At 43.9% G+C, this 288,358-nt stretch overlaps 6 protein-coding genes across 16 annotated transcripts; 3 read left to right on the plus strand and 3 right to left on the minus strand.

Annotated features, from left to right (window-relative positions):
• Window positions 1-6,164: 6,164 nt before the first annotated feature.
• On the minus strand, window positions 6,165-33,014 carry PRKAR1A (protein kinase cAMP-dependent type I regulatory subunit alpha). Of its 4 annotated transcripts, none has more exons than XM_083148110.1 (11): window positions 32,919-33,014; window positions 20,311-20,494; window positions 19,717-19,890; window positions 19,328-19,419; window positions 14,040-14,101; window positions 12,909-12,955; window positions 12,250-12,408; window positions 12,095-12,155; window positions 10,271-10,404; window positions 9,038-9,119; window positions 6,165-8,371 (listed from the first exon to the last, which is right to left on the minus strand). In XM_083148110.1, the coding sequence occupies exons 2-11, from the start codon at window positions 20,482-20,484 to the stop codon at window positions 8,199-8,201; spliced, it is 1,158 nt and encodes a 385-aa protein (XP_083004236.1). In that variant the 5' UTR covers window positions 20,485-20,494; window positions 32,919-33,014; the 3' UTR covers window positions 6,165-8,198. The 4 variants fall into 4 exon arrangements, with proteins under 4 accessions (XP_083004236.1, XP_083004237.1, XP_083004234.1 ...); XM_083148111.1 differs by having other exon boundaries at window positions 10,283-10,404; window positions 32,815-32,969; XM_083148108.1 differs by having other exon boundaries at window positions 32,815-32,969.
• Window positions 33,015-53,174: 20,160 nt separating this feature from the next.
• On the plus strand, window positions 53,175-76,124 carry LOC146008627 (actin-related protein 2/3 complex subunit 1A-A-like). Its single transcript, XM_083148115.1, has 8 exons — window positions 53,175-53,244; window positions 56,771-56,875; window positions 62,410-62,632; window positions 65,507-65,614; window positions 66,911-67,117; window positions 67,657-67,732; window positions 71,080-71,273; window positions 75,682-76,124. Exons 1-8 carry the CDS (start codon window positions 53,181-53,183, stop codon window positions 75,779-75,781), a joined length of 1,077 nt encoding a protein of 358 aa, XP_083004241.1. The 5' UTR covers window positions 53,175-53,180; the 3' UTR covers window positions 75,782-76,124.
• A 3,763-nt stretch (window positions 76,125-79,887) lies between these two features.
• Window positions 79,888-133,046, plus strand: WIPI1 (WD repeat domain, phosphoinositide interacting 1). 2 transcript variants are annotated; one of them, XM_083148113.1, is made up of 13 exons: window positions 79,888-79,908; window positions 107,743-107,825; window positions 109,653-109,822; window positions 109,896-109,992; window positions 113,855-113,952; window positions 117,403-117,495; window positions 117,569-117,639; window positions 118,586-118,693; window positions 125,132-125,293; window positions 125,373-125,480; window positions 127,375-127,496; window positions 127,583-127,683; window positions 132,618-133,046. In XM_083148113.1, exons 2-13 carry the CDS (start codon window positions 107,759-107,761, stop codon window positions 132,657-132,659), a joined length of 1,239 nt encoding a protein of 412 aa, XP_083004239.1. In that variant the 5' UTR covers window positions 79,888-79,908; window positions 107,743-107,758; the 3' UTR covers window positions 132,660-133,046. The 2 variants fall into 2 exon arrangements, with proteins under 2 accessions (XP_083004239.1, XP_083004238.1); XM_083148112.1 differs by lacking the exon at window positions 79,888-79,908 and adding an exon at window positions 103,865-104,125.
• A 2,952-nt stretch (window positions 133,047-135,998) lies between these two features.
• ARSG (arylsulfatase G) lies at window positions 135,999-221,571 on the minus strand. 5 transcript variants are annotated; one of them, XM_083148121.1, is made up of 15 exons: window positions 221,395-221,571; window positions 217,657-217,748; window positions 209,888-209,964; window positions 174,392-174,498; window positions 170,807-171,197; window positions 169,238-169,425; window positions 168,587-168,634; window positions 167,496-167,610; window positions 165,716-165,853; window positions 155,334-155,509; window positions 155,131-155,211; window positions 154,121-154,229; window positions 144,237-144,357; window positions 140,963-141,053; window positions 135,999-140,798 (listed from the first exon to the last, which is right to left on the minus strand). In XM_083148121.1, the coding sequence occupies exons 5-15, from the start codon at window positions 171,037-171,039 to the stop codon at window positions 140,530-140,532; spliced, it is 1,569 nt and encodes a 522-aa protein (XP_083004247.1). In that variant the 5' UTR covers window positions 171,040-171,197; window positions 174,392-174,498; window positions 209,888-209,964; window positions 217,657-217,748; window positions 221,395-221,571; the 3' UTR covers window positions 135,999-140,529. The 5 variants fall into 5 exon arrangements, with proteins under 5 accessions (XP_083004247.1, XP_083004246.1, XP_083004245.1 ...); XM_083148120.1 differs by having other exon boundaries at window positions 209,888-209,976; XM_083148119.1 differs by lacking the exon at window positions 209,888-209,964.
• Window positions 188,389-217,300, plus strand: SLC16A6 (solute carrier family 16 member 6). Of its 3 annotated transcripts, none has more exons than XM_083148117.1 (6): window positions 188,389-188,542; window positions 202,522-202,757; window positions 205,133-205,276; window positions 205,586-205,714; window positions 210,294-211,100; window positions 216,432-217,300. In XM_083148117.1, exons 2-6 carry the CDS (start codon window positions 202,526-202,528, stop codon window positions 216,683-216,685), a joined length of 1,566 nt encoding a protein of 521 aa, XP_083004243.1. In that variant the 5' UTR covers window positions 188,389-188,542; window positions 202,522-202,525; the 3' UTR covers window positions 216,686-217,300. The 3 variants fall into 3 exon arrangements, with proteins under 3 accessions (XP_083004243.1, XP_083004244.1, XP_083004242.1); XM_083148118.1 differs by having other exon boundaries at window positions 188,393-188,546; XM_083148116.1 differs by lacking the exon at window positions 188,389-188,542 and adding an exon at window positions 188,629-188,838.
• A 55,976-nt stretch (window positions 221,572-277,547) lies between the features above and the next one.
• CBX8 (chromobox 8) lies at window positions 277,548-287,544 on the minus strand. Its single transcript, XM_083148125.1, has 5 exons — window positions 287,367-287,544; window positions 281,395-281,438; window positions 281,206-281,271; window positions 281,058-281,124; window positions 277,548-280,863 (listed from the first exon to the last, which is right to left on the minus strand). Exons 1-5 carry the CDS (start codon window positions 287,433-287,435, stop codon window positions 280,021-280,023), a joined length of 1,089 nt encoding a protein of 362 aa, XP_083004251.1. The 5' UTR covers window positions 287,436-287,544; the 3' UTR covers window positions 277,548-280,020.
• Between the last annotated feature and the right edge of the window lie 814 nt (window positions 287,545-288,358).

Genomic DNA, 288,358 nt, shown 5'->3' on the forward strand with positions numbered 1-288,358 from the left:
ACACTTCGCTTGAGGCGTTTTGCTCTGCATGCAGTTCCTTTCTCCTGCCTTGGACTTGCTAACTTAACTAGTCTCTTGTGGTTGGTGGCAGGGTATATAACCAGAAAACAAAAACATTCTAGTTTAAAAGCAGTTACACTATGAATATATTCTTTCCTATAGGGCCCTAGACCACGAGTTTCTCCTCATATGATTATAAAGGCTGCACTAATTATGTACTAAGACACCTAAATAATGAGAACATGTCTACATACTGCATGGTGGGCACCAGCTTTACTAACTGACTTGCTGCTCCATTATGTTCACCTCACTGGTTGTTGTGAGAGATGACATGGCCAGGTCTGAACCACCTCACCCTGCCTGAGTACCAGCTGAGCGATGTTATGAGAGAGTCTTTAAGCCGCGATCATCTGAAAACCATCCTCACCGAGCATCACTTAGCTGCCCTGGACAGACGTCAGCAGGTCATGCAAACAGTGACACAGTAGGGGAAATATACTAAGATGGGAGATCTATTTCAGATGTGATGATGCTATGGGCACCCAATCAGATACTATCTATTATCTTCTAGAACAGGGCTGGGCAACACCGGCCCTCCAGATGTTGATGAGCTACACATCCCAGGATGCTTTGCATTAGTTTTGCTATGTGGCCATGCTGAAACTGATGCAAGGCATGCTGGGATGTGTAGTTCATCAACATCTGGAGGGCCGGTGTTGCCCAGCCCTGAAGTAGATGCTGATTGGTTGCCCATAGCAACACCCCATGTGAAATGGAACTCCCATCTTAGTAAATTTACCCCAGTGTGTCCAGAGATATGGAGAGGAGGTTGTGCTAAGGTAATACTAGCATATTCCTGACACCAAATGGCAAAGTAGGGAGAAGTTTGAGGCCTCTACAATTTTGTTTAAAAACTTAAAAGTTGTAGATGATTTGAAAACTTGGCCCTCAGGACTCCCAAAAAGTTCATGGTTTCCAGGCCTCATCACAAGTGAAAATTTGATCCATCTGGAATTTTTTTTATTGTGTCAGTGAGTTGTGAATCTATTATTTACAAACCTTGTGCCTCCAACTTTACTACAGACTTAGTAGACCTGTGCTTTCAAAGTTCCATATACAGGCTACATCATGTTCCAGTCATGTTTACATATAAGGATGCCAACATATTCCAGATCAAGTCATCATCTTTCTGCTGGACAAGCAGACTGTGATGGGAACATTACCTTTTCCCTTTACATGAGTTATGGGGTAATAACAAACCAACAAAAAAAAAACCATAAAATTTAACTGGAAAGAACAACTACATATGTTGTTAGTATATAAGGAATTGTTAATAAATAAATCTTAGCTTATTATCATACTAATTCCAGGAAACTGGAAATGTACCATATTGGTTAAAAGTATATGGCAGTGGCTCAAACCCTCAACAGGTCTTGAAGGTATCAACATATCATATAATTACACCCAAGTATGATGAGGAAAATCCTGAAACTATACAAAGGGCTGTTACTGACCTTTCTCGTCAGTGTGAGAGAACTACCATGAGTTTATTGCTTAATGTACCACACAGTAGAAGGGGCTGCAAACTTATCTGTGGCTTTAAATGTGTTTGTATAAGAAGTTGTGGCTTATCCTATATATATATATAATTATCCATATGTTTAGTGCAGATGATGGTAACAAACTCAAATCCACTCCTGAGCCAGATTTCATATTTGGCTTCACCCCCACGCAGCATCATCTTTCAGAAGCTCCATGTATGGGATTACCTTACCCAGCGGCATAGGGAGGGCAGAGTCGGTGGAGCACGAGGTCCGGGAACCCTGCTCTGCCCGGCTGAGCTCAGCTGCCATGTCAGCCGCTATTAAGTTTGCCACTGGACTGCTAGCCAATCTTGCGGTCCAGCAGCCAATCAGAAGCAGCATAGAAACATAGAATTTGACGGCAGATAAGAACCACTTGGCCCATCTAGTCTGCACCTCTTTTAAACATGTTACCTCAAACCATATTTGATCCTTAATTTTTTGTAAGGATATCAATATGCTTATCCCAAGCACGTTTAAATTGTACTACTGTATTTGCCTCTACCACCTCTGATGGAAGGCTATTCCACTTAACTACTACTCTTTCTGTGAAGTAATGCTTCCTCAAATTTCCCCTGAATCTTCCTCCCTCTAGTTTCAGTGCACGTCCTCATGTTCTGTTGCTCCTCTTCCTGTGAAGAATGTCTCCAACCTGTACCTTGTTAAAGCCCTTGATCTATTTGAAAGTTTCTATCATGTCCCCCCTTTCCCTTCTCTGCTCCAAAGTATACATATTAAGATCTTTTAGTCTTTCCTGGTATGTTTTGTGATGTAGGCCTTGCACCATTTTAGCTGCCCTTCTTTGTACAGTCTCTAATGTATTTATATCCTTCTGGAGATATTGCCTCCAGAATTGAACATAATACTCTAGATGAGGTCGTACCAATGACCTATACAGTGGCATTATTACTTCTTTCTTTCTACTGCTGATACCTCTCCCTATGCAACCAAGCAATTGAAATGCCTTCTTCATTGCCTACCTGCCTTTAAAGGTGCAAACACACAGGGCAAAATATTGCTCAGCAATCATATTGCTCAGGGTCCCGTTTTCATCTGCGACCAGAGATGGTCGCAGATGAAAATGTCACACTGCCGGGAGAAGAGGCAGGGGAAGTCGCTGGTCGGAGGAGCATGCTCCTCCAACCAGCGAGCATTCAGGGGTTGAAAACGGGAGCGCGCACTCTGCGCTTTATCGCCGGTGCACACTCCCATCGCTGGCAATATCGACGCTCAGCGACCATATTTCCAGCAATATTTGCAATAATCGCCCCTGTGTGTACGCATCTTAAGTCCCCTGCAATAGTGACACCTAGATCCCACTCTTCCTCAGTAGTCTCCATTATAGTGCCATTTATACTATATTTAGTCTGGATGTTTGAGACCCAAGTGCATAATTTCATCAATGCAGGAAAGCATTGATGGCTGCTGGACCACAAGCGCCTATTGGCTAGCGTTCCAGTAGAAGACTTAAGTGAAAATAGCTGCGGACAGGGGCAGCTCAGCCAGGTAGAGCAGGTGGGGAGGAGGTCCCCCTTAGCAATGAGCTATTTCAGGGGTAGATTTATTATAGCGGCACTAAAAGCGCTGCTATAACACTTCCTGCTTCGCCTCAGTAGCGAGGCGAAGCAGGAGGGGACAGCGACAAGATCTACTAAGATCTTGCCGCCGAAGCGGGGGAGCGCTAACTCCCCCCTCCAGCGATGCCTCCTCCAGCTGACTGCGCACCAGTTAACACTGACGCGCTGACTACTTCTCCCCGGGCCAGCTGGACTGCGCATGCGCGGGATCTCGCTACTCACGCGAGATCCCCAGCGCAGCTCAGAGCCAGCAGCAGGGCATCGCCGCCTGCAGCTGTCGAAGTCGATAGCTGCAGGCGGTGGACCGTTCATAAATTAGGCAGGAGGCAGACGCACACAACGAAATATCATAGCTGCGCTATGCCTCCTGCCTCACACCGCCGCGTGATAGACAGCAGGTGTCTTAGATCAGGGGAAGTGCTATCCCCTGCTTTAGCGCATTGGGATAGCCCAGATTCCCCTGATCACCAGTTAATAAATCTGCCCCTCAGTCCCCTGCAATGAGCATGTAGGTAAGTGGCACTTGTGTCAGATGTGTAATGGGCATTATGGTTTGTTATATAGTATGTAATGGGCATCATGTGTAATTGGTATTACAAAGCAAAACATGGCCTTGCTCTGTGCATGTGGCATCTAGCTACACCACTGACCTTACCCCTCATGTCCACTGCACACTAGCCATTAAAATATTATACCTCTCAGCAAAACAGCAGCTATATATGGTACAGCAGGAAACCCTGAGTGTGAGGCAAAGTTGGGCTTAATCACACTCATTGCGAGCACAAATTAAATGCAAATATTCTCTGTGCGGAGTAGTACACATCCATGTAAAATGCACAATACCTATCCATATGCTTGCTGCCCTAACCATCGTCATTATCAGTGCGCATTGGCAGCGGCACTATCCTCAGTGCACAAGATCCATCTAAAGACAGGTGTGTCTACATGTACATACAAATCTGCTTAGCCAGAAATACCATGGACATAACCTTGCTAAGCATTACTTACATGTGAAAGCCAGGTTACAGCCCAGCATTCATCACCCGACTACAGAGACAGCAAAGAGTACGGTACTCGTATATTAGCCGGGGGCCCAATTAGCATATGTGCGCAGGCTAGCTACGCTGTCAGCATAGTCCAACGGCTGCTTAGCGTAGTGACTCCACGGCAGCCCAACGGCTGAGTAATTATTAACACGTGCACCTCATGCATAAAGGGGGTATGCGGGCGCAAGTGCGTCCTATGCACAATAAAGGAGGCATTTTCAAAAACCCACTATCCACGCCAGCCCGAAGCATGGCGCGGGGACGTGTTACACGTCCTCCCGACCTGTTCATACCCCCCACTATCCACGTCGGCATGGAGTCGATTTTATAAAGTGTGGCGAGCACAGCGGAACACATGTGAAGTAATCCGCTGTGTTCACCACGCTTCGGGCTCGGTGGTTCGCTGCACTCGCCACACTTTTTAAAGTCAACTCCACGCGACGTGGATAGTGGGGGTATGAACAGGTCGGGAGGATGCGTAACGCGTCCGCTCGCCACGCTTCGGGCTGGCGTGGATAGTGGGGGTGTTTCAGGAACACATTCACACCTGCCATATCATACATCTGAGACAGTAATGACAACATGTGTTAACTGGATTTTAGTTAATAATAAAGGAGAAAAGATCACAGCGGAAACACTACGCTGACTAACAGACGCTGGCTACGCGGCTGCGGGAACACTACGCTGATTCTGACAGGGACGCTCGCGGGAACACTACGCTACTTCAGACTGACTATGCTAACTGCGCTGGCCGCGGGAACACTACGCTGATTCTGACAGCGCCGCTACGCTAACTACGTACCAGGCACCCGGCTAATACACAAGTTCAAAGACTGCAGAGTGTAACAAGGGTTCACTAGTCAGTTGGTTGAGTTGGGCAGAGTGAAATGGCTGCAGGGGAGGTTACAGAGGGGGATTATGTGCTGGGGAGAGTGGGACTGCAGCTATTACCACTCTGCAGAAGGACGTGTGCTAGCAGAAGCGGATTTTTGTTCCACAATTTGAAGCTTCCTGAAAGCGCAATTCTAGGTGCACTTGGCCTAATTTGGGGGAAAAAAGTCCTCCCCAGCACTAAAAATAAAGAAATGAACAAAACCATACAACAGTGAGTGTGTAATAAAGAATCCCACTGTACCCCCCCTCCCGAGCACTGATTGAGCCATAAAATGAGGCAGAGCCAAGCAATATTTTAGGAGAAACCATATTTTTATTTAATTAAAAGGGTGGTCCTATAGAGGATGGACTGTGCCATGGCATTTTGCAGTGTGTATTCATTGATTCATTTTGTGAATAAGGTCCTCATTCTCATATGGCCAAGTTTTCATCTATACTGCTGCTACCACCATGTGGTGAGGTTTTAAAATTGGCCAAGCAAAAAGGTTAATCCCACCTGCGTGTACATTACAGGTCAGCGCCACACGTCCCACAGAGTTGCTGGCATAGACTCTATCCAGTTCCTTTCTCGCTGCATAGATTTAGCTACAAATCCATTTCCCAGAGAGAAATGACACCACACTGCACAGTCAGTACAGAAAGCCAGATGCAATCTCAACCAGTACCAGCAGGTGTGACTCTTCTGCCATGTCCCATAAGCCTCACCAGCCAGACCAGACACAGAAAGTAAGTGGTGTTGAAGGTGGTTCCTCTAAGACTCATTTACCGGATGCAACTGGACAGGCTTCCTAAGTCAAGAGAGGACATAGTAGATCTGGAAATATTATATGCAAACAAGACTACGTATCTTACTGGCAGCTAATCAGGGATTGCTTTAACAAAATGAAAAAAAAAAATGAATATCCTTTGGGTATTCATGAGATATAAAAAAAATGAAGCCTACAAAAAGTCGACATATCGGTTATTTTCTGTTACATTTGTCCCACTAGGTTCTGTAAAATGCATACAAGTGCAGAAAGACAAATCATTTCCACATGACCCTTACTTAGCTGGATAAAAGACAATTTAAGAATTAAAATCATTTTTATTGCTGAACCTGCTTTTTAGGATAAATCTATAACAAAAGGAATATATATATTTTAGCACATACAGTAAATGAGATTTATATAATCAGGTAACAATACAAAAATGGTCCTCTTTATGTGACTAGACGGTACCTCTCTAGGACACCGATCTCAGAGCCTAAATGTGCCAGCTAAGACAGAATTGTACACAACTTGTGTCTCAGATAAGTGTAGATAGCACACACAATGGAAACAAAACAAAGTGCGCTATTAATATTTCACTTCACATTGCCCTGTTTCAAATCGGATATTTCTACAAAGCTAAAAGTCTGGTTGTGTTGTGATCCGGGACAAGATGCAAAACGCAGACACATGTAGAGAGAGAGTGACAAAATAAAATCTAATTTATAGAATATATAAATCATAATCAGATCCTGCAGGAACGAGCACCTGATAAGAGCACCCTGCCAGAAAGCTGCAAATCTAAAAATCATCCAATATATCTTTCCCAGCTTTGCTATATTAAGAAGCTTGAATATTCCTATGCATTGAGTTAATTTAAAATACATCTTTATTAATTAGCATTAAAAATAAAAAAAAAACTCTGGTGACTCATTTGGTTTGGAAGGGATGTTGAATAGAACTCACAGAATGTGGAATAGAATCACAGATCAAAACACAAATGCTTTTCAAAAATGAAACAGAAGGACTGTTGGGTTGCATTAAAGAGGCCACTAACTCCGCTTTGGTGCACTGACCTGGCTGAAGGAATGTGACCTACAGTTCTACCAGTCTATACAGCAGGTGCACTGCTGGCGTTTAGCAACCCAGCTTTACCCCCATGTACTGTCACCTTACCAACAATGATAGAAACTCCGCACCAGTCACATAAGGAACCAAATTACTAACTGAATCAAATAGCAGAAGAGTGACACAAGGAAGGCAGCTCGGACAGATCCCCTTCCATGTAAAACAATTTCACGCTTTCTTATTAGCATTGATGGCAGTAGACTACTGGCCGAACCCAGAATTGCACAGGGCCACCCTACTGGATAATCCCAACATTAGAGTATGGAAGTGATGCTGGTTGGGAAGTGGCGTGTGTGTGTGTGTGTGGGGGGGGGAGAGCATGCCCGTTATGGTAATTCTTACAACCTGTTTAAAGTCCAAAGAGAAGCATAACAGCCTATCGCTCCAAACTGCCACTAAAATATTGAAATCAACCTTATTCTAATTAGGATCCAATTGATATCCAGAATTTAAAGAAGAAATTAATAAAGTGATTGACTCCACAAAGACAGTCCCTACATATGTGAAATGTGAGACAGACAGGGTAACATTGTATGTGACCACAAAGTAATAATGCACAGAGAAATACAAATCATATTTTTTTTTTAAAAAAGGAAGAAAAGATAAAGTTTCCACTGGTAATAGCTGCCAGCCCCCCCAAGCAAAAAGTCATTTTTTTGTGCCAGATACGAATCAAAAGCTCAGCCCCCATTACAGAAACACAGAGCACAGAAAAGCGTCACAGATTTCCATGCATGTGGTGTCAGCCAGGCCTAAAGTGACCTGCAGGGTCATACTGTGGTGATAACAGCACGAACGCAAGATTTTTTTTTGTGTTGTACCATAGTCTTATTGGCTGAGGCTACTCTGATCTGAAAACCACCCGCTACACAATCTTACAGAAGATTTCCTATAGGCAGTGGCTTGTTGTACTCATATGTAGCTGACTAACCAAACTCTCACAGCTCACTGTAGAATTAAATGGGCAGCATCAGTACTTGCCTCCACACCCAGAAGAGAGACTGGCAGCTTGTGTTAAGAAAGTAACTTGTAAAATTAAAAAATGGTTGAGGCTTTCCAGCTTGTCCTCATCTTGAGACAGACAGGATTGAAGGTGCCATGGCACACAAAGCATCTGCGTAGGTGGCGGGTGCGGCGGTGACGCGTCGTGGAGGTAAAGCGGTGCAATGGTGACGTAGTGCACAAGCTATTTGCAGAGGTGTAGGGAGTGGGCAGAAGGGGGATTCAGACAGACAGTGACACAAAGCTGTTGTACTGCTGGATGTTTCTCTTCAAGATATCAGAGCAGGGCCCCAGGACACGTTCAAAGCGTGGGCGGTCCAGCTTCACACATTTCAATGGCCCACGAGCCACCACAGTGGCTGCTCTGGGTCTGTTCATCAGCAGGGCAATTTCACCTGGAAGAAAGAGGCAACAAAATGTAATTTACTGTAGACAAAGTAGTCTTAGAAACACACTGGTTTTATAATGAGAATTTGATGATGTTATAAAGAGACTGGAAGGGGAAGATTGCAAGCAGGGCACAAAGAGAATGAGATTGTAAGAACAACTGAATAATGAATACAAGAATCTGGCCAAATCGTATCATCCATCATACTCCCCAGGAAGGTTTTCTGGGCAATTGTCAAAATGTCCCCACATGAGAAGTAACTACATGTTAAAGGAATTATCGGAATGTTTGAGGCTCTGAAACCCAACAACTTTACAACAGTTTCTATTCTGTAAAATTCATCAGGGCATAAACAAGAGAACAACCGATAGCAAGAGAAGCCCATGCCTAAAAGACCACAAAGGGCAGGTTTGTAGAGTCAGCAGGTTTCGTGCATCTTTCTAGGGTGAAAGGATGGCAAGGTATTTGATATATATCAGAGGTAAGAGACATCCAGTAGGACTCTATGTATCCATCGCAACATGTAGTTTGTGCAGAAACAACTTTTTGCATTTGTGCACATTAAGACTATAACATCAGCACCATTTTGCTTGATGCTAAACAACAATCTTCAGTCAGTGATGATCGTCATCATCATCGGACTGCAGCAGCGCAACACAAAGATGTTACTCACCAAAATAATCCGAAGGACCCAGTCGGCCCACCTCCACAAACTCCTCATTCTCCGAGCGACGCTGGAGTACAGCTGCAGTACCCTATGAAAAACCAAACACTTTTAAATGGAACTGAAAGCAAACATTTTATACATTTCATCAATTCAGATACATGAGAAATGTCTGTTGTGAATACCATTCACACAGCAGAAAAGGCGGGAGAGCGTGTAGAGAAAAAAAAAAGCAACTGAACAGTTTTTCTTAAGGTGTACCGCTATATTACATCACAAGAGGACACTTTTTTTGTTCTTTAATACACATTTGCAGTATTAACACTAGACAACATTTGGTAATCTGATATTTGCCAATTAATCCCCTGTAGAGAAACAGATGTGTCTACATACATCTAGCCTCCTTGAGCTAGAAAGAGCACGGCATGTACAGCCATGGCATGACGCGGTAGCGCCTACCATGATTTCCGTGCGACTATTCCATTACAGTGCATCTTATTTACATATAGGACACACAAATTTTTTCTACTGAGTAAAATTAAATATGACATGCCTATATTGTGTGTGAGACCACAGCGTTCCAGTTTTACAGTAAAACCCTATATATTTCATCTGCAGTTACAGCCGCAGTCACACAGAATATAGAAATGCCGCAAATCATTTGAATCAACAGAAGATGCTTGTGTGTCCTATTCATTCAGTTTTTTGAATAAGACACGGTGCTGCTGAGTTACATGGAGCTCACACAAAAGGTGTATTCCATGGAGAAAAGCTGTATGTTGATACATCTGTACAAATAAAATCAGACAGCTAGACTTCCGGAGGGCTGGTCATCCAGTATGGCTGCCTTTAAGATCAGTACTCTTTATCAGCCATAAAATCTTTAACCAACTGCTTGATATACTCTGCCTAAGCCTACAGCTTGTCTCTGTGCTCCCCTTAATCTTTATTTCCTGAAGTTGGACCATCACCTGTGACAGCCCGCATGAACGCTTCAATGTAAAACAACCTGAGCTGCGTGGTTTCCCGACACACAAGCACCCCTTCTGTGGACCTTGCTTGTTCATAGCCCACTTACCAGCCAGGAACATGCTGAGTCTGCGGGACCTTGTGGCATGGCTATGGACTCCCCTCCTATTTCAGTGATCATTGTCTACTGCTGGCCCCCTGGACTACTGCTAACTGTTGATTCTCCTGGGTTGCCTTTGGCTCACAACATGCCTGAGGTGGACTTTTACTCACTCTGTGACTCACCTCCAGGATAATGAAGAACTCATCCCCAGGCTCGCCTTGCATCACAATTTTCTGTCCATCTTCAAACTGTACAGGTTCTAAAGCATCTGCTACAGTCAGACGTTCCCACTTGTCCAGTGATTCTGGGTAAAAACAATAAAGGCATAGTGAAATTTTTGCCACAAAAATAATTACTATTGTAAACATGGCGTAGGAAAGAATATGCAAGACGGAAAACTGTAGAAGAAGATGCTGATAAAAGCCCCACACGGGAGAAGCATTAAATACTTGAAACAATTATGCTAGCCAGCTTTTAAGCGTACAGGGTTGCTAGGACTGTTAGTGCCAAACTTGCAGATTATAAATGGAAGTTTTGCAGTTAAGAAATGTTCACAAAGCCCATTGTGGCACTGGAACCATTGGATATAAAAGTGTGATCAGGACCTGAGGCACTTTGAGAAAATCATCTTTAAAAGTTAGCTTTTACTTTCGTATATCACCACCTATACGGGATTTTTTTTTTTTTTTAAAGTGCCAAATACAAAAATAAGTATCTGAGAGAGTCAAGTGTGAGGAATAAACATAAAAAGGATGCATGCCTCAAACAACAGATACTGTAACATCAAACCAAAACCAGAGTATAAAATGGGTGGTCCTCTAGTGTCCCCCAATGGATCTTGAGATTTTTCTAATCACATTCTTATATATCCCTTGAAGATGATGAACCCATAGGGGACTTTCTCCACTGGAGATAGGTGGTGAATACAAAAAACTTACAATCCAAAACTAGCATCTTTTGATACAAAACTCTTGAAATTGTAATACTTTGTGAATGTATCATCTGTAGAAGTCCTTAGAGCCCTAACATTTTAAAAGAAGAGAATTCCTGATTGTACGAATGACTATACCATGGCGCACACGGAACTAGATCATTTAAAATGGAAGAGGACAGTAGTTCTTAGTCACAGCTGGTTTGCAAACTTTCCCCCTTTGGTTTCCACAATACTGTCAGAAAACCGTTGACTTTACGAAGCAGGACATGAGCATAAAATTAAATATATCAAGAGATAAATCCCAATTGAAGAATCGCATTGTACATAACAGGATCTGTCTTAGCAGAAAACACAATGAACAACCCCTTGCCATTTTTAGAATACACATGTACTGAAACTTCTCAGCCACACTGGTACTACAGGAATCACTGAAACACGTTCCATTTTACCTTTTTGAGACCTCAAGCAGCATAGTTACTAGTGAATAGGTAAACTAGTTGGAGATTCCACAGGACTGACATGGAGTTCATTAAACACCACCTGTGGATCCCTTATCTGAACAACAGTGGACCATTTGTGGTTTAACTGTGATGCCTTCTAAACTTCTGGATGAACCCACTTCTTGGGCCCCATACATCAGCAATCACAATTTATGGATTTCCAGATCCAGGGATTTTTTGGCCAGATAAATGGATTTTACAATCTATCTGACTCTGCCCACACATTACAGATTTATTTCAGTGATCGGCAGATTTTTTTCCATCTAAAGATTGCATCTTCATATCTGTATATTGCCCAACCGATTGTCATTTCAGCTGTTCATAATGTATATAGATGAAGAAGACGAATTGGGAATGCCCACACATCTAAAAAAGATCTGCAGATAATACCAGATTTTCCGGTATAAAGAAGAAGAGGAATGTTTGCCCATTTACAATTCTAGGTCTCAAATTAGCTTCTCTACTCCACACATTGACTAATGGGGCTCCTTTTATCAGCTCATTACTGTGAAAAGCCACATATTCAGGAACCGGGACAAACTGAAGATCTAATAACTTACCTAGAATAGACACTTTGCTCAGAAATTCCTCATACATCTTTCGTTTCCGCAAGGTACTCCCCTGAAATGAAAACATTAATTTATATATAGATGATGTGAAAGTTATTTAAAGATGTATTAATATAAAGAGAATGTGCAAAAGAGAGCAGACATACCATAAGGATTCGCCTGTAACTATCTCTGTCAATTCCCCACAACTTAACATTGGTTTTAGCCTTCACTGTGGCAGCTCTAGGAGTTCCATAAATCAGAGCCAGTTCTCCAAAGCTGCCGCCTTCCCCAATGCTGGTCATCCACTCATTGCTGACGTACACCTGGAAAATTAAGAGTGTGTAAAATCTCTTGTGAATCTCTGCCAATACTCAAAAAGCAAGAATTTCTAGGATGTAGGAAAGCTGACACATTAGAAGATAAAAGATTATTGCTAGAACAAGACATTAACAGATGTCATGGTCCATGGCAGAAAATGGAAGTTACATTAAACAGATTTCAGATTTTAACCATGAGAACATCTACTGTATCTTATAATGAACTAAGTACTGCACGTTTATATATATATATATACACAAACGCACACATTACATGCTGAAACATGCCTGAAAAAGCATGAATGAGATGCATTATTAAATACAATGAATAAAAGCATGCTCACAAAGCTTGAAGTGAACTGTATTCATAATTTGAAAACCAAGCCAGTTCATGTGAATTTCTGGCTGTATTAAAAAAAAAAACCTTGGTAAAATACAGAAAGGTGTCTGATATGTGGAGTATTGCACTAGGTCCTTAATTACCAAATATATTTACACATACTTACATCCATTTCACCTTGGTCAATAACATAAAAATTATCTCCTTCATCTCCTACAAGATGCCAAAATAGATGGGAAAAAAAAAGTGTTAACAATAGAAAAAAATAGAAACTACAGTAAACAAGCTAACAGAAGAAGGCATGTATAATTTAGAGATGCATGCAAGACAGACACATTGCAGAAGTAGATGTAGATCTCAGTATGTATTCAGAGTTGAACGCAACTACATAGCCACACGCTGCCCCTATCCACCCACTTTGGAAAATAGCCATCATCCCAACCAGCAGATTCTATACATGTGCTATAAATCAGACTGTTCTCCGTATAACCTGTAAATATAGTTACTCTGGGTGCCGGACGGGGTCCCGACAGTCATTAACCCCACGTCGGGATTCCGACTGTTAAAACACAGACGGCCGGGTTCCCGACGGCTGCCGGCAATTTTCCCTCGTGGGGGTCTGCGACCCCCATAGAGGGAGAATAGAATAGGTGGCGAGCTCGCCACCATGCCCGCAGCGTGGCGAGCCCGCAAGGGGCTTTGTTGCACTGGCCACGCTGTCTGACACCGGCCAGTCGGGATCCCGACTGTCGGTGAAACATACCACACCCATTACTCTCCCACAGATCACTTAGCCTATGTGTGAATGGCAAGTTACCGCCCAAGTACACCCATAATGCTGCAAGTGGAGATGCCTACAACTCTGAATGACCCATAGTTGCTCAAATTTGCATATGCCTATCTACAGAGCATGTGTAGTGTGTACAAATCACAAGAGCCATCTGTAGATTTACATACAACCCTGAATCAGGCCAACTCCAGCAATATCATTCCTCTTCCACAGTCCGCACTTCTCAACCTTCTGTATACTACCTCTTACTATGTTCTTACCACTGACTGAAATCTTGCTTCTTATTCTACAGTATAACCCCTCTCTTATAGCCCCGCTTCCTACCCTGCAGAATAACTCCACTGTTAGAGCCACCACCTGTTACCCTGAGGTATAAGCCTGCTGGCAGGACCCTTGTTTCTTACCCAGCGGCATAGCACCTCAGCCAGGGCCATGCTTTTGAACTTGTTATATGACATCACTGACAGACTGGGCATGTCAAACCCACTCTGATCAACACCCTCTTACCCTGCTGTATCACAGTCTCTCCGGCAATATAGGTCACAGAAAACATGGCGTCAAAAATGTCACTGTAAGAACAAGAAAACAATGTTTTTGATAAGTATATTGCACTGCAGTCATTTAAAGCCCTCAATACGCTATCAGCTAAGGTATATAAGAGAAAAATTGATGCCCACTTCCATAATACAAATCTCTCTAGATTTCTATAATACAGTAAGGAACAAATTGTTTCCCCGTTCCATACCTAGGCTACAGTACTGCACAAAAAAAAAAAACACCTGTTGCATTAAACGCTATTTAAAAAAAAAAAAAGGATAACCCAACAAAATAACGGACTGCAGTCTACAGATCTAAAGATCGATCTCCTGACTTTTCTTTAGAATATTCTAGTATAATTCATAACTCATTGTCCAATCAATGATAGCAAGTTGTCCTGGGAGAGATGCAACAAAACATGCCTGGACCATGATATTTATGCTGTAATGCAGTGTTCTCCTTTCTTCATACATATACTATTGAAGTTCAGTGTCCTCTTGATGGTGGAATGATGAACATTAGCTAATGTGAGAAAACCTCTAAGAAACTAAAAGGCCAACCTTGGGTTCCTTTGGGACATTACAACCTATTAGGCTCCTTGCTCTTGACGTGACCTTTGTTGGTCAACCACTCCTGGGGAGGGTAAAAATCGCCTGAAATTTCCTCCATTTCTACAGAACCTGTCTGACTGTGGAGTCCAGTAGATAATGGGGACAGGGGAGGGGGGTTGAGGGTCCGCACACACGTTTTTCTATAGTGTCCTTTGAATTTTGTTTGAGGAAATGTTATACTAGCGCCTTTATTCTGTTCATATCGGCGATGGGTGCTATCCGGGCAACGAAAATCGTAATGGTAATTTCAGGAAGGAAAGGAGTTGCACTGAGGATGCACACCAGAAAGAGGAGGATCTTTTGCAAGGGAGAAAAAGAATCCTTATGTTTTAAAATTTATACTTTTATTAATTTTTGTTAAAAAGAAGAGAGAACAGACCTGTGTGGATTTTTTAGCATATAGAATCACACTAGGTAGTCTTCTTCAATGCCTTGTGAAAAATTTTTTTAAGAGGTTACGACTTTTACATACATACATATAACATATAATGTGTTTGTGCTAAATGCACAAGGAAAGATAGAAGTGTGTTTAGGGATTAAAATAGAATTCCCTTTGACTGGCTACTTAAATGATGCTGTGATGTTTAATTTTTATTATGAGTCCTCATGGGAAGGAAGGTTTTTATCCTTCAATCACCAACTGATTTAATTATTTTTGGTGATTTATGGTGGGTTATTTCCCACGTGTAAATATATCGATTTTTATCTGGCAAATGTTTATTATATGGCTGCGTGTATTGTTTTTATTTGGGATACATATTAAACGTATCCACCTCTTGGATTTTCTCGTGATTCGAGTACTTGGGGTAATTCTTCCAGGTAGTTTTTTTCAAAACAATTTTCTGGTTCCCTTTGTATTTATTGCCAGTTAGTGGCTAATTCCAAACAATACACGTAAATAAACCTGTTTCAGATTTACCCTAGGTCTCCGCTATATCTCTTTCCCAATTGGTTAGCTCTCTCTCACTGAGCCACTTAAATTGGGAGGAGGGGGGGGCGGAGGAGCTGATAAGTTTATTTTACAGCTTTGTGTTGATACACTGGCACATTTGTGCTCATAATGTGGTTCAAATTCCACTTTTTCAATTCAATGTGTTAACGCTGTTCAAAATAATCAGTTGTTGTTAATACAATCGGGAGAGTGTTTTGAGCGGTGAAATATTTTGTATCTGGTTTCAGCAGTTTCTAGGTGGGAGCATTGTATATTAGGGATAATTCCTCCAGGTAGTTATTCACAAATTAATTTTCTGGTTCCCTCTGAATGCTTTCTTTTGGTAGCTATTGCTATCTGGTGACTGTTCTTAAGATGGTATACATGAATATATTTATTCCCAATTCTCCTAGATTTCTGCTTTATCTCTCTCTCAGTTACTAGCTCTCTCTCACTGAGTTCTTTTTCTGAGGGAGCAGATAGGTTGATTTCACAGCTTTGTGTTCATTATACTGGTTTACTGGTATTTTGTGAGAACCAGATTGTGGTTTTAATTCCACTTTCTCTTCCCAGTATAATATTGCTTTCTCACTGTCTATGCGAACAGGAGAGTATTTAGAGCAATGAGATGTTTTATATCTGGTTTCAGCAGTTTCTAGGTGGGAGTATCACAATTTGTGATACTCCCACCTAGAAACTGCTGAAACCAGATATAAAACATCTCATTGCTCTAAATACTCTCCTGTTCGCATAGACAGTGAGAAAGCAATATTATACTGGGAAGAGAAAGTGGAATTAAAACCACAATCTGGTTCTCACAAAATACCAGTAAACCAGTATAATGAACACAAAGCTGTGAAATCAACCTATCTGCTCCCTCAGAAAAAGAACTCAGTGAGAGAGAGCTAGTAACTGAGAGAGAGATAAAGCAGAAATCTAGGAGAATTGGGAATAAATATATTCATGTATACCATCTGAAAACAGTCACCAGATAGCAATAGCTACCAAAAGAAAGCATTCAGAGGGAACCAGAAAATTAATTTGTGAATAACTACCTGGAGGAATTATCCCTAATATACAATGCTCCCACCTAGAAACTGCTGAAACCAGATACAAAATATTTCACCGCTCAAAACACTCTCCCGATTGTATTAACAACAACTGATTATTTTGAACAGCGTTAACACATTGAATTGAAAAAGTGGAATTTGAACCACATTATGAGCACAAATGTGCCAGTGTATCAACACAAAGCTGTAAAATAAACTTATCAGCTCCTCCGCCCCCCCTCCTCCCAATTAAGTGGCTCAGTGAGAGAGAGCTAACCAATTGGGAAAGAGATATAGCGGAGACCTAGGGTAAATCTGAAACAGGTTTATTTACGTGTATTGTTTGGAATTAGCCACTAACTGGCAATAAATACAAAGGGAACCAGAAAATTGTTTTGAAAAAAACTACCTGGAAGAATTACCCCAAGTACTCGAATCACGAGAAAATCCAAGAGGTGGATACGTTTAATATGTATCCCAAATAAAAACAATACACGCAGCCATATAATAAACATTTGCCAGATAAAAATCGATATATTTACACGTGGGAAATAACCCACCATAAATCACCAAAAATAATTAAATCAGTTGGTGATTGAAGGATAAAAACCTTCCTTCCCATGAGGACTCATAATAAAAATTAAACATCACAGCATCATTTAAGTAGCCAGTCAAAGGGAATTCTATTTTAATCCCTAAACACACTTCTATCTTTCCTTGTGCATTTAGCACAAACACATTATATGTTATATGTATGTATGTAAAAGTCGTAACCTCTTAAAAAATTTTTTCACAAGGCATTGAAGAAGACTACCTAGTGTGATTCTATATGCTGACTGTGGAGTCCAAATTCTACAGAGATAGTTTTGTAACCTATTCCAGCCTGATGAGCATCAACAACTCTTCTTTTGGGATACTCAAATCTCCTTTGTTTGTGGCATTATATGCTTTCATAAAGGTGTTGTAGACACAACACTTTAACTGAGCCCTGCTCGATATTTAAAAAAAAAAAGGTTCGTCGACTCACAACTGATTGTCATCCCTTAAGGCCCCCCATGCATTGTGGCAAAGTCAAAAGCAATGCTCCCTTGAGCTGCCCGGGACCTTCCCAGGCGGCAGGATATAGAATGCATGCGGTCATTTTGCATGCAATCGCCGCTGAACCTGCCCAGAGCCGGAAGCAATCCTGCCGATGACTTCTCCAGCCAGGGTGACTCGGAGGGTGTGGTGCGATGTGCACAAGACCGCGCATCGCATTGGACCAACTGTCAGTCACCTGCAATTTGGGCTCTTTTCCTGTGATTGATTGCTGCAGTCACAGGAAAGAGGCCAAACTGCAGGTACAGGAAAGAGGCCAAACTGCAGGTACATCTCCCAGTATATGCGGGCCTTTAGATTAAAAGTCCTACAAAAATCAATGTATAGATAAATATTATACCACCTTTGTATTTATAATGAGGTGCTGGTTAATCCTGATTAATGTGAATTCTTAGATTGACTCAGGAGATGGGTGGATCGAAGAGTGGGTATTAAGGTGGGTACCAAAAGGCTGCAGTGTGGTACAATAATGAGCATGCAACAGTGATGCATGTTAGAGGTTCCTTGCACATTTTCATTACAGCAAATGGAGTTGGGCATTTGTTCAAGATTAATGATGAGAAACACAGACCAGTACTTATCCATCATGCAATGCTTGAAAAGGAAGTGTGATTGGCTTCAGTTTTTTTTCTACAGCAGGGCAACAACCCCAAAACATAAAGCCAATGTCATTAAGAACTATCTTCAGTATAAAGACGAACAAGGAGTCCTGGAAGTGATGATCTGACCCCCAAAGAGCAATGATGTCATCATCATCGAGCCGGTCTGTTATTCCATGAAGATACAGAAGGATTTGAGCAGGACTACATTCACAGAAGATCTGTGGTTAGTTCCAAGATGTTTGGAACAACTTCCCTGCAGAGTGTCTTTAACTGTACCTAGAAGAACTGATGCGGTCTTAAAAGGCAAATAGTGGTCACACCAAATTTTATTTTGTGTATATTTACAACTAGTTATTTTTTTTCAATGGTATACAAGATGGACTCTGGAAGCCTGAAGTTCATTATGAAGTTAATGGGGTCAATACTACTAGGCACAATGAGATCATGGCAGCAAGTCAAAAGGCAGTGTGCAGTGTTGTCCAAATTCTGGCTGAAACCAGCCTGTGAAGAGTGCAAGATCTGGTGCCGAAGCCAGCGTTAAAATGCTATGGGACTGCACATCGCACCCTTTGCACCTAATAAGATTAACCCCAGTGTGTTGAAATCAGGGAATTGCAAAGGCATTCTGGAGCAAAGTGCGCTACTCACTGTAGGAAAACTAGCTTTGGGTGGAACATTACAGCATAATAAAAACTGTAACACATCTGATCTCAAGAGAATAATTGAAAAAAGTAAATAAAAAAATTTCCTTTTCAAACTGTATAGCAATGCGGACGGCCCTAAAACCAAATGAAAATCTTTGGAGAGAACTGAAATCTTCCTTTGGGAAAGGAAATCTACACACAGGTCCTGTCTTACAGAGCTTTGGGACCACTGCATTATATATATTTTGAAAAGCATTTTCAATGTTAATCTGTGAAACAATGAAAAAAATTAATTGGTTTTGCAAACGGATTAGTGAGTTTACCTCCTCTCATTGTCATCCAGATGAGCAAACAAAACGTTCTTCTCAATGGCTTTAGCCAGAGCAGCCATAGTTTTGTAATCTTTGGGGATCACCTGAAAGGAGATGCAGAATAGCCAATAAAGACTTGTGAATTGATATCCTAGAGTGTTACAATGGCAAGTCACATGCAGCAGTGACGTTACAACGATTTTCTGGCTATAATGTTAGACTACATTGGCACAGATCCATCCTACTGAACATGGTTGGGAGCATCACACCTGGATGGCCCATGGTTAGACTAGTGTAAGGTGCAAACTGGTAGCAATTTTCTAAAATATAAGGCGTTCAATACACAATATTATCCCACAGGGTATATGGTTGACCCTTGATGCTGACACACTTGTCTTTACCTTGCGTACATATGACGCAGCATCTTCTTCAGTGTAAACTTCAGCACTGATGGCCCCGCGGCGTCTCCGGCCCTTTACCACTGGGTTCATAGGTGGAGGAGGGGAGATCTCATCCTCTCGAGAGTCAGAGCGGGAACCTGATTTCTGCTGGTTTATGGACTGTTTAGTTTCCTCCTGGCCAGGAGATAGGAGTGGTGTTAATTATAACCTGCCTGCCGATAGCTTTGATGGAAGAGGGTACACTGTGGCTGGGTAATGAGAAATTGATTGTTATGGTGTACACCGCAGATAGGTCTTCAATTACTACTTTACAAATGCCGTTAGAAAAAAAAAAAATACTTGATTTCAATAGGAATTTCTCTGGAGAAGCCCGGAACACATAAGGCAAACCCCTTCCTTACCTTTGTTTTACAGCTAATGACAGACCAGTCAACATTCACAACTGGCACAAATACTAGAGAGCTCTGGTCTGGAACCCAAAATTTGTTTGCAAAAGAAAAAAAAACTGGGGGTGTAGATGCTTTTAGGAGAAAATAAAATGATGGGGTAACTGAACTGAGAATAAAATGTCATTAAAGCGATGAAGAGGCCTACCTTTTCCAGACGCTCAAAGTACTCCCGGAGGAAGGCCATGGGTTTGTCAGGCCGGGCCGTGCATAACTGTACAATGCAGTCTTTGAGAAGCTGCTGAATGTTGTGTTTCTGTACATAGTGCTCACACTCCCGAAGGCTGCGATCCTCCTCACTGCTAGTACTGCATGATGCCATGGCGCTGGAGCTTAAACAAAGAAAAGACAGCTATTTATAGGAAACAGAAGCAAGCTGTCCCATGTACAAGCTGACATCGATGCTTAGTACAACCAGGTATAAGACCTTTTCAGATAGATCTCATGCTCTTCTACAAAACATCTCCAGCAGCGACTACAGTTTGGTGTCGCTATTAAACATCATCACTGAGAGTCTAAATACAGTCTCCGTCAGAAACCAACATTTATAATAAGCAAATGAGAATCTATTTAAAAAAAAAAAAAAAACACCACACCTTTAACACCTAAGGGCATTCATTAAAAAAATAAACAAACACACACACATTGTTAAAAAGTAACAAACACCAAGAGCTAAATCTGCAAAAGACTAGGTATGGCAAATTTAAATAAATAATTGGAAATATGACTATTACAGACAGGTAAGCAAAAACTGCAGCAGCCGAAAACAGGTTCCTGTTTGCTTTTTATCGTGCATATCAGATGGAGCAAAAAATAAAAAATAAACTGTTACAGGTTGAGTATCCCGGTACTTTCCTAGCACGGCGTCCATCGCATCGTATACCAGAAGACTAAATATGGTATACAATGGGATGCGATGCGACGCGATATTGTACAATAAAATATTGTATTGCATCGTATGCCATACAATGCAATGGTATACGATTTTTTTATTGTACAACCACCCTGATGGGTCCTTACAATGTTAAATGCCCCCCTCATTGTCAATGCCAACCCAAAGCGAGGTGAGCCCGCAAGGGGCGGCGGTACGCGTCCTCCGACCTTTTCATACCCCCACTATCCACGTCAGCGTGGAGTTGATCTTAGATAGTGTGGCGAGCACACCGTGCCCGAAGCGTGGCGCGCCCCGCAAGGGGACGCGCAATACATGTTAAGTAATACGCATCCGCTCGCCACGCTTCGGGCTCGGTGGCTCGCTGTGCTCACCACACTATCTAAAGTCAACTCCACACCAATGTGGATAGTGGGGGTATGAAAAGGTCGGAGGATGCGTACCACCGCCGCTCGCCACGCTTCGGGTTGGCGTTGACAATGGGGTGGCATTTAACATTGTAAGGACCCATCAGGGTGGTTGTACAATAAAAAAAATAGTATACCATCGCATGCGGCTATATGGCAAGCGATGCGATCACATAAGATGCATAAGATGAAAATCTTGGGCGCCGTGCTAGGAAACAAGTACCAGTATCCCTTATCAGAAATGTTCAGGGACAGAAGCATTTTGGATAATCTCAAGCGATGAAATTAAATGCTAAAACAATCATTTTCTTGCTCATACTTAGTGCCAATTACATATCATGTCCCCAGTAGCGCCACTAATAGTGTGTACACACGGGGCGATATGGCTTCCGATGCTGCCGATATAGTGAACATCGGAAGCCATATTGCATGCTTTTTTTAGGGCTTGCGAGCCCGATGCGCGCTCCCGTGTGAGCGCAAATAGACAGACAAATAAAGAGGGCAGCCAAGACTATATAGTGCAGATCTGCACTATATAGTCCAAATTGTACCTCTACATGCAGGATCTGATCGTATCGGGACTCGCATCTCACAGCATATCCTGCCGTGTGTACACACCTTTACAGATGTCCCCAGTAGTGCTTTTATCAAGAAAAAAAAAAACCACATTCTGGAAACTATGGTTTCAGGATAGATGTACAACTAAAATCTAATGCTGCCCATACACTTGTGAGAGATTATATACAATCATTAGATCACATCTGGCTGATAAAAATGCATCCAATCATTTAATTTAAGGGACATTTCAACGCGATGCGCGGGTACGCCATCGAATGTCGCGTTGATAGATTTTATGTGCTGCACATATCTATCGAATTGTCGGAGCAATCGCATGTGGTTTTTTACTACATACGATCGCTTGAATACAATCCATGGGTGGCGGCGGAGGTGACGCATTCAGCGGTGTGGGGTGGGGTTTGGGGAGAGAGGGCCAGAGGGACCGCTGGCAGCGGACTTGCGTCCCCGATCAGCAGGCGGCAGAGTAGTGTAGCGCTAGCGGGCAGAGGGGGGCAGACCAGTGTTTTAAACAAATCTGCTGCCACCGCTGACCGCCCGCAATCGCTACACTACTCCGCCGCCCCCTGCCAGCACCTGATGTGCCATCTTCCGATGGCACGTGACATCAAGTGCTGAAGTTTTGCACCCAAAAATGCGATCGGATTCAATGGACATGTATGGACAGCATAAGTGGATGTATTAATTAGACGGTTCATCCTAAACGCCTGAATACAAAATTGGTTGTAAAGACTTTTGTTGTCTATGCCAGTGGATCCCGAACTCTGGAGTAGATTTATTTATTTACAGTTTCTTGTATAGCGCAGCAGATTCCTTTGCGCTTTACAATGGTAGTAGATGTATTATAGTGACACTTATCATGGTACACCAACAAGATGTAATAAAATCTTGTCCATCAGAGTGGGCGAGTGAAGATTCCCGCATCTAGGGATACCCCCTTTAGAGCACAGCACATCAGGCTAGCTGTGAGGCAATGTCTTCCTGCACAGCCGGCTCTACTTGGCATGTCCTGCTGTGGAGGATAGAGCAACAACACCTGCAGCTGTCAAAATTAATAGCTACTGACCGTTCATACACTGCCTGAATATTGGGGTGCTAACTTTTAGTTAGCAGAGCTGATAACAGGGGCACATAGCGCTCTTGCAATGCATGTGGTGTTAAGAAGCAGTATTAGCGCACATGACATGTGCCGATACAACTTCCCCCAATACACTTAATACATCTTCCCCTGAGTCCTCAAGACCAGTGGTTCCCAACCTTCGTCCTCATGTATCCTAACAGTTCAGGTTTTACAAATCACCAGCTATAGAACTGTGTATCACCAACTCTTACATTTCAAAAGTCCAGGTGACCTTGAAATGTGAACTATCGGGGATACTTGAGGACCAGAGTTGGGAACCACCGTTCTTGACCACAGGCTCTAAAGTGGAAGGTGATAATGTGGCAGACAGTTCATAACTGTAATTTTTAGCCAGCCTGTAACTTGACAGTTAGGGGCTGACATACTTATGCTGGGGCCATACATAGCTTTAAGTGGGTTCTGTTTAGAAGGATCCATTTGGCAGAAAGGAAGCTTTACAATCTCGTACGTTGCCAGCCGCACATACGCAGCGGGGCTGCAGCTGCCAGATCCAACCAGATGGCAGGACAACCGGATATCAAGGAGAACACGTATATTTAAATGTAGGAGTTCACACAGTGCAGCGGGGCTGCAGCTGCCAGATCCAACCAGATGGCAGGACAACCGGATATCAAGGAGAACACGTATATTTAAATGTAGGAGTTCACACAGTGCGGATGTGCCACACAGTATTCCACTTGAACAGGATCTAGCCAAAACGCTATGTGTGGCTCTTATAAGTCACCCTCCTGCTAAAATGCTGAAGTGGGGCCTAAGCCTTCAAACCTGGGCAGTTAGGGTACCTCTGGTCTATGCATTAGCCTTAGGTGAACTCTTCTTATTTTTATTCAGGGATTAATTGTCATAGTACACTTATTAGTGATATCCAATCCAGAATCCCAAAACAGAATCCCAAAATATGTTCTTTTTTTAACTTCTTTACATATACACCTGTTTAGATGGTTTTATTAATCCAATTGTGATGTTTTTATTCTGATGTAAGCACTTGTAATTATCAGCAGTGCTCTGTTCCAGGGATACAGAGGCAGTTACTGAGCGACTAGTTGACAGCCAGCCCTCCAACTTATTCGGCTCCAATCAGCACATGGTTCCTGCTGTTCCAATGGCTAGGTGTAATGAGCACCATTTTATTTGGAGACAAATTAGACAGAGAAAAGTATCTTGGGTTTGGTCAGATTTATTTGAGCTAATTTCCAGATTAGTAGTGTTCATTCTAGTACCCGTCATCTTTGAAAACCCATGCAGTTTCTCTTCCCTGCCTTGGGTGTTGATTCTAGCACAGTGTGGTCTGTATATCAGCACTGATATGCAAACCATTCCTGTGCTAGAAACCATACCTGTGCTATACAATCGCATCGCATGCGATGCAATTTTTAATTGTACAAGCACCCTGATGGGTGCTTACAATGCTAAATGGACCCCCATTGTCAACGACACCCCCACTATCAACACCAACCCGAAGCGTGGCGAGCGGCGGTGTTACGCGTCCTCCGAATTTTTTAAACCCCCCTTATCCACGTCGGCCTGGAGTTGACATCAGATAGTGTGGCGAGCGCAGCGAGCCCGAAGCGTGGCGAGCGCAGCAAGCCGCGCGAGGGGGCACAGATTACTCTACATGTATTCCGCTCGTCACGCTTCGGGCTCGTATTCTGCGTCTGCCACACTATCTAACATCAACTCCACGCCGACGTGGATAGTGGGGGTATGAAAAGGTCGGAGACGCGTACCTCCGCTGCGCTCGCCACGCTTCGGGTTGGCGTTGATAGTAGGGGTGGCGTTGACAATGGGGGTGCATTTAACATTGTAAGCACCCATCAGGGTGGGTGTACAATTAAAAAATCGCATTGCATCGCATGCCATATGCGATAATTCATTGTACAAGCACTCCTGTTAATTTAACGGGAATATCGCATCGCACACCACTAAGTACGGTATGCGATGGGCGCCGCGCTAGAAAACAAGTACCATCTTTTGCATAAGTACAAGACCTCTGTCCTGTTTAATACCTATAACTACTCTATTCAGAAATACAATTTAGAACTATGTAGTCCTGTGTTTCTAAATATGCAACTATATGATGGGAGTCTTTATTAATTAGAAGACAAGGTGTTGTATTCTTGTGCTCTGGACTAAAGGACCTCTGCTCAACTACAGCACTTCAGGAAAAATGAGGAGACCACACAGGAAGTTTTTTGGTTTCACTGCATAGGTAGGGTAGACACAATGCGACTGTCTAGTTATCAACTGTAACCTATGACTAAGACTGTGCGAGAAAAGTTACTGCCATGCCAGCCATAGTCCAGGTGAATGCCAGGGCGAACATGGCCCAGTTAGAGAAGGAGATGGGGATCTCATTGGGATCCATCTGGTTGATACTCCGCAAATCAGTTGAGAGTAGAAGCTTAGATGACTTTGTGCCACAACATTCTAGCCAGGTCTAATGGTGGCCTGTGAGATCATCGGAAGCGATGAATCCTGGATTTTCAGTTTTGACCCCAAGAAAAAAATAACAGTTAGCCCACTGGACAGCAGTTGGAGGTGTGCCACTACAGAAGTTAAGGTGCCCATACACAGTACAATTTAACGGGTACGATGCGCACTCCCACGCACATCAGACAAAAAGTATGTGATGCACATACTTTTTGTACTAGATTGCATTACAAGATGTATGCGATGCAATCTAGTCCAAATTGCATACAATAATTGTACAGTGTATGGGCATCTTTAGCACAGCATGGACAAGCAGATGTGGCATTTTTTTTGTGACTGGTCATGTAGGTACCATACCACTTTTGCAAGAGTGCACCTTCACTGATGATTGGTACCCCAATTAATGCCTGCTGCAAGTGATGGAAGCAATTTCCACACGCTGTTCACAATCTTGCACTCATGGTGCCTTTCTCAATGCACTTAACCACAAGTCCAGAAAAGTATTGGATTCTCTGGCTCAAGAACGCACCCGGGAGCTTGGTCATCAATCATATAGTCTAGAGCTGGCCCCTAATACTTCTTTGTGCTCCCAAAAATAAAAGTACAGGATGTGTAGGATTCATTTGGAGTCACCTACCTGCCTCATCAAGTGACTTGAGGGCATGCAACACTGCACAGAATACTCTGGCAACCAGTTTTGAGGAAAATGTAATGTTCACTTTGTTTGTAAATAAAATACTTTTTGTGCATCCGGAAACTTTTTGCACAAACCTTTTACCAACACTGAATTGCTGGAGTCTGATATTCAATTTCACTCATCAGATCCTACTATTTCCCCCTCCTATGTGTCTGTGACAGCCCATTCTGATGCACAATAAAACTGATGCAGCTGTACCTGATGTGCTGAAATGAACACTTCTGTTGCGCCAGGTAATGGATGTGCTATACACTGTATTCTATGTCAAAACAAAAATACACAATTCCACTCATCAGTTCAATAATTTAAGGAACTTTTTTGGGGTAAAATAAATTTGATACCAAAAAAATAAAAAATAAAGTGCCCCCAACGCTGAGGCAGAGGGGGAGGGTGCTGCTGCTGGGTGAATGAGGGGGAGGGAGGGGGTTTGGATGCTGCTTCTGGGTGAATGAGAGAGGTGGGGTGGTATGCGGATCAAAAGAGTCTTGAAAAACCGTTCAATTTCGATTCTATAAGCAAAATCGAATTAAAAAAATAAACACTCAAAATTAAAGCGCGTGTACACCCCTTAATGGTTAGGCAAACCAACGTTGTGGCTGGCCATCACTAAATATGGGCCTTACCACTACAATCCCCCGGTTGGCCCTTCATGCAACAGTCTGACATTTAAAATCTTTCAATTCAAATATAATATGCACAGCAGAGATGCAGCTCTATCCTATGGGCCCTATACACGTAGCAACCCTGCTGAGCAATGCTAGAACGCTTAGCAAGACCACTCAGCACACATCGATGTGTCAGCGCTGTGTGCATAGCAATACGTCGGGCCAGTGTTCCCCACTGAGAACACTGGCCCTGACCACGGGGCCATACATCGCTATAGCTATGCCTCTACACACAGAGGGATGCAGTAACATTGCTCAGAAAATGACATCGCTACGTGACGTGTGTCGGCCCCACTAAGTCTAAAGTTGTCTTGTGCTCCACATTCTCTTAGTATTTACAAAGGTGCCTATCATGCATGGCTTAACACCTGTTGTACATAGATTGTAATGCTCTATATAAAAAGTATATACAAATAACAGTGTGCATACTAATGTAGTGATTTATGCACGGTACCAGTGATGGAGAAACTTGGCACTCCAGCTGTTGTTGAACTACACATTCCATCATGTAGCATGGCTAAATAGCAAAACGGTTGCTGGGCTTGCCGGGATGTGCAGCTCACCAGCCGGTAAAGTGCCAAGGTTCTCCATCACCACACTATACTGAGGCTATGGCATGGCTTTAGTAGTGCCTAGAGCTCAGTTGTAGCACAAAACACATTAGCATACAGGGCACAATGGCTTTTCTATATTCTCTCCCACAGTAACAGCACTATATAAAGCACGGCAGGTTCCATAGTTTGTATTGTCAAAGACTGTGGTGACGAGTAAGAGTGTACTAATATTCTTTTAGGACACCGATTTAGAAGGGTTCTCTGGACCCACAGAACAATACATACATACATACATACATACATACATACATACATACACATATATAGTGGGGGGGGGGGGGGGTTGCAAAGTGGGTGCCAGCAGCCCAGAATGCAGGACAAAAGATTACTAAATTCATTTGACACTATCAAAGGATGTATTCATTCAGACATGAACAAGTCACAATGTAAAGTCCTACTATGAGCAAGATGTGGGGCTGTTCTATCTGACACCACAATACACAACACTTGGCTGACATGTGACATCATCCATCTCTCTCTACTGTAATTCAAGAACACTTAAACATAGAATTTGACGGAAGATAAACACTTCGCCAATCTAGTGCGCCCTTTATAATCCTTTATTTACAGTTTTGGTACTTATATGTTAGTTGGGCGCCCACTATAGTTAGTACGCTCAAACCCCCACTATCCATGTCGGCATGGAGTTGATTTTATATAGTGTGGCGAGCGCAGCGAGCCCGAAGCATGGCGAGTGTAGGGAGCCCCGCGAGGGTACACGGAAAACTAAGCAAATAGCTTAGCTGTTAGTACCACAGTTTCTTATATAGCGCAGCAGATTCCGTTGCGCTTTGCAATCTGAATCCTTTTTGAAGAGAAATGATTAAACATTATAATGAATTTTCTTAAAATAGGTCCTGAACCACTTCTCCGAACCAGAAACAAAGTAACTTTTCTGACAAAATACATTTTAGAAATCCTTGTATACTAGAGACAACGGCGTACTGTGTATTGATAGGTTTGATGAATGATTGTAAGATGAGGTGATTAATATCAAACACATATAACCTAATTGCTACATACAGTATACATATTACTGTACAAGTTATGTAACCTGAGCTTACTAATCATACTCTTCCTATTAAAGAAAATTAAAAAGAAATCTAGGTGCAGCAAGAGAGACCAGATACATGACACGATTCACTTTTAATTATATTTATTACTAGTTATTTATATATCCCTGAAGGAAACCCACACAGAATATAAAAACTCCACACAGTTATGATTCTGGTGGGAATTGAACCCATGACCTCAGCGCTGTGAGGCAGTAATGCTAACCATTATTTAATCTTATATAAAGTATAGGGACCAGTGAAGACTAAAATACACATAAACAAAAAACTAGAGGATATCAACATTAGTAAACAAGATCAAAACATATGAAATGTACACTCAAACAAAGCAACAATTGAATGGCTCCATTGGGCACCATCTAGCAGCAGCCGGGGCGAAGGACAATGAATCAGCCACCCTAGAATGCATCAGTGAATAATTAACACACCAGTGCACTTGCTAGGTGACCTGGAAAACAACTATATTTTGAGCACAGATCTTGAGAACCAATGTTTTAAAACGATAGGATGTAATCAATGATGTGCATAGGCAGATTGTGTTTAATATCCATATTAAACTATATATATATATATATAACCTATAAGGCTAAAATAAACATTTTAGATCATACCCCAACAAAAAAACTCATTGTTCAGTTCTACCCAGACAGGATACAGCAGCTCTGTTGACATGTAAGTGTTACATATCTGGCCCATATTAATTCCCTAAACACTGTAATGCCAACAGTTACTCAAACACTGCCTGAACGGAGAAGCACTTACCTCATAATGTGGCACTGTATGGAATTTGTGTTAGCCATTTCCCTAGAGGGTTTGCGCTGCTATTGCACATTTGCTACACTGGTTGTAACACTAACTAGCGCCAGGACTGAGATTTTAGAGTTACTTACACATCGAAAAATGCAGGGTCACACCAGGACTTTAAAACGGTCAGTCCCAATGCGACCCCAATGGCTCTCAAACTTGGTCCTCAGAAGCCCAAACAGTTCATGTTTTCCAGATCTCTAGTACAGGGGAGGGGAACCTCAGGCCCGGTGGCCGTATGCGGAACTCGTAGCCGGCCCACCCGCCCGGCAGATTTCCCAGAAGTCAAGTACTGGGGAATTCTCCGGAGAGGTCGGTAGTTCTCGCAAGATTCCTGTTAAATCAACAGCAGCCGGAGACTGTCAGTCCTATTCAGCGGCAGCCGCCGGAGCGTGGGACGGCTGCAGCAGGACAATTTGTAAGATACATTTTTACATATGGCCCCCGAAGGATTTTTTTCCCCATACAAATGGCCCTTGGAACAAAAAAAGGTTCTCCACCCCTGCTCTAGAAGGTGCACAGGTGTACTCGAGTATGGGTCATTGGGTCGACGGGCCTTAGGTTGACAGTCAACATGGGTTTAGGTCAACAAGCAAAATGTCAACATGGGTTTTTCACATTTTATTGTCCCGAATGTGGAGACATTTGCCCATTTGTAGACCCTAGGGTACATACTGAACGATATGTACAATGATCTATTTAACAATATTATCGTGCATATTGTTCATCAAAATTAGATAGTGTGTACCCTGCTAAACAGTTATTCACATCTCCATAAGCTCACGTGACATCATATAGCGGAATATACACCCCAGACCAGCACATTACCGAGACTGTTAGCAGAGTACCGACTGAACACTGACCGAGGCATTTCTAAAAGCAATGTTAACCTTCAAATTGTTTACTTCATAAACATACCAGGCAGAGATAGCACCAGAGAATATTTGTTAAGTGTCAAGGTAGTTAACCATTTGCCTGCTAAGGGGTCAACACTAAAATAGCTAAACATTTTTTGTAGCGTGCCTAAGCTACTATAAAGATAATAGGAGTTCCTGCTAACAAATAATAAGATCATCAGTAGTATTAGACCTGAGTGTAAAAGCGTAATCATTTCTAGAAAACCAATGAGCAACAGGCAGGATGTTTTTCCTGAAGGAGTCTGCAGACTTCTCAGGATAAACACTAGTCAGGGTTCCATGCAAGAGACAAGGGGGAGTATTTAGTTACATAGGGGATTATTCTGGTTCACAAATTCCTTCTCAAATGGACAAAACCATGTGCACTGCAGGTGGGGTAGATGTTACTAGTGCAGAGAGAATAGATTTGGGTGGTGTTTTACTTCAAAGTGAGATCTATATTGCAATGTCAAAATAAAGCTCACCCAAATCAAATTCTCTCTGCACATTTTACATCTACCCCCCTGCAGTGCACATGGTTCTGCCATCTAAGAAGGATTTGACAGGAGTGAACCAGAATATCCTTCACATTTCAAAGTTCACATTTTTGTATATGATAAGTAGGTTGATCAAGGGGATGTTCCATCTCTGAGCAGAGTGAACATCAAGCCCAGCAAAAAGCTATATACTGTATTGTGTGAGATCATAAGCAAATAATCCAAGAAATGTACTTTGTATCAGCTCTCCTGTAGCACTGGTTTTATATTTATTTTAAGTATATGGAAATAGTATGTATACGAGCTGAATATACATATGAAACAGAACATAAACGGACTGGATAAATAATAACTATTACGATAAGAACATGATGCATCCATTAAATAACATCTGGGCTAAGTGGCTTTACTCTGAGTTTTCCACACTACCAATGCAGACGGACCCTGCTTCAGTCTCTACTCCAAAATGTATTCTCTTGCGGCTCCTGGAGGATCTATTTCTAATTACATGTCATACTTTTTATTGACAAATTTTTTTTTTTTTTTCTGTTAATGTATAATTCTGCCTGTTCTATATTATATTTATTGCAATTTTATATTGTTTACTTTGAGTGGCATTTTTGTACCATAAAGTGCATATGTGCACCTTTTTCTTTCCTCACTGCAACATTTTGTTTTATGCAGCATGGTATACAATGTAAAGCTTCAATATAAAATATAAATCCTGAATATTAAAAAAAAATAACAGGATGCATACAATGTTATGTGCAGTGATGTTTATCAAGCAATAGACTGCCAATTCATGTTACATATACAGTAACAGTCACCAGGGGGCCTATGTACTAAGTGAAATAGAGAGAAAGTGGATTAAGTACCATCCAAACAGCTCCTGTAAAACTTAGGTATAGATTTATCAAAAAGTGATAATCTTGTTATCACTTGTTACAAATGATAATTGGTGCACCAGCCAACCAGATCCTGTCATTTTTCAAAAACATAACAGCAGCTGATTGGCTGAAGTACCATTTATTGTGAATGAGAACAAGAATATCACCCATTCATAAATCTGCTCCAAATCCTGTGACAAAACAGTTATCTGCATGGCTACGTTATCTACATCCACTTTACCGCTCACAGACCCTCAGTTCTGGCAGGGTCTACTCATCGGATACACAAAATATAGGTTACAATCTCAATAACACAGCCTTTAGGACAATATCATATCACTATTAGGGCAGGATGTACTAAGCTTCAAAAGTGATCAAATGGAGAGTGATAGACAGCCAACCAGTCAGCTCCTATCTGTCATGTCACAGACTGTGTTTGAAAAATGTCAGGCAGGAACGGATTGGCTGGCTGTTTATCACTCTCCATTTTATCACTTTTGAAGCTTAGTACATCAAGCCCAGTGTGTTTGAAACTCAATCAACAATACGGTCTCCCCCTAATTATCACACAGCCCCAATAGGGTTTGCTGTCAATAACACTGACCTTCCCCATAACAAAGTCCCAATACTGTCTGCTATCAGTTAAACACTGTGCCTATCAATAATAACAACAGCCCGAGGCTGTCTGCTTTCAGTAGCAACACTGTGTCCCCCTATACCAGTTCAAATTCGGCCTGCTGTCAGTAGTAACACTGTGTCCCTCAACAACACAGCACAAATGCTGTCTGTAGTAACACTGTGTCCTCAATAACAAAGCACCAATGATGTCTGCTGTCACTAGTAACACTGTGTCCCCCAATAATAACACAGTAGCAATGCGGTCCGCTGTCAGTAACACGGTGTCTCCCAATAATAACAGCCGCAGCCTTTTAGCCGGCCCTCCGCAATGATATTACAGGCCCATTGCGTTCCCACGATAATAAAAACGATCAGAGACTGGTCTCCGCTCTGGTAGCCATGGACCTCAGCTCGCTCCCACCTGTGCTGCACACAATGCCCGCAGGAATTGTTACCGGAGAGCGCTGTGCTCGGAATATTTCGAGTGTACAGGGACCGCTCTCCCGGTGATCCGGGTGTCCTGGGCCTCCACCTCCGGGTGTCTAGTCCTCGCACTCACCGGAAACTGCCGCGTCAGCCAATCACAGCCCACAAGTGACGTCAATGGGCCTCGGTCTGACAGGAAACGGTTACCTAGCAACCCCCGCACCCCTCCACTGCTGGCTTGTACAACTTCAACACTACCCGGCATGCACTCTGGCCACCTAACACACCGTGTACATAGAAAAAGCTGTATACAATCATAATCCCCTAAAACCCACTAGCAACCAACATATTAAATAGTGAGGTGACCAACATTTTTACAATGAAAAGGAGACCACAAATAAATTGAAGAAAAAAAAGATTGTAAATAAAAGAAACATTTTATTAATTGCAACAATAATACACTATAATTATAATATGATAAATGCATAATAAAGTCCACAGTGGCTCCCAGCGTGAATTGCCAGCCCCACCATCGGCCTGTCAAAACCACGCTACTGCGCCCGCGGTCCACTGAATGAACATGCAGATCACTGTGCAGCCGGGTGTGGTATAAATTAATCCCCGACGGTCGGGATTCCGACAGTCATTAGACAGATGTCGGAATCCAGACTGCACAGCGGGGGGAGCGCCATGAAGCCCCTTGCGGGCTCGCTGCGCTCGCCACGCTGCGGGCACGGTGGCGAGCTGCGCTCGCCACCTATTTTATTCTCCCTCTATGGGGGTCGTGGAGCAGGGAGCAGTCGGGATTCCAACGTCGGAGTAATGACTGTTGGAATCCCGACTGTCGGGGAGCCATCCGGCACCCGTGCAGCCGGGGGGGCGTCTGCAATTACCAAGGGCTTTGTCTTATTAGGAGCTCTTGCTCCAGATCTGCTAGGAGACAGTACTACCTGTGGAGGTACCTTTACTTGAGGCTTGTTTTTATCCGTTACTTGAAATTAGTCTGTTTCAGGGACCCTTGTCTTTTGTCCTCTTTTTATCACCAAAAGCTGATATATGATACAGTGAATAACTTTAATTGGAGAAATGATGACCCCTGATGAAGTCTGTTAAAGACGAAACACGTTGGTTTATGTTGTGAAAATATTTAAGAATTGTGGTGCAGTTAGGGTGACCAATTCATCCCTTTAATCCGGGACACATATTACATACCCTCCAACATCTGAAGGGCAGAAATCGGTACACATTCGGGAAGGGGGTGTGGCCATTGTGTAAAGTGGGCGTGTCACAGTTAACATGGGCGTGGTCACACCCCCTTTCCGAATGTGTACTGTGCCTTTTTCTTTTTTTTTTTAAGAGAACCCCAACCAGTTGCCAGCCAGTCCCTGTTCTATAGAATAAATAATAATAATCAATACAGTGGGGCTCAGCAAAGAGCCCTTAGGCTCAGGAATTATATACTTCCAATGTTGCCAGCTCTGCACATCTTACACACATACCTCCCAACTGTCACGATTACAGCGGGACAGTCCCGATTTTCAGGTCCTGTCCCGCTGTCCCACCCGCGGCAGGCATTGTCCCGCTGCGGGGGGTGGCAGTTGGGAGACCCCCCAATCTAATAGAATAGACGCTGTGCGCATGAGCACAGCGTCTATTCTCATATGAAAATGAGGTTGCGGCTAATTAGCATAAGCCACGCCTTCATTTGCATACGCCCCGTCCCCTTTCCGGACGCTCGCAGAGTACAGAAGTTGGGAGGTATGTACACATTACACACATGTAGTGAGCACTGACTGAGCAGCAGGACTGTCCTGCAGGAACCTGAGCCTGTCACACACAGCTCTGTGCGAGTCTGTGCTGTACGGTCACCCTCCCCTCATACACTGCAGTCGCAGATTGCCTCCATGTCCCGGCGCACAGTGCACACCCGCCTCCCCCACCACACCACCCGCCTCCGGCCCGGGAGCGAGCGCACAGTGTGTGTGTGCTCAGTGTATCAGAGAGACGCATGGGCAGAGGGAATGACGGGACCCCGGCACTGACTACCGCATCTCTCCCACCGGCGGTGATCCCGGGCAGCAACCACAGCAATCACCCACATCACCACCGAGTACGTCTTCTCCGACTTCCTGCTGAAGGACCCCCAAGAGTCCAAGTACAAGGGGCTGTGGCTGGAGATTGCAGTGCTGCCCCAGATGATTGCCTAAAAACCGGAACATTCGGTACACTCTGATTTACCGGTACAGACCGTAAAAAAACGGTACTGTACCGGCTAAATCGGTACAGTTGGAGGGTATGATATTAATTACACAGGTTCTGTGGCAGTTTAAAACCAGGTGAAATGGAGTCTTGAGGTGTGGCAGTTTAAAACCAGGTGAAAGTCAGCCACAGAACCTGTGTAATTAATATCATAGTTGCCTACGCTCCTGCATTCTGCAGGAGACTCCCTGAAATAACAGCAATCTCCCTCTGTCCCTCATTAGTCTATAAATCTCCCTCATTTCACCTAGCCCATATTACACTGTTACATCATAGTTGCCTACCCTCCTGCATTCTGCAGGAGACACCCTGAAATAAAAGCAATCTCCCTCTCTCCCTCATTAGTCTAGAAATCTCCCTCATTTCACCTAGCCCACATTACACTGTTACATCATAGTTGCCTACCCTCCTGCATTCTGCAGGAGATTACCTGAAATAAAAGCAATCTCCCTCTCTCCCTCATTAGTCTAGCAATCTCCCTAATTTCACCTAGCCCACATTACACGGTTTAATTGTTGGGGAAAAAATTAATTATAGATAGATACATTTACACTGAATCATCAGGACCATTTCCCAGCACTTTACCAAGTATAGTAGCTCTTACTAACTAGTCAATTTAAAATATTCCTCTCAGATGTAGCAGTGCACACCCACGATTCTAGCTGCCACGTTCACAATCTCTTTTCACAATCTCTCTATATATGGATCTAGACACGCCCTTTGGGAGGAGCATAACACGCCTCCTCAATGGGGCGCTGTGCAAAATCCTATTACCAACTATAATCTCCCTGAAACTAGTTTTCAAAAGTAGGCAAGTATGATTAATATGTGTCCCGGATTAAAGGGATGAGTTGGTCACCCTAGGTGCAGTCACGCATCAAGAACGTCTTTTAATAAATAACATCAAAATGACTTTTATGCTTCCATTTATTGGACTGGATAAGTTAACTCCAGTTTGTGCTCCATATATCTCCGTAAAGACTTGGGAGGAGCGCCTGCGCAGCAATTGTTGTATATGCTTGTGTCGGTTTCCCTTTCCTTCAAGGAATCAAGGTGTTTAGGCTGCTCATTATATTTGCTACTATAAATTGTATCATAGCGCGAGAAGGAATATTGTAGTGTTTACATATATATATATATAAAACACCTTACAGTATTGTTTTTTTTTTTATGGCCAAAAGTTTGCACTGAGTTAACTGGGTGACTTTGCTAAGTGCATACCCTCAAACATTACCCATTCCATTAGGTACAAAATGCTCTGTTCCTGGACTTCCCTGCCAGTGGCAGTTTCAGAGGATGGACTCCAGCACAGTCCAAAATTCACTTCCAGTGAGTCCAGGACAGTCAAATTTGGAGTGGTATTAGGTGTGGCTCCACTTTTTGAATATTGGACTGTGCTGCAGCCACACCTCTGCAACTGCCACTGGTAAGGAAGTCCAGAAACAGAGAATTTTTGGGTAGATTTATTAAGCTCAGTGAAGTGATAAAGTGTGTGGTTTTTATCACTGGCCAATCAGCTCCTACCTGTGAAGTTATAGGCTTGGTTTGAAAAATTACAGGTAGGAGCTGATTGGCCGGTGATAAAACCAGACACTTTATCACTTCACCAAGCTTAATAAATCTATCCCCCAGTACCTAATGGAATGGGCCATGTTGGAGGGTATGTAAGTGGGCACAAGTGGGCAGCACAAACACTGGACTGATACGTCGCACTTAGCCACACCCCTGGATTGATAATGCACAGTTAGCAGCACCCCTGGACTATCCTTGCCTACCTGCCCCTCTCCATGAGGGAGAAAATGCTCTGTTCCTGAACTTCCCTGGTAATGTATGATTGCCATCACCTGTGGTGAAACACCCTTCTAATCAATTACCTAGCTCCCCACAGGTGATGGCAATCATACATTACCAGGGAAGTCCAGGAACAGAGCATTTTCACCCTCATGGAGAGGGGCAGGACTGACATGTTACACTTAGTAGCACCCCTAGACTGATATGGTACATTTAGCAGCAGGGCTACCACCAGGAATTTTAGGGCCCAGGACTAATTTCCAGTCCAGTGCCTCCCCCCCCCCCCCCCTCCCCCTTACTTGACTTATGTAACACGGCTCCTGCTCCCCCATCTCCTCTTCCGCTGAGCTGCAGCCCGGAGGTCCCGATTCGAAGGCTTCTTCAACTCAGGATTCCGGTGGCCAGTTAAAATGCAGCACCGTCTGGTGAGCCAATCAGAGCTTGCGTACCGGCAGCCACTCTGATTAGCTACTAATACGCAAGCTATGGCTCAAAAGCTGGTGCAGCAAGAAAAAAAACAAAGAAGCAGCACCTTAAGAATTAAATAAATGAAAATTGCTTATGATTGGATTGACTTTACAATAAATTTATATCAATGCATAATAAAGCTGGTAATAAATAAAATCATGAATATATAAAAAAAACCATAAAATATGTCTAGACGTAAGCCGGTGCAGCATTTTAATTGGCCGCCGGTGTCCTAGGTTGAAGAAGCCTGCACTCCGGGACCTACTTTATTCAGTGCACTGATTGCATCGCAGAGGAGGCAGTCTGGGGGTTGCAGTGGGCAAAATGAGCTGCCTGGTCCCTTCCAAAGGCCGGGGCCTGGGACAGCTGTACACTTAGCAACACCCCTGGATTGATAATGTACATTTAGCAACACCCCTGGACTGATATGGCACACTTAGCAACATCCCTGGACTGATATGGCACACTTAGCAACATCCCTGGACTGATACAACACACTTAGCAACACCCCTGGACTGATATGGCACACTTAGCAACATCCCTGGACTGATATGGCACACTTAGCAACATCCCTGGACTGATATGGCACACTTAGCAACATCCCTGGACTGATACAACACACTTAGCAACACCCCTGGACTGATATGGCACACTTAGCAGCACCCCTGGACTGATACGCCACACTTAGCAACACCCAGTACCCTTGGAGTATAAGAAAAAAAAAATATTTTTTGTGTGGTGTTTGACAGGTGGATGTGGGGGTGCTGCGGTTGGTGGAGTGGCGGGTGGTGGAGAGGTGGGTGAAGAAGCCTGCACTCCGGGACCTACTTTATTCAGTGCACTGATTGCATCGCAGAGGAGGCAGTCTGGGGGGTTGCAGTGGGCAAAATGAGCTGCCTGGTCCCTTCCAAAGGCCGGGGCCTGGGACAGCTGTACACTTAGCAACACCCCTGGATTGATAATGTACATTTAGCAACACCCCTGGACTGATATGGCACACTTAGCAACATCCCTGGACTGATATGGCACACTTAGCAACATCCCTGGACTGATACAACACACTTAGCAACACCCCTGGACTGATATGGCACACTTAGCAGCACCCCTGGACTGATACGCCACACTTAGCAACACCCAGTACCCTTGGAGTATAAGAAAAAAAAATATTTTTTGTGTGGTGTTTGACAGGTGGATGTGGGGGTGCTGCGGTTGGTGGAGTGGCGGGTGGTGGAGAGGTGGGTGAAGAAGCCTGCACTCCGGGACCTACTTTATTCAGTGCACTGATTGCATCGCAGAGGAGGCAGTCTGGGGGGTTGCAGTGGGCAAAATGAGCTGCCTGGTCCCTTCCAAAGGCCGGGGCCTGGGACAGCTGTACACTTAGCAACACCCCTGGATTGATAATGTACATTTAGCAACACCCCTGGACTGATATGGCACACTTAGCAACATCCCTGGACTGATATGGCACACTTAGCAACATCCCTGGACTGATACAACACACTTAGCAACACCCCTGGACTGTTATGGCACACTTAGCAGCACCCCTGGACTGATACGCCACACTTAGCAACACCCAGTACCCTTGGAGTATAAGAAAAAAAAAATATTTTTTGTGTGGTGTTTGACAGGTGGATGTGGGGGTGCTGCGGTTGGTGGAGTGGCGGGTGGTGGAGAGGTGGGTGCTGTGGATGCCATGGGTGGGTGTGTAGCGGGTGTGTGCAGGGCTGGGGGTACGGGGGTACTGCAGTTGTCTTTGGCTCAGGTGCAGGTGGGCACAGGTGGGGGAGAGGCATGTGCGAGTGTGCTGCGGGTGGGGGAGGGGTGGTCGTGGTGCTGCTGGGGGTGCGGGAGGGTGTCCAGGGGTGCTGTTGGGGAGGCCGGAAGGGGGACCCGATTTTCGGGACCCTCCCGGCCTTTCCGGGAGGGTAGGCAACCCTGAGTTAAAATATAAATAATTAGAAAAAAAAAAACCACAGTCTATTAATACATTCAGAGTGAATAAAGTTGAAAGGTTCACTGAGATTTAACGGTTCGCACTCATGAGTCATCACGTTTCGGTCAGTGGGACCTTATTCAAGATATTCTAGGAGTGTGAATAGCTCACTATTTGGTACAGTTTTTGTGGCATCATGGAGGATTTTTAAGAGTCATATTTTTGGGGGCATAATGTAAACTTCATCCAATCTTATTTCAGGTACAACATTGTGCCAACATTTTACTGTTTTTTTTTTTTTTTTGTATTTTTGCCCTTTGCCCCTATCTTTATATATAAAAGGCTAACTACTTCTCACCTCTATGAGGTGAAGTACCACAACTGACCACTAGAGGCTGCTTGACAGACCACATTTCTGATCTGTTTCAAACTTGCTGGATATGGAGGAAGGAGCTGCGAATAGAGGTAGAATAAGATAGGGACTGGGGTAGCTGATGGTCTTTTAATTGATGAATTATTATGGCTGCAATACATGCTTGGAATCCTATCATCTATACAGAGACGTAGCGAGCCCGGAGCCGGCGGAGCACACGCTCCGGGCGCAGGAAGCTAGCCTGGTGCCAGAGCTGTGCCGGCACCGCCAGCTCGCTCGCCCGCCTCCGCCGTTGCCCTGCCCACTCCCCCGCGAGAGACGTGCTGCTGCTGCGGCTATGTAAAATTCACAACACGTCTCCCGCACGCTGGACCACTAGCCAATGGGCGCCTTCGGTCCAGAAGCCAATCCACTGGTGGCTGCTGGACTGTGGGCGCCTATTGGCTAGCGATCCAGCGGGAGATATGAATTTTACATAGCAGCACTGCAGTTTCTTCCGGACACAGCGGGGAGCGGGGAGCCAGGAGGAGGGGAGGGAGGGGTGGACGTGACGCAGCACAGCACAGCACAGCAGGGGGAGGGGTGAGGTAAGGTGCACCCTCCCACCCTGCTGCATCCACCCTACATCACCCGCGCACCCACCCACCCTGCTGCACAAACCCACCCACCCTGCTGCAACCAAAGCTACACAAACCCACCCACCCTGCTGCAAGCAGCCACCCACCCACCCTGCTGCACAAACCCAACCACTCACCCACCCTGCTGCACAAACCCAAATGCTGCACAAACCCACCCACCCTCCTGCAACCACCCACCCACCCAGCTGCACAACCCCACCCTGTTGCACAAACTCACCCACCCTGCTGCAAACAGCCACCCACCCACCCTGCTGCACAAACCCAACTACCCACCCACCCTGCTGCTCAAACCCAAATGCTGCACAAACCCACCCATCCACCCTGCTGCACAAACCCACCCACCTTGCTGCAACCACCCACCCAGCTGCACAACCCCACCCTGTTGCACAAACTCACCCACCCTGCTGCAAGCAGCCACCCAACCACCCACCCTGCTGCACAAACCCAAATGCTGCACACACCCACCCACCCTGCTGCACCCACCCACCCTGCTGCACAAACCCACCCTGCTGCACCCACCCACCCTGTGGCACCAACCCACCAACCCACCCACCCTGCTGCACCCACCCACCCTGTTGCACCCACCCACCCTGCTGCACTAACCCACCCACCCTGCTGCAAGCACACACCCACCCACCCTGCTGCAGCCACCAACCATCCCACCCTGCTGCACCCACTCACCCTGCGGCACCAACCAACCCTCCCAGCCTGCTGCACCCACCCACCGACCCTACCACCCTGCTGCACCCATCCTCCCACCTTGCTGCACAGCGGCCGGGAGCGGGCCGCTGCACAGTTCTGCACCCCTGGGCAACGAGCAAATTCAGTCCCCCTTGGCATCAAGCATGAAGCCCCTTGGCATTGAGCATGAAGCCCCTGGCATTGAGCATCTAGGTAAGTGGCACTTATGTGTCAAATGTGTAATGGGCATTATGGTGTGTTATATAGTATGCAATGGGAATTGCGGAGTGTTATATAGTATGTCATGGGCATTGCGGTGTGTTATATAGTATGTCATCGGCATTGCGGAGTGTTATATAGTATGTCATGGGCATTGCGGTGTGTTATATAGTATGTCATGGGCATTGCGGAGTGTTATATAGTATGTCATGGGGATTACGGTGTTATATAGTATGTCATCGGCATTGCGGAGTGTTATATAGTATGTCATGGGCATCATGTGTGGGCTTATGTGTAATTGGAATTACAAAGTTCACTAAAATGTGCAATGGGCATTACGGTGTGTGGTATAATGTTGGTCCGTGCCAACTTTTCACTGCGCAGGAGCCTCACCTATGGCATATTGGGGGGGAGCGCAAAACATGCCCTTGTTCTGGGCGCCGTGGCACCTAACTACACCACTGCATCTATATGGGATATGGTCATTAGTTCTACAGCAACTAGGTCGACAAGCATTGGGTCGACACCACTAGGTCGACAGGCAACAAGGTCGACATGGGTTTAGATCGACCTGGGTCAAGGTCAACAGGTCATTCAGTCGACACAAGCATTACGTCGACATGGGCAAAGTTGACAGTCAAAAAGTCGATTGGGGTTTTCACTGTTTTTTTGGAGCCGACATGTGCCGACAGGCGGTATTTCATGCCCTACCATCCAGTAGGGCATGGTGGGAGAATAAAATAATGTGCCGAGCACAGCGAGGCACCGTGCCCGAAGCATTGCGAGTGATGGGATGCAGTGCACTTCATACATCTGAGACAGTAATGACAACATGTGTTAACTGGTAACTGGATTTTACAATGTACTGCTGACTGAATACGCTAACTGCGTACCGCTGACTGACTACACTAGCTGCGGAAACACTACTCTGGATCTGACAGGGACACTGGCTATGCTAAGCGGCCGCGTGAACACTACGCTACTTCTGACTGACTACGCTAACTACGCTGGCACTGACTGACTACACTGATTCTGTAAGGAACACTACGCTTATTTTGACAAGCAGCCGAGTGAACACTGTGCTGATTCTGAGAAGCGGCCGCGTGAACACTATGCTACTTCTGACTGACTACCCTAACTACGCTTGCGCTGACTGACTACGTTGATTCTGTAAGGAACACTATGCTTATTCTGACAAGCGGCCGCGTGAATGCTACGCTGACTCTGAGAAGCGGCCACGTGAACACTACGCTACTTCTGACTGACTACGCTAACTATGCTTGCGCTGACTGACTACACTGATTTTCTGTAAGGAACACTATGCTGGTTCTGCCAGGGACCCTACGCTGACGTCCTGACTGCCGTGCTATGCTAAGCGGCCGCGGGAACACAACGCCATTCTGACAGGGACACTACGCTGACAACGTAACTGCCGCCGTGAAACTACACGAGTACCTCGTGTTCTCTTATATCTTGGCATGCAACTTCATGGCACAGTATGCAAATTTCCATGCACGTGCCTGAAACACTATGCCAAGTTATCACCATTTGCACCATGCACTCCTTTCGTGAACATATATATATATGAACAATATTATCTGCCCACTGTAGAATTGTCACTTTGGGCAAATTCAGTATGACATTTCGCAGTGCAAAAATTGCATACGTCTGACTTTTTCCGTATGCGCATCGGCATGAAGTGTCAAACTGCGTTCACAGCTCATGCAATTTTATTGATAGTGGTCGGCGGCAAACAGGGTGGCAACGCAGCAGCTGGGGGACATGGTCCGGACAACGCAGGTGTGTCTGGACAATTTCTGGGGCATTTGAGTGATGTCACAAGCAGCCGCTGCGACAAGAAACATGATGAAGATCCGCCTACGTAAAGGCAAGGGGCAATTTTAGTTCTGCATTGTGATCCAATTAGATTGCAACTGCGGGCCTTTACAAGCAGTTGCAATCTGTCTATTTTAGCAAAACTGCTATTGATTCTGAATTAGGCCCATTGTCTGTTGATGTGGCCACCCATTAACAATTTACCATATATAAACCATATACATAGACATCACATTCACATTATACTTTCCAAAATGTAGACTTTTGGTTGGTACAATTAAAAACATATCAGCAGATAATTTGCAATGGGAGCCTGAGATGGTTGCAAAAGGTGCCCTGATATTTTGACTGCCTAAGGGCCTCCACAAGGTTTAGGGCCAAATTCTCTAAGCTTCAAAAGTGATAAAATGGAGAGTGATAAACAGCCAGCCAATCAGCTCCTGTCTGACATTTTTCAAACACAGTCTGTGACATGGCAGGCAGGAGCTGATTGGCTGGCTGTTTATCACTCTCCATTTTATCACTTTTGAAGTTTAGAGAATCTGTCCCGTAATCTGGCAATGATTATAATGTTGAGAGTGTTCTACAAGAACAACCTTGACAAAGAATTTCTTTGTCTGTTTAAACATAACATGAATGTATGAACATATGAACCGTATTTGTATATTTATTCATACTGTATGTTCATATATTTGTGTATTAATTGATCCCACCTGAGGGGCAATTCATTATAACTCTCGATTATTGTGTATCCTTCTTTAACCAGGCTGATAATACTTGGCTTTAGTGTTTAAGCTGACCCTTTTTTTTGCGCCAAAACAGTATATTTTCTTGTATATCATAACATGAATGTGGCGAGCACTTCATGGCTGGAGATAGCCATGGTGCAGAATGTAGCTAGGATAAAGATTAGTTCACTTTTAAAGATTTTTAATCAAACGTTTGTCATTAAATATAGACTAGTTAAAAGCCCATCAAAATGACAACTTCTGCAGTGTACTTTCACTTTGAGCTCTGACAGTTTTCAGCCCACAAACTCTCCACCCCATCCCCTAGTCCAGTGGTTCCCAAACTGTTTTGAATCACATATCGAGAAATTCAGAAAAAAAAATATTAAATTAAGTGCATTGTGTTTATATGTCACAGATATGTGGTGAGGGACAGGATTTGCTTCTGTTTGTCCACATATATTATGATTGGGCAGCCACCAGCACTGGTTTTGCCTGGTACATTGACCATAAATAATATGAATTGATCTTGGTCCACCAACCCAAGGCACCCCTGCAAGTGTCCAGGCACACAGTTTGGGAACCACTGCCCTAGTCCCTATCTGCTCCTACCTCCAATCTCTGTCTTCACAGCTCCCTCCCTCCATATCCAGCATGTTTGAAACAGATCAGTGTCCCTGCGGAAATTTATTTCACTTTCTGTTATGACATCTTTTATCACACAAAGTAGTAAATTGGTCCATCTAGTGGCCTCTAGTGGTCAGTGGCGGTACTTAACCACAGAGAGGCAAGGGCTAGTTAGATAAATAGATAGATTTTTTTTTAAATACTGATACTATGCTGATGGTATAAATATGTATATCTCTGTATATTCTAGTGTGACAACTACCCCAAAACAGTTCCTTGCCTAGGGGACCAACTGTAGAGATAGATCAAAGAGGGAAAGGGGGACACCTAGACAGTTCATATTTTTTACTCAAATAATCCATTGATGTAATTAAAACAGGAGATACACAAAATATAAAACATCAACTGTTATATAAAATATATATTTACTTGATATCACATAAAAACGAAATAAAATATGTTAAAAATAAAGACAACAAATGCGCCTCGACGGGGTGAACCTTGACTGATGTCCACTTAATGACCTAACGACCAAACTTTGAGTCATTAAGTGGATGTCACCAGTTGAAATGGTCACGGTTGAAATGGTTTTTATTAAAGCATGATACGACATCACACATTTGGGGAAATTTACTAAGCAAAATACGGCAAAAAAATTTGTAATTGTATAGTAAAATACGAATTTTTTAGGCGTATACGTATTTTCAGGATTTACTATCCTGAAAATACATCTATTCGTATTTGTATTTACAAATATGAATGCATACGCCATCGACAGAATACTAATAGGAATCACCATTCCAATGAATGGTGATTCCTAATTACCTTAAAGGCTTAAAGGATTTCTACTGGACTTCACACAGAGCCCATTCATGCATATTTACCTGTCTTGATTGAAGACACCTCTCTGATGTCTTACATCTATGAGCACCCTGTGCGGGAAGCAGGCGTGCAGCTAACCCACTGACATCAGCTGCCTGCCCCCCGCACACACGTTATCGGAAAATGACCATGGGAATGCCAAGCTTTTTCATGGGAATACCCATGAACGCTGGGCGTTCCCATGGCCGCAGCCTGTTGCCACCGCCCCATGCCCCCGCCCATTGCCGCCGCCCCACGCCCCCACCCACACTGCTAGGTGCGAACGGGATGGCGAACAAGCAGTATGCCGTGCTCGCAAGCACCAATAGCGGCTGAGCATGTGCAATTGCTTGTTATCTTCCTGAGGCAACTCAAGAAATTCAACATCCCACAGGAGCTGCTGCTCATCTTGTACACTGCCATAGCAGAGTCGGTACTTGTGTATTTTGGCGGCGCCCATCGCATCGCATACCATAACGTATACGATGGTATGCGATGCGACGCGATATCGTACGATAGTGCACGATGGCATACAATTTTGAAATTGTATGCCATTGTACATGGCATACAATGCCATACGATGCGATGCGATTAAACATTGTATAAGCACCCTAATGGGTGCTTATATAATGTTAAGCACCCAATTGGGTGCTTACAATGTTAAATGCACCCCCACGCCACCCCCCCCCCACTATAAACGTGAACCCGAAGCGTGGCGAGCGCAGCGAGCCCGCGAGGGGCGGCGGTACGCGTCCTACGACCTTTTCATACCCCCACTATCCACGTCGGCGTGGAGTTGAGAATAGAATAGTGTGGCGAGCGCAGCGAGCCACCGAGCCCGAAGCGTGGCGAGCGCAGCGAGCCCCACGAGGGGACACGGATACCTGTGAAGCCCGCGAAGGGACGCGTTTACCTGTGAAGGTATCCGCGTCCCCTCGCGGGGCTCGCTGCGCTCGCCACGCTTCGGGCTCGGTGGCTCGCTGCGCTCGCCACACTATTCTATTCTCAACTCCACGCCGACGTGGATAGTGGGGGTATGAAAAGGTCGTAGGACGCGTACCGATGCCCCTCGCGGGCTCGCTGCGCTCGCCACGCTTCGGGTTCACGTTTATAGTGGGGGGGTGGCGTGGGGGTGCATTTAACATTGTAAGCACCCATTTGGGTGCTCAAAAGCACCCTTTAGGGTGCTTATACGATTTTTGGTCGTATAAGGGGTCAAAATCGCGTCGCATCGCGTCGCATCGCATCGTATGCCATCGGGTGCATGGCATGCGATGCGATGCGATCTGTCCGTCGTACGACGGACATCGGGGGCGCCGCCAAAATACACAAGTACCGCAGAGTCTATCCTATGCTCCTCAATTACAATCTGGTAGGGAGGATCAAACGAGAATGACAGGCGAAGGCTGCAAGGGTAGTGAGGATGGCAGTAAAGATCATTGAGGCTGACCTTCCCGCTGTCCAAGACCTATACCTAGCCAGGGTTAAGAAGCGCGCAGGAAAGATCTCGGTGGACAAGTTGCACACTACAGGTCCATCCCAGCAAAGTCAACAAGAACTATTAAAAGCTTCTTCCCAATAGCTGTAAACCAACTGAACAATACTGAACGTGCCACTCTCTAACGTGCAATTGTTCTATATGCATGAAATGTATGTGATGTATTTTATGCCTCTGATCTCTCCCCCCCCCCCCCCCTTGTGTTCCCTGCATGATGCTGCATTGTTACCACAAAAAATTCCTAGTACTGTATACGCAAGTATTCCTGGCCAATAAAGCTGATTCTGATTTGCCAAGTCTTGCTGAAATTAGCTTATCTATGCAAATCATGGGAAGCCTATTGAACAAAGATTAAGGTGGTATAGTACAATGATGGTATAGCACTAAGTTATCATACGTGCAAAATTGTCTGTAGAAAACAAATCGATTACCTAAGTTGATCCTGAAGTAAAAAAAAAAAAGTATTTTTCCTTTTCATCTGTTTTGTTTGCCAGTAACTCCACCTCCAGCATACCTGTGCTCATCTAAGGGCTCCAGGCAGTGTGAAATAGCTGCATATCCCCACCCTGTGCAGAGTGCGAAAGGTGCATTTAGAAGCCAGCATCAGCCACAGAGACATCCAGCTCACCCGTTGCACCAGGTAATTGTAGCATATAAGCTAATGCTCAAAGATGTCCAGATCACATACTGTAGCATACTATGTTCCGGGATGTATAAATTCAATTGGGATTGATTAGCTTGAATACATGGTTTTCAGCAGTCAGAAAATAGCAATAGTGTGAGAAAGAAAATGAAGGCTATTTAAAATCATACTATGATTATTGTGGCTAGAGGAAGAGATTGTAGTAGGGGTGTAATAAGGGGCCTGTTTAGGTCAAGAATAGGCCTGTCTAAATCACCCTGTTGTATAAGATGTTTGCAAATATGTACAGTATATACAACTATAAATTGTGTTTACGTTCATGTAGGCCCATTTACCAAAATATTAAGGAGGCTATTTATCAGAGATTGGCATGAGATTAAATTGTGAAAGAGATAAAATACCAACCAATCAGCTTTTAACTGTAATTTTTCAAATACAGCCTGTAACATGTAACAACTACCTAGTGCAGGGGGGGCACCTAAGCATATATAAACCAGGGTTGCCTATCCTCCGAGATTGGCCGGAAGGGCCCCGGAAATCGACCTTTATCCGATACACAGAGACGGTCCATCTTATGAGCATGTTATTGAAGTGTTGAAGGCTTTTCATTTGCAGTAGTTGTGTAAAGAGACATAAGGGGACATTTACTAAGATGAGAGTTGTATTTCACATGGGATAGAAACTTTCAAATATATCAAGGGCTTTAACAAGGTACAGGTGGGAGACATTCTTCACAGGAAGAGGAGCAGGAGAACAAGAGGACGTGCACTGAAACTAGAGGGAGGAAGATTCAGGGGAAATCTGAGGAAGAATTACTTCACAGAAAGAGTAGTAGATAAGTGGAATAGCCTACCATAAGAGGTGGTAGACGCAAATACAGTAGTACAATTTAAACATGCTTGAAGATAGGCATATTGATATCCTTACAAAGAAATAAGGAACAAATATGGTTTGAGGTAACTGTTTAAAAAAGGGGCAGACTAGATGGGCCTAGTGGTTCTTATCTGCTGTCAAATTCTATGTTTCTATGGGCAGCCAATCAGAATCTACTTCTTATTTATTTAGCACCTTCTAGAAGATAATATATAGTATCTGATTGGTTGACCATAGCAACATCCGATGTGAAATACAACATTTTCCTCATAGAGTCGGGCACATTGTAGTCCATATTCAGAGGTATAAATTGTAACTACCATAAGGTTTAGAGAGACATACAGGGTAGGTGGGTAGGTGTGGTCTAAAAAGGGGTGTAAAAAGCTGGCAAATATTTTAAAGTTACAAAAATAATAACTGCAGGGTCGCACGCTCCACATGCCAAATATATACACACACACACACACACACACACACACACACACACACACACAGATGCTGCAGCTTCGACTTAGAATCAGGCCCGTAGCTGCATGCATGTAGTATGAGTGCAAATGCAACTGCCTTAAGTGCAACTGTCATTCGGCCCCTGTAAAGAGATAGATGAATGCTGACATCATATGTTAATAAAGGGCACAGTACAGATTCGTCAGATCTACTAATAGTGTAATGGAAACAGATTTGGCTCCTGATGTTTTTGGAATGTTTATAACCCTTCCTTCCTGGAAGTTGTATATTTACATTGTACTTGCAAATTACCTGTAAGAACATCGTTTCCCAACAGCGTGTAAAACACTGGTACACATGGATGTCTGTAATGTGGAGTGTTAATGGCAGATAAGATGTACCCACACGTATCACATTACTCACTCAGACATACACTGTGGGCTTTTTGTTTTATGTAAATTACATTTGCTTTAGAAACATAAAATCCTGCTTTATAACGAAATGTGAATAAACCATAATATTGACCAGGTTCTGCAAGGTTTATGTAGAGTGAGCAGTATAAATAGTTCATATGGCAGGAATAACTCTGGGGAAATTTTAGGATTCCAAAGATATTTCCACTCAAGTCATAACAAACCCGGCTGGTTCTGACACAGGTCTTAGCATGTTGCAGGTCTCTCAGTCAGTGGGAGAGAACACACAACTGTCTCCATATATCTCCTACATTTTATACTACAAATGGAAGATTGCCTCAGCATGACTTCTAGAACTCACAGAACCTTCCTGAAAACATCTGAGCAAACCTGAGTTTTTTTCTGACACTTAAAGAAAATGAAAAAAGTGTCCGCTGTAATGATGACAGGCAGTTCCTGTGCCACCGCACAGCTCAATGCAGTGATCAATGCACTGAGCCGTGAGGTCTGCGGTGGCACAGGAGCTGCCTGTCATCATTACAGCGGACACTGCTGCCGAGCAACAATTGGCCTCACACTCAAATTATTGGAGGCAATATAAGTACTTTGTAACTATACACAGAGACATTGTTGCAATCCATGTGTTTGGCAAAATATTTATTCCGATACCAGATGGCCTCAAGTTTTGGAAATACATTTACCCTATAACAAGACTTATACGGCCACACATGCCGATATTAAAGCATTTTCTAAGCGATTTTGCTTAGTTTGGCAAAGTCGCTTAGCAAATGCCCTCACATCGGTGTATGTGTGGGGGCTATATCGGCAGCAGTGTGCGTCCCCGCGCGTCTTTATCGCTGGCCGAGATTGATGGACAGTGTCCATCAATCTCGGCATCGGCAGGGTTCTCCCACCGGAGAACAGTGGCGCTGTCTGCTCGCTTAGCACACAGAGCTGACAGCTCACTCTGTGTGTGGGCTGTCAGCTCTGTGTGCTACGCGATAGCGGCACAGCACAGCCCGACCTAGCATAGCTAGGTCGCCCTACACACATCGCTATGTGTGTAGGGCCCATAAAAGCTGAGCTGTAAACCGGCTTTTGAATTGACATTTCACTGTAACCTTGAAGGGAACAAAAATACTATTTGATCAAAATAAGTGATCTTCTGGAAATTAACAAATCCAATTGGTATATGTATTAAGTGTATGTATACTTTTTATTATATGTAATGTTTTATGTGTGTTTGTTCATTTAATACATTTTTAATTAATAGCTGTGTGTGCCTTTGAGCACCCCGCGCTTCTTTTTTCTCTTGTGCACAAAATTGGTGCAGCAAGGTGACACGTTACACCAGTATAATTCCTAGCGCCAAAGACACCTTTTCTGTTCACGCGTTACTTAAACAAAATGGCTAGTTACCACCCCCAATTGGAGGCTTCCTGGCAGTAATGTTGTGATTGGACTGCAAAAAAGCAATTGCTGATTATTGTCACTGTTTGACCATGCGCAGACGTTCATTAATTAAATGTTTTGCAAATTCACACAAAAGTGATCAGGTCTGAATAACCCCCATTTTCCTCTAGCGACAAAGTTACTAATAATCTGCAGAATATATACCACATACTCGGCACCCCCTCCTTCATGTACTGTGCTGCTACCCCAGGTTACTTGCCATCTCGGGATGTAGCAGCAGTAACCAGGAAATGGATACAGGAAACAACAGACGGGCCCACAGCACCGAGGTAATAGGGATGTGTGTGGCCACTTAACGATGGGGGAAAAGGTGAATCAGTCTGGCAAGAAGGGGTGAGACCCTGTGCGGGGTGAGCAGTGCCGTGACTTGGAGGAAGAGGATCAGTCCTGGGGCTGCAGATCAGGAGAGGTGAGGTCCTGTGCTTGCCCCTCCCACACCCCCGCACAGGCCCAGCCCAAATAAGTTACTGTTGGCTACTGGTGTCCTCCACCCCTCAGACTTATTACAAATTGTTAGGCACTGATTGGCTCTCCTGGTGGGGTGCTGGCTGATTGGTTGTGAGGATGGGCCTCTCTGATTGGCTGGGAGGGTATTGCACTGGGGCTGGCCTCTGAGGTCATTAGGAAGCTGCAGAAAGGACAGCATGGCCCACTGGCAGGAGCAAGAGGTGAGAGCTACTGGCAGTTAGAGAGGAGGAGATCTGCAAACAGATGACTGGGACAGTCAAAGATGCCACAGTGTACTCAAATATTGCAAATATACTGACAGCCATGTGAAGTAAAGTATCATGCACTATATAAAAACAATAACATTTTTCACAACATATCCTTGTGTCATGCCATGGTTAATGCAATGCAGTGAGCAGTCACCACCCACTTTTCATGACCTCATCTCGGTGTCCCTTTAAAACTGTCCTTTTCTAATAACACACAGTATATTGCAAGAAAAATCTGGCTTCTGTGTGAAAGGGGTCGACACAGGAAATACCCGGGTTTTTCATGCTGTGTGAAAGGGGGTCAGAGCTTTTAGCGGTACTTGTGTAGTTTCACGGCACCCAATATATTGGATGCTGTATCGGCCGATATATCAGATGCGATATCGGCTGATATATCGATGCTATCCGAAGCAATTTTTGACCTGTTCATAACCCCACTATCCACTACGCATGGAGTTGATGTTATATAGTGTGGCGAGCCACCGAGCCCGAAGCGTGGCGAGCGGACGTGGATTACTGCGCTCGCCACACTATATAAAATGAACTCCATGCATAGTGGTTAGTGGGGTTATGAACAGGTAAAAAATTGCTTCGGCTCGCATCAATGTATCGCCCAATATCTCATCCGATATATCGGGCGCCGTGAAATTACACAAGTACCCTTTTAGCTGAGTCTTACCCGGGTTTTTGTATCTGGGAAATAACTGGGTTTTTGGGATTTTTCTGACAGATACCCCTTTCAGACAGAAAAGTCTGAAAATCCCAGCAAATACACGGCATTTCAAATGCCGTGTCATTTTGCCGGGAGCAGCCTGACCCCCCTCCACACAGATTAAAAAATGATCGGGTGTGAAAGGGTCAACCCGGGTCATATATAGGGAGGCCAATCCCGGGGCATTTTTTCAATCCCGGGATTCGGGATTGAAAAATGCTCAATCCCGGGAATCCCGGGATTGGCCTACCTAATAAAAAAAACAAAAAATGACCCGCCCCCCAAATATCAATATTAATGCCCTCTTACTTCGCCCCGCCTGCCCGCCCGCCACTCTTCCCCATCCCCCTGCCCTGCGCTGTCACTTACAGAGGTAGTGGTGACAGGCAGCAGCAGGAGCGATGTTCCTCCATCCATCCAGCGGCGGGGCGGGCGGCTGAGCGATTGTGTGCTTGTGCTGAATTTAGTGCACTGACAGGCATGGCGGCGGACGGGCTGCGCAGCATGGTATTGTCAGGGGTCACGCTACGCAGCCTGGGCGCGGTCATGCCTGTCATCACAGAGCACCTGCACACAGCGGAGAGCGGACCAATCGGCCACCGGGGGGTACGGAGCAGACAGCCGGGCAGCATCTGAGCCATTCTAAAGTGCTCAGCGCTGCCCGGCTTTGAAAAAAAAAGTACATTTAGCACTGGGATACTAATCCCGAAATCCCGGGATTGAACGGTTTTAGGCCTAAATCCCGGGATTGGCCTCCCTAGTCATATATCCTGTGTCCTCGAGCCTGGTCAATTCTAGGGTCGGAGACATGGGATTTATGACATGTGTGTGCCCTTTCACACAGAAAAAGGACCCGTGTTATTCACAAAATTACCGTGTGGAACTGCTTCACCCAGCAATTTTGTTTTCTGTCTGAAAGGGGTATTAATAATCTTTAGAATTATATAATAGGGAAAAAGAATGATTTTTAAGACGCTAAAAGCTCATAGTCCTGCATGATAAGAAGGTACAGGCCAATACATTTCTGCACAATGACCCCCGCCCCATCTTCATGCAGAAATGATTAATATAATATGTGTCTCTCATTGCAGGATTTCTTTAGCTAAACAATGGCATTATTACATATATCAAATGATGGATCTCCCTCATTATTATATATAATTCAGGTATAATGTTTATCTTTTTGTTTGTGATAGGTTCAGTGTGATGTCTTTATACAGTTTTGGGACAGATCCCATATCTTGTCATGCCTGGAACAAAGATAGGACTCGTAAGTATAGCATAACATACTGTACATTTTAAAAAGCCACACCCTGACTCTCCAATGCTGTGCCCAGTCAGTACCACTCAAACCTTACCCATTTCCAGTTAAACCATATCTGGTTTCTCTACATAGCATCGCCAATCAATTGACTATGTAGCTGGACACTGGAAAGAGGGAGAGAGTGACAGAGGGAAGGGGTATTCCAGTGACTGAGAGCTCAAACATAGTTGATAAAAATGAGCAGTCCTAAACTATTCTACATTTACATATAAATACATACATACATACATACATAATGTATGGGGATATACCCAACAATATATGAAAAGTGCATCACCTGAATTAACCATTTGAGTGCCGACATCTCTGTGAGAGATGTTCCAAAGTGTCTGCTAAGAATCCAAGCATTGCTCACATTTGTTATATAAATTCAAATAACAAATGTGTAAATATAGATCATTTTTCCTATATAAGGTAAACATTACAGGTCATTATGATGACTACAAATGTTTGCTATGCAATTTTCACACCTATTTTGCCAAATTTACTAGGCACTCAAAGGGTTACTATATGAAATAAAAATGGAATTGTGCAGTGCAAACATGGCAAGCTTGCAATACAGTAGACCCAATTGCGAAAAATACGTTGACCTTTTCATGTGTTGATTTTTTTCATGTCGACCTTTTAATCACGTTGACTTTTAGACCATGTTGACCTATTTCATGTTGACCGTTTGACCACGTCGACCTTTTGACCACGTTGCGCTATTGACCACGTTGCGCTATTGACTGTCTATCTGGACACTGTAGAGCTATCAGCCGGAACCAGATGTGATGTCCTCTGGGTGGTTTTGATGCTGCTTATCATGTTTCTCTGTGCGAGGACAGGCAGCTTCTTAAATGCTTCCGTAGAAGCGGCATATCATTTTCCATTGAAACTTGTTAAGCACGATCATCATAACCACCCGAATGACTTGCTTTCACTAGCCATAATCAGTCGATCTACTCTTGCTCGCACTTGACCAAGTAACTCCACCCTGCATTTGGTTGTGTATTGTTTAGTTGTTATCTTATGTATTGACATTCAGCTGTATTGTTAACCTCTGGACTATGTTGTTGCAGATACTTCATCATATGAATAAATAATAATAATGTAATGCTCATGCTGGGGCTTGAGGCAGCTGCAGTACTTAAATCCACATTTTTGCAAAACTGCTACCTCCATTGATTGTCTGTAGGGGCGCCCCACATTGTGCCTGTGACAATTTGTAGACACATCACTATTGTGCAGGTGCTTTGCTACACAGCGAAGTGCTCGCACATGACTGGCAGGCAGCTCCCTGACTGTTGCCGCCCCATCTAAACTTAAGCTGTGATTGACAGGCAATCGTAGTTTAAGTGCTTGTGCACTCGCCATTGCATTCTGCTAATTTCAAAAATTGAGTACGGGTCTGAATCAGGATCATTGTCCTAAAGACAGAGGGCAGAACTATATATGAGTAGAGTAGTATTAATAATAGTGTCAATTGTGACACAGATATCCAGGAGAATTATAAGTGAATAACGGGCATTAAATGTAGCAGTACCAAAATCACTAATTACCCTAGACAGTGCAGTCTGCAGGGTTGGTATGGAAAGAGTTAAGGAAGAGGGTCCAATGTGTTGTGTGAGAAAAGGATGTGTGTGATGAGTGTAGGCAAACTGTCATGAAGAGTGCAGAGGAGGTTGGCCTTTGAGAGATATGAATTCAATCCAAGACAATGTTTAGTCCCGTACACATTAGACGATATAATGGTCTAGTATTAGCAGATCCATTGAGCCAAACTGTTCCAGCAGCAAGATATCCACTGCCTGGCAGTCAGTGTGGGCCCCTACATATAGGCACTTAGTTAGTGTAATATTACAATCTTTGTCCAATGTCCGGAGGCCTGCTGGGTGTACAGAAGGGCTTGACTGTGAAGTGCTGCCAAAAGTTTTCTGGCATGAAGGTGTGATGGCCAAAACTGTACCTCCCAACAGTCCAATTACCGCGGGAACGTCCCGATTTTCGGGGATGTTTCTGCGTCCCTCCCATGGCCGGCAGTGTCCCGCGCTGAGGGGGGGGGGGGTTTAGCTGTTGGGAGTGAGACAGGTGAGGATACAAAACTCAATTTGTGCCTACTGCATACTTGCCGACTTTTTTTTTTCTCCTCTCTCTGGGAGAAGCCCGGAGAGGAGACCCGACAGCAGCATGTCAGGGGGGCGGGATGGGCAGGCATCAGCAAGCCCTGCCCCCATGACAGTCAAATAACGTAATTCGCGGGTCTGCAAATTGGGGGAGGGGCAAAAATGACGCAATTTATGTCATTTTAGCCCCACCCCCACGAAAACATTAATTTTGTGCAGCAGGGAAGGGGTGTGCGAGGGCTGCCTGGCCAATGCGGGAGGATTGCCCACCTTCCCGGGGGGCTGGGAGGGGGACCCAATTTTCGTGAGCCTCCCGGCAATTCCGGGAGGGTAGGCAAGCCTGGCCTACTGTAGCTTTTGCTGTTGCAGATATGGAACTTCTTTCAGGAGTTAAATGAACTGCTGAATTAAGCCAACATGTGAAGGGTATCTTTAGAGTTAGGTCTTTGGAGACAGACATATATAGAGATTGCAGCTTCCCAATTACAGGAAGTGCAGACACAGAGGTTAAAGGTTAGGTATAGTACAAGCAGAGTAGCACATTTCACAGCTACACACTTATTTTATTGTATATAAGAAACTGAGATATCTATTTTTTAGCATCCATACAAGCAGTAATACCAATTGGTCCATTCTTAGAAACCACCATCGGTCGCATCATCATTGACACTTACAGCAGCCCCTATTGCGGGTGCTTTTTTACTGCTTCTGACTTATTGGGCCTACACACGTAGCAATCCCCAGGCATTTTATAAGCAATCTCAGCGGAGAACACTAGCACTGACAGATCGCTCAGTGATCTAGCATTACTCAGAATGCTCAGCATGGTCCCTACATGTGTAGCCCCATGTGACCTCGTATGTCTTCGATTAGCTGCAAATCCATTTGCAAGCCACTCACCATCGGATGATTTCTCCAGTGTGTGCAGTCTGTGCATCCCAAGAGTTACTCAGCAGCTGCGATAGAAGCAGCCAGTTTGGGTCCCGATCTGACATCATATGACTTCCCCTTTTAGTGACACACCCAGAATATGACCAGTTACCACCCACAAACACAGGCTTTAATCAGGACAGCCTTACGCACTTCAATCCATAACTATGCGCAGTCTATCGATAATCGCTTGTGCTGCAAATTCGTAGCCATGTGATCAGGTCTGAATAATCCCCTATGTCCCCTGATCAACTTTATTTTCAGGTTACTGGAAATATTTCCAGCTCCTGTGGCAGGTGTAGTGCCTACATGCAGTAGATCATACTTTCTGTACTATATACGTGACATGTGTATGTCTTTTTAAAAAGTTTTATTTTTGTTTGGGTGAACTCAACTGTATATCTGTTTGTGTTTTTGTTTGTTTGCTATGTGTATAGAAATTGCCATCAGCCTTAATAACCACTTTGTGCAAATATACCAGAAAGTAGACGATGGGTGGAGTAAGATCCATGAGCTGACAGAACACAACGGGCGAATCACAGGTAAGGAACAGAGAGGTCATTTCATAGGAAAGTATCTGCAGACTAAAGCAATATTATGCCCACTGTCCGATAAAACAATTTTCCCAGTGTAACTGTGTGATAGACATTACATAACCATTAATAAAATAAGAGAACACAAAAATACTTGAGTAACATACAGGTTTATGGTCTGACCTGGTGTAGGAAAATATCAGGGACAGGATGCAGTCAAAATCCCGAATGGGTCAAAATACCGACAAGGACAAAATCCCGACATGGACAAAATCCCGACATTTAAAATCCCAACAGGGTCAAAATCCCGACATATAGAATGTACAGGTGAAACAGTCTACCTGACTTTCATTGAACAGGTGCGAGGTCGACATGGGTTTTTTCACTTTTTTTGAACCGACATGTGCCGACAGGCGGTATTTCATGCCCTACCATCCACTAGGACGTGGTGGGAGAATAAAATAGTGTGCCGAGCGCAGCGAGGCACCGTGTCCGAAGCATTGCGAGCGAAGCGAGCGATGCGAGGGGCTGCGGTTCACTTCCAACGGTGTCCACATTCGGGTCAAAAAACAGTGAAAAACCCATGTCGACCTCGCACCTGTCGACCGAAAGTCATGTAGACTGTTTCACCTGTGCATTCTATATGTCGGGATTTTGACCCTGTCGGGATTTTAAATGTTGGGATTTTGACCCTGTCGGGATTTTAACCCCTTCCTGACAGAGCCAGTTTTTGCGTTCCTGACAGAGCCCTTTTTTTCAAATCTGACATGTATCACTTAAGTGGGGATAACTTTTTTTTGCTTTTACTTATCCCAGTGATTTTGAGATTGTTTTCTCGTGACACATTGTACTTCAAGTTAGTGGTAAATTTTCGTCGATACAGTCTGTGTTTTTTTGTGAAAAATACCAAAATGTCGTAAAAAAATGGAATATTTTGCGATTTGCAAAATGTTAAATTTTCTGCTTGTGAGACAAATAATCTTACCACTCAAAATAGTTAATAACTAACATAGACCATATGTATACTTTATGTTGCCATCATTATTTCAACCTCATTTTCATTTTTTTGGACACTAGGAGGCTTAAAATATGAATAGCAAATTCTCAAATTTTCAAGAAAATTTCAAACACTGATTTTTTTAGGGACCAGTTCAGTTCTGATGTGACTTTGAGGGACTTGTATGTGAGACACCCCCATAAATGATGCCATTTCAAAAACTGCACCCCTCACAGTATTCAAAACAGCATTTTGGAAGTTTGTTAACCCTTTAGGTGTTTCACAGGAATTAAAACAAAGTGTAGGTGAAATTTCAAAATTTCATTTTTTTTGCAGATTTTCAATTTTAATACATTTTTCTAAGGAACACAGCAGATTTTACTAGAGAAATGTGACTAAAAATTGATTCCCCCAATTCTTTGGTTTTCATAAATATCCTATATGTGGCCCTAGTGTGCACGGTGACCAAACCACAGGCTTCATAATAGAAGGAGCACCTACTTGATTTTGGAGCCTCCTTTTTATGAGATTATTTTTTAGGCACCATGTAGGTTTCTAGGCACCATAAGATGCTAAAAGTTAGGAACCCCCCCACAAGTGACCCCATTTTGCAAACTACACCCTTCAGGGAATTCATCTAGGGGTATAGTGTACATTTCAAACCCCCAGGGGTTTCACCAATTGTGGTACAACTGGGCAGTGAAAATGAAAAAAAATAATTTTTCATTTTCACAGCTCAGTTGTATCAAAATTGGTGAAACCCCTGGGGGTTTGAAATGTACACTATACCCCTTGATGAATTCCCTGAAGGGTGTAGTTTGCAAAATGGGGTCACTTGTGGGGGGGTTCCACTGTATGGGTGTTTCGGGGGTCATTCAACCAGAATCTGTGCTGCAAAATCCAAATATCACTCCTTCCCTTCTGAGTCCTGCCATGCACCCAACTGGTATTTTTTGGTCACATGTGAGGCATTGCCGTACTCGGGAGAAATTGGGGCACAGATTTTGGGGTGCTTTGTCTCCTTCATTCCTTGTGAAAATGAAAAATTTGGAGCCAGAACTGCATTTTTGTGTAAAAAATTTAATTTTTCATTTTCACAGCTCAGTTGTATCAAAATTGGTGAAACCCCTGGGGGTTTGAAATGTACACTATACCCCTAGATGAATTCCCTGAGGGGTGTAGTTTGCAAAATGGGGTCACTTGTGGGGGCTTCCACTGTATTGGTGCTTTGGGGGTCTTGCTAATGCGACATAGCACCCACCAAAATTCCACCAGAATCTGAGCTGCAAAATACAAAAATCACTCCTTCCCTTCTGAGTCCTGCCATGCACCCAAATGGTATTTTTTGGTCACATGTGAGGCATTGCCGTACTCGGGAGAAATTGGGGCACAGATTTTGGGGTGCTTTGTCTCCTTCATTCCTTGTGAAAATGAAAAATTTGGAGCCAGAACTGCATTTTTGTGTAAAAAAGTTAATTTTTCATTTTCACAGCTCAGTTGTATCAAAATTGGTGAAACCCCTGGGGGTTTGAAATGTACACTATACCCCTAGATGAATTCCCTAAAGGGTGTAGTTTGCAAAATGGGGTCACTTGTGGGGGGGTTCCACTGTATGGGTGCTTCAGGGGTCATTCAACCAGAATCTGTGCTGCAAAATCCAAAAATCACTCCTTCCCTTCTGAGTCCTGCCATGCACCCAAATGGTATTTTTTGGTCACATGTGAGGCATTGCCGTACTCGGGAGAAATTGGGGCACAGATTTTGGGGTGCTTTGTCTCCTTCATTCCTTGTGAAAATGAAAAATTTGGAGCCAGAACTGCATTTTTGTGTAAAAAATTTAATTTTTCATTTTCACAGCTCAGTTGTATCAAAATTGGTGAAACCCCTGGGGGTTTGAAATGTACATTATACCCCTTGATGAATTCCCTGAAGGGTGTAGTTTGCAAAATGGGGTCACTTGTGGGGGGGGGTTCCACTGTATGGGTGTTTCGGGGGTCATTCAACCAGAATCTGTGCTGCAAAATCCAAATATCACTCCTTCCCTTCTGAGTCCTGCCATGCACCCAACTGGTATTTTTTGGTCACATGTGAGGCATTGCCGTACTCGGGAGAAATTGGGGCACAGATTTTGGGGTGCTTTGTCTCCTTCATTCCTTGTGAAAATGAAAAATTTTGAGCCAGATCTGCATTTTTGTGTAAAAAAATGTAATTTTTTACAGAAAAATGCAGTTCTGGCTCAAAATTTTTCATTTTCACAAGGAATGAAGGAGACAAAGCACCCCAAAATCTGTGCCCCAATTTCTCCCGAGTACGGCAATGCCTCACATGTGACCAAAAAATACCAGTTGGGTGCATGGCAGGACTCAAAAGGGAAGGAGTGATATTTGGTGGTGGAATGAATGGTGGGTGCTATGTCGCATTAGCAAGACCCCCGAAGCACCAATACAGTGGAACCCCCCCACAAGTGACCCCATTTTGGTCACCAGCTTTGGGAGGGGGGCTGGCGCTGCGGCTGGCGGGGGGGTGGGAGGGGTGCTGGCGCTGCGGCAGCCGGGTGGGTGGGAGGGAGGGGGGCTGGCGATCGGTGGTGATCGGTGCTGTACTTAACAGCACCGATCACCACCGATCACTGTGTTACCGAGCGGCTTAGCCGCTGGTAACACAGAAAACGCTGCAATTGGCTGTTCACATTTGAACAGCCAATCGCAGCGATCGCCGCGAGGGGGGATGTCTGCTGTCAGGGACAGCAGACATCTCCAAACTGTCACCGCGTCTATAGACGCGGTGACAGTTTAAAACCATGACGTATATATACGTCTTTGGTCGGGAAGTACCTCCCGACCATGACGTATATATACGTCATATGTCGGGAATATCTTTATATATATATATGTATGTGTGTGTGTATATATATATATATATATATATGTGTGTGTATGTATATATATATATATATACATATACACACATATATATATATATATACATATATATATATATATATGTGTATATATATATACACACATATATATATATATATATACACACACATATATATATATATATAATTCAGTTCATTATCATTCTTTTTTTTTACTTTTTATGCAGCTCATGCTGCTGCTGCGGCTGGCAGGGGGGGGGGAGGGGGGTGCGTGCGCTCCTGCCGCTGCGTGCGCTCCTGCCGCTGCCGCCGCCGGGTGAGCCTGCTGCCGGGCCGGGTGAGTGCCGGGTGGGTGGGAGGGGGGTGCTGCTCATCGGTGGTGATCGGTGCTGTACTTAACAGCACCGATCACCACCGATCCCTGTGTTACCGAGCGGCTTAGCCGCCGGTAACACAGGAAACGCTGTGAATGGCTGTTCAGATTTGAACAGCCAATCACAGCGATCGCCGACCAGGGGGGGCACCCCTGCCCCCCCTGGGCGGCGAGGGTGGATGTCTGCTGTCAGGGACAGCAGACATCTCCTAACTGTCACCGCGTCTATAGACGCAGTGACAGTTAGAAGCCATGACGTACATTTACGCCATGTGTCGGGAAGTACTTCCCGACCATGACGTAAATGTACGTCAAATGTCGGGAAGGGGTTAAATGTCGGGATTTTGTCCATGTCCGGATTTTGTCCTTGTCGGTATTTTGACCCATTCGGGATTTTGACCGTCGGGATTTCATACCGAATCCATCAGGGACACATAGTGAATACACACAGGGTTGCAGAATTTTTCAGTAAGTAAATACAACATTTAGGAGGCATTACATTGTAAACTATACACTGTAAAAATGCCAGCACATGATGAAATATACCTGTAACTAAGCAGTAAAAGCCATCTGTCATTTCCAGGGCAACCGGGCATTAAAATCACTGAATAAGTGTCATAAATCAGTGTTTTAGAAGCCTCCTAACCACTGACACCCCAGACAACCGCTTATGTATACGTAATGGTAGCACCAGCCCATGCCTCATCCCCTTCATTACTTCCTCATTCTGTCACTCTCTGGGCCTGATTCAGACCTGTTGTTAGGCTGTGTAGCAGTGCTGGATTAAGCATCCTTATAGACTATAGATGGGATATATTGCATTTCCCATATCCTTATCTTGTACTAATAGTCCTGGAATGTGGTATGAAACATTAACAGTAATTATGTAGACAATGATGAAATGTTGACATGTGGGCATATTATCTCTGGTGGCTGAGCGGACACTTACCTACTCTTGATAGCTGCAGCTGCTTCAGTGCGGTTTCTAGGTCCCAGCGGTCATGTGACCGCCACTTCTAGTGCAGACCTCTGATTTTCCAGCATTACAGTATGTATTCTTCCCTTAACCCTTACTTGCAATCCTAACTCTCCCTCTCCTCGCACCCTTAGCCTTACCTCCCACTGGTGCCTATTCCTAACCTTACCACCCCACAGCCTAATCTTATTCTAACTATGTCAACAACTCACATGTTGAGATTCCGAGAATGTCTGAGCATTTCATTCCATCTACATACTGTATGTACTCTTTACATCTTTGCTATGAAAACTGTAACACACTCCATATATTCCAGGTATTGACTGGGCCCCAAACTCTAACCGTATTGTGACCTGTGCTGCGGACAGAAATGCTTATGTGTGGACTCTCCGAGATGGTGTGTGGAAGCCTACCTTGGTCTTACTGCGCATTAACCGAGCAGCAACTTGTGTCAAGTGGTCACCCCAGGAGAACAAGATTGCAGTGGGCAGTGGATCACAGACTATCTCCATCTGTTACTTTGAAATAGATAATGACTGGTGAGTAATATAGGTCATTCCCAGCTATGCTTATTAATGTATTCATTCAAAAAAGCATTGTAGTATATCTCTACATTTGCAAATGAATCCCCATGGCAAAATGTCAAAGTAAATAGCAACAACGGGAGTAACCAGATTATATATATAGGTATGCTGCTCACCTCACAGCAGTGCTGTGAAAAGGCTGCCGCAGATCAAGCGCTGGAAATGGCGCATGGTCTCTGTAGATTCTATGCGGTCTGGCCATATGCATGGAATCTGCTTAAGAACAGCACACCAAAAATGTCAGCAGCCCTGGGTGAGACAGATGCTAAAGGTCCTACTGGACCTCTAGCATCTGTCAGTGGAGCGCAGCACGTACAGAGCTATCCGAAAGTGCCAGATTCTGGGAGGGCTGGCATGCTGTGACGTGAAACCCCTGGCAATGAGGATTTAAACCCTGACAATGAGCATGTAACTTTGGCCACAACCATATTACGCCTGACAATAAGAAAGAAACCCCTGACAATGACCATGTCGGTAAAAAAAAGGTTTAGTTAATGTTGGGGGGCACAATAAACATTTTTTGTCTGGGGGACACTACATTTCTAGCTACGCCATGGCCTCTCAGATGGATTATGGGTAATCTCAGGATTTAAGCAAACAAGTGATGTGTCTGGCCAAGTTGAGGAAACCTTACAGCAGCAGGTTAGATACTGTTTGAGTCTGGCCATGGATATCCAGCAATATTAAAGGTTAAAAAAAAAACAGGTCAGGTGCAATTTAGATCAGGCAACAGGTATTACAAATATTAATGCAAACAGGCAATGGACAGATGAGAGACAATTCCAAATCAGGCAACAGGTACCAAACAAGTGATGGCACATAGATAAACAGAGTCTGGCAACAGGTAACCAACATTTAATGCCTGTTAACTTAGACGCAGGAGTTAGAGTTTGTGGTGTCTGGAAGGAGACTAATCAACTAAAACTTTGTGTTACGTCAATTCCCTTAAAATGCTGTGGTGAGAGAGGTTCTAAGCCAGACTAGGAGAACACCTCTACACAGCAGCATTTCTGGTTCTCCTGTGTTCCAGCAGGCAAAGTACCTTTGCGGCTCCAAGAGCTGACATAGGCCCTCATTCTGGTCTGCTCGCAAAGCAGCATTAGTTCACTACTTTGCGAGCCATGTTACTCCTACCACCGGCTGTACGATTGGCCGCCCCCCTCTAGTGAATGGGTGTTTTGCATAAACATTCATTCTCAGGCTTGCGTGGGGACCCAAAATCATTTGATGGTCGCTGACCATCGAATGATTTCTATAGCGGTCGCTAATATAAGTCACTCTCTGGTGACTCAGATTAGCAGTGCCCTGCTCCGAGAACAGGGTGGGCAGCTGGCATCCGGTGATGTCAGCCGCCCTCCCCCGGAAGGCAGGTAGCCACCCGTTTGTATGGGGACGCCCAGCATTTTCCTGGGTGCACCCATTCTTTTCATATGGGAACGCCCCCTGCCCGTCCTCCACACTGCGAGTGCCTCAGAGACTATGCAAGTCTTTGAGGGTGCCTGCAGTGAAGGCCTGCACATGCGCATAAGCAATTATGTGCATGCCAGGCAGTAAACATCGGTCGCAATGTAGCGACCAGACCAGAATGAGGGCCATGGATCCTTGCCCTAGATCTCAGAGGTTTGGCTGCCATGGCCACTCAAACATAATTGCACTTTAAAGACATTTTTTTATTTGTTTCTCAAATCAGCTTCTGCTAAGTAACAAAGTTTGGTACTCTTTACTTAGCACGGCGCCCATCGCGGCCATCGCGGGCATTGAATGCACTAAAAAATCGGGTGCGGCCGACGCGATTTCCCATAGGGAACAATGTTAAATGTCTCAATTGACCCGATTTTCCTGTTCAATGCCTCAATTGACCCGATTTTTCCATAGGAAACAATGTTAAATGGCCCACAGAGGCCAAATAGGCACCCTGAAGTGTGAAATGGCCCCCACAATTATTAACGCCACCCCACGATGAACGTGAACCCGAAGCGTGGCGAGCGCAGCAAGCCCGCGAGGGGCGGCGTTACGCGTCCTACGACCTTTTCATACCCCCACTATCCACGTCGGCGTGGAGTTGAGAATAGAATAGTGTGGCGAGCGCAGCGAGCCCGAAGCGTGGCGAGCCCCGCGAGGGGACGCGGATACCTGTGAAGCCCGCGAAGGGACGCGTTTACCTGTGAAGGTATCCGCGTCCCCTCGCCAAGCTTCGGGCACGGTGGCTCGCTGCGCTCACCACACTATTCTATTCTCAACTCCACGCCGACGTGGATAGTGGGGGTATGAAAAGGTCGTAGGACGCGTACCGCCGCCCCTCGCGGGCTCGCCACGCTTCGGGTTCACGTTGATCGTGGGGTGGCGTTAACAATTGTGGGGGCCATTTCACACTTCAGGGTGGCTATTTGGCCTCTGTGGGCCATTTAACATTGTTTCCTATGGAAAAATCGGGTCAATTGAGGCATTGAACAGTAAAATCGGGTCAATTGAGACATTTAACATTTTTCCCTATGGGAAATCGCGGGCATCGCGTCGCACCCGATTTTTAGTGCATTCAATGCCCGCGATTTTTTTACCTGCGATGCCCACGATCAAAATCGTGGGCGCCATGCTAGGTAAAGAGTACCCAAAGTTTATTTTTTTCTGTGCATGCAAAAAAGAGAAGAGAATATTGATTGAGCCATTTCTTATCATTGCCATGAAGCAGTCAGTGTCTGAGACTGTGATATGATTATCTTGATCTAAAAAAGTAATTCATGCCACCTTTTTTTCTTCTACACAATAATTATCATATCTGCATTTATCATAGATATGTCATCTAATGTAAAATGTACCTTATTGTGACAGGTGGATCAGCAAACATATCAAGAAATCTATTCGTTCCACAATTTTGAGCTTGGCCTGGCATCCAAACAATGTCCTACTGGCAGCTGGCAGCTGTGACTTTCAGTGCAGGTACAGTGACATCCATCTAGGAACTTTACTCAATAACCTGGGTGTATAAATAAGCTTCTGGAGCCATTTACTCACTTGCCCAGCAAGCTGTGTTGTGACATAATCCCCTCACTAGTCTGGTAATTTGGGCAAGTGCAAAATCAAACTGGAGTCATTTGAACGACTTTTTATGTTTCGGTAATAGACATTTACTGTAGTGCACCATTTTTAGCAGTGACCCTGATTTTCTGTATTTCAGGGTTCATGTACATCAAATCTAGAGACATTTTGGAGCAGGGGTTAAAGTAGGGTGGAACTGAGTTTTACCACCTGTAATGGTGGGGGAACTAAGCTCCACCTCCACCGCAGTACTGCACAGTAATTCCATCATAAAAGCCTGTTCCATCAGCTTTGTTTTCCTGACACGACATGTATGATGTCATGCCATCACTACTGCTGAAGTACAGTTGAACCGCTAGAAGGATCAGGCTGTGTACATGCTAAAGACAAGGGGGGAGGGGGGGGGGGTGCTTGAGGAACTCAGGGGTAGATTTATTAAGCTTGGTAAAGTGATAAACTGTCTGGTTTTTATCAGCTCTTACCTGTCATTTTTCAAACCAAGCCTGTAGCTTCACAGGAGCTGAATGGACGGTGATGAAAACCATACAGTTTATCACTTCACCAAGCTTAATAAATCTACCCCACAGAGAGAAAGTAAGCTGCGAGGGGGACACAAGGTATGCACATACTTGAGAGCAGGGCCGAGAGGAAATGCCGTGCCCCGGTAAAATTTGCGGGGGTGTGGGTGTGGCCTAATAGCGGGAGATGTGGTCACTGCCCACAATTAGACCACGCCCCAAAATGTTTAAGGAGGGTGAAAAAAGTCTAGGGGGGAGTGTTATTGCCACCCCCCACCTCAGCAGCAACACATACCTACTGACAGCAGGCTCAGCATGAGCTCTCATGGTGGCAGTGAGGTGCTGCTGCTGCCCAGGAGGGATAGGGTATGGGGGGGGGGGGGGCTGTCCAGGACCCCCACCGGGCCCGGATCATTAGTAGCAGGTGAAATTAGTTCCAATACCTGTCCAGTATCACGTTAAGCCCTGAGGTGGAGTGATTTTATTGAAGTATGATTGGGGAAATTACAAGCAATCCTGAAAGAGCAAGAAACTGCATCTTTATTTTTAAACCACAGAATCTGAACAATTTTATTTCAAGATTTTGTCAATTACTGTGCCCAAAAATATTTGCATGTGAAATTGAATCATTAAAAGGAAAGAGCCACATCAGCCCATGTATCTGAGTTTTTTTTTCCAGAATCTTTTCAGCATATGTGAAGGAAATCGAAGATAAACCAAGTCCAACTCTGTGGGGTGCAAAGATGCCATTTGGAGAGCTCCTGTACATGAGGGGGGAGAGTGGAGGATGGGTGCACAGTGTCTGCTTCTCTCCTAGTGGACAATACCTTGCCTGGGTCGATCACAACAGTTGTGTCAATCTAGCAGATTCAACACACGACAAAATGTAAGACACCAAGTACTAGTGAGTATGTTGGAGAATGTCCTATTCCTGTAACTGTAATAGATATGACAACCTCTGTATGGAACACTGAAGACCCAACACAGTAAATGGTCGGCCATGTTTTCCAAATGCACAGTAAAAAGGTCCCTGGGCAGTCTTCACTGACTTAGATTCACGAGCCCTGCAAAATCATCAAACTAAAAAATACACCTTTTTATAAAAGGTTTCCACAATTTTGGCCACTACTGTATAACTGTGTCAGTTAATTTTGATAGGTTTTATAAGGATTTTGGTATTTCGGATGAAAGCCTTTCTATATATGACCCAGATAATATCCTCCCATCCTACACTTCACTCCAAATATTTTCAAGACCAAGATCACAAAGACAAAGTTGGTGCAATTTAAATTGCAAGTTGCACAGGCCTCAAGAAAGCTGTCTCCTACATTGACTCAAATGCTGATCGTGTGCTCTTGAAGTGGATGTAAATCAGTCTGTTCTCCACCACCTGTTCAGTGCTGTTTCCTGTCTTCTCTATTACAGAGTCACGGAGTTGAAGACTGACAATCTCCCCTTCCTGAGTGTTCTATTTGTGAATGAGTCCCGGCTTGTCGCAGCTGTAAGCTTATCTACCACTAATCATGTTGACGTGGAATCTATTTTAAAAGCATGTGCTCCTCTGTTGCTGTTTTGTTTTTCAGCACATCAAATAATCAAACACTGTAAACTATTAATAATGTTTATGTGAATCTTGTAGCACAAACTGAGCTTAAAGGTCTTAAGGGATGTTATATACATTTTTCAAGGTAGTCAAACATTTATACTAAAATGATATTCAGTAGAAAGCGCAATTATTAATGATAGAATATCCAGATTTTTTAATTCATTCATGAATCTGCTCCTGATACCTAATAATGTGCCCATTCCTATTTTGCAGAAGGATTCTCAATTTTGTATTCTGTTCAATTATGACAGTTGTGCCTTAGCTGAGCCAGAGCTGGTATAAATACTAGTCTCCCTTCATACTGGGAGCAGATGACCTGCCTAATTTTGACCACACATCAGGCCAACTTTTCTCCAAAATCTGGAAAAGGACAACAACTGTCGCTCAGACACAGTACTGTAGTTGAACCTGTTTGATTTAAACAATTTGACTGAATGTTGACTGACTGACTGACTGAATGTATTTGTCCATTTTCCTAGGTTTGTGAGCACATTTCTGATTGTCCTTTGCTCCCATCCAGTACCATATTTTTATTCCATCCAAGCAAATAGTTGGATGGTTGGAGGAATGTAGATCTGATGTGTGGCCAGCATTACACATTTTTCCACACCAGAATCCAACCCTATGGTTTGAAGTTCACATATGATTCTGTTATATTATAGTTTTTCACCCAGTCTCAAATACAACACTGTACATTCCTCTTAAAATTAAATACCCACAGATTTTCTGGCAATGGTGCCTTTTAGGTTTTGGGACCAAGCTACTAAGAGAAGAGATACATTTGGCTAGGCTTGAGGTAGGGCTGGTCTCAGGAGATGAGAGATATCTATGCTTCTATTTCAGCTTCCCATTGAGATACTGTACGTTCTATGGTCATTTCTCTTGATAAACATCTTGAACATACTGTCCTCGCAATAGCCAAAGACTGCCTCTGAGAAAGAGGGTGTCTGTTACTTCACCAGTTTAACATGTTATTCGAAAATCACCTTGAGTCCTGTTGGAGAAAGAGCGCTAGATATATATAAAATTATTATTATAATTAATAATTGATCACTTGAAGTCTTTTTTTCTTTCTCATTTCAACTCCAGAGATGCATACTAGAAATCTCAGAACGTGGGGTATAAAATATAGCTGTAAATGCAGTTTATTAATGATGCAAAAATGGCCACTCTTTATATTACCTGAAAAAAATAAGTTCTATTTATACAATTGTAATTTATACAAATATTAGAAAAGGAAAACATGGCTAAACTCCTATCTTTTCTCATACTCTGGAACAGGGAAGAGAACTACATTTTAATTGAAGGTTTTTTTTATAGTTAGGTGTCTACCATAACAGAAACCCAAACAAAGTCTATATTGTGATAAAATTATATCTTAATACAGTAAAGGGGCCTACACATGTGGGGATGTTGCAGAGCAATCTGAGCGATGTGTCAGCGATATGTCTTGAGCGATCTGTCAAGGCCAGTGTTCTCTGGTGAGAACACAGGCGATCTGACAAGATTTATACTGCATTCATGATCTGCATCACCCAGCGATAGCGGCACGCAGGGCCGTGCATTGATATCACTATGGCCCTCCACACGGAGCAATGTAGGGTAATTTTCTGACACAAAATAGCTAAGTTTGTAGGCCCCATTAAACACCTTTAAAAAAATCTATAATAAAGAACAGCCAGTAATTTCTGTAGAATAACAGCCATTAGAATATCCATGCCTTGGTAAAGTCTGCAGAACAGTATCCTATTCAGAACACAGTTAAACAAAAGTGCGACTGATAAAATTAAATAAAAAGTGATTATGAGCAGACAGAATAATTTTCTGTTGACAGAATTAATGGAGACTTCCTCACAAAGGGGGCTATTTTGGTTCACTCTTTCTGACAAATTCTTTCTTAGATGGACAAAACCATGGGCCTTATTTTGGTTCATTCTTTCTGACAAAATCCTTCTTAGATGGGCAAAACCATGTGCACTGCAGGTGGGGCAGGTGTTACTTGTGCAGAGAGAATTAGATTTGGGTGGGGTTTTACTTCAAAGTGAGATCTATATTGCAGTGTAAAAATAAAGCAGTCAGTATTTTCCCTGCACAGAAACAAAATTACTCACCCAAATCTAATTCTCTCTGCACATGTTACATCTGCCCCCCCTGCAGTGCACATGGTTTTGTCCATCTAAGAAGGATTTTGTCAGAAAGAATGAACCAAAATAAGGCCCCATGTGCACTGCAGGTGGGGCAAATGTTACTTGTGCAGAGAGAGTTAGATTTGGGTAGGGTTTTACTTCAAAGTGAGATCTATATTGCAGTGTAAAAATAAAGCAGTCCATATTTTCCCTGCACAGAAACAAAATAATTCACCCAAATCGAATTCTCTCTGCACATTTTACATTGGGCCCCCTGCAGTGCACATGGTTTTGTCCATCTAAGAAGGAATTTGTCAGAAAGAGTGAACCAAAATAACCCCCAAAGTTTCTAACTTTTAACTTGGAACAATGAATACGATGACCGTTCTTCTTAACTATAGTGCTGTTTTTTTTATAATATATTATCTTTAATCAACATGAAGCTAAAACATAGATGGTAACTGTGATCTAATGGGAACAAAATTGGGATAAGAACTGGCCATCTACTGTCTGATTTTCATAATTGAGTAACAGATAATGAAAGGCTTCTTTTTCCTAGTTCACTTAATTCAGGTTGGCTGGATCCAGCTATGTACTGTACTGATATGTAAATTCCCTTAAATTAACAATTATTTATTAGTAATACTGTAGTTCTTTGAATACATATCACACACATAACTATATGATGCAGATCATGGCTTTGGGTGGAAAAGGCCTCTGTTCTTGGATGGAGTCCTAATTAAATTGGACCAATGTTTTCCTAGATTCACATTTTCTGAATCCGTGCATCACAAATGCCACATATATACAATTCTTACCATTTGTTAAGGCTCCTTAAGTCTGTCACTCCAATTTGTTTCTTGGTAGTGTTTATGAAATGAGATTGTATGTATTATTTTTATTAGTACAAAATCAAGATGGCCATTGACGCTGTTGTGCAGTATATGTCATCCAGTGTATTATTGCATACTGCTGCATAGTGTGTGCAGTATAAATACTGTATATTGTGTACAATATCCTCATTGTTGGTGTTATGTTGAGAATGACAAGTTCATTTTAATGTTTAATAAATATGTAATTGTTTCATAGATTTTAGTCTAATAATCTCTTCCTCAGGGATATGACTATGCCCCCTATCTGTATTCATACTCTGGACCTGGGAAAATGGAGTTCATCAGTAGAAATGACGCCCAGAGGCAGAGCTCCAAGTCTGCTACGTCAGCTATGCAGCATTTCCGCAATCTGGATAAAAAGGCTGTACAGGAGAATAACAGCGAAGACGTGGACACCCTACATCAAAACAGCATCAGGTGGAAGAATATATTATGTCCTATATAACGGCAGAGAAAACATGTACATGCTGCAAAGATAGCAGCAAAACTGTCATCATAGTCCATAATTACATCTTTTATCACGGTAAATTTACAAAGGTTGAATAGATCCCAATAAATTACAGGACACATCCAAATACCTTTCATCTATAACTATTATCTAACTATGATTTATGATCTCAATGATGATGTGTGCACCTGTATTTATCTCCACATCAAGGTGTGTGTCATTTTATATATATATATATATATATATATATATATATATATATATATATATATATATATACACACACACACACACACAGTCCACAATGACCGGCACTCCCTTTATGTCCTTCCAATGGTACTTTACCCGGTGCCTCCCTGTTAGGAACTGGTCCTTCAATATACGATGTAAGCAAGAAGGTGGCACTCCCGGATTTTAGCAAGTTTCGGGCACAATCCGCCCATCCTCAGGGATCCCTGAGGACGGGCGGATTGTGCGCGAAACATGTCGGAGGGCTTGTACTGCAATAAACTTGCTTTTTTCACTTGCTAAAATCCGGGAGTGCCACCTTCTTGCTTACATCATATATATATATATATATATATATATATATATATATATATATATATATATATATATATATATATATATATATATATATATATATATAGCCACACATACATAAAACATAAAACAGTTGAGTATTTTCATGGGCATTCCCATTCAAAGAGAAACGTAGGAGCAGCGCTAAAAAAGGATTAATCTTGCAAATTAATCAATGTAAAAATATAACACATTTAATGGCACAATACTAAATACAAAAAACACAGTATAAAAAAAGGTAAATGGACAATAAAAACAATGGTGGCTGGTTTGGATCTAGAGGTCATTAGATCATATAACCCTGCACTTGACCCGGGCATAGTCCCTTGTTGGAAGTCCTTGGGGGGGGAGGTGAATTTGGTCCTAATGAATTAGGGCAAAGTATACCCGACTGGGAACCTCAACGATATATGCCGTGTAAGGCCAATATAATGGCAGAGAAGTTCTCCAGGGAAATGGGGCTCAGGTCCAGATGAGTGAGCAGGTAAGTCCAAACCACAATTGTGACCAAGGGGAAATCCAGATAAGCACCTTCGAGTTTCACTGAGCACCTGTCAGCTTTATCAAAGTGAAACGCGTAGGTGCTGATCTGGATTTCCCCTTGGTCACAATTGTGGTTTGGACTTACCTGCTCACTCATCTGGACCGGAGCTCCCTTTTGTAGCAGCTGCTTGGTATATTGGGTCAACAGCACAGGACAAGCGCTCCGAATCAACCTAGGTTGTTTTTCTCTTTATTCCCATTCAAATGCTGGGCATTCCCATGGTAATTCGGCCATGACGCGGGTGCCGGGGTGGATAGCTGATGTCCCCAGATGTCAGCTGCCTGCCCTCTTCCCGTACCAGGGAGACGCAAATCTGAGTCACCAGAGTGAATGAGATTTGCGAGCGCTTTAGAAATCATTCGATGGTCGGCGACCATCAAATGATTTTGGCCCCGCACGCAAGGCTGCGAATGGATGTTTATGCAAAACATCCATTCACATGCATGCAGAGATATTAGCTGTGCTAGGGGGGCGTCCATGCAGGCGTCGGGCGATGTTTAGTTGGCTCGCAAAGCTGCAAAATTTTCAGAGTCAACCAGAATGACCCCCTATATTTTGTGAGCCTACCTTTTAACCCCTTCCTGACAGAGCCAGTTTTTGCGTTCCTGACAGAGCCATTTTTTTCAAATCTGACATGTTTCACTTAAGTGGGGATAACTTTTTTTTGCTTTTACTTATCCCAGTGATTTTGAGATTGTTTTCTCGTGACACATTGTACTTCAAGTTAGTGGTAAATTTGGGTCGATACAGTCTGTGTTTTTTTGTGAAAAATACCAAAATGTCGTGAAAAAATGGAAAATTTTGCAATTTGCAAAATGTCACATTTTCTGCTTGTGAGACAAATAAACATACCACTCAAAATAGTTAATAACTAACAAAGACCATATGTCTACTTTATGTTGCAATCATTATTTCAACCTCCTTTTCATTTTTTTGGACACTAGGAGGCTTCAAATATGAATAGCAAATTCTCAAATTTTCAAGAAAATTTCAAACTCTGATTTTTTTAGGGACCAGGTCAGTTATGATGTGACTTTGAGGGACTTGTATGTGAGACACCCCCATAAATGATGCCATTTCAAAAACTGCACCCCTCACAGTATTCAAAACAGCATTTTGGAAGTTTGTTAACCCTTTAGGTGTTTCACAGAAATTAAAAGAAAGTGTAGGTGAAATTTCAAAATTTCATTTTTTTTGCAGATTTGCAATATTAATACATTTTTCTAAGGAACACAGTAGATTTTACTAGAGAAATGTGACTAAAAATTGATTCCCCCAATTCTTTGGTTTTCATAAATATCCTATATGTGGCCCTAGTGTGCACGGTGACCAAACCACAGGCTTCATAATAGAAGGAGCACCTACTTGATTTTGGAGCCTCCTTTTTATGAGATTATTTTTTAGGCACAATGTAGGTTTCTAGGCACCATAAGATGCTAAAAGTTAGGTACCCCCCCACAAGTGACCCCATTTTGCAAACTACACCCTTCAGGGAATTCATCTAGGGGTATAGTGTACATTTCAAACCCCCAGGGGTTTCACCAATTGTGGTACAACTGGGCAGTGAAAATGAAAAAAATTAATTTTTCATTTTCACAGCTCAGTTGTATCAAAATTGGTGAAACCCCGGGGGGTTTGAAATGTACACTATACCCCTTGATGAATTCCCTGAAGGGTGTAGTTTGCAAAATGGGGTCACTTGTGGGGGGGTTCCACTGTATGGGTGTTTCGGGGGTCATTCAACCAGAATCTGTGCTGCAAAATCCAAAAATCACTCCTTCCCTTCTGAGTCCTGCCATGCACCCAACTGGTATTTTTTGGTCACACATGAGGCATTGCCGTACTCGGGAGAAATTGGGGCACAGATTTTGGGGTGCTTTGTCTCCTTCATTCCTTGTGAAAATGAAAAATTTTGAGCCAGATCTGCATTTTTGTGTAAAAAAATGTAATTTTTTACAGAAAAATGCAGTTCTGGCTCAAAATTTTTTATTTTCACAAGGAATGAAGGAGACAAAGCACCCCAAAATCTGTGCCCCAATTTCTCCCGAGTACGGCAATGCCTCACGTGTGACCAAAAAATACCAGTTGGGTGCATGGCAGGACTCAGAAGGGAAGGAGTGATTTTTGGTGGTGGAATGAATGGTGGGTGCTATGTCGCATTAGCAAGACCCCCGAAGCACCAATACAGTGGAACCCCCCCACAAGTGACCCCATTTTAGTCACCAGCTTTGGGAGGGGGGCTGGCGCTGCGGCTGGCGGGGGGGTGGGAGGGGTGCTGGCGCTGCGGCAGCCGGGTGGGTGGGAGGGGGGCTGCCGGGTGGGAGGGGGGGGGGCTGGCGATCGGTGGTAATCGGTGCGGTATATACACACACACACACACACACATATATATATATATATATATGTGTGTATATATATATATATATATACACACATATATATACACACACATATATATATATATATATATATATGTGTGTGTGTATATATATATATATATAAATATATTTTTTCAGTGCATATATTTAATTTTTAACTTTTTCTGCAGCTTGATGCTGCTGCTGCTGCTGCGGGGGGGAGGGGGGAGGAGGGCAGCGCTGCGTGCGCTCCAGACGCTCCGGGGGAGCTGCTGCTGCCGGGTGAGTGCCCGGCGGGTTCGAGGGGGGGCTGCACATCGGTGGTGATCGGTGCTGTACTTGACAGCACCGATCACCACCGATCCCTGTGTTACCGAGCGGCTTAGCCGCCGGTAACACAGGAAACGCTGTGAATGGCTGTTCAGATTTGAACAGCCAATCACAGCGATCGCCGACCGGGGGGGGGGCACCCCTGCCCCCCCTGGGCGGCGAGGGGGGATGTCTGCTGTCAGGGACAGCAGACATCACCTAACTGTCACTGCGTCTCTAGACGCAGTGACAGTTAGAAGTCATGACGTACATGTACGTCAAATGTCGGGAAGTACTTCCCGACCATGACGTACATGTACGTCAAATGTCGGGAAGGGGTTAAAGAAATATAGGGGTAAATTAACTAAGATTGGAGAACTATTAAAAATGGGGTGTTGCCCATAGTAACCAATCAGATTCTTATTTATTTCGCACCTTCTAGAAGATACTAGATAGAATCTGATTGGTTGCTATTGGGAACATCCCATCATCAATAGAACTCCCATCTTCGTAAACTTACCCTGTATAATGTAATCATCTAGGTCTGATATACTGCCAAATCTCATCCTTCCCATCATTCCACAGCCAGTTATCAGTTGTTGATGGAGACCTGACCAATGTGAACACTTTCAGCAGCAGTGGGATGGATGGAGCCCTAGTTATCTGGACCACTAAGGTTGTATAAAAGGTGTGTGTTTATCTTTGGGGAACATATGGTTAATTCCAGGAGCAGAATAACATGTGTCTCGATTGCAGAGCTGAGCAGACGGCAATCACCACCCTCTCTTGGGGTCAGCGGATATGTGACAATTAGAAACCTGAGACTCGGCTGGTGACTGTGAAGTGGGTGCAGAATGTCACTGAGGATTCTTGGCAGTGCAGAACTTCCGGATGCTTCACTTACAGACAAGTCAGGGGACAGTGAGCTATGATCTCCAAAATGGGTCTCAATCTGTGCTCAGCCTCAACTCCTGTGGATTAAAATATAACTCCAGTTGTGTAATCGGAAGCAGACATTTTACAGAAATACAGCCTTGTTTACACATGAGTTATCTCTTTATTTATATAGTATTTAAGAAATAGTATAACATGATCACAACAGACACCTGGACAGCTAACAGAATACAATACAAGAACCTCTGATTCATGCGTCAGCTGTAAACAGTGATCTATAAGGATTGTACACTGTGAGGCAATTCCTCCTGTTCGGAAGCCCCCCCCCCCCCCCCCCCATGTAAAATATGAATGAGACCCTCTTAGTACTGTCCCATAAATTAGTCAAGCTGTACTACAGACTTTGACAGCTGTAAAGAATACAAATCTGGTTTCACCAGAATAACAACACAAATATGGCTCCTGACTGGGCATAAGACAGAGTCATCCAAACAAGTAGCAAACACAATACTTCCCATTTAAGCTTATTAAAGCCTTGGACAGTTGCTTTCAATACCCTGTCCATTCTGCACAGCTAAACACCATGGCCTAGTGCTCTCTCATCAAGGGATACTATAGTTAAATAAGTAGTAATCCTCTTCCAAGTAACCCCCTTTATAAAGCTGGCATGTATAGGCCGGCAAAGATTGCAATAGCTGATAAGATCTTAGTGAAAATAAAAGGATTGTAAGAAAGGGTAGCATTATTGTGTATGTGGTTAGACATTAACCTCTAATGACCCATATCGACCAATGTATAGTGTTCATTCTCGAACCCGCCATCTTTGAAAACCCATGCAGTTCCTCTTCCCTGCCTGAGGTGTCGCTCTCTTAAGTAATGTTTCTAGCACAGGTCTGGTTTGCATACCAGTGCTGATATACAGACCACACTGTGCTAAAAACACCAGACAGCGGCACCCCAGGCAGGGAAGAGGAACTGCATGGGTTTTCATAGATGGCGGGTGCTAGAATTAACACTAAATGTAAGTGGTCATCTTCAGTCTGCACAGATATTATCCATTGATACTGGAAATGATCTCACAAAATAAATGCAGAAGTGTAAGCACAGGTCCTTAAGAGTTGACTCAAGAGGTGTGAGTATGGTTCATTGTGGAAAATGGAAATTTTAAATAAAATAGGTTTGAAAGGAGAAGTTTCTAGCAAAAAAGTGAGCGGTCAGAGAGCATATCAAGATTGAAAGGATATGGGAGAGTCTGATCAGACAAGGTTTTATATAGTTGAGTGAGGTGGATGTCTGAGACAGAGAGACTGAGGAACAGTATTATGAGATGTGGTTTGAGATGTATGAAGGGTTGGGGTATGTAAGAGCTTTTTAGGTTAAGGTTAGCTGAGAAGCATATTTAGACCCTCCAGCCAACTTATGCTTTGAAGCCTGACAATGCCATGTTCTGTTTGGGATTCCACTAGATAAAGAAAATGATCGTTTGTCAGCATATTTATTGTGGAATTATCTAGCAAGTAAAGTTCTGGTTTCTTTGACATTAACCTTTCAAACTTTCAGGGAATGGTTTTAAGGCAGGCCAGGTAGATATTATCTTCATCTTTTATTCCACTGAATGTTATGCGGCCAAGAGCTTACAGAACCCACTTGTTGGGTGTTTCACCTATAAAAGTCCCATTTTCCAGAACTACAATCATTCACTGGTACTCAGCAGCCGCTGGGACTTCTTCTCTAAGTAGTGTTAGCCAAGACTGCAGATACATATTGTGACCGGACACCTGCCCTTACGCTCTGGCTACGCCCTTCGGGTCCACAGATAGCGGTTCCTGGTCTCACGGGACCTGGCCAATAGGGTATTCCCTGTTACCGTCAGCAACCGCCTGTTACTGACTGTGCCCACTCTGCAGTGGGCGGGGTTATCGCTGCCACCACCAGACTCCTCCCACGTAGCATCTGGAACCACGGATACCGACTCAGGCCCAAACACTGGCACCTGAGTACTACCTGCTGGAATGTGTGTGTCGACACACGGCTGACACCCCCCGAACTGGCGTCGATTGGTTCCCCACTGGTCCCGGACCAGATCTCTGCTTCAGTAGCAGGCAGAGCAGAACTCGGAGACGCTGCATGCTATACCCAGAACAGCCGGAGAACGGAATTATTGCAGTAATTCTGTTGGTCGCAAGATGAAAGCAGTCGTCTTGGGCAATAGATGGTTTATTTACTCAAAGTAGAAGCTCTTAAAAGAGCCCTCTCCTAGATCTCTCTACGAGGTACAGCATACAGATGTTACAGCATGCAGATCAGGTAGATTGTACGAATCCCAGGCAAAACTGGTGCCTTTTTATCCAAAATCTACAGAGCACACCACAGGGGGTAAGCCCACCCTGTGGTCTTCAACCAATCAACTTAAGTGCATGAGACGTGCATGTGCTAGGCACATGCAGCATTGTCCCTATGGACAGAGGGGAGTGGTTACTCCTCTGAGCTACAGCCCACCTGAGGGGCCAGGTGTGGGTCTGTATGGCTAGGGGGAAGGTTTCCCTCCAAAACCTACTTCCAGGATTCTGCCAGGGGACTAGCTGAACATCTCTGGCTCAGACGTGAGCTCCAGAGATGGGCAGCCCTGATCCCCTGCCCGGGTCTTCTGCCGCCGACGGAGAGCCACATGGAGCTCCAAGGAACCACTCAGCTTGTTGGAAAGCTGATGTCCCTTGCTACCTTTCCCTGCAGCTCCCAGCTTGGAGGCCATCTGGGAAAGCATTCTGTTTTTGTGATAAAGTCTGGGGGAAACCCAGCAGACCACACAGGACCCTGGGCTCCCCTGGGACACAGCAGTACAGTAAGTGCATTTTACCTTCAAAATACATTTCAAATACATTATTTCCATTTTATATATTGTACCAAGCCTGTGCCCCTGCCCAGGCTTCATCCCCCTGCAGTACTGCAGCATGGGACCTGTAGTCCCAGCTCAGAGCTGCGCATACAATTTACAATACATTACATGTCAGTGGTTCATTTTCATGTGTGACAATGTGCAGTGTTTGTTATACATTGTGCCCAGTGCTCAGCACTGGACTCCCTTAGCCCTGAATCTCAGGAAAGCCATCCTGGCTGCAGGGGCTCCTTCTCCTGTGCTGGGAGCTGGCTATCTCATGCTCCCAGCCTGCCGAAAGCCTGCACACAGTTCAATGAAACAACCGACAACAGTCCACATTTGAATTTGGCTCCAAGCGCCCTTTGTCCAGATGGTGCCGCGGCAGGGAGGGTTAACCTTCAGTGCCGTGGCAGCCATTCACCACGTGTGCCGGGCTCTCCGGCCACACATATATTTAAAGGGAATAGGACACCCCAGAGACTATTAAAACTACCTACAGAAAACTCATGCAAGATCATTGAAAAGTTTGCTTGCCAGTTTTCGAAATAGCGGCCCTCTGGGATTCCAAGTGTGGGGGCTAGCAGACACTGGTATAGGGGACAGATCTAGTCACCATGAAACATACAGAATCATAGTAGACAGATCAATATGTCAAACATGGTATGAGAAATTAAACAGGATCAGGTCAGTTGATTAGCTGAGGTCAAGAACAATAAATTAGTAAATCAGTACAGATATGCACAAGGAACCACATAGCCTACAGTGGCTAGAGTAGGGTTAGTGAGCTTATACTCTGGCATTAGTCAGTGCTCAAAGATTCCCTTTAATAGAAAATAAATTACAATTTTGTGTTGAACATGATGTCATGTTTGATGCAGTCCCCTTTAAAACAGGATTGGCATGCATTGCCCTTTGGGATCCTGTTCATAGTACAGTGGGAGGACAAAAGTCAGTAGCAGAGAAGCACCAGCCATGTCACCATGACAGACACTGACCAGGCAGCCACATGCAGCTGTGAAAGGCCAATGCAGCCAGATCCGGTAAGTGAACCCTGGGTTCAGGCATGTGGTGACAGAAACATTGCAAAGTTTTGTTCAAAGAGCACAAGTTTATTCCAAAAATGTTTTATTAAACAAATCTCTCAAATAATATTTGAACAACAGAGAATTGATAAGAAATAAAAGTTTTTCTGCAGGCGTCAATAGACGCATTGTAGAGAAATAGGTACTTGTGGAGTATCACGGCTCCCACGACCTGCATCGTATGCAGATCGTATGCTTAAAATCGCATCGCATGCGATCAAATCGCATGCGATCGCACCCGATTTTGCACTGAAATGCATCAGAATGCATTGAAATGTGTATTAAACTTGTGAAATGCCCCCAAATGCCATTTTTCATAGTGCACCAACTGATGTGCAAGCTCTAAATGCTGCTGGCCGAGGGCATCTCGCAGCCACACATATTGTACTGATGTGCGAGCTCTGAGTGCTACTGGCCTAGGACATCTCACAGCTACACATATTGTACTGATGAGCGAGCTCTGAGCGCTGCTGGCCGAGGACATCTCACAGCCACACATATTGTACTGATTTGCAAGCTCTGAGCGCTGCTGGCCACGGACATCTCACAGCCACACATATTGTACTGATGTGCGAGGTCTGAGTGCTGCTGGCCGAGGACATCTCACAGCCACACATATAGTGCGCCACCCGAAGCGTGGCGAGCGCAGCGAGCCCGCGAGGGGCGGCGGTACGCGTCCTACGACCTTTTCATACCCCCACTATCCACGTCGGCGTGGAGTTGAGAATAGAAAGTGTGGCGAGCACAGCGAGCCCCGCGAGGGGACGCGGATACCTTCACAGCTATTTGCGTCCCCTCGCGGGCTTCACAGGTATCCGCGTCCCCTCGCCATGCTTCGGGCTCACTATTCTATTCTCAACTCCACGCCGACGTGGATAGTGGGGGTATGAAAAGGTCGTAGGACGCATACCGCCGCCCCTCGCGGGCTCGCTGCGCTCGCCACGCTTCGGGTTGACGTTGATAGTGGGGGTGGTGCACTATGAAAAATGGCATTTGAGGGCATTTCACTAGTTTAATACACATTTCAATGCATTCTGATGCATTTCAATGCAAAATCGGGTGCCATCGCATCGCATCGCATGGCATCCGATGCGATCGCATACGTTTTTTGAGCAAATATGCTCAAAAATCGTAATCGGGTGCCATCGCATCGCATGCCATCGTATGGCATCCGATGCGATCACATACGATTTTTGAGCAAAAATGCTCAAAATTCGGTAAAAATCGTATCGCATCGTATGCCACTACATATGGCATACGATGGCATACGATGGGAGCCGTGATACTCCACAAGTACCGAGAAATACTGCAGTTATTTCTAATAGCACCAGTATATTTCACACTAGAGATATAAATTCAGGGCTGGTGCTAGGGTGTTCAGCACCCTCCTACAAACTATAAATTGGCGCCCTCCCATACTTTACAATGGCACAGCGTACACCAAAAGAAAGACGTGTGATCTCACAATGATGGGACATGGCCACACAATAGTACTCCCATTCCAAATTACACCAAACAGTAGCACAATCTTATTCACCTTACACAGCACCAGTCAAAATCGTGAGAGTACGCGTCGAAGGCGCTTGGCAAAATAAAGGTGAGTTGCTTCATGGGGAAGGGCCATATAAAAGTACCAATAACCGTAACGCCCCGAGTACTCCTGCATATGCCCACAGTGGTAGTGCTGCCTATACATAATGGCAAAAGTTTCCGAAAGTAGTAGCACTGCTTATATATAGATAAGGCCCACAGTTAACTACTGTAGTAGTGCTGCTTATATTTAATGCCCACACTAGTTGCCGACAACAGTAACACTGCTTTTATATATATATATATATATATATATACTGTATATATATATATATATATATATATATATATATATATATATATATATATATATATATATATATATCTAGGAAATGCCCGGCACTCTGGTTTTCCTCTCGGATTACCTTGCTGCCCGTGCCTTCTCTGGTTACCTCTTGTGGGTCCAATGAATATGCGTAGAAGGAGCGGCACTGCGCAGACTGGAGTTTAGAATAAAAATCCTTTATTTAGCCCAACGGCGTTTCGGGGTATATCCCCCCGTCTTCAGGGACTTATAGCACAAACACTAATACAAACATATGCATATATATACGCTTGGACATAATTACAAAGTTAAAACATCTGGTGACTCACCTGCTCAGCGTCGCCGCCCGCTCCGGGTGCTTTCTCCTTCCTTCACCCGACGTGCATCATCCACGTAGGACGGCGGCGCCGAGCAGTGACATCACTGCACAGTAACAGCTTGGTTGCTAGGCTACGCGATCTCCATCTGAGAATAATAACAAAGCGCAGCCATTATAACGTTACCAAGGCTTAATCATATTAAAAAACAAATAAATGACAACATGAAACATAAAATTAAAAATGCTAAGCAGTCTGGGTGTTATAGGTGTAACTGCCTGTATTTACAGGCAGATGCATCCAGATTTTTTGAAAGCGAGGTACAATGTTATTAACATACAATTATCATGTGCCAGTCCGGGCTCAATAAATCTGGCCATTCAGCCCTGTTGTGGCCCTCTATTTTTATCATATGGCTAGAAGCAATACATTAGTGATCGGTCATTTAATACGTTTTAGATGAAACACTGAAGTCCTAATGTCTCATTAAGCCCCCTGGGTGCTATCGTGTCCAGGGAATAAATCCATTTACTTTCCCGCTGCAGCAGGGTTTTTTCTCTATTGCCTCCCCTTAATGTCGGGGGGACATGATCTATTATGATCGCCCTGATGCTAGGGATAGGGTGTTTTTTAATGGCAAAATGCCTGGCTACAGGCTGATCACTAGTACCATTACTTAACGCCTGTTTGATGGCACTCCGATGTTGGGCCATGCGTTCTCGGAATTGTCTCTGCGTCTTGCCCACATATGACAATCCGCAGGGACAAGTCAACACATATATAATATATGTAGTGGTACAGGTGACAGCCTGATTGATAGTGATACGTTTGCCAGTGTGGGGGTGACCAAATGTTTTACCCGGAATTAGTGTATTACAAGTGGTACACCCCAAACATCTATAACAACCCGTTTTGCGGGTCAAAAAATGAGTGTGCTAGCTAGGCAAGAGACGGTTATTTTTAAGGGTGGGTAGTTCTTGATCCGAATTAATCATAGGCCATCAAGAACTACCCACCCTTAAAAATAACCGTCTCTTGCCTAGCTACACTAGGGGCGCCAACATTAGGGATAGGGTAGTCAAACTGGATATTACACCACTCATGAGAAGGCAGCACACTCATTTTTTGACCCGCAAAACGGGTTGTTATAGATGTTTGGGGTGTACCACTTGTAATACACTAATTCCGGGTAAAACATTTGGTCACCCCCACACTGGCAAACGTATCACTATCAATCAGGCTGTCACCTGTACCACTACATATATTATATATGTGTTGACTTGTCCCTGCGGATTGTCATATGTGGGCAAGACGCAGAGACAATTCCGAGAACGCATGGCCCAACATCGGAGTGCCATCAAACAGGCGTTAAGTAGTGGTACTAGTGATCAGCCTGTAGCCAGGCATTTTGCCATTAAAAAACACCCTATCCCTAGCATCAGGGCGATCATAATAGATCATGTCCCCCCGACATTAAGGGGAGGCAATAGAGAAAAAACCCTGCTGCAGCGGGAAAGTAAATGGATTTATTCCCTGGACACGATAGCACCCAGGGGGCTTAATGAGACATTAGGACTTCAGTGTTTCATCTAAAACGTATTAAATGACCGATCACTAATGTATTGCTTCTAGCCATATGATAAAAATAGAGGGCCACAACAGGGCTGAATGGCCAGATTTATTGAGCCCGGACTGGCACATGATATTATATTGCCAGTTAATTGTATGTTAATAACATTGTACCTCGCTTTCAAAAAATCTGGATGCATCTGCCTGTAAATACAGGCAGTTACACCTATAACACCCAGACTGCTTAGCATTTTTAATTTTATGTTTCATGTTGTCATTTATTTGTTTTTTAATATGATTAAGCCTTGGTAACGTTATAATGGCTGCGCTTTGTTATTATTCTCAGATGGAGATCGCGTAGCCTAGCAACCAAGCTGTTACTGTGCAGTGATGTCACTGCTCGGCGCCGCCGTCCTACGTGGATGATGCACGTCGGGTGAAGGAAGGAGGAAGCACCCGGAGCGGGCGGCGACGCTGAGCAGGTGAGTCACCAGATGTTTTAACTTTGTAATTATGTCCAAGCGTATATATATGCATATGTTTGTATTAGTGTTTGTGCTATAAGTCCCTGAAGACGGGGGGATATACCCCGAAACGCCGTTGGGCTAAATAAAGGATTTTTATTCTAAACTCCAGTCTGCGCAGTGCCGCTCCTTCTACGCATATATATATATATATATATATATATATATATATAATACCCACAGTTACTGACAGTCATAGCGCAACCAATACTTTACATAATGCCCACACCAGTTGCCCACAGTAGTAGCACTGCTTATAAGTAACGCCCACACCAGTTGCCTACAGTAGTTAATGCTGCTTATATGTAATGCCCACATAAATTACTGACAGTAGTAGTGCTGCCCATATGTAACGCCCATACCAGTTGCCGACAGTAGCAGGGCTGCCTATACATAATGTCCACACCAGTTGCTGACAGTAGTAGCCTATACATACAGATGGAGCCAGCCTGGTCTTTGCAGGGGATGGCGGAAGAATCGCCAGCCGCCATCTGATCTGCGCACGAGATGCGCGCGTCCCCTTCCGACGGCGCTTCCCCAGGGTCCCCGTCGGCTTGCTGGCGTTCACCCGGGGTCTCCACCGCCTCCCCCAACCCTGTCCATCTCTCTGAAGCGGAGACGGACAGGGTTCTCGTCGCCCGGAAACTGAGACGCGCATGCGTGTGAGACGCACGCACGTCTCAGTCAGATGGAGCGCCTCGCCGCTGGCGGATTGCCAGCGGAGACAAACTGGCGATTCACCAGCAAGAGGGAGGCCGGCTCCATCTGTATGCACAAACCAGTTGCTGACAGCAGTAAGCGCTGTCCATACATATATCCACATCAGTTGCCGACAGCAGTATCGCTGCCTATACATATGCCCACACCAGTTGTTGACAGCAGTAGCGCTGCCCATATGTATGCCCACACCAGTTGCCAACAGTAGTATTGCTGCCTATACATATGCCCAGACCAGTTGCCTAAAGTAGTAGCACTGGCTATACATAAGCCCACACCAGTTGCCAACAGCAGTGGTGCTGCCTATACATATACCCACACCAGTTGCCGACAGTAGTAGCACTGCATTTTATATTTATATATATATACATACATATATACATACCCACAACCGTTGCCGACAGTAGTGGGCTCACATTTTACTAACCTCGTCCAGGGCACTTTAGGCTGGCAGCTCATCCTCTCCTACTTCCTTTTTTCACCAGTCTTGCTCCCCTGTAGCCCTGCCCCATCTGTCCCGTGTAGCCCTGTCCCCTCTGATCGTGTAGCCCTGCCTCTTTTCAGTCCCTGCCACTGATTAGGTGTTCAGGAGCTGGGAGGGAGCTCTGTGCTGCTAGCGCCACTGCCTGTCATGCAGTGTGACAGGCGCAGTGGCACCTGGCAGCCAAATAGGACAGCAGGGGATGTAGAGCATGGAGAGCGCCTCCACTGCTCGGCGCCTCCCTGCACTGGATCCTCTGCTGAGTGGGTAGCGCTGGCCCTGTATAAATTATTATGGTTTAAAAGGTTTCTGCATGCATAAGTAAATGTCTTGTAGAAAAATATTGTTCGGCACGGTGGGTCACAGAACTCAACGTTAACCGATCTTTGCTCGGCGTCTACTGAAGATGTTTTCGGTCGGGGCTGGCAGATTCTCTGGGTTTCAAGGTGTTGTTCATGAAACGCATTAGTATATAAGCCCTTATTTAGAATGCCATAGTATGTAACAGCATTAGTGGCGTACCTACTTTCAAAGTCACAGTGGCAGCAAAAAAAAAAAAATTGCTTTGGACCTCCAAGTAAGGGCGTGTCCTCATAGTTTAATCCCATGTTTTAATTACTTTGGGAGGTTGGAGATGCTGGGCTGCACACAGGAAGTAGTCAGTCTGCCGTGCCAGCTCCTACACTGTGACAGGAGCTGAGTGTTGCATGTAATGCTAAATTACAACACTCGGCTCTTGTCACTGAGGAGGTGAGGTGACACTCAGGTGTGGCCTGTACCCCCATAGTGATGCCACTGAACAGAATACCAATTTATCTACCATCTACCCATTTTGTCTGAGACACAAAAAACACATCGGCAGTAGAAGAGAGATACTGGCTCATGTTGAAAGTGTCTTATTCAGAATTGCTGTTGCCATCTGACCCCAGAGAGTGGCCACTTGCCCGCTTACTCATACCCCTTTCACATTGCAAAAATAACCCGGGTAGATCCAGAAGAGCCCACACTGCAAACGGGTTGCTGTGCAGTGTGAAAGGGTAACCCAGTCTCCAATTAGTGGCACTGAAAAAAAAAAAAAATCACCTGTTTTCTGATCTGTATTCGATGCTTTGAAAAACCAATCTTCAATAGACACTCCCATGTATATAAAATAAGCACACACATACAAATTCAATATAGTGTAGTAAGTCAATACATTTAATATTTATAAGAGAAAATGCCCAGAAGGCCTAAAGACTATCATTCTTTTTGAACCGGCAGAGACATGTATGGTCTTAAAGGAACAATCACCTTGTGATCCATACAAAAAAATTAATGCAACCCATACATATGTGCGATCGGATCGCATCTTGTGTGCTATAGTGCCCCCTTTGCAGCACCTGATGTCGCATGCCACCTTGAAATGGCACATCGGGTGCTGGAAGAGGGCGTGATGTAGCGCAAGAAGCGCTAATAGGTGGCGGGGGTCAGTCAGCAGTGGCGGCAGAGAGATAGCTCAGCCAATCAGAGGGCTGCCCAGTGTTGTAAACACTTCTGCCGCCACCGCTGACAGACCCCCGCCACCCGCTAGCGCTACTTCTTGTGCAACAAAAAGCCTCCCTCTGCCCACCGTCTCCCACGCCGCCAGCGGTCCCTCCGTCCCCCTCCCCGCGCCAATGAAAAAGCGTTCCCTCCGCCCCACACCTGCGGATTGCATTCGAGCATCGCATGTGGTTAAAAACCACATGCGATCGCTCCTGTGATTCGATAGATATTATGTGCAGCACATAAGATCTTGAGACCCGACATTCGACCGGTGTGCCCGTGCATCGCGTCAAATGTCCCCTTAAAAATGCATACAATCATTAGATTTATCGGCCAGATGCGGTCGAAATTGAATATCTCACATGTGTATGGGCTGTATAAGACTGCTCACTTTGATGCTTGCACAACAAAGATTGAAAATGCTTATCAATGTTTCTTTGGGTATCCTACCATCTGGTGTCCGGTCTAGAGATCACACACAATCCCCACATGTATATTAGTTAACAACATGCTGCTTACATACAGTGCATCTGGAAAGTATTTACAGCACTTCACTTTTTCCACATTTTGTTATGTTACAGTACATCATTATTCCAGATTGGAATAAATTCATTTTCCCCTCAAAATTCTACACACAATACCCCATAATGACAACGTGAATAAAAAATTTGGAAGATTTTTGAAAATTTATTATGAATTAAAAATGAAGTAATCACACACCAGATAACAAAATAACAGTAATCAAAAAACACACAATTTTCAAGTATAGCCAAATAGTCACCAATGTACCCAGTAATGTGTAATAAGAGGTATCGGGTAGGTCCTATTGCACCACATCAACGTGTTTTGACTACTACTCAAGGTAATGGTGCGTATATACACTCAGAAGATATTTATAACTAAAGGGATACTTTCTCAGTATTGGATGAGTTTCTAAACTTCACTGAAAGTCATTTAAACAATATTCTCCACTATCTATTGCAATTTACATCCCACCAGTATTATAATAAAACACATATGTAAATAAATCGCATGGAAACTTCCAGGTCCAGGCAGGTGATGGACAGGAAGCGATAGCCAATCAAATTTGTCCTGGGTTTGATGGTTAAAGCTCATCCATCAGCCTCTAGTTTGTAAATAGGCTTGTGCGTCATCACGTTTTGCTAGAAGTTACGCCTGTGTTCCACATGGGGGAAGTTCACACCTCACAGGGCTGATGCAGACATTCCTGTGTGTGCCACATGGTGTCTGCATTCCACATAATGGAATTACGTTTCACATAGAGGAGACATGCATCTCAGGCGGAAGTATGCATTCGACATTGCAGAAGCCCATGGGGATATAACTATTACTCATTATACCTGAGGTCTTCAACTTCCAATCTACATACGATCAATAATCCATATGAAGTTACACTCCCTGAAAATGGTCATGAAACATCTGAATTTTTACAACCACTCCCCTTACCACATCCAAATGAGCGATGCTTACAAACATGAGGCCCTTAGGAATATATCCCGACATGACCCATTTCACAAATACAAAATGCTCTGTTAGTGGACCTGCTCTTAATTTATGACTGCCATCAACTATGTTAAAATAGTTGGTACTTGTTTCCTAGCACGGCCACAACGATCATGATCGTGGGTATCGTGAGTAAAAATCGGGGGCAAGTAGTTTACGCCACCCCACGATCAACCCGAACCCGAAGCGTGGCGAGCGCAGCGAGCCCGTGAGGGGCGGCGGTACGCGTCCTCTGACCTTTTCATACCCCCACTATCCACGTCGGCGTGGAGTTGAGAATAGAATAGTGTGGCGAGCGCAGCGAGCCACCGAGCCCGAAGCGTGGCGAGCCCCGCGAGGGGACGCGGATACCTGTGAAGCCCGCGAAGGGACGCGTTTACCTGTGAAGGTATCCGCGTGCGCTCGCCACGCTTCGGGCTCGCTGCGCTCGCCACACTATTCTATTCTCAACTCCACGCCGACGTGGATAGTGGGGGTATGAAAAGGTAGGAGGACGCGTACCGCTGCGCTCGCCACGCTTCGGGTTCGCGTTGATCGTGGGATGGCTTAAACTACTTTTGGGGGGACATTTCACTGTTCAGGGGTGTTTTTGGGGGTTTCTGGCCCATTTACCATTGTTCCCTATGATGATTTGGTGAAATTGAGGCATTTAACATTGTTTCCTATGGGAAATCGGGGGCATCGCGGGTAAATTGAGGCATTTAACATTGTTTCCTATGGGAAATCGGGGGCATCACGGGTAAATTGAGGCATTTAACATTGTTTCCTATGGGAAATCGGGGGCATCGCGTCTGGACCATTTAAGCCTTTTTTTAGCCGCATACGACGCGATTTTGACTTTTTTCAATGCATTTCAATGGGAAAATCGGGGGCATCGCGTCGGTCGCGTCGCAGACCACTAAAAATTACACCCGATGCCCGCGATTGTGGCCGTGCTAGGAAACAAGTACCAAATAGTTAATTGATTATACAGGTGTATCAACACATGTGATGACAATCATAAATTACGAGGGAAGTCCAGAAACAGATCATTTTGCCCCTCCTGAGATAGGTCATGTCGGATTGCATGATATTGGCACGTGAGTGTAGAAAAATAGGTTGTCAATTAATAGGTGTACATTTCCTAGGTTGACCCTAAATGATTGACAAGGGTGATGTGGGAAAAGTCAAGACAAACAATCGTCACTGAATAATTTTTGACATAAGATTTTAGGTTTTTTTGTATCAATTTGTAGATTTCAGCACATGAAACCCCAATTTGTGTACTGCGTTCACTTTTGCTCAGTATTCCATGGGCAGGTACATCACACTTCTTCTGCAGATCTTGTTCCCAATCCTAGTCCATGTAGATGGTAAAGTATACATTTTTTTTTATTAAACTGCATTAGAAAAATAGGTAGGTTGTGCGGATGACTGTCATGTTGACCTTTTACACATGTCAACTTTTTGGCCATGTCGACATTTTGACTGTTGATCTATTGGCTGAAACTGGTGGTGTTTGGCTACTTTTCACCAACAGCAAAATAGATATCCCTGTCATTATGGATCTGATTCAACATGGATAGAATGTGATTAGCTGCTCGATCCATAGCAATGCATAAGCAGGAGGTGGTGCATACCACCTGCATTTTTTAAGTTCTAAAAAACTGATCACATTGCAGTTCTAGAATAATATTGCAACCATCGGCAATGTTTCATTGTGACCAACAGTGCGACCTTCAGGCTGCCTGCCACCTGGTGTCTGGTATGGCAAAGTAAAATGGGCCACAGTACATTGCCTCGCCACTCCCAGAAAACTTTTCTGTTTAAGATCATTGCAAAATGAAAATAGAGTGTAATTGGTGGCCACCCAGTATCCCAAAATGGACTCCCAGAGTTAAGTACAGCGCACTGTTTCTGGGTTGTCCATGAAAATAATGGGTGTGGTATAGGGGTCCGACAGTTGGGATCCCGACAGTCATTATCCCGACTGGCCGGACCCAGACAGCATGGTGAGTGCAACTAAGCCCCTTGCGGACTCGCTGCGCTCGCCACGCTGCGGGCATGGTGGCTCGTTACCTATTCTATTCTCCCTCTATGGGGGTCGTGGACCCCCACGAGGGAAAGTAGCAGGTGGCCGTCGGGAACCTGGCTGTCAGCGTTTTGACAGTTGGGATCCCAACGTTGGTTGAATGAAGTGTTTTGACGTCGGGACCCCGTCCGGCACCCGAAAATAATTGCAGTACTAAGTACAAAATGCAGCAGCCAGGCTGTTAACCAACCAGCCCCATACCACCCTTTCTCCACTTTCACTGGTTGCATGTCAGGGGCAGATTTAGTAAGCTCAGTGAAGTGATAATGTGACTGGTACTTTATCACCGGCCAATCAGCTCGTAACTGTGAAGTTACAGGCTTGGTTTGAAAAATAGAAGCAGGTAAATAGACAGGAAGAAGCTGATTGGCAGGTGACAAAGATCAGACACTTTATCAATTCACCAAGCTTAATAAATCTACCCCTCATTTTTAAGATTGGATAACTGCCAGCCCAGCCTTACATGCTCTATATATACACAAAGCTTCCTCATTCTTCTATACTCCAACTTGCTTAAGATCCACAGATGATGGACTTGTCATACTAGGAGTGTTTGTGGAAATTCTTCAGTGGATGGAGCTGGTGATGCGGGTGATGATGAAACAGAGAACTTAGCTGGACGAATGTAGCACCGATGCATATATTGATTATCGTAAGAGTTGGCAAAACTCTTGAGCAGGAGCACAGAGTCTAACTCCACAGCAGTTTTCACAAAGGAGGTTTTGGCCTTAGCTGCATCTGGAAAGCAGGTCACAGCCCCCTGCTGGAGTACCCATCAATAACTGAAATATGGGCAATGGTCTGGAGGGTGTTTACAGGAGTCACAAAAATACTCAGCAGACTGGATCGCGATCTCTGGTGAAGGTCTGACAGTCTAAATAGGAGATGGGTAGAATATACAGCTGGAGGTAGAATCCAGGGATGCCGGAATATATAGCTGGCGGCAGAATCTGTGGATGCTTCTAGTTGCTTCAACTACTTAGGATTTATAATGCTCAGAAACCTATTGCCCCTGACTGTACCACTCATCTCATTACTCAATTTATTAATAATTAAAATCCTCCATAATTAAAAACGTAACCCCGTTATGCACCTTTTTCTATTTCCAGTAGGAGTTGCACTTCTTCAGACTCACTTATATCTGGCAGTTTATAGCATGCCCCTATCAGCAACTTTTTTGGACATTTACCTCCACCCATAATGTCTCTGCGCGAAACACGTCCAACCTTGACAATCTGTCCCTATTTCTTCCCGCCTCAGGAGAACAAAACACCAGGAGCACAATCTCCTGGTTCAAATGGAAGTCTGAAAGGACTTTTGGCAAAAAGCAAGGATTATACTCACGATAATACCTTTTCTTCGGAATACTTCATGGCATTACATTGGGTTTATCCCCTTCTCTCTCCCAATTAGACAGGTAGTTTTTTCCCCTAGGACCCAGCTCCTCCTCTTCCTCTTGCTATATAACCGAGCACCTCCCCTTAGACCATAGTCTTTTGAATGTCTCCGACCCGATCCTAGGGAAAAAACAGAAACAGGGAGGGCTAAAAAAATATGGGCTGCCATGAAGTATTCCGAAGAAAAGGTATTATCGTGAGTATAATCCTTGCTTTCTCCTTCATACTTCATGGCAGCCATTACATTGGGATGTACCAAAGCAGTAGGGCGGGATATACAATACCTCAAGCTAGCGCTTGTCTTAGGACCTCACTTCCGAAACGTGCTCCTGCCTCATCCAGGGCATAATGCTTGGAGAACGTATGCAGAGATTTCCAAGTAGCAGCTTGACATATCTCACTGACCGATACGTTCGCCTCTCTCGCCCAAGAAACCGCCATTGCCCGTGTCGAGTGTGCCTTGATACCCTCCGGGACTGGACGTCCTACTTTCTTGTAGGTAAAGGAAATGACTTCTTTAAGCCATCGTGAGATTGTCTGTTTCGCTGGAATGAATCCCTTCTTCGCACCTTGCGGAATCACAAACAAATTCTCTGTTTGCCTGAATGAAGCAGACCTATCCATATAAATTTTAATGGCTCTGACCACATCTAATGAATGCAAATTCTCTTCTTTTTTATTTGAAGGATTGGGAAAAAAACAAGGTAAAATAATTTCCTGATTTAAATGAAAAAATGACACCACTTTTGGCAAAAAAGAATTCTTAGTCCTCAGGACTACTTTATCCGGGAATATCTTCAGATATTGCTCTTGAATGCACAGCGCCTGGAGCTCACTAACCCTTCTGGCGGAAGTGATTGCTACCAGAAACGCCACTTTCCATGTCAAAAACTTAAGGCTTGTTCTGTCCAACGGCTCGAATGGAGCCTCCATAAGCCCATTTAGCACCAAGTTAAGATCCCATTGAGGAACCAAAGAACGGACCCTAGGCCGGATCCTCTTGATGGCCTGACAGAACCTTTTTACTAAAGTATGATCTGCCAGCCTTTGGTCTAATAGCACACTTAATGCCGAGACGTGCACTTTTAGGGTAGAAACTGCTAACCCTTTGTTGAAACCGTCACACAGAAACTGTAGCACATGAGAGATGGATGCATTTGGAAACTGAAATTTGCCTTTAGACCAATTAGCAAATATCCTCCAGACTCTGTAATAGATGGCCGACGAAACCTTTTTTCTCGCCTGGAGCAGTATCTCTATCACTTCTGGGGATAGGTGCTTCTCCCTTAGTTGCTGCCTCTCAATTTCCACGCTGTCAACGACAAGTTCTGCGGATCTTGGCATCTGATTGGCCCCTGAAACAGAAGGTCTGATGACACTGGCAGAAACAGAGGTCCGGCTACCGCCATGCTCTCTAGCATCGGAAACCAAGCCCTTCTGGCCCAATATGGAAGAACTATCAGCACTTGACATCTCTCTGATCTGATCTTCCATAACACTCTGTGGATGAGAGAAAATGGTGGGAACACATAGGCTAGGGAATAGCTCCACTCCTGAGATAGGGCGTCGACTCCGCACGACCCGCGTGCTGGGTATCGTGAGAAGAACCGGGGAACCTTTTTGTTGACCGATGTTGCCATTAGGTCGATCTCTGGCATGCCGAAGTTTTCCACTATGAGCTGGAAGACTGACTGCTTTAGTTCCCATTCGCCTGGAATTAATGTATTGCGACTCAAGAAGTCTGCTGCTTGATTTTCTTCCCCTGGAATGTGTAAGGCTGTAATAGACAGCAGATTTACTTCGGCCCAAGACATTATATTCTCTACTTCCTCCAACAACACCCGACTTCTTGTGCCTCCTTGACGGTTGATGTAAGAGACTGTCGTGACATTGTCTGAGAACACCCGCACATGTGACCCCTTTATGTCGTCCGCGAAGAATTTTATCGCTTGCCACACTGCCCTCAACTCTCTGTGGTTCGAGGACCAGTTTTTTTCTTGCATTGACCACCTTCCTTGGCACGATCTTCCTACCCCATGCGCCCCCCAGCCTGAGGCGCTGGCATCTGTAGTTATCACTACGAATGACGGACTTTGTAGGGACCATCTTCTTTCTCTTAACAGGTCGTAGCTCCACCAATTCAAGGAGACCTTTACTGCGTTTGGGATCCTTATTGCTTGATCTAGTGGCGTATGATCTCGTGAGAACCTCAGGAGAAACCATTGCAGTGGCCTCATTCTCCATCTTGCCCAAGGCGTAACTTCTACTGCTGAAGCCATCATCCCGAGCAAACTCATGGCCGTTTTTAAGGGCACGCGGGGTTCGCTGTGAATAAGAGAAATCAGCTGCTGGACTTTTTCGCACCTTTTCTCTGAGAGCGCTATTTGGAAAGAGACGGTGTCTACCATGATGCCTAGGAATTGAATCTTTCTTGACGGAGTGAGACGACTTTTTTCCCAGTTGATCATCCAACCGTGCCTCTGAAGAAACTCGATGGTGTAGTCTCTTGCTCGTACACTTTCTTCCTCGGACTGTGCTGCTATCAAGATGTCGTCTAGATATGCCCACACCATCACTTTTTGCCTTCTTAGGTTTTCTATTAATACCACCAGAACCTTCGTGAAGACCCGGGGTGACGAGGTTAGCCCGAATGGCAGGCATGTGAACTGGAAATGTCTTTCTTTTATGGCAAACCTTAGATACTTTCTGTCGGCTGGAAAGATGGGAATATGAAAGTACGCATCCTTTAGGTCGATTGCTACCAGATAATCGTCCTTCCTGATTCCCATCAAGATCGACTTGGTCGTTTCCATATGAAACTTCTTTTTTCTTAGCCGATCGTTCAGACCCCTCAAGTCGAGGATGGTTCTGAACCCGCCTGAGGCTTTGCTTATAACAAACAACCGGGAGTAATACCCCAGTCCTCTTTCTTTTAACGGAACTTCTTCGACTGCTTTTGTGTCGATCAGATCCTGCACGCTTGACTTCAACACCTCCTTTTCCGCTTCTGATAGGGGAAGATTGGAACTTAAAAACTTTGCCCATCTCGGCTTTAACAGAAATTCTAACCGGTATCCTTGAGATACTATCTCTAAGACCCATTTGTCCGAGACGTTGTGCTCCCAGACGTGAGCAAATTCCAACAGTCTTCCTGCTACTGGAATCCGCTCCATAGCGCCCCTGGCGTCACTGCTTCTGGGCTGTACTAGAGCTTTCGCCTCTCTTTTTAATATACTGGCGAAAAAACGCTCGTGACGTACCTGATGCGTATTTGTCACGAAAAGGCCTACCTGGTCTGTAAGACCTGGCCTGCCTAAATGATTGCCTATTGGAGTAGGCATTAAATCTACCTCTCCTGTCCTGGGGTAACCTGACCGATTTACCCCCCGACATCCTCTGAATCATTTGGTCAAGCCTACTTCCAAAGAGAAAAGCCCCCTCATACGGAAGTGTGGCCAGTTTATTTTTGGAGTGTGAGTCCGCTGACCATGACTTCAGCCAGAGTGCCCTTCTGGCTACTACTCCTGAGGTCAAAGATTTGGCCGAAAAGTCCAGCATGTCCAGCGATGCCTCACATACATAATCTATGGCCATTTGTATCTGAGCCAGGCTTTTGCTCATATGATCTCGGGAGGTTTTATCCTGCATATCATCTTGCAGTGCCGCACACCATATGCGTAATGCTCGTGACAGAGAAGCTATGGCTACGCCTGCCTTCATGGACACAGAGGTAGATATATGCAAGCGTTTCAGAGCACTCTCCATCCTCTTTTCCATAGGGTCCTTCAGGGAAGCACCGTCCTCTAACGGAATAGTCGTGCGGGTAGTGACCTCAGATACAGATGCATCAATTTTGGGCACATTGCTCCATTTCAGAAACTCCTCATCTTCTAAGGGAAACATTTTCTCAACCCTGTTAAAGGACCCCACACGTTTGTCCACATTATTCCACTCTTTTATCAGTATGTCTTTGACTACCTTGTGGACAGGAAAGCATCTGCCTTTCCTTGACCTATCTTCAAAAAGAGTGTCCAACTCCGTTTTAACCGGCTGCTTGTAATTCAAGGTCTTATATAAGTTTTTTAACACCACTTCCACAAGACCTAAATCAAACAAACGCTCGTCTTCAGTCACTTCTCCAGATTCGGCCGTGGAACCACCTGTGCCGTCATCAGAACCGGCCCCTATAGATCCCACATCATCGTCCACATCCAAACTGGTCTGAGACCTAGACCTTTTATTGCCAGAGTACTCTTTTTTAGAGACAAAATTTTTCTCCATCCATTCCCTAAGTTCTGATATCTGGCTAGACACTGAAGCAGATTCCTTCTTCTGAAGACAACATTTGCATAATACATCCTCTCCAATAAACGACTTGTCACACTCAGGGCAAATCTTATCCAATCGCTTTTTAGCTGTCTTCTTTTTGGCCACAACAGGCACACTAAAACAGAAGAAAAAGACAACTAACTAACTGACTGACCAGCAACAAAGTACCATAACCAGTCCTCACTGAGGACTTACCTGGGCAGCGGTGTATTCACATTAGGAGAGGCTCCCTCCATACTGCAGCAGAGTCTCCACAGAGCACCACGCAGACAAGAAGCAGCAGCGCCTGTCACACCGGCCAGGCGCTATATATATACTGTTCTTCCGCCCTGTGAAACGCACGTGACCCGCGCTGGAACGCAGGCCGCGTGCTGACGCGTCGCATATGCGTCACGTCCGCCCGTGCGTCACGTCCGCCCGCGCGTCTCACACGGGACGCCAAGCAAGGAAGCGCCGTACGCTTCCTGTCAGTGGAACGCACGCGGTCTGCCTATGCACCGCAGACCGCGCGCCGGAAGCTCGCTTCACTCCCCCTCCGGCGTCTGCTTCCTGGAACAGACGCCAGCCTGGGGGAGCATGCTGATGCCGCTCACTCGTGCTCTGGACTCACCATACTTGCGCCATGGCTCCCGCACTTAAAGGCTTTAGGTGAGTCCCATACCTCCTTGATACCGGGTTACAGGCTCCGCCAACCCATGAGCACAGATCCATGCCGCCGGCTTCGGACCACATATATAGGGTAAGGCTCCGCCACCCCTCGCTGCCAGGTCTTTTAGTCATGTCTCTACACTAATCTAACTACCTGTTTACAGATAGAGGAGACAGGAAAAAGACTATGGTCTAAGGGGAGGTGCTCGGTTATATAGCAAGAGGAAGAGGAGGAGCTGGGTCCTAGGGGAAAAAACTACCTGTCTAATTGGGAGAGAGAAGGGGATAAACCCAATGTAATGGCTGCCATGAAGTATGAAGGAGAAACTTAGGTACTGTACGCAGAACGGCCCTATCCTCATGAAACACCAGAAAAGGTGGCTTACAAGACAAAGCACCCAATTCCAAAACTCTTGTGGCTGAAGCAATTGCCAGAAGAAAGGTAAGTTTCCATGAGATAAACTTTAATTCAGCTGACTTTAAAGGTTCGAAAGGTGGCTTCTGTAACACGGACAGCACCAGGGAAAAATTCCATGGCGCCACCGGCTGTTGATACGGAGGTTAAATACGGATCACCCCCTGAAGAAAAGGTCTGAATCTCCGGCAAGGGAGCCACCATCTTTTGAAAGAAAATTTATGACGTTGAAAATTGCACTTTCAAAGATTGCAGACTCAACCCTGTTGAAAACCCATCCTGGAGAAAAACTAGAAGTCTAGACAACTTAAACCTAGAGGAGTGTACCCTTCTGCTTCTCACACTACCTGATATAAATTTTCCAGACTCTATGGTAATTAGACGCAGACACTGGTTTCCGAGCCTTCAATATTGTCTGAATAACCGCATCAGTCGTGACCACAAACCACTCCCAGGTCAGCAGAGAACGACCTAACTGGAAGGTTTCTAAATCCGTCCACCAGCGTAAGGATTCCCTGTCTCCTGAGTCTTTCTTGTTTCATGGCTTTCGGATTCCCCCAACCAACTGCTGAGAATGTTCCACTGAAATATCCTCGAATGGAACCTTGCATATTGCAAGGTCTCAAATGTGGCCACCATTTTGCCTAAAAGTTTTAGACACATCAGACTGATGGATTGGAGGAACGACAGGACCAAGAGCCTTATGTCCCTGGCCTTGGCCTCTGGTAGAAAAACCTGATGTAAGCGAATGTCCAGAACACCCCCAAAAATGGCAATTTTGGGGTCTGGACCAACTGAGACTTTTTGAAGTTCAGTATCTGCAAAACAAAGCAGCGATTGATATTCTCACCAAATAGGCACGTGTAGCTATGCGTCCTGAATATCTACGGAAGCCAAAAATTTCCCTGGCTCCATGCTCAGTAACACTGACCTTAGAGACTCATCCTGAAATGATCTACCCACAGATGTTTGTTCAGGGATTTTAAATTTAGGATAAGTCTGAAGGACCCGTCTGGTTTGGGAGCCAAGAACAGAATGGAATAAAATCCCTTCTTCTGTTCTCCTGGCAGTACTGGAATCACTACGATGTTCTGAATGAGAGATGCCACTGCCCCCAAAAGAGCCTGTCTCATGCGGTTTTCCCGTGGCAAAGGTGTTGGGATAAAACAACTTGGAGTCGACCCCCCACTCTGATCCCAGAACAGGGAGCCTTCTCCCCGTCATGCCGAGGATTTATCGCCTTGGAAGACTGCTTCTTTACGAAGGCACCAAAGCGGGATCTAGAGGGAAATTTGCCCCTACTGGGTTGCTCTCTGCTAGACGTCCCCCCCCCCCCCCCCCCCGAAAGGAGGAATGAAAGGAAGGTTGGAAAGCTCCAAATCTTGAGGCCCCTTGCTTTGCCGCAGAAGAGGAAGGAAGGTACTCTTCCCCCCTGTAGCCTGTTTTACTAAAGCCTCCAGTGATGTGCCAAAAAAGTAGCTCTCCTTTAAATGTCAGTGACTGCTTGGATTTACTATCCACCTCCCAGGCATTAAGCCAAAGGGCTTTCCTAGCAGTAACAGAGATGGCCGACACCTTGGATGCCATTTTGACTCCCTCTTGACCAGCCTCACAAACATATTCTGCAGCACATTTCAACTTTTTGCCAGGGGCAGAGGCCTCAATATCCTCCTTCTGTCTCCAAGCATTGTCCTCAGGACACTCCCTCTCTTCCTCCTCAAAATCAAGACTAAGTGGAGGCGGGGTAGATAAAGGGTATCTAGGAGTGTTAACATCAGGTACCTTAATAAACTGCTCCATAAATGCACTAATTTTAGGCACACCCTGCTCTGTGTGCTGCATTGCCTGAAGTAAAGCAGGGACTCCTTGTGACAGAGGGGAGCAAACAGAGGGTTGTGATGGGGGGAAAAGTCTAAGAACATCCCTATGCCTATTTAGGACCTGCACCAAGTCAGCCATAGATCTACCCAGGGCAGCTGCCCACGCAGGTTCAGGCTGCTCTGTCCTCTGTGCTTGAGCCCCACTGGGAACAGAGTCACATGTAGGGTACAAATCCCCCTGGTCCATTTGTTCACAAGTTAATTTGATACAGCAAACATGCAGTCTATTAACATAGCAGAAGCCCCTCCTCTACAACAGCAGAATTACACCTTTCTGTCATTATTACAAATAATCACAGTGCAAATGTCAGGCGATATACAGAATAATGTAACCAGTGTACTTATCTACCAGCTGCTGTTGTTTCTGACCCTCAGCGGAGACTGGGAAAGGCACTACCCAGAGGAAACTACATAAGTCCGCAGTCAGTAATACTTTTAGCTCCGCAAGGTATGGGGAAAAAGGCGCCAGACCACAGTGAGGAAGAGGCCAAGTCTCTGGTTCAGTGGGGAGGTAATGCGTTTGGCGCTCCAATCTGCTGTTTCCTCTGCCTCCCAGTGTCTTCCCTTGAAAAGGGATCACTTAGGAGTGCCCTGTTGCGCAGGGCTCCTGTAACAGGCTTGTCCTCCAACATGGAGAGCGCCTGTAAACCCGGCAAAAAGGCAGCACCGTAATGGGGATCACCCATGATCTCCCTCTAGAGGGAGATGGTTCAGGTCTCCCCCCAAAGGGCAGGAAGGTCAGAGCCCTGTGCTGGGAGAAAGCAGCCCTTTCTCACCAGCTCATAGGAACCTGACAGAGAGCACTCCTGTCAGCGCTTGTAGCGCTGCTCACAGTGTAAAGTATTTTCTCCAGGAAACTTCACACTGCACCTGCAAATAGCTAAGAGAAATTAATAAAATAAAAAATCCTAACTCTAAATAAGATGCAGCACCACAGCATATGTACCCACTCCTGTGAGTACATATGCCACAGGGGATCTGCTAATACTCATGGTCCCAGTGTGGCACCATAGGCTGAATAAAAGAAAATCAAGAAAATAGAAAAGCAAATGGTCCTCCAAAAAGAGAGCACGTCTGTGGGCGACCGTCAGTGGTGAACCTTGATATAGAGTATTCAGCCTCTGGGCTTCCCCAACCCACTTCCTGTCCTCACACCGATGTCTGCAACTGGGTTGGGATCATTTGGTCTATTGCATTATGGTAGAAAGTCATTAGGTCGAATCCATTAGGTCGACATGCTAAAAAGTCGACATGATTCTAGGTCGACATGGGAAAAGGTCGACATGATTCTAGGTCGAAAGGTCATTAGTTCGACAGGTCATTAGTTCGACAAGGTCATTAGTTCGACATTGTCTATGTCGACATTCACAAGGTCGACATGGGGTTTTTCACTGTTTTTTTACCTGAATGTCAACACAGTCGACATGGACACAGTTTAAAGTGCACTGCATCCCCTCGCATCGCTCGCTGCGCTCGCTATGCGTCGGGCACGGTGCCTCGCTACGCTCGGCACACTATTTTATTCTCCCACCACGCCCTAGTGGATGGTAGGGCATGAAATACCGCCTGTCGGCACATGTTGGCTCAAAAAACAGTGAAAAACTCCATGTCGACCTTGTGAATGTCGACATAGACAATGTCGAACTAATGACCTTGTCGAACTAATGACCTGTCGAACTAATGACCTTTCGAACTAGAATCATGTCGACCTTTTCCCATGTCGACCTAGAGTCATGTCGACCTTTTAGCATGTCGACCTAATGGATTCGACCTAATGACTTTCTACCATAATGCAGTAGACCAAATGACCGCATCCCCTGCAACTAACAGGACACGCGGTGTGAGCAGACACACTTAGTGTTCCTTGTTCCAAGCTCTCTGCCCCCCTTGCGGTGATTTCCTTTTCCAGGTCACACTGACGATATCCTTTTCCGTGTCCCAAGTTCAGCTCTCTGTCTGGATTTTGTGTAGCCCCAAAGGGCTATACTCTAACTAGCAATCATGGTAAAGTTACCTTTGCTTATTTCTGCTCACACCTCATAAACTCACAAGCAGAATAAATAAGTTGTGGTCATTTTCCTAAACTACACTAATTGTATAGCTTTCAGTTAAAGGCCCCCATACATTAGGCCGACTTGTCCAAAGGGGGGGGGGGGGGGTGGTGGTCACATACGATTTGGCACTTGATGTGCCAGGTTTTGCATGTGATAAATCGCATGCGATTTATCACATGCAGTCCCCCCCGGGGAGCTGCTGTCAGCGGGAGCTGAGCAGGGCATGGGGGCTGCAAGCAGGCAGCGGAAGCAGCCTGTAGTACCTGCGAATGAAGGGAGCCAGATGCCAAACGGGGGACTGCAAGCACGGAGCCAGGCAGGGGAGGCAGTGGGCGCACTGGTCCAGGCGGTGAACTCCGCGAGGGGACCAGAGACCGGGTAGCGTAGGGGAAGCCGGGCAGCAGCGGGCGGACATAGAAATGAATTAACAGTCAGTGATTGGCTGAGAGCTCTCTCAGTCAGAGAGCTCTCAGCCAATTACTGGCTGTCCATTCATTTCTATGTGCCCAGCTTCCCCTACGCTACCCGGTCTCTGTCCCCCTTGCGGCGTTCACCGCCTGGAAGTATCTTGCTTAGGAGCAGCAAACGCGTTGGCACAGGCACCCCAGCCACCCCCCTCCACCTTGCTGCTGTTCCAGACATCACCTTGGCCAGGAAAATTACAATATCATATTCATCAGTGGAGAACCAGACCGGGACATCTACCCATCAACCATTCCATTGTGGTACCAACCTCTGAAGGAACGCCACCTATCTAAGGTACCTACATATGGTTACAAGTGGAACCTAAACACTACAGAGAATCCAAATCAAGGATATTTACCACCACAATTCAGATTTGGAGGAAACTCTGCAAAAAGGGATTCCCGTCCCAGTGTCTGGAGGACAATTCCACCATCCCCATCTCCCATCTTCACTTGCCAGAGAATAAGGTGATAACATCCAATACTGGACTCAGCTTTTTCAATTTCCCATTATTCCCATTTTAATCCCCCGATGCAATTGCACCACTTTTTAGAGTGTTATATGTTGAAATAATTTGTTATTGTTACATTTTTTCAAATCCTTGTTCTGTCCTCAATTTTGCGCAATCTCCCCCACTCTTTCTCCAGCCCCTAAATGTGTTTATTTTGTATCATGTGTTTTAATTTTGTATATACAGTCCTTTGGGGAGAAAGTAATACGGTCACCAGCATGTTAGTCGACAGTCATTAGGTCGACACCATTAGGCCAACATGCATTTAGGTCGACATGAGTCCAGGTCGACAGGATCATTAGGTTGACATGGGCTAGGTCGACAGTCAAAAGGTCAACATGGGGTTTTTCACATTTTTTTGAGCCGACATATGCCGAAAGGGCATGGAGAGAGAATAAAATAGAATAGAGAGTAGCGAAGCACCATGCCCGAAGTATGGTGAGTGCACGTTTCAGTGTCCATGTTGGCTGTGTCGACATCCGGGACAAAGAAAATGTGAAAAACCCCAATGTCGACCTAGACTCATATCGACTGAAATGCATGTTGACCAACATGCTGGTGACCTAATGATCCATACCCAGAAGAAAAAAGGCAATTTTGTAATTGTGTTCTTTAAAATAAAGATGCGACCAAACCAGTCATGTCGGGGCAGAGCCAGAGGGGGTTATTGTCGTTCGCAACGTGTGTTTGCACGTACTGGCTGCGAGTGTATGTTTGACAGTTTGTATACTGAAGCCCGGGGAAAGGCTCAAATCGGGTCCCATCGCATACCTTAATTAGTGGCATGCGATGCGATGGGCGTCGTGATAATACACAAGTACCGTTAAGCCTTTTAAACAATAAAGTGTATTTTAGATTACACTATAATCAGGGTTGCCTACCTGACCCTCTCCTTCAGGGAGAAAATGCTCTGTTCCTGGACTTCCCTGGTAATGTATGATTGCCATCACCTCTGGGGAGCTAGGTAATTGATAAGAAAGGCGTTTCACCATAGGTGATGGCAATCATACATTACCAGGGAAGTCCAGGAACAGAGCATTTTCTCCCTGAAGGAGAGGGTCAGGTAGGCAACCATGACTATGATACACTATCCTCTCTGGGTTCTTCTTTTGCTTCCATAGGTCATGAATTCATCAGTATATACACATAATTATGAGAAGTACAGCATCAAATAAACATTCGAAAAAATCGAAGGCATGTAGTATTTTCTTGTCTTGCACCCATTCCGCTATATTTTAGTTATACAGCATACGCGCACCTGTCTGATTTTTCTCTTTATCTAGTCCACAATATGGCTGCTGCGAGAGAAGACCGGTAACGGGGCCGTCACCTAGCACACTTTATAAATTCTGCTATGCTGGCTATGGAACAGACCGAAGAAAAAACACGAGGAACGTAGGTTCAGTTCTCTCTACTACAGTACAGAACTCACCGAAGGCTGGCAGTGGCACTGGCAGCGAGCTATGGCGCGCTGCTGACAGTGACACCATGAGCTTGGCGTCACGTACCCAAAGAGCCAATAGTAATAGCTTTCCAGCCTCGTGTCACCAATCAGGAGCGGCCCTGTTGGAAAAGGGGTGGTGTTTATGGAACCCACTCTGGCAGTCCCGTGATTCCGGGGAAGTTGGCTGCTGAAAGAAACTTTGTGATGATTGGTTGGTTGTAATACGCCCTGTCCAACGAGAGTGAAAGGTGTAGATAGTATTACCGGCGCTGTCCAATGGAATTGCGGAAAGGTGGAGAGGCGCTGTCAGCTGTTGTTTGTTTACTGCGGATGTGGAAAGTACAGTGAGCGGTAAGGGGCCCGGGCCGGAGCAGATGATATGGATGCCGGAGGAGGAGCAGGGGCAGATGGAGCGGAGGTCTGCTGTCTGTCCTACAACCAGGACTGCACGTAATATACCTTGACCGTTCCACTATCACATTATACGGAGGGAGAGGGGGCTGCCCCTCTATTATATTTTTACTGGGCAGGAGGGGGCTGCACCTCTGTTATATTATTACTGAGAAGGACGGGCTACACTAATATCATTTATTTGTATTATTTATTACAGTTTCTAATAAAGCGAAGCAAATTCGGTTGCGCTTTACAATAGGAAACCGTGATAAAACAAACTGGGTAGTAACAAACTGACATAGAGGTAGGAGGGCCCTGCTCGCAAGCTTACAATCATATTACTGAGCAGGAGGGGGCTACACCATTATTATAGGTTTACTGGGCAGGAGGGGGATACATCGCTATTATAGTCTTAGTGTGCTGGAGGGGGCAGCATCACTATTGTATATTTTTACTGTTGAGGGAAAAACTATACCATTATTATGTTATGCTGGGGGGTTAGAGTTATACAATATTATGCCAAGGGAGGAGCAGATGATGATGATGATGATGATAATATTTCATCGTAAGGAGGATGGGCTGTACTATTATTTTATTAAACTGTGAGAGGAGGAGGTTATATAGTTATAATTATACAGAGGATGAGGAGGAGGTTGTTCCATAAGTATGATCAATCACGAATACTTCTTATTCTTGTACCGTATAATTAGCACACTAGACAAGGGGATGGTATATAACATAATAGTAAATTGGGATGTACAGCTCTGTATTTAATACCCTAAATCAGTGGTCAGGGAACTCGGTCCTCATTACCCCACACAGTGCATGTTTTGCTGGTAACCCAGCAGGTGTACTAATTACTCACAGACACATTTTATAAGGTCCGCAGGTGGAGTTAATTATTTCACTTGTGATTCTGTGAGGAGACCTGCAAAACATGCACTGTGTGGGGTAATGAGGACCGAGTTCCCTGACCACTGCCCTAAATGGACTATTGCTGTATATTATAGTAGGGTACCACTAAAACCTATTACGAAAGGAGGGCTAAGGCTACACCCAGTTTTTGTGTTACCATTAGACAGGCAATCACCAAGAATTAAAAGATCTTGCTGCACTGCTAGAAAAATAAAGGGAACATTTAGGCTGTGTACACACAGGGGCGATTTTGTCTAATATCGCGGGCAATATGGTCGCTGAGCGACCATACTGCCCGCGATGGGAGTGTGCACCAGCGATATATCACCGGGTGCGCGCTCCCGTTTCCTCCCCTGTAGTGATCGCTGGTCGCAGGAACATGCTGATTTCTTTCTCATCAGCGACCATCTCTGGTTGCTGATGCAAACGGGACACTGAGCGATATATCCCCCGTGTGTACGGGGCTTTAAACAACACAATGTAACTTCAAGTCAATCACACTTCGGTGAAATCAAACTGTCCACTTAGGAAGCAACACTGATTGACAATCAATTTCACATACTTTTGTGCAAATGGAATAGACAACAGGTGGAAATTATAGGCAATTGGCAAGACACCCACAATAAAGGAGTTGTTCTGCAGGTGGTGACCACAGACCACTTCTCAGCTCCTATGCTTTCTGACTGATGTTTTGGTCACTTTTGAAAGCTGGCGGTGCTTTCACACTAGTGGTAGCATGAGAGGGAGTCTACAACTCACACAAGTGGCTCAGGTAGTGCAGCTCATCCAGGATGGCACATCAATGTAAGCTGTGGCAAGAAGTTTTGCTGTGTCTGTCAGCATAGTGTCCAGAGCATGGAGGCGCTACCAGGAGACAGGCCAGTACATCAGGAGACATGTAGGAGGGCAGCAACCCAGCAGCAGGACCGCTACCTCCACCTTTGTTCAAGGAGAAACAGGAGGAGCACTGCCAGAGCCCTGCAAAATGACCTCCAGCAGGCCACAAATGTGCATGTGTCTACTCAAATGGTCAGAAACAGACTCCATGAGGGTGGTATGAGGGCCCAACGTCCACAGGTGGAGGTTGCGCTTACAGCCCAACACCATGCAGAACGTTTGGCATTTGCCAGAGAACACCAAATTGGCAAATTCGCCACTGGCGCCCTGTGCTCTTCACAGATGAAAGCAGGTTCACACAGAGCACATGTGACAGAGTCTGGAGACGCCAAGGAGAGCGTTCTGCTGCCTGCAACATCCTCCAGCATGACTGGTTTGGCAGTGGGTCAGTAATGGTGTGGGGTGGCATTTCTTTGGGGGGCTGCACAGAGGTAGCCTGACTGCTATTAGGTACCGAGATGAGATCCTCAGACTCCTTGTGAGACCATATGCTGGTGCGGTTGGCCCAGGGTTCCTCCTAATGCAAGACAATGCTAGCCCTCATGTGGCTGGAGTGTGTCAGCAGTTCCTACAAGATGAAGGCATTGGTGCTATGGACTGCCCACCTGCTCCCCAGACCTGAATCCAATTGAGCACATCTGGGACATCATGTTTCGCTCCATCCACCAATGCCACGTTGCACCACAGACTGTCCAGGAGTTGGCGAATGCTTTAGTCCAGGTCTTGGAGAAGATCCCTCAGGAGACCATCCAGCACCTCATCAGGAGCATGCACAGGTGTAGTAGGGAGGCCATACAGGCATGTGGAGGCCACACACACTACTGATCCTCATTTTGACTTGTTTTAAGGACATTACATCAAAGTTGGATCAGCCTGTAGTGTGTTTTTCCACTTTAATTTTGAGTGTGACTCCAAATCCAGACCTCCATGGGTTAATAAATTGGATTTCCATTGATAATTTTTGTGTGATTTTGTTGTCAGCACATTCAACTATGTAAAGAACAAAGTATTTAACAAGAATATTTCTTTCAGATCTAGGATGTGTTATGTTGTTATGTTTATTTTTTTGAGCAGTGTAGTTACATTGGGCAGGGTAAGGAATACCATAGGTGGGTAGTGGTGCAGGAGAAGTCAGTAAGGAAGAAGTGAAAGGGGGTTATCAGAGAGGAGATGTAGGACACATACCTGCCTAAACACGTTTGGTATTTTGAGATGAGACTTGAGATATGTCAAGGGATAGCCTATATAAGGATTCTATATATGTGTAGCCAGTTTAGGTATTTACAAAGTGGTACTGTGGATTTAGTTTTGGTGCAGCATTAGAATGGAGTGAAACATTGAGACAGATGGTTGAGGGGAATTTTAGATTCAAGGAGGTTGCAGTATTGAGGGACCCTCCTCAAAATCACCTGCTACAGGGGTCACTGACTACTGACACTCTGCTTCTTCCATGCTGCCAGGTCAGGACAGCATAACATGCCATCCGTCACTTTGTGTACTGCGGTGTGGGGGACCACAGTTACTACTGTGTGATTGGTTTCTTGTCCAGCCTGTGAGGTGCCGGTGACCTCACTCTACTGGTGGGGTGGCCAGGGTTGGCCACTGCTGTTTTTATTTTTTTCTTCGCGTCAGCGTACACCCTAATGTAATGCTCTGCGCATGAAAATGGAGATGACGACTGCATGGGTAAGAGTTTACAGGACAGTTACTCCCCGTCTGTCATAAGTGGCAATGTGCTTGAAATTCTCCACAAGGAGGTTTACATACAAATCTACATCCGGTCCTAAATATTTTTTGTTATTTTTCTCCTTGAGATTGAATCAAACTAACTCATTTAACTACTGCTAATACTCTGTTTCCAGGTCACTGGCCATTGGGATGAAAACCGGTTACAAGCTCTTCTCTCTGTCCTCTGTGGAGCAGCTCGACCTTGTCCATGAAAGCTGTAAGAATCCTGCTTTTTCTGGGGTATTTTCTGGGGTAAATTACAGTTACCAAGGGCAGTTTATCCTACCACTAATCATCATAGCTGGACATTTGGGTTACATGAGGAGAGTCCCTATAGAAAGTAATAGAAGATGTTTTAGGCATTGCCATCACCGGTCTCCAGTCTTTTGTCAAGTCAATTGGAAACACTATATAGATCTGCATGCCTGTCTACTATGTGTCCTATTGTCAACATACAGGGGAAGGGATAGAATGGAAGTGATAGAGCTTGCCATAGAAACAGCAGGTTACATCAGTGGTGTCAAACTCATGGCTCTTCAGCTGTTGTGGAACTACACGTCCCAGCATGCCCTGCCACAGTTTTAGCAATCCATTATATAAAATCTGTGGCAGGGCATGCTGGGACATGTAGTTGCACAACAGCTGGAGGGCCATGAGTTTGACACCACTTGGTTACATAATCTCATAAATCCCATATATTAGAAAAATAAAACGTTTTTTTTTTTCACTATAGAATGTTTTATTAAATTATAACTGGAAAGGGCAGAATTTTTTTTGTAAATTGAATTTCTTATGTAGTAGGCCTCTTGTTCTTTAAAAAACTTCATAAGGGAGCAGAAGCACCAATAGGCCAATGATGTATCTATAATGGGTATAATGGGCGAAGTATGTGCGGTCCACACATAGGCCCTTATTCAAGTTCACAAATTCCTTCTCAAATGGACAAAACCATGTGCACTGCAGGTGGGGCATATGTAACATGTGCAGAGAGAATTAGATTTGGGTGAGTTATTTTGCTTTTGTGCAGGGAAAATACTGACTGCTTCATTTTTACACTGCAATATAGATCTCACTTTGAAGTAAAACCCCACCCAAATCTAATTCTCTCTGCACGTGTTACATCTGCCCGCCTGCAGTGCACATGGTTTTGTCCATTTGAGAAGGAATTTGCCTTTGCGAGTGAACTAGAATAAGGGCCATAGGCCCATGGTTCATGGGGGCCCACACTGCACAGAATGCATTCCTTTCTTCCTCTCAAGTCCCATGCTTGCAGTGGCAGTGCTGCAAAATAATTGGGAAAATGTTGCAGCAGCACTTGGAGTAGGGAAATCACAGTGAAATTGTCCACCACACCATTTTCCCAGAGACCTATTGCTAGCACAGCGCTAGAGTCTACTAGTGCTTACAAACATGTGCTTACAAATTGGCTAGAGAGGATGGGGCCCTGACAGAGACTGTACATGGGGCCCTTCTTCTCTTAATACCCCCTTATGTAGGCATGCGATTATATGTTTAGTCATGCTCTGCATGTTTTGTTTAGGGCAGGCATGTCCAAACTGTGGCCCTCCAGCTGTTGTGAAACTACACATCCCAGCATGCCTTGCCATAGTTTTAGCATTCTCTAATAGCAAAACTCTGGCAAGGCATGATGGAACTTGTAGTTTCAAAACAGCTGGAGGGCCATAGTTTGGACATGCCTGGTTTAGGGACTCCTTTGACAATCTATGTCACAGTTGCTGGTTTTGTTTTTAGATCGAAGTAGATTCAATTAGCTGATTCAATCCCATAGACTGGTAGCAGGATCACCTATGACTTTTGCATAAAACAATTTATTTTTCCAGGACAGCTAATAATGAGGACTGCCACACTGTGTGGTAGAGGACCTAGACTGTGTCTGTTTCCCACTTGATAAGTCTTATACATTTACAGATATACTGCTCTAGGTATCTAGCTCCCCCCCCCCCCCCCCCCCCCCAGTAGTTATTGTTATGACTCTCTTGGTCATAAAAAATACCTTCTCTCTTATTAACTCTTATGCGTTTAGATGAGCTCTTGGATGTTTACATCGTGGAACGGCTCTTCTCCAGCAGTTTGGTTGTGGTCGTCAGTCACTCCAAACCGCGGCAGATGAACGTATTCCACTTCAAGAAAGGCACCGAAATCTGCAACTACAATTACTCCGGCAACATTCTGTCCATCAGACTAAATCGACAGGTATGTAGCAGGAGTGCTTAAAGTTACTATATTCTGTGGGGTAAGGAACTTGCTGATTATTCATTTTTTGTAGAGATTGGTGGTTTGTCTAGAAGAGTCTATTTATATACATAATATAAAAGACATGAAGCTACTAAGAACTCTGCTGGACACTCCTCGAAACACATCTGGTGAGTGAGAAATGGATTGTGGTGCTAATTCAGCATGGGTCACTAAATCGAGTTACGACTGCACATGCATACTGTACGCATTCGCAATGGGAACTAGCATTAAAAAAAATGCACATGGATCTTAAATATTATTCACTCACAATTTGACTGACAGGAAGCTGGCATTTAGGGGGGGTAACCTGACGGTTTTGGGGTGTGTCAGAAAAAACGCATGCCCAGGCATTTTTGAGGAGGGTCCTTGACATCAGCGATGACCATTCTCACCCTTTCTCAGTTGCAGATTAGTGGAAGCCTCAGACTTACTCCTATTTGCGCAGACGACTCTCAGTCGATTGGAGAATTCGCACGTGGATGGTGATCAGTGATCCATTCTCAATTCTCTCGCATGTTAGTGAGGGGCATTTTCTCTTTCTGTCTGGGCAGCAACTTACTCCTTGGAGTCCTCTGTGAATTCTCACATTGGTGATCCATGTCAGAATTAGCCCCAGTGGCTGTTAATGACGGGTCATGTTAGGAAAAAGACCGATTTTAGTGCATACCTAGATTATTCCTATAATTCTAGGAAATGGAGTAAAGCATGACATGCCTAACAATACAATCTATAAGTATAGCGTAGAAATAAAGGATGGGCTCTTTAGTTGACTGAACTTATCATTTATAAGAACTTATCTTCTCAATTCGCTATAGTCATCAACAAAAAAAAAAGTAAATCCTATTTTAAATCAATTTGCATAGAAGGACATAATTAATAATTGACTAGTTCTTATCAAGTTCTGAAATTAAATAAATTATAAATCTTATGTGACCAATATCCCATATCAAAAGTTGCTTGATCACATTTATATTTTACAGATGTGAACAAATTTTGTTGGTGTCCTTTCAATGTACTTTTCTCTGAAATTACTTGAAACATTATAAGAGTAATTGGCATCCATCATTGTTTATTCCACATATAATCTATATGGAATTCATATAGAAATCGGACTTTACATTTGACTTTTGATTCAATAGAATATTTGAAATCCTGGTCCGGATATAATGTACAACGAGTCCGGCAGCCATGTGCGAGTTTGGCCGGAATTGTACGTGGCTACCGGACTCGCAGTGCATTAAATCCGGCCCAGTAAATCAAATGAAAATAACACGGGACCCCTCATCTTATATTTGTTACACATCCTTTAGAGACCATTTCTGCAATTAAGCGATTTCTGTAGCTCTCAAATAGGACTCTGCAGCTGCCACCAGGTGGGGTTTCCTGAGCAAACTTCTCTAGCTCTCTCAGGTGTGATGTGTTTCCCCACACTGCATGTTTCAGCTCTCTCCATAGATGTTCTATGACTGGGGTAGCCAACTCCAGTCCTCGAGAGCTACCAACAGGTAATGTTTTCCGGATCTCCTCTCAGAGTCACAAGTGAAGTAATTAGCTCCACCTGTGGATCTTTGAAAATGTTTCAGCTAGTAATGAGTGCAGCTGTGCAGCAGCTAGGATGTCTAGAAAATTTGAACTGTTGGTATCTCTCGAGGACCGTGGTTGGCTACCACTGTTCTATGAGATTCGGAATACATTGATAGTCTTGCACAGAGTCAGGGTTCCTCATTCTAGACCAGCAAACCAGTCCCAATACATAAACGAATATCCTGTTTCACTATAGGTGCGTTGTCTTTTGGTTTTCCTTTGAAAGTTAATTTTTTTTTCTGTGAACATAGAGCTGCTGTGACTTGCCAAAACTCCAGTTTTGACTCATCTGTCCAAATCATATTCTCCCAGAAGCACTCTGGCAATTTCCAGTGTGGATTTTTATTTTTTTAAATAAAGTAAAGTCCCAGTAGGCTCCAGGAGGTCTCCACCATCTGTTTCTCAAAAAGCACATATGTGACTAGACACATACTTTGATATTGGAGTTCTAAAGCTTAATTTCATAACTGTTCAGTTAATAAATAACAGAGCAAGTGCTTGTAGTGTCTGTTCGTTAAGTATGTATCATCCGGAGCACTTAATTAACCAGTCATATATGATACTCTTAAGGTGCCCATACACTAGTAAGATTTATCTGCAGATCTGGCTGGTTGGAACAAAAACATGGTTATGAATGAGTGACAGTTTGTGAGTTTTCCAGCATTTTCAAGCAAATGGTCAACTGTCATTTGCTCTCATCCATACCCATGTTTTTGTTCCAACCAGCCAGATCTGAAGATAAATCTGCGTGTGTATGGCCACCTTTAGTTGGAGCTGTTAGAAAGTCCAGCTACAATAGTTACCACATCTTCACAGATTTGCGCAGGGTCCTTTTTAGAGAAGGAGCATAACACCTATTATTGGATCTCTAATACCCCTTTCAGACAGAAAAATCCCAAAAACCCAGGTATTTCCCGGATACAAAAACCCGGGTAGAACTAGGCAGCAAGGTGCTGACCCCCTTTCACACAGGAGCAAATACCCGGGTATTTCCCGTGTCGACCCCTTTCACACAGAAGCCGGATTTTTCCTGCAAAACTCTGCGTGTCATAAGAAAAGGACAGTTTTAAAGGCACACAGAGATGAGGTCATCAAAAGTGGGTGGTGACTGCTCACTGCATTGCATTAACCATGGCATGACACAAGGATATGTTGTAAACAAGTTTTATTGTTTTTATATACTGGAAGGTACATGTTACCTCACATGGCTGTCAGTATATTTGCAATGTTTGAGTACACTGTGGCATCTTTTACTGTCCCATTCATCTGTTTGCCGATATCCTCCTCCCCTCTCACTGCCAGCAGCTCTCAACTCTTGCTTCTTCCAGTGAGCCATGCTATCCTTTCTTCAGCTCCCTAATGACCTCAGAGGCCAGCCCCATTGCCATGCCCTCCCAGCCAATCAGAGAGGGTCATCCTCACAGCCAATCAGCCAGCACCCCACCAGAAGAGCCAATCCGTGCCTAACAATGTGTAATAATCCCAAAAACCCGGGTCGTTTCCTTTCAGACAGCCGACGACCCAGGTTTTTGGAATACAGACCCGGGAAAAACCCAGGTAAATTCCTGGGTTGAAGCCCTGGCATTTTAGATGCGGGTTGACCCTTTCAGACAAAAAAAAAAGGGTCTACCCTCCTCGACCAGGGAAATTCCCGGGTCTTTTTTTCTGTCTGAAAGGGGTATTAGAAATGTGATGTAGTTACCGAGAAGGTACCTATATAGATGGTTATATTTGAGGCTGGGAACACTGGGATCATGATGGATTAAATAGTAATTTTGGCCATTCCAGCTTCTAACATGTTTTGCTGAATCAACTAACAGCTTTTTCAAAGGTTGGTTACAGACCCATTAACTTCACAAGAATATCAAGCTGCTTGCAGATGGTCTTGTTTGTTTCAAACTTAATATCTGATCTTCCCAGACAACTGTTTGCTTTTTCTGGTCCTTGCTCAGTGTGGTGCACACAATGATACCAAACAGCAGAGTGACTACTTTTCTCCATTAATAGGCTGACTGGCAGATTAGAATATTGAAGATGTATGATTCTGTTTTTAGTAAGCAATTATTTTGAAATCTCACTAATTCATCTATTTATTATAATTTATAAGGGTTACCAACAAACGTGTCCAGACAATTTTAGGATATCATTGTGTAATTACTTAAATTATTCTCCGTCTCTTGGTTTTATTATATATAGCAAAGGCATGGCAGTAAGATTTGCCACCTATGTGCAGATGGTGGGTTAATCAATGTATAGTGAAGACGAAGAGCTAGCTGTGGACAGAGGCTGTGAAATAGTGTTCATCTTACTTGAGAGTGTATTTGGATATCACATATTAGTTGGGAGTACATTCCTATCCTTACAACTTTTGTCCTGAGTATAATTAACCTCTTCTCTGCCATCCAGGTCTTTGTGCACTTTCTATAAACCATTCCAACTCCTACCTAGCGTATCCAGGCAGCGCCTCCATGGGTGAGATTATGGTCTATGATACTAATGTATTGGTAAGTACGACTCTAGTTTAGATTGTCATTTTAAAATCATGCGATGTACCTCTGGCTTTGGAAATGAGACCTATGTTATGAATGTGTATTATGATGAAATTGCTTTGTACATATGTAATGAAACACTATGCATTACTATGTGCAGTATAATGTAGTTAAACCACTTTGTGTATAACAAGGTATCAGGAGTTGAACTCTCTGACACTGCTAGCCTGTTACATCTGTCTCTCCCCTCCACACCTGAAGTGTACTGATGGAAAATGTCTAGAAATGATGCTGCATTGGAGGAGAAAGTTGTGCTTTTCTATGGAAAGGTTAATTTGTTTATACAGTATTTGCACCCTTTGCAGATTGAAATTTGTATTCTTACTTTAGGAACATGAGATGCAGGTTGTGTGGGTATTCTGGCAAGATGTAATAGACTGTGAGATGCAGGTTGTGTGGGTATTCTGGCCAGTATCACTCTGCTTTTAAATCGACAATTATTTACAAGACCAAACTTGGTTTGCCCCTTTAAAAACACAGGCATACTCATGGGAATTCCCACCAGCCTGCAGGCTTATTACATAAGCCCGACATGTTTTCTGTACAGCTCATTTTGATCATAAGACTTTTTGGTGTATTTTATAAAAATAAACATAAAGCTCATTTTTTTATGTTTTAGTAGACTCTTATGTTAAATGCTGTTACAAATGGTTCAAGAAATCATTTCACATTATAAAACAGAGTTATAATGCAAGTAATGACACATGCAGGAAATGACTCATGGGAGTAAAATCCTTGCCATGTCATGAAACCTTGCTTCGTCAGTCCGGTTTTCTCAGCTATAACTTTCAGCTTTTTCTAGCGTTCATTGTCCTTTTTCTTCTTGACATTTGTGGAAATGATCAGTTTGCCCAGATTGTAACAGATTCCATTGCATCCTAGTTTATTTCCAGACTTTGGAGCATATCAGCTTATGTTGTAGTCTTGCAAATCCTCATAAAACAACAACCCATATAGCATAGAGCAGGCATGTCCAAAGTCAGGCCCTGGGGCCAATTGCGGCCCGTGCTGTCATTTCAAGTGGCCCAGAGTCTCCAGCTGGAAACGGGCAGAGCATCAGATGTGGGAAGCACAGCACAGGACACTAAAGGTAGGGCCCCTGCGAGTGTGCCTTTACCTTGCTGTCTCCTGCAGTGAGGAGGTGCCGGCCGCCACAGTGAGATGTGTCTGGCATCCTACCCCTGCTGCTGCAATCGTATATCACCCTAATCCACAATCACAGTGACAGCAGTGTTTGGGGAGGGGGGCAGCAAGGGGGAAGCTTGCTCCTGTAACATGCAGAGCGGAGGAGGGCGGCAGCGGGAGCCCAAGCATCTCCTCTCCTTGCAGTTCCTGCTTTGCCTCTCCTTCCTCTGGCTCACACAAGGGGCTGGGAAACATACAGAGAAGGGGGGGCAGAGTGGGGGACATACAGTGAATGGAGGCAGTGATGGCCATTCAGAGAAGGGGGGACATAGAGTGAATGGGGGCAAAGTGGGGTACATAGTGAATGGGGGTCATACAGTAAATGGGAGTCATACAGTGAAAGAGGGGCAGGCTGGGGTGGGGGGGGACATACAGTGAATGGGGGCAGGCTGGGAGAAATACAGTGAAGGGGCAGGCTGGGGGATGTAGAGTGAATGGGGGCAGAGTGGGGGACCATTCTAATGTAATTAATGATTCAAAGAATGTCAGGCTGAATGGTCGGCCCCCACACATTTACACTTCACCAAATCTGGCCCTCGTCGCAAAAAGTTTGGACACCACTGGCATAGAGCAATGCTGCCCTGCATGCCACGTTCCACCTAGTCATGTGCTCACAAAATGTTGCTCTCACATCGCTATTGTGCAAGCCCTTCACTATACAGCTAAGCACTCGCACATCACCAGTTACCCCTGGCTGCATAGCTTAGCTGTAGAGTCAGGCAAAGACCAACCACGCTTCAGGGCACAGACCCTGCATGTCAAACTACGCAACTGCTGCTGCCCTCCCCCCATATGGTCTAGACACGCCTGTGCTGTCAAGACCACTCCAACAAAAAAACCTCAGACCCGCCCTGCAAACACGTTAATGTTATACAGTTTGATGAATCTGAAGTAGGTGAGCGGATCGTTGGGACAAAGGCTGTGCCACCATGGTGCAATAGGCCTATGCCTTGCAATTACTGACCACTGTTGGATCACACATTTCCAAATCTTCTGTATGCCACAAACTTTCAATATTTTCCAATATCGAGTCTAAATATGGTGCTTTGTGGGTTTTTTTGCAGTGTTTTAATCCAGTAAAATACAGTAGACATTCTGTCATCAGTATTTCTTTTTTGAAATCTGATACAGGTTTACAGCAATAAATTCTGTTTCTTAGTAATTCTCATCTTTTTCTTCTTCTGTGATTGTAAATGGAAATGCCCTTACATTCCCCACAAAATCTAATTGTATCTGGGCCCTGTGATGAGGGATGTCTGACAGAAGTGCCCTGTGTGATTCACATGCAGCGGGGAGGAAAGTGGCTATAAAGTCTGTACCAAGTAATCTGTTCTTTATGCTCTTGGAACTTATTATCTTATTTCTGGAAGAACATAATTTGGGTAAAAATGAGATCACCTCTACATCCCATATACTTTTACATCACAGCTCTTTTATTTTTTGGGGGATTTATCTCATCCTCATTAAATACTACAACAAATGGATCTTTTTATTTGTTTGATCACTTATTTTACTCTGTAGATGTTTTAGGCAGTGTCTATCGTCATAAGTAGGTTTAGCTCATGGATGAGATTTTGACTATATAGTCAAAATCGCATGCAGATCGCACAGGTTTTTTACCTTGCGCTCCCGTGATCACTATTTAGTGCAAATCGAATGTAGCATGAATTGTATGTAAGAAGTACAGAGATAGCAAAGATTGTATAGCAGTCGAATAGCAAGGGAATCTCACCGTGTGTACACACCGTAGAGATATTTAATTCACATCTTGCATTGGCATATCATGATACATGTGAGTGTTTTGTAGAGTTTTCTCTGGTCACATCTAAGACTGACCCTGAACTTAAGACTGACCCTGAACTTAATAAGTAGAACAGAATGCTCTGTGTGTGTGTGTGTGTGTGTGTGTGTGTGTGTGTGTGTGTGTGTGTGTGTGTGTGTGTGTGTGTGTGTGTGTGTGGGGTAGACTGCATCAAAAATGCTGGTTGACTCAATTCATCTTTCTTGGTAGTCTAACATTAGTAATAATCTCCACCCAGCACTGTCCTACAAACATTGGCCCTTATACTGGTTCACTCGCAAAGGCAAATTCCTTGTCAAATGGACAAAACAATGTGCACTGCAGGTGGGGCAGATGTAACATGTGCAGAGAGAATTAGACTTGGGTGAGTTATTTTGTTTCTGTGTTTATTTTATTTTGTCATTTCTCTCCTCGGCCAGAAAACCGTATGCACAATCCCTGCCCATGATGGCTCACTCGCTGCTATTGCCTTCAATTCTACAGGAACAAAACTGGCCAGTGCTTCAGAAAAAGTGAGTATAAAACAGATCAACAGTAAGTCATGACACTGTGTCTGGTGGCAGCTGAAGGACCTTCTTATTACAGGGTACTGTGATTCGGGTGTTCTCCATACCGGAGGGGCAGAGACTCTGTGAGTTTAGAAGGGGAATGAAGAGGTGAGATTCATAACCTGCACCTTATGTATCTATCTCTGCACACCACCTCTATTATAAGTGTGAACCTTCCATATGGTCCCTGCTTTTGTTGTCACATATATGATTATACATTTCCTCAATCCACACTTTGGCCTATGTCTCCTCTAATTATCTATTCAGAACATAAAAGTAAGTAGCATCTCTCAGATATGTGGACCCAATCCGGTTCGCCATTCCACTGCTCCTTCCTCTCCTTAGTGATCCCAAGGTTTTTTTTTTTTCCAGGCATCCTTTGGAAATGTAGATCTAAAGCTGGGTACACATCTATACAATCCCTGTTTTCTTGCGACCATTCGACCAACCATAGATGCGTCGGACAGTCCACAAACAACAGCCGATGCACGCGTACACACCTATACAATTTAACTTGCGACGTCCGATGTACTCCTGTCCAACAGTCGCAAGAAAAAGATTGAGTAGTATATTACTGAACTATAATCCATTTGTCTCTTTTTTTTTGCACATTTTTAAAGAGGGTTGTTTTAGGTTCATTAAACAAATGTACAATATACTGGATATCTATAATACTTGACCATTAGAGAGGGAGAGGTGTGTTAAACTCTGACTGAGGGACAGCAGAACAGGAAATGCTAAAATGCAGTATCTATGATATGATGTTGCCCTGGTATAGTTTGGTGCTAATTGCCAATTACCAAATAAAACCTCCTTCTCTGGGTTTAATGCAACAATATGGCCACTGCTCTGGCAGCAATTACGACAGACTCTTGCCCTGGTCACAAGTAGATAAAGTTGTCCTTTTACTATAACTTTTCCTTTTTTATCACATTCCTCCACTTCATATCATCTGATTTTAGAGATGTAAAAATAAAGCTGTCTGTTAAGTAACTGATCAACCAACGCACCATTTATATTGTGATGTGGTGTCATGTGTTGTTTCTTGCTGCAGGTATGTCAGTATCAGTTCCTTGGTGTTCAGTATAGACTCTCAGTTCCTGTGCGTTTCCAGTAACACAGAGACTGTGCACATCTTCAAACTGGAGCATATATCAGAAAGGTGGGTTCCACTTTAGACCCATTTTAAGAAATGTTTACGAAAACGGGTTGAAAGCAGGTTTGCAATGTGAAAGAAGCATCTCTAATAAGAATCTGTAATGTGGGGGATCTATGGAATGAAGGAAATATTTAATGACGAGTAACCCATTGATTTATTATACAAAAACAATCATAGAAAAGTAATACTCACAAAACAGATGCATCATCTTCTTCTTGTTCCATGTCCTATTTCTGTTAGATACTATTCTACTTAACATGTGGTATGTATCTGTTTAGGGCTTTAGGTGTAGACCGTGCTAATATACTCGGATATTGAGTTACTAAGGGCTTACCCCTTTTGAATGCACTTCCCCGTGTCTATTCTGGGCTGCTTATGTCTCAACATACTGTTATACCTTAACTGGAATGGACCTACTCAACTGTGTACTTTGTTTGAGGGAGGGCTGTTCCTTTCCTGGCTCAGAACATCCTGTTATCTTTGCCCCTGCCAGTTATCCGTTTCATTTCCTTTACTTGGGTGGGGGGTTATAGGCATATATAGTTAGTTGGGGGGAGGGGGTTAGGTTGTTCGGGATCCAGGTATTCCTAGGTTGGGGTTAGGTCATACAGGGTGGGGGGTTATGGGGAGGTTTGTTTTGGGTCTTTTAGGGATTTTGCTTGGTACTTGTGTATTATCTCGGCGCCCATCGCATTGCTTACCATAAGGCTTAATATGGTATGCAATGAGATGAGATGTGCTGCGATGGGACCCGATCTTATGGTGCCCATACACGCTACGATTATCGTATGCGTTTTGTACTTTTAAAGTACAAAACGCATCGCATATACGATAATCGCGGCGTGTTAAGTGTCTGCCGCGTTCAGATCCGACGCGATGCGCGTCCCCGGGAGCCCGATATAGTAAAGTACAAAAAGGATGTGCAGGCACATCCTTTTTGTAGTCAAAATCAAATCAAATCAAATAGGACCAAAAAAGCGTAGCGTGTATGGGCACCATTATACAATTTAAATTTGTATACCATTGTATATGGCATACAATGAGATGAGATGAGATACGATTTTAAATTGTATAAGCACACTAATGGGTGCTTTCAATGTTAATTGCCCCCCTTATAAGATTTTTAATTGTGTGCTTACAATGTTAAATGCACCCCCACGCCACCCCCACTATCAACGCCAACCCGAAGCGTGGCGAGCCCGCGAGGGGCGGCGGTACGCGTCCTCCGACCTTTTCATACCCCCACTATCCATGTCAGCATGGAGTTGATGTTATATAGTGTGGCGAGCCACCGAGCCCGAAGCGTGGCAAGCGGACGCGTAATACATGTAAAGTAAAACGCGGCCCCTCGCGGGGCTCGCTGCGCTCACCACACTATATAAAATAAACTCCGTGCCGACATGGATAGTGGGGGTATGAAAAGGTCGGAGAACGCGTTCCGCCGCCCCTCGCTGCGCTCGCCACGCTTCGGGTTGGCATTGATAGTGGGGGTGGCGTGGGGGTGCATTTAACATTGTAAGCACCCATTAGGGTGCTTATACAATTAAAAATCTTATAGGGGGGCCAATTAACATTGAAAGCACCCATTAGTGTGCTTATACAATTTAAAATCGCATCTCATCTCATTGTATGCCATATACAATGGTATACAATTTTAAATTGTATAAGATGGAAATCGTGGGCGCCGTGCTAAGAAACAAGTACCTTTTGCTTTATTAGTATAGAATAGCTTTTTTTTTTGTGTGTGTGTGTGAAGGGGGGGGGGGTTGTATTTTGAAGGGCACTATCTTTTCTTTTTCTCTTTTGATTTCCCTGTGCCATATAAATCCTTGTATGCTTTGTCTCAATAAGATTGGATGCTCCCACATAGGCATATGTAGATCTGACATCGTATGTTCTTCTCTTTACATTTGTTTACCCGAATGACGCCTTTGGGTTCACAGTTTATACTTATCCTGTGTACGGTAACCCTTGCTATACCGTTTATCCGTCTCCTATGTGTATCCATATATGAAAATACCTAACCATGTTTTTCTCATGTCCTATATTTGTATGATAGAGAAGTGGGTTGTTGTGCCGCGCTCTGTCACTGAAATTCTACAAGTGGTTTGACAAAATAAAGTGTTTTTTATTTGAAGATTAATGTACATGTACCTGTACACACGGGTGTGGTATGATTCACCGACAGTCGGGATCCCGACAGTCATTATCCCGACTGGCCTGTGTCAGACAGCGGGGCCAGCGCAACAAAGCCCCTTACGGGCTCGCTGCACTGGCCACGCTGCGGGCACGGTGGCGAGCTACGCTCGCCACCTATTCTCCCTCTATGGGGGTCGTGGACCCCCACGAGGGAAAATAGCCAACGGCCATCGGGAACCCGGCCGACAGTGTTTTAACAGTCGGGATCCCGACGTCGGGTTAATGACTGTCGGGATCCCGTCCGGCACCCTGTACACACACAGGAGAATTGGCCTTTTCAATAAACTGTCTAGTAATTAGTGGCTAGAAGAGTTAATTACTTCAAGGTCAATTTTAACTTTAAAAATACTATATGACAAACAAATGAATAATGTGCCTGAATACAGGGAAAAAGAAAAGATCTATAGAAAAAAAATATATACAGAAATATACTGGCATATATTGCACGTCCAATAAATTGCACGGTGTGTACCCTCAGATTGGAAGTTGTGTACACATTAATGTCTCAGTTCTCAATGGATCCCTGTATTGTTGTGGTTCGTACACTTGTACAGCGGCATCACGCTAATTGTAATCCTTGTGGGTAATGTCCTGAAAAAAAAAATGTGGGTACCTGTGCGCACTGTGCTTCGTGTTCGGTGGTGGTTTTCCTGATTGAGGTGGCTGGGGAGGCCGGGTCCCGGACTTTTAGTGCTACGTCTGTGTCCTGTTCAGCACTGGCAGCTACGTGCAGAGCACTGCTGACTGGGCTTCAGTGATCTCAGGCGCTGCTCCCTGTCTGTATGAGGTGTCGCAGCTCACCGCTTCAGCATGCCTCGCTGTCCTTTGCGGTGACCGCTTGCCTCGTTACAGGACCCTGCTGGCTCGCCGTGCAATTTATTGGACGTGCAATATATGCCAGTATATTTCTGTATATATTTTTTTTCTATATATCTTTTCTTTTTCCCTGTATTCAGGCACATTATTCATGCACTATTTTGTTTTGTCATATAGTATTTTTAAAGTTAAAATGACCTTGAAGAAATTAACTCTTCTAGTCACTAAAGACTAGACAGTTTATTGAAAAGGCCAATTCTCCTGTGTGTGTACAGGTACATGTACATTAATCTTCAAATAAAAAACACTTTATTTTGTCAAACCACTTGTAGAATTTCAGTGACAGAGCGTGGCACAACAACCCACTTCTCTATCTTGCATTACTAAACGGACCCAGTCTTCCGTTGAGGTGCAGCTGCTAGTCACAGGAAACACAAAAAATAGATTCAGTGCGCAGGTATAAAAATATTCCCCTTTTATCCTATATTTGTATGTTGCCATCATTCGTGTGCCCTTTCATTATGGGTTCTAAATGTTATAGCTTTAGTGAGCATTTTGTTACTATGAAAAGAATCAATAAAAATGACTGAATATAAATACGACCAAGTATTCACTAGCTGTAACATCTTTACCTTCATACATGTCCTTATAGAAAGTGCCATGTGGGAGTAGTGGGGTTGTACAATGTATAATAGGAGGTGAAGAACGTGTAATATAATAAATATGCTCACACGGGATATCACAACTGCAACTGTTTCACAATCAAGAAAGTCACAATATAGCCTTATAGACCAGCCCAGAGCACTTTTCGCTTGTCCTACTGCTCCTAAGCCACTAATCCTAAAATACAGGCTCATTTTACTTATATAATGGTTATTAATTCTATATAATAATAATATTTTGGAATATTACAGTACTAAATACATTTCAGAAAAAAATTGTGGTTGTGTTGATGAATCAATTGGTTAACAACCAGTGACATCATTGAGCTTAATATTCAGAAGACTTGAATTGCAGTCACTAGGCTGGTTCCTGCTGAATTGATTGAAAACCAATTCATAGATATTGTAGATTTTGTATTCGTTCAGCTTACAAAAGTAATATGTGTAGTGGACTAGTCCATTTAGGGGACACTCTGGTTGTCTGTTCGCTAGCCTGAAATAGCGGGTAACGCTGAACAATAGCCTGAACAAGTAGTAGATTTTTATACAGTGTGAAACCACTGAAATTCTGTCATAGCATAGAACGGTTTCCATTTTTAAATGTTTCATTAGATTTATATATGGTTTGTGTTTGGGGTTTGTGACCCTTTAAAAACAAGCCATTTACCTTTTTTTTTTTTTTCATAAAAAAAAATGTGTTTGTATGCAAGTACACCAATGTGTATTGTATTCCTCCATTAATACATTGTGAAATAATTGTCAGATAGCACTAAACATATTTAAAAAAAAAAAATAATAATAATAATTCACCTAAAATATGATTTTCAGCCTGTTCCGCAGAACTGCGATTTAGCGCCAGGACATTGAGCTTTTGCAGCACTAACGTTTTTCTGCTTAGTGGTAATAGAACCTCACAGTCATGCAGTAGGGAGTGCAGGTGACCTATTCCAGTGGCTCCCAAACTGCAGGTGTATCATGGATTGGTGGTCCAGGACCAATTGTCATTTTAATAGACAAAACCAGTGTTGACAACAATAGTAAGCAACATCAAAAAATTAGGCGCAAATAATCTAGTAAATATCACCACAAATAACAAACCTATTATCCTCAAATTTTTACAGATTTGCGGCTAACCTAAAGAATCTTGGATAATTACTCAATAAGATAGATAGTAGTATTTTAAGAGAGCGCAAATTTATTATTCTAATTTTTATTATTATTAATGACCATATAATTATTTTATAAACATTTACATATCATCCATTTGTATAAAACATAGTAAATTCACAATTTTTATAAATAGATAATGATCCCCATTAGCCCAATTATGCAATACAATTATTCTGATGACAAATTAGCTCAGGCCCTTCAGTTGCAGTCCTGTGCAAGTTGAAAGAAACTGTTATATGTACTTGTAAATATAAACTGAGCCAAAGTACTCAATATTGATTTGTCCAGAATGTTAATAAGTAAAAAGATACCAATAAACTCTCTCCAGATCGTCTCCACCTGAAAGAGCTGTATAGCCTTGGAAGTAAATGCTGGGGTGTATATTAGGACAGTCTGACCTGCTATGGTCAGATATTGATGGAACACCTCCACCGAGTGGGAGCCTTACGTACTTTTGATGTGATCACACTGATAGCTGTGGGTCCAACCAGCAGGAGACTGTGATGCAGCCTCGTGCCCTCCCACTTCCTCGCCGGAGGGAGCTTCTATGGCTCTAAAGCTGTGTACACATGGAGCAATATAAGCACTGGCAATATATTGCTCAGCAATCATATCTCTCAGAGTCTCGTTTTCATCAGCGACCAGAGATGGTCGCTGATGAAAATGACACACTGCCGGGAGAAGAGGCAGGGGAAGTCGCTGGTCGGAGGAGCATGCTCCTCCAACCAGCGACCATTAGGTGGCTGAAAACTGGAGCGTGCACCCGGCCATTTATCACCGGTGCACACTCCAATCGCTGACAATATTGTCACTCTGCCTGTGTGTACACAGCTTTAGATGCAGATCTTTAGTGTTGGCAGCAGATGGTATATCGCTGGAGTCTCTGGTGGCTGTGTCACTCTCCACACTGATTAAGGTATTCAGCGGCAGCTGTAATGCAGGGAAGCACTGGAGACCAGTGACATTTTGGATGTGGATCAAATAGCTTTTTAAAACCCCCAATCTTGACATGTTTTTCTGCAGTAATGTATTGCAGTTTCTCAGTGTCGGCTGTTAGTCATAAAATATGTGGCCAACCGGAAGCGAAGTAACTGAACCCAAGGATGACTTCTAAGCATCATTTTCTTAATTACATGTTTTCCCCTAAATTTCTAAAAAAAACTAATGTTTGCCTTAGGGATTCCATTAAAAACAATCGTGATACTCTTGTGCATCATGATACATAAACGTTTGGGAACCACTGGCCTAGACGAATGGTTTCTGGCCAGTAGATGGAGCAGCAGAAAGCTACTTTAGAGCAATAATGACATTGATTTTACACACCGCGGTGCTGTGCCTTCAGTTGCAGTCCCTATAATTAGTTTGTTTTAAGTAAAGAGTTCACATCCAAGGAGTCATCCAAGTTTTAAATTATTATTAATTATCTTTTGTACGACCCCTGGAGAGGACATGTAGATAGTCAAGTGAAATTTGCTCCCCCCCCCCCCCCCCAAGGCAAGTGTCCTAGGGTCTTTGAGGGAAAATGTACACAATACATTGACGTTACCAGGACTGGAAAGTGGGGTTCTGCTAACTATTCTAAAATGATCCCCAGATCAGAGGAGAACTCCTCCTGGAGCGGCTACATGGGCAAGATGTTCATGGCAGCTTCCAACTACCTCCCAGCCCAAGTGTCCGACATCATGAACCAAGACCGGGCGTTTGCCACTGTACGTCTCAATTTCTCCGGGCACAAGAATGCTTGCACTCTGGTGACGTGGGTATACTTTTGTTGCACCTATATTGTTACCTGTATGGCCACGCTTTAATAAGTGACAAGTCTTATCTACTTCCAGAATACAGAAACTTCCACGCCTTCTAGTCACCTCATCTAGTGGCCATCTCTATATCTACAACCTGGACCCACAGGATGGGGGCGAGTGCGTTTTAATTAAAAAGCACAGGTAAAAAGTTAGTGTGGAGGGGGATTGGTATGTTCCAAAAAGGCCCGTTTCTGGAGCATTGGGCCTTATTCTAGTTGACTCGTTCTGACAAAATCCTTCTTAGGTGGACAAAACCATGTGCACTGCAGGTGGGGCAGATGTAACTTGTGCAGAGAGAATTAGATTTGGGTGGGGTTTTACTTCAAAGTGAGATCTATATTGCAGTGCAAAAATAAAGCAGCCAGTATTTACCCTGCACAGAAACAAAATAACTCACCCAAATCGGTACTTGTGTAGAATCACGGCTCCCACGATGGCCATCGCATACCACGATGGCCGATCGCATGCGATTTTTAACAGAAATACATCCAAATGCATTGAAATTAGTATCAAACATGTTCAATGGCCCCCAAAGGTCATTTTTGAGGCTGTAACACCCCCACTATCAACGCGAACCCGAAGCGTGACGAGCGCAGCGGTACGCATCCTACGACCTTTTCATACCCCCACTATCCACGTCGGCGTGGAGTTCAGAATAGAAAGTGTGGCGAGCGCAGCGAGCCACCGAGCCCGAAGCGTGGCGAGCGGACACTGATACCTTCACAGGTATCCGCGTCCCCTCGCGGGCTTCACAGGTATCCACGTCCCCTCGCGGGGCTCGCCACGCTTCGGGCTTGGTGGCTCGCTGCGCTCGCCACACTTTCTATTCTCAACTCCACGCCGACGTGGTTAGTGGGGGTATGAAAAGGTCGTAGGACACGTACCGCTGCGCTCGCCACGCTTCGGGTTCGTGTTGATAGTGGGGGTGGTACAGCCTGAAAAATGACATTTGGGGGCCATTGAACATGTTTGATACTAATTTCAATGCATTTGGATGCATTTCTGTTAAAAATCGCATGCGATCGCATGCGATTTAAAAAAAAAATGCTTAAAAACGGCAAAAATCGCATCCCATCGCATGCCATCTCATGCCACTACATTTGGCATGCGATGGGAGCCGTGATACTACACAAGTACCCCCAAATTTAATTCTCTCTGCACAAGTTACATCTGCCCCCCTGCAGTGCACATGGTTTTGTCCAGCTAAGAAGGAATTTGCCTCTTAAGAGTGAACTAGAATAAGGCCCTAAGTGCAGTGAATATGTAATGAGCGGCTCCCCTGCTGATGTCATGTGAAAAAAAATATAATTTAATATATATTCATGTGCTGCAAAATTACTGATTTTTTTTTTTATTTTTTTTTACACCAAAAAAAAAAAAAAGAAACCTTTATTTTAAATCACATTCCAGTTCACCTTAAAAGGATGGCGAATGCAAAATGGTGAATCATGGCAAAAATCACTGTGAAAGCAGTTTTCCATCCTCGCATTGAATATACTCTCAGCGAATCACAGTGAAAACCCCATTGAAATACACCAGCAAATTGCATTGAGCATGAAAAGGAGAACTGGCCGGCATTCACTGTTCGCTTTCGGCGAACAATAAACATTGCATAGGGTGAATCAGAGTTTCAGTGATAAGATTCACAGCAGAGAGTAAATCACAGCCCGATTCGCCCCAAACAAATGGTGAATCCAGAACATTGAATACTGCCCAGAGTGTGTACAAAAACTAAATAAGAGTACCCAACATAGGAATATATGAGCAATTTAGTCAGGCAACGATAGGTTATAATAGAAAAACAGATAATCATGTAAGTTCCAGATGAGAAACAGATTGAGGGGGATAGTCAGTCTCACCCAGCCATCTCCCATCGGGCCAGCTTGACAGCCGTGACCCAACATTGAATAGTTGGGCTTCCATTGATGGGGTTTTTTTTTTTATTCTCATTGGATGTGATTTTCATGTGTGTTTTCATAGTAATATGGTGGGAAAAACAAATGTTTTATAACCTTTATGCCTTTACTTGGTGCAGCCTCCTTGGTTCAGGAAAGTCAGACACAGACGGAGATGGTGAAGCAGAGTGTCCAGCACCTGTGTCTTACGCTGCCACCGTGGCCAGGCCAAGCAATGTACCCTCATCATCCACTATGACAGGTAATATACCCTGTCACTGGTGGTGTCGTGTTATGTTATATTTACCTATGTTGTGGCTCCCTAACATAAGCCTTTGTTGCCCTTAGGGTACTCGGAAGATGGCGGGGCACTGCGGGGAGAGCTTCTTCCAGAACATGAGTTTGCTGTGGGACCAGTCTGCCTCGACGATGAAAAAGAGTTTCCTCCTGTGAGCATTCAGGGTCCCTGAGCTCCCTCAGACAGCAGGGGGGAGAGTGGCACTTAAGCCTACATTCCACTGGCCAGCCAGAGACATTGAACCATAAGCCAAGTCCTGGACTGCAATTAGAATGTTACAGATGGGTATTTAAAAAGAAAAATGGATTCGGCAACATTTTTAACAGTTTCAGCACCACAAGGTGCATTTTGTTACAGTGTGTAAAGTTTTAGTATCCAGTTTACTAAAATACTTTTGAGAAGAGTCAGTATTGACTTTTAGCTGTATGGGGGTTAAGTTGTAGAAAGAAGTAATATTTTAATGTAGCGGTGGTGCCTTGCAAATTTACATTGACTTATATATTAAGTATTCAGGGTGTGTACTAGTAAGGTAGATATACATGCCTATAGTATTATGGATAATGGACGAGTCAGCTGTTAAATAGGGGGCTATGTGTTCTGTTGGCCCCATCTATCTCTTTATATTGAAACCTACTGTTTAAGGTTTACTGCTGAGGCCATTTCTTTTTATTTTACATGGAAATGTTTTAATGAAGCGCTTCTGGAGTCTTGCGGAGTGTTGTGTTCCTCATTCCTGTGTGGGATGATGTAATGTGCTGTCTGTGCAAAACTTAGAAGCATCATTAATCCATTGCATTACACCCATATAATGGATAGTTATGTGAAGTTCTATAATCTTCCTGTCATGAAAATGACATTTTATGTTGCCAAATTGGAACCACCCACAACCACTTGTCATCCTGTAGGTGGCACTAGATATTGTGTGGGAGTGGCGTTGTGTATAACAAGTCCCTCTGACTGTATGAAGTCCTGCTCATATTTGGACTCCATTTTCATGTGTTGCCTAATGTTTGCAGATTATAGGATTAAGGCAAATAAATAGCTGTATTTTTTTTCCTAAAAATATGAATCATTTTTACTATTTGCCCCCCCCCCTTCTCTGTATAACGTGATGTTGCATATTCTTATACTCCACAGCTGTATGTAATTCTCATCAGCTGTTGTAGAGCTACAACATCTAGCAATAGGGACACCTAGAAAATAAGAACTGACTGCAGATAGATGTAAAATGTACTGTGCAATCATTACATGATTTGTCTTCCCTTCTGTTGGATTAATCTGGTAGGGCTCAACAGTATTTCATTATATAAAGGTAAATACTAAACAATTGAGTGGATCTAGAGCCATGGAAATATAGCTAGAAATAAGCCATGTAAGAGAATGAGTTTATACGTTTAATATAAAGTGACTCCATACAGTATTAATTTTTCCTTACTTGACTGCGTTGGTGATTTCTGTTATAATAGTCTGTACAGTGTTCTATGCAATGTGTGGGAAATATGGCAGCATCCAGCAACTTCTAACAATAAATAGAACTGATATTTAAAATGTATATTTACTAAATAATGCCTTTTTAAAACCTGACTATTTTGTGTTTGTACCCGCAGTCTGTAAAACCACACTACTATTAAATGCAACTGGCTTTGTCCTTAATAGTATAACAATAATTCTGTAGGCAAACACGCTGATGGATGCTGCTTTAATAAATCCGGTACTCTTTACCTAGAAGGGCGCCCGTCGCGGGCATCGCGGGTACATTTATGTATGGCCGCGACGCGACCGACGCGATGCCCGCGATTTCCCATTGAAACCAATGTTAAACATGAAAATCGTGTCGGTCGCGTCGCGGCCGGCCATAAATGTACCCGCGATGCCCGCGACGTGATGCTCCCGATTTCCCATAGGAATCAATGTTAAAAGGCGCGATGGACCCGATTTTACTGTTAAATGGCTCAATCCACCCGATTTGGCCATAGGAATCAATGTTAAATGGGCCACAGAGCCCATTAACCCTTAAATGTCCCCCCAAATTTTTAACGCCACCCCACGATCCACGCCAACCCGAAGCGTGGCGAGCGCAGCGAGCCCGCGAGGGGCGGCGGTACGCATCCTCCGACCTTTTCATGCCCTACTATCCACTAGGGCATGGTGTGAGAATAGAATAGTGTGGCGAGCGCAGCGAGCCACCGAGCCCGAAGCGTGGCGAGGGGACGCGGATACCTTCACAGTTATGCGCGTCCCCTCGCGGGCTTCACAGGTGTCCGTGGCGAGGCGGACACCTGTGAAGCCCGCGAGGGGACGCGTCTACCTGTGAAGGTATCCGCGTCCCCTCGCGGGGCTCGCCACGCTTCGGGCTCGGTGGCTCGCTGCGCTCGCCACACTATTCTATTCTCACACCACGCCCTAGTGGATAGTAGGGCATGAAAAGGTCGGAGGACGCGTACCGCCGCCCCTCGCGGGCTCGCTGCGCTCGCCACGCTTCGGGGTGGCGTTAAAAATTTGGGGGGACATTTAAGGGTTAATTTGGCCTATTTGGCCCCAAATCGGGTCCATTGAGGCATTTGACAGTAAAATCGCGGTCAATCTGCCGTTTTAACATTGTTCCCTATGGGTAAATCGCGGTCATCGCGGTCATCCCGATTTACCCGCGATCACCGCGATTTTTACCCGCGACGACCGCGATTTCAATCGCTGGCGCCCTTCTAGGTAAAGAGTACCATAAATCCTAATAACCTTGGTACTAATTAAGTCACCTGTGCTCAAGCATGGATATAACTAAAACCTGGACTGTTAGGGCAGTATTCAATGCCTTTTTTTTTCTCCCTGTGCAGCTAATCTTGTTTAGGATTCGCTGCACAGTCACCGGGTTCCTTCTCCCCCTATTTAATGCCGCAGGGGCTCGCTGACCCTGACGGCGAATTTGAACCCCTGTGGCGAACGCTGCAGGGAGCTAGGGGATGGTGGCAGGCAGGGAGATGGAAGTCTCCCTGCCATCCCTAGAATGTGTGGGGGGAAGGAGGGCTGTGGAGGGAGCCGCTGCACTGGTCCCTCTTGTGCATATGTAATGAGCGGGACCAGTGTGAAGTGAATATGTAATGAGCTGCTCCCCGCCCCCTGCTGGCGAATGTGTAAAAAAATATTTTTTTTTATTAAATATATATTCATGTGCTGCATGCACATGAATATAAATAGCATGCCCCTTCACAAAATAAAATTTCTGATTTTTTGACACCAAAAAAAAAATCCCTTTTATTTTAAAAAATCACTTTCCAGTTCACCTTAAAAAGATGCCAAATGCAAACCGGTGAATCATGGCGAAAATCATACTGAAAGCAGTTCTCCATTGTAGCATTGAATACACTCTTGGCAAATCCCAGTGAAAACCCCATTGAAATACACCAGCAAATTGCAGCAAGCATGACACTAAGAACTGGCCGGCATTCACTGTTCGCTTTCGGTGAACAGTGAAAATTGAATAGGGTGAATCAGATTTTCAGTGAAAAAGATTCACTGCAAGGAATGAAAACAGCCGAAAAAAACGGTGAATCGGGAGAATTGAATACTGGCCTTAGTGTGTCTTGGGGATTGAGTTTGGAATGCCTAGAATAGAGCTTACAGTTACAACAATCTGCCATTACATTGAAACCAGTAAAGTAAATACACATTGAATATCTTATTACAACGGCAGATACTAAGGGGTCATAGGCAGCAAGTGAACACTCGGTTCCTGAAATTGATGTGTTTGAAGAAGGACAAATGGACATTTATAAGGCCAAATTGTGTCAGGTAGACGATTGAAGGTGCCCATACATGGTGCGATGATTGCACCAGTTATGGGCTGCATCGCAAAGTATGCGATTTGCATGCGATGCAATTCGAGGACAGTACAAAAAAATATGTGCAGCACATACTTTTTGTACTGTGCGATGTGATGCCTGTGGGGGCGCGCCTCGCATTGCAGTATGGGCACCCTGAGAGCAGGGGTGGGCAAACCTGTCTGCGAAATCTACTAACAGTTCATGTATTTCAGGCAACCTGTGGATGTATAGTAGGAATGAATGCAGCATGTTTGAAAATGTGACAGTTAGTAATGACTACAGCTGTGCACCAGCTAGGTGATGTGGGAAACAAGGACCGTTGGTAGATCTCGAGGATCGGTTTGGCCACCCCTGGGTTAGAGCATCTCCAAAATTTAAGGTCTTGTGGTGTATTCCCAGTTTGCAAAGGTTAGTGCCTACCTAAAGTAGTCCAAGGAAGGTGAACCAGCAACAGTGTTACGGAAGCCCATGTTTCACTGATGTATGTGGGGAACAAAGGCTAGCCTGTCTGGTCAATTGCTCAAAAAAGCTAATTTAACATACCTTTCTGGAAAAAGTAAATGCTGGATATGATAGAGAGATGTCAGAACACACAGTGCATCGTAGCTTGATGCATAGCCACAATCTGGTCCATGCTGATGGCTGACTTGTTGCCCGTCGAGGCCTTGGTGGGTCAGAGCTGTTTTGGTAGCACAAGGGGGTCACAAAGTTACACTGCTATGGCTGGACAAAACTAGTATGACTTGTAGACAAGGCAACCTCTTTGAGGACACAGATAGTTTGAGGATTTATGGTAGGTGATTTCTGTGGTCCTCCCATAGAATATATTTATTTGTGCTTCATACACATATTCCTCTCTATTGTCAGAATACTTTTTTATAATGTATTTTGTACGCTTTAGTCCAGTAGCATGCCAAATTCAGATGTTGTGCTACATTTGAGCTGCATGGTTTCACACTCACTGATACTTGTTCGCTAGCTGTGTTGCACGGCAGTAACATGCTACCATTCAGTCAGTGTCTAGCTATTTACAGGTGGCACAGTATTCCTGGAAGTCTCTTCATTTTCTACAATCGAGCAGTAAGATGTTGAATAGGGTAAATAACCGCTCTATATGTCTCATTGAACCTGTGCTGATTTACAGTCTGGAGTTTTGTTCTGTAATGACTTATTTGTATGAATACAACTTTATTTATATGAATACAACTTTATTTATAACACACCCTTTAAACTGGAGAATAAGGTGGTTTTGTTTTGATTTTGGTAGATAAGTTTGTGCCGCGGAAGTCAGAGAGACGAGGTGCCGTGACCAGACGCCAACAAGCAGAATTGCACGCGTGGAATTGGGCCATATATGGAGGATCGGCTTGTGTGAGGTTCAAGTTAGCGTGTATAACAGTGGTGCCCGTCCCTCTAATTTATAATATTCACAGCCAAAGGGTGTGATATAAATATAGTGTATTTATCTAATGTATTCCAGACATATTACATGTATTATTTGTATTTATCCTTTTATAGAAATGCTTGTCCCTTAATTTATGCAATTTTATTTGTACAGAACAAATGTTCAACCATAGGAAAGCCTTTTTAAATATCTAAGTATATGTATTAATACACTAATATTTTACCCAACCAAAATGCATTTTACAAGACAATGCAAAAAAATATTGTGAATGAATAAAATGTATGCAATCGAGGAGTCTTCTTTCTGTGATCATGGGCAGACATTACCTGCAAAACAGATATAATATAGCAACAGTGGGAATTGTTTTACCAGCCACACTTACCCAAACAGCTATAAACTGTGTTTGCAAAAGAGTTTTCTGTTGTAAGATTATTATATATATATATATTTTTTTTTTTTTTTTGTAGACATGTAACTACTATTAGGTGCTGTGCTCTTAAACACATAACTTGTTATTCTACCCACAAGTATTTGATGATTTTTTTAAATTATTATTATTTTTAAATGTGTATATTGAAATCTTTATCAGAACCATGCAAAAATGATTATACACCGCAATTAAAATAATGAACAGATTTTAATAAATAGGCATTTTTAGAAAATAAGTAATACAAGGATAAGGACAGTACTTTGCATGTAGAAAACTAACCGCATAGGCATCCCTGGAACACACACCTTCTGTAGACCACAAGGGGCCACAGGCTTCAAACATATTTACAGGCTTGTTGGAGAAACCAAACGCTAAAACGTAGGAGCTTATGGACAGATTTATATTCATCTCAGAGAAGTGATAATGTGGCTGGTACTTTATCACTGGCCAATCAGCTCCTAACTGAAGTTATAGGTTAGGTTTGGAAAATGACAGGTAGGATCTTATTGACCGGTGATAAAGTACCAGCCACTTTAATCACTTCACCGAGCTTATTGACCCATCCACCCCTTTAACAATGCATACTGTGGTCCCCACTAGGAGCAGCATAAACGGTGTAGTGGTTAGCATTACTGCCTCACAGCACAGAGGTCATGGGTTTGATTTCCACCATGGCCCTAATGCTGGCCACACATCAGATCATCTTTCCTCCAACCAACCAACTAGTTGGTTGGATGGAATAAAAACCTGGAACTGGATAGGAGCAAATGTAATTTGTAATTAAGTCATTTGTTTCTCAAATCTGAAAATGGACAGCTGTCACTCAATGTACTGTAGTTGGACCTATTTTATTTAAACTATTTCACTGAATGTTTTTGTCCATTCCTCCTGAGTTTGTGAGCAAATTGCTTATTGGCATTTGCCCTAATACAGAACCAGATTTTCGGTCCAACCAACTAGTTGGATGGTTGGAGAAAAGTTGGTCTGATGTGTGGCCAGCATAACTGTGGAGTTTGTATATTCTCCACATCTGTGGTAGCCAACCCTAGTCCTCGAGAGCTACCAACAGTGCAGGTTTTGCAGGTCTCCTCACAGAATCACAAGTGAAGTAATTGGCTCCAACTGTGTATCTTTTAAAATGTGTCAGTGATTAATGAGTGCAGCTGTGCAGCAGCTAGGTTGTCTGGAAAATGTGAACTGTTGGTAGCTCTCGAGGGCTAGGGTTGGCTACCACTGCTCCACATGCTTGCCTGAATGCCAGTTTCCTTCCACAATCCAAAATTATACTGGTAGGTTAATTGGCTCCCAACAAAATAAAATTAACCCAAGTGTGAATGTGTGTGCGTAGGGAATATAAATACATTTTAAAGAAATTATTTATAAGGGGATAAGAAGGTCAAAGTATGAACAGGTGACATAAATGCAACAAGCACAACCACCTGTTTACAGAGAGCATAATGAATCTGTAGTTGTCTGTATAACATAGACAGTACGTACTTGCAAACTGTTTTAATATGGAGTCAAAATAACTGGTGTATAGAAACAACCTCATGAGCCCTCCAAAAAAAAAAAAAAACTTACCCTCTAACCCAGGGCTGGGCAACACCGGCCCTCCAGATGTTAGTGAACTACACATCCCAGGATGCTTTGAAATAAAAGATGTTCAAAAAACTGGTAATGAGGGTAATAATGGTATGGAAAAATGAAAATGGATATACATGTCATGGAGTACTGTTGCGCATGCCAAAGGCGTGCCTGGCAAAAAAGGGGTGTGTTCTATCAGAAGCAGGGACATAGCGAAGGTGGAGCCTGCGGAGCACGAGCTCTGGGCGCGACAGATCACAGGGCGCTGGAGCCATGCACCGCCGGCCCGACTGCTTGGTCCCCGCTGCAATGGACTGCAACCAGCTTCCCCCGATCTTGTACCACAGCTGACTACAGCGTGCCGGAGATGGAGGAGTGAAGTGACATCACCCGCTGGCCAGAATCTCATCCGCAGCTGTGAATTACTCCAGCGGCGACTAGAAAGACTGCTAGAGTGCCTGACTGTCCCGCACTGTGCCACAGCAGCGTCAAGAACACAAGCTACAGCCGGCAACAATAGAAGTCTGCAAACCACCCCAGCTCTAGTTAGGGAAAGCTTAAAACATTGCGGTCCTCCAAATTCTCCATTAAGGAGCTGTATACACTGTAAACTTTTTCTCCCACAGTTGCCACTCATATATTTAAATTTTATTTTATTAAATGATTTTATTTATATATATTTAAAAAAAAATGATTTACAAGTAACCCCATTTCTTGCTTCTTTATACTATTTTCTTTTCAGCGCTCAAATTTAAATTCACCAACCTGCTCCCCGCTGTACCTGGCTGTCCGCTGCTATTTTCAATTCAAGTCTCCCGTGGACCGCTAGCCAATAGGCGCTTGCGGTCCAGCAGCCAATCAGAAGGACATAGTGTAGAGAGGGACAGAGGAAGGGGGATGCTGGGTGGGAGAGGGATATATTGGGGAGAGGGACAGAGGAAGTTGGGAAATGGGAGAGGATGCAGGTTATAAAAGCAGTACCGTGTGTGAAAGAAGATGATGAGTGGGAGGAGGACATATTTGGGAGAGGGATGCAGGGTGAGGGGTACAGCGTGGGAAATTATGCAAAGTGAGGGGGGATGCAGGGCGGGAGAGCTGTACCAAGTGAGAGGGTGGATGCTGAGTGGGAGGAGGATATATTGGGGAAAGGGATGCAGGGTGAGAGGAAACGGGGAGAGATGGGTGCCGGGTGGGAGAGGTTGCAGGGTGATGGGGGGGGGGGGGGGGTGCAGTGTAGGAAGGCTGCAAGGTGAGGGGGATGCAGGGTAGGAGAGGGCATCAGGGAGGAGAGCTGGGCTCCGAAGCTGCAGGGAATTCAGCTGAGCTGAGCTGTGGGGGCGGCAGGGAGAAGAGCCGGGCTCGGGAGGTGGCAGGGAGAAGAGCCAGGCTCCGGGGTGGGCTGTGGAGGTGGCAGGGAAAAGAGCTGAGCCCCGGGGGTGGGCAGTGGAGGCGTCAGGGAGCAGATAATGTGCAAGATCCATTTCTTGTTTTCTCATTTCATTACATGGATAGAGCAGAATACCTTTGGAGAACCCCCCTCCCCTCCAACACTGGAGAAGATTCTGATGAAGGTTCATTGTGATAGCACAGTAAAGTGATGAGTTGAAAAAAACATATGTGTTATAGAACTTCTTATATTCTGAATTAAAAGAAATATCATCTGAATCTATTGTGTTCATCACATAATCTACATTTTTGGTTTGATAACTCAAGTTCATCAAGTGAACTGTGGTGTGACATTTTAGTACTGAGCATTATTTGTTTCCCCTGATTTTTTTCCCTATAATTGTATCAAGTGATTTAATGTACTTCCTGCAACATAGTTCAGTTTATCCTGGTTCTAGTAAATGTATCCTTTGTTCAATGGCTGACTCAGTTATAGGCTGTTGCTAAGTTTTCTTTTCACAAACCCTGCACATGCTGTTGGATATGTTTTAGTGAGCCCATTGCCTCAGATTGTATAAAATAATGTAAAAAAAAAAAGTATAGTTGATGTGCTACCCCTGGTGGTATTAGCAAGATCTGGAATGGAGTCAAGAAGACAGCACTGTAGCTGAGGTTAAAGAGATTTTTGTCTTGGAGGAGGCACCAGACCTCTGTGTTTCAGTAACCAAACTGGTTGTATGAGATTCCACACAACCGCACTGGGTCCATGGAGTGCTCAGAGATGGAAATTTACAATGGTACTGTAAATAAAACCGCAATCTGTACACCCCAAAATGCAAAGTAAGTCCATCTTGTTATGTCACAGAGTAAGTGGTGGTTAGCTAAAGGTTTCAGAGAGCAGAATTACACAGGAGAGGCATAACTGCAGAACAAGGAGAGAGAGCAACCACTTTGCTAATACACAAAAATTTGGTATAAAGATTTTTAATAGGTCTTTATTATGAAATATATTTAGTAAATATCAAATATATTATATACTTATTAACCCCACGACCACCCTCATAGAGAGAGAATAGAACCTGTGGCAAGCATAGCAAGCCACTGAGCCCACATTGTGGCGAGCGCAGAGAGCCCACAAGGGGCTTCTTTGCCCTTGGCCCAGGTCACAATCCCGACTGTCGGGGCCACATACCACACCCGTGTAGCCATAGCATACACTGACTAAAATGTTTAATCAATCACATGTAGCTACACCAGAAAGATTTTTTTTAAATGACTTATGAACAGTTTCTTATACAGTGCAGCAGGTTTGGTTGTGCTTTATAATTAGAAATAGACATAATACAAACTGAGTAGTTACAGACAGCCAAATGGTAGGAGGGCCCTCCTTACAATTGATAAGGAAAAAGGCATTGATACACAAGGATAGGTATTCTGTATTGCATAATGGTCCACTAGATTGCAAAGGTTCTCTGTGGGCTGATTCACATGGTGACCCAGCAAAGTAGTAAGCCAGGCATCAGGAGGAAAATAAGAGAGCATATAAGGTGAGCATGTTTGTGCTGTAAGGATGTAATTGGATGGGAGAGGTTTATGAGGGTAATGTGGGCGGTTCTAGAATATGATAAGCTTGTCTGAAGAAGTCAAATTCAGGGAACGCTTTTAGGTATAGAGACTGGAGTAGAGTCTTATTGTTCGGGAGAGGGCAGTTTTTTCTCCTTATATCTGAGTTTAGTAACTCAGCAGATGTGTGAGGAACAGTACACTAGAAGACTGTGGGAAGCACCTGAAGGTAGAAGGACTGGGGCTAAGAGGGCCTTAATCAGCCCCTTACTTGTTAATCCAGTTTCACCCGAGGTTCAACCATCGTCTTATATGGGAGTCGTCATGGCATTAATAGTTTTAGGGGATCTGTTTACTACAGTTACATACCCACTAGATGATAAATCGTTAAGAATATAAATGATAACATTATGATTATTGATATATCATTCATATCGTCCAGTGTTTACGCTCAGTATCGGTAACGATGTACGATCCCACGGCTCGTTAACGATATCCACTGTGGTCTGTACATGCAGGTCAACGTTGATGGTATTGTCAACAACTGCATGTTTAAGCAGGGGCCAGTTTACATCATATAAATGGTTAGTAGGTCTTGTGGACCAGTTTGGCCACCCCTTGTCTAGGGTATATGGGGGCTTAAGCCTTAAAGGGAGATAAAGTGGACAGGGATAAAGTACCAGTCAACCATATCTTACTTCCCCCCCCCAAATACAGCCTGTACGATGACAGTTAGGAGCTAATTGGTTGGTACTTTATCTCTGTCCACTTTATCTCCATCCATAACCTATAAAATTAGTCCTGGGAAGTTATCGTGACCAAGCTGTATGAATTGAGCTGTTTACTCCAACACTCTGCAGATATCCCATGGGAAAAGTGTCAATTGGCTTGGAAGTTCCAGTACCTGACAGAGCACAATAGCATTACTGTAGCAGATTACAATTTAAAGACAGTGTCATCTGCTACAGTACTGCTATTGTGCTCAGTCAGTGAGGCGTCATAAATATGTGTAATGAAACTTTTTCAATACCCACCAATACATAGCACAACAACAATAAAGAAGAAAGGAAATAGGTACTCTTTTTAAAGCTTACAACTAAAAATGGCAGACAAAACTGTGGTACACATAATTTGGGGGTTATTCAGATCTGATCGCTTCTCTGCTAATATGCATAGCCCTGTGATCAGATAGCCGCAACCTGCCAGACTGAAATCCTACCCTGTGCAGGGAAATCCTACCCTGACTCTTCCTCCCTCTAGTTTCAGTGCATGTCCTCGTGTTCTGTTGCTCCTTTTTTCTATGAAGAATGTCTCCCACCATTACCTTGTTAAAACCCTTGATATATTTGAAAGTTTCTACCATGTCCCCATGCACCAATAACTATACATACTGTATTAAGATCTTTTAGTCTTTCCAGGTAAGTTTTGTGATGTAGGCCATGCACCAATTTTAGTTGCTGTTCATTGTACAGTCCCTACTGTATTTATATCCTTCTAGAGATATGGCCTCCATATGGAACTGAACACAGTACTCTAGATGAGGTCATACTAATGACATATCACAACACTTATCACAGGATGTCCTCGCACATGCGATCTAGAATCTGTACACACACGCAGTTGATCTACATCAGCTACATGTACACTACAGTTGGAAAGGATGTGTGTGGCTACACTTGCAATCTCCAACCCCGCGCTTCTGACTTAGATACTGGAAAAGTATAGATGATTTCATATAGTCAACCATACAAGGGCAAAAACAGAGTTACTAAAATAAAAGCGATTTAAGCTCTGCACAACGTATAGAGCTAGGGCCTGGGAAGGTAATACGGTCATTGGGTCTAGAGCAACTAGGTCGACAAGCATTGGGTCGACAACACTAGGTTGACATGGGTCAAGGTTGACAGGTCATTAGGTCGACATGGGGTTTTTCACAGTTTTTTGAGCCGATATATGCCAAAAGGCGGTATGTCATGCCCTACCATCCACTAGGGCGTGGTGGGAGAATAAAATTGTGTGCCGAGTGTAGTGAGGCACCGTGCCCGAAACATGGCGACCACTGTGAGGGGATGTGGTGCACTTCAAAATGTGTCCATATCAACAGTGTTGGCATTCGGGTCAAAAAACAGTGAAAAACCCCATGTCGGCCTTTTGACTGTCGACTTTGCACATGTCGACCTAATGTCCTTTCGACCTAGTTGCTATAGACCTGGGGTAGCCAACCCTAGTCCTCGAGAGCTACCAACAGTGCATGTTTGGCAGGTCTCCTCACAGAATCACAAGTGAGCTAATTAGCTCCATCTGTGGATCTTTTAAAATGTGTCAGTGATTAATGAGTGCAGCAGCTAGGTTGTCTGGAAAATGTGCACTGTTGGTAGCTCTCGAGGGCTAGGGTTGGCTACCACCGCTATAGACCAAACGATCCCAACTCCTGGGAAGGTCTGGGAAATAAATTATCATCATTACCTGGCCCAAATGAAAACACTGGTATCTGTGGAGGGTGTGAGAACTTCATCTATAGGGAAAAGTCTATGGAGAGCTTAGTAACTTATTAGTGGTATAGCCACATCAGTGATCTCCAGCAAATCCAAAATCCAATAACACAAGTTAATGTCCTTCAGTAAAACGATAACAATAAATACATTTTCTGTAATGTTTTAGAACTGACAAAAAAAAACTGTTCAGATTGTTGAATGCAGAGAGTATGATCTGCTTATTACAGTCTTCATCCAAAACGTAATACTCCAATAATAATAATGAAGAAAAAAAATAGTTGTAGCATCTAGGAGGCTGATGTGACCCAAAGTCTGCTTATGTGCAGGAGCAGACAGTGTGGCGAGGGTTACAGCAGATGGCAGCGGACTCACTCTGAGTATAGTCAGCTGTGGAGACATTGTCCGTGCGAATATCATCATGAAGATCAGTCATGGCCTTTGTGATCCATGGCAGCACCTGCTGATACTCCACACTTCCTTTCTTCAGCGGGGTCTTCTCCTGAGGGTCCTGGTGAAGGTTAAAAACTAGTGGGGGAGAGTGATGTTGCTCAGGTCCAATACTTCCATTACAGGCCAACGCTCCACCTACAGACCATACAAAATGCCAGTAATGAGCCTGATATATGTGATGTTATCACACCTGTTGCACGTAATAGTATTGCTTAAATACAACATGTGTAACTCTTTAGGGATATATACCAACTATCAAGGCTTGACATGGTTACAAAAACAGTAGAGTAATACTATACCTGTGGTATAGAAGGCCTTGTAGTGACCCACCCGAAGCGCTTCTATATTCCCAATTATCCCGCCTGCTCCACTATTAGGGTGATACAGGGTCTGGAAAGGCAGATGGAGGTGTTAATGCATATATATATATATATATATATATATATATATATATATATATATATATATATATGGATCTGATAAAGATGCTCCTTATTACTTATAATCACCCAACTAGTGATTTCTACAAATCTGGTGTAACTTGAAAATGTTCTTATAAATCTCCCAATAACCATTTGTTTTAAATAGAAAAAAAAAAAAAAATTCAACAGACTTTATCATTAACCTCTTTGGAAATCATTGTATTCTAGAAAATGACACTTTATTGTGTGCTTTACTAAAGCAAGCCCATTCTTTTTGCAGAGGAGTCAGAAGTAGCTGGCTACACTCCTCTGTCCATAACCTGAGATCATATACTTTGGTCACCATTGCTTTAAGGTGCCCATACACGGTGAGATTTTTCCTGTGCGTTTTGTACTAAATCGCATCGGATCGAATCCGCGATCAAATTGATGCGATCCGAAGGCAGTACAAAGTACAGTCCAACAAGGATTGCTTTTACAAGGACCCCATCCAGTGTAGACTTGTGGAGCCAACAGAGTGTCCCCCTCTTTGACATCTGGAACACTCTATTACACCATCCTAAAGCTCCACCTCCATCACTGGGTAAGGGAGGATTACTACTTTTTAATCACTGTCTATTTTTTACAATTAGTTTTTTATGAAATAAATGTGCTTTCACCAATCTGCACCCAAAGTGCTTCTTACCTACTTGTTTTAGTACATACTTTTTGTACTGTGCGATGAGATGCCCGCGGGAGCGCACATCGAACGTTGCAATCGCACCATGTATGGGCACCTTTAGACCAGGGGTGGCCAAACCAGTCCCTGAGATCTACACACGGTCCACGTTTACAAAATCACCTAGCTGGTGCACAGCTGTAGTCATTAGTAACGGTCACATTTTCAAACCTGCTGCATTCATTCCTACTATAGATTGACATATTGCCTGAAAAACTGTTGGTAGATCTTGAGGACAGGTTTAGCCACCCTTGGTTTAGACCAGGGGTGTGGAACCGTTTTTGAACCAAGGGCCGTTTGTATGTGGAAAAAATCCTTCGGGGGCCATATGTAAAAATTTCTCTTACAAATTGTCTTGCTACAGCCGTCCCACGATCCGGTGGCTGCCGCTGAATAGGACTGTCAGTCTCTGGCTGCTGTTGATTAAGAGGAATCTTGCGAGAACTACTGACCTCTCGCGATAATTCCCCTGTACTTGACTCCAGGCAAAGCGGGCCACTCAGACCGGCTATGGGAGCCGCATATGGCCCCCGGGCCTGAGGTTCCCAACCTATGGTTTAGACCATGGTTAGCCAACTCCAGTCCTCGAGAGCTACCAACAGTTAATGTTTTCCAGGTCTCCTCACAGAATCACAAGTGAAGTATTTAGCTCCACCTGTGGATCTTTTAAAATGTGTCAGTGAGTAATGAGTGCACCTGTGAGGTAAGCGGGAAAAAGTGAACTGTTGGTAGCTCTTGAGGACTGGAGTTGGCTACCACTGGGTTAGACTCATATTCAAGTTGTATAATGATGGCATAATTACTCTTGGCAATGTCTAGGGACCCTAATAATGTATCAGAGATTCAGTACTGTCTGCAGCACATCAGCATGGGTCATTATTTCAAGTCACAAATTACACACTTTTATGGCCATATTTTATCTTGATAATCTACCATATATTGATTATATTCTACCGTATTCAATATAAAATACTTCTGCCCACATACAAAGCCGTTCACCTGACTACACCAACATATAACTCTTCACTTATCACCAAATATATCCCTGCCAAATCCCTCCGCTCTGCACAAGATCTGCATCTCTCATCCACACTCATTACTAGATCCTATTCATAATTGCTGGGCTTTCCTCAGGCAGCACCCTCTCTGTAGAATGCCCTCCAAAGCACATTACGTCTATCCTCCAGCCTCCAAACTTTCAAGCGTTCCCTAAAAACTCACTTCTTCAGACAAAGTTTATATTTCAGAACCTTCACATAACCTCCATTAGCAATCATATCTAATTATCTCATCAGGACGGTCTTGTAATCTGATCGGACTGCCATGCTATGGAATCCTATCCTTATGTATCCCTCCTATTATCCCTATAGATTGTAAGCTTGCGAGCAGGGCCCTCCTACTTTTATGTTGGTCTGTTGCTACCCAGTTTCTTTGATCACTGTTGTTTCCAATTGTAATTGTCCACTGTTGTTTCCAATTGCGGAAAATGCTGCGCTATATAAGAAACTGTAAATAAATAATAAAATAATCTAAAGTGTAAATTTAATGGGCACTTTTCCTTGTTCTGTTCTTCCACATTAGAATAATAACCTGTAGAGGGACAGGTTCATCTACAGCCAGAGACCCCAGGTAGAAGTTGCACTCAGATACTAAGCATGTGACATTCTGTGTGACAGCAGTGCATACTGCAAGATGATAAAAGCCCTGCGTATCCAGTGTGGCAGAACACTGAGTAATCAATTCCTGCTTTGCATCCACTACAAGCTGAAGAGTTACAAGTGACTGGTCAATTTTCTCCAGCTAAAGGGCTGGGGTTCATCAGCAGGTGTCAAGGAGGCGTTTAAAGGATGTGAAGCAAACCCTGGCACTAGAACTATCTGCATTCCATCTCTTTACAGAACATGAGGTCATTTTTTTGGGCGTTCAATAATCCTGAACTTTTGTCCAACCCTAAAACAGCTGGTGACAAAACACACACTGCACAGAACAGTGTGGTTCCCAGCACTGCAGGTGTTAAACACAGGAGTTCACATATATGTCTTTGTAGTCTATGGGTCCTTGGTCAAAGAAGTTCCAGACATCTTTCACTAACTTGTAACCTAGAAAACAAATCATCTGCTGGTTGCTGTCAGAGTAAACATCCATAGCAGAGACCTTTCTCTTTGAAGTATTTTCCATGAGCTATTACACAACCGTTAATACATCCAGCTAGTCAGGGTACAGGCAGGTCACTTCGCTCCTACTAGGAAATCTGGTCTTCCCTGACAAGACATCTGCATGTAATCTCTTTGCAGGGGTGAGCCAACACTTCTACATCAGAGATCCAACCAGATCCTTGTGCACCCACAGAAAGTGCAATGAATCCCATCTCATCGTTATGTCCTCTATTAGAATGAGGCCAAATCCGATTTGCATGATCGTCATCTTACTCACCCTCTGTCCTTCCTGTGACCCACCACAAAGGATCTGAGAGATGTCTTTGCCGTCTAAGCGCCGGTCGGCTGGTATAGTGCCATTTGCCAGAGTCACTAAGGTGGGAAAAATGTCCAGCATGCTATGGGAAGAAGAAGAGTTATAAATATATCAGACAGAGGTATAGGGATCAAGCTTTACCTGGTTGGTAAAAGAAATACATTCTGGAATAAATTCTAAATATATTTCCAGTTCTTTGCCCTTTATATTCTGTACCAAATGCTGGATTTTTTATTTATCACAAATCCAAGCACCAATATCGAATAAAGGTACAAATGTAAAGGGGTCAATTCAAATGTTTTGCGCATCCCCTGATGGGTGTGTATACCAATGCAATTGTTTCTCCATTCAGGTGCCCATTAGTATTGACAATCCTAAAAACAGGGGTTTAGCTGTGAAAAGGGTGCCAAAACCACTATGGGCTACAGATCGCTCTTGTAGCCGGCAGGAATTGGCCACGGTGTAGTGCGGTCTTAGCTGGCTTGGCCTGCGCCGCAGCCACCGGCAGCTTTAGGGAGGCCTTGTTTCTGTATGTGCTGATTAATAAATCGGCTTGTTGTAACGCGATCCTCGGTGGGTAAGATCCTTTCCAGATCACATTGATTATATCTATAATAAATGTCATGAGTGCTTTAACCCTTTGAGTGCTAAATTAATTTGTCAAAATAGGTATGAAAGTTGGCAAGCAAACCTTTTTATTCATCATAATTACCTGTAATGTTTACCTTATGCAGGAAATATAATCAGAAACATTATTTGAATTTATATAACAAATGTGAGCAATGCTGGCATTTTTAGTGGATATTTTGCATATCTCTCACATAGATGTTGGCACTCAGTTAGGAGAAAAAGAGGCCCGTGTGCAACCTCCTCTGTTTGGGCCCTTTCTTCTCTGCCAGCTGCAGCTCTCCCCCGCCCAGCGCAATAAAGTCTATGGCTCATGTGCAGGACCTCCAGAAAAATGGCATGGTGCCCTGGACTCCAGAGGGTAATTATTAAAAAATGGATGCGGTGTGGGCCCCCTTGAGACTCAGGGACCTGTATAAAGGGTGCACATTGCACCCATTATAAATATGACAGTGAACAACTGATCAATACAATTGTCTCTCAGCAGGAGACATGCCTAAGGTACAAGACTCAAGGCAGTATTCAATGTCCCTAATCGCGATGTGCAGCGAATCCTGTTTAGGATTCGCTGCACATTCGCTGTGTTCCAGAGGGCTGGAGCCCTCGCTGCCAGCCCTCACTGACACAGTATTCAATGAGGCAGGGGCTCACTGCCCCTGACCGCGAATGTGAACCCCGGAGCCTGAGGACAGCGGCAGGCAGGGAGATGGAAGTCTCCCTGCCTGCCCCAGAACGTATGTGGGGGGGAGGTGGGCTCCCCAGGAGCCAGGCAGCACAGGCTGCCCCCCGGGAGAGCCAGCAGGGGACCGGATATTCACTTCACCCGATCGTGCATATGTAATGATTGGGAGCAGTGAATATATGAATATCTAATGAGCGGCTCTCGGCTCCCAGCCCCCTGCTGGCTGCTATGTGTAAAAAAAATAATAATAATTTTTTAATTAAATATATATTCATGTGCTATAAGCATTTTAAAAGTTCACATTCCACTTCACCATGAAAAGATGGTGATTTGCTACACGGCGACAATCACTTAGAAAGACGGCGAGAAGTGCATGATGAATAGGGTGATTCACTTTCTGACCCAAAAAAATCACCTTCCAATGCGAAAATAGCACAAATTCGCCGTGAATCAGGGCGAATTATCCTCATTGAATACTGCCCTCAGAGGCAAAACTACAAAACTAAGACAAGTAATGGAGAGGTTATCCAAATCTGCCAATACGTTTAATAAGCATTTATCAAGTAAGGCTTATAAAATAATATGCAGAAACTGATATAAGCTACTTGCCCACTCTTTAAAAGGGTTGACACAGTTCCCCTTTATTTACGAACTGTCAATCTTTATGTTTCTGCACTATCAAACACAAAAAAATAAAACAAACTATTACACAACACAGCATTGGATAGAAAACAAACATGATACAAGCAGCTAATACAGGTAGCTAACGCAAAATAAGTCAGTCACAGAACACTGGAGGGGCAAGGGTTATAAAGCAATACTAGGCTAATCCCCTTCAGGGAGAAAATGCTCTGTTCCTGGACTTCCCTGGTAATGTATGATTGCCATCACCTGTGGGGAGCTAGGTAATTGATAAGAAAGGTGTTTCACCACAGGTGATGGCAATCATACATTACCAGGGAAGTCCAGGAACAGAGCATTTTCACCCTGAAGGAGAGGGCCAGGTTGGCAACCCTGCACTACAACAATATAACCCTAGACCACAGGTCCTCAGAACCCCACACAGTGCATGTTTTGCAGGTCTCCTCACAGAATCACAGGTGAAATTATTAGCTACACCTATGGATCTTTTAAAAATGTGTAAGTCCGTAATGTGGACACCTTTGCATCTGCCAGGATACCTGAAAAACATGCGGGGTCCTGAGGAAAGAGTTTGAGCCCTGCCCTAGATGGATCAACAGCAGTCCACAAGCTTCTCAGTCCAACAGCTATGGATTAGTAATGAAGGGATTAACATTATTCACACATCATTATGAATCAAGTAAACAGGTGATTGAGGAAAGGGAACGGATGGTGGCACTCTGCTAGCAGCCCGGATTACACCTGATCTAAAGTTGCTCTGGGGCAGTGTTCTCAGACTTGGTCCTCGAGACCGTTCACATTTTCACATCACCCAGCACAGGAGTACTCTTTACTCACTGATTTATTTAAAAAAAATCCAGTGATGGGGCAAATTATCTCACTTGTGATTCAGGTTGGTTTTTAAAAGCAAACCCCTTTTTTAATGGACAAAACCATGTGCACTGCAAGTGAGTCTGATGTAACATGTGCAGAGAGAGAGATTTGGGTGTGGGATGTGTTCAAACTGAAATCTAAATTGCAGTGTAAAAATAAAGCCGTCAGTATTGCACAGAAACAAAATAACTCACCCAAATGTAACTCACTCTCTCTCTGCACATGTTACATCAGTGCCACCTGCAGTGCACATGGTTTTGTCCATTAAAGATGGAGTTTGCTTTGCAAACCAACTTAAATCACCGTGTGATGACACCTGCCACAAAATGTGACAGTTAGTAATGACTACAGCTGTGCAGCAGCTAGGTGATATGGAAAATGTGAACTGTTGATAGATTTTGAGGACTGGTTTGGCCACCCCTGATCTAAGGCTTAAGGTGCCCATACGCTCCCGCAGGCATCTTATCGCACAGTACAAAAAGTATGGGCGTAGTGTTTCCGCCCGTTCGGGGCTTACGTAGTTAGCGTAGTCAGTCAGGGGTCCCTGTCATTATCAGCATTGTGTTCCCGCCTGTTCACGGCTAGCCGGAGCTTACGTAGTTAGCGTAGTCATTCAGCGTTACGCAGTTAGCATAGTCAGCGCTTATTACATTGTGTTGGAACCATTGACCATTTTAACCTGCCTGACCTGACAGGTGTGAATGTGTTCCTGAAACACCCCCACTATCCACGCCAGCCCAAAGCGTGGCGAGCCCTGCGAGGGGACGCGGTACGCGTCCTGATGACCTCTTCATACCACCACTATCCACGTCGGTGTGGAGTTCATTATATAAAGTGTGGCGAGCGCAGCAAGCCACCAAGCCCAGCAGTGTGGCGAGCGGAAGCGGAATACACATCAAGTAATCCGCATCCGCTCACCTCGCTGCACTCGCCACACTTTATAAAAGCAACTCCACGCCGACGTGGATAGTGGGGGTATGAACAGGTTAGGAGGACGTGTAGCGCAGGTCTCGCTACGCTCGCCACACTGCAGGGCTGCCGTGGCTAGTGGAGGTTTCAAATGGAGGCATTTGCCAGTATGTAACATGGAGCCCTGCCAAATGCGTCCTTTATTGTGCATGAGATGCACTTGCGCACCGAATCCCCCCTTTGTGCAGAAGACGCACACGCTACCGAACCCCTAACAGCAAAAATTACTTAGATGCACAAGCATCTGAGATGCTCGTGCATCTCAGGCAGATGGAGCACCTCTCCGCCCGCATGATCGCCTCTCCGCCGGCATCCGCCAGCGCAGGAGATCTGGTGGTCACCGGCGCTGTGTGAGAGGCGCTCACTAGGCTTGCCAGGGACAGAGCTGCAACTCGTGGGGACAGTACGGTGACTACGCTGCCTGACGGGGACACTACGCAGGGCTGCCACGGGGACACTACGCTGATTACGCTAGGCAGCCGTTGGGCTACGATGACAACATAGCTTAGCCTATGCTGAAAACGTAGCGTAGCCTGCCGCCGTGAAACTAAACAAGTACCAAAGTATATGCTGCACATACTGTTTATACTGCCTTCGGATCACATCGCACGCGATCCAATGCGATTTAGTACAAAAATCTCACAGTGTATGGGCACCTTTATAAACTAACACAAGTGGTAGATTCGTGTGGAGAAGTACCAACAGAGCTCATTATTTAAACAGCTCACATGAACACTGCTACTTTCACAACAATGAGAACTTTAGCGAAGAGGTTGTTTTTTTCTGAAAGGTACCTAAAGTGGCATCACATATACACCAAACAGGGTGGATACAGGAAGATCATTAACAGCATACGTCACTGCACAGTGGTGCGATATTTATTCTGCCTGAGTGGACAAGTTGGTGCAAAGTTCATATTCCATGTCACCCTGTACACTTTATCTGATCTGAAGGCTGGACAGACTGAACCAGTGGGTGGCTCCCCCCATTTTGGAGCTGTGGCCAAGTTAATTTTTTGCCTTTGATTTGACTATTCTGTTATTTTAGAATGAAGGATAAACCCCAAATTGTCATCAGGTAACACCCTGAACTCTGTGGGTTTAATTCCTTATGCTAATGGGTTGCACAGCTGCAGGGGAGGGGCTGTGCAATAGCAAATATAAAATGCAAATGCAGCAGGAGGCATCTGTAGGTGATAGGTGCCTCCTGCATGCACAGTGAGAGCCAAGTGCCAATACGAGTTGCGACACAATGGTAACAGACCTCAGTAAAGGTGTCCATACACGCTGCGATCATCGCGTGCGTTTTGTACTTTTAAAGTACAAAACGCATTGCATGTGTGATAATCGCACCGTGTACCTGCGGGGATGCGATGCGCGTCCCCGCAGGTACAATGTTGTAAAAGCACAAAAAGTATCTGCAGGCAGTACTTTTTGTGCTTCATTGCATCGCATCACATCAGTACAGGAGTACATGCGTTGCGATGTCCATTAGTACCTATTAAATTAAAAAAAAAAGTGGCTAAAATCGCATCTCATCGTATCGCACCTGCACAGTACAGTACATCGCATCACATCCCCCTACAAGTGCCAAAATCGCACGGTACAAAATACAAAATGCACAGCGCACATATCGGTGCGTGTATGGGCACCTTTAGTCTCATGGGTGCCTACCTGACCCTCTCCTTCAGGGAGAAAATGCTCTGCTCCTGGACTTCCCAGGTAATGTATGATTGCCAGCACCTGTGGTGAGCTAGGTAATTGATAAGAAAGGTGTTTCACCACAGGTGATGGCAATCATACATTACCAGGGAAGTCCAGGAGCAGAGCATTTTCTCCCTGAAGGAGAGGGTCAGGTAGGAAACCCTGCAAAAGAGAATGGGTGTGGGGGTGTTTGGGGCCGCACTCAAACATATGTGAGAATGTGACACATTGTACTATTGAACTTTTTATTCATAGATTTAATGTACACAGGGGTGGATCCAGGATAAAATGACAGGGGGGGCACCATGATAAAAGAGGGTTTGGGTGGGGGAGGGGCGGTGTTAGTGGTGCCAGTGTACATGCTAAGAGAGCAGCAGAGAGAGGGTGGGAATGTGATTAAAAATAGGCCCTGGCATTTAAAGTACGCAGGCCCACCATGGCGACAAAAGTGAAGGATGTAGTTGTGTGCGTGCCGAAGGCGCGCTCTGGACAAGCGGGTGTGGCCACTCAACAGGGGTCGTGTCCTTGAGTGTAGTGTACCACACCATATACAACTTCTACACATCTCAGGATGGGACTGTCATTCCCCGCCGCCGCGTGGCCCGGACCCTGCTGGCTGGGTGCTGCTGCTGCACACACACGCTAAGCCGCAGCAGCAGCAAGTGGAGGAGGGAGGACAGAGGAGGACACTGAGGGAGCCGCACAGCCCAGGGTGCACGGCTCACGCTCTGCAAAGGACATTGGGAGGAGCTGCGTGCAGTCAGGCATGCGCGCAGCCCTCCTGTGGCCATGTTTTTGTGTAAAAAACAGGCCGCAGTGGTGATTAAATATTTAAAGGTACAGACCCCGGGCAGTCTAATGGGTGGTCCGGTGCACCCCCGAACCACCCCCTAGATTCAGGGGCATGGCCTACAATAGCGGCACTTCAGTGGGGCCATGCCCCCATTTTCACTGCAGGAAGTCTCCCAACTGCCCCACCACCACTGAATGCTGTTGCACATGCATTTTTTAAACGGTTTTTATTCAATAGATGAAAGACATACAAAATCCACATGCAGAAAATATAACTACAATAAATCTCAGATATCAACAGAAGATGCATAAATCCACATGTCGTATAAAAAATATACATTGTATAAAGTATTTTTTATCTAAATTTGTAAAAAATAAATAAATTGTGTAGACAGAGAAAATAAAAGGGACAGAAAAAAAGTAATGTAGAGAGGTGTGGTAAACCACATAGGAGAGAAGGGAAGGAAAAGAGGGGGAGATAGGCTTTGGGTAACAGCAAAAGTGCCCAACTGGATCCTCCCAGATCCCTACTTACATCAAGAAGAATTTATAACCATGTCTCAAAGGAATGATGGACTTATCTGGAAATAGGACGTCCATTACTCCAAAATTTTTAGAAAGCTTTTGGAGTTGCACAATATACTAGTCACATACTCCAAAGAGTACACATGCCAAACGTTTAAGGTTATCACATTTATTGTAGGGACCTTAGTGGTCTTCAAGGCAGCAGCAATTGCATTTGTAGCTGCAGAAATGACGTGCCTAAGTTTGTGCTGGTGATGATTGACATCTGGGACACACATTGGCGATAGTATTTTGAGTTGAAAGGAATGTTTAAACTGGTCAAAGTGTGGAGGAGTGAAAAAAACAACAACTTTTGGATACGCCCACCAAGTGCGTAGGAAAGTTCCAGTATCATTGCCACATCTCCAGCACAAACTAGATACATCTGGGAACATTTTATGCAGTCGTAAAGGAACATAGTACCATCAGTACAGAAGTTTATACGTATTTTCCTTTATACGTACACATATGCAGCACATACTTTTTGAGCTGTGCTATGAGATGTGTGATGGGAGCGCGCATCTCATCGCACCCAGCAATTGTACCGTGTATGTGCACCTTATGCCTTGAAAAATGATAAAATGGAAAGTAAATAAACCACCAACCAATCAGCTCCTACCTGTAATTTTTCAAACACAGCCTGTAACGTGTAAGATAGGAGCTGATTGGCTGGTGGTTTATCACAGTTTATCACTTTTCAAGCTTAGTACATCTGGCCCAGTAAGAGATCTATTAGTGAGTGTATGTTTCACAGTGGAATGGCAGTGTCTAAGTTGGGGGTATTGATAAAAGGGTACTCTTTACTTAGTTGGGCGCCAGCGATTGAAATCGCGGGCGTCGGTGGTAAAAATCGTGGTCATCGCGGGTAAATCGGGATGGCCGCGATGACCGCGATTTTCCCATAGGGAACAATGTTAAAAAGCCTGATTGACCGCGATTTTACTGTTAAATGGCTCAATGGACCCGATTTGGCCATAGGAATCAATGTTAAATGGGCCACAGAGCCCATTAACCCTTAAATGTGCCCCCCAATTTTTAACGCCACCCCACGATCCACGTCAACCCGAAGCGTGGCGAGCGCAGCGAGCCCGCGAGGGGCGGCGGTACGCGTCCTCCGACCTTTTCATGCCCTACTATCCACTAGGGCGTGGAGTGAGAATATAATAGTGTGGCGAGCGCAGCGAGCCACCGAGCCCGAAGCGTGGCGAGCGCAGCGAGCCCCGCGAGGGGACGCGGATACCTTCACAGGTAGACGCGTCCCCTCGCGGGCTTCACAGGTGTCGGCGTCGCCACGGACACCTGTGAAGCCCGCGAGGGGACGCGTATAACTGTGAAGGTATCCGCGTCCCCTCGCGGGGCTCGCTGCGCTCGCCACGCTTCGGGCTCGGTGGCTCGCTGCGCTCGCCACACTATTATATTCTCACTCCACGCCCTAGTGGATAGTAGGGCATGAAAAGGTCGGAGGACGCGTACCGCCGCCCCTCGCGGGCTCGCTGCGCTCGCCACACTTCGGGTTGACGTGGATCGTGGGGTGGCGTTAAAAATTGGGGGGCACATTTAAGGGTTAATGGGCTCTGTGGCCCATTTAACATTGATTCCTATGGCCAAATCGGGTCCATTGAGCCATTTAACAGTAAAATCGGGTCCATCACGCCTTTTAACATTGATTCCTATGGTAAATCGGGAGCATCGCGTCGCGGGCATCGCGGGTACATTTATAGCCGGCCGCGACGCGACCGACACGATTTCCATGTTTAACATGGGTTTCAATGGGAAATCGCGGGCATCGCGTCGGTCGCGTCGCGGCCAGACATAAATGTACCCGCGATGACCGCGACGGGCGCCCAACTAAGTAAAGAGTACCGATAAAAGTATTCATGTGGAATAGAGGCTCATTGTTTATTTCATTAAATACTCTGATCCCTGCAACTTGCCAGAGCCTAAAGGAAGTGTAGCGACAACCAGGTCGAAAGTCAGGATTGTCAAACAGAGGTACGGAGCTATGCAATATCATTGGTTTGCAAGATCCTATATTTATAAATAAAGTGATATGACTGGGAAGGTGGACACTAATTTAGGTCTAGACAATCGAGGTAGCCATAAAAAAGTGGATGGTGAGTACAGGCATAGAACGTTTGCTTCAATCGTGACCCATATTCTATATGATTTTGGCAGGTTCCACAATATAAATTGAGCAAGTCTGGCTGCCAAGAGATCACATTGTACCTTTGGATGTTTTTTTGGACCATATAAATTGGGAAGTGAGGTGGTGCAAGTATCTATAAACATAGGAAGGGACCCTTATTGGCAAAGTTTGAAAGAAATATATCAGACGTGGCAATAAATTAATCTTGACAGCATTTATCTGACCAATCCACAAAACATAGAAAAAGCAGTGTTTTTTTTTAAAGGCAATACATAAATTATTTCCAGGTAAATCCCACAGCAACAGTAAAAAAACAATCAAACAAAAAGAAACATGAAAACATGGATTATAGTCAGTTTAGAAAAAGGAATGTGTTACAGAACCTATGGATATCTTATGTAGCTGGGCAAACGGGAGTGGTTCTAAATCCCAGCGGTCGGAATCCCGGCGTTCAAAATCCCGACCGCTGAAATCCCGACAAGGGGGGGGGGGGGGGGATTGGTTGCGTGGACACCCCACAGAGGGAGAAAGTTTTGGGATTTTGGTGGTCGGGATTCCGGCGTTGGGATTTTGAACGCCGGGATTCTGACCGCTGGGATTATAACTGCGGGCAAACCCTGCTCCATTCTTGCTGCTCCTGCTGTCCTGCTGAGTATTTTAACCTCCTTTGGTACTACAGCCATTAGTGTTCAGAGTGTACTGTAAGCAGATGGACAAGTAAAACTGTTTTTTTTCAATGTCTTGGATGCAGATAATTATGGAGGGACATGGGTTCCTGAGACAATTTGCTGAATATTATCAACCTAAACACATCTAAGAAACCACTGAAGGCTTGGAAGAGGCCTACCTTAATAATGCTAAACTTGTGCTGTTCTGTGGAATCCTCCCTGGCCAATAAACAATGGTTGGCACACGATGACCACCTTCCCATGTTGTCTGCTTTGCGGCACTACCACCTGGTGAGAGCAACATGACAGATGTACAGTGTGGTTGCCAAGAGTTTAAGCTTTACTGATTTAACTAGTTTAGCCCCATCTCTTGCAAGCAGCTTTAATTGGCTAATAAATTGATTTGAGCAGCTTGCCATTTTTGTGTAACAATTTTCTGAGGGACATGTATGTGATCAGCAGAGGGTATACCATTTCTTGTAGTGCCATTTGGAGGATCTTCAGGTGCCTCCTTGTGAGTTAGCTCCAGTGGCAACAACCAGAGTGCAGGGAGGAGGAAGCACATATAAACAGACCGGTTATAATTTCTGTAATATATGTGCTAGCTGAATATATGTGCTAGCTGATTATCCCAGGTATCAGCAGCGCTGTGTGTATTAAGGGGGTTATTCTGATTCATTCGGAAAGGCGCAATCACTCTCTAATGGAACAAAACCATATGCACTGCAGGTGGGGCTGATGTAACATGTGCAGAGAGTGTTAGATTTGAGTGTTTTATTGTTTCTGTGTAGGGTAAATACTGGCTGCTTTATTTTTACACTGCAATATAGATATCAGTTTGAAGAACAAACCCCACCCAAATCTAACTATCTCTGCACATGTTACATCAGCCCCACCTGCAGTGCATATGGTTTTGTTCATTAGAGAGTGTTTGTGCCTTTCCGAGGGAATAAGAATAACCCCCATTGTCCAAAATGGCCACAGATTGTCAAAAATAGCTGCGGATTCCACAATCCAGCGGGCATTTTCAATAATGCAGATTCAAATTTTTAAAACGTTAAATATGAATGCTTTCAGTGCACCAGAAATGGCTGCATTGAATAGATGTGTGCCATTATTTCCAACTGCTGGAAATATCGCATTGTATATACCCCCCATTATCATCTACAGTTCAGAGCTTGAGGATCACCTTGTGTAGTTTGCCAGGCTCCCATGAAAGGCCCGACACTTCCTGCAAGATGGCATTTCTGAGCCCAAGGACCATTGTCACCTGCAGAATAGGAATAAAATGTTATAAGATATAGAAATGACTGATATCCTAGTATAGTTCATGCAGTATGAATGAAACCAGAGACAAGTCATTGCACAGCATGAAGTCACTGCCTGAAGTACCTGTGAACCAGATGAGTGTGTTGTTATCAGTTCTGGCTCTTATCTCTCCAATTAGGTGGTCCATCTCTAGCAAACTCTCCTCATAGGGTCCACGTTGGGCAGCCACAGGAACAGGTGACAGAGGCACGTGCATATGGGCTAGAGCCATGTACAGGAAGAAGGGCTGTCCCCGATCACTACATCATACACATTGGAACTGAATCAAACAAAAGGTACTTCCATTGCAGAGAAGGGATTGATCTCACTGTGTAATAAATGTAAACTGCCATGCAATGTCACTGTCCTGTTGTAGGGTCTGGGCATCAATCTACCTCGTAAGCATTGGAAGCATTTGCCTCACACATACACTGATACAGTTACTCAGTACCAGACACCATTATTTATCTTTTTTACTAATCATTCGAGCCTGCTGAAAAATAATAAAGGTCATTGCTTGGTAATTCATTTGCCGGCTCCAAGGTAATAGAACAATTGCATATCTAGGAGTCTTGGCACATCCTCCAGTGTTAAGAGACAGATTATAAATACACAGCACGTAGTTGCCTTGTGCCCATATAGTCTATGTCTGCAGCAGCTGAGTGTTCTGAGCGCCCACATTTCTGTCTGCCACCTACAGTATGTTGGGCAGAGACTGCACCTTTTTTTTTTTTTTTTTAAATTTTTATTTTATGACTTCACATAACATTCAATATGTATTATATCTTTTACATATCTACATAAACAATTTCATCTATTACATTCATCACGTCATATCAAGGCCTATCCGGGCCTAAGCTTTTATCTTACGTATTTCATATTACGTCCTTCCCACTTCATTCTTACCAACTTTCCCTATCATTCTAAACCTTTCATCCCTCACCTTTCACCCTTCCTTTTATAACAGGGTTTCCTTTTAACCAATTATAACCTACTTTAACTTCTAAAATTTTTTTCAAGATCGGGATTTTGGGGAAAGGAGCAGTAACCCATAAACCAATAGTACAGTAAACCAAAACGTACCAATGGGGGATTATTCTTTCAGCGGTTTAACTTATTTCAATATTTCAGTATTTATATATTCATGACCTCCCAGAAGGTTTCTCCTGCCCCTTCCATATAGTATTTCCATACATTCCATTTTTTTTTTAATTTGCTATTTTCTATTATATCATTTGTTTCCATTCTAAAGGCAGTGTTAACCTTATTCACAATCAGTGATATATGTGGCGTTTGCTCCTGTCTCCAATATTGAGCTATTCCTGTTTTGGTTGCCATAAATAATTGATTTAGAAAATATACATTTTTTTGTTTGGAGTCTTTCGGGTATATGTGCAGGAGAACCTTCTGCGGGGTCAATTCCACCTCTTCCCCCATCACCTGTACAATTACATCCTCTACACTTCTCCATAACTCTTTTATCTTACTACAGGTCCAAAAAACATGTATCAAATCTGCTCCTCCTTCCCCACATCTCCAGCAGACATTTATCTGGGCTGGGTAGATTTTGTTCATTCTGTCTGGGGTACAGTAGGTTCTATAAAAGAGTTTAAGATATCTTTCAATGTAAGAGACCGATTTAGTCATATTGTGTATATCTATAAACACTTTCTCCCACTGGTTATCATCTAGGGAGATATCTAGGTCTTGTTCCCATTTAAGTTGAACATTAGTTTTGATTTTTCCCATTTTTATATCTATTAAGTTCCTGTACCAGAAGGTAATTCCTCCCGTCTGATTTCCACAATTCATCCTATTCACTACATTATTTGGTAATTGCTTCAGATCTCCTTCTATTGTTCGACACTGTCTCAGCCAGCTCCTGATCTGTAAATATTTGTAAAATTCTTTTGTCTGAATTTCCCATTTTTGTTGAATCTGCGTGAATGTTAATAATCCATGTTCTCCTAATATATTTTCTAATGTTTTTATGCCTCTAGAGGCCCATGTCTCGATATTTATATTCGGGACTATCTTTGACAAAGTCTGTAATTCCATATATTTTAGAGGTGTAGTGAATTTCGCATGCATATTCAAAAACACATCCCATACCTTGAAAGAGTCTTTAGTTGCTCTAAAGGTATCTCTGAAACTTAGTCTCATAGTTGGTGGGGTCCATACTAGGTCCCTAGTTTGGAACTTTCCCAGGGTACTATCTTCTAATTTTGCCCATGGTTTAAGTTTTTCTTTATTCATCATTTCTGGGAGTTGATTAAGTATGCATGCATACGGATATAGTTGTATATCTGGTAGAGCTACCCCCCCCCCCTTTATTTCAAGGTCTTATTAGATTTCTTTTGCAATTTTTGCCCTTTTATCTTGCCAGATATACCTATTCATTATTTTGTTAAATCTGTTTATCCAATATTTGGGGAGTAGTCTAGGGATTGCCCTAAACATATATAATATCCTAGGCAGAAAAAACATCTTTAAGGTTGCTATTCTACCCATCCATGAAAGTTCCTTGTATAGCCAGTCCTTTAAATTTTTTTCCAACTGTTTTAATAGTGGAGTATAATTGTATTCAATCAGGTCAGCCTTTCTATTAGTCAGGTTTACTCACAAATATTTTATTGTCTTTGTTTTCCATTTAAAAGTATACTTGTTTTTTAAATTCTCTATCTCAGCTAGGTTGATATTTATTGGTAGAATCTCTGTTTTGTTTTTGTTTAGTCTATAATAGGAAACTTTTGCATATTGATCTATAATTTGGAGGAGGTTGGGTAGGGAGGTTCGTGGTTTTTTAATAAATAATAGTACATCATCTGCGAATAATAATGTCTTGTGCTCTGTCCCATTAATTATCGGGGCTTCAATTTCTTGTGTATTTCTTATGCTTTCCGCAAAGGGTTCCATTGATAGAACAAAAATTATTGGTGACAATGGGCACCCTTGTCGGGTTCCATTTGTGATAGGAAACCTGTACGATAAGCAAGAGTTGTTAAATACATGTGCTCCCGGATCTGAATATAATGCCATTATGGCTTTTAGAATTGTTCCCATCATTCCAAATCTTTTTAATACTTCCTCCATGTATCCCCAATGAAGCCTATCAAAGGCTTTTTGTGCATCAAGCGACATTGGCCCTTATTCTAGTTCACTCTTTCTGACAAAATCTTTCTTAGATGGACAAAACCATGTGCACTGCAGGTGAGGCAGGTGTTACTTGTGCAGAGAGAGTTAGATTTGGGTGGGGTTTTACTTCAAAGTGAGATCTATATTGCAGTGTAAAAATAAAGCAGCCAGTATTTACCCTGCACAGAAACAAAATGACTCACCCAAATCTAATTCTCTCTGCACATGTTACATCTGCTCCCCTGCAGTGCACATGGTTTTGTCCATCTAAGAAAGATTTTGTCAGAAAGAGTGAACTAGAATAAGGGCCATTATTATTACAGGTTCTTCTTTCCTTATATGGTATTCTATGATATTTATTGCTCTTCGTACATTTTCTGTTCCCTGTCTGTTTTTTATAAATCCCACCTGATCTGGATTTATCAGAGCAGGTAGGATTTGCTTCAGACGGTTTGCTATAATTTTTGCGTATATTTTTATGTCTGTATTTAACAGAGCAATTGGTCTGTAGTTTTGCACATATTTTAGTTCCTTCCCTTCTTTAGGGATCGTCACTAACCTTGCCTCCAACATTTCTCTTGGGAATTTTTCTGTTTTTATAGCTTCTTCAAATGTAGATATTAGGATCTGTCCTAATTGTTTCTGGAAGGTTCTATAGAATTCATTGCTGAATCCATCGGGGCCCGTTGCTTTATTTAGTTTTAATGTTCTAATTGCTTCTAGCATTTCTTGATTAGTCAAAGGGCTGTTTAGTTTTGCTAATTGGTCTGAGTCTATTTTTGGGAGTTTTATTCTAGACAGAAATAGATTTATTTCCTCTTTTGTTGGTTGAGTTATTTCATTATCCATTTTAAGGTTGTATAAATTTTTGTAGTAGTCCGCGAAGATGTTCGTTATTTCCACCGGATTTATAATTTTGACTCCATTTTTATTATATATTTCCTTAATTTGTTTTCTCACATGTCTCCCTTTTATTTTATTTGCCAATAACCAGGAGGCTTTATTTCCTTCACAGTACAGTTTTTGTTGAAATTTTTCCATATTTCTCTTTATTTGTTTAATATTTTTATTTTCTATTTCTGCTCTTGTTTTATTTAGCTTTCTCAATATACTGTCACTTTGTGGGTTAGTTTTGTGCTCCTTTTCTAATTCTTTCAATTGTTCCTGTAATTGGAGCTGGGTTGTTTGCTCTTCTTTCATTATTCTGTTTTTAATCTGTATTATTTCCCCCCTCATCACTGCTTTTAGGGTACACCAAAAATTTAGCTGATTTGTTTCTTCCGGGCTATTTGTACTACAAAACTGTTCTATCTTTTCTTCTAACCGTTGCTTTACATCTGCTCTTTTCAACAGATAGTTGGATAGTGTCCAAATTTTATGTTTCTGTACTAGTTTATTGATCTCCCACTCCATCATTACTGGGGCGTGGTCCGACCAAGTCTTTGGTAAAATTTCAGCTTTTTTAATTTGTTGGAGTGTATTTTTGTCTGCTAATATCAGATCTATTCTAGAGTACGTTTTATGCATGTTCGAAAAAAAAGTATAGTCTCTTATTGTCGGGTTTTTCGCCCTCCATATATCATATAGTTCTGCTTCAAAGATGATTTTACCCATTTTTTTTGAGAATTCTATAATTTTTTGTGCATTTTTAATATTTTTAATTGTAGATTTATCCATGTGGGGGTCCATTGTGAAATTGAAGTCTCCCAACATTATTACTGTTTTCTTTGCTATCTGTTCTACTTGTTTCAATACTTTCTTCAGGAAATTATCTTGACCAGTATTAGGTGCATAAAGTGCTATAAATGTCACTTCTTGTCCTTCTATTTGCCCTTTTAGTATAATATACCTGCCTTGCTTATCTACTATTTGGGCTTCTAATTTAAAGTTTACATTTTTCCTAAAGAGGATTGCCACACCTCTTTTCTTACATATGTCACTTGAGAAAAAGGCCTTGTCATAGTTGTGGTCTCCCAGTTTAGGTGGATTAACTCTAGAGAAATGGGTCTCCTGGATTGCTGCTACATCTATTTTTTGTATATTCAAATATTGAAGGACTCTTTTCCTTTTTTGAGGGGAGTTGAGCCCTTTTGCGTTTATTGTTAGGATTCTAACCATTATCCCTTTCTTTTGCAATTGCTTCAGCTCCCTTTTCTTTCCCTTCCTTTTCCCATCTTGTCTTTCTTTCTTTCATTTTTGGTTCCGGAATTCCTGTTCTTACCATCCTTACTAAACACTTCACACAGCATTTTACAGTTTTACATACATCATATTTACATTCAAAAACATTCTTTGCTCTGTTGTTGTTTCGAGAGCTCATTTGGTCTCTATACATCGAGACACTAGATTTTTTTGGGGGGGGGGTTAGTGGTTCTGTCTAACCAACACCTTAATTTCTTATTTACATCTTTAATTTCAAATTTTATTTATTTCAGAATGTATCATACTCGTTTCCTCTCCAAATAGCCAGTTACTCAATAGGTAAATACAGCTTATTTCTTCCCTGCGATTTTACTTCTCTCTCTCGCCCACTCCCCCCCCCCCCCCAAAAGAAAGGAAGAGAAAAAAAAAAAAAAAAACACAAAAATATATACATACACATACATGTGTACGCATACATACACATACATGTTAGTACAAAAAAAAAAAAAATACAAATAATTATTTCCCATTTCTCCCCATCCCTCCCATATCCCTTTCCCACCCTCCCTCCCATCCCCTATAATGGGTTCCCTTATGTGCCGGATTTACTTTACTGGTTAAATATATGTGAGTGCATTCTCCTTCTCTACCTTTTATCCCTTCAACTATATTCATATTGTTGTGCTATCTTGTGTGTGTCTTGTACTTTTTATGTAAATTTATACTAATGCTGTGATATATTATTTATTGACTGCACCTTTAATATAACACATATAGCAGTATGGGAGAGAGTCTTTCTCATGTAAACAAAAAAGTTGAGAACACGTACTTTGGACTAATTAACATGATTAGTCAGTGTTATTGCCTAATTTGCTAGGTTTCAGGAATTGACCCTTGTAATGTAAATGTTCTTTAATAGCCATCTAGAGTACATCACAATTTCTATTACTCTGTATATTCCATGCAGTTTACTTATTCTCTTTGATTTACAAATTAATACTTATTGATATGAAGTAATTTAATTGAAAAGTTACATTATAACATGTTATAATGGGATAAGTGGAACACCAAGGTCCATCTAGAGTCTAGACCGTACTCCATGTACTGTAATCATCTGGCTCAGAAACAACAAAGTGTATCTGGAAAATAATTAGGAATGTTACATATTGTTCAGTGCTGTGTCTAGGCCTAAATGCCACCTGACTTCACACATGGAGGGGACATGGGGAAAGAACTCAAACTACTTTATAACATACTGTGTGGGATGACGGCGAAACTCAATTTTTTTTTAAAGGGGCAATCATTTGCAAGACATTGCTTTGCCTTGTAAAAGACTTCACCTTTAAAAAAAACCCTCTGCGTTTGTCCCTTCTGGACTTGTAACTTGGTGGGACTGCTATGCTATTACTGGTGCCCGTCCTTGTGTTTCCCTCCTATATCCCTATAGATTGTAAGCTTGCAGCAGGGCCATCCTACCTCCAAGTCTGTCTGTTGTTACCCAGTTTGTTTTATCACTGTCTACTATTGTAAAGCGCTATGGAATCTGCTGCGCTATATAAGAAACTGTTAATAAATAAATTAGTGTGCGTCAGGGTCTTTAAATGGATACAACATAACTATAAAAAGGTGTAGTGCTCTAAGGCTACTACCAGGACATTGACTATCCAGCATCTTACACCATTGGTAAACATAACCAGGACTTTTTTCCATCTTTATCAATGGGTGTTTAAGCGCTTGCTAAACATCTGTGTCTTTGTATGAAGTTAGCGGAGTTGTATATTGCTGTAAGTTGCAATGATCGTTTTGTGGAGTTTTTAAGTTTTTGAATAAATCCATTTTATGGAGCACACACCGTTGTTTGAGAGGTGTCTATTATACCAGCAGAATGACCGAGGAAACTGCTGTGAGGATCAGACGCTCTGTTTCTGTAAGTGTACGCAATGTAAGCAATGTTTGTATTATTGGAGGGATCCACATCACATAAAGAAACACTCAGATGTGAGCACCATACTGTACGAACTAGAGGAGGTGATCTTCAAGTACATACCATCTTATAAGGAGGGAAACTATGATCCGCCAATCTTACAGACTTTCCTCAAATTTCATTTATCATTGTATTATTTAGAATATATTACAGGTATGTTATTTTGTTTATTATTTATGTACATCTATAGTGGAGGAGAAAATACAGGGAATACCGTCTGGATTATCCTTATTGGATGATAATAGTGAGTATTGATATAGATTTTATACATTGATCACAAACTTCTATAACTATACTTTTTAAAGTTTGGCACCTTCTCCAGTGCTAGCTATTTACTTAATCATTTTCCAAGGAGGTCAGGGATTTTCATCTGCCACATTTCCATGCAATGGGGGAGCACATGGTTGTGTATATAAATATATACCCACCAGTAACTGGAAGGTTATAGTCAGTACTATTTTTCTGGAAAAATAGGTCCAGGAACTCTAGGTCTGGGGGTGGATCAATTAAATAAAAAAGAATATAGATAATAAAGAGAGGGAGGGAGAGATAGATGTATATATTGTATTTAGAAACAAAGGCACTCACCGGTGACTTTAAAATAAAACTTATCTTCTGGAAAGTAAATTTTTTGTTCCTGATGATGTCATATTTAATTAGAGGTTCAGGAACTGAGTTCCTGCTGAAAAATAGCACTGGTTATAGTTATTGTAAGGCTGCTCGGTTACATATGCAAGCATAGGTGAATCTAATGGGTGGTCGGGGGCAGAGGCGTACCTAGATATTCCTAGGCCCAGTAGCAAAATTTTTTAAGGATCCCCTTTTTAGCAACTGATGGTGATAAATGTATGTATGTAAAACATATTACTTAGACAGCAAATATGGGCCCCCTTCAGCTCTGGGCCCTATAGCAGCTGCACCCCTTGTATCTATGGTAGTTACGGCCCTGGTTGGGGGGTGCACCGGACCACCCATTGGACATACCCCCTGTCAGGAACAGAGTCCTTCCCCCGTGTGCTCCTGACCCTTCATTTCACCAGAATGTCTGCGCTGGTCCGGTGCTACCCGCTCAGTAGAGGATGCAGTGCAGAGAGGCGCTGGTCAGTAGAGGCGCTCTCCCTGCTCTACATCCCCTGCTGTCCTCTGTGGCTGCCAGCTGCCACTGTGTCTGTCACACTGCATGACAGGCAGTGACAGCGGCAGCACGAAGCTCCCTCCAGGCTCCCAACCCCCCCCGATTGGGTGCAGGGCAAGGCCCCCCTCCTCAAATGAGCTGGAGTCCTGCACTGCACTCAAGAATTCACATACAACATACTACTAGTAAGCGCAGCAGGCAGAGTGCGCCGGTGGCTGCCCTGCCCAGCACCTGCCTGCCCTGCTCACCCAGACCCTGCCGCCGCGAAACCGATGATGTCACAAGCGTCATGGTGACTCTCTTCTCCCTGGCCAAGTTGCTGCTGCTGCTGCTCGGGCCGGCTCCCAGGCAGCGCAGCAGAAATAAGGAAGACTCCTCCCAGACCAATCCTCCCTGGCTGCAGCAGCGTCATCATCCTTCCCAAGCGCTGGCTGTAGCCTGGAGGTTTTCTACTGCCGTGCCGCCCTGCTGTGTTGAATATATATCTCTCCCAAGGTGTTTTTTTTTTTTATAAAGATAAATAATGATGGTAATAAACATGGGGTTTGGGGGATTGGTGGGGCCCTGGGGAGGGGGTGGGGGGGGAGGTGAATCTCTCTTAATTGTGTCTTATATAGCGCAGCAGATTCCGTTACAGTGTCTTCTATAGCGCAGCAGATTCTGTTACAGTGTCTTATATATTTCAAATCTAATATGTTGGCCACACCCCCAATTCATTACCGGTGGGGGGTTTGGGCGCGAAATATGCCCTTGCTCCGGGCACCATGGTACCTAGCTACACCACTGCCCTGTTTGGTGAAAAATACTTGGATCTGCTCCTATTTGTGCCACCAGAGATGGTAATATGGAAGAAAGGTCCAGTCAGATAACAGAGATTTGTACACTTTCCATGAAGGTAGAAACTTTTTGAGGTGGGTATAATTGCAGATGCAGTTCACCAATGTAGTTCACCTGGGAATTTTTATATATCGTGTTCGGATTGCATTACAGCTATATCCTCCTTTGCTGGTGAAGATAGGGAAAGTGTCCACTGTAAATCTTGGTATTGTAGAAAAGTCCTCCAATAAAGCGGCTAGTTTGATCTCAAATAAAGTGCAAATGCGTAAAGTGCCAGTTGGGGGCAGGTAGGTAAGCAGCCTCTGGCGCGTTTCGCTGTCACCAGGGGACAGCTTTTTCAAAGGTATGAGGCTGCTGGTCTATTGAGGGTTTACACATGCCAGTATTGTATTAGAAGAACTAGTGTACCTGTGTAACTTAAATCATCTCATTGGTTTTTAAGCACATAATAATAAATAAAGAGCAATAGAAGGCAACAAACTACAAAGGCATATTAAAATTATAGCTGCATAGCAAAAACAGTAAAAAATAAACATTTTGATTCTCAAAGTTCAATCAAAACCTCTGTAATGCAATTTGAACAGGATATATAAAATCCCCAGGTGAACTACATTGGTGAACTGAATTGGTAATTATACCCACCTCAAAATGTTTCTAACTTTATGGAAAGTGTACAAATCTCTGTTATCTGACTGGTCCTTTCTTACATATTACCATCTCTGGCGGCACAAATAGGAGCAGATACAAGTATATTTCCCCAAACAGTGGCCATAAGGGCAGTGCACATGTTTTTAATATATTTGTTTATCTGTTTATCATTGTATGTGTACCATTAAAGGTTATTTTTATTCTAAAACTCCTCATTGGTTCTAGTGCTACTTTATCTCTCTTTTTCCAGTGTGTGCAAGACCTTGGTAAGATACATTCATATGGCCATACACAGGTCAATTCTACAGCTTGATGTGAGCAAATGTATCATACCCAATTTGACCAAACACGAGTCGCAAATTAGGTAAAATCCCACCACTTTGTTTATAGCATTACTGGGTCTTATTAGTGCTTTTGGGAGACGTTAGCACATAGGCAGGTATCTTGCAGTTACATTTGCCAACATGCACAACAACAAAAAAAAATCTGCACATATTATTGTGCACCACAGTAATTTCTGTATAACTTGCTGCAATAAGGCTTGCCCACGCGCATTGTATCCATGATTACGCAGACATCTCTGACCTGGCATTCTTGATGAAGGTGACCGCCTTGTCAGCATAACTTGCAGTTAGACTGGTTAGGTTTACTGGCTGCTCCATGATCACAGAATTCTCCATAAGGGGTAGTGCTAGCCTGGTGTAGCATCCTCCTGCAGACCAACTGACAATACATGGCCAGGGTGGTTACCATGCTGCAAAAATACATTTTAAACAGAAGAAATCCCCACACTTTCCCAAGTTTATAGGACAGCACGGATGGTGTAATGGTTAGCGTTACAGCCCCAATTAGCTGAGGACATGGGTTCGATTCCCACCATGACCTTATATGTGCGGAGTTTGTATATTCTCCCCTTGCTTGCGTGGGTTTACGCCAGGTATTTTGGTTTCATGTGTACATGTGGTAGGGAATATAGATTGTAAACTCCTCTGGCGCAGGGACCGATGTGACTGTTCAAATATTTATTTGCACTGTGGAATATGTGTGCGCTATATAAATAACTAATAATTAAATAGCATGATATGTACTAAAACATCACTATTTACTGAATCTATCATGTGATACAATCTTTATTAGTACTCTATTTCTATAGCATATAATATGCAACAATTTTCAGGTAATTTGGATTGTGTATGTATTTTTTGTCTTTTTCCAGCAAAATAGGCACTGTACCATGCTTGTGAACACAAAAGACTTCTTACAAAGGTGGAATGTAGGAGGAAAATACAGGAATGTGTAGGCAGGGCACAGTAAGTGCACGTTCATATAATGTTATCAAACAGACTAGAACAAAGAATATCACTTGCATCTATCAGAAGGAATATGATGTACACCTGTCAGGAGGAGCGCCATCACATGCACCCGAGGAGCACCATCACATGCACCTGTCAGGAGGAGCGTCATCGCATGCACCTGTCAGGAGGAGCGTCATCGCATGCACCCGTCAGGAGGAGCGTCATCACTTGCACCAGTCAAGTTAAGCATAGTCACATGCACGTGTCAGGAGGAGTATCATCACCAGTACTGGTTAAGTTGATCATCATCATTTGCACCTATTAGATGGAGAGTCATCACTTGCACCTGTCAGGTGGAGCGTCATCACTCGCACCTGTAAGATGAAGCGACATCACTTGCACCGGTCAGGTGGAATGTCATCTCTTGTACCGGTCAGGTGTAGTATCACTTGTAGGTGCTTGACCCCTGGTGTAAATTACACATTAATGATAATGACAACTGGCATCCTTTTGTGATTGGCAGATTTAATCTTGAACCAAACCACAGCATGACTCTCACTAGCGATATCCTTAGTCATCCTGCATACATATAAAATGCATAGGGGGAGGGGCCCTAAACTGCACACCCTGGACATAAGAGGTGCTACCTGCTGAGACCTGTAGTGCAGCAAGCAGGAGGAGGAGTTTGCAGGTGCACACTAAATATAAATGCTAGACCTTTTAATATCATTGCTATATTGCATTTCTGAGGTTCTTAGCATAATGATGGCCATTATTATGGGCTTGTCCACCGCGTCCAGGTTACCTCAATAGGACAAGTCCCTAACACTACTCTGAGACAGGTCCAGGGCACAGGACCCCCCAGGCCAGCCCAGCAGAGCCACCCCATGGCATCACATTGGTGTGAAATTAAAGTGATAGTAAAGGGATAAGAGAAATTATATGTGATAAGACTTACCTAAGTAAGAGGTAATAAATGTGAAGGGGGGGTCATCACCCATAAAATGGGCTGATTGTGGTACTGACACTGCAGATAAGATATACCTAGCTGTACAAATTCCTTTATATACCTTTGGGGATTCTCAGAATGTCGGGGGCATGGTGGACATGGGGGCAGGTTGTATCCTGGCGTATATGTACAGCCCATGTCATTACTGTACGGAATTCCATAGTAGTAATCAAAACCTGAAAAGAGGGAAGGCAAATTAGTTATTGACTTGACTGGATACATCATATATGGCAGTTAAATGTTATTTACTCAATGGCCAGCATTCAATAAAATTTTTAACTATGTTTAGGATTCGCTGCACATTCACCGGCATCCGGAACGCTGGAGCATTTGCTGCCAGCCCTCCCTCTCCCCCTATTCAACGCGTCAGGGGCTTGCTGCCCCTGATGGCGAATTTAAACCCCCCCTGGCGAATGCCGCAGGGAGCCTGGCGGACTGCGGAAGGCAGGGAGATGGAAGCCTCCCTGCCTGCGTCGGATGCTGTGTGGGGGAGAAGGAGGGATGGCGGGGACACAGGCAGCAGAAGCTGCCGCACCGGGAGACTGGGCAGGCGGGAAGCTGCTGGGAGTGCTGCGCTGGTCCCGCTCGTGCATATGTAATGAACGGGACCCAGTGCAGTGAATATCTAATGAGCTGCTCCCCGCCCCCCTGCTGACGTCATGTGAATTTTTTTTTACAAAAATTAAATATATATTCATGTGCTGCAAGCACATGAATACAAATAGCATGTCCCTTCAAATAATAAAATTACTGTTTTTTTACACCAAAAAAGAAACACCCTTTATTTTAAAAGATCACATTCCAGTTCACCTTAAAAAGATGTCGAATGCAAAACGGTGAATCACCACGAAAATCATACTGAAAGCAGTTCTCCATCCTAGCATTGAATACACTCTCGGCGAATCACAGTGAAAACCCCATTGAAATACACCAGCAAATTGCAGCGATCATGAAACGGAGAACTGGCCGGCATTCACTGTTTGCTTTTGTCGAACAGTGAACCCTGAATAGGGTGAATCAGATTTTCAGTGAAAAGATTCACCGTAGAGAGTGAAAACAGCCAGAATTACCGAAGAAAAACCCCGGTGAATCCAGAGCATTGAATACTGCCCCATGGGTTCCCAAAATCAGATTCAAATCAGCCCTACTTACCACGCCAGTTAGGGTGATAACGTCTATGGTGACCAAGATGCCATTTACCTGGGAAAAACAAAGCAAAACATAAGCGTTGTTGCAAAGAGAATGTTGCCAGAAGAAGATAAAACTGTATTGAGTTTGTATAAGACTTAAACTGATACCCATCCCCTAAAATCTGCACAAGGCATTTATTATATGTACTAGTTAAAAGCTTGTCAAAATGACAGCTTCTGCAATGTACTTTCACTTTGAGCTGTGCAAGCGTTTAGTCACAAACTCTCCACACCTCCCCCATTCCCTATCTGCTCCTATCTTCACAGCTCCCTCTCTCTATATCCAGCAGGTTTGAAACATCAGTGTCCCTGCAAAAATTGCTTTCTCTTTCTGTTTGGCATCTTTCAGCACACAAAGGAGTACTTGGGTCTGTTGAGTGGCCTCTAGTGGTCACTGGCGGTTCTTCACCTCATAGAGATGAGGCGTAGTTAGCCAGATAGATAGATATGGGAACCCTGACAAGGACTAATGACAGGAAACATAATACAAGATACTCCTAAAGCATTCTATAATGAGCCAAGTGAACAATTAAGCAAAAACCAAGATACAGTAAGGAACACTAAAAACTCATATGAACAGAATTCCCAATATAGAAATATAGGAGTTAAATACCTATGAGACCGGTGATGTATCCAGATTGCTTTAAAACATCTGCTAAAGTTGTCTCATTCAGTGGTAGACCACCAATCGACTTGGGCGCAAAGTTGTGTGTGACTCCATTGCGTATTCCAAGTCTTCCGGTGAGCAGTGATGCTCTGGATGGGGAACAAGTGGAAGCCGCAGAGTGGAAATCATCAAGTCTACAACAAACAAGCAGCAGGGTTTTAGATTAATCACATAGACACTGCTGTAGAAACCTTTAAACTAGTTGGTCAATGACCATTTCCAGTGCATAAAGATAAATGCAGTCTTCATAAGGAGTGGTTCTTCACACTCAAACCAGCATGAAATTTGTGTGTGAGGATCAATTAGCTGTGGTCGCCTCTAGCACAGGAGGGGGGAGCTGGGAACATTTTGAACCCCCTGGTTTTGGCACTTCCACAAAACAGCCAGATTAGCGGCTGGCAGTGGCAGATCACAAGATAAAAGATTTCCTAGAACCATCTTGAGAACAGTTTGCTTTATCCACAGCTCATCTGTCAGGAAATATCAGCTATAAAAACAGCTCTGCGGCTCCCCAGAGGGAAAAACAACAGAGATATCAAGTTCTATACAAATAAACTACAGTCTACACTAATATTCCAGGCTTAGATTGCACAATTTATATATTTCTATGCAGTATACATTTTATACAGGAAAATAAAAAAACAAATATTTGTGTAACCTAGAGAGGCATTGTTTACCTGAAATGGTTTATTTAACCAATAAATATGGCTAAAGAAAACAAATCTGTTAAAACAAAAAGGTACATGTGTAGTTTCACTGCGGCAGTTATGTAGTTAGCATAGCGTCCCTGTCAGAATCAGTGTAGTGTTCCCGTGGCCAGCGTAGTCAGCATCCCTGACAGTATCAGCATAGTGTTCCCACCCTTTCGCGGCTAGCCGGAGCTTACGTAGTTAGCATACTCAGTCAGAGCTTATTACATTGTGTGGGAACCACATACCTCCCAACATGACCCTCTCCAGGAGGGACACATTGCTCTGCTCCTGCACTTCCCTCTTAATATACGATTGCCATCAGCTGTGGTGAAACACCTTTCTTATCAATTAACCTGTACAACACAGGTGAAGGTAATCATATACATTAAGAGGGAAGTCCAGAAGAAGAGCATTGTGTCTCTGCCTGACATGACCGGTGTGAATGTGTTCCTGAAACCCCCACTATCCATGCCAGCCCGATTCGGCCTCGGTGGCTTACTGCGCTCTCCACACTTTATAAGATCAACTCCACTCCGACGTGGATAGTGGGGGTATGAATAGGTCTGCTCGCCACACTTTGGGCTGGCGTGGATAGTGGGGGTAACATGGAGCACTGGCAAAAGTGTCCTTTATTGTGCATGAGATGCACTTGTGCACCGCACCCCCCCCCTTTTGTGCAGGAGACACATGCGCTACCAAACCCCTAACCCTGTCCGTCTCCCTGAAGCGGACACAGGCAGGGTTGCCGTACCCTAAACATTATTATCAGACCACCTGACACCCAAACAATGTGCTTAAGCTATTTTAAATAAGGAACAATTACCTTAAACCATTGGAAGCCATTTTGTCCAGGTTGGGGGTATTAGTGGTCTGTGCAGCCATGTTTGCACCAATGTCCCCCCAACCAATGTCATCTGCTAAAATAACAATAAAGTTTGGCTTTTTGGAATTTCTCTTTATCAAACAGGAACTGGAATCTGAAAGCCACATATGAAGGACACAACAAAGAAGAACTGTGCACACAAAAGGCTTCATTATGGCGTAGAGCGGAATCATCGCCCTCAGACTGCAGTTGCAACTGAGCGTTGACAGATCATAAGGTTCAAGAAAGGCTTCAAAATAGTGAAGAGTAAGCGCATTATCCCCTCAGTCTGGCAGTGACTGGACAGTGAGAAATCATCCAAACTGCACAATGAACATTACCGCTTCAGTGCCTGGAAAACAAAACAAAAACAAACCCCATTTGTTAGTACTACAGAGGATGAACACATTATATGGGGTATTTAGCTCACAGGGTGGGTTAGCTAGCCTACAAAGGTGGATTCAGTGCAGTGTCTAAATGTCCCCCATACACTATGCGATAATGGCATGATTTCATCCCATTTCGACGGATCGGCCTGATATATCAGATGAAGACTGGCCAAATCGACGTGTTTGACATTAGATCGGATCTGATGCGCATTCCCGGGCGCATCAGATTGGAGCCTGTGATACTACAAGCAGCACATGGGATAAATAGTAATCGGACCTATCAGCAGCACATCGAGGATGCTTTGTAGCATCTGCAATGTAAAGTATCTCATCCCATTTCCCTTGCTCTCCCCCTGCAGCTTGACAGAAGTCCTTTTACGTGTAATAAATCTCAAGTGACAAATTACACATCAAGTGCCAAATCGTATGGAAGTCCGACAAGTCAGACCAATGTATGGGCACCTTAACAGCTAAATTAGGATCTACAGACAGACTCCATATGCAATTTTCTCTATAAACAGTTGAACATACTTTGCCTACACTCACCACCTTGATGAACATTCCAATACAGTATGCATTCATATTTCCTTAAGCTGCTGTAATCCATGTTTACTGCGTAGACTCTTTGCTCACATTCCCCAACAATTGTAATGATTAAGGATAAATAGGTCATTAGATTTGTGTATTTGGTGTCTAAGGGCGTATTCAATCTCTGCCGATATTCCACACAGCGGAAATATCGGCCACGCTTTGGGCTCGGTAGCTCGCCTCACTTTATAAAATCAACTCCACGCCGACGTGGATAGTGGGGGTATGAACAGGTCGGGAGGACGCGCAACGTATCCGCTCGCCACGCTTCAGGCTGGCGTGGATAGTGGGGGTTTGAAAATGCTTCCTTTATTGTGCATAGGACGCACTTGTGCCAGCAAACCCCCTTTATGCATGAGGTGCACGTGCCAATAACCTGCATCTCAGACAGCTGGGAGCGGCTCTCCGCCGGCGCAGGGGATATGGCGGTTACCAGCGCTGTGTGAGAGGCGCTCACTAGGCTTGGCATGGACTCCAGGGACAGAGCCGGGCTGCCGCTGAGTCACTACGCTAATCAGTCCCTTCACTGGCGCTAGAAAGGATAAATAATAATATGCAAAAATACTTATTATTCCCCTCACAGGTCTTCTCAGATAGGATACCTCCTGTGCCCTCCAACCATTCGACGATGGATTAAATTATGTGGGGAAATTAACAGGAAAAGAGGGTACAAAGTGTAATCTAATACAAAATCAATGAATATTGTATTATACTGGAATTCACTTTGTACCCTCTTTTCCATCGTCGTATGGTTGGGGCACAGGCGGTATCCTATCTGAGAAGTTCTGTGAGGGGAATGATAAGTATTTTTGCATATTATTATTTATCCTTTCTAGCGTCGGTGAAGGGACTTTTCTAATTATTTATAACTCTCACCAGTAACCGTTTAAAGTATAAAATAATTGTTATTCTATGATTTTAATGATGAATAGCATCTTTAGGTATTTATTATTATTTTTGTTTAACACAAATTCTCCACAGCCTGGGAAAGGCAATGGAGTCCTTGCTACAATCAGTGATGTCTGCCTGCATTCTCTGTGTCATATTGAAGGACAGTACTCAGGGTTCCTAACAAGGCTGTCACATCAGAGCCAAAATCAACATAAGCTGCGCCAAAACACCCATAGGAAACTTCCTTCCATCCCCAGTAACTGTAAGGAGTATTATTTTTAGCCATAATCCCCGTTGCATTGCACCTTCATGGTTTCACGCTATTCACAGCAAACTGCACTTCAATGGAAGAACACACAAAAATCAGACCCATTTTTCACATAGCAGACAAGGAAAGAGTCAATTAAAATAATACTGAGAAAAACTGTGAACATTATATAAAATGGATGCACTTACCATCCCAGCAGTTGGAATATCGATGGTGAAATCCCTACACTGGAAGACTGGTGCAAGAAATTTGAACTCACAATGCTGGAAACCCGAATGTCCACATCCAGAACGTATGTTAGGGCTGGCTAGGGTAATGCTGTGTGTGTGTGTGGGTGTGTGTGTGTGTGTGTGTGTGTGTGTGTGTGTGGGGGGGGGGGGGGTGTGAAGCCAGATGCAGCCTGCGACATCATTAGCTACAATTAGAGGCCGTATTTACAGTCTATGCTAGTTCCCAGCCTATCAAAATGATGGAACAGCATAACTCTAGTGTCAGAATCCTAACAGAGGGACACTTGGGCGCTATCTAGTGGCCACCGGTGTACAAAACACTTAAATCCCCCCCTTTAGAGGCCTATTACACAGCAGAAAACATTCCCATGTAGATTCAGGAAATGTTCGAAGCAGACACTGTGACAATGTGAGAAGCCATGAGAAATACGTTTTCCCTGCCCTGAAATTTCCATGACCAATCTCTGCAAACCTCACATTTCATGAGAATGACATCCTGGAACAGGAAATGGCCTCAGATCAGAGAGCCACATTCATGTGACAGTTAGTACATACGATATGGTAGAGCCCAAACAAATTAAGCCACATTACATTTTCTAACTTTTAAAAACATAGCCCAGATAGAAGACTAGAGGAGTATGGGGATACATTATCTGCTCACACCTAGCAGGGAATTAGCTGTTCAGAACAGGCTGATCCTTGGTGAGACAGGACGCCAGAACCTGCCAATGCAAAAGAGGCCAGTTCAGTTATTATGTGGGAGACTTAAGGCACCAGATGTGTCGCAAGCTGATAAAATCTATTATACATGCTAATGGGATATATGTGCCTACAGAACACATCGGCTCCGTTGTAAGGTGACACCAGGTGGATGAAGAATATTTTATTTAGAACGTTTCTATGCAAAAATAGTTCTTGGTCCAGGTGCAATGAGAGAGACTCAATATGCTTAAAGTCATGAAAACAGCTTTGCTCATAATATAATGGAAGGACATTTAGAGAAACACCACCTGGAGCCTGAAACTTGTGAGTTACTTGCAGTCCCTGCAATTGTGCTATAAGTGTATAGTAATATGTATGTGCAAGTCACGTTATAAGTAATGATACGATACAGGAAGATTCAATTATCTGCAATTACCACTTGGGGTCTTGCGTAGCAGTGTCCAATACATCTACTAACCTTCATGTTGGCTTACAATACTCCGTTTGTATAATGAGCAGCGTGTCAGCTAGTCAGGAGGCAGGGGGATTTTTCCCCAAATCTTCATCTGATTTTGTGGACCATACCTTAAAATTATAAATAAATGTTTTGTCAACTCTATTGTAGCCACATTCTCACAACTTCATTAAATACAGATAAAACAGCTAGTAGGAAAGAAAAAAACACAGACATTACTGTAAATAAAACAATTTGAAAGAAAAAAAAAATTGCATTGTTTTTTTTTTTAATTATTATTATTATCATTCTAAGCCCTGCTTTAAAAATAGTCAGTCAGTGTTTAAAACAAGCTTGAAGACCAGAGGGCAAGTGTATTATGGTCCGAGTTGCAACACTTGAGGGACTTTGGGCGAAAATGCCTTCGGGGGTCAGCGAGTACCTCATCCGTCTGTACATGTACAGACGAGGGAGGGAGTCTTTAACGATATTGAGTGTACACACTAGACAAGTTAGTAAAATATATCGCTCAGAATGGACCTTCTGAGCGATATCTTTTACTATATGGTCTATTGTTTATGGGACTTAAGGGATACAAATACTAAAGCATCTAAAAATTAAAAAAGAGGTGATGTTGCCCACAGCAACCAGAGTCTGTCTATCATTTCTAGAATGCAACAGATAAAGGATACATGGAATCTTATTGGTTGCTATGGGCAAAACCACCTTTTTATTTGTAGAAGGTTTCGTAAATTTACCCATAAGATCACATGACTCATGATTTAGCACATGTAGACACTCAATCACTTATGCAGGTAAACATTCAATCACAGGAAGCATAGTACAGTATGGGACACTCAATCACATGATACAAAGAGCATGCCATGGTAAACATGCTGCAGAATAGATTCAAACGTCAAAAGAGGACACATGTTTGAACTTGGTAACAATATAATGATACAGTAAAAAAAAGCAGGCATTTTAAAAACGGTACATTATGTCACATGAAAAGGCCTGGCAACTCTTCCAATTTACATGAAGACCTGTTCTTTAATCTTGTGCAACACAAAAACAAAAAAATAAAGGAAAAATAAAAGTGAATTCTAAGAGATGCTCGGCTGCACAAAGGGGTGGGGGAGCTGCAGCTCCAAGCCTCCTCATGACAATAAGCCTCATGACAATAACTGAAGACTGACATGAAAAAATATTGCTGAGCCTTCGCCCTCCTCGTCCCAGTTGAACACCTTCATTCTTTCTAAATTGGCCCTGGGTATTAATAGTGGCAGCATAGTGACGGATTTCACAAGCCCTTCTTGCATTGCGTGACATCACATTGGTTCCGCCCTTTTATTTCCAGCGCTGCAGGCTTGGTGGCTGCATTCAGGGCTTTTAGTTCTGCACTGAGCATCAGCTGTAGACTGTAAAGTTCAGATCACACTTAGAAGAGAAAGAGGGAGGGATGTCTTCTGTAGCGTCCTGCGGGATTTTTAATAGAGTTTTTTTTACTGTTATTAAAAATATGTTCTGCGGTCTGTGGGGTAGATGTATGAAGCAGTGATAAGGGAGAAGTGAGCCAGAGGAGAAGTGGCCCTTGGTAACCAATCAACTGCTCTGTATAATTTTATATTAATGCAAATTATAAATGTTCCTTCATTGCTGATTGGTTGCCATGGGACGCTTCTCCTCTGGCTCACTTCTCCTACCTTATCACCGCTTCATACATCTACCCCAGTGTTAAATTAGGGCTGTGCCGCCTGTATCTGCAACCCAGACATAGCACACATGGTCCCTAACTCCTCCTGGCAGCCCCTCTTGATCAAACGCTGGGATTAACAAAATCAACTGGGGGGGGGGGGGGAGAGGAATAGAAACAACAGTTTGTGCATGAGGGTCGAAGGATGAGGGAGATGCTACTGGAAATAATATCATTAGTTTCTGAAGATTGGGATAATTGTAATGGTGAATGGTTAATAATAGTGTAAGAACGATTAAGTGAATTTTTATGAAAGGACGGTGAAGATGAGATTAATGGTTAGGCACAGAAATTGGTAAGAAGACTAAGAGTCCCTGGGCATTCAACTAGTTGTGAGTTGCAGTGGTGGATATTAGTTACATTACAAGTAGCAGCTATACTTAATGCAACAGAGCCAATTGTCGGCCTACATCCACAACAGGGCCTTCAGAAATGTCATCTCCAGGGCCATTTGGGACATAATTTGGCAATGGCTGCACATACCAACTAATTTTCCTGTTCATCTCTGTGGGGTACAATAAATACTTACAATTTCTATGGATGCAATGGGGGGAATTCAATTGTGCCATGCGTCCCCTGCTGGCCGTCTATAGTAATCGGCATCTATCAGAGTAATTCAGTTGTTTTCCATTAGCATTTAAAATGAAAGGGCTAAACCCATCTTGTGTTGCCTTCTGGGTGTCTAAAAGTCTGGTTTTTTTTTTCACATTTTTATCGGCACCTCTGGAGACTGTGAGGTAATGGGCCTCTGGTTGGAGCACAATTAAATTCCCCCCATCGTGCTATTTCTTAAAGAATTCTCCCCCTTAGATTAAAGCAAAGATATTAATACCCCTTCCACACTGATATAAATATACAGAGTTATTGCATGTGAACACTCAGAAACCTGGAATATTATGCAGTGCGATAAGCACCCAACTGAAATAAGCCGGGTCCATCAAGCAGTGGTTATAAATAAGCTGGGTTGTTGCTATCTGGCACCTGTTTGCACCATAGGAATATCCAGCACTAGGAGATGATCTCATATCCAAGTGTCAGCTCCGTCCCCGTTGGCTATGACATCACCAACCCGGCATTAAGCCAGGTGGATCCCCAGTCTGAAATGGGACTCAGCCATGTAGCACCCAGGATGGACCCCTCTTCATTACTCCATGAGCAACCCAGCGTAGCGATGTTAAAGAGGTATAAGTGATCGTTCTATGAAATGAACATTTAGCAGACAGATATATCAACTGATGTGTGCGAGTTTAATGTTACAGGTAAATACCACTGTATCAGACACCAGTACATGACCTTGAACTCTCTGTGCATATTTACAACTACTTAACCAGGAAATACACACACACACACACACACACACACACACACACACACACACACACACACACACACAAAGTGATACAGTAGATATCCCGGCAGTGCATTATCTGGGTTATCTATGGTGAAAACAACATGTCTCAAAACATAATATAGAAGTTTAAAAATATTATCACATAATTACTGTAGGAAACTGCACATTCTGAATAACTTTTATTGAACAGGGCACATTAGAAAATGTACAGGTGAGATCATGTATAATCCGCCTTCCCAGACCACAGCACATTTTAATTTTCAGTTATAAATAAATGGGCTTACTTCATATATACAGTACTTTTCAGACAAATTTTCAACCAATGGGGCTTACACATGTAGAGATTTTGCGGAGCGATGCTAGATCGCACAGCAAGATCGCTCAGCACATAGCGCTGCGTGCTGAGCAATCTGTCAGGGCCAGTGTTCTCCGGTGAGAACACTGGTCCTCACCGGCGATCTCTCTAGATTTATCCAGCAGTCCGGGTGATCGCGACGTGTGGGCATCACTATAGCTATGGCCCGTACAAACGGAGGGGCATTTTCTAAGCGATCTAGTCAAATTAAATCAGAATGCTTAGAAAATGCCCTGAAATCGCTGTGTGTAGGACCAATTATAGACAGTTGAAAGTGACAAGAAATGCACAATAACAATATTATCATGTATATTGTGTAGTGCGTACACACTTTGTCTTGCATGCTGGGGACCCTGCCCTGCACAGAGCAAGGCCTTTCAGCATGTTAAGTCCTGTCCCGCGATTTCAATTTAATTGCAATTGCGTTGCAGCTATAAGGGGAGCCCCCTGCCTCTGCAGCCTGGCTGCAAAGGCAGTTGCATTTTTTGAGGCGCAGCAGCTGCATATGACATCACGGATTGTCTGGACCGTGCCCCCTAAATGTTGTTGCCCGCAAATATCCATCAAACTGGGTACTTGTGTAGTTTCTCTCATGAAACTTGGCAGCTTGCCAGACTGTGTTTACTGAGCGCGTGCCGCTCTAGATGTAATGTACGTTATCAGCATAGTGCTGGCAGCAGCAGCGCGCGCTGCCCAGCGCTGACAGGTCATTGTGGTACTTGTAGTTCCACAATGGACACCCCGTCAGACCGCTAACGAACGGGGTGTCCCAAATGCAGACGCTAAAATTTAGACGCTAAAGCGTCTGAATTTACACTCCCTGTAAACCGCTAAGAAGGGGGCACCTAAATTTAGACGCTAAAGCGTCTAGATTTAGTAGGGTGTAGGGGTACATAGGGGTGCACTGTGCAAAACACTCTCAAACCGGTTCACAATGACACTAGTCGACGTAACAGCTGTCAACCTTGTTAATTCCACTATCCACGCCACCCCGAAGCGTGGCGAGCGCAGCGAGCCCTGCGGTACGCGTCCGACCGTCCTTTTCATACACCCACTAGTCACGTTGGCGTGGAGTTGATTTTATAAAGCACGAGCCCGAAGCGCGGCGAGCTCTGCGAGGGGACGCGCATAACTTCACAGGTATACACGTCCCCTTGCTGCGCTCGCCACACTTTGTAAAATCAACTCCACGCCGACGTGGATAGTGGGGTATGAAAAGGTCAGTCGGATGCGTACCACGTGCGCTCGCCACGCTTCGGGGTGGCGTGGATAGTGGAATTAACAAGGTCGACAGCTGTTACGTCGACTAGTGTCATTGTGAACAGGTTTAAGAGTGTTTTGCACAGTGCACCCCTATGTACCCCTACACCCTACTAAATCTAGACGCTTTAGCGTCTAAATTTAGGTGCCCCCGTCTTAGCGGTTTGCAGGGAGTCTAGATTCAGACACTTTAGCATCTAAATTTTAGCGTCTGCATTTGGGACACCCCATTCGTTAGCGGTGTGCCCACTGTGAAACTACCAGAACCACAATGCCCTGTCATCTCTGAGCAGCGCGCGCTGCTGCTGCCAGTGCTATGCTGATAACGTACATTACATCTAGAGCGGCACGCGCTCAGTAAACACAGAGTCTAGCAAGCTGCCAAGTTTCCTGAGAGACTGTGCGTGCGGTGGCGCCGTGAAACTACACAAGTACCTCAAACTGCAATTGCATCCTTCCAGGATGCAATCACACTTTAAACTCTGCACATGTATGCTGCAGGCGCTGCCAACATACAGAAGTTTGAAAATCTACTGACCGTGATTTTCACACTCCTGCATTGGCTACTGAATTAGCCTCTATATCTTAAAGGATGTGCTCCCCCAGGGGCCAAGAACGCCCCCCACTCCATCTGAAAATGCAGTCATTTCTACCTATTTTATCAACAACTACATGTTCAGCAACGGCGTTTGCACCAACCCCACAATACCAGTGAATAAAGAATTCTCAAGCAGCTATGCATCTGTATCTAAATTAGTATTTATCCCCCCTTCCCCTGGTGTGTGTGTGTGTGTTGTGCCAGGAGTCCAGCCCTCTAAACTTTTCATATTCCCTAATATGGCCCCAGCGAGGATAAGATGGTTGTTATAAGCTGGATATCAAGTATATATCGTCCAGTATAAACAGTCAATATCGTTAACGATGTGCACGGTCGTCGTCAGCTCAATCTGATAAAATAGTGAGCAAATACATGCACGGAGCGGGGTGCGGGTGACATCACTGACCGATAGCATGAACGATGTCGGCCAGCGTGCATGGACAATATTGTTCTTCCACAGCTCTCGGCTAGTATGTAGCTGGCATTAAAGTAAAGATACAATATAACATTGACACAGCACCAATATTTAGAGAATTCTAAAGCTTAAATTTACTAAGGCTTCTAAAAATGAAAAAAGATGATGTTGTCCATACTATCATTTCTCTATTGCATCCTAGATAGACAGAATCTGATTGGTTGCAATGGGAAACATTACCTTTTTCTTTTGAATAAGCTTTAGTATATTACCTCTAAATGTCTGTGTGTATATTTAACCCTCCAGCTGATAGAACCTCATTCATTAGTAGCCGGACCTTATTATAGTAAGTTATGACCATTGATGCGGATTTAGAATTCCCATATAGACTACTCCATGTAAAAGGAGTCCCATTGGAGTGAATAAGCATTAAACACCACATGTATCAGCCATTTCATTACATATTTTATGGAAACTTGTATTTATAATTAAAATGATCAATACTATCCTGAAGTAAGACAATTAATCCCATTACACTGAGTTCAGCGTAATGTAACTACAGGTTGAGCATCCCTTATCCGAAATCCTCAGGACCACGAGCATTTCGGATAAGGGATTTTTACGGTCTTTGGATTTATTTATTTTTACCTGGTCCCCCCGATAGTCCCACGGCGTCCAATTAACCTCACCTGGTACGAATAAATTGAAATTCACCGTAAAATGTAAACGAAACTCTTTGATTAGGCTGTCTGGGAATAACCACAGCAAACCGTAGTGCCACTCTATTGTCTAACAAGAATTCCCATGAAAAATACACTCATATGGTTTTTAATATAAAACATATATTTGTAATGATCATAGAAGCTATTCAATTTCCACAAATATATTTTAGGTTAGTATAAAAATTCGAGGTATATTTGAATTTAATAGGATATGTAGAAAAACTCCATTATAACATGATGTAAATGCTTCATTTGTAGTATTAAACTACTCAAATAATAAGCAGTGTCAATATAGGAGTACTAGGCCCTATGGGGGCTCTTCACACCAGCGTAAGGGGCTCCGCCCCCTTAACCTGTGGAGGACTTTATTGCTCCACAGGTTTTGTGTGGGAGGGGAGAGTGTGCAGGAGGGGAGGGTGTGCGGTTTTCGGATGTGGGTATGCTGGGGGTGGTAGTGGTGTGGCAGGTGGGTGTGCGGGTGGGTGAGGGTTGAGTACAAGGGTGTGGTGGGTTGGGGAGGTTGATTGCGGGTGTTGTCAGTGGGAGAGTGGCGGGTTCGGGGATACTGTGGGTGGTGGTGTTGCAGGTGCGGGTTTGTTCCGTGTGGGTGTGCACTGGTTGAGTGAGGGGCAGTTGTGGGGTGGGGGGCATAGGTGGGGGATCGATGGTGGTGTTGTAGGGGAGGTATGAGTGCATGGGTAGTGGGGTTGGGTGATAGTCGTTAGCTTTGTTGGTCTGGCTGGGTGCGGGAGGACTGTGGGTTGAGGAGAACCAGGTGCAGGGGTGCCATGGGTGGGTGCATTAGTAACACGGGTGCGGTTGGTGCTGTGGGAGGGGCAGGTGTGGATTTACAGTTGTGGGGGTGCTGTAGATGGGGGGAGGGTGCAGAGGGTCCTGTGGGTGGTGCATGTGTGGTGGTGTTGTAGGTGGGTGAGGGGCAGTTGCAGGGTGTGATGCACGTGTGGGCATAGTAGGTGCGGTTGGGGGGTGGGTGCAGTGGTACCATAGTTTGGGGAGGAGCGTGTGTGTGGAGGGGTGGCGCATGCGGGGGTACTGCAGGTGTCTTTGGCTCTGGTGCAGGGTGGGCAAGTGTGGAGGGAGAGGCGTGTGCGAGTGTGCTAGGGGTGGGTGAGGTGCTGCTGAGGGTGCGGGAGGGAGTCCGGGGGTACGGTTGGTGGGGAAGGTGCGGTGTTGCGGCAGGTGTGGTAGGGGCATGTCAGAGCTGGAGGAGCAGGTGCAGGGGTTGTTGAGATCCATCCTGTGGTAGGGGTGCCATTGGCAGACTGTGTCACAGCAGTATTATAGTTATTACTGATGTGAATGGTCAAATATTCTCTGTAAAGCGCTGCGGAATCTGTGTGCGCTATATAAGAAACTGCTAATAATAATAATAATAATATTATTACATTACTACATTTAAGCTGCCCCCCAACAAATTGCCAGAGAGGGGTGTGGTGCTTTACACAAGCCCCGGACTCCCCTGGCAACCACGGTGTAGTGAGTGTCCGGGGCCTCCCCTTGACAGGGAGGGCAAGAATGCAGCGAGCAATGCAGAGTCCACAGAATAAACCACCGTGCGTGGACCGACCGCTCCTCTCTCTCTCTCTGTCACACACAAGGAGACAATGGCGGGTGGGTGCAGGAGGATAGACAGACATGCTATAACACGCCGGGCGGGTCCCCTGCACTCACATTTTGTGCACTCAGCACAGCTGCATTTATAAGCGGAGTCTCTACCATCGGGAGGTGGGCCGGATCTGGAGCAGCAGCGAGGCGACGTCACCACGCCAAGGCTGGACGCGCAGCGAGCATGGGCTGCCGGTGTCATTGTTGCAGGGATGGGGGCAGTGCCGTGGCTTCCCTGGCGCTGCAGCACGGAGTCCCTCCCCTGCCAGCACAGCAACTGTGGGAAGCGGGTTGTAGGACTGTGGGTAGTGGCATAGAGTTTTGATGTGCTATGGGTTGGTGGAGTCACGGGCGTCCATTTGTTGAGGTCAGGCAGCACCCCTGCTTCTGGGATGTGAAAAGTGCCTTTTGTAAGGCTGGGTGTGTGGCGGCCTGGTGTAATTCCAGTATGTCCCTGCTCTGCCTGCTGTAATGGGCTGTTGTCTCTGGCCTGGGTCACTCCGTGAGTGTGTGCATGACCCCACCCAGCATTATACACACACTCACAGATTGACAGTTCTGGTCTTATTTTATAAGAGATCATATTTTAGATATTATGAAAGCCCTGAAGATATATGTAAATATTAAGGTTTTAAGTTAAAATATGTGCTGAGATCAGGAAGGTGGACCAGATGGGAGAGTCTACCTCAATCACTCCCTGTTTTCCTTCAACCAATTAGAGTGAGGAGCATGTGACAGCAACAGCCAACCCTAGCTCCCCATGAGCCCATTATCCAAACCCTATAAAATAGGATGCATGGCTCTGTAGAAACACACCTGTTATCAGTTCTGATAACAGAAGTCTTGGTCAAGAGCGCAGCGTCTACAAATCTGGTAACTATTGTATATCTCACAGGTATGGTCTTACGTGTTTCTCTGTATAAGCTTGTGCCTCTGTTTTCATTTAGTGTTAATCCCGCTGCCTGTAGCGGTCATTATACTGTAATAATACTGTAATATTGTGTATTTTTATTTGTGTAAGTTTTAATGGCTTATTGTCCTAAATAATACCTTTCTTACACTAACAATATTGTTGTGGACTCATTTATTCCATATTTTAGAAATTGAGCTGAAGGTGCAGAATTGCTTAAGGGGTAGCTACGTTTTTGGGGACAATAAGGATTAAAATCCTTATTTCTGGGCGTTATAAAAGTGTATAGGCCCATAGCCATTATATACTGTCCTAGGAGCACTGTGTGTGTGCCATCACTAATCAAGAGTTGTTTTTCTCATTGAGCCAGCACTATTACTGAAAGCGAGGCTTACCTCGCCGCAGCTAATAGTATTTGCCCACTGAGAATTAAACGCCATAACATGAAACATTAGGTTCACAGGAACCGCTGGTGTGTATTAACGGCTGGCGGTATTTATCGCCAACTTTATAAATACTTACCGATTTGTCCGCTAGGAGTCAGGAAGGTAATTTTATACAAAATTAACAGCATTTATATGCAATGCGATCAGAATCCCGGCAGAGGGATTCAGACGGTAAGTACGGGAGGGTTGGGCTGTGGGGAGGGAAGGTTGGGGTTAAAATACTTACCAAGATTTGTCTGGCTTTTGATGGTCAGGATGCAGATTATGGACAGGATTTATGTTTTGAGGTGAAAATCTCTTCAGATACACAAGTACTGTATGGTTCACATTTTTACAATACAATTTTATGCCTACATACAGTATGTGGCACAAAATTAATCAAACTCTACACGAGTCCCAAAGTGTCAGTAGAAAGAGATGTGATGGCAAAGGCCAAGCTGCAATGTGCTCATGTGACTGCACAAAATTTTAAACACGCTCTCAAGACCCACTTCTTCATCAAACTCACATCCTAACCTTCAACTTGCTCACTTCTACCCCATCTACATTCTTCCCAACATGTTAAGAATGGAAGTCAGGACCGCCATGTGAGTCTGAAAAAGGGACTTGGCCTCAGGTGTCTGATTACCTATGGTGGGTGGTTGTGGCCTTGCATTATGCCCCCCTTCCCAAGCAGTCCCAGTTCACTTCCCTGCACCTTTAAGATCTGTACACATGGAGCGAGCAACCAAATTGCTAAATGTGTCCAGTTTTCTTCAGCGACCAGCAATGGTCGCGGGTAGAAATGAGTCACTCTGCAGGACTGGTTGCAGGAGTGTTCTCTCGTCGACCGGCACCCTGTATGCATGGGGATATGGTCCCCTGCTATTTTGGCTGAAATCGCCCCTTGTGTACGGGGCACAGCATCTATTCAGAATTCACCTGCTGCTTTGCAGAGTATCAGTGATTAAAGGCTCCCAACCTCCAGTAGGACAGAGCAACCCCTGAGTGGAAAAGTGCCCCGCCCCTTTAGAACGTAAGCTCTCAGGAGCAGGGCCCTCGCCCCTCATGTGCCCTTCTCTTATTTAGACTACCTTGTACTCCATACTTTCCACAAGGGTGGATAACCCTCAGTTTCTGCCACCCTGATTATTATCATTATCCTTTATTTATATGGAGCCACAAGGAATCTTCAGCGCCCAATTACATAGTACATAAACGCCTAAGCAAAACAGTGACTTACAATAGAGCAGTGGTAGCCACCTCCAGTCCTCGAGAGCTACCAACAGTTCACATTTTCCAGACAGCCTAGCTGCTGCACAGGTGCACTCATTACTCACTAACACATTTTAAAATGTGGAGCTAATTACTTCACTTATTATTCTGTGAGGAGATCTGGAAAACATTAACTGTTGGTAGCTCTCGAGGACTGGAGTTGGCTACCCCAGCAATAGAGGATAAGTACGGGTTGCATACACATAGGTGTAATGGTTAGCATTACTGCCTCACAGCGCTGAGGTCATGGGTTCAATACCACCATAACTGTGCGTAGTTTGTATATTCTCCCCGTACTTGTGTGGGTTTCCTACGGGTACTCTGGTTTCCTCCCACAATCCAAAAATATACAGGTAGGCTAACTGGCTCCAAAAAAATAAAAAATAAATGAACCCTAGAATGTCTGTGTGCGTGTATATGTGGTAGGGAATATAGATTGTAAGCTCCACTGGGGAAGGGACTGATGTGAATGTTCAAAGATTCTCTCTGTAAAGCGCTGCGGAAAATGTATGCCCTATATAAGAAACGGTTAATAAATAAAATAAATCAGCAGAGGAATCTGGAATAAGTATCAGCGTGGCAGAAAACCACAGGATTTGGTGCCATCAAAGATGGTTTAAGTAAAAGAAGGAAAAGCACATGAGCGGAGAGCCTGGCTAACATATTTCAGTGTCCTGTCTCATGATGCAGCAATATTTATATACCATATACTTGCTTGGTTTTATTCTGAAGAACCAGGCTTATTGGATACTGCCCATTTAGTACTCTAATTGTTTTATTTGTTCATTTGTTTATTTGTTTATGTACATATAAATAAAGGATAATGACAAGTTCCTGTGTCAAAGACCACCTGGATTCAGGATTTACAGCTTGGTATTTATGTCAGAAATTTGACATGGTTTATATTTCCCATGTAGCATCCAAGGAGACAAAAGGTACGTACACACTGGCTATAAATCGCTGGCAATATGGTCGCTTAGCGACCATATTGCCAGCGATTGGAGTGTGCACTGGCGATAATCGCCAGGTGTGCGCTTCCGTTGTCTCTGGTCGCTGATGAAAATTACACACTGCCGGGAGAAGAGGCAGGGGAAGTCGCTGGTTGGAGTAGTATGTTCCTCCGACCAGCGACCATTAGGGGGCTGAAAACGGAAGCGCACACCTGGCGATTTATCGCCGGTGCACACTCCAAGCAACCATATTGCCAGCGATTTATAGCCAGTGTGTACATACCTTTGTCTCCTTGGATGCTACATGGTAAATATAAACTATAGCTGCCCATACACGTCCCGATGCGGGCTGTCCGTTCTGTGCTTTGAGGTGCGCGCTCTCGCGGCACCTCATCGCACAGTACAAAAAGTATGTGCTTGCACATACTTTTTGTACTTAGTTCTCATCACATTGCATCGCATTGCATGCACAACGCATGCACATGCAATGCAATGTGATCTGTGCTATTTAAGCCCACAATGCACGCCCGTATCGGGCCGTGTGTGGGCAGCTTATGTCAAATTTCTGACAAAAATACCAAGCTGTAAATCCTAAATCCAGGTGGTCTTTGACACAGGAACTTGTCATTATCCTTTATTTATAAACGGGACACTGAGCAATATATTGCCAGCGATCATATTGCTCCGTGTGTACGCATAATGGGTATATTTATTAAGCATAACATTTCAACACACATTTTTTACTATTTGCCTGTTTAAAGTGACAGTAATAGTAAATAAATAAAAAACAGCCTGGTTTTGAATTATACATTATTGCCTTTTTAAATCTGGCAAGTAGATTCTGTAAAAATCTTGTTTAAACAAAATCCACCACTTTATATTAGTAATACTTCGTAAATATACTTAATAGTCTGTAGGTCTTGTATTTACATTATGGCTATGTTCTTAAATTATTTCATGCAGTATATGTATATATATATATATATATATATATATATATATATATATATATATATATTAAAAAAATGTTTTTCTGCAATGGAGGTAAAAGAATAGGATTATAAAACAATTTTTCTGTAAACACATTTTAAAAACACATCTTTAATCATTAACGAAGATGAGAAGACTGTTGACCATTGCATTGCTGCTGAACCGATAATTCAAATATAGTTTTAAACACTGGACGGTCTGAGCAAAATGAGGGGATTGGAATGGCTGGGGTGGTGACCCCAAACATAACACAGGCAGCGGGGGGGGGGATAATGCGGCACAGTGGCAGATGTACACCGTACCACTGCTGAGTGCTGACGCAGGCACAGCTATGTGTGCCGCGCCATACAGTAGTCCTGCGCCTTATGAATGATGCAGCGGAGGCGGCTGGAGGTGACTGGGGAGGAAGGAAGCTGCTGCCGGTGTCTTATCACTTGCAGCCTCCCCCTCCCCCTCCCATAACTGGCAGAAACCTGTTCTACCCGGACTGTGTGCAGCGCGCTGGGGCGCGGCCCCGCACTGCCCGCTCCCGGGGGCGCGCGTTAACCCTTGATGCAACACGTCTGGTAGTAGCAGGGGTTAATGACAATGGCGCCCGCAGTATCGTGAATAAACATATATGATGTATCAAGCCTCCTTATTATAATAATAATGTAACAGAGAATAACAGGTGCCATTAGTCTGTTTTGCAATATGTGATATAGTACAGTACAGCAAGACTGTACTCTCATTGTATATGTGAATGTGATGCAAGTGCGGGTGACAGGCAGTGCACTGTTCCGAGGAGCTTGCACTGCAGAGGAGAGTATTAAAATCAGACGGTGTCACATGCGCTTACAGTGTAGCGGTATAATCAGATTTAGCATCATTTCCAAATAGCAATAATTCTTAGGACAACAAGGTGTAATCATCAACCTGCAAACCTCCGGCTACACCACCTTGCTCACACAGTCAGTCTCACTGAGAAATATTAGCTGTGACTGGGACAGTACAGTAGTATAACTCCACATCACACACAACTACACAGACAGGATTAGCCCGAATAAAAGGTGCGACTGCACTGCAGTTCCGCCGAGTACCAGCAGGTGTCGGCTCACCTCACATGCCCTACATTGCCATGCCACTGTGCCCGGCTAGTCCCAAGAGCTTGCAATCTAGCGAAGTAGCGCTCAGGAAGATATGAAGAAGGCAAGTTCATTAACACCCCCTGCCATGGATCACACCATGTGCACACTCTTCGAGGCACCATGCAACATGACAGAACTTCCTTGGTCTGACACCACTCGTGTGACTCGCAGCACTGCAGGGGTTAATGGTAGTACTGACGACTTAACTCACAAACAGCCGGCTACTGCAGGGTTAAATGGCAGGGAGGCGCAGCACCGTCACATTCATGCACGCTCCCGACCAGACCGGCTAAAGCCGGTATATATATAAAGTCAGAATCAGGCAGAGTGCTGATCGGAGAGTTGACATGGGGCACCTGAGAACCATGCTGCCAGGCTGACCAGCAGCACCTCCACCACCACCACCCCGAGGGGCACAGTGAGTATGTATGCCCCGGAGGAGTGGGCTCTCGCTACTTACCTACAAACATGCCACATACTAGGGAAATCCGTGGGAACCTTACATTAATGGATGCATATAGCGCATTATTGTATCATCTGGAGCACATTTATTATTTCTATATTTAATACAACGCGGGAGATTCGAAAAGCAAAATGCGCTGTTTGCTTCTTCCCCTGCTGCTGCCCGTGTTATCCGCAGCACAGGAGCGCCCTTCTGCAGCGGTGCCGGTGCGGGACGCTGGACTGGTATATGGGAGCCCGACATTCTGCTAGGTGGGGACAGCAGCCACTAGCTAATCACATGGCATCCGTTTAAAGTGTACATCATTCGCGTTCCATGTCGTGTGTGTGTGTATATATATATATATATAAACTGCAGTAAAGATTTCTCAATCCAACCTGCGATTGGGTACCAGATTTTGTGTGTTTGTATTGCCAATCCATCGTGATGCATCGGATTTGACTGTCTTAAGGCCCCCATACACGCCGATTTGGTCCGATTGCAACCAATCAGGCCATTAAATCGGACCAAATAGGCTGTCCCTGACATACCGTCGGGTCCGATGTGCAGACCCAACCAGGTGGTTGGACCTTCTGCCCGTCCAACCACCTGTCCTGGGACCTCCCTCCTAGCGGTGAGACTGGCGGGAAGCAGGGACGCATGCGATCTATCACAACAAATTGTGACCGCATGCGTTCCTGCCGCCGGGAATGTACCTGGCGGCTCGCAGGGTTATCGGGCGTCCGTATACTGCTGCGAGACATCGCAGTAGTGTACGGGCACCTTAACTACAGATTACGTAGTTACAGATTATGATTGTTTGACACAAATGCACGTTTAAAAAAAAAACCCCATGAGCCTGGGACTGCCCAGGAGCTCCCAGGAATTTCAAGAGAAATAGTTTCATGAGCGTGGTGGTGGTGGTGGTGTATACCCAGCCTAAAAGTGTATATTTGAAAAAGCATATCCAGCATTATGGTATCCTCATAGCCAGTGCCTGCATGGGTGATTCTGCTTCTACTGGTTGTAGTATACTAGGCTTTCTGTCTACACCAGTGGTTCCCAAACTGTGTGCCGTGGCACCCTGGGGTGCCTTGGGGGACTTGCAGGGGTGCCCTGGGTTGGTGGTCCAGGACCAATTCAAGTTATTTATGTCCAATATAATAGTTAAATTATGGACAAACAGAAGTAAATGTTGTCCATTACCACATAACTGATCCTAAGGATGAGATATAAACACAATTTATTTAACTTAATATTTGTTTCTGACTTTCTCAATGTGAAACCTTTAGCCTAGGGGTGCCACAAAATCATTTCTGATGCTTCGGGGTGCCTTGATTCAAAAAAGTTTGGGAACCCCTGGTCTACACAATGTAGCTGATCCCTGACAATAGGTGCCCATACACGGTACAATTATTGTATACAAAATCACATCGCATAGGTTTTGCAATGCAATTAGATGAGTTCTAGTACAAAGTATGTGCAGCACATACTTTTTGAGCTGTGCGATGAGATGCGACGGCAGCAACGCATCTCATCACACCCAGCAATGTACCGTGTATGGGCACTTTAAGTTTGATTTCTTTCAATTCTTTAGTGCCCAGGGTTATGTCCTGTGCCCTTTACTTCTGTATTTAACCCTTTGTGCACAAGTCACCAGGGAAATTACTACTTTCTTTTAATTGAGTGCTGAGAAATACACGTGTATGTGTGTGTATATAATATATTTTATAAAATGTCACACACACAAAGTCCCTGCACTCATGGCTGCAAAAAGTTTGGCCCAGTGCCCTCACACAAGACCTCTGGAATATATTTCCTGTTGGTCAGGTCTATTCGAAGAGTCTACAGCATTTTCTATATTGTAGTTACAGGACCTACACATATAATGCATTATGCAACCTGCATGGCACCTTATAAAGACACTTTATAGTCCATGTTTTGCCATGTACATTGCTGCAGAAAATGTTGCTCACATCTATGTAAATCATCACTGTGATGTGTATTATTTCTGTTGCGTCCTTGACTGAAAGGGTGAATCAAGCTATAAATCTGTATAGTATCACATATACAAGGCTATATACAGTAAGAACTGTAAATAAATAAATATACTGCAGAGTGCTCTGGCAAAGGGAAGACTAGAGATGATGTAACAGGGAGTTTACACAACACTTCTGCCTTTCCTGGAAGAGCGTACAACCTTTATCTGGTGCGCAGTGTTGCTGTCATACATACCTCAGCTCTTCCCCAGGCAGAACACACATCTCCTTGTCCTGTATAAGGCACCAGGCAGTAATAAAAAAAAAACATAAATACTGCATTGGGTAAGATTGCCACTAATACCCCTTTTACACTGCCGCAAAACCCAGGTCTTTCCCTCGTGGACCCAAGTCAGTGGAGGTGTAAAAGGGGTTAACCCATGTCCCTTTACTGGGGACTTCAACCCAGGGTCCTGACCAGGGTAGAACATGGGCAGTGTAAAACGGGTACACCGGGTAGTCTGACCCGGCTCCCGTTTACAGTAATGGGGGAAGCCCAACCTCCGGACTGCAGCGTTTTGCAGTCGACATGGAGGTTGGCCAGGGGACAAACACAGGCTCCTCTGCAGACAGGAATGGGAGGAGGGGAATGGATGCCTGTGTGCAGCATCCATTCACTTCGTGGATGAAGGCTGGGGGCAGCTCAGCAGCTTACCTTGGTGCTGGGCTTGCCCCAGCGTGACGATCGGTGGTCCCGGCTCTTGGAAATAATGTCATCTCCAAGCGCCGGCCCGGTTTACATTGCGGGTCGGCACCGCAGTGTAAACGGTGCAAATCTCGGATCTGACTTGGCTTGGAACCGTGTTCCAAAATACTGGGTCGGATCTGGGATTTGGGTGTAAAATGGGGTATTATACCTAATCAGGTCCAATGAGTGACTTTCGGACAACCCCATACTAGGTAAATGTTGTTTTCCTAAGTGAATCTGTACATTGAAGTAGCCAAAATGAATTGATACAGTAGTTTTACATTCTGACTGCCTAAATAGTGCAGCTTGGCTGATGATAAAGTAGTCAGCAGCCCCTTCCTCACACCAGTATTACATCTGGCCACTTCTGATCAGGATTGATGGCTTTATCAGGATGGTACACATCAACTATCCAAATCAGTCTGCTTAGGCAGACATGGCTATGGTCAACACAAGAATTAGGTCGACAATGGGAAGGCAGACAGTCGACACTAGTTTTTCACCCTGAATTTCTACGCAAATCAACATGGACACTGTATCAGTGTACCGCTGTCCTCGGACCACTATTATATTCTTCCTCTGCACCCTAGTGAATGGTATGGTATGAAATTCCTATTGTCTACCTATTTCATGTGCTGAGATCAGCCCTGTCTTACTTTAGCGGTCGATCTTCACAGTGTCGACCTACTGTAGGAACCGTATCCCCTGGAGTGTATCATGCGGTATCCAGACTATTTGTCTACAGCAAAAAGATAGACAACCATTAGGTCGACATGCAAAAAGGTCGACATGGGTTTTTCACTTTTTTGAGCAGACATGTGCCGACAGGCTTTCATGCCCTACCATCCACTTGGGGCGAGGTGTGAGAATGAAAGTGTGCCCGAAGCATTACGAGCGATGCGAGGGTCTGCGGTTCACTGCAAACTGTGTCCATGTCGACATTTGGGTAAAAAAAAAAACAGTGAAAAACCCCATGTCGACCTTTCGGCTGTCGGCCTAGACCAGTGGTAGCCAACTACGGTCCTCACATTTTCCAGCTCACCTGGCAGGTGCACAGGTGCATTCCTTACTGATTAACACATTTAATAGACCCACAGGTGGAGCTAATTACTTCACTTGTGATTCTGTGAGGAGATCTGGAAAACATTAACTCTGGGGTAGCCAACCCTAGTCCTCGAGAGCTACCAACAGTGCATGTTTTGCAGGTCTCCTCAGAGGGGCAGATGTATGATCCGTCGTTATGGGGGAGAAGGGTATCAGCGCACGTTATGTGCACTGATACCGCTTCTCCCCCATGTATGAAGGAGCCGGGATGCGGTAATGGACAGGGGCGCTATGCTCCCCTGTCCATATCGGCGCTGCTATCAAAATGATAGCAGTCCGAATGTATGAACGGTCAGCATCGCTGACCGTTCCGCACGAAGCCGGGTTTGGCTTCGCCAGCATCAGGCTGGCGAAGCCCTATCTAAACAGCAGGGACAGCGCTGTCCCTGCTGTTAGGTCTGGGCTGCGCTGGGGATCTCGCGTGAACAGCGAGATCCCGCGCATGCCCAGTGCGGCCGGCCGGGGTACAGGAGATAGCGCATCAGTATTAACTGATGCGCTATCTCCAGAAAGGGACATCGCTGGAGGGGGGAGTTAACGCTCCCCCGCTTCGGCAGACAAGATGTTAATACATCTTGTCGATGCCTCTTCCTGCTTCGCCTCGCTATTGAGGCGAAGCAGGAAGTATCATAGCGGCGCGATAAGCGCTGCTATGATACATCTGCCCCAGAATCACAAGTGAGCTAATTAGCTCCATCTGTGGATCTTTTAAAATGTGTCAGTGATTAATGAGTGCAGCTGTGCAGCAGCTAGGTTGTCTGGAAAATGTGCACTGTTGGTAGTTCTCGAGGGCTAGGGTTGGCTACCACTGCATTAACTGTTGCTAGCTCTCGAGGACTGGAGTTGGCTACCCCAGACCTAGACACTGTCGACCTAATGGTAGTGTCGACATTTATGCATGTTGACCTTTTTGCTTGTCGAACTAATGGTTGTCTATCTTTTTGCTGTAGATCCCTTGTCCCGCTTCCGTATCGTGCGGGATACATGGAATGTCTGAATGTTTTACTGTTGGCCCAAAATTAGAACACCTTTTTATAGGTCTTCATGGCTTTATGTATTCCCTGTCCCTAAAAAGCCAGGACCTCAACTTAATCCTTAGGTTCTCATTGATCTTTTTTCTCTACCTCTGATAGAGGACCTGTAGGAGTAATGCAGCAGTATGCACAGGTGACTGGTCTGTGAAAGATAGTCAGTGTAACTCATTGGACTTGGGGCAGAGCAGCTATTAACACTTTAATAGTGGTAATAGCTGAGAAGTGTTCCAGCTACCACACAAGTGAAATAATATCTGAGGCCATACGAGATGCTGCAGAGTGCACAGATCGGAAGGAAACAGGCTTTCTCCTTGCGCACTGCAGAAATTCCCAGCTTGCACATTATAGGCAGACTGATCACATAACATGATCCTCCAAAGAGGATAGTGTATACTGCACATCTCTAGCTGCATTTATCAGCAGCTACCCAATACACACTGTACAGATCAATACAAAAAGGTACTATACAGTTGTACAGTTTATGATAAAGAAAATTATTTCTAATTAAAAACAAATGGGTAAGAACAGTGCACTAAAGGCACATACATGCTGAAAGCAGCGCTGTTTACTCATCTGAGTTGCTTTCAGCGCAAAAGCCGCCCAGTGTATACGGGGCAGTGGTGAGCGCTTATGCGTGCTCCTGCATAGTCGCTAGCCCAGCCACTCAACTTCTGGTATTACCAGCAGAAGAGCGGCGGAGTGGACGGCTTTCCATAGCGTCCTACTGTGGAAAGCTGTCCAGCCCAGGGAAAATCGCCAAGACAGGCGAAAAACGCTCAGTGTGTATTAGTGTTCTTCATCCCAGTGACTTTCCCCATCATCTCTCACCATACACGCTGGGCAAAAACACCCTTTATAGCACAGTACTAGTAACTAACTTCAGAGTAAAGTAGGTAGGTGTAAGTTTGTTGGCGGGGGAGGGGATGGTATGTAAGAACGGGGTAAGTTCCAAATATGCTATTTGACACATTATTATTATTATATATTATTTATAAGGCACCACAAGTGGTATGCAGTGCCCGTACATAGGGCACATATTAGAACAATACCGGGTACACAGGACTAAGCATAACAGTAACTGAAGAACTAAAGCAGAGACAGGTAACAATTTGCAGCACAATTCTGAGTACACAATACAGCGGAGATGCAGAGGAGCAGTCTGCATGTTACCAGGGGCAGGTTGTCAATGGTAGAAATGAATGAACACAAGCGAGAAGACATGCGGGTATAGATGTTAGGTGAGTAAGAGAGCTGTAATTGAAACGCAAAAGTGCTGTGAGAATAGGAGATAAGAGGGCCCTGCTCCAAGGAGCTTACAGTCCAGAGGAAGGAGGAGACAGACAGATGACATGAGGTGCATGCAAGGAGGCCTAAAGGAAAGAAGTGCATGGCAGGGATGGCCGGGACATAAAGCGGAACCGCTTTCACACCAAAATTGTAAGTCCAACCCGGGTCACTGAACACTGCTTTCAAGCCATGTCATAAAGAAAGTGGTTCCCAAACGGTTTTGTATCTTGGCGCCCCTGAGTACCCTAAGACAAATGTTTCTCATAATACATTTAGGAAAAAATATTAATTAAGTAAATTGTGTTTATATCTCAGTCTCAGGGTTAGGTATGTGGTAATGGACAGGATTATTTTGTTTGTTCACAATTTGCCTATTACATTGGCCATAGACAACCAATCCAGGTCACCCCAAGGCACCCTGACATACAGTTTGGGAACCATTGTACATAGTTTGAAACTTTTTCACACTGGCTGTTGAGGCTTCTCTGCCAGCGCTTGGATATGGCATCCCCATGATCCAGTAAGCCGGCTCTCCATAAGGAGTTAATGGGACCCAGCTCACCCGTTCCCACTGCCCATTACCGGTGTCTTTCCTCTCCCAGCCACTGGACCCAGGTTATAGTTTCTGGATCTTTATAGGGTATATAAAAGTGTACCTCTGTGTGTATAACTGCAAATCACTTATATAGATATAAATAATACCACTTTTACACCAAATCAATAACCCAGGTTGATGCCGAGTCAACCTGGGTCACTGCTTGGTGCAAATGGGGTAAAAAAAAAAAAAACCCGGTCCAGTTACCCGGCAATTCAACCCGGGAAGTGTTCCAAATTGTACACTGGTGAGACCCAGGTTCAGGGACAGTGTAAACGGGTAGCCCGGGTCATCTGACCCGGGACCCGTTTCCACCAATGGGGGAGCCCATACTACCCAACCGCAGTGTCCTCCACCCCGGTCTGCTGAACTGTGCAGACAGCAGCGGAGCCTGGAAGGAGGTGTATGGATGCCTGTGTGCGGCATCCATTCACCTCATGGACAGAGGCTAGGGTCTGATGGAGGCTGGTGGCAGTAGTTTTCCCGGGTGCTGGGCTTGACCCCAGCCTCTGGCCGACGGCTGGCATCGCAGGGTTCCCGGCTGGTGGATTTCCCATCGTTTGACATGTCATCTCCAAGCGCCGGTTCAGGACCTACTTCCGCCTGCGTCACAAAAACACACTATCACACCATTGTGTTGTGGTGAAAAATCATTCAGATTACAAAACAAGTTCACTTTTGTGGGCTATTATTTTTTCACATGTGTGCCAACCTGCAGGGCTGGGTGGCTTCTGTGGGAGTTAGGCTGCACAATTCTGCCCCCACTCCGGCAGCTGAATCATCATAACATCTTGGCATTATTGCTTTCTGTTTCACCTCAATAAGAGGTGAAGCCAGAAGTGTGTACCCAGCAATAAACAGAGACCATATCATCTATGTAATATATTGCTACATTATAAAGATGCTCGATTTTTGTTTTAGTGGTTTGTTCTTATTTGATTCATATCCCAGATATAGCAGACCTTGCCAACAGTGAAGGACAGCTACTTACTTTTCATGGATTTGCAAGCTCAGGCAAAGTATACTTAGAATACAAAATGTAAAGCAGAGCCAAATATAGATATATAGCTATATCTATATACATACATCAGGGCTCGACAAATTTCTGTAAAATGTAGGAGCCAGGATAAAAATGTAGGAGCCAGATAAGCTAATAATAGGGAAAGTGTTTTGGGGCGGGCCTTCAAAGTGTTTTGCCTATGGACTTAGTAAATGGCTACTGATACTTTACTATATGATATAAGCTAAACAACCAAACAGAAAAATGCAAATGATCCTGTGCATCAGGCAGCTGCAGTTAGTAGAACACATTACTGTCTAGGATGTGGGGTGAATGATTATTATTTATTAACTTAAAATGACAACTGGGATCAAACCAGTCAAACAAGAATGGGTTCTAGAAAAGAAGTAAGAAGGCCCTGTTGGCTAGCTCACAATCTATGACATAGCCCTGCTGGAGCAAAAACCAAAAGACTTCAATATACACAGTAGTACAAAAAAAGTAACTAAATAGGATTCTTCACAGACTGCACAAAACAAAGGTACTTGTGTATTTTGGCGGCGCCCATCACATCGCATACCATAAAGCATACGATGGTATGCGATGCGACGCGATATCGCGCGATACTGTACAATGTCATACAATTTTAAAATTTTATGACATTGTACATGGCATACAATGCCATACAATGCGATGCAACATTGTATAAGCACCCTAATGGGTGCTTACAATGTGAAATGCACCCCCACGCCACCCCCCCACTATAAACATGAACCCGAAGCGTGGCGAGCGGCGGCGGTACGCGTCCTCCGACCTTTTCATACCCCCACTATCCACGTCGGCGTGGAGTTGAGAATAGAAAGTGTGGCGAGCCACCGAGCCCGAAGCGTGGCGAGCGGACGCGGATACCTGTGACGCCCGCAAGGGGACTCAAGATACCGGTGAAGGTATCCGCGTGCGCTCGCCACACTTTCTATTCTCAACTCCACGCCGACGTGGATAGTGGGGGTATGAAAAGGTCGGAGGACGCGTACCGCCGCGCTCGCCACGCTTCGGGTTCACGTTTATAGTGGGGGGGGGAAGGGTGGCGTGGGGGTGCATTTCACATTGTAAGCACCCATTAGGGTGCTTAAAAGCACCCTTTATGGTGCTTATACGATCTTTCATCTCATAGGGGGCAACAATCGCATGCCATGCAATAAAAACATCGCGCGATGCACATCGGGGGCGCCGCTATAATACACAAGTACCGAAACAAATATACAAATTTTGAGAAGAAAACAAGCTCACCTGTCAGTGGCACAGGAGCATCACCAGTGCCATCACATGCCGTAGCTGCATGTATTTGTCAGTGCCAGAGGGGAAAGGGGACTCTATTACTTTGAGATGCTACACTTATTTCTGCAGCCACATCAATGCTCACAATATATCCCCCGAACATCCTCTGTCCTGTCTGCAGCAGGGCATGTAACTAGCTCAGCCCGCCCTGTCACCCACCTCTTCCCAGCATCAGAGCCGCTGCAGCCAGTGACCCGATCTCTGCCCCGATCCCGGCCCTCTCACCGGCATGCGTGGCGTCACTGAAGTCTTGCTGCGTTCAGCGGGAACTCTGTTTCCTGCTGCTCAAATTCAGTGAACTGGGGACCACAGCTTCCTCTTGGGCCCTCAGACAACACCACAGCTGCAATCACACTGACCCCACACTGCACCTACGCAACCAGCCTGCTGAAGGGAAGCTGAGCCATGAGCTAAAGCTAACTTGCTGCTCCTTGGTCCGCCGCGGCTATTTCAAAACTCGCGCAAGATCCCAAGTCCTCCAGAGCCTGGTCCGAGAGCCAATTAGGAGCCAAGCTACCACTGCCGCTCCTGATTGGCTCCCGAACCGCAAACTCCAATTAGCTTGAGATGCCGTCTGGAGTTTTGTTATAGCAGCACCACAACGGACATTTATTTATTTAAGTTTGGAGGCTAGTGGACATACACTAAAGCCAGGGGGAGGGGTTGACTACCACAATGCAAGCCCACTCTGACAGATTCTTCTTCCTTCCCCCAAAATCTAGTCGCCAGGAATTAGAATCTGGTCGCCGTGGCGACCTGGCCCCCAGGGTTTGTCGAGCCTTGACATACATACACACACACAGTACCTAGACTTTTTTACATTTTTGTGCCTATTTTACAGAGGAAACAACTACTAGATAGACATCACTTTTCTGTACACTTTGCTATAAAAAAAATCTCCTTTCGCCGACTGTATACCCTGTGGAACCAGAAATATGCAATCATGCCATAAGTTGGTTGCTGCATACATTACAGAACAGTTGTTTCCTTGAGAGCCATGACTCGTGGAGTGTGCTATTATAAATTGTAGCAATAGCAGTGTGAACACACTACTCAAAATAGATATTTAGTGTCAATAAGGTCTCGCTGCTGTGCAGAACTTGCTTTTGGCTGGGAACTGTAAGTATACTGTGTACAAAGATTTCAGCTAAAAGAATACAACTTTTCACACATATGAAATGTTATACCCTGACCAACTGTCTTCATTAGTGTCACAGGGAATATACAGTATCTTAGCACTTTATTGATAGATCCAGTACTGTCACCCGTGCCTTGGTGTAGTTTTCTTGGATCCATGTGTGTGTCCTGTTCTTTGTTTCCTTTTTTTACATTAGTTACAGTACCTTCTGCCTTTGACATAATATACCATCTTTCTAGTCAATAGAACAACTCTTTATAATGATTTCAGTACAGGTACAAGAGCATGTCCTGGTGCTTCATACTAGCTGTGCCAATATAGGTGTAGCCTATAAAGATAAATATATATGCACTCTAAAATGTTACCACCACTTCAAATAGCAATGAATGATTGTAGATTAAATAAGCATTACCATTTTAGTGGGGTATTCAATGAAATATTGCCCATTAATATTTAATCTCGGCAGGGATTCTCCACATGCAGATTCGACTTTGTTTAAAGTGGAATGTGCATTGTCTGAGTTTCATACTGCCAGAATCTATTCCGACAGTCGGGGAAAATGGATTTGAAATTGAATACCCCCCTCACATTTAACTTGTTCAATGTGCCGCTGCTATTTCCGACTGGGGAAATAGCGGCGGCTCCCTATTCAATGCTGTTTGCAGTGACAGCATTGAAGCGGGATCACGGCAGAATGAGCCCAACTCTAGAAGCTGTCGGGCCCGTTCTGCCGATAATGGCCGTGGATTGTTGCTATCCCGGCCGCAGATTGACAATCCACAGCAGTTTTCACGGCCACACCCCCTTCGCGCCAAATCACAGGTGTGATGTTGAATCCCGCCTATCGTTCAGCTGTCAGGCTGACCGCAAACGGGCCAGGATCACGGCTGTCAGCAGGGATCGACAGCCGTGATCCTAGATTAAATACCCTCCTAAATCTTGCCAAAAACATAACTATTTGCACCTAGCAGAAATATCGTGGAGAGTTGAAAACCCTCCATCCTTAGGAGAGAAATACAGTAGCCCACCAGGCTCCAAATAGAGTGATGGGAAATCCTGGGAAGAATAAAAAGAAAAGATAACAGCGGTACCACTTAAACCACAGGTCTTCAACCTGTGTCCCTCCAGATGTTGTGGAACTACATGTCCCAGCATGCCCTGACAGGAAAAAAATACATCATTAACAAATCATCTAGTTCTCACCAAGTCCAAAAATTAAATGATAAATCTCATGTGACAAAGAACCTATAGCAAATGTTGCTATTTCTATATACAGACCTGAACAAAAGTGATTGGGTACCCTTCCACCCAAAAAAAATAATATATAAAAAATAATTTTGTTTTCAATGAAACAAAAGTATTTGGCATCCAGCGTTGTTTATTCCATATTTGATAGAATTCAGATCATTTAGTTTCTTATATAGCGCAGCATATTGCGTTGAGCTTTACAATTGGAATCAACAGTGATAGAACAATCTGGGTAACAGACAGACATGGAGGTTGGAGGACCCTGCTCGCATGCTTACCATCTATAGAATTTTTGCAGTTGATTGATCGGAGTATTTGAAATAACTAGAGACAGGATTATATGCAACATAAAAAGCTTGAAATATGCATGCAAATATGCATGTAAAATATGCATAAAAAGTGTTAAAATATGCTACATTATATAATAAAAAAAGTAATTTTTAACTTATTTAAAAATCAGCATACAATTAGTTGCAAATAAACCTCAAAAATAGTCCCACAGCATCTGCAGATGTCTAGTGCTGTACACAGGATTTTTTTCCTTCCTGACTGCTACAGCAGACTGTAGCGTCCAAAGCTCTTCTTGTATCAACTACACGGACCCTCATCTCCAGCGCCGATGGACCAAATGTCAGCAAATTCCTCCCTGCGCTGCATACTCACTGTGACACGGCAAATCCTCCACACCGCGTGATGTCACAACCCTTCTGCCCACCTCCTCTGCTGCAGAAGTCTGTTTCTTGGTGTAAAGTCCCAGGCCAGGGGCAGGCAAAGTTTCATGAGCTTCGTAATGGCATCCGCTCCGACTGACTTTTATCAACATAGATTGGCAGCCTAGAGCAGTGTCAGATGCTATGTACATCCAAGGTTCCCCACACTGTGGACATATTGCCCCAGCCTGCACACTCTACCACTACCTGGCCAGCAGCAGCAGGGCAAAGTAGTGCTGTAACTCGCAGGTGGGAAGAGGACTGGGCCTAAAATATGCACCATCACTAGATTTTAGGTAAAATATGCAATAACCAATGAGAATGGGCAAAATATGCAAATGCATATAATCCTGTCTCTAGAAATAACAAATGAAAAGGACATTGACAAATGTTTTGTTACAAAACCTTTATAGAAAATCACTGAAATCATTCTATGAGCCGCAAGAGATGTACGCTGACCACCAAGCAGCTGCTTATTTTGGACACAGCTGATGTGCGATAATATGCTGATGTTGCAAGAGGGGTCTTGTGTAATCAGATGCCTGCTGCTTTGATCTGCTGCTGAGTCCTTACAAACTGGGCGATATAATGAAAGATATCGCTCAGAAGGGGTGCCGGACGGGATCCCGACAGTGAAAACCAGACACTCTGGGTCTCGATGGCCACCAGCTATTCCCCCTCTTGGGGGTCCACGACCCCCATAGAGGGAGAATAGAATAGTGCCGAGCGCAGCGAGCCCGCAAGGGGCTTTGTTGCCCTTGCCCCGCTGTCCGGCCTGTCGGGATCCCGACTAAATCGTGAAAATATACCACACCCGCTCAGAAGAAACAGCTGAGTAACCCTCAAGCTGGCAGGATATCCAAGGACATAGCCAATGGCTTTCATATTCAAGAAAACTGGGGACACTGACAGTCGTTGCAAACAGATCTGCACATGGGCAGTGCAGATCGCACATAAATAAGCCAATGGATTTGTGTATATTACTCCTATATTTGTAGCTCTCAATGCATGGTCCGTTCAGGTAACTTAGCCCACTTTTCCACAGCAAACTGCTTCAGCTGTCTTGGGTTTAGTGGATGCCTCCTGACTGCACGTTAGCTCTTTCCATAGATGTTTGATAGAATTTAGATGAAGTCCAATGTTCTGTCCTATGTTTCTGGTGCTGTGTGATTTTGGAACCTTATCCAGTTGGAGAACCCGTAACCAAAGACAGAGGTTTCGGACACCAGGCAGTATGTATTGCCTTGATAAACTCAAGATGTCATTGAGTCCTGCACAGATTCAAGGTACTCTGGAGCAGATGTAGTAAGCCTTAACAAGAGATAAATACAAGGGTGATAAAGAGAGATAAACGTCCAGCCAATCAGCTCCTAACTGCCATGTTACAGGCTGTTTGAAAAAAGTCAGTAAGGAGCTGATTGGCTGGACGTTTCTCTCTCTTTATCACCCTTGCATTTATCTCTTGTTAAGGCTTAATACATCTGCCCCACTGTGCCAGAAGCAGCAAGGTAACTCCAAATAAGAACAGAACCTTATGCAGGTTTTACAGTATTTTTCTTTGAAAGCTTTAGGTTTCAGTCTGTGAACATAAAGCAGATGTGACTTGCCAGCTTTAACTTGTAAAATATTATATGAAGTCTTTTTATGTCCGTCTGAACATAGGAAGTTGTCATTTAAGAAGTATATTGCCTCTCTTGGCTTAATTTGTTAATAGTATTTCAGAGGATGCTGGATTACATCTAATTCAATGTACTATTTTATTTCCTGTCCCCAGGCAAATGAAGATGGCCGATATGGAGAAGTGCTCTGGTGCCAATGTCTATACCAAAGTGCCTGACGGAGGCTGGGGATGGGTGGTGGCAGTGGCATTCTTTTTCGTGGAGGTATTCACATATGGAGTGATCAAGTCTTTTGGAGTCTTCTTCAAGGATCTTATGGTTTACTTTGATGAGAGTAACAGCAGGATATCATGGATCATCTCAATCTGTGTCTTTGTTCTTACATTCACAGGCAAGTGAGGCAGTCATGGGTCTCCCGTTATTTAAAGATGTTCCGAATGAGAAAATATGGATCACTAGGACAGGGTGTAAAGGTTTCATTATTTCTGCAATTATTGGAGAGAAGGGAGAATGGGGGGAAACCACTAAGGCAGGGGTTCCCAATCTTTTTTGATTCACGGCACCCTAGAGAATCTGAATTTTTTTTCACGGCACCCCTAGGTCCAAAAAAATAATAATTAGATTGGGTTTATATGCGATTCTTAGCAGCAGCTATGTGGTAAAGGGCAGGATTTGCTTCTGTTTGTACACATTCTATGACTGGCAGCCACCAGCACTGGTTTTGCTCATAAATAATTAACCATTAATAATTTGAGTTGGTCCTAGACCACCAAGCCGCGGCACCCCTGCATGTGTCCCGAGGCACCCCAGGGAGCCACGGCACACAGTTTGGGAACCACTGCACTAAGGGTTAAGACGACCTCTCCGTTCAGGTGCTGTTAATAAGGTATAGCATATGTGATATTACTAATTAATAAATGAACCTTTTACAAAGCTCATAGAATTGCGACTGGGAAAAAAAGCTGGTTTACACAGCGCTGAGGAGTTGATGTAATGGTAACACAAGCTGGTATCAATGAAACAGGACACACTGTTTAAAATTGGTAGTTTTTTATCTAGAAAAGAAACAATTAAAAAACATGATGCAATACAATTATAACATAGATTAGCAGCAATAAAGCAATTTGTAAAAGCATTGAATGGTAAGTAAATGTATTTAAAAGCGGACGTCCCAATACTATAACAATATTTCTGCAATTATAGACAAAAACAAACCGTAGCATTTTAAAGATTTCCTGCCCTTAACACAACATGTTTCACATTGCGCATACTAGGAACACAATGGCTTATAAGTACTGAGCGAACATTGGTCCTGATTCAGATTTATTAGGAAAGCACATTTGGTTTGCTAATGGACAAAACAATGTGCACTGCAGGTGGAGCAGAGAGAGTTAGATTTGAGTGGGGTGTGTATTTCAAACGTTCTACATCTCTATGTTGCAGTGAAAAATAAAGCAGCCAGTATTTACCCCCACAGAAACATAACTCACCCAAATCTAATGCTACCCAGACACTTATGCGATCGGATTCGATGCGACATCAAAGTGCGATGTCCATCGAATCCGATCGCATCTTGTGATGCAAAAAGTGGCCCCTTACTGCACCCGATGTAGCATGCCATCTTGAGATGGCACATCGGGTGCTGGAAGAGGGCGGGCAGAGGGCGGTGTTGTAATGTAGCTCAAGTAGCGCTAGTGGGGGTCAACGGTGGTGGCAGAAGTGTTTTAAACACTGGACAGCCCTCTGATTGGCTGAGCTATCTCAGCCAATCAGAGGGCTGCCCAGTGTTTAAACAATGCTGCCGCCACAGTAGCGCTAGTGGGCGGTGGTGGCAGAAGTGTTTTAAACACTTCTGCCGCCACCGCTGATTGACCCCCGCAGCCCGCTAGCACTACAACTACAATGTCGCCCTCCCGTGCCGCAAGCGGTCCCTCCGGCTCCCCATCCCCACACTGCTGAAAAAGCGTTACCTCCACCCCCCACCAGCGGATTGCATGTGGTTAAAAACCACATGCAATTGCTCCTGCAATTCAATAATTATGAGCAGCACATAAGACCAGACATTCGACCAGTGTGCCGAGCATCATGTCGAATGGTACACATTTTGTGCATACAATCATTCAATTTAATCGGCCAGATGTGGCCGAAATCGAATAATTGCATGCAATATCTCACAAGTCTATGGGCAGCATTACTCTCTCTGCAAATGTTACATCAGCACCACCTGCAGTGCACATGGTTTAGTTCATCATGAACCTGAATCTTCCCCATTGTTGTTTGTAGATGTATTTTCCTACAAGAGGTCATTAACACTACTGCATTATCACGACAGAATCTTTGGCTGACATTAAGTAATCAGTCATTTATCTTCATAGAAATAAGAAATAAACTGGAAATTGGCAATCTGTGTCCATCCACGGTTCCAAATGAAATTAGGTGTACTAAATAGAAATAAATTTTGTCTAAATCCTATTTTACGTCAAATACACAGCAAAAAGCAACGTAAAAAAAAAGACTGACGACATTGTTGGTTTTCTGGATCTCCCTCCTAATTGGAACGCTACTGTTTAGCATAACATGCCAATGGCAGAATATGCTTTCTGATGGAAGGCTGTTGATTATAAAATAGTGGGTGGATCATAGAGCTGAAGATTAATTTTCTAGAATGAGTGTCATGGGATGGTTTCCGGTTTTGTTTTAATTTATGTTGAGCTGCAATAAGTTGGACACAAATGACTTAGATTTTGTCTTTCCTATTTATCTTAGCTCCCCTCTCCACGGTTCTGAGCAACCGATTTGGACACAGGCCGGTGGTCATGCTGGGGGGTTTCCTCACAAGCCTGGGAATGATCTTGGCTTCCTTTGCACGCAATGTTGTGGAGATGTATGTCACGATTGGTGTGGTGTCTGGTAAGTTTATTAGTACTTCTCTTTGGATTCAGTATATTTGGTGATGGAACATAGGAGGGACGAGATTCTACCGCAGATTAAAAACATTAATCAAGTAAAAAATTAATAACTCCTTGACAGGAAAGAACATTATCAAACTACAATTTATTCCAGCAGGTTTAACAGTAAATTAAAATGATAAAAATTAGTTACTGGGTTTTCCAGATGTTTGCGGTATGTGAGAGGATAATTAAATTTTTCGCTGTACGCAATGTTTTTTTTTTTCCAGATGCTTGAAGTATGTGGTAATGAAAAGCAATGTTGTTTCAGGTCTCGGATACTGTCTCAGCTTCCTTCCCACAGTCACCATCTTGTCACAGTACTTTGACAAGCGCCGCTCACTGGTCACTGCTGTCGCTTCCACTGGAGAATGTTTTGCTGTTTTTGCCTTTGCACCAGGTATACTGCTGCTATGTGTATTGTGTCATAGAGGGGATAGGGAACAGTCTTAGTTTTTGTGTGTGTGTTTCCAGTTTTACAATAGAGCATGCTCCATATTCTGCATACACATACAGCTGACAAAATGGCTCCTCCTCTGCACAGAAAGTCCAGAAGTATGTGCGATATTCAGATAAATGAATATTTAGGGGGCTACTCAATCCTGGATTCTGAATGTTCCGACAGTCGGAATCCTGCCTAGTTTTGCCTAGCTCGACAGTTTATCAACAATCCTCAGCAGTTTTCGACAAAAACAGATCCGACTGGTTTTAAAGTCGGATCTGTTTTGTCGAGTTCTGCCTTGAATAGGCGGCTGCCGCTATTACCCCTGTCGGAAATACCGGTGGGTATTGAATTCCGCCCATAGTTTCAATAATGGTGTCACGACCACCATAGTAGCTACCCTTGCTCCCTGTGCTGTCTCCGACCTGAGGTGCCCTGACGCTATGCTCTCTGCCCTGGCGCTCACCTCCGCTACTGGCTGCAGCGCCTCCGCGTAGTATTCCTCGCCGGCTGGTTTGTGTCGCCACAACGGGCGGCGGCCACCTTGTTGGTTCCCAGAGCCTATACTTCGCAGCTCCAGCCTTGATGTCATCCCTGCGGCCAATCACAGTACAGCTCAGCACTTAAATACTGACTAGCCGGGCCAGACCGGCAGTCAGTTCAATGTTGTCCATCTGATAGCATCTCCGTGCATCTCTGGCAATTCCTGCAGTCTCCGCTGCAGCCTGACTCCAATCCTCTGGGTGAAGTCTTCTCGGTATCCACTCCTGCTGGTCGTCCACTGCTTATCCATATTCTTCCATGGAACCTTCATTGCCGCCATTAAGGATACAAGGTTAAACACCCCAAAGGTGTCATCTTACTCCCTCTGATCCTGACAGTCATTGTCTGTGGCCAGTCTCCCTGGTGTCCTAGCAGCCACAACCTCATTCAGCAAGACTCCTTCCATTTGACTTCATCTTATTCCACTCCTATCATTAATATCTTCAAATCATCATTATCCTCAATTCTTCCAATAATATCTTCAGACGTCATTATCTTCAAACTCCTTCAGCAAGTTCTTCAGTATTACCTTCAACAAGTTATTATTCATCCAATATCTACAGTTATATCATTGTGCCACCACCTATACCATTGTATTGCAGTATCTTTCATTAAAAAAGGTTTAATTTTATCCAATTGCCTCATTCCGCTCTGTCGTCCATGCAACAGCCCTACATCAAAGCACCCAGCCTCCGTTACACTCCGGCTGGTGCTTCACCAAGCTCACGAAACGTGACAGATGGATTGAATGTTACAAGAAGCAATTTACTGTAAAAATGTGTAGTTTCACACATTCTCTAGATCACAGTATCACTTAGGGCCTTATTCTGATCTGAGCTCAGTACAAATTTGTTCTTAAAATGGGCAAAACCATGTGCACTGCAGGAGGAGCAGATGTAACCTGTGCAAAGACAATTAAATTTGGGTGGGGTGTGCTGAAACTGAAATCTAAATTGCAGTGTAAAAATAATGCAGCCAGTATTTACCCTGTACAGAACAAAATAACTCACACAAACCTAACTCTCTCTATACATGTTACATCTGCCCCACCTGTAGTGCACATGGTTTTGCCCATTTTAAGAACAAATTTGTACTGAGCTCAGATCAGAATAAGGCCCTTAATATTTGTTGCATAAATCATATCACCCAGTACTTAAAAGTTTATCTACATACCTTATACTGGTTTTAGAATGTGCATTGTACGGTTTCATATCTTAAAAGCTTATTATGCCTGTGATAGACTAATCTGCTTATCATTAGTACATGGGAGTCTCAAAACACCAAACACGAGTTTTTCTGTGTAATTAGATTTATGCTATGTTCCAACTGTTTAGTGACAGTACAGAGTTTGTACCAGGAGACTTATAAATGCCCCTTTGAGACCAAAAGCCTGAATTGCTTAACACCCTGCAGGCTGAACCCGGGTCACTGCTGGGGGTTCTCTTTTACCAAGGTTTGTATTGGATTCCCAGGTTATTCTTGAGGGAACCTTTTGGAGTGAGCCATGACCCCAGGTTAACCTGGCAATTAGATGTGACTAGACCTGCAGTCATTTACAACTGTATGTAAAAAGTTTGCCCTCAAACCAATTACATTTTTATTTAAATTGTTATGTGAAAAAGTTGACAATTTCTGCAATGTGCATATATGATACTTTCCGGAGTTTTTTGCATAATTTTTACTTGCCAACATTAACTTAAATAGGGGGAAAAAAGGTGGTCATGAGCAAAAGGTTGGGCATCCTTGCAGATGATTCAAAATTACCTTTGCTTATATAAAAGGTTAATATTATGCCATTTCAGTAATCAGATAGTTTCTCAAAAGGGCAGAGAAAAGATAGGTTAGTCAGTGCGCCTGGCAGCCTGAGATGGTTACAACCTATAGTGGTGACCCTTCACCACTAGAAAAATAGTATATGTGAAACAGAGGTATGGGTGTTCCCTCCAATGGCGCCTTTGAAAGAATAGTACGTCCCTTTGGATGAAGGGGCGATCCTCTTTGAATTACACAGATTTAAAACACCATGCAAATACCATACATTCCTCTTGAGTAAGGGGCATATCCTCTTCTCCAAAAAACAGACAGCATATGATAGATGTGTCCTTAATCAGATGAAGTTAGGCACTGGATCATCCGAAAGGCGACTCAGAGTGATACCGAAAATAAATAAAAGAATGGTATATGGTGTAATACCATTTTATTTTATATAAATAAGGAGACTGGGAAAATACTTTAGACGCAGAAGAACTGGTAACAATGGGCAATATAGGAAAAATTTTTGCTTTTTGAGACAATAGAGGAAACCTGAGGAGGTGCGCTTGGCATGAGTAAGTGGATGCAGTCTATCCAGTCTTTGGGGGCTATTCAATGTTCGGGTCACGGCAGACGAGCTTGCTCGCCTGCCGTGACCCAGTCCCGTTCTCGGTCAGCTCGACCGAGAATACGCAGGCGGGATTCAATGTCCCGCCTGCAGCGGGACGAGAAGGGGGCGTGGCCGCGAGTTGCGGCCGGGAAGTGACGAGCTGCAGCCGGCAGCTCGTCACTTCCCGGCTGTTCTCGGCAGAACGAGCCCGACCGCTAGAGATGTCGGGCTCGTTCTGACAGGAAACCCTGTTCAATGCTGTCGGGGAAGACAGCATTGAATAGGGCCCGCCGAGCATCTCCCCCACGGGAGATGCTCGACGGCGATTGAATCTCCCCCTTAATCTTGTTAAGTTGGAAAAACTCCCAAAACTGCTTCCAGTGCTTCAGTATCAAGAAATACTTTTAACAACCAAAAATGATATAAAATGACTTCCCAGCTCGTCAAAAGGACAAAAAAAATATAACCGTAATGTCAGCGCCGACTGCTGTGTGTACCTGAACGGAGCAACACTTTAATTGCTCCATTGGGTGATGATAGTCAAAACACTAATTCCCTCAATAGAGGGGAGGGGAACATTAGCTGTGATTATATAGGCTATTGTAAACTCGTTTTAAGGCAAATTAATATTTGTAATGTTAATTTTCTGGGTGTTTCCATAAAACCATAATAAAGCCAATTTTAATGTAGAATAAGTAGTCTGATGTCTTAGACATGGGCCAAATGGAATAGGGTGAGAGATTTTGTGAGTTCCCTCTTTTTTGTTTTAAAGCGGTAATCAAGTACACTGCAAAAAAAAATAATAATAAAAAAACAGGTTGATTTTGCCATGTAATTGCCGCTTTAAAAAACAAAACTGTAAATTCTTCCAATATCTCTCACTTTCTGAAACTCTCACCCTTTTATGTTTGGACCATGGTCTTTATTATGCAGCAAATTTAGGACTTCGGTATAAAGAGAAAACAAAGGCCAAATACATTTACACAAAACTTGAGCAAAGGCAGCATGGGTTGAATATTTCAACAATACAACGATCAAAAAAACTACTTCAAAATAACCATGACTTTACGTTTTGAAATAGCTTACAATATCCTAATATATGAATTGTATTGAAAAGTAGAGTCTAATACATGCAAATCCACCTAATGCCACCCACATATGGAGCGATAAACTCTGCATTTTGAATTAGATGTGATGTTCAAAAAGTACAGGCAGCACATACTTACATATGTGATGTGCACGGGAGAGTGCCTCGCACCTGTCCATCGCACCCTGTATGGGCGGCAGCAGACTATTTCTGTGTCTGCAAGGAAAACTAAAGATTTAAATAAATAAACATATGGAAGCTGTAATTCATGCCATTGGCTGTGTTTTACCAAGACTGACAGAGTACCCACACTTCTACATGCTGCATTAATTTATTCTCCTCGTCTTTTAAAATCAGCAAATAAAGTGTAACTATTTAGATTTACACCCATCAGCCATAACATTAAAACCACCCGTTTTTTTTTGTTTTATACTGACTGTTTTGGCCTGCAATAAACATAGCACACGAGATTTTCCTGGTTTTGTGCTAATCTGTTATTAAACATTTTATAAAGCTAATCTTATTCATATTTTGTTTTATTTCAGCCATCACTGCATTAAATGACCAAGTTGGATGGAGATATTGTCTACTGACAGTGGGGGCTCTGCAGTTGAATATTGTAGTGTGTGGTGCCTTACTCAGGCCATTAGTCATCAAGCCCCAGGAAGAAGCCAAAGAACCTCCAAATACAGAAAACCTGGAGATTACCTACATGCTTGAAAATGAGCAGACGCTCACATCTTTAGACTCCATAGACTCTGGAGTTGAAGTATCTACCTCACCTAAGAATGGTCCAGTGAATGAGAAGCGCACAGATGTAATAGAAGAAAAGGAGTTGGTTGAGAAGTTTGAAGTAGAAGAGCAAAAACCACCACCTCTCCTAGATTTTTCAGTATTGAAAAATTCCAGTTTTATATGCTATGCACTTTTTGGCCTCTTTGCCACACTAGGGTTCTTTGCCCCATCGCTGTACATCATCCCCCTCAGTCTGAGCCTAGGTATAGACAAGGACTTGTCTGCATACATGCTGTCAGCTATGGCCATTGCCGAGCTTTTCGGGAGAATTGGTGCTGGTTGGATCCTCAATAAAAAACCCATATGCAAGATCTACATAGAACTTATCTTCGTCATCCTCTTGTGTTTGGCCTTGACAGCTTTCCCCTTTGCTCACAATTTTTGGGGACTCATGGTGTGCAGTGTATTCTTTGGATGCATGTTGGGGACCGTGACCGCTACTCACGTTCCAATGGTCGCAGAAGAAGACATTGTTGGAATTGAGAAAATGGCATCTGGGGTTGGAGTGTATGTATTCATTCAGAGCATTGCTGGGCTGGCTGGACCACCTCTTGGAGGTAAGAATATTTTTATGTTTTGTAGAACTTTAAAATATCTGAATATATGGTACTTGTTTCCTATCTGGGCGCCCAGGTTTTCTACGTACGGCACCGTAATGAAATCGGATCGCATCGCATCGTACACATACACGATATTGAACGATGCGATGCGATCCGATTCGATTTCCCATAGGAAACAATGTGAAATGGCGCAATTTAGCCAAATTATCATAGAAACAATAGTAAATGGGCCAAAAACACCCCTGAACATTGAAATGTCCCCCCAAAAGTAGTTGACGCCACCCCGCCATCAACGTGAACCCGAAGCGTGGCGAGCGCAGCGAGCCCGCGAGGGGCGGCGGTACGCGTCCTCCGACCTTTTCATGCCCTACTATCCACTAGGGCGTGGAGTGAGAATAGAATAGTGTGGCGAGCGCAGCGAGCCACCGAGCCCGAAGCGTGGCGAGCGCACGCGGATACCTTCACAGTTATACGCGTCCCCTCGCGGGCTTCCCAGGTGTCCATGGCGACGCGGACACCTGGGAAGCCCGCGAAGGGACGCGTTTACCTGTGAAGGTATCCGCTGCGCTCGCCACGCTTCGGGCTCGCCACACTATTCTATTCTCACTCCACGCCCTAGTGGATAGTAGGGCATGAAAAGGTCGGAGGACGCGTACCGCCGCCCCTCGCGGGCTCGCTGCGCTCGCCACGCTTCGGGTTCACGTTGATGGCGGGGTGGCGTCAACTACTTTTGGGGGGGACATTTCAATGTTCAGGGGTGTTTTTGGCCCATTTACTATTGTTCCTATGATAATTTGGCTAAATTGAGCCATTTCACATTGTTTCCTATGGGAAATCGAATCGGATCGCATCGCATCGCATCGTTCAATATCGTGTATGTGTACGATGCGATGCGATCAGATTTCTCTACGGAGAATAGCATGGTGCGCAATTAACTTAGTGGGCGCCCAGATAGGAAACAAGTACCGAATATATATTTAGAAATCACAAATAGCCAATTGTAATGCTGCCTGTAAAGTGCATTGTTGGAGAACATTTAAAAAATGCAAGATTGCAACATGTGCCAAAAAGGACACACAAACTAGTACATACTGATAATTTTAGCTGTACAAAGTAATGCATTACTAAGTATCCCCCAAAACTTGATCTGGTTTCTCAATTTAAAAATTGCAGTCTCTTGACAAGGTTGGCTGTTGCCAAATTTATGGTGTGTTAGAATTGTTGCAACATAGAAGCATTTAATGTTGGTCTACAGATTACTTGAAAGTAGCAAGAGGTGTGTGAGATGTAGAGTAGATTTTGTCTAGCTTTTCAGTTTTAAGTCAATGGTATACTTTATGGGACACTGTTCTGCTCTCTGCAGGTTAACTAGAGTGTCCTCTGTCAAGTGCATAACATTTTACTGCCTCCCCAATGGATAATCGTGTTGTACTTTTTTCTTTTTGTTTAATAATCCCCGAACTAGTTTTTATTGATATTTTTCCCCAGATTTAAATGTGTATGGAAATACATAATGTTTTGGGATCCATGTACAGTATTGTTATATATTCTGCTTATATTCCATGGCGATAGAGAATAGTCTCTTCCTAGACTGATTGAATGCTAAAAATAATTGTTGGTGGTGTCCAGTTGGTGCTTCAAAATTCCTGATGATGGTGGGGTCTGTATAGTGAATGGTGGCATTTATTCCCATTTTATGTCCGTTTGTTTGTATCCCACCTGGTATAAGATGCAGTCCCCTATTTACGCCTAGGACTGGCTTGTCAGTAGTGGTTTGCAGCAATTTCCTGGTATGAAGGGGACACAGGATGAGGTCATGCAGTTATCCTTCTTGTTCTGTGAACTGATATCCAGAGTAAAAAAGGCCAAAAGGCTGATTATAGCCCTGTTTAGTCTGTTATTGTAACAGACAGATTACAGTAGTGCTATGGATTCCTTTAGTCTGTCAGTAAAACAATGGATTAACACATCAGTCATTGTTTGATAGGAGAGACCTAATCCCTTATTAGGGGGAATCTAGCCATGCGTGCAGAGCGATTCCAAAACGAGTGAGCAGAAAAACTAGTGTAGATTGCCTTAAGGCCCCCACACACAGCACAATTTTCAGGCATTTTCTGAGCGATTTTACTAAATTGCTCAGAAAATGCCTGAAAATGCATGTAAATCACTGTGTATATAGCCCACACAGCGATTTACATGCGCGCACCCGCCGTTCTGAATCTGTCCAAGATTCAGAACGGACGGGCTGTACAATTCAGAGCAGTAGCTCAGAAAGCTCCTGCTCATCTCCCGCATGTGTGGCTGCGGGCAGATGAGCAGGGCTGTTCTGAGCGACTGAAGCCCCGCTGAACGCCGCCGCTGCACCTGAGAGTCCGGACACCACCGCCGCCGCTGATCCCGATGACAGGCACCGCCGGAGACCACCGCCGAGCCGATGACGTCACACCGCCGGAGACAGCCCTCCTGATGACGCCGCGGGACAGAGCCGCGATGCTGGACTCCAGAGTAGGTAAGTATATATATTTTTTTCCCACTGTGCCACCAATGTTTGGGGGGCGAATATCACTATACCACCAACGTAATATCCTTAATTATCTCCATCCTGGGGTGGGGGACTATCTCCACCAATGTATGGTATCTATCTCCACTATGTATGTATGTATGTATGTATGTATGTATGTATGTATGTATGTATGTATGTATGTATGTATGTATGTGTATATATATATATATATATATATATATATATATATATATATATATATATATATATATACACAGTGCAGTTTGATGGCATATGCGGCGTGACAGTCGTGACAGATTTGAAATCTCCCATGCTGAATCTCCCAATTTGAATCTCTGACACAAATCTCTCTGTATGTGGCTCATTGTCTGAAATGAGCCACAAGAATGAAATCTCTTGTGCTGAATCTCCCGTTATGTATCTCTGGCACACATCTCTGCGTATGTAGGGCCCTTTACTGTGTTAAAACCGTAATATGCACTGCCGGACATTATACAACAGCACGTCACTCTGAGCTCTGTCTTTGACATTGCCGGTGGTGTAAATGCACCATTGAAATATGCCAGGTGGAGCGACCCGGTATTTCAACCCCAGTAGCGAGCAGGGTTGAACATTAGTTTAACCCAGCTCACGGTGCAGTCCAAATGGGTAACAGGTCCTGTTAAATGCAATCCAGTTATGATAAAGGATATGGCCCATCTGGTGGTCAGTTATTGCAGAGTTTTGTAAGCTGAATACTGTTACACTGTAATCACATTTGAACAGTAAGGTTGGTTAGACACCCAACATATGCAGGTGGACCAGTTGTCACTCCGTCAAGCAGCCATTCAAGGTTACTGTTTGGCCAACATGTAGGTATTAGGGAAGCTAATTTTGCATTAAAAAAGCCTTGATGTGAATCCCACCATTTGTGCCTTTGATTTCGGGATTAACCTATGCCCATCTGGGTTAAGTCCGGGCAGTACTGGGTACTAGTTCTCTGCTCAGACATGTCCCCAGGCCTCATACATCTGTGTTGCTTTGCGTGACTTGCTGTGGGCGACCAGCCTGCTAAGCCTATGCAGGGTGACAGTGAGTGACACAATGTTGACCATGGTTAGAGGCTCAGGCTTTGAAAGGACAGGAGTAATCATTGGCTGGGCTGCAGCGTGTACTAGTGATATGTCATTCAAAAGGTATCACTAGTACACACCTGCTGACTATCAGTAAGTGGGTACCCAGCATTACTTTATTCATAATGCACACTTCACAGTAGCTTTGCTAATGAAGTCACATTTTTTTATTTTGAACTGGGACTGTCATGGTCCTAAGGGAAGTTGTTAGATATATTATTATAACATTCAGTGAACTACCCATCATAAAAAGGAAACTTAAGACATTTTACCCACAGGGCAGCATGTGGTTTTTAAAACATCCGCCAATCAGGTCAAATTGCTAATTTAATGATACGCAGTAACAGGGCGGAATGACTGAGATGAGCCTTGGGATCTCCACAACACATCTGAGATAAAACGCTTTTGCACTCAGATTCATTTTCCCCAGATACGACTATTTAAGTATTGCCAGATTTTTCTTTTGTAGTTTTGTTCCACTGGCCAGATCAGAACTGTTTTTTAACGTGGCCAAATGATGGCATATCCACTCGTCTGTCTGTTTCAGACGCTTTTTTGAGGTTAATTTTATTTTTCTCAATCCTTGAAAAGAAAAGAAAAAAAAAAACAGTATTGCATAACATGGCAAGACTGGTTTCTGGTGGATTAAATGTATATACCAAACCGCATTAGTTTTAATATAAAATTGCCTTTTGAGTGCAGTCATGGCTAATACAGAAGTGAAGACCAGAATAGTTATTTTTATACATGAAAGTGATGTGCACAGGTCAATACTAAATTAAGGGCTAATGCGCCCTGTAGTAAAGTAGAACAACCGATCCCATTGGCTGTTTATAGCATCAGTCATAATTAGTGTTAAAATTAGTAAATCCAATAAGATACATATAGATCAGTGGTTCTCAACCTCTGTCCTCAGGGACCCCCAAAAGTTCACGTTTTCCAGGTCTCCACACAGAATCACAGGTGAAATAATTAGCTCCACTTGTGAGCTTTTAAAATGTGCCAGTGAGTAATTAGTGCACCTGTGTATCTGTGAGGTGACCTGGAAAACGTGCACCGTTGGGGGTCCCTGAGGACTGAGGTTGAGAAACACTGATATATATGATCGGCAGTCAGCATACAGACACCGGCATCCCGAAGATGCCGGAATCCTGACGGGTTAGGAAATATACTTACCCTCCCGACTCTAACCCTTTCTGCTAGTGCCTAAACCTAACTCCCCCTCCCTGCAGCCTAACCTTACCCTTCTGATCCCTCCCCCTCTGCAGCATACCCCTAACCACCGCCCCACAGCCTAGCCCTAATTTTCCACACTAGCGCCTAAACCTAATCCACCCTACGCTACCGCTTCCTGCATACTCACAGATCAGGATTCCGGCTGTTGAGATTTTGACATCCTGATCTGTATGGAGGTTGTGACACTGGTGTTATGACGGCAGTCGGGATGCCGGCGTCTGTATACTAAATGCCGGCGTCTGTATACTAAATGCCGGCATGCTGACTGCATTACAAGCTGCTATTGTTTGTGCAAAAAAATTTTTTATTATAAATACAGCAATATTCTAAATGCCAAAACCAGTTTGTCCCTTTTTATTAAAATAAAGAAAAGCACTCCTAAACATAGCATGTCAATGTACATCACGTATGCATATTTTCAGACCAGAACAGTCATACTCTCTACTTTGCTTGCAGGAGTGCTGGTAGACTGGACTCAGAACTATGGATCAGCATTCTACTCCTGTGCTGTGGGGATGGCTCTGGGGGCACTATTTTTGGCCTTGGTGAGGCCGTGCAAGAATGGAATTTGCTGGAGAAAGAAAACCCATCTATGCCAAGAAACACCAGAAATGCCAGTTGATTTTCTGGAAATGGATATCGGCAGAGGCGAGGGATTAAGCAAAAGCTACCAAAGCCTTAATGGGTCACCGTCCCACTCAACCGAATAAATATCCCCTCCCTCCCCTCAAATTTCTGTCAAGGACATCTATTACACAGAAAACAGGATCTTCAAATACACTAAAAGGGAATGTAAAACTAGCAATGTGAATTGAGGTTCTGGACTTGAAGGAGAGGGGGGAGGAGTTTATAGCACTTACATTCAAACAAGGGTATTATTCTCTTTACTGCATGCAAGGTAATTGACTTTCAAGTTGTCCTCTGCACTCAGTTCTTTATAAGCAGAGTACAGCGCAGGGTTATCAATATGCCACACTACACAACCGCAACACCTACAGGGTAATGAATGCAACATTTTACATTAGATATTGCTGCAACTGTCTTTAATCACTGAATTGCCTACTTTTTGTTTTGTTTAAAGCAAACCAAATAATTTATTATATTATTTTAGCAGAAGCTGCTGTTAACTGGTTAGGGTTTTGCTAGACAGAAAAACCATTAAAAGCAGGGTTAGACATTTCTGTAGGAACATTGAAAAGCAATTCCTATAGTGCCTCAGGACTATTTTCTATTAGTATTTAAATATAAACTCAGTTACAAGGGTGAATGAATGCAATTTTGACAAAATGTCTTGGAATAAAAACATTTTCTGATGCACAAAGAAAGTCTGTGTAGGATGTGTCTGTGTAGAATGCCTGTCTGGAGCACAGTTTTCTACATATAGTATACGCAAAGACCAAATGAAATATAGCTTCGGAAGTGAGATTTTACAATTACTTTATACCTTATGACTCAAAATGTTATTAACACATTCTCTACACAAATTCAAGCCTGGCCATTTTCCTGGGTCAATCTGGGTCCTTTTCTGCATGAAGAGGGTCAAGCAAGGTAGAAAATCCAGGGACTTCAACCTGAATTGACCCTTTTCCCACAGAAGATAGACATGGGCTGACACAGCATTTTCTTCTTTAACCCATGCTTCTAATGCTGGGGCTTCAACCATGTTCTGTGTGGAAGGTACCTTTTCAGCTGTTTTCTCTCATGCATATGTATTTGCTGACAGGCGGATACAGAAAACCCTCTTGCAAGATAAAAGGTGTCTCAAGGCTGCAGCTATTGGGAAATAAAATGAAAAGGAAATTAAAACTGTCTATATGACTGTACTTAAGAACCAAATGGATTAAAGGGGCATATGTATCAGTTACTGGGTTTTAGACACAATCCTTGTAATTTCTTATTGCTATTATATTTGGCAAATATTGTAAGATTAATAGGACCCAAACTATTATGGAAACAGGGGTGTATTCAATCCCCGCCGCTATTTCCGACATGGGAAAATAGCGGCGGCCGCCTATTCAATGCTGTCTTGCCGACAGCATTGAAGAGGCAGATCGACAGAATGGGCCGATTTTAAAAGCGGTTGGGCCTGTTTTGTCAATAACGGAGACGAATTGTCGCGATCATGGGTGAATATCGACAATCACGGCCGTGTACGCAGACACGCCCCCTTTTCACCAATCACCAGACGGGACATTGAATCGCGCCTGGTGATAAGCGGTCGAGAAAAACGAAAACGGGCCAGAGTCACTGCTGTCGGGACCAAATCGACAGTCGTGACCTGAGATTCAATACCCCCATAGAAGTGGATCTCTGTAGGTTTACAGTCAAGATTTCCAAGCAGTGTAATTAATATATGTGGCCTACAAAGAATCTTCATGCCCTGTTCAGATCTTCAAACCAGATTCATACATAGATTGGATACACTCTAGAAATATATATCGTTCCACCAGCAAATAATATATTGATAGCAGATGAAGTGTGTGTACACCCAAAATCTGGTAACCTAACTATTGCCTCTGCCCTGCAGCACAGCTGATGCCAATATATCAATGCATTTGCACATGTGAACTGGTAACCTGCCTACTAACTGCTGGCACTGCCGACACGGACACCACAAAATACCCAACCAGTTGTCATATGTGGCCCGACATTTCGATTGATCAGTGTGTATTGCTTCGCTAATTGTTCTCTATGTCAGTGCACTGAGGGAGGGACCACTGTAAAATACACCTAATATTATGTTGGAATTGCATTTAGCCTTACAATCTCTTAAGAGGGCAATTCAATTTCTATAGACATGAGCTGATGGCATTCCAACAGTTTCTAGTAACTTTGCAGATTTCCTTCATATACGTGCACTGATAAATTTGTAATGTTGTCTTACTATAATTATTGGAGAGGAGCACAACTAAAAATTGACTGTCCAAACAAGATATCTAACCACCACTCTGTTTACAGACTGTGCAATTGGACCTGCCCTACGCCTTATCATTTTTCCAACAGAAATCTGACTGAAGTCTTGTCATGGTGTGCAAACTGATATATTTGTGATTGGTACAACTCAAAACTCTCATACTGTCAGCAGTACAACGTACAGTAGCAGCCCAATTGCTGCAGGCTGTCCCAGGGAGCATATTAATAATACTAGCTAAGCCCGCTCAAAGCAAAAGCTTTGATAGCTAATCTGTTACCTTGTGATTGCCTCTGTGTTTATGTATGTGAGAAAGATGTTGGGTGAAATTTAATAGGATGAGAGTTTCAGAAAGTGAGATTTGGTAAGAAATCACCAGGTTTTTTTTTTTTTTTTTAAAGCAGCAATCATTTACACTGCAAAACCAGTTTGATAATGAAGTGCAAATGATTGCCGCTTTTAAAAAAAACTTGGTGATCTCTTACCAAACCTCTTACTTTTTGAAACTCTCATACTATTAAATTTCACCCTCAGTTTCACTCACTGCCAGCAGATGGCAGTGTCTCGGTTACACACAGACACTAGACATATAAAATAATAGTACTGGCAGGCAAGTGGGCTCCTCTCCTTCATTACCATGTCATGCAGTGGCCTTGTCACTGCTTTATCTCCCAGCGCAGCTTAGCACATTGGTCCAGATGTACTAAGCTTCTAAAGTGATAACATAGAAAATGATAAACAACCAATCAGCTCCTGTGTGACATTTTTCAAACACAGTCTGTGACCTGGCAGGTAGGAGCTGATTTGCTGTTTATCACTTTTGAAGCTTAGTACATCTGGCCCATTAATTTAATTGTTAGGTGTAAAATTGGTGTATTTCTCTCACACCTCTCTCCTCTGCAGCTCTGTCCCCCTCCCCCCCTAAATTCTAAGGTCTTCCGACTAGTCTCATTCTCCTTCTGAGGGTATAGCAGGTGTGATTATAACCCCACTCCCCCTTCCCGATTTACATTCAGGATCTTTCTTCCCATTGTTCTTGGCCTGTCAGTCCTCTTTATGATTCTGCAGCTAATGCCCCTTTCAGACCGCACTAAAAAAACGGTATATTGTCGATTTTTAACCGTTTTGAAACGGTATTCTGTGCGGTCTGAAAGGTGCAGAGTGATTTTACCGTTTCGCCTGTATCGTCGGAGACCGGAGTGCTGCAGATAGCCGGCTCCTGCGGTGAGTGTTCCTGCTTTAGACCAGGTATTTAGGTGCGGTGTGAAAGGGGGTAAACTGCTTCTGACCCGTTTTAAAAAACGTTTTAAATACCTGGTCTAAAGCAGGTTTTGCGGTGTGAAAGCAGCATTATTCTCATCAAGCTAGATTGCAAGCTTTTCGATTTACAACCTCATTTTCCAGTGCATTGCTAAAGACATAACTCACCAGCGCTGGAGGAGTTGTGCTGCATTTGTGTGAGATGGGCATTGAAGGGAGTAGTAACTAGTAAGTATGTGCTGGTGAGGATGGGCAGTAACTGTGTCACTCCTTGTTTCGGTTTCCTATCCTATGCCTCTCGCCATCTTTCACCATGGGCCTTATTTTGGTTCATTCTTTCTGACAAAATCCTTCTTAGATGGACAAAACCATGTGCACTGCAGGGGGGCAGATGTAACATGTGCAGAGAGAATTAGATTTGGGTGAGTTATTTTGTTTCTGTGCAGGGAAAATACTGACTGCTTTATTTTTACACTGCAATATAGATCTCACTTTGAAGTAAAACCCCACCCAAATCTAATTCTCTCTGCACATGTTACATCTGCCCTACCTGCAGTGCACATGGTTTTGCCCATCTAAGAAGGATTTTGTCAGAAAGAATGAACCAAAATAAGGCCCCATGTCTCTATCTCCCCGTGTGTCTGTGTCTCTGTTCCAATGTCTCTCTTGGCTCAGAGACCTGTTTACACCAGGACATCAAAGTAAGGAGCATTCTGCCAGGACCCTGAAGAGGAGAGAGGGACATTTTGTAATCTGCCCTGGGGACCATCAACCCTAGTTACGCCTGACCCTAAATATAGGCGATCGTCTTATACCTTGAGCAAATTATATGTAATACTTTTAACAAACGAAGCTCTGAGACCCTTATGTAAATCAATCAGGTTAAATGTAAATGATGAAGCCCTATGCTGGTGAGCACTGATGAAGTACACTATACTGCTGATACAGAGAAGGGGTGTAACCATCAGCGCTAGCTGCCTCTTTCCTCCTGCACAACGAACCACATGTTTGAGGGAAGTAGTATGTTCCTTGTACACTGTACTACTGACTGTCAGCTGCAAACAGTAAAGTGTAATTATACAGACATGGCCACAAAAACATTTGTCTGTATCCATCCAGCCTGGAAGTAGTGCGGCGAGAATAAGACAAACGGCTCTCTCATGCCGGAATGGAAGGTGTGCGGAAGTTCTGCGCCTTTGATAGGTACTCGGCCATCACTGTGTGCAATGTGTAGGTGCAGTCTCTTACCTGCAAGTAGGCACTGTTTGGTGACAGCAGCAGAAAGAGGCCTTCTACGGCTCCAAAAGGCGCGCACACCCCCAACTCACAAACAACAACAGATTCCCCTGTCCTGCCCACAGCGGCCGCATCCCCGACCCTCACACATTCCACGGCCCAGCCCTCCGCTCACAACGGGGCGTCCCTTGGAGGATCTCGTTGCAGCCATGTTTGTTTCTGGCACGTAGCACACTACACATGGTTGCGTGGGGACTAAGTAGTAAAAACCGGACAAGACCCTGGAACGCTGGACCGAGGGGAGTCCCATTTGGACATCAAAATCTGCATTCCGGAGCTTGTAATGTCCCGTCTGGGGGGATGCCTGTGATAGCTTTCACCAGGGACATTGCACCAGGGACATTGGGAAGGGGAGATTACAGCCACCCACCCCGTGTGTTCCGGAACGTTCCGGTTTTTGCTAAATGCCCGGACTATACAGGGAGGCTTTATTATCCCCCTCCTCCTCTCCCTGGTGACAACTATTACATGAAGCCCCCCTCTTGTCCTGGTCCTTTTTTATAATTAATAGTGTCCCCCATACACTAATAAATGCTGGGGTCTGTTAGTCTCGGGACTATGTGAAAACCGGACCGGACTAGACTCCGGACCGCCGGACAGGACATCAAAATCTGCAGTCCGGAGCTTATAGGGTCCGGTCCGGGGGGTGTCCTGTTGGGGGGGTGTCTTGTCCAGGGGGGTCCCTGTGATAGCTATCATCAGGGACATGGGGAAGGGGAGTTACAGCCTCCCCCTGTGGTCCGGACAGTCCGGTTTTTGCTACATGCCCGGACCATACAGGGAGACTTTATTCTACCCCTCCTCCTCTACCTAGTGACAGGTGTCACAGGCAGCCCCCCAGGACAGGACACCCCGGATAGGACACCCCCCGGACCGGACAATACAAGCTCCAAAATGCAGAGTTTGATGTCTGGTCCGGGGGTTTTGTCCTGGTCCGGTTTTTACCCATACCCGTTAGTCTCTATTGTGTCAATACCTTTGTTCTGACATATAATGTACATATATAGCCAGCTAACACATAAGGTGAAAGTGTTATATATATATATATACTTGTAGAATGAAGCGGCACTCCAACCAGTATGACCAGTGAAAAAAGGCTCTTTTATTAGCAACGTTTCAATACGAATGTATTATCTTCAGGCTTGTATTGAAACATTGCTAATAAAAGAGCCCTTTTTCACTGGTCATACTGGTTGGAGTGCCGCTTCATTCTACAAGTCTATATTTCCTACGTTGAGGGCACACAACAAAGTACCACGCTTCTAGGAGGAGTGCCCGGCCCCGCAAAAAGTATAATATATATATATCTGCCTGACCTTCACGGTCCCGGACGGCTCCTGCTGCTACAATGAAAACTGACTCTTAGAAAATGTCTGCCCCCATACTGCAGACAGAAAACTGTCTGCAGTATGGGGGCAGCCATTTTCTAATTGTCAGTTTTCATTGCAGCAGGAGCCGGCCGGGACCGTGACGGTCAGGCAGGTCCCGGCAGAGAGCCGGGCGAGACGCAGACCGCGGGTAACTATAGCCCCGCAGCCCCCCCCGGCGGCGCCCCCAATTTCTCTGCGCCCCCCCCCCCCCCCCCCCGCCACCACGGGGGCTGCGGAGCTATAGTTACGCCACTGCGTGGGGTAATGAGGACCGAGTTCCCTGACCACTGAGCTAGAAAGTAGAGATTGCCCGATTGGATGTCATTGCACCGAAAGGGGCTAAATGAGGCCATTTCATATGGCTGCTTACAATAATATTAGAAGCTAAGGCACTATCTAATATTTTGTATGTGTATGTTCTTTTTGTTACTGCGTCTTTATGAAATCTACACGCATTATTTGTAATCATTTGGTCTTACAGTCATTATCTTATTTCCAGTATTTTTAGTCACGGTGTTCACATTTTTCTATGTACAGCGTTATGGTTACCTGGGTAACCAACACGCACGGCTGCTGGGGAGTGCAGCGTCAAACGGAGTGACATCATCCATACTGGCCGACACAGGAGGGAGGGACGGTCCCCGGATGGTGCGGCTCCAAGCAGCTTCCACGCAGGGTTGTAAGTATAAAATATCTGTGTTTGCACTATATGTTTGATATGACTTGAAAACAGTTTGATATTAAAGAAACTGAACGTTGTCTACAAGACCGCCTCCCAGAGTGGATATTTGTATATCTGAGTGCCGAACCCCTGGATATGTACATGGAAGCGGCGTTGACCGCTGAGTGAAGGCACCAGAGTCAGTTATCATTCTTAATTTGGAGTGCTGGACCCCTGGATTGATATACAGGAGTGGACAGCAGGGGGACTGAGGACTGAAGTCATCAGGCACCCAATCAATCATTTACTGTCAGTCTTGCGTGTTCTCGCTGGCACACCCACCCCACAGGCAATGGTGTGATTCCACAGAGGATTTTTGCTTTTACTTGGATTTTTCCTTGCACACATAGCAGTGTGTTTAAGATCATACTCTGGGAGACATTATTATTCAGTTACTAATATCAATATGACCTCTGATGATCAGTCTGACCAGGTCAGTCATTTGCTATTTCCAACTGGAGACACTTTTGCATACTCAGAGTCAGAGGCCGAGGCCATCCTATGCACCACAGGCATCGATGATGAAGTGGAAGGGCACTCCAAGGACTCAATCTTCAGAGATCTTCTAAGATTAAAGAAGAAAGAAGTCGATTTTCACCTGCACTGCTTGTCACTAATTGACTATTATTATTTATTTTATTTATTAACAGTTTCTTATATAGCGCATACATATTCCGCAGCGGTTTACAGAGAATATTTGAACATTTACATCAGTATTATAAGCTCAAACACATCCCTCGAGGACTTAGAGTCAAGAACTGTCCTACCATCGGACGATATGATCCGACCTTTTGTAAGCGCTGGATCGGTATCATTAATAAATGCTCACTAGACCTCATCTTACTAGTGATCGAACAATCTTCCAAAGAGTTGGAGAAAATGAAAGGTAAAATAGCAACCTTCGAAGCATCACATATGCCGTCATTGGAGGCTGACAAAGATGAAGATTGGCCCATAAAATTACAAACCCAGATTACACAGTACAAATAAGACCTTATAAAACTTAAAAAAAGAAAAAATGCAAAAAGTGAACTTGGACTACGAACGGCATACTGTTTACCATTGATTGGCAGACCCCTTCACTAATGAAGGCCATTGGCAACCCTTCTTTAGAAGGAACAGCAAACCATTTAACCAATTTGATAATGATAGTTTACAGGACACAGAAAGTTCCAATTCTGAACAGGATAAGAGAAGTGGCAATACCCTCCCTTTATGGGTAGCCACAAGGGCACAGGGTGCAGGCGCAAGCGCAAACACACACGGCACCGTGGGCAGAACGTCAGGCCAAAGAAGAGTCGGCCGCCCTCCCAAGCCGAGATAAGCCCTATTTATAATTTATCCTTACACAATCTGTCTCCTGGGGAATATCAACTCCTCAGCAAGGTTCAGTCTTTTGTTCCTTCCACGAAATTCGACTCATTTCAGTGGAACATCAAAAAGAATGCCTTGCATCGCAAATTAAAACTGAAATAATCCTTCCATGCCCGACCCCATGATCCCAACAGACAAAATATTCATAAACCATTACCTGTTAAATTGAAACAGTGTGCACCTCGCTCCACATTTGACCCTTTGTCAAATAGTGCAAGTATTAAAACCTTCATGAGGATGCTTGAACATGATGTAACTGAAAGCGTGAAGATTCCTAAAGAATGTCATCCGAACTTAATTCCAATTGAGAGAAATGCCTTGCGCAGTTTGTCCGAAAATAATCAAATAATCATTCGACCAGCAGATAAGGGGGGAGGTATAGTCCTGCAAGACATCCACGACTATAAATCCGAAGTTGAGACCCAGCTAAGCGATTCCGAGGTGTACCAGCCCTTAACACACGATCCAACAGCTTCTTGCAAGAAAAAACTTTTACAGGTTTTTCAGAAAGCCATCACAGTGGATCTAATAGATGAAGAAAGGATCAAGGCATTAGTACCTGAGCACCCATTGGTGCCACTATTTTATACAATCCCAAAGATCCACAAAGACTGTCAAAAACCACCTGGACGCCCGATGGTGGCCGCTCGGGGATCTTTATTCCAGCCAACGGCGGTCTTCTTGGACTCCATCCTACAACCGCTCATCAAACAGGAACCGAGTTTTCTACTAGATACAGGACAATTTCTCTCGAAATTGTCACAAATCATATCTGTTCCAGAGGACAGTTGTCTCATAGGCATTGATGTCGTGAGTCTATATACATCTTTCCCGCATACCTTTGGTCTCGCTGCAGTGAAACAGTTTCTTACCAAAAAGCAAGCATTCACAGAAGCTCAAATTGAAGTTATTGTTGAGTTATTCGATTTAATTCTGAATAACAATTTCTTTCTATATAACAACCATTTCTTTTTGCAAACACGGGGCTGCGCGATGGGTTCCTACGCAGCTTGTGTTATGCTAATATGAATTTCTTAGATATTAAAATTTTTGTACCAGAGGGTAAACTTACAACCACAGTATACCGTAAGCCTACTGATCGTAACCTATTACTGCAAGCCAGTAGCTGCCTTTCTCATTCTCTTATACGAGGACTACCATTTTCGCAAATGGTACGCATCATCCGTATTAATAGATGCCCTCATTACCAAACTTTTGAGCAGAGGTTATGCTTTAAAATCGCTCTTAGAAGCAAAAGAAAAAGCTTTGAAACTTGATAGAAACAAATTGCTCACGCCGTCTGTAACCCCACAGGAACATAGCTCTGCTATTCTTCCATGGGTTAATAGATTTCACACTGAATCAGTGTATGTTCAAAAAGCGGCCAAAAAACACTGGCCCACCATTATAACAGACCAAAGCCTAGGTTTGCAGAACTCAAGGCTCATGTTGTGTTATTCGAAGGGCAACAATTTACGTTCTTGGTTAGTAAAAAACAATGTAGCCAAGTTAAAAGCTCCTAAGCAAAGTACAATTTTACCCACTGCTAGGTTAGGTAATTTCAGATGTGGATGTGTTCCATGACAGTTTTTATTGGCAGGTGATGTTTTCTTCTATCCCCATTCAGGTTATAAATATACTATTAGGCACCGCTTTAATTGCACATCCACGTTTGTAATCTATCAGATACTATGCCCATGCGGGCTAGTATATATTGGCAAGACGGAGTGTCGTTTTAAAGATAGAATGACAGCACACCGGTCCGCGATACGCTTAGCAATTGAAAAAGGGACTACTGAGCAACCAGTGGCTCGCCACTTTGCAGCTCACCAACACCCTCTTAATACATTAAGATATAGAATGATTGACACTGTCCCGCCGTCTATTAGAGGGGGTGACAGGGGTCTCAAATTGTTACAGCTAGAAAGTAGATGGATTGCCCGATTGGATGTCATTGCACGGAAAGGGCTAAATGAGGCCATTTCATATGACTGCTTCCATTAATATTAAAAGCTAAGGCACTATATATCAATCTAATATTTTGTATGTGTATGTTCTTTTTGTTACTGCGTCTTTATGAAATTTATCTACATGCATTATTTGTAATCATTTAGTCTTAGTCATGATCTTATGTCCAGTATTTTTAATCACGGTGTTCACATTTTTCTATGTACAGCGTCATGGTTACCTGGGTAACCAACACGCACGGCTGCTGGGGAGCGCAGCATCAAATGGAGTGACGTCATCCATACTGGCCGACGCAGGAGGGAGGGACGGTTCCCGGACGGCGCGGCTCCGATCAGCTTCCACGCAGGGTTATAAGTATATTGTTTGCACTATATGTTTGATATGACTTGAAAACAGTTTGATATTAAAGAAACTGAAATGTTGTCTACACGACCGCCTCCCAGAGTGGATATTTGTATATCTGAGTGCCGCACCCCTGGATATGTACATGGAAGCGGCGTTGACCGCTTAGTGAAGGCACCAGAGTCGGTTATTATTCTTAATTTGGAGTGCCGGACCCCCGGATTGATATACTGTATACACCCCGTTGTATCTACATTTATCTTCTAATCAGGCTGCTACCCCTACTCTTCACGCTTGTGTACATTATGGCTGAAGGTAGAGATGGAGTGAATGTCTATTTTACCGACATAATCAACTGAATCTGAAGCCCAGGCGATTCTGGCTAAACAAGTTGTTGACAAGGATGTGGATGACACTCGCCCTCTTGAACACCTTTACAAGGACTGGCTAAAGTTAAAGCAACGTGAGGTTGACTACATGTACCATGGAATCACCCTGAGTGAGTACTTTAAAAACAAACATATTTCTAGGGGGTTTAGGGTACACAACGCACCCGCCATTGGACATTTTAACGTTACCTTTTGTAAAAAGTGAAATGCGGTATTAAATAAATGTAGTTTCGACCTCATACTCCTTGTAATAGAGGAGTCTGGCCGTGAGCTTGAGGTGGTACAGGAGTGTATAACAGCTTTTGAGAACGACCATAAATCCACCTTTTCAGCCGATTTGTCAACTAATTGGCTTGATAAATTAAGCAAGCAGGTCAGCACTTACAAGCGGGACTTGATACAATTTAAAAAATCCAAAACATTTTGCCCATATTAACATGGCAATGTTGGTTTGGGGTCAAAAGGATGTAAAAGTGATTAAAGCCAAAATATGAGGTCAGTGGCGGATCTTGTGGGTGGTGAGCTCAGATGAAAAGCTATGATCTGTTCGTGGAAGGCCGGGCAGGGGATGCAGAGAGGCAGTGGGCTGCAAGGGGACCAGAGAGCCGGGTAGGGGAAGCTGGGCAGCTGACTTATACTTGTGGCATCTTGGTCCGAGAACTGGCAGGTTGCCGCCTTCACGCCCCTCTGTGCGAGCGCCACAGAGTCTGGTAAGGAGGACCAGTCAGGAGACGGACACAAGAAAGATATTCTACGAGTGTATTCTATCCTTCATTCTGGTACGCATATCACCTCACTGTCTAAGGATATGCACTATTGATGTTTTACACTGAAGGCGCAGTTGTCTACCATTGACTATATATATATATATGCTGTGACCAGGCTGGTCGCTCTTGGATGACGTCACCGAGCGGACTGAAGCGTGTCAGTGCGGCGGCCGAGCCTGATGAGCTTGGTAAGTAGTGTCCTCCCCCCCCAGTCAGTTGCTATTCCACCTGTTAATGTTCAGTACATTAACCTTCATCTAAGAAGAAATTGTAATTCGCCGGAACCATTTGCCAAGACCAGTCTCATGTCACCAGACTTTTTCAAATGTCTCTTAATGTCAATGTCAGTGAGATCAATCATAATCACCAGGCGAGGCACACTTTTAAATTGGATTTAGCAGAGAAATCCACCTGCACTGGTTGGACTTTGTCACGTTGGGACTTTCCAATCTAACATGAGACAAATGGGAGAAATGAGTGCACGTTAGATGTTTCTGTGGAGATGTATTTATAAGATTAACATTCTCTCTCGCATTAGAGCCCCAGCATGACACAACTGGCCATAGCAACCAGAATTAAAACTTTATCCTTCCTGGAGATACACAAATAGGCTACTCTGAGTAATTTTCCAATAAGAGATCTTTGGAACCGAGGCCAGGCGACTTCAGCACACAAGGGGTCTTTTGCAGGGATTTAACATAATCAAAGCCTCAGGTAATGTAAAACAGTGCATGTTAATTGTGACCATAAAATTCTGTATTTTGTCATTAGAGACTTGGCATGCTGCACCTGCTGGAAGTTTCCATACCCTCGTTGACATAATACATTTTTTGCTGCTTAAATTCATTTAAATAAATGGTGCTGGTCTTCACATTGCTAATTTTTTAATTATCGCTATTCGCCATTTGCTAACCACACTAGAACCATTTTATAGTCTACCATCTGTATGGCTGCATCATTTTCTGTCACACCACACACACACACACACACTAAGAGCCTGATTCAGACCTGTTCGCTAAGCTGCGTACACTCGCAGCCTAGCGAACAAGTCAGCGGTGCCTGCCACCCTGCCGAACGACCCCCCTCCACCACCTGCGCTGCCCGAATCCCCTCGCTAGCATGCGAGGGGCTTTGTATGAGAAAACATCATCTCGCATGCGGCCAAAGGGGAGAGAATTAATTTGATGGTCGCTGACCATCAAATGATTTCTCTACCCTTCAGTAATAAAAGTCAGTCAGCCATCAGCCTGTCTGTGTTCCCAGGGGAATGCCCAGCGTTTTCATGGGGACACCCATAAAACTCCAGGCGTTCCCCTGCTTAAGCCCCCTGTCCGCCCCCTAAGGAGCAAACAGCTCAGCCAGTGTGAAACTTGCCAAAACCATTCACTCCCAGGGTTTGCACATTTCGCGAAACCCTTCACCATAGGACAAGAGGCCAAATTCGGAACCAAATGAACAGATCTGAATCGGCCCATAAGGCCGGGATTCAGTTACCCATGGTAAAGTACCGCAGGTGGTCTGGGCTTTACACCCAGGGCTATCCAATTGTGATCACTTTTACTCCTGATCATCTTGTTAACATCTGGTAACGACTATCTCTGGTCGCTGATGAAAATGGGACACTGAGCAATATGATTGCTGCGCAATATATTGCCAGCGATCATATTGCTCTGTGTGTACACAGCTTAAGTCTTTCGCATAGAAGAGACTCAGGCAGTGAACCCTGAGTAACGAGGCTTGGCCAAGGGTAGTTCAAGGATGACTATGGACACTGCGGTAGGCCACTTGAAGAAGATGAAGACAGGAGAGCCGAGATGAGCTCTGGGTCCCAGGCTGGACCGGGACTGACAAGGGTGAGTGACTGCTGAGGCAAATGACGAAGACAGTCCGGCTGGTGGACGCAGGAGGAGTACAGGTGCCGGAAGCACGAAGATGATGCAGATGAAGCACAGGTGCCGGAAGCACGGAGCTGATGCAGGTGAAGCACAGGTGTCGGAAGCACAAAGCTGTTGCAGAGGAGGCACAGGTGCCGGAAGCACGAAACTGATGCAGGTGGAGCACAGGTGCAGGTAACTGGTGTGTAAAGGGCAGAAGTCTCTGAGGCACAAGTAGAACACTGGACGTGGCTAGGAATGCTCTGGTAACTTCTGGAGCTCAGGACCCTGGATACTCCCTAGGGAACAGGCAGCGAAGCACTGACGCCAGCCCGCTCCCAAGTGAGGGACTTTATCCCTTGGGCTTGCTCCTGATTGGTGGAGCAATCAGAGCAAGCCATTTGATGGCTTCAACAAGATGGCGGCGCCCAGCGGAGGACAGGAAGTCACTCCTGTCTGGCAGGCAGGGACACGCACCAGAGGACACCCATCCGGAGGATGGACACGGCTGGGTGGACGGAGCAGCAGCACTGTACCAGCAGCGGTACCAGGACGGAGAAGAGGAGACCCAGCTGCCGGACCCAGACCGGTAAGCGCTGCCGTCGTCGGTTTTGCCTTGTAAACGATTGCATTATGGAAAAAGTCCTACACCAGCGGCTTCTATTACATTTAGCTTTACACCATGTTAACCTGCTAGTTTTCTGGGATATTTAATGACCAACTGGAGAAAAGGAATCCCAGATATTTCGGGACACATGAAAACACAGACAGGTTTTTTTTTCTTCTTCATTTTTTGGACTTTTTCATACTTTAACATCCACGTGGACTCTGCCTGGGAAAGGCAGGCTGCCGAGGGGGGGGGGGGGGGGGGAGCATGTACGATATGTAAGATATTAAAGTGTATGACATAATGTGTACTGGGCACTACTGTGTGTGGCCTAATGTGTACTGGGCACTATGGTGTGTGGCACAATGTGTAATGGGCATTATGGCATGCAGTATATGTAATGGGTGTGTGACATGTGTAATAGGAATTACAGTGTAAATTTTTGTATACTTAAATAGTGTGGGTGGCAACTGCGCTGAGTTAGTGGTATAGAAGGTTGCAGAAAGGTAAACCTGGGGTATACTACAAGGTACCCAATGTGAATAGTCTAGGAAGAGGGTTTTAGGGAGACCACTGCGCTACACTTCACCACTTAATATCTTTGGGAAAATGAATAAATCACTGGCACATGGATTTATTTAAAAAGAATATATAGCTTTATTTTTCCAAATAAACAAGTGACTAAATAAAGGGTATATTTACAGCAAATAAAAATACTATTGGTGATATCCTAATACCGGTATACTGACAAACGAACATAAACCATAAAAAGCACTTTGTAATCGTGCACAGTTCAATGACCTGCTGTATCGCTGTTGCTGTCTAAAGTAAAAAGCAGTCTGAGTGTGGCGTTTCCAAGAACAAGAAACAAGGGGGGAGGGGGGGAACAGTCAAGGTATTTTTCCTACCCGTGGGGGGTGTGTATGTGACTCCGGCACCGGTAGTTCCTTGCTGGTTCCAGGGGGAGCGATCTTCATCTGCCGGCAGACTTCACCTCTTGCCGCAGTCACAGTGTTTGTATACTGCCGCGTCTGGAGGGATCGATTAGCTCTGGGATCAAAGCGTTTTGCCTACGTGACAGGCTTCCTCGGGATAAGTCAGGGTAATCAGGCTCTCCCTGGGTTCCTTCTTTATTGAGCTCTGGTGCGGGACGTCATTTCCGTCCGTTTTATGGGCTGTGGCTTCTGCCTGTCCTTGTGGTACTACTGTTTCCGCCCTCAGTGTTTTGGGCTTCATTTGCCTCCTTCCGCCCTTGTCTCCACGGAGGCATTTGTAGCGTACTAGGCAGATTGCTTATCATTTTCCACGCTGATTGGAAGGATCCTTAAGTTCATAAAACGACAAGCTGCATCCTGGTCACAACCTGTTCGACATCCTACCATCCAGAAGACGGTTCAGGTCCATCCCCGTCAAAACGTCCAGATCTGCAAGAAGCTTCTTTCCGTTAGCCGTCCATCACCTGAACAATCCAATCAAAGTGAATGCAATCCCAATATCAACAGCCAAACAACGTGTCCCTACTTGGCGACCTGACCACCATAGTCGTAGCTAGAAATGAAATGCTTGTAATGTCTTTATGTAATATATGTAATGTCTCCCCCCTTTTCATCCCTGCTTGATGCTGCACTGTAATCCACAAAAAATTCCTAGTGTGCGCAAGCACACAAGGCCAATAAAATTGATTTTATTCTATTCTATAATGGACATACACAACATTCAACATAAAACATGTGCAAGGTTTTAATGCTTAATACATTCGTAAACTATGTTCTGCTGCTGGGGTACCTAGTGGGATTTTTTCGATTTGTTGGGAGAATGGTTCAATATAAATGGCTGAGATATATGTATGTATATAATAAATAATGTGGTATATGAAAACCGTATATAAGGAAAATAAAAATAATAATAATTAAAAATAAATAAAAAATAAAATATATAATATATATAAAAATAAAATGTGTGGTGAAGTGTAGCGCAGTGGTCTCCCTAAAACCCTCTTCCTAAATTTTTGTATACGCCTTGGAAGCAGTGGTGTAACAGCACGTCCACAGAACACGCAACAGCTTGGGGGAGGCAGCGCAGGCAGAGTGTGCAGGGAGCTCTGTCCGTGGAGGCCCCGGGAAATTGTTTTACCGGGGCCCAGGATTTATCTTGGCGGCCCTGGGGAAAGGTAAAGTGTGCCGTGTACAGCGACATTTGTGTTCATGTCTAAGGTGTCGAAATTGATGCAAACCTTAAAAAAAATCACGTTGACCTCTTCATGTCAACCTTTTTCGTGTTGAGCTTTTATTTCTGTCAACCTTTTTTTTCTAATATTCCCTGTGAAGCACTGTGCAATATGTATATGTTAGAAAATAACTGATAATAAATAACTGCCTTGCATATTGCAATATGTTTTACTTTAAATATTCAACAATATTTATTAAAACCATTCCATACTTCCCAACATTCTGCAAGGACAAGGCGCACCCCAAAAGGAATATGGTTTTAGTATGTCGCGAACGTAAGTCAGACCTATTTACATAATTGTAGGGGCATGGGGTACCGTTGTGTGAGCTGCTGGTCATGACCCCAGTCCTTCTATCTCCCAAGAATAGACTACGTGCATGCAGAAAGCATCGATTCACCAAGGCTTTGCTAAGCCAAGCAGCACGTGACAGGGCCCCCCCCCCCACCACCAACGCAGGAAATTGCAGTCTGCAGGAATGACAGCAGGACAGTCAAGTGAAAATCAGGACAATTGGAAGGCATGTGATTTCATTGATTTAATATGAATGTGAGACTAACATTTCCTCAAGGTTATTATATTTCCCATACTGCTATTTGTCAGCAGTAATTACTTAAAAAGTTTAAAGGTACTGCAAGTACGTCTCTTTTAATGACCATGCATAGACAAATGCAGCTGGGGTTTCTGGGTGCCCGGAAACCCCCATTCTCTTGGCAAATGGCTCAAATTCTGACAATATGAAAGTTTTAAAATATGATTACTACAGCTGCCACCACATCATTGCAGTTTAAGGAACAGAGCAGAGCTGCTGCACATGCCTCTAAATTGAAAAAAAGCTGCCCGGTGCGCTGCAAAACGCGTCTTTACTGAGGACCTACACACTCCACTAATCAGTGCATGATTAGGGGGAGATTCTACAGTGCATGCCGCACTTGTCCCCCAGCGCGACCAATACAGAAGCGGTGAATAAACCGGTGGCAGCAGGAGCTGACATCTGGCTTGTAGAGTGCATCAAAAGAGCCTCTCGCCATCCTGCTTCCTTACCAAAGGACTGGAATACAAACTGCCCGACGTACGATTACCGGGTTCATCGTGGCCACAGCGCGGCTGAGCGCACTTGCAGCAGCAGGAGCTGACACCCGGCATAGAGAGTGCGTCCAAATAGCCTCTCGCCGGTTCACACATTCATTTAAGGACTGTGTCACTGAATTGCCCGATGTATGCTGGCCACACCTGCATTTGAAAGAGACGCTGCATTGCCCGTGGAGGTGTGTGGGAATCACACATAGGAACGTGGTCCGGAAAACATAAGTGTGGTGAGTTGACATCTGTGCCACACTCCCAACTCCAAGGGATATTCAGTTACACATGTAAGTGAGCCCACTACTCCCAACACGTTGCCTATTTATGTGAAGGCTCCAGGACCATAATCCACGGCTGTGGATACCGAAACTGTAGAACTTAAAACTGGACCACTGGGTCTGCGTAAATCCTGAGGTCCTGTCCTCATAATTGATTAACTTTTTTGACTATTTGAGTGTTGGCTAATTGCCTTTTAGGCATTATTTTATTAATGTGTATTTCATTAGTGAGTAATTTTGTAGTTGTTATACAGTATGTGTATTAAAAATATGTGTAAATTTTTAAGTACTGGAAAGGGTTTTTTGGGGGGGAAACTGCACAACGTAATTGGGGAAGCTTTTATGATAGATAAGTTGGGGACAAAAGTGACAGTTTATTTAAGAAAATTAATTCTATATTAACATCACGAACCAACTTGGACGAGTTATTATGCGTTTAATTAGGAAAAAAGGAGAAAAAATAAACTTGGATGGGGTGCACGCTTGATGCCCAAAATAAGATTACTGGAATGAAAATATTACATTGTTATTTTTTATGATTTTTTAAATGCTGTGTGTATGATAATCTAAATATAAACATTGCTCTTGTTATCTACCAACATTACATCTTTCTACACTGACAATAATTCAATAAGTCTCCCATGTAGAATTTGCCACTACAGTATGTTGGACAACAGTTCATTTACAAATACCCCAAAAAAGTGTGAAGATCCAGAGATGCCCAAGTCAAGTAGTGAGGGATGCAAAGTCCTGCAGTTCTTTGTGCACACAGTTAAAAATGACTCATGGGATCATCCTGGTTAGGAACATTGTGTCCTCAGTCTGTTCCAGGCTTATATATAAATATTGATTTAAAAAAAGCAGCTCAGGGTGTTTTGTAATAATTATCAGCAGGAACACACTCAGCAGTGCACCACCATCCAATCAGCCAAAAACACCAGGTTACATAATTTCCTGCTCATTGGAATCCGATATGCAACGACCATTTTTTTCAAATTTTTGATGTTAGAGCCTTAACCCAAAACAGATGTTGTGACAAATAATACTGTATTTATAGAAATACGGGTACTTGTGTATTTGCAGGGCACCCACTAAGCTATTTGCTTAGTGGACTATTCTGCAGGGTGAAATCGCATGGCATGTTTTCGTGCCGTGCGATGTGATGCGATGCCATCTCACTAGTTAATTTATTCACTGCACCCTGACTGCCGATAGCATCGCATCACACACAAAATCACATGCGATTTTGCGTACGATGCGATTTAGCAAAACACCCCCAGTGTACATGTCTATGTGATGCAATGGGATTTAGCACATCCCAACTATCCACATCACCCCGAAACGTGGTGAGCGGATGCGGAATGAGTCCTCCCGACCTTTTCATACCCCCACTATCCATGTTGGCGTGGAGTTGATTTTATAAAGTGTGGCGAGCCCGAAGCGTGACGAGGGGACACTGAATACATGTAAAGTTATCCGCGTCCCCTTTGTGAGGCTCGCTGCGCTCGTCAGACTTTAAAAAATCAACTCCACGCCGACGTGGATAGTTGGGGTATGAAAAGGTCGGGAGGACACGTAAAGCGTGCTCTCGCCACGCTTGGGGGGGACGTGGATAGTGGGGGTGTTTCAGGAACACATTCACACCTACATATCATACATCTGAGACAGTAATGATGACGTCTTAACGGTTAACTGGATTTTAGTTAATAATAAAGGAGAAAAGATCACATTAACAAAATAACAATAATATAAACTTATCATGACAAAAGAAAATAATAAAGCAGTCATTCTTCTGATTCTGCATCAGCCTTTGGTAGAAGTGAAAGGGCATAAAGAATACGCTCAAAAGCGTTTTGTGCGCCTACAGTCTTTCTCCAGATAAATTCCTGCAGGTAGGATTCGAGATTCTGGCACGTGGTGCCTATTTGACATTTGTTGCGCCATTTTCAGGAGCCCTACAGCCGTTCAATGTTCTGTGTGTGAACCCCTGTCTCTGGATCTATGAAACTGAACCGGTGGTTCACCCAGGGCCGGTGTTAGGGTGTCCGGCGCCCTCCTGCAAACCATACATTTTGTGCCCTTTCACATTGCAACAAGCTGCAGCCCGATTGTGGGAGCATATGAAACATGCGATCCTATGGAGGATCTCGGGTGCATGTACATCTCAGTGCTGTGTCCGCAAAATGTTGCAGGCACTAAAGGTGCCCATACACGCTGCGAGAATCGCATACGTTATGTGCTAGATCGCATCGCACGGCATGCGTGCAATGTGTGTGCGATGCGATCCGAAAGCAGTACAAAAAGTATGTGCAGCACATCGCATCGTACACTGCGATTGCAGCGTGTATGGCCACCTTTAGGCACATAACCCAGCCCATTATTTAAAAAGTGTCTAAATTATTATAAAAAAACTTTACCCTCACTCCCCTAGAGCCACTGTTCCTAGTGCAGCGCTTTATTTTCCATATAAACTTTACCCTCACTCCCCTAGCGCCACTGTTCCTAGGAGCCCCTCCCAATATAACCGACGCCTCTAAATAACATTCAGATGGGGCATTTGCTATTTTTATTTATTTTACAATTTTAGATGATAACTATATGAAAAAAAAATGAAAATGTGAAGATGTGTGACAACACAAAAAAATTGTGATGACTCATAAGATGTCCAGTATTACGCCACCAAAGGACATTACTTTGACTCATCAGATGCCATTACTGAAGGTCCGTCAGGTGTCTTTATTGTGGTCTAAGTTAATGACTGTGGACATTGACTGAGGTATATGAAAGCTGTCATTGCTTCCCCAAGTTCAAGGTCCTGTAAAAGCCCATCAGAAATTGTGGGCGGAACCGATCGCAGATCAGGATACTTTGTACTCTCGTGTAAAAAGGCATAATTCAAGTCTCATTCTGGTTAAACAGATGTGTAAGAAAAGGATTTTTCCAAATATTTAATTGACGCTGGATAAAGGTCCAGCCAAATACCCATGGTGTAGGGGACGAAACGCGTGGAGATATCTCCACTTATGCACTGGCACTACTAATGAAAGCATTTTTATTTTATTTATTATTAAACTCCTTTTAAATATATTTTGGAGATATTTTGGAGATAATGCCCACCTTCTTTCATATCTGCACACCACTACACCTCATTGGGAGATTGGTCTGTAAGGAAATCATCCAACAGGAGGGTACACTCCAGCAACATCCAGGTGTCTTCTGGTAACCCACTGTTGTGAAAGGGAGAATCCCATTATATATGTGCACGCCAGCACAACCAAATACTGTAGTAGGCACATTACTTATCATCCATCTTGTAATCTATAATTAGTACACTAGAGAGTGCTGTTTCTCAATTTTTTGCAGTATTCGTTCACAATTTTTGAGACAACTCGACAAACGTTTCTCCAGGAGAATTTACATTATCCATATATATCTGACTACCACTAAGTACTTGGTTTTAACTTAGAGAAAAATAATCGCTTTGATCAGATTTCTGTAAGATAGAATATATATATGTATTCTATCTTACAGAAATCTGATCAAAGTGATATATATATATATCACAGAGGATTAGCAAAATACAAATTCTATATCTCCAAATATGACATTTTAACCAGAGATTATTCTAATGATGCCCTAGTCCTAGTGAAATAAATTTTTTTGCCCAAAATTGCCCAAGATGGTGAAGTGCCTACTGGGCAGCATCACCAATAGCTCTAGCGGCCATTTACCTTCCGGACTGCTTTCCTAACATCAAATCACTTCCAGCAACAACTTTAACCATAAGTACCAGACATTTCTGTGGGATGCCAGTAAGGAATGACTAGTGCTGGGAGGCAGATAGCACCCAAACATCATTTTACTTATGGTTAAAAGATGCATAGGGGCTGGCATGTCAGAGCCCTGGCACCACTCACAGAGATAAGGGAGGAGGAGGAAGGTAAGGGCCACTAGATCTATAGGTGGTTACCGGCAGTGTATGCATGGTAATGCTGCCCAATGGGTCCTGCACCATCTAATTAGGCAATTTTTTGCCCAAAAAATGAAAAAAATATTATTTTACAAACCGCTTGGGCATCATTAGAATAATCTGTGGATAAAATGTTGTCACATTCAAGGCTATAGAATGCACTCCAGAGCCCTCTGAAGTACAGTTGGTAACTTAACATGTTTAATTTTTTTTTTTTTTTAATATAATCATTTATCCCCCTCTAGGGGTGCTTTGTGCAACTGCAACTAAACAGTACATTAACATTAGCATCATATTCAGCTAAATTAAAACTAGACAATGGGCAGTATTCAATGAGGCTGATTCGCCATGTTTTATGGCGATTTTGTGCTATTTTTGTGCTGTTTGGCGATTTTTTGACTAAAACGGTGAATCACCCTATTCAATGACCAGATGGCGAATACATTTCAAGGTTTTTATCGCCATGATTCACCAAGTAACGATCGCTATCTTTTTATGGTGAAGTGGAATGTGAACTTTTAAAATAAAGTGTTTTGTTTTTTACATTTGGTGTCAAAAAATCAGGAATTTTATTCTGAGGAGGGGCATGCTCTTTTTATTCATGTGCTATATTTAATAAAAATATATATATATTTTTTTTTTACACAGCAGCCAGCAGGGGGCCGGGAGCCGAGCCGCTCATTAGATATTCATACATTCACTGCACCCGATCATTACATATGCACGATCGGGTGTAGTGAATACCCGGTCCCCTGTTGGCTATCCTGGGGGGAGCCTGTGCTGCCTGGCTCCCGGGGAGCCCACCTCCCCCCCACAAACGTTCTGGGGCAGGCAGGGAGACTTCCATCTCCCTGCCTGCCGCCGTCCTCAGGCTCCCTGCGGCATCGCTGCAGGAGTTAAAATTCGCCGGTCAGGGGCAGTGAGCCCCTGACTCGTTGAATACTGGAGCCGGCGAGGCTCCGGAACGTGGCGGGCATTGGCGAATGTGCAGTGAATCCTAAACAGGATTCGCTGCACATCGTCAAAATTCTCATTGAATACTGCCCAATGTCTTCAGTGTTTTGTAGCAGTGAATTAAATAAATGGGTGAAATGTAGTAAAGTGCAATTAAAAAAATAAATAAATTATCGCACATTTCTTTGGGCTGCAAATGTGGAAGAATGATATGTATCTTTCAATCTGACAGTGAGACAGTCTCCAAATAGCAGGACTGTCCCACTGTAAATCAGGACAGTTGGCAAGTATGGGCACAGTTGGATACTGCTAAGAACCAGAGCTGGCCCTAGTCAATCTGATGCCCTAGGCAAAAATTGGGCTGGTGCCCCTAGTACTGCCACTATTCAGCCTCAGATCCTGCAGCCCTCTCCCAGCACAGCACCCATCACCCAAGATCACATCAGTAGCCAGCAACACACATCATGCAATGGAGAATCTATAATGGGAGCAAGCTTTGCAGTGTACATGGCTTGTGGGTCCATGGAGGTCCACATACCGTACACCCAGGGCCACCTCTAGGCAGGTTTAGGCATTTGCCTAGGGCGCCGGCCACTGGAGGGTGGCAGTTCGCCCCTCGTCCCCGTGCAAAGGAGGTACCTGCTGCGCCGTCTGGGGAGTGTGCAGGGGGGGTTCATGCCGGCTTCTGACAGGAGCCTGCAGTGGTGTCCTTGCCGCGCGGGTACCTGCGGCACTGTGTATAAAGCTGGCGGCGGCGGGGGGTCCCTGCAGTGAATAAGAAATAACTAGCGCTATGCGGCGGCGCGGGAAGCGCTTCTGTTTTGAAAACACTGGCCGCACGCTGATTGGCTGAGATTCAGTGCCATTCAGTTAGAAGGGGCACAACACAGAATATAAGACTATAATTTTGCGTACGATGCGATTTAGCAAAACACCCCCAGTGTACATGTCTATGTGATGCAATGGGATTTAGCACATCCCAACTATCCACATCACCCCGAAACGTGGTGAGCGGATGCGGAATGAGTCCTCCCGACCTTTTCATACCCCCACTATCCATGTTGGCGTGGAGTTGATTTTATAAAGTGTGGCGAGCCCGAAGCGTGACGAGGGGACACTGAATACATGTAAAGTTATCCGCGTCCCCTTTGTGAGGCTCGCTGCGCTCGTCAGACTTTAAAAAATCAACTCCACGCCGACGTGGATAGTTGGGGTATGAAAAGGTCGGGAGGACACGTAAAGCGTGCTCTCGCCACGCTTGGGGGGGACGTGGATAGTGGGGGTGTTTCAGGAACACATTCACACCTACATATCATACATCTGAGACAGTAATGATGACGTCTTAACGGTTAACTGGATTTTAGTTAATAATAAAGGAGAAAAGATCACATTAACAAAATAACAATAATATAAACTTATCATGACAAAAGAAAATAATAAAGCAGTCATTCTTCTGATTCTGCATCAGCCTTTGGTAGAAGTGAAAGGGCATAAAGAATACGCTCAAAAGCGTTTTGTGCGCCTACAGTCTTTCTCCAGATAAATTCCTGCAGGTAGGATTCGAGATTCTGGCACGTGGTGCCTATTTGACATTTGTTGCGCCATTTTCAGGAGCCCTACAGCCGTTCAATGTTCTGTGTGTGAACCCCTGTCTCTGGATCTATGAAACTGAACCGGTGGTTCACCCAGGGCCGGTGTTAGGGTGTCCGGCGCCCTCCTGCAAACCATACATTTTGTGCCCTTTCACATTGCAACAAGCTGCAGCCCGATTGTGGGAGCATATGAAACATGCGATCCTATGGAGGATCTCGGGTGCATGTACATCTCAGTGCTGTGTCCGCAAAATGTTGCAGGCACTAAAGGTGCCCATACACGCTGCGAGAATCGCATACGTTATGTGCTAGATCGCATCGCACGGCATGCGTGCAATGTGTGTGCGATGCGATCCGAAAGCAGTACAAAAAGTATGTGCAGCACATCGCATCGTACACTGCGATTGCAGCGTGTATGGCCACCTTTAGGCACATAACCCAGCCCATTATTTAAAAAGTGTCTAAATTATTATAAAAAAACTTTACCCTCACTCCCCTAGAGCCACTGTTCCTAGTGCAGCGCTTTATTTTCCATATAAACTTTACCCTCACTCCCCTAGCGCCACTGTTCCTAGGAGCCCCTCCCAATATAACCGACGCCTCTAAATAACATTCAGATGGGGCATTTGCTATTTTTATTTATTTTACAATTTTAGATGATAACTATATGAAAAAAAAATGAAAATGTGAAGATGTGTGACAACACAAAAAAATTGTGATGACTCATAAGATGTCCAGTATTACGCCACCAAAGGACATTACTTTGACTCATCAGATGCCATTACTGAAGGTCCGTCAGGTGTCTTTATTGTGGTCTAAGTTAATGACTGTGGACATTGACTGAGGTATATGAAAGCTGTCATTGCTTCCCCAAGTTCAAGGTCCTGTAAAAGCCCATCAGAAATTGTGGGCGGAACCGATCGCAGATCAGGATACTTTGTACTCTCGTGTAAAAAGGCATAATTCAAGTCTCATTCTGGTTAAACAGATGTGTAAGAAAAGGATTTTTCCAAATATTTAATTGACGCTGGATAAAGGTCCAGCCAAATACCCATGGTGTAGGGGACGAAACGCGTGGAGATATCTCCACTTATGCACTGGCACTACTAATGAAAGCATTTTTATTTTATTTATTATTAAACTCCTTTTAAATATATTTTGGAGATATTTTGGAGATAATGCCCACCTTCTTTCATATCTGCACACCACTACACCTCATTGGGAGATTGGTCTGTAAGGAAATCATCCAACAGGAGGGTACACTCCAGCAACATCCAGGTGTCTTCTGGTAACCCACTGTTGTGAAAGGGAGAATCCCATTATATATGTGCACGCCAGCACAACCAAATACTGTAGTAGGCACATTACTTATCATCCATCTTGTAATCTATAATTAGTACACTAGAGAGTGCTGTTTCTCAATTTTTTGCAGTATTCGTTCACAATTTTTGAGACAACTCGACAAACGTTTCTCCAGGAGAATTTACATTATCCATATATATCTGACTACCACTAAGTACTTGGTTTTAACTTAGAGAAAAATAATCGCTTTGATCAGATTTCTGTAAGATAGAATATATATATGTATTCTATCTTACAGAAATCTGATCAAAGTGATATATATATATATATCACAGAGGATTAGCAAAATACAAATTCTATATCTCCAAATATGACATTTTAACCAGAGATTATTCTAATGATGCCCTAGTCCTAGTGAAATAAATTTTTTTGCCCAAAATTGCCCAAGATGGTGAAGTGCCTACTGGGCAGCATCACCAATAGCTCTAGCGGCCATTTACCTTCCGGACTGCTTTCCTAACATCAAATCACTTCCAGCAACAACTTTAACCATAAGTACCAGACATTTCTGTGGGATGCCAGTAAGGAATGACTAGTGCTGGGAGGCAGATAGCACCCAAACATCATTTTACTTATGGTTAAAAGATGCATAGGGGCTGGCATGTCAGAGCCCTGGCACCACTCACAGAGATAAGGGAGGAGGAGGAAGGTAAGGGCCACTAGATCTATAGGTGGTTACCGGCAGTGTATGCATGGTAATGCTGCCCAATGGGTCCTGCACCATCTAATTAGGCAATTTTTTGCCCAAAAAATGAAAAAAATATTATTTTACAAACCGCTTGGGCATCATTAGAATAATCTGTGGATAAAATGTTGTCACATTCAAGGCTATAGAATGCACTCCAGAGCCCTCTGAAGTACAGTTGGTAACTTAACATGTTTAATTTTTTTTTTTTTTTAATATAATCATTTATCCCCCTCTAGGGGTGCTTTGTGCAACTGCAACTAAACAGTACATTAACATTAGCATCATATTCAGCTAAATTAAAACTAGACAATGGGCAGTATTCAATGAGGCTGATTCGCCATGTTTTATGGCGATTTTGTGCTATTTTTGTGCTGTTTGGCGATTTTTTGACTAAAACGGTGAATCACCCTATTCAATGACCAGATGGCGAATACATTTCAAGGTTTTTATCGCCATGATTCACCAAGTAACGATCGCTATCTTTTTATGGTGAAGTGGAATGTGAACTTTTAAAATAAAGTGTTTTGTTTTTTACATTTGGTGTCAAAAAATCAGGAATTTTATTCTGAGGAGGGGCATGCTCTTTTTATTCATGTGCTATATTTAATAAAAATATATATATATTTTTTTTTTACACAGCAGCCAGCAGGGGGCCGGGAGCCGAGCCGCTCATTAGATATTCATACATTCACTGCACCCGATCATTACATATGCACGATCGGGTGTAGTGAATACCCGGTCCCCTGTTGGCTATCCTGGGGGGAGCCTGTGCTGCCTGGCTCCCGGGGAGCCCACCTCCCCCCCACAAACGTTCTGGGGCAGGCAGGGAGACTTCCATCTCCCTGCCTGCCGCCGTCCTCAGGCTCCCTGCGGCATCGCTGCAGGAGTTAAAATTCGCCGGTCAGGGGCAGTGAGCCCCTGACTCGTTGAATACTGGAGCCGGCGAGGCTCCGGAACGTGGCGGGCATTGGCGAATGTGCAGTGAATCCTAAACAGGATTCGCTGCACATCGTCAAAATTCTCATTGAATACTGCCCAATGTCTTCAGTGTTTTGTAGCAGTGAATTAAATAAATGGGTGAAATGTAGTAAAGTGCAATTAAAAAAATAAATAAATTATCGCACATTTCTTTGGGCTGCAAATGTGGAAGAATGATATGTATCTTTCAATCTGACAGTGAGACAGTCTCCAAATAGCAGGACTGTCCCACTGTAAATCAGGACAGTTGGCAAGTATGGGCACAGTTGGATACTGCTAAGAACCAGAGCTGGCCCTAGTCAATCTGATGCCCTAGGCAAAAATTGGGCTGGTGCCCCTAGTACTGCCACTATTCAGCCTCAGATCCTGCAGCCCTCTCCCAGCACAGCACCCATCACCCAAGATCACATCAGTAGCCAGCAACACACATCATGCAATGGAGAATCTATAATGGGAGCAAGCTTTGCAGTGTACATGGCTTGTGGGTCCATGGAGGTCCACATACCGTACACCCAGGGCCACCTCTAGGCAGGTTTAGGCATTTGCCTAGGGCGCCGGCCACTGGAGGGTGGCAGTTCGCCCCTCGTCCCCGTGCAAAGGAGGTACCTGCTGCGCCGTCTGGGGAGTGTGCAGGGGGGGTTCATGCCGGCTTCTGACAGGAGCCTGCAGTGGTGTCCTTGCCGCGCGGGTACCTGCGGCACTGTGTATAAAGCTGGCGGCGGCGGGGGGTCCCTGCAGTGAATAAGAAATAACTAGCGCTATGCGGCGGCGCGGGAAGCGCTTCTGTTTTGAAAACACTGGCCGCACGCTGATTGGCTGAGATTCAGTGCCATTCAGTTAGAAGGGGCACAACACAGAATATAAGACTATAAGCATCCAGCCAGACAGTGCCTCTATTTAAAACTTGGAATTCCTGCCCAATTAATTAATTTAAGGTCTTCCGATTGTTTTTAGTTTACCCCTGAAGAAGTCCCTTAGTGGACGAAACGCGCTGGGTGTTACAACACGTTTATGAATGTACAACAAAAACAAAAAACAACTTGAATAAAGGGAAAAAACATCTATACGGACTTCTGGTCAATTATTTGTAATATTTGCCAACGTTTCGAACCTCTTTTATTGGGTTCTTCCTGAGGACACGTGTCCTGAGGAAGAACCCAATAAAAGAGGTTTGAAACGTTGGCAAATACTGCTATCCCGAGTCCGGTTGTATTGCTGAGTGCCGCCGTCTGTCTGATATATATATATATATATATATATAAAATTTGGTAGAACAACACAGTGCACTTTCTTTATTGGTTTTTGTTTCTTTTAGAGGAAAGTACCTGGCCTGAGGAGAACAAGCGTCACAAGTGGACTTTGGTGTCTCTGTTGCCTCCTTGGTAATGGTGGTATTTGCTGGACTGTGGTACTAATCATCAATATATGCATGCATACATACATACATACATACAGCTGAGCTCCTCAGAAGTTCCTGTACACTCCTGCTTTCTCTGCAATAACTCCCTAAAGTCACCACCCACCTCCAACCAGGGACAGTGACAGCAGGCAGGAAATGACCTGGCATTATCATATATCAGCTCAACTCAGTGGCGGCAGTGTTGGGGGCAGAGGGGGCAGTCAGGAGGCAGGAGCAGAATAAAGCTGGCCATACATAAGAAAGAAGCGATCTTAAGATCGATTGCGCTCATGTTTGTGTCCAATTTCCCTTGAAATCCCGGGCAGTCCTTGGTGGTGTTTGGACACACAATCTGTCATACAATCCATCTGCTGCATGATTGTATGATTGAAGCTTCATTTCAATAGGGGGCTGACCTACTAGGATCAAAAGGATAGGAGTACCAAATATCCATTTGTTTTTAATTTACAGGTTAACAGCAACTACCTATCTGCTCACGACTGCTGTGTTATGACATGATTAAATAGCCCGAATGCAGCAATCCTCTGAAAACTGTTTTCAGAGTAGTAACAGAATTGTGCAAAAGGACATCCACCGCTCAACTTTAGCCGCCCGCCCGTCTGACGCTTGGATACTTTTGCGGCTCCCAGCATCTTCACTGCCACGGGCCACCTGGAAGCTGCACCTTTCTTCTCTGCTAGTCAGGGAGGGAGTGTCACATGACTCTGGTTGTATGAGCCATCTAAAGACAGATTGCAAAGCACATGCAATCTGCCCCCAATCCCAATTGATCTGACGTGCAGCACGTCAGATCTGAAGGCCAATCCTCCAATCTCCCGGGGCCGGGAGATTGTATGAATCAATCTTACAATCAATTGAGATTGTATGATTGGGTACAATATCTTTCTGATGTATCAGCCAGGAGGAGACCCAACATATGCATATCCATATGCCATGGGCTCCTCTGATTGGCTGCTGACACAGAATGGAGTGGGGAGAATGTGGACGACAGCTGATTTCATTGCTCCGCTCCGTAACAAGCCTTCTGTTGCCATCCTGAGATGTAAAATGGATTTTTTTTTTATGGAAATGGAAAGCAATAGAAAAGTATGGGGATGCGACTCAGTGGGAGTGAGGGTGCCGCTGGGGAAGTCAGGAAATTTACAAATAATGTGGCCTACACACAGGGAGATGCAATGCGAGAGTATTCTGAGCGATACTAGATCAATCAGAATACTCAGCACACAGTGCTGCATAGCAATGTGCCACTGAGCGATCTGTCAGGGCCATGGTTCTCTGCCGAGAACACTGGCCCTGATCTTGGCGCAAAACAGGGATTTTCTTTGCTACATGAATAGACCCCGTTTATCTCTCTAAGCTTTATCACATTTCCAGGCTTAATACATCTGGCCCCAGTCTGTTAATAGACAGTCTTGTGTTTTATTGTTGTGCTGGTTTCCAAATGTAAATATGCCAGTGCTACAAAAATAAATGTTAATAAAGAGATAAATATACTCTGCTATAATCTATTACATATGTAGGGATAAAGATCAGCAGACTGTTTAAATCACACTTATTTTCAAATCAAAATGAAAATAGTCTCCCCCCCCCCCCCCCAAGGGCTGATGTTGCCTGCTGCTCCTGGCTCAGTGAGGTCCAAAGAATGGGGGCTGCACAGGTTTAAAAGGTGCCCACACTGTGTGCTAGATGCATTTTGTAATAGGATTGCATTGCATGTATTTCAACCTGCATGCAATACGCTACAACAGCATGGGATTTGAACTAGATGCGATGTACTGCCTGCACATACTTTGTCATGCCATACGCAGGAATGCGCATCACACGCCACAATAAACACTGCGATGTCAACTACATGCGATGAGTTCAAACCGCATCTGAGTATCGCACTGGGTGTGGGCACCTTCACTCTAATGCTGGTGCAATTCTGACTAACTTTCTATTTGATTTTGACTATATAGTCAAAATCGAATACAAAGTTAGAATCGCACAGGGATAGCCACATTCAAACCCGATGCGTGGCCCTGGGGCATTGGTATTGAAAGCAGAAAGAGACTGTGCAGGCATTGCCAAGATCTGGGCTACAGGGCCCCTAACTGACTGCAAATGACTACCATTTAATAACTTTCCTATTATTGTCTGCTCCAGGAGATGAAGAACCAGTCATGTCTGCTGGTTCTTCACCTCCTGGAGGCTGTAATGGATTGATGGCAGAAATAGATTAGAAATCTATAGTTACTTGAAGAAAAAACAACCAGGGCCAGGAGTTCCAGCTCCTAGTGGGCTGTAAGGATTGGAAGTCACAGAAAATGATAAGCTCCTCGACTGCACACGCACATAAATAATCTTGCAAATGGAAGGGTTTAAATTGGATGATTTGGCCACTCAAGACAGGTCAGTATTAAGGAGAAATGTTTAGTAATGAGATTTAAATGATGTGCGACAGGTAACTGAACTTGCAGATGTGGATTAAGAACATTTTTTTTTTTTACAAGTGTGTATAAAAACGCTAAACAAATACTATACAATCACTTTTCTGCACCCCAAAATAATGGGGAAGAAAACCCCTTTAAAAATTGATAAAGAACACGTGCTGGCTGTCATTTTACAACCATTAATAAAAATGAAAAAAGCAGCCATTATTAACATTAACCCCTTCCCGACATTTGACGTATATATACGTCATGGCCGGGATGTACTTCCCGACACATGACGTATATATACGTCATGACTTTAAACTGTCCCCGCGAGAGGGACGATGTCTGCTGTCCCTGACAGCAGACATGTCCCTGCATGCCCAGGGGGGACTGCGATGCCGCCCCCCCGTCGGCGATCGCTGTGATTGGCTGTTCAGTGTGAATCAGATGCTCGGTAACACAGGTGTCAATCACCGCCGGGCGTCAGGGGTCATGAGGGGGTCATCGGTGACGACGACACCTCACCCCACCTGCCCCCAAGGCTGTGATTGGTCCGTGGGACCCACGGACCAATCACAGCCAAGGCGCGTGATTTAAACTAACGGTGACTGCACTGCAGACGCCATTCCGGTCTGGAATTGCGTGCAGAGCGGTCACCGTGCCAATCTGTCGTGATACATACCTGATCCTTGCCTGAAACTTACCTGATCACCGCTGGTAGCGTGCTGCCAGCAGCTGGATGCTTCCTGGATCTTGTGACTTCCTGTGTCCTGCTGCTGCAGTGTCATAGAGTCACAGATCGTGAGAGATAGGGACAGATAGTGATAGAGAGTGATAGAGAGTGCTATATTTTGTGTCTGCTGCACCCCCTTTTGTGCTGATCACTATATCTGAGGTGATCAGCAACTTTTTGGGGGTGCAGAGTTTTTTTTTTTATATATATATACCTGTCAGTTGCAGCAAAGTTTGTGCTGCCTGTGCAACTGACTGCTGCCCCCCCTGCTGCCCCCCCTTTTGTGCTGATTGATTAACTGATCAGCAACTTTTTGGGGGTCCAGGGTTTTTTTTTTATATATATATATATATATACCTGTCAGTTGCACCAAAGGTTGTGCTGCGTGTGCAACTGACTGCTGCCCCCCCTGCTGCCCCCCCTTTTGTGCTGGTCAGTTTAAATTAATTAATCAGCAACTTTTTGGGGGTCCAGGTTTTTTTTTTTATATATATACCCTGTCAGGTTGTGTGTCTGCTGCCCCTCACTGCTAATCAGTGGTGCATCACTGATCTGCAGTTTTTTTTTTTTTTGGAGAGTGCAGTGGGGTTTTGTTTTTACACCCACGTTGCTTGTGTGGGTGTCCTGTGGCCGCTGAGCGCTGATCAGTGACGTACAATCACTGAACAGCATTTTTGGCACAGGGTTGATATTTTTTTTTCTGCAGTTTTTTTAAATTGTTTTTTTTTTGGAGAGTGCTGTGGAAATTTTTTTAAATTGTTTTTACACCCACGTTGCTTTTGTGGGTGTCCTGTGGCCGCTGATCAGTGACGTACAATCACTGAACAGCATTTTTGGCACAGGTTGATATTTTTTTTCTGCAGTTTTTTTTAAATTGTTTTTTTTTGTTTTTACACCCACGTTGTTTTTGTGGGTGTCCTGTTGCCTTTGAGCGCTGTTCAGTGACGGACGTTACTGACCAACATCTGTGCTCAATTTTTGGCGCAGGACCTTTTTTTTTTTTTTTAACCCCTTCAATTTTTTTTTTTATTGGGATCAAATTCCTGTATAAAGTATTTTTTTTTTCTGCACTACATACACACTACACACTACATACCCCCGTGTTGAAATAAAGTTTGTACCCCCCCTACACTATACACGTGTTGAAACATTACACTTACAGAAACACAAAGATAAAAATGTCATCCCAAATGTCATCCCAAATGTCATCCCAGTCATCCAGAAGAATGTATTCAGCGGAGGAGGCATATGCCATGCTTGCCTCTGACTCTGACTCTGACACAGCCAGTGATGCAAGCGGGGAATTTGAAGGATTCGCCTTAAGCTCCTCTTCCTCCTCTGCTGATGAGGGACCCCCTCAAAGACGCCCCCGTAGAGCAGCTGAGACCCCCCCCCCAAATGATTGATCCCGTATGGACCCCACCACCAGACAATTTTGAGCCCCAGGTTCCTGAGTTTTTGGCCATCCCAGGAATCCAATTTGATTCAGCAGGTCTCAGAGAAATTTACTTTTTCAAATTATTTTTCTCTGATGATTTTATAAATTTAATGGTGGACCAAAGTAATTTATATGCCCAGCAGTTTATTGCTCAAAACCCCACGTCATCATTTGCTAGGTGGACCCCTGTAGATGCAGTAGAGATGATGACGTTTTGGGGTCTGGTGTTTCATATGGGCATAGTAAAAAAGCCAGAAATTAGGCAATATTGGAGTACAGATGTTCTGTACAGCACCCCGTTTTACCGTATGGCCATGACTCGGGCTCGTTTTGAGATAATCCTTAAATTTTTACATTACACCGATAATACACTGTGCCCACCCAGAGATGATCCCACCTTTGACCGGCTATTCAAAGTCAGGCCGGTCATTGATCATTTCAGTGCCAAATTTGCAGAGATGTACATCCCTGAAAAATTTATTTGTATTGACGAGTCCCTTATACATTTTAAAGGAAGGGTTAAATTCCGCCAGTACCTTCCCAGTAAGAGGGCAAGGTATGGCATAAAAATGTATAAGCTGTGTGAAAGCACCTCAGGGTACACCCACAGGTTTAGGGTATATGAAGGGAAGGATTCAAGAATTGAACCGCCAGAATGCCCCCCCTCCTTCATAGGTGTTAGTGGAAAAATTGTCTGGGATTTAGTGCACCCCTTCCTGGATAAAGGTTATCACCTCTATGTGGATAACTTTTACACTAGCATCCCCCTGTTTAAGGCCCTTGGTTCAAGAGGTACAGCAGCTTGCGGTACTGTGCGTAAGAACCAAAGAGGCCTCCCAAAAACGCACATTGCCCAAGTAATGAGAAGGGGTGAAAGCAGGGGAATATGCACCGAAAATATGTTGTTGGTCAAATATAAGGACAAGAGGGATGTCCTTATACTGACAACAATTCATGGAGACAGTACCACCTCCATCCCTGTACGAGGTACCAGTACCCACACCTCAAAACCTAATTGTATCCTAGATTACAATAGGTACATGGGCGAAGTGGATCTTTCAGATCAGGTACTGAAGCCGTACAGTGCCCTGCGGAAAACAAAAATCTGGTATAAGAAGCTGGCCGTGTATATCATCCAGATGGCACTGTATAACGCTTACGTGCTATTCCGTTCTACCAGCCAGAGGGGGACATTTATGCACTTTCAAGAGGAAGTCATAAAGGGCCTAATATTTGGGAACCAGCAGGCAGAGGGCCCCAGTACTTCTAGTACTGGCCCCCGTATTGTACCAGGGCAGCATTTTCCTAACGAAATCCCCTCCACTGCAAGAAAGGGCAGGACACAAAAAAGGTGCAAAGTTTGCTATAAAAAGGGAATAAGAAAGGAAACTATTTTCCACTGTGAAACTTGCCCCGACAAACCCGACCTATGTATAAAGGAGTGTTTTAAAATATACCACACATCTATGGATTATTAGGTTCATCATTTCACCGTGCTTCGGGGGTCTTGCTAATGCCACATAGCACCCACCATTCATTCCACCAGAATCTGAGCTGCAAAATCCAAAAATCACTCCTTCCCTTCTGAGTCCTGCCATGCACCCAACTGGTATTTTTTGGTCACATATGAGGCATTGCCATACTCGGTAGAAATTGGGGCACAGATTTTGGGGTGCTTTTTCTCCTTCATACCTTCTGAAAATGAAAAATTTTGAGCCAGAACTGCATTTTTGTGTAAAAAAATGTAATTTTTCATTTTCACTGCCCAGTTGTATCAAAATTGGTGAAACCCCTGGGGGTTTGAAATGTACACTATACCCCTAGATGAATTCCCTGAGGGGTGTAGTTTGCAAAATGGGGTCACTTGTGGGGGGCTTCCACTGTATTGGTGCTTTGGGGGTCTTGCTAATGCGACATAGCACCCACCAACATTCCACCAGAATCTGTGCTGCAAAATCCAAATATCACTCCTTCCCTTCTGAGTCCTGCCATGCACCCAAATGGTATTTTTTGGTCACGTGAGGCATTGCCGTACTCGGGAGAAATTGGGGCACAGATTTTGGGGTGCTTTGTCTCCTTCATTCCTTGTGAAAATGAAAAATTTTGAGCCAGAACTGCATTTTTGTGTAAAAAATTTAATTTTTCATTTGCACAGCCCAGTTGTATCAAAATTGGTGAAACCCCTGGGGGTTTGAAATGTACACTATACCCCTAGATGAATTCCCTGAGGGGTGTAGTTTGCAAAATGGGGTCACTTGTGGGGGGGTTCCACTGTATTGGTGCTTGGGGGGTCTTGCTAATGCGACATAGCACCCACCAACATTCCACCAGAATCTGAGCTGCAAAATCCAAAAATCACTCCTTCCCTTCTGAGTCCTGCCATGCACCCAAATGGTATTTTTTGGTCACATGTGAGGCATTGCCGTACTCGGGAGAAATTGGGGCACAGATTTTGGGGTGCTTTGTCTCCTTCATTCCTTGTGAAAATGAAAAATTTTGAGCCAGAACTGCATTTTTGTGTAAAAAATTTAATTTTTCATTTTCACTGCCCAGTTGTACCACAATTGGTGAAACCCCTGGGGGTTTGAAATGTACACTATACCCCTAGATGAATTCCCTGAGGGGTGTAGTTTGCAAAATGGGGTCACTTGTGGGGGGGTTCCTAAATTTTAGCATCTTATGGTGCCTAGAAACCTACATGGTGCCTAAAAAATAATCTCATAAAAAGGAGGCTCCAAAATCAAGTAGGTGCTCCTTCTATTATGAAGCCTGTGGTTTGGTCAACGTGCACACTAGGGCCACATATAGGATATTTATGAAAACAAAAGAATTGGGGGAATCAATTTTTAGTCACATTTCTCTAGTAAAATCTACTGTGTTCCTTAGAAAAATGTATTAAAATTGCAAATCTGCAAAAAAAATGAAGTTTTGAAATTTCACCTACACTTTGTTTTAATTCCTGTGAAACACCTAAAGGGTTAACAAACTTCCAAAATGCTGTTTTGAATACTGTGAGGGGTGCAGTTTTTGAAATGGCATCATTTATGGGGGTGTCTCACATACAAGTCCCTCAAAGTCACATCAGAACTGAACTGGTCCCTAAAAAAAATCAGTGTTTGAAATTTTCTTGAAAATTTGAGAATTTGCTATTCATATTGTAAGCCTCCTAGTGTCCAAAAAAATTAAAAGGAAGTTGAAATAATGATGGAAACATAAAGTAGACATATGGTCTATGTTAGTTATTAACTATTTTGAGTGGTATGATTATTTGTCTCACAAGCAGAAAATTTAACATTTTGCAAATTGCTAAATTTTCAATTTTTTTACGACATTTTGGTATTTTTCACAAAAAAACACAGACTGTATCGACCCAAATTTACCACTAACTTGAAGTACAATGTGTCACGAGAAAACAATCTCAAAATCACTGGGATAAGTAAAAGCAAAAAAAAGTTATCCACACTTAAGTGATACATGTCCGATTTGAAAAAAAGGGCTCTGTCAGGAAGGCAAAAACATGCTGTGTCAGGAAGGGGTTAAGATTAATAACCTACTTCTCTATGGTCCGGCCCTGTTGTCTTAGTTACTTTTTGGGGGTCCATGAGGTTTTCCCCAGTTTTTCACTTCGATCAGGTCCCATATTGTAGAAAAATCATGCAACCTCTCCAAGACTATCACAAATTGGCATTTCTAAATGAATATTTTATTTCTTGGGTGCTTCCATTGTGCAATTGTATGCAAGTTTCTTGATACAAACCCATACAGAATTGGATTGAGCCTATAATGACAACAGAAGGTATGCACAGATGTACATCTTGCTGCCTTGGAAAGTGGTACATGAGCCTACTTAATCCAAGAAGATGCCACCACTCTAGTCGAGTGAGCGCTTAGTATTTTTGGCACTTTCGGCCCCTTCTCCCTGTATGAATGTGTGATTATTTCTGCTATCTGTCTGGAAATAGTCTGTTTACAAGAACCATGACTTTTCTGAGCTCCAGCCGCAATCACAAACAGCTGTTCTGTATTCCTAAGATGTTTTGTCCTGTATATAGAGATTGCTCCATCTAGATCCAATTAATGATGTATCTCATACTTTTCATTCCCAGGCTGTGTATAAAAGGATGGTAATATAATCTCCTTTTTTATATGAAATGTTGATACTAGCTTTGGCAGAAATATTGGAGTGGCTTTCAAGACCACTTTATCTATAAAGATATTTAAAAAGGGCTCTTTGACCATAGTGCATGTACCTGTACCATTCTTCTGGAAAAAGTAATTGCCACTAGAAACACTAGTTTCAACATCATCCATCTTAAAGAAACCTCATACAATGGTTTAAACACTGCTGCTGCTGCAAGAGCTTTAAGTACGAAGTTGAGATCCAATGGAGACAGAGATGACTTGATAACAGGACAAAGAAATTATTTAATCTTCTGAAGCCGACTTTGTTTGTAAAAGAACACTCAGTTCTGCTACCTCAACCTTTAGTGTAGCTTAAACAAGCGCATTGTTAAGAGGTGTCTATTTGCATTACTATTGTATCTTTGCACTCAGTAGCTCCATAAAAATGTTAATGTTGCAGCAGTGGTCCAAATAAATTTGCCTTTTGCCTGCATTGCAGATCCAAGTGCTGTTTCCAAAGATGTTGCATTGGATCATCACCACCATTCACTCAAAAACCGATATGGAACCCCTTGCCAGGGCCAGGAAATCTGCATTGGAAGACAAACATGCCCTACCCTAGCCAGCATGCCTACAAAACAGGGTGACACACACCTCCCCTATTTTGTTGGCCAGTAAGTTATTTCCCCCACTCCCACAAATGTCCACGGCAGGTCAATAATGCTGTGAATTTTGGACACTACAAGTGATCTTGCTGGCAGCATCTGTAAAACTTTGCAGTAGTACATAAACCATTAGGTTTATACACAATTATAATGTTCAATCTAGCATCCGCTATCTTTGAAACTCCATGCAGTTCCTCTTCCCTGCTTGGGGTGGGGCTGTCTGCTGTGGTGCTTCTAGCAGTGTGGTCTGTATATCAGCACTGATATGCAAACCAGACATGTGCTAGAAACACCACAGCAGACAGCGACACCCCAGGCAGGGAAGAGGAACTGCATGGATTTTCAAAGATAGCGGTTGCTAGAATGAACACTACGGGTGAGATTTAATAGGATGAGAGATTCAGAAAGTGAGAGATTTGGTAAGAAATCTCCAGGTTTTTTAAAGCGGCAACCATTTACACTGCAAAATCAAACTGGTTTTGCAGTGTAAATGATTGCCGCTTTAAAAAACCTGGAGATTTCTTACCAAATCTCTCACCCTATTAAATCTCACCCTACAATTATATACTAAAATCAGGTCCCATGTGTGGAATATCATCATCATCAGTAAAATCAACATTGGGATTTCCACCAAAAAATTAAATGTGTTTTTTTTTTTTCTTCCTTCCTTTCTTTCTGATCTCATTCCATAATATCCACTTGTGGAAGAACAAATCCTGTTATCGGTAGCTTTAAAAAAAAAAAAAAAAAAAAAAAGAGGACTTCCACCTTTTAGAGACCTTCCTGGAATGACAAGAGAAAATAAAATACTACATTCTCTTTGTCTGCAACATGGGATGCTTTCTACCCCGAAGAACCATTTTTCCCCCTCTACATTGTTTCTGGTACCTCCGTGAGGATTTATGAAGGCCACTATTTTTCTGACATATTTACCCATCAGCTATTGATCAAACTTCTAATTTGCCTTCAAAACTGTAGTGGCTTGCTATCATTACATGGCAGACATTTCTCTGAAATCATCCTTTCACATGGTCACATAAATCACTAAAATACCTACTGGTTTTTGAAAGACCAAAAGGCTATTTAGGATAAGAGCCACCTGTTCAACTGCCCATCTTTGCTACTTCTTCCAGCAGTTTTTCTGGCCTACATCCACTACGCTCATCTGGGAGCCTCTTAAACGACATTCTTGCAAAATGATATATCCCAGGAGGTATTATGAGGGATATTGTGACCTCCATTGAATTTGAATACCAGTCCCCAGTCTTGCATGATCTACATCATTGCTCAGCTAGCCTGTTTTGGCAAGGCTGCTTTCTTACCTTATCTACAGTTTACAGCTTTGACACAAGCTTGTCTTTGACAAAAACACAAATTGAGGCCAATTCAAGTTGGACCATGGCAACAGTCATAGTCCTCAAAACAGCTGGCAGATAGGTAGCTTTAGGCTAGGAGGGTGTTAACTGTGATTACACTGCAAGGATTTGCTGTACTACCCCACTGTACTGTCATGCACATAGTTCCAATTCAAGAGAGCTTGTCTCGGTGGCTGCAGCCACTGGTTTGATCCTTCTGCTGTCAATGGATGCAAAGTCCCTTACTACACATTGTAAAGTCTGCTTCTGCGTTTCCACTGGCTTCATGTGTTCACAGCACAGCATATCCTCCCAGATCTCTGCACATTCAACAGTACAACATTTTTAAATACTTTTCGCGCCAGATGACTACTTGCCCTCAACAATACCCTGGTATTGCATATATTTATGGGAAAGATCCTTTCTTTGACCAGGTCTTGTATGTTTTTCTTGAGAGAACCTGGTCTCCCCTATTCTGTAGTGCTGGAATCTGTTCCCCGCTTATTTATACATCCCACATATTCTGCAGCGCTTTACAGAGAATATTTGAATTTTGACATCAAAACCCCTGCCCAATTGAAACTTACACTCTATATTCTCTACCACATGTATACCACACACATTGATTTGCGGGTTTATCTTTGTTGGGAGCCAATTAACCTAGCAGTATCCCTTCAGATGTCTGACCATAACATGTAGACATTCATAACGTCAACATGGTTTAAAATGTCATTGTGATAGTTCATAAACCCTCAAAAATGCCACACTCGAGTTACTCATCTTCTAATGAAAAAAAAAATCATGCCCTCAGCCTATGGGAAGAAACGCTACAGGACTATTTTCCAGGCTAAAGTGAACATACAATATTTAAAAGTTAGTCTTTTTGTGTGTGTGTGTGTGTGTGTGTGTGTGTGCTTACCCTTACTAGTAGTGTTGTTGGGATCAACCAGAAATCAATCCTAGAGGATGTATGATGTGGATGTGAGTAAAATGTGTACTCCCTATCTGCTGGATTTTAAAATCTCCAGGGGTCTGTGAGGTGTAGTGAGCCCATTAGCAAGGATAAGGTGGATTATTACCAGTAGAGTTACCAGATTTATCTATTCTCTGATTTAGTGTTGCATTAAAATCACCTCCTAATAGGATATGGCCTTCGGCCCAGTCTTGTAATCTGACATATACGTCCATGAAAAAGGCTGTATTAAGACCAGTGTGGGCATATATTGTAGCTATTGTATAGGTTTCTCCTTCTAATTTTATCTTCACATATAGGTACCTCCCTTCCGGTTCACTCAGTTTATCCAATACCTTATATTGCAGAGATTTATTAATAATAAACAATACCCCTCTTAGTTTAGAGACGTAAGATAAGCGTATTAAAGTCCCCATCCCTCCAGTGAGTCTCTTGAAGCACTGCTATGTCAGGTTTTAATCTTTATAGATGTTGTAATACTTTTTTCCTTTTTAATGGAGAATTGCGACCTTCCACATTCCAGGATAGAAACTTGATGCACTCCCGAGCCACTGTCCTCCTAATTTCTCCACTCATCCTGCCACCCTCTCTATCTGAAAAAATATCTATGCCGAACTTTAACCACCTCTTCTTAGTACTCTGTCTCTAGAGGTGAAGGGTCTAACCCTTGGGGCCCCTTAACTTTATATCTTGTAAAGGTTCTATAATATCGATAGAAGAGAGATGAGAACGTTATCTTTGCCGAATAGCCCATACCCATATCTGCATAAGGAATTACCAGGGGGAAATAATCAGCTATACAGTATATTACTTGTGACATTTTATCTCTCTTTTTTATGTTATATATATTACCAAGAAAAGGATCTAGCTTTTTTTAAATGATGAAGGATAAAAAGATAAGATATTGCCGGAACCGATAATTTATAAGGTAAGAGTACATCCTGCTACATCACTTCTACAAAACAGTGAGAATATAATGGAGGGCACCGCCCTGTTAAGTGACCTATTATTTGTAATATACTTAGTGTAAACAAGACTGCAGTATTCTATTGTTTGACAATTAATGACTATTGACATAAAAATAATATCTCTAGCCACTACTTGTGGGCAATAATCTGCATCTCAAACAATCGATATAAATATTGTGAAAAACCAGAAAAATTCTGTGAAAAAAAAATAAGGAAATATAACCAGATATGTCCAACCACGTAGTGATTTGCGTGTTGACTCTTATCCAACTTTGTCACCACTTCGAATAAACAATTACCATAAGGAGGTGAATTATTGCTTCCTAAAAATTTCCTAAAATGTTTTTAGTAAAAAGAAAAAAAAAATGCTCAATTACGAAAAAGAAACTATAGTGATAATAATACTGATGCTTCTTCTTCTTTAAATAACTAAGGAAAAAAATTGTAGAATAATACTCCATACAAGATAGTGTTTAACCGCTTGTTGTACCAATCTGTACTTTTTATCAGTTTCCATTATCAATCTTCTTTGGTAGATTTATGCTTGCATGCTCCTATCTTCTTTCAATCCATGTTCCCTGGGTTCTCCTTTTGCATAGCTGGTAAGGGGGCCAGGAAATTTTGTGCTGGAGAGACTGTATCGAAGAGAAATTGGCTTCCCGTCATAATAGATTCTCAATTTTGCAGGATATACGAGAGCAAATCTTATTCCAGCTTTAAACAATGCATTACACACCGGTGTGAATGCCTTTCTTCTCATCGTCACTTGGTAAGAGAAATCCTGGAATAGGAGTAGTTTTTCCCCTTGATATTCCAGATTTCGCAATTTTTTTATTGCCTCCATAATGAGGATTTTATCTGTAGAATTCAAAAGTTTAAAAATGACTGGGCATGGCCGGCCTCGGTCTGGTTGTTGTTCTGGACCTATACGATGTACTCTTTCCACAAGGATTTGACCACTGGTTGGCAGGCATTGTAATTCCTTAGGTAGCCATTTTGAAATGGTTTCCATCAGGTCTTTATTTTTAACTTACTCTGGTAAACCAAATCAGTCTTATGTTTACTTCGACGGCTTCTATTTTCTAACTCCTCCAATTTCTCTTGAATGGCCGTCAGTTGTTTCTTGCACAGCTTTGGTGGCTTTAGCTAAATCCAGTTACTCCTCTGCATTAGCTATTTGCTGCTCTGACTCCTCAAAACGTGCATTGTATTCTTTAAGCTGTGTAACCACCGTATTTATAGCTCTAATTTTTTATCTAATAAAGGGGATAGACTATCAGATATTTCTTGTGCATTTATCACCGATGAGGTACTGTGCTGCAAAGGTTCCATTATGTCTTCACTCAATATGGATGATGAAGGACTGTAGGGGGGGGGGGGGTTGACTTTTGTTTTTGCCCTCTTTTGGCCTTGTGGAAGGGTTCCCCCTTTTTGGGATTTTCCCACATATTTATCCATAGTTGATCTTGGATATCTGTGTATTTGGCTGTATTTTTCAATACATATAGCTATATAAACCACGTTGTTGGTGTTCCCTTTAGCCTCCTTCTTATACCAGGGGTTAAATGTGGTAATTTAGTCCGGTAAAAATGCAACAAATTGCCTCCAACTAGGTGCTACTGTAGTAGGCCTTTTAAATGTCCCAGGTACTTCTATCAAAGGGTGGATACGATATCCCTCTTAGTTTGATCTAGCAACTAGGGGGTAATGCGTCCCACTGGCCGCTGTTTTTCCTTTCCACCCCTTATATTTTATAATAGTCTGTTAGTAGCCATCAGTGTGGGGAGAGGAAAGAAAAGGGAAACTTTCTATAGGCTGTGCTCGCCTGGCTTCCCCTTATTTTAAATCTACCCTGTACAGTTTGTCCGTCCCCAGGCCTGTTTCTTCTCCTGTTACCAGGGAGAGGTCTTTTAAAAGATATTCACTCTGCCGTGTCCTGCCCGCTTCCAGTTTCAACTCTCCACTCAGCTGGTTCAGCCCGGCACTTCTCTTCGGCTATCCACAATGCAGACCTAGCCCCGGTATCCCAGGGCATAAGGCACCGAGTTCCTTGCTGCTCTGTCCGGCACCTACGGCTGCCTTGCGTCTGCGCCAGCCACGAGATGTCAGACCTTCGGCACAGCTCTGCAGCGACTGTCTGGAAGCCAGTCAGGCGTCTGCAGGAGTTAGGGGTGAAAGGTGAAGTGCTGTAGCTTGAGTCTTTCCAGGGGAGACCAGCCTGCCCTGTGAACAACTGGAGTTCTCAGCCCCGGCGTCCCAGGACACAAGGCACCGCTGCTGCAGCCGCAGGGCACCAGGTCTTCGTCCCAACTCTGCAGAAGCTGCCTGGAAGCCGACCAAATGTCCACCTGAGTTGGGAAAGAAGAGATAAGGTGCTGTGTTTTGCGTCTTTCCGGACGCCTGGATTCCACTATATCTCCTGGGTCCCCGATCACTGGGAAGCCAAATCTCCGGTGTCTGGCTGCTAGTAGTAGTCTAGCAGCACCCGGAGCAGAGAGCTTGCTTGTAACACGGCTGTCTGCTTGGGGCAGAAAAGTTAAAGTCTTAACCCCTTCCCGACATTTGACGTATATATACGTCATGGCCGGGATGTACTTCCCGACACATGACGTATATATACACTTCATGACTTTAAACTGTCACCGCGTCTATAGACGCGGTGACAGTTTAAACATGTCTGCTGTCCCTGACAGCAGACATGTCCCTGCATGCCCAGGGGGGGCGGCGATGCCTCCCCCCCGTCGGCGATCGCTGTGATTGGCTGTTCAATGTGAACAGCAAGTCGCAGCGTTTTCCTGTGTTACCGGCGAATCAGACGCTCGGTAACACAGGGATCAATCACCGCCGGGTGGGAGGGGGCGTGAGGGGGTCACCGGTGATGACCACACCTCACCCCACCTGCCCCCAAGGCTGTGATTGGTCTGTCGGATCGACGGATCAATCACAGCCATGGCGCGTGATTTAAACTAACGGTGACTGCACTGCAGACGCCATTCCGGTCTGGAATTGCATGCAGAGCGGTCACCGTGCCGTGATATACTGACCTGATCCTTGCCTGATACTTACCTGATCACCGCTGGTAGCGTGCTGCCAGCAGCTGGATGCTTCCTGGATCTTGTGACTTCCTGTGTGCTGCTGCTGCAGTGTCATAGAGTCACAGATAGTGAGAGATAGTGAGAGATAGTGACAGAGAGTGATAGAGAGTGCTATATTTTGTGTCTGCTGCCCCCCCTTTTGTGCTGATCAGTATATCTGTGCTGATCAGCAACTTTTTGGGGGTGCAGGGTTTTTTTTTTAAATATATATACACCTGTCAGTTGCACCAAAGGTTGTGCTGCCTGTGCAACTGACTGCTGCCCCCCCCTTTTGTGCTGATCAGTATAAACTAAGTGATCAGCACCTTTTTTGGGGTCCAGGTTTTTTTTTTTATATATATATATATACCCTGTCAGGTTGCACCCACAGTTGTGTGCCTGCTGCCCCTCACTGCTAATCAGTGTTGCATCACTGATCTGCAGTTTTGTTTTTTTTGGAGAGTGCAGTGGGGTTTTTTTTACACCCACGTTGCTTTTGTGGGTGTCCTGTGGCCGCTGAGCGCTGATCAGTGACGTACATCACTGAACAGCATTTTTGGCACAGGGTTGATATAATTTTTTTTTTTTTTATTGGGATCAAATTCCTGTATAAAGTATTTTTTTTTCTGCACTACAAACACACTACACACTACATACCCCCCGTGTTGAAATAAAGTTTGTACCCCCCCTACACTATACACGTGTTGAAACATTACACTTACAGAAACACAAAAATAAAAATGGCATCCCAAATGTCATCCCAGTCATCCAGAAGAATGTATTCAGCGGAGGAGGCATATGCCATGCTTGCCTCTGACTCTGACACAGCCAGTGATGCAAGCGGGGAATTTGAAGGATTCGTCTTAACCTCATCTTCCTCCTCTAGTGATGAGGGACCCCCTCAAAGACGCCCCCGTAGAGCAGCTGAGACCCCCCCACCAAATGATTGATCCCGTATGGACCCCACCACCAGACAATTTAGAGCCCCAGGTTCCTGAGTTTTTGGCCATCCCAGGAATCCAATTTGATTCAACAGGTCTCAGAGAAATTGACTTTTTCAAATTATTTTTCTCTGATGATTTTATAAATTTAATGGTGGACCAAAGTAATTTATATGCCCAGCAGTTTATTGCTCAAAACCCCACGTCATCATTTGCTAGGTGGACCCCTGTAGATGCAGTAGAGATGATGACGTTTTGGGGTCTGGTGTTACATATGGGCATAGTAAAAAAGCCAGAAATTAGGCAATATTGGAGTACAGATGTTCTGTACAGCACCCCACTTTACCGTATGGCCATGACTCGGACTCGTTTTGAGACAATCCTTAAATTTTTACATTACACCGATAATGCACAGTGCCCACCCAGAGATGATCCCACCTTTGACCGGCTATTCAAAGTCAGGCCGGTCATTGATCATTTCAGTGCCAAATTTGCAGAGTTGTACATCCCTGAAAAATTTATTTGTATCGACGAGTCCCTTATACATTTTAAAGGAAGGGTTAAATTCCGCCAGTACCTTCCCAGTAAGAGGGCAAGGTATGGCATAAAAATGTATAAACTGTGTGAAAGCACCTCAGGGTACACCCACAGGTTTAGGGTATATGAAGGATTCAAGAATTGAACCGCCAGAATGCCCCCCCTCCCTCGTAGGTGTTAGTGGAAAAATTGTCTGGGATTTAGTGCACCCCTTCCTGGATAAAGGTTATCACCTCTATGTGGATAACTTTTACACTAGCATCCCCCTGTTTAAGGCCCTTGGTTCAAGAGGTACAGCAGCTTGCGGTACTGTGCGCAAGAACCAAAGAGGCCTCCCAAAAACACACATTGCCCAAGTACTGAGAAGGGGTGAAAGCAGGGGATTATGCACCGAAAATATGTTGTTGGTCAAATATAAGGACAAGAGGGATGTCCTTATACTGACAACAATTCACGGAGACAGTACAACCTCCATCCCTGTACGAGTTACCAGTACCCACACCTAAAAACCTAATTGTATACTAGTTTACAATAAGTACATGGGCGGAGTGGATCTTTCAGATCAGGTACTGAAGCCGTACAGTGCCCTGCGGAAAACAAAAATCTGGTACAAGAAGCTGGCCGTGTATATCATCCAGATGGCACTGTATAACGCTTACGTGCTATTCCGTTCTACCAGCCAGAGGGGGACATTTATGCACTTTCAAGAGGAAGTCATAAAGGGCCTAATATTTGGGAACCAGCAGGCAGAGGGCCCCAGTACTTCTAGTACTGGCCCCCGTATTGTACCAGGGCAGCATTTTCCTAACGAAATCCCCTCCACTGCAAAAAAGGGCAGGACACAAAAAAGGTGCAAAATTTGCTATAAAAAGGGAATAAGAAAGGATACTATTTTCCACTGTGAAACTTTCCCCGACAAACCCGGCCTATGTATAAAGGAGTGTTTTAAAATATACCACACATCTATGGATTATTAGGTTCATCATTTCACCGTGCTTCGGGGGTCTTGCTAATGCCACATAGCACCCACCATTCATTCCACCAGAATCTGAGCTGCAAAATCCAAAAATCACTCCTTCCCTTCTGAGTCCTGCCATGCACCCAACTGGTATTTTTTGGTCACATATGAGGCATTGCCATACTCGGGAGAAATTGGGGCACAGATTTTGGGGTGCTTTGTCTCCTTCATTCCTTGTGAAAATGAAAAATTTTGAGCCAGAACTGCATTTTTGTGTAAAAAATTTAATTTTTCATTTTCACTGCCCAGTTGTACCACAATTGGTGAAACCCCTGGGGGTTTGAAATGTACACTATAGCCCTAGATTAATTTCCTGAGGGGTGTAGTTTGCAAAATGGGGTCACTTGTGGGGGGGTTCCACTGTATTGGTGCTTTGGGGGTCTTGCTAATGCGACATAGCACCCACCAACATTCCACCAGAATCTGTGCTGCAAAATCCAAATATCACTCCTTCCCTTCTGAGTCCTGCCATGCACCCAAATGGTATTTTTTGGTCACATGTGAGGCATTGCCGTACTCTCACAGCCCAGTTGTACAAAAATTGGTGAAACCCCTGGGGGTTTGAAATGTACACTATAGCCCTAGATGAATTCCCTGAGGGGTGTAGTTTGCAAAATGGGGTCACTTGTGGGGGGGTTCCTAACTTTTAGCATCTTATGGTGCCTAGAAACCTACATGGTGCCTAAAAAATATTCTCATAAAAAGAAGGCTCCAAAATCAAGTAGGTGCTTCTTTTATGAAGCCTGTGGTTTGGTCAACGTGCACACTAGGGCCACATATAGGATATTTATGAAAACAAAAGAATTGGGGGAATCAATTTTTAGTCACATTTCTCTAGTAAAATCTACTGTGTTCCTTAGAAAAATGTATTAAAATTGAAAATCTGCTAAAAAAATGAAATTTTGAAATTTCACCTACACTTTGTTTTAATTCCTGTGAAACACCTAAAGGGTTAACAAACTTCCAAAATGCTGTTTTGAATACTGTGAGGGGTGCAGTTTTTGAAATGGCATCATTTATGGGGGTGTCTCACATACAAGTCCCTCAAAGTCACATCAGAACTGAACTGGTCCCTAAAAAAATCAGTGTTTGAAATTTTCTTGAAAATTTGAGAATTTGCTATTCATATTTTAAGCCTCCTAGTGTCCAAAAAAATTAAAAGGATGTTGAAATAATGATGGAAACATAAAGTAGACATATGGTCTATGTTAGTTATTAACTATTTTGAGTGGTATGATTATTTGTCTCACAAGCAGAAAATTTAACATTTTGAAAATTGCTAAATTTTCCATTTTTTTACGACATTTTGGTATTTTTCACAAAAAAACACAGACTGTATCGACCCAAATTTACCACTAACTTGAAGTACAATGTGTCACGAGAAAACAATCTCAAAATCACTGGGATAAGTAAAAGCAAAAAAAAGTTATTTGTAGTAGACTGATCTCTCTCCAATTGTGACCAAGCTTTCAGCATTTATTCCTTAATTAATAGTTATGGGAACACCCTTGCTGGGGTGACAATCCAGGGTAGGGAACTTGCTAGCAGGTCACTACTTTGTATAATGGCACAAAATGGAGTCACTCACCAGTCTTTCAGGCAAATCAAGCTGGATTTATTCAGGCAGCATGGCAATGGTAGTGGGCATCGACGTTTCGGTCCGCCTCTGGGACCTTTTTCAAGATACAATGCAGGGGCTACTGCCTCACTATTTATGCAGCCCGTGACCCGGAAGTGCTTCATCCCAATCAATCAATCAATCAATTCGTTTTAAAACAATTTCATATATCAGTGTGCTATGTAACAATATTGTTATGACACATAGGCATGTTAACACAGAATCCAAACTGGAGCCGGCAGGTTCACCTTGCGCACGTCACTTCCGGGTCCGGTGGCGTGCGTTCCACACAGTGGCGTAACTATAAATTTTGCTCCCCCCTGCCAAAAAATTTATTGCGCCCCCTATATATATATTTAATTATATTTTTTGCGAAAACCACCCAAAAAAGTGGGTCCCGGGGACTCTTCACTTCTTAAAATTGGGGTCCTACCTGACCTTTTCTGGGTCCAACCGAATAAAGCCTCCTCTCCCCTTCTTCCCAGCATGGCATATGTGGGTCGGGGGGGAAGTATGAATTGGCCCACTCGCATAAAGATACATATTTACTAAAAACAATATAAACCGGAAAACAGGGACAGTGCGCGCCGAAGGCGCGCGCTAAAAATTTAGGGCATTTTTTGGGGGGGGGAAGTGGTGTGGTCACATAGTAGTACCAATTCACATTCCAGCATACACCGTTATGCCCAGTACACACCGTTATGCCCAGTACACATTCCAGCACACACCGTTATGCCCAGTACACATTATAGCACACACCGTTATGCCCAGTACACATTATGGGACACTTATGTCGAGTACACATTATAGCACACAGCGTTATACCCAGTAAACATTATAGCACACACCGCTATACCCAGTACACCTTTTAGCACACACCGTTATGCCCAGTACACATTATAGCACACACCGTTATGCCCAGTACACATTATGGCACACTTATGTCGAGTACACATTATAGAACACAGCGTTATACCCAGTAAACATTATAGCACACACCGCTATACCCAGTAAACACAATAGCACACACTGCTATACCCAGAAAACATTATAGCACACACCGCTATACCCAGTAAACATTATAGCACACACCGCTATACCCAGTAAACATTATAGCACACACCGCTATACCCAGTACACCTTTTAGCACACACCGTTATGCCCAGTACACATTATAGCACACACGTAATACCCATTGCATATTAAGCCCCCAGTAATTTCCCGTACACATAATTCCCCCAGTAGTGACCCTTAGACATTGCCCACATTACTGCCCTTACAAAATTCCCATATTATTGCAGTAGAGTAGAAAACCGTGGAGGAGAGGACTCACTGCCACGGCCCTGTGTGGTGTGCATTCAGCTCCTATGCTGCTGAGCAGTTCATACCAGGGCTGATGGACATTTGAAATATGGCACAGGCTTGTGAGCCAATCCGAGCTCGCGGCCCGGCAGCCAATCGCTAACTGCGGCTGCCGATCCATGAGCTCTGATAGGCTGGTTGACAAGTGCCATATTTCAAATGTCCGTCAGCACTGGTGTGAGCCCTCTGCAGCCAAGGAGCTGAGCACACACAACACCGGGCCATGGTGGCGGTGAGTGGCCATAGTATAATTATTATTTAATGGCCCCCTCCCTGTAGTATAATTATTAATTAACAGCCCCCCCTGTAGTATAATTATTAATTAATGGCCCCCTCCCTGTAGTACAATTATTAATTAACAGCCCCCTTTCCTGTAGTATAATTATTAATTAATAGCCCCCTCCCTGTAATATAATTATTAATTTCACAGTCCCCTCCCTGTAGTATCATTAATATTTAATTGAACAGGCCTCCTGTCCTCTGAAATTAAAATGCCCCCCCCCTTCTTATAATAATTTAAATAATACCTTAGATTGTTGTATGGCTGGCTGCTCCGCACTGCAGTGATCAGATCAGACAGGAGGAATCCAACTTCCTGTCTGACTCTGAGTGCAGTGTATTCTGGGATCCCATTCAGCAACAGGCAGCCTCACGATTGGCTGCCTGTTGCTATGCTGAAGCTGCATAGCCTGTTGCTATGCTGCAGCTGCTGACAGGAAGGACCGTCACCCCCAGCATGGATGCAGATGTCGGGACTGCATCCATGCCTGTCAGCAGCAGCTGCCCGGCGGCATCCTGTCAGGTGTGTATCTCCCGGCCGCGGACCCGCACACCCACGCTGCCGCTGCTTTAAAAAAACAAAAAAAACACAGAAATGGCAGCGGCGGTATGCGGTGCGGACGGCAGCGGCTGCGGGCCCCGTGATCCTGTTGGGCCCCGGTGCACTGCACCGGGTGCACCGGCGGTAGTTCCGCCCCTGGGTGCCGGTGCCTAGCTACGCCGCTGAGCGTAACCAGCAGTCACTGCTGCTGCCTTACCCCCGCCTGCTCATTGGACAGCCGCCCGCCCGCCTACCCTCCCATTGGACAGTCTGACACTGAGTCTGTCAGACTGTCATGGCTGCGCCCGTGCCCCGGCCGACTCTCCTGTGCGGCGCGGCGCACGGTCACCAGCAGCACAAACCAGCCACCTCGCTTTGCTCAGTGCCCCGGGCGGGAGCAGGCGCCCACGCAGCCCCCGCTCCCCCAAGCAGTGGCGGGGGCTGCCTTGCGCAATTTACGCCACTGGTTCCACACATGCGGGCCACAGGTACGATGATACACTGCACAGCGTTTGTAGCACCTTAAAATTTGTACATATGCACTTGCACTTTACAGTTTGGATTCTGTGTTAACATGCCTGTGTGTCATAACAATATTGTTACATAGCACACTGATATATGAAATTGTTTTAAAACGAATTGATTGATTGATTGGGATGAAGCACTTCCGGGTCACGGGCTGCATAAATAGTGAGGCAGTAGCCCCTGCATTGTATCTTGAAAAAGGTCCCAGAGGCGGACCGAAACGTCGATGCCCACTACCATTGCCATGCTGCCTGAATAAATCCAGCTTGATTTGCCTGAAAGACTGGTGAGTGACTCCATTTTGTGCCGAGAGAGAGAGAGAGAGAGAGAGAGAGAGAGAGAGAGAGAGAGAGAGAGAGAGAGAGAGAGAGAGAGAGAGAGAGAGAGAGAGAGAGAGAGAGAGAGAGAGAGAGAGAGAGAGAGAGAGAGAGAGAGAGAGACACACATTCAAAGAAACTTAAAGAGAAGGTTGACTTATTTCCACTGTCCCTGCCCCAGTGGAGCTTACAGACTAACATTTTAATTTCTGCCTAAAAGGAAAGTTTCAATACATACATTGCAGGGAGAAACTAAAATGCACCACTGCTGTACAGCAAAAGGCTCTAACAGAGTACAGATAATAAACATCATATTATCAAATGGTTTTCCCCCCAAAAAAAAAAAAAAAAATATCAGATTGTTACCTGATAATATGTTTTCCTCTACTCCACCATGGCAGCCAACACCTGTGGGTTATCTCCCTTCTGGGTAGTACTTGGAAAGGAAAAAAAGACGTCCGGCCTCTATATAAGGCTCCTCCTCCTAGGCCTCCTTGTCTTCATTTTTCCAGCTTAAATATAAACTCATAGTTATTGCATAACAACAAATTAACAACACAGGGTCGGGAATATATGCTGCCATGGTGGAGTAGAGGAAAACATATTATCAGGTAACAATCTGATATTTCCTCTACCTCCCCCATGGCAGCCAACACCTGTGGGAGGTACCCGAGCAGTACTTATAAGGGTGGGTTCCCTCCGATACATAAGAATAATGCAACATAAATACATATCTTGCACAACACAAAAAAGAAAGAAAAAATTCTTTTTTTTTTTTTTTTTTTTTTTTTACAAACCCTTGTTATTTAAATTACTGCACTTAGCACTTTCCGTCCGAATTTTGCATCTGCCGAGGCCAGCACATCTATTCTGTAGTGCCTCGTAAAGGTATGAGCTGAAGCCCAACCCGCTGCTTTGCACAAATCTGTAATGGACGCTTCTCCTTTTTCAGCCCAAGATGTGGCTAGTGCTCTCGTCGAGTGCGCTTTTAACCCTGATGGTAAAGCTTGGTTATTCATCCTGTATGCCTCTTGAATACAGCACCTGATCCATCTGGCAAGTGTCAATTTTGAGACTCCTGACCCCTTTCTACATCCTTCTGATAAAACAAATAAATTCTTTGTTTTCCTGAAGTCCTTTGTTCTTTCTAAATATACTCTAAGGGCCCTCACTAGGTCCAACGTGTTTAACCTCCTCTCTTTCTCATTGCTCGGATTTTCACAGAGAGATGGAAGTACTATTTCTTGGTTTACGTGAAAATTTGAGACTACCTTTGGTAGAAACTGTGGGTTTGTCCGCAACACCACCTTACTTTCAAAAAAGTTTAGGAATGGCTCCTCTGCCCATAGGGCCTGTAATTCGGACACCCTCCTGGCCGACGTTATGGCCACCAGAAATGCCACTTTCCAGTTCACGTACTTTATAGGAACTTCCATTAGGGGTTCGAAAGGTTTGTCCATTAGTGTTTTAAGGACCATATTCAGGTCCCATGGTGCTAGAGGACTTTTGAAAGTTGGTCTTATCTTTCTGGTTGCTTGTATAAACCTTTTAACATACTTGTTTTCTGCTATATTCTTATCGAGCATAGCTGCCAGTGCTGAAATCTGTACCTTTATTGTACTCAGAGACAGTTTCTTTTCCAGTCCCCCTTGTAAGAATCCCAGGATCCCTGGTATCTCCCCTGGAGACTGCTGATTTTCCGCACACCAGGAACTGTACTTCTTCCATACTTTATAGTATGATTTTGATGTGGACTCTTTTCTCGCTTTCAGCAGCGTGTTAATCACAGTCCCTGAGAAACCTCTCCTTTTTAAGTTTTTGACTTCAACAGCCACGCCGTCAAGTTCCACGACTCTGGTTGCGGGGATTGAACTTTGCCCTGTATCAATAAGTCTGGCCTCTCTGGTAATTTCCAGGGCTTGTCTATTGCCATCTGAAGCAACTTTGGAAACCAAGGCCTCCTTGGCCAATATGGTAATATTGCTATCACTGTTGTCTCTTCCTTTTGTATCTTCCTTAGCAACCTTGGTACCATAGGAAGGGGAGGAAAAACATATGCCAATTCCTTTGGCCACTTGCAAGTCAGGGCATCTATTTGTGACGCTTGATGTTCCTTGAACCTTGAAAAATACTTCATGACTTGCCTGTTTTCTCTTGTGGCCATGAGATCCACTTCTGGAAGTCCCCATTTCCCTATTAGGATTTTGAAGACTTCTTTGTTTAGACTCCATTCCCCCGGAACACATGTAGTTCTGCTGAGCCCATCTGCCAGGGTGTTGTCCTTCCCTGCCAGAAATACTGCTGACATATTTCGGACATTGTTTTCGGCCCAGATTAACAGCTTCTCTACTTCCTTCATCACATGTTGGCTCCTTGTTCCTCCTTGCTTGTTTATGTAGGAGACTACCGTGCTGTTGTCCGAACGTATCACCACGTCTTTGTTTTTCAGAGCGTGGTTGAACTCTTTGCAAGCCAGATATACTGCCCGCATCTCCCTCAAGTTCGAGTGTGCTGTTTGAAACTTGATTGGCCATACTCCTTGTGCCATCTGTTGGTCGCATGTCGCTCCCCAACCTGTCTGGCTGGCATCTGTAGTTATCACTATTTGTTGTGCCCCGGCAAAAGATTTTCCTCTGTCCAATCGGCTTCCGTCCGACCACCATCTCAAGTCCTCTTTTGCTCTGCTTCCTAGCACAATCCTTTGTGTTAGGTTCTTGCTGTTTCCATCCCATTGGGATAGGAAGCATCTCTGCATTTTCCTCATATGGAATCTGGACCATGGAACAGTCTCTAGTGCTGCCGACATCAGACCTAGTGCCTTCATGCACATCTCTGATGAGACTACCGATTTTTTCACCATTGGTTTTAGAAAGCTTATTAGCTTCTTTTGCCTCTCCTTGGTTAATTTCACATTCATTAACCTTGTGTCTATCGTCACTCCCAAATAATCTCTTTGGTTTGACGGCACCAGCTTGCTTTTTTGCAAGTTTATCAACCAACCGTGGTCCTTTAAGCACTCCAATACCCTCTGTGTATGGACCACCGCCTGTTCCCTTGACTTTGCTACGATCAATATATCGTCCAGATAAGGCCATAACATTATGCCTTGCCTTCTTAGCACCGCTATCACAATTACCAAGACTTTTGTGAATGTTCTTGGGGAGGTTGCCAGTCCAAATGGAAGTGCCGTAAACTGGTAGCTTATTCCTTCTATTGAGAAGCGTAGAAACTTTTGATGCTTTATGTAAATTGGCACATGAAGGTAAGCATCTTTCAAGTCGATGGCTGTCATGAACATATTTTGACTTAGATCTGGTAGGATTGTCTTCACCGCATCCATTTTGAATGCCCGTACCTGAATGAACCGGTTTAATCTTCTTAGATCTAATATTGTTCGGAATCCTCCCGTCACTTTTCGTACCACAAAGAAACGGGAGTACCAGCCTTCGCCTACCTGTGATTCCTGAACTCTCACCACCACTTTCTGCTGTATCATGACTTGGAGACTTGATAGTAAAGCTTCTCTTTCTGCTTTTTCTTTGGGCACCGGGGATTCTGTAAAGAACTTTCCTGGTTTGGCTTTGAACTCTATTTTGTAACCTTCTGTTACCACTTCTCGAACCCATATGTCCGATGTCGAGTTCTCCCAAATTTTTGCAAAATAATGTAGCCTGGCCCCCACAGTCTGTGGACTGGCGTCATTGGGTGTTCTGTTTTGAGAAAAATCTGTTTTCTCTTCCCCTTTGGCCACGAAAATTAGATCTTGATGACCAATTTCCTCTTCTGTAGCCTCTACCCGGGCGATAAGCTCTAGCTTCCTTATAGTCCTGAGGCTGATATTTAAACTGCTTATTAGCAGCACCTTTCCTTGTCGCTCTGTCCTGAGGTAACCATACCGATTTTCCTCCAGAGATTTTCGTTATTATCTCATCCAACTGAGCTCCGAATAAGTAATCTCCTTGAAAAGGTAATGTTAGTAGCTTGTTTTTGGACTGTACATCCGCAGCCCAGGGTTTAAGCCAGAGTGCTCGTCTCACCACTGCTGCTGTGGCGTTTGCCCTTGCCGCCAACCTCAGAGAGTCCATAGAAGCTTCACAAAGGAATTCTATTGCTAGTTGTATGTTCTGCACACCCTTTAGTGTTTCAGATCTCTTGATCCCGTCCAGTAAGTCGACTTCCAACTGTTGACACCATCCTCTAAGGACTCTTGATGTTATAGCCATAGATGCCGCTGGCTTTAAGGCTGCTCCCGTGGTTAAGTGCTGTTTTCTTAACCCTAGCTCTATTCTCCGTTCCATCGGATCTTTAAAAATATTTGCATCTTCCAAAGGAAGTGTTGTTTTTTTAGAGATTCTTGCTATTGCTGCATCTACCTTGGGCAGTTCCTCCCAGGTTGTGACTTGGTCACTCTGGAATGGGTACATTTTGTTAATCTTCAAAGGCACTGATACTTTTTTGTCTGGGAATTTCCATTCTTCCTGGGAATTTCCATTCTTCCGCTACTGCGTCTTTAAGAGTTTGAGATAATGGAAAACATTTCCCTTTTTTCTTTTTGTCTTTGAACAATAAATCTTGAGGCAGAATGCTCTCCTGTTTATCCTCTATCTCCAGAGATTTATGTATCAGTAATATCAGATTTTCTACCATATCTGGGTTAAAATCTGAATCCGATTTATCAGCTATCACCTCATCTTCATCTGCCAAGGCCCCTGCCTCAAACTCTTCTGCCGAGCCTGCAGAACCTTCACTTGACACTGCCCTGCTTCTTTTACTTGTGGCCTTAACCAAGTCTTCCTTGGTTACAAAGGTGTCAGTAAGGGCCACTCTGAGCATGTCGACTAAACCCGTCATCTGGGTTAGGGGTATTTGAGGTGTTTTGCATTGCTCGCATACGCTGCCAATATTATCGTCAGGTAAATCCTTTGTGCACATCAGACATTTAGCCACGTGCATTTTCTTGTGTTTTGCTTTAAGGTCCCCTTTATCCTTGCTGGAATCAGACCTGTGCAAAAAAACACATACCGAGTGTTTAGCCCAAAGCCACACTCCCCCTAGTGATACAGGTTTACACCCGGCTTACAGTTGGCTTACCCCGTTTTTTTAACGACTGGCCGTTTCTCTTCCTCCATAATAGCTTTTAGTTGCCTGCTAACAACATATATAAGTTAGCACCGCAATTGATACTGCCAAGTACATGTCCTGCGCATGGACGCCCGCCGTACTCACTTTTTGGCTGGCTGTACTGGGTATAGGGATCTTCCGGCAACAGCGCGCTTGCAGCAGCAGAGAGACTCCGGCGTCTTCCGTGTGCTGCCGCGTCATACATATGCGCCGCGCCCCCTATGACGTCCGTCCGGTCTCACGTACTGATTAACCCGGACCAGGCGCGCACCACTGTAAGCCCTCGTGCCGCCTGAGGACGCCGCCGCTTGAGCCCACTCCACTAGGAAGCGGCATGCAGCACCCGAGGTCTGTTTAACCTCTGAAGGCCGGTCTCACCTTCTCTCAATCCCCGGTGCGCTCTAGGCGTCGGGGATTGTAGTTCCGTCGCTGGGGTAAGCCAAACACCTTTCCTGCAGGATTTTTTCCACCTGCTGCTCCACGCACTACCCTGCTGGAAAGGAAAAAAAGACAAGGAGGCCTAGGAGGAGGAGCCTTATATAGAGGCCGGACGTCTTTTTTTCCTTTCCAAGTACTACCCAGAAGGGAGATAACCCACAGGTGTTGGCTGCCATGGGGGAGGTAGAGGAAATATATATATATCTATTGTCTGATTGTGTGTCTCCGAAACACTGCCATCTGTTGGCAGCGAGTGAAATTATCTCTCTTTCTCTCTCACGCATGCACAAACACAAGGTAGCAGACTAGCTTTTGAAGCATTTGCTTCGAGTGGGCTTATGCGTATAACCGAATTGTATGCCTTACCTTAAGAAAGTTTCTCAGCTGTTTGGGCACATGTACTGGTTTCAGTACCACTGGTCTTTTCTACTGCTCTCCTGGTCAGCGGTACTGCTATATAAAATGTGTGTTGTCTGACTTTGTGTATAGATGATGCCAGAAGTATTCATCTTCACACAGGATTCCATAGCTTAGTTTGAAATATTTAGCTAGCAAACTGTTTGATGCAGTAGACTGTAGTACATTAATAACAAACCACATAAATCATTCTGCAGCATGAAATGGAGATAGCAAGGCCAGACACAGCAAGTCCTTGTATCTTGCGAGAACAAAATATGGCCTGCCTGCTTAACTAATGCTGGATACACACTGGCCTATATATATATATATATATATATATATATATGAGCGACATAATTCACAGACATATCGTGGTGCAACACATCTTATGGGGGGTATTCAATCTGTGCCACAGAAATAACGGCACTAACCTAATCAATGCTGCAGTTACCAACAGCAATGAAGGCAGTCAGATACAATTTTAAAGTCAGATGTGGGAAACAGCAGAGGATTGACAAATTCATAGCATTTTCCAACAATCCACGGCCGTGTTAACCAGTCCACGGACTTTCCGACAGTGAAAACATTGAATTCGTCGAGTTACCCTAGGAGGTGAATGGCCCGGGATTCTGACTGTCAAAATGTTGGCACAGTCGGAATTCCAGATTGAATACCCCCTATATATTTATATTGATGAATCGTGGTGTGTGTGTGTGTGTGTGTACGGGCAATGCACCAACTGTGCATACACCTGCACTAGGAGCTCAACTGGGTGGGCTCATGTAAAATATGCCCACCGAGTTGTAATATCAGTCACAAAAGATTGGACAGTGTGTATAGAGAACACAGTGCCCAATCAGTCTGTAGATCAATTGAATTGTAGATCTTTTAAAAGATGGCCATATACTAAAATCGATGCACAATTTCGATGTTCATTCTCTTTCATTCCAGTAAAAGCTTAAATTGTAGTTCTTAAAAAGCACATCAATAGATTAACATTGGCGTTGCTAAATCTTTTATTCCAATGCTAGAGCTTTTAATCCAATATGGCTTCTGAAACCATACCTTTGTCACTGGAATAACAAAGGAAATGTGTCGGGAAACCAAAATGTGACAAACTTAATATAAACAGTAATACTTTTATCTATGGAATACAATTATAAAATTACAAGAGAATCAACAACTGGTGCACTTTCAACAGTACAGTGCAGGCTCTGAGTGGGAAGAACTACAAGGAGGAGGATGAGATCAATAAAAAACAAAAAAAAAACCTTGGTGATAAATAGAAAAATATTAAGTTGTGTGTTAAAACCTATTTATTGCTCCAGTGGTACAAAAAAAATTGAATGAAAAGGCCTCATTTTACAGGTGTTACCTCTACCATAAAAGTTTCATCATGTAACCCTACACCCCAAAAAAAATGTACCAGAAAAAAACCACTTAGAGGTTTATTTACCAAGAAGAGAGTTCCACTGAACATAAGATGTTGACCATAGCAACCAATCAGAAAAAGGTTATATTGGGCAAAGCCCTTGGTGGAGGATGAGAACAATGATGATAAGTGAGCAATGTAAACTTTATAACCACATAGAAACCTTGAAGTTAATGTGTACTCAGGAAGGGAACAGGCACAAACTTTCAATCCTATTGTCTGCAATGATCAAGCTAGTATGAGTAATCTAGGCCACACTTTTTACGGTGGCCTAGATTCACACATCCTTTATCAAGGGTTTGATGTGACATTGCTGCGCTGCTTTAACACCAGAACTAGCACCCTTCACAGACTGACATTCTCCCCACTTCACTCAGAGCCCTATGAGGCATCGAATCTGGGCTGCTGTAAAGTGCGGCCGTTACCACGGTGAATTGTACCCGCCAGATCGCAAACAATAGGAATGACCCCAATGTATTAATTTGTACTCAAGTCTATAGACTCACTACTGGGGAAATCAATTTATAGATTAACTTTTTAAACAGAAGTGCAGACAGGGCGATACGCACGGATTTCAGCTAAAAGACATCGCTAGTTACAGCAAATTGTTGTTTTGTTAGGTTCTCCTACTGCTCCTGAATATTAGCAGGTCAACTCCAGGTATAGAACAGACTGACATATTGCTAATTTTTTTCCAACTTACCATCTGTAATATAAAAGTAGGCTCGGAACTGTTGCACATGAAAGGAATCCAAAATTAAATCAGGTGACAATTGGTCCCGATTCATAGTTCTATGCAAACCCAAGTTCTCCGAAGTTGCGATTATCTGCAGTCTGTTCATGCATCCAAGCAGCACTTTGGCACAATTGTCTTCCGATGAAGGTTGCAGAGAGGAATCATTTGTAGTGACCGATAGGGACCATTTGGGGGAGGTAACATTTTGCTTACCTGCTTGAGAAGGTGAGCCCGTAAGCAGCTGCAACGGCTTCGGTGTCTAGTTTGTGCGGCCATGTTGGGTGTCCATTGGACTACTCAGAGCTTCGATAAATTACCAGATGCGGTGTCTTTGTACACAGCCACTGGGATTTGTGAAGCCACGGTGGGCGTTTTAGTACAAATCCAGGCAACAGAAAAACGTGCTTATTTTTGCATAACTGCTGCGTACACATTCATAGCTAGAATGAAGTTATACACGTCTGAATCAGTTCCAATGTACCAATCTGCGGATCCGATCACTTGTCAAAATATGGAATGAGAGGAAAGGATTGGGAGCTTAAAGTGATAAGTAAATGCTCAGTGCAATGTGGAGCAATTAATAAGAAATCCAACTTATTTATTAGTGTATTATACATCCCCATTAGGAGAATAACAATATCATTTTGAAAAGACATTGTTTCCATGTCAGATTCTCAACTACTGGAGCCATGAAGAAAATTGTATTTTACAAGTAAAAGTGTAGATCAAACAATATAAATACATATGGTCTTAAAAAACTAGCTTTGAGACTATTACACTTATTTTTTTGGACAAACACACATATATTCAGCAAATCTATCCCGCACCCCTGCGCAATAACATGTTATTCTGAAATTAAATATAAAACGGCCCAAGATAACAATTATCAATAAAATCTGAGGAGCCTACATTATTACAAACCTTGGTGAAGGTTTTTGATAACCACAGCTACATGCATGGTTGCCATCAAATATATGCAAGCACACACGCGCCCACTTTCCCATGTAGAATATGGCTGATGTACATGAAGCTAAATACAGTCCAAACCTCCCTCATTTTACGTTTCACCTATTAAAGTGAAAAAATGATGAAGACTACTGTACCTAAAGAGGAAAAAAAAGAAAACACAAGACGATTTGCTATGGACCACAGTGGTTTATTGTGTTAAACAGTCTGGAAAATGTGTTCAAGTAGTGGCTTTTGCATGAAAGGAAAACCCTTACGTCATCTGTACAAACAGAACTTGATCAGGGGGTACAAACTAATTTGAATCTAATTGATCCAGTATGGTAAAGACCTGGGAAAGGTAAAAAGTGACATGCCAGGCAATTGTTTGCCCAACGCCTTCCACACCTTCACAACTACATTCTCTTAGCCACCAAGGATCTCTGCCACCTATGACCTGTACGCTACACCACCGCACATGCCCCAGAACAACTCAGAGGTGAGGAAATCCCCAAACAATAAAAAGGTGCCATTGACATATATTAGAAATGCAAAAATAGCTTATATGCATCTCTGAACAATTCACTAAAACCTGCAGATTTGCCACCCACCTGAACCAAATTGCCCACCCCTGATAATTGGGGTGTATAGCATTCTAGAACTTTTGTAAGCTAAAAACATGAACTACTGTACTGAATAAGAAATCCATACAGAACTTAACAGTGAAATACCATATCTGGGAAAAAGTGAAGGCGCAACATGAGGGAGAACGGTCCCATTAAATGTATTATGGCGTAAAGGAGACTACATGTGTATAGGGAGATGTAAAATGTTGGTTTGACTGTAATAAAGTGAGCATTCTAATAACTGACAAAACAAGCAATATTTTTGAAGAAATATTAATTTAAAAAATATATAGTTATATATACACACACAGGTAATACAAAAACATATCTTACATTATTTGAATGCGAGTGGTCGAGGGATCTCAATATACAAGAAACCCTTGATACTGTAAAACCTATTAAAAAGGACACGCCTATTTTTAGACAAGTCCTCACAAATCGTACCCTTGTAAGTTAGAATTGGTCACATGGGCCAGCAATACAGACTGAGAGAACCTGTCCGTGACCCTTTTATTGCACTCACTTAATACACTTGAGCCACACACTCACAGTAGTTCCTTACCCTCCCTTCTTTGTTAAATATGGAGGGGTAATCAATCTGCGAAGACTTGTCCCAAAATGGACTATTCCAATAAGTGCAGTTGTACCTTTAAGACTGAAGAGTATGGCAAGCATTTTTGCCACCAGACTGAAACTTGTGAAATTGTCTGGGAAAGAATGAGTAAATGTGAGTTTAAGTATAAATTAATCTAGAAAGGATAGCTTTTCCATCTATGTTCGACAGGAAATACTTGCCAAGAACGGCTTCCATTATTTAAGGAACACAAAATAAACAAAAAAAACAAAGAAAACAAGACACCCAACAGCATCGTACATGGTGATCTATTTTAACAGCTTGCACTGGAAGTATGCCAATCACGTGTATACAGATACACTACAGAAGAGTCAAGATATGTGTGTGTGTATATATAATATACACACGCACCATTGAAGGAGGCCTGAACAACTATAGTAGTAGACTTACCAGACAAAGTCATTTGAAAATTCTCTGAAAATAATGGTTATATTAGTGAACAATGACATTGTCACTATATGCAGATATAGAACATATGCCCTTCTGGTACATTATAAGTTCAAATGAGTTCTACTAAGCCACATGCTATGAAAACACAAGAGTTAAAATAATTGAGGGAAAATAACATTACATACATCCACTTGCTGAATATATTGGTGTAAAACTTCTGTAAATATCTGCATTAAAAAAAATGTGAATTCAGATATCATCCCTTTCAGTTTTTATTAGGAACAGGTAGGTGTTAACAGAACAATGTACCTTCTACTACACTTTTTCCTGGCAACTCCAAACTTCCATACAAGTGACAAGTGGTCCGGTATACCCCTATGCCAACTTTGGGGTAAACTCTTCATGTACATTTGCCTACATTTTCCATGTCACCACTGCACTGTATTAAGAGAAAATACAAGTCACCTGACATCAATACTTAACTCACCTTATTAAATGACCAAGACCAGAATCTCACAATACCAATTCCATCACCCTCATTATCAGCTACCTAGGTGTTTGCCACCAATTTTATTTATTTCTTTTATTAAATCAGCCAAGCTGCTCGCATTGCATTCCAGGTCAGGTAATCATAGAAGTGGCAGGGTACCAGGATGACAGCAAGCATCTCAGGCTAAAGGTTTCTATTTAAGACACGTGGGTGCTTGAGTTTAGGGCATACAGGCAGAAAGGGGGGGAGGGGGGGGGAGGATTAAACAGAAAAAAAAAGCATATTTCTGTGGCAGTGTACGTGCATCTCACTCTGTTCATATATATATAGATATATTTTCTATCTCCAGCTGGTGTACTCATATTATTCAAACCATATCTACACAGTAATTTATAAAGGAACTCACTAGAACAATGAGTTGATTTCTGTTTTTGTTGCTACTATGAAAAATTCGGGCAAGAAACGAATGCATGTGTGTATTTGGATATTATATACACATATACCTACACACACACACACACACTCATCTTTTATCTTTAAAAAAGCCTTGGTCTGTATTGCTTTCCTTTATAGTCACCGTCAGAAAGTTTGAAGTCACATCTGTCACTACTATTTTCTCCATGTTGTCCACTGGGGGTCTCCATGGTTCCTCTTCTGGCTCACCAAGTATCCTGGCAACAGGGATACGGGCAATAAGAGAAGGCTTTCCACCATGTGTTACCAGTGCTTCCCTGTAGATGTCAGACACCTGTCCTTGGTATTCTGAGCGGTTTCTGCTTTTTGGGAGACCGGCCTCTTTGCAGTTGGAGCTCATAATGTCAGACTTGTGCTTTGTCCTATGTGGATGTGTGTCAATGCTTGACTGCCCATGAGTATCACGTCCTTTATGTGCCAATCCATGTTCTCTGGGCAAAAAACAGTGTTCTGCCTGACTTGTAGATCCCAAATCTGAGTTGTGTCTCCTTGCAAGCTGTATGACACCATGTGTGGAATGATATTCTAGTGGTCCAGTATCATCTACCATGGCAGAACCAGCCACTTGTTCAAGTTGACTTGTATGGTTGGCAGGAGTCATTCTTAAGGATTGATTATCTTCCTTGGGGTGCACTGTGCCATGGTGACTCCTTTTCCTCTTTTTTATCTTTAACGGATAGTGCTCGCCTCTAATTTCTGGGCTAACCAACCTCTCTTTATAGATATCTGGTCGAGTGCCACTGCTGCCCTGGGAAGAGGTTGGAATACTCCTTAGCCCTTCCCTGGATCTAGATGATAGCTCCTGAGGGGGACGACCTGGATATGGAACTCGTACACCCCGGGCAGACTCGCTGCGGAATTCATAGGTCTTTGCATTAGCTTTTGCTTGTGCCTGTAAACATCACAGTGATAGGAATGTTTTAGGTTAGCAAAGCATGTTTATATAACTACAACAGAGAAATACGATACAGTTTTGTAGTCAATGAACATAAACTTTTAAAGGAGAACTCTGGTCAGCAATATCTAACATTAATCAGCGCATAAAATAAAAGCACCTGGTAGTGCGTTTCTATACATAAACATTACCTTAAGGAGAAAAGTTTTCGGTTTGGGACCCCTTTTCTTCGGCCCATATAACTCCCTTTCTCGCTCCCTATGAGAACAAAAATAAGAAGTGTTCACACTGTAAGGTGTTAGTGATCCAAATGAAGGTTTACTGGCCAGAGGTGTCTACCTGTCCTCAAAAGCTGCCACCAATCTAGCATCCAAGATGTTCTCCTCTGGTTCCCAGGTGCTGTACCTAAAACCAACAAATCAGAACAACTAATCCAGAACAAAAAAAAAAAAAAAAACTGTATCTTCTGATAACAATTCTTTTGACCATGAATTACTATATAAAATAAAAATATATAAATCCACTTACTTCTGAGACCAGCCCTTCCACTTCACCAAATACTCCATGCGACCCTGTGGGAGAGAGAGAGAAAGACAAATACTTGTATACTGATCAACTTGGAGATACCAAATAGCTTGAGACAGGCAGATGTCATAAATTAAGCCAATTTCCTAAAGCACTAGACGGGGTGGCCAAACCGATCCTCGAGATCTACCAACGGTCCTTGTTTGCCATATCACCTAGCTGGTGCACAGCTGTAGTCATTACTAAAGGAGCACATACACGCTCCGTTTTGAGGCTCCGTTCTGTACTTTTAAAGTACACATCGTATCGGATTGCATGCCTTGTGCATGCACTGCGATCCGATACGATGTGTAGCTAGTATAAAAAGTATGTGCAGCACATACTTTTTGTACTGTACTATGTGATGCGTGGGAGCGCGCATTGCATAGCACAGAACGGAGCCGGACACAACGGAGCGTGTATGGGCTCCTTAACTGCCACATTTTCAAACATGCTGCATTCATTCCTACTATACATCCACAGGTTGCCTGAAATACATGAACTGTTGGTAGATCTTGAGGACAGGTTTGGCCAGCATTGCACTAGCTAGGCTAATATGTGAGGGTGAAGCTGGTACAAAACTTGTGCTTGTCTTCATATTCATGCCAGTTTCATATAAATACATTGATCATAAAGTGTGATTAGAGTATCACACAACTCGAGATGCGATTGCATTTCATGCTTGAAAAAATATGCAGGTCTCAGTATATGTTTCCAAAGTAGGCCGCAATGCGTGCATTTACACCAGCCCCATCCCTAGTGCAAAAGATTCATCAGCATACACTCACTTCTGAATAGCCCTCAATCCAGTCTACATGAGTCAGAGAGGCCCCCGGAACACTTTACATATGTGTAAACACCCCCTCAAAATAGAGATGCATATGACCGAATAGCTCCAGGTTGCATATGCACAGATGTGAAGTATAGATGAATATGCTCAACAAAGCAGACTTGACATTACTACTCTTACTACCATCTTCTTTCATATGCATGAGAAATGGGACATTTGAAGCATATCTGCACTGATGACAGGGGGAGGGGGTGTCAAATCTACCGACTGCTGCAACTAGCTAAGGAAAATAAATAAATTAAAAAAAAAAAAAAAAAAAGGGCCCAATTCAGATTTAAACACAAACCAGATGGTTTCTGTGCAAATGCGGAACGAGTCTTGTGATATCACTTGTAGCCCACCCCTTAGCCTCTGCTCTATTGGGGGTGGTTAGCGTCAACCGCCATTGTTCAACAAACCGATTGTAGGCGTGCTGGACTGGGGTCTGATTTATCCGATGCAGACTTCCTGGACACAGCTGTTTGAAACCATTTGCTACTCTGTGTGAGCTCGCTTACATCACAAGTCATAGCCAATGGTCGCAGTTTCATGCAGGATGTACGCGACAGTGGCTGTGCATCCTGAGAACAGTGGGAAAGAGAATTCCTTAGAAAAGGTAAAGGCTTGGGCCACATAAAGGTTTGCCAATTATAGGAGGCCAATTCCTCTACAAGACAAAAGGTTTCAACATTTCCTCTAATTGATCTCATGTAATAGCACTATGTTATATGTGTGATTCTTTTATGCAGTTCAAAGTACCAGTCTCATTCTAGCACCATACATCTTTCAAAACCCGTGCCGTTCCTCTTCTCTGCCTGGGGTGTTGCTCTCTGCTGTGGTGCTTCTACAAACAAGTCTGTTCATAAGTGCTGAAATACAGACCACACTGTGCTAGATACAGCAGAGCAGATCGTGACACCTCAGGCAGGGATGTCTAAGTGAATAACAGTACAGAAAGCATTTACGGAGACTAAATTTTCTTGATAGTTGGAGTTCTATACTCACTTGGGGCACAACTTTTTTTTCAGCTGATAATCTCTCATTTCAGCTGTTTTGAGCAATTTTCATGTAAAAATCGCCTAGTGTATATGGCCGACCGATGGAAGATTAGCGATGATGCGCACTACCACATCATCGCTAACGAGGTCCCAGGTCAGCTGATTTTACTAGCATGTCTAGCGATGATGGATGCTTTTTCATCCATCATCGCTGTGTGTACACAGCCATAAACAAACTAGGATACTCTTGCAGTATGGGAACTGGGAGATCACACTGGAGAAGAAACCACAACCCTTTTGCCTATTTGGAACAGGCCACTGGTAGTAGCATAACATAACGATTGATGGATTTGGTGGGGGAACCTGCTGATTCAGGAATAGCAGACCCCAGGTAAGTAAAACTCCACCTTCACGTTTTCTAACCTAAGTTCCAGTTATGAACTGGGGGTTCAGAACAACACAGTTCTAAACCTGGTCAGACCCCTTTCCACAGGGGCACTGAAGCAGGTTATTCACATGGGTGCAGTGCCACTGCTTGGAAATTAAATCAGTTCCTTGCACAAGGATGTGGTTAACAGATCCCAGGTCAGTTTCAGGGTAGGCGCTTTTACACTGAGCAAAGTCCTGGGTTCTGCATATTCACTTGCAATAACCTCCGCTTTTTATGGCAGTGGAAAAGGGGTATTTAGTTAACACTGAAAGTGATATGTAAAGTTGAGGTAATCTACAATACAAATTTCAAAATACATCATTATGCTTCTAGGAAGATAATGGCAGTCTTTTACCAGGTCTGCCTAGGTTTGGCGAACAACTCATCATCATGTGATTGCTGAACATGTTTGTAATGTTTAATTCTATCACATTACTATATAATGGAGACAGAATATGAAGACGTAGACTAGTTCTGCATGCAACATAAGGAAGAATGGAGACTATACACAACTGGTCAGTTTTTCAGGGGGGAAGAAAAAAAAAAGGTTTTGATTTTTTAGCAACCAATCTTTACAACATGGCACCGAGCCTGGAAACTAGGGGCAGCTGGCAGTCATGGCTTCACATGTCTAATACTTAAAATTCCAACACAAAGTGAAAATGAATACTGGCACTCTATACTGCTTCACATGTAACATTTCAAATGAAGAGGAATAATATTACTAAGCAAACGGTTTCGGTTCTAAAAACAGGAAAAAAAAAAAAGAAGAAAAGGACGTGCACACAGCCATTTGCATCTCTCTCTCTCTCACTCTCTCCTCCGTTCCAGTGTCTGAAAAAAGAATGGAGAGGCAGATATTCACATACAGATAGCAGATAGTATATGTGGAAGTATATGTGGAAGAAGATGGACTGACATTGGGTGCTTTATAAAGACAGGTGACAGGACAAAACCAGGAAGAGGGGGAGGTGGGGAGAGAATAACTTTTGGAACACACACACACACACACACACACACACACACACACACAATGTACTGTTAAGATACTAAGAAATAACATTATGCACAAAATATGCAGATGTTAGCAAGAAAGGGGAGCTTTAGGAAATATTGGAGATAGATAAAATATCAGACATGTAACAGCCTGTAATATGAAGGTTAGAAGATAGTTTGAGATGCCACTTTATCACAAGATTTTATAAATCTCCCCCACAAGTGCCTTATTCTTTAAGTACTGTGCAGAACATTACACATAAATGCAAGGTCTGTGTTAATTATGAGGTGCACTGCATGTAATTTACACATAGATGAAGGAGTCATTCGAAAAGCCCAGTGGAGTATACATTCCCATGCCAGGGGCTGGAAAGTGCCCTAGATGGGAGCAGAGAAACACTTGGTCGGACACTGACTGACTGACTGGCTGGCTGGCTGGCTGCCTGGAGTCCAAGGCTGCACTTTGCCTCCGGGGAAACTCGGGGGTGTCTGAACCTTCACGGGTGATCCCCATCACCATGCACAAGTATGGCACTTGCACTGGGCACAATCCCTCTAGGTTAGGCTTTACCTCCTTACCCTGGGCCTTCTGCCTCTGGTAGGACAATTTTTCACACCCCGGTCTTCTGGCTGGTGTCTCTTTATTTATTTATTTGGTACTTGTTTCCTAGCACGGCGTCCGTCGGGTCCCATCACATACCATTAGTTCAGGTATGCGTTGGGACCCGATATTAGGGTTTTAAGAGCTTCCTATACAATTTTAACAACGCGTCGCATCGCATGCCATTACAATGGCATGCGATGCGATTACACACGATTTAACATTGTACGGGCACCCTGATGGGTGATTACTATGTTAAAAGCACCCCCAGACCCCCCCCCCCGCTATCAACGCGAACCCGAAGCGTGGTGGTACGTGTCCTCTGACCTTTTCATACCCCCACTATCCACATCGGCGTGGAGTTGATTTTATATAGTCTGCCGAGTGCAGCAAGCCACCGAGCCCAAAGCGTAGCGAGCCCCGCGAGGGGACGCGGAATACATGTGAAGTTAATGGCGTCCCCTTGCCACGCTTCGGGCTCGGTGGCTCGCTGCGCTCACCGCACTATATAAAATCATCTCCACGCCGACGAGGATAGTAGGGGTATGAAAAGGTCGGAGGACGCGTACCGCTGCGCTCGCCATGCTTCGGGTTGGCATTCATAGTGGAGGTGGGGTTAACAATGGGGGTGCATATAACATAGTGATCACCCATTAGGGTGCCTGTACAAATATAAATAGTTTTGATCGCATCGCGTCGCATGCGATTCGATCAAAACGATGGCATAAGATTTAAATCGTGGGCGCCGTTCTAGGAAACAAGTACCATTTATTTTCCTTCTCACGTTTGTCACTTTTCACATTCTTTGTTTTCTCTAGTTTGTCACTTTTTTTGGGCTGTGTGTATGACCCTTATGGGCCATCCACTCCCCAATGTACCAAAGCTCTCATCCTTTTGGGGAGAGCTTCAGTCCCTCGAGGGTGACTCCGAGCCGCAAGACCCACCGTCCTAACCCTTTCGGGGGTTGAGGAAAGAGGGTCTCTCTGAGCTCCGGCGAAGAGGACCCACCGATACCTTTTTCCTCTCTTTGGCCTTATGGCTGAGAGGGGTTAGGGGAGTAACGGGGCCCTTCTCCTTTGGGAGAGGGTCCATAAGTACGTACGGCCCCCTATGCACAATTTAGGTCACACACTGGGTGTTGGGAGCATACCTCGGGCTCCCTAATAAGAAAAAATAGACATCCACATTCCAGTAAAATTCTCTCTATCTATGCGTAGATAACAAGATTTGTAACATTTTAGCAACCAGTGCACTGCAATAGCAGAACTGGTTACTGGCCCACAAAAAAAAAAAAAAAAAAAAAAAAACACTTTATTAGTAAATATTTATCCAAAACTAGGAATAAACATAGAGACCCTGTCCCAAGATTGTACATTGTGACTGCCTGCAGATCACTGGTTGCCAACATTCACAGCGATAGATAGACAAATAAAACATCAACATAGGGTTTTTATTTTTTGCAAACACAGAATACATTTGGAAGGTCTGGCTTAATCATGCACACTATTTAGATAGAGTACACACAGACGTGTGTATATATACAGACGTGTGTATATATATATATATATATATATATATATATATATATATATATATATATATATATATATATATATATATATATATACACACACACACACACACACACACACACACACACAGTATATATATATATATATATATATATATATATATACACACACACACAGTATATATATATATATATATATATATATATATATATATATATATATATATATATATATACACACACACACACAGACAGACACACACACACACACACACACACACACACACACACACACACACACACACTGTATCAGCCTTTAGATAAGCATTTTATCAGGTGGGACAAGCTGGTACAAGGGTCAGCACAGTGCAAGCTACAAATACTGTAGCTGGCTACATTCAGCAGGCCAGCAGCTTTCAGATGACGGGGGTGGGTGTCCTTTTCCCTTTCTAGCTCCCCAGCGCCCCCTGCCTGCATTCGGCTATAGCAATCAAGACAGTCCGTGGACTGAGGCCTAAGCTACAGCATCAACAAACAGGCCTGTCACCCACCTTCCGGATGCGCCTTTTGAGCAGAGACTCCGCCGCAAACACCCGCTCGCCGACCGCGGATAGCTCCATACCCAACACCGCGGGGCCGCGCAGCGCGCTCCCCGTGACGTCACCACCTGTTGCTAGCGGCGATGCAAATGTGGAAGGATGGAACTCTGCCGCGCTGTGATTGGGCGCCCGGCGTCTCCGCCCCTCATCCTGTCATAGCTCTCCCTTCACCCTCCGCTCTCTCCAGGGACTTCATCTGCAGCAGTTCGTTCAGTGGGCGTGGCCTCTGTGAGTGACAGCTGACAGTGACATGACGATGGCGGCTGCTATGTAAATAAATGTGACAACAGCACAGCAGCCACAGCTCTGTTCCTAAGGCCGGCAGTGTGCACGGTGTGTGCAGTAATTTCCCCGACCCCTACTCCTATGCTTGCATCCACTGTTTACTTCTTCCACGTTCTTTAACTATATTGATAATAGAGCTATATTATTCTGCATAAATCTGTATTACAATTTTGTTTTTGTTAGGCTGGGTTTACCTGTTAGGCATATAGTTTGGCGGCATGTTTGAGAAATGAATACCATAAAGCAGAATTATTGTTATTCTGTTGCTAAGGGGCCTGGAGTGAAGAGGCCTAGCTGGTCATTGTAGCCCCTCTAAGGAACCCTGCTTTTTTTATTTCCTTGCTGGGGATGGGGGGGGGGGGGGGATCGGTCGGTCGGTTCAGATTGCATATATTCAGAAGAGACCCCCGCTCTGCTATTTTGGGAACACAATGGGAGCAGCACACACCTCCCATTATCCTGATTTCATCAGGGCAGTCTCAATTTAACAAGACCGTCTCGCAATCATGACAAATTTGCCGTGTGATTGGGATAAATTTTGCTGAATACAGCTGAGGCAGGTGCTTCCACTCTCTGCGGAAATTTAATTGTGTTTTTTTGGCACCAGAGGTTCTGACCAGGTGCATTCCTTCTTTGAAGTGACTGCCAGGGAAATGTAG

This window comes from Crinia signifera, chromosome 6 (genome assembly GCF_055691185.1).
Source record: "Crinia signifera chromosome 6, ASM5569118v1, whole genome shotgun sequence".
Lineage (NCBI taxonomy): Eukaryota > Metazoa > Chordata > Amphibia > Anura > Myobatrachidae > Crinia > Crinia signifera.

Coding starts and splice junctions, on each gene's coding strand:
- ARSG (XM_083148122.1), bottom strand. CDS start 171,039: ATGATTCCGCTCTACGCCATAATGAAGCCTTTTGTGTGCACAGTTCTT. Junction 168,635..169,237: donor ATACATCACCGGTCTCATAG/GTATTTAACTCC, acceptor TGTTTTTCCCAG/GTAAATGGCATCTTGGTCAC. Junction 165,854..167,495: donor CATTCTGAGAATCCCCAAAG/GTATATAAAGGA, acceptor ATGTATTGTCAG/TTGGTCTGCAGGAGGATGCT.
- PRKAR1A (XM_083148110.1), bottom strand. CDS start 20,484: ATGGCATCATGCAGTACTAGCAGTGAGGAGGATCGCAGCCTTCGGGAG. Junction 10,405..12,094: donor GAGCAAAGTGTCTATTCTAG/GTAAGTTATTAG, acceptor GTTTTTACCCAG/AATCACTGGACAAGTGGGAA. Junction 9,120..10,270: donor TCCTGGAGGTGAGTCACAGA/GTGAGTAAAAGT, acceptor GGTTTTTCATAG/GGTACTGCAGCTGTACTCCA.
- CBX8 (XM_083148125.1), bottom strand. CDS start 287,435: ATGGAGCTATCCGCGGTCGGCGAGCGGGTGTTTGCGGCGGAGTCTCTG. Junction 281,439..287,366: donor TCAAAAGGCGCATCCGGAAG/GTGGGTGACAGG, acceptor TCTCTCCCACAG/GGTCGCATGGAGTATTTGGT. Junction 280,864..281,057: donor CGAAAACTTTTCTCCTTAAG/GTAATGTTTATG, acceptor TGATGTTTACAG/GCACAAGCAAAAGCTAATGC.
- LOC146008627 (XM_083148115.1), top strand. CDS start 53,181: ATGTCTTTATACAGTTTTGGGACAGATCCCATATCTTGTCATGCCTGG. Junction 62,633..65,506: donor TTTGAAATAGATAATGACTG/GTGAGTAATATA, acceptor TTATTGTGACAG/GTGGATCAGCAAACATATCA. Junction 71,274..75,681: donor CTACATCAAAACAGCATCAG/GTGGAAGAATAT, acceptor ATCATTCCACAG/CCAGTTATCAGTTGTTGATG.
- SLC16A6 (XM_083148116.1), top strand. CDS start 188,636: ATGCATATAGCGCATTATTGTATCATCTGGAGCACATTTATTATTTCT. Junction 188,839..202,521: donor GGAGCCCGACATTCTGCTAG/GTGGGGACAGCA, acceptor TCCTGTCCCCAG/GCAAATGAAGATGGCCGATA. Junction 202,758..205,132: donor CTTTGTTCTTACATTCACAG/GCAAGTGAGGCA, acceptor TATTTATCTTAG/CTCCCCTCTCCACGGTTCTG.
- WIPI1 (XM_083148112.1), top strand. CDS start 104,055: ATGGATGCCGGAGGAGGAGCAGGGGCAGATGGAGCGGAGGTCTGCTGT. Junction 104,126..107,742: donor TCCTACAACCAGGACTGCAC/GTAATATACCTT, acceptor CTCTGTTTCCAG/GTCACTGGCCATTGGGATGA. Junction 117,640..118,585: donor TTTAGAAGGGGAATGAAGAG/GTGAGATTCATA, acceptor TTCTTGCTGCAG/GTATGTCAGTATCAGTTCCT.